This window comes from Taudactylus pleione, unplaced genomic scaffold (genome assembly GCF_031769625.1).
Source record: "Taudactylus pleione unplaced genomic scaffold, aTauple2 ptg000656l, whole genome shotgun sequence".
NCBI classification, from domain to species: Eukaryota; Metazoa; Chordata; class Amphibia; order Anura; family Myobatrachidae; genus Taudactylus; species Taudactylus pleione.
This window is the reverse complement of record NW_028285058.1, coordinates 736,031-957,934: the sequence shown is the minus strand read 5'-3', so window position 1 is coordinate 957,934 and position 221,904 is coordinate 736,031. Positions and strand designations below refer to the sequence as shown.

Genomic DNA, 221,904 nt, shown 5'->3' with positions numbered 1-221,904 from the left:
GGAGTTCATGAAACACATTAATTAGGTCTGTAGTAATATTGACTTGTATCTAGTGTTCAATTAGGTAATGTTTATTTATACAAAGTATAAAAACTGTTGATATTATTGTAATTATGTACTATACTGACCCTTTATTACAAACCATCCAAAGCAACAGTCCTGATTCTAGTAGTTCATTCCAGCTTTCCAGTATTGCTATTAATAAATCTAAAAATTGGCAAACACTAGTTTGTGTCTGGTTGGGGAACCCTTGCCTCTCTTTCAGGGCATGGCCTAACTGGAAGTTTCTGCTGAGGAAGGTAACTCCGGTATGCATCCTCACCATCACACACATCCTCACCTTTTGGCTATTGCACACGCAACACATGCTCTGCCAACAGGCCTACATTCAATTCTGCATCAGCCCAATTCTGGCTTGTCAACTCAACCCCCACCATTGTGCAGCTGTAATTCATGACACACTGTATTACATCAGAATTATACTTCGTTCCTCATCATCCATTAAACTGTACGGCACTTCTTTGATATGAGGTTTATTGAAAAATAAAAGTGACACGCTCTGTAATTACATAGATATTACATGAATGGTCACAACGTGGGCTGCACGTCACTCTACACACACTGTAGCAGGATGGAGTTGGGGGGTCACTCTCCGCCATAAAAGCGCAATAAGTCACAGAGTAGTACTGCGGATAAAACATCAGCACTGTCCTATTCTAAAAGCTACAGTAAGCTCTCCACCTGTATCTATCACTTTAGCAATGACTGGAGTATATTCTGTTTATTTGCTTCTTGCATATATGACCCTTTGTGTCTTTTTATATGCTTATTTATATAACTACAACTATAATTTCTCTGTGTCTCTTTATATGCTTACCTATGTAATTATATCTTTCTCTGTCTCCTTATATGCTCATATATATAATTATATTTTTCCCTGTCCATTTATATGCCTATTTATATAATTATATCTTTCTCCTGAACCTATCATCACTTGACTTACTGTGTGACTGTTGTCTTTTTGCCCAACAGACTCTCCAGTTTTCTGACTTATTTTTCTTTCTCCAGACTCGGACTCTCCAGTTTTCTGACTTATTGATATTCTGTATGGTAGATATTGATATCTTTGTTTATATGATTTCCTCTCCTCCCCTCTGCCCCAGCAATAGACAGACACCACATTTATTGTATACTGAGAGTATATAAGCCACACATCGGACAGCAGGACCACATATGCGGCAACAGCACACAGATGGCAGCTACGCAGTATACACGGTAGCATGTAGGACATGTCTCTCGTGGCAGTGACCCCTGGCTGGGTTACACGCTGACGTGGATACCCTGAATAGTCAACTATAGTGACACATTGAACTCTGTGACCAGAAAGTCCATGTAATCCTTTTCTTTGGTCTTAAAGGCTTCAGCAATGATCCTGGCAGCGTCCCGATGTTCTTTATCTTGTAATGAGACCCCATTCACCTCTAGGATGACCTGGCCCACACGTAACTTGCTGCAGTTGTGAGCAGAGCCGCCTCGCTGTAACAGATGTATAAAAAGTATGTTACAGTGGTGGAGAGAAGGTTAACTGTACCAAATAACCAGATGTAATAGCAATGAGTAGGATGACTTACAGTCAGGTGCATAAATATTGGGACATTGACAGAATTTTCATAATTTGGCCTCTATTCACCACCACAATGGCTTTGAAATGAAACAAACAAGATGTGCTTTAACTGCAGACTTTCAGATTTAATTTGAGGGTAATTACATCCAAATCAGGTGAACGGTGTAGGAATTACAACGGTTTCTATATGTGCCTCCCACTTTTTAAGGGGCCAAAAGTAATGGGACAAACTAAACAATCCTAAATCTAACTTTCACTTTTTAATACTTTGTTGCAATCCTTTGTAGGCAATTACAGCCTGAAGTCTGGAAGGTATAGACATCACCAGACGCTGGGTTTCATCCCTGGTGATGCTCTGCCAGGCCTCTACTGCAAATGTCTTCAGTTCCTACTTGTTCTTGGGGCATTTTCCCTTCAGTTTTGTCTTCATCAAGTGAAATGCATGCTTAATCAGATTCAGGTCAGGGGATTGACTTGGTCATTGCATAACATTCCACTATTTAGCCTTAAAAAACTCTTTGGTTGCTTTTGCAGTATGCTTCGGGTCATTGTCCATCTGCACTGTGAAGCGCCGTCCAATGAGTTCTGAAGCATTTGACTGAATATGAGCATATAATATTGCCCGAAACACTTCAGAATTCATTCTGCTGCTTTTGTCAGCAGTCACATCATCAATAAATACAAGGGAACCAGTTCCATTGGCAGCCATAAATGCCCACGCCATGACACTACCACCACCATGCTTCACTGATGAGGTGGTATGTTTTGGATCATGAGCAGTTCCTTTCCTTCTCCATACTCTTCTCTTCCCATCACTCTGGTACAAGTTGATCTTTGTCTCATCTGTCCATAGGATGTTGTTCCAGAACTGTAATGGCTTTTTTAGATGTTGTTTGGCAAACTCTAATCTGGTCTTCCTGTTTTTGAGGCTCACCAATGGTTTACATCTTGTGGTGAACCTTCGATATTCACTCTTGTGAAGTCTTCTCTTGATTGTTGACTTTGACACATATACACCTACCTCCTGGAGAGTGTTCTTGATTTGGCAACTGTTGTGAAGGGGTTTTTCTACACCAGGGAAATAATTCTTCTGTCATCCACCACAGTTGTTTTCCGTGGTCTTCCGGGTCTTTTGGTGTTGCTGAGCTCTCCGGTGCGTTCTTTCTTTTTACAAATGTTCCAAACAGTTGATTTGGCCACACCTAATGTTTTTGCTATCTCTCTGATGGGTTTGTTTTGATTTTTCAGCCTAATGATGGCTTGCTTCAGTGATAGTGACAGCTCTTTGGATCTCATATTGAGAGTCGACAGCAACTGATTCCAAATGCAAATGTGACACCTAGAATCAACTCCAGACCTTTTACCTGCTTAATTGATAATGAAATAACGAGGGAATAGCCCACACCTGTCCATGAAATAGCTTTTGAGTTGATAGTCCCATTACTTTTGGTCCCTTAAAAAGTGGGAGGTACATATAGAAACCGTTGTAATTCCTACACCGTTCACCTGATTTGGATGTAATTACCCTCAAATTAAATCTGAAAGTCTGCAGGTAAAGCACATCTTGTTTGTTTCATTTCAAAGCCATTGTGGTGGTGAATAGAGGCCAAAATATGAAAATTCTGTCAATGTCCCAATATTCATGCACCTGACTGTATAATGCCTATGTAACACTAAGCATCAACATAGGGGTATATTTACTAAAGTACAGGTTTTCAGAAGTGAAGATGTTGCCCATAGCAACCAATAAGATTCTAGCTATTATCTTCTAGAAGGTGCTAGATAAATGTTAAGTAGAATCTGATTGGTTGCTGTGGGCAACATCTCCACTTCTAAAAACCAGCACTTTAGTAACTATATACCCCATAGAATTGTCCAGGTGACTATGTGTCACTGACAGCTGTTCAGAGGCCATGTTTAGTTGGATTACAGGACAATAGCCAGAGTAGATCCTAGAAGTGGCATAACTTCATCCCAGGTGCCCGGAGGCAAGATAAATGTTGGTGCCCCCCCAAATTAAAATGTACCACCCCCCCCAGCACCTATGCCAGCCCCAGCTGCCGCCCCCCCTATGCAGTTCCCCCAGTAGTGGTCCCCCTATGCAGTACCTCCAGTAGTGGTCCCCCTTTGCAGTGCCCCAGTAGTGAGGGCCCCTGTAGTGTCCCCAGTAGTAAGCCCCCTGTAGTGCTCCCAGTAGTAAGCCCCCAGTAGTAAACTCCCTGTAGTGCCCCCAGTAATGCCCCCTGTAGTAAGCCCCTGTAATGTCCCCTGTAGAAAGCCCCCAGTAATGCCCCCTGTAGTAAGCCCCCATAATGCCCCCTGTAGTAAGCCCCCTGTAGTGCTCCCAGTAATGCCCCCTGTAGTGCTCCCAGTAATGCCCCCTGTAGTAAGCCCCTGTAATGTCCCCTGTAGTAAGCCCCCAGTAATGCCCCCTGTAGAAAGCCCCCAGTAATGCCCCCTGTAGTAAGCCCCCTGTAGTGCTCCCAGTAATGCCCCCTGTAATAAGCCCCCAGTAATGCCCCCCGCGAGCGCACACACATACAAAAAAAAAAAAAAAAAAATATGAGATATGGTAAGAACTTACCCTTGTTATCTCTATTTCTACGAAGTCCATAGGGTTCCACAGGATACCTTGGGGTATAGGTGTGACGTCAGTCGCAGGGCACTTGGTCCCCCTCCTATACCCCGCCCCCGAGCCAAGGCACCTCAGTTAGTTACCAAGCCATAGGCCGGAGGAGGAGAAGGAAGAGAGAGAAAAAAGATCTGGACACATACAAGAATCACATTCTCACCAGAGGGAGACGGAAAACCGGTGACCAGAGCAAAGCCCATCTGCAGCACAGGTGCGACAGGGCGGGAGTCCTGTGGAACCCTATGGACTTCGTAGAAATAGAGATAACAAGGGTAAGTTCTTACCATATCTCATATTTTCTACTTCAGGGTCCATAGGGTATCCACAGGATACCTTGGGGATGTCCCAAAGCAGTATCCTTTAAGGGTGGGGACGCTCCTGTGCAGAAAGGAGAATCCGCCGCCCGAAGGAAGCATCCTGAGAGGCGAAGGTGTCAAACCTGTAATACCTCACGAAGGTATGGACAGAGGACCACGTAGCAGCCTTGCAGATCTGAACTGCCGAGGCACCACGTCGAGCTACCCACGAAGGACCCACAGACCTAGTGGAATGAGCCTTCAGAGAAGGAGGGACCGGTAGCCCTTCATGAAGATAAGCTTCAGAAATAGCCATACGGATCCAGGCTGCCAAAGTTTGCTTTGAAGCAGGCCAACCCTTTTTGCGGAAGCCATAGAGGACAAACAAAGCGTCCGACTTCCTAAACGAAGAAGTGCGGTCAACATAAGTCCTTAAGGCCCGCACAACATCCAAAGAGGCCTCACCCACGGAAAGACCCGGTGAGTTAAAGGCCGGAACAACTATTTCCTCGTTAACATGAAACTGGGAAACAACTTTGGGAAGAAACTCGGGCCGAGTGCGGAGCACTGCCCTGTTCCCATGAAAAACCAAGAAAGGGGGTCTACAAGAAAGAGCCCCTAACTCAGAAACACGTCTGGCTGAAGCAATGGCCAGAAGGAAAACAGTCTTAGCTGTTAGCCCTTTAATATCCACTGAGCCCAGTGGTTCAAACGGCGGTCCTTGGAGAGCCCTCAGGACCACAGCCAAATCCCAAGGCGCCACAGGTGGAACAAAGGGCGGCTGAATGCGGAGAACACCTTGCATAAAGGTGCGCACATCCGGGATTGTAGCAATCCTACGGTGAAACCAGACAGATAGGGCCGAAACCTGTACCTTCAAAGAAGCAAGGCGAAGCCCATGATCTAGTCCCGCTTGCAGGAAGGCGAGAATCCGAGACAGACGAAACTCCCGCGGTGCATAACCTCTCGGTCGACACCACTGGAAGAACGTATGCCACACGCGATGGTATATCCTCGCGGAAGACGGTTTCCGAGCTCGTAACATGGTACGCACCACAGAGCTGGAAAACCCCCGGGACCTCAGCATGGCCGTCTCAACAGCCACGCCGTCAAAGACAGCCGAGTCAGGTCCGGGTGAAGGCAAGGACCCTGAGACAGAAGGTCCGGTCGTAGCGGCAACCGCAGAGGACTGTCCACGGACAGACCCTGAAGGTCTGAGAACCAGTGCCGTCTGGGCCACGCGGGAGCTATCAACAGGAGCGTCCCTCCTTCCTGTTTGAATTTCCGGATTACCCGTGGAAGAAGGGAGACCGGAGGGAACAGGTATGCGAACCGGAACGTCCACCGGACGGACAGAGCATCCACCAGAGACGCCCCTTTGTCTCTTGTGCGAGACCCGTACAGCGGCAACTTGTTGTTGTGCCGGGACGCCATGAGGTCGATTTCTGGAAGACCCCACCTGTCCACCAGTAGTTGAAAAACGTCCGGGTGCAGGGACCATTCCCCTGGATGAACGTCCTGGCGACTTAGAAAGTCCGCCTCCCAATTTAGCACTCCCGGGATGAAGACCGCTGATATGGCCGGAAGATTGCGCTCCGCCCAAACCAGGATCCGAGAGACCTCTACGAGAGCCGCCCAACTGCGAGTTCCTCCTTGCCTGTTTATGTAGGCCACGGTGGTAGCGTTGTCCGACTGGACCTGCACCGGGTGACCCTGGAGAAACCGCTGTGCCTGCTGGAGAGCATTGAAGACCGCACGGAGTTCCAAGATATTTATTGGAAGCTCCGCTTCTGTCGGCGTCCACCTGCCCTGGAACAAGTGTGGACCCGAAACTGCACCCCAGCCCCGAAGACTGGCGTCCGTTGTCAACAGGACCCAATTTGGAACCCAGAACGGACGTCCCTTGTTGAGGTGGGTCGTCTGTAACCACCACGCAAGGGACAGGCGAACCTCCGGGGTGAGCACAATCGTCTGGGACTTCAGAGACTGAGGCAGCCCGTTCCACTTGGACAGGATCAGGTGCTGCAGAGGTCTGGAGTGAAACTGGGCGTATTCCACCATGTCGAACACCGACACCATGGAGCCAAGTAACCTCATCGCCGAGTGTAAGGACACCCGGCGGCTGTGCAGACAACTGCGCACCCTTGACTGTAAAGCAGAGATCTTGTCCTCCATCACGAAGATCCTTTGCTGTCCCGAGTCCAATAAGGCTCCAAGATGCAGAATCCTCCGAGACGGGATTAGAGTGGACTTCTGCCAGTTGATTAGCCAGCCGTGCCGTTGCAGCAGTGCAATGGTCAGGTCCAAGTGGCGTAACAGGAGCTCTGGAGATCCTGCCACTAATAACAGGTCGTCCAAGTACGGCAACATGCGGACTCCCTGCAGCCGCAGAGAAGCCGCCATGACCGCCATCACCTTGGTGAAAACACGTGGTGCTGTCGCCAGGCCAAAAGGTAACGCCCGAAACTGGAAGTGGTCGCTGCGGATTGCAAACCGGAGGAACTGTTGATGGCGCAAAAGAATAGGGACATGCAGGTAAGCGTCCTGTATGTCCAATGACACCATGTAGTCCCCAGGTTCCAGCGCCAGAATGATGGACCGTAGGGTCTCCATCCGAAACTTCGGGACCCGCAAAGACTTGTTGAGTGCTTTGAGGTTGAGAATCGGACGATATGACCCATTGGGTTTCTGTACCAAAAATAGATTTGAATAGAAACCCTGGCCCCTCTGGGAGAATGGAACAGGCACTATAACTCCAGCCTGGAGCATAGTGTGCAATACCTTCCGCAGCTCCGTAGCCTTGTTCCGGTCTGATGGTAGACCCGTGGTGAAGAATCGAGCCGGGGGTCTGTGCCGGAAGGAGAGGGCGTATCCGTGGGAAACCACCTCCAGAACCCAAGTGTCTGTCGTAGTGGTCGACCAACACTGGGCGAACTGTAGCAGGCGGCCTCCCACCCTGGGATCCCCCAAAGGGAGGCCCGGACCGTCAGGCCGCAGGCTTGTCATCTGGCTTGGGGGCCGGACGTCTGGTACTCCATGCCTGCTTCCGGGGCTTGGCCGATTTCTTAGGACCAGCCTGTCGAGGAAACGACTGTGGTTTGGGCCTGCCCTGGGCCCTAGATGACCGAAAGGACGATGGTCCAGAACCAGAAAGAGCAGCGGCCGACGGGAGACAAGCCGATTTGGCTGCCGCCAGCGTGGCCACAATCTTATCCAGATCCGGACCGAAGAGAACTTCTCCGGTAAACGGCAAGGCTTCCAGACCCTTCTTGGAATCTGCGTCCGCCTTCCAGGATCGCAGCCACAAGGTGCGACGAGCAGCTACCGCTGCTGAAGAAATTCTAGACACCAGAGTACTAATGTCTAGAGCCGCCTCGTTGATGTAAGTGGCCGAATCACGGAGATTGCCAATCAACTCCGCCTGTTCGGCCGGACAGTCGGAATCAAAAGAAGCCTCTAATGAATCCGCCCAGCGCTCCATCGCTCTGGCAACCCAGCAAATGGCCATAGCCGGCCGTGCTGCCCCCCCCCGCAAGGGAATAAGCGGACTTCAGGCAGATTTCCACCTTGCGGTCCGTAGCATCCTTAAGGGAGGACATGGATGGCATCGGCAATGTGGCACTACGGACAAGACGGGTCACGTGAGAATCCACCTGTGGAGGGGATTCCCACTTAGCAAAATAATTATCCGCGAACGGATAAGCCACCGCCAGGCGTCTCTGCGGCTGGTATCTTTTGCCAGGCTGTTTCCACGCCTCCTCTAAATGGTCCACCAACTGACCCGAAAGAGGAAAGACTGTGGCATCGCCCTTCACATCTTTGAAAAAGGCATATTTAGACTTAGCCGCTGGGGGAACTTCGTCCTCAATCACCAAGGCTGTGCGGACCGCCCGAATAAGTCCAGGAATATATACTTTGGACTTAGCATCAGCGTCCTTAGTATGGAGAGGTTCCTGATCGTAAGGATCCAGAATCTCCCCATCATCAGACGTCCCTTCGTCATCCTCATAAGGAGTGGACAGAGACGCCACCGGCCGTTTATGAGGCCGCATCACAGACTCCCCTTGCAATACATCCGACAAGTGCTGTACAGAACTCGTCAGTGAGTTAACCCACGCTGGCTCCTGAGAAACCGGGAGCGGGGAAATAGGGAGACTGTGGGGTACCACCAATTGTCGTGGGAAACCCTGCATGGGTGACGACACCACAGACTGCTGGGACAAACCCATCGGAGTAAACGCGGGCTGCGGAGCTAACTGGCCCACTAAAGCTGTTAGCGCCTGAGCGAAACAAGCCCAGGGCGGCTCCTGTACTGGTGCTGTAACCGTAAGAGGCCGCGCCATGGACAAACACTGCCGGCAAAGGCCCTCCGCGCTACCCTCCCCCTCCGCTAACGGTACTTTACACGTGGTACACTGTAGCCGGAGGGGAAAATCACTTTCAGACATGATGGCACCACGTATGTGACCCCTCTCACCAATTATATATTAAATTGGCGAGAGACCACCCTGCAGCACCGCACCGCAAGGGCTTAGCAGAAAGAACAGGGACAGTAATAAAGCTGACAGTTTAAAGAAAAGTTACAGGCAGCGCTAGCACAGTCACATACAATGCAAAGAAAATCAATTCCTGCACTAACAGCGCTGATCACTCAACTACACAGACACAGGGCCTGGTAGGACACAGCGCTGCATACACAGACCTTACCACAGCGGAGGAGAGGTATGCGGGGGGACCCAGACCACGATGCTTCCGTCCAGTGCTTCCAGCAGCGTTCACCATGCGTTGGAGAAGATGGCCGCCGAGAAGCAGAGAGGAGGCTGGCCTGGGGGAGGAGCGCTGACACAGGGCCAGTCAGCACAGTGCAGAGAGGGCTGTGTGCAGCGGGGGAGGCGCCGGCTGTGAGACAGGGAAGGCGCGCTCCCCTGGCATGCATTTAATCCCTGGGACGCCGCAGCGCTACCGCTCTGCTGCGGTCCGCTGTCCCAGGGGGTAGTGGAAGCGCAGGTTGGTCGCCTGGCTCCACGCTGCAGCCAGTCCCCAGGGAGCCCCCTGCCTGGGGACTTAGGACCATGTGATCAGCGGGGACCCACCGCGGGACCCCGCTGCTTACCTCTGTCCCCCTTGAATCCGGCCATGGTCCGGAACATCTGGGGTCACCGCTAGCTGTGACCCCAGATGCCCACCAGCATCCCCGGATCAGTACCGGCGTTCTGGTACCGGCCGGGTGTAGGGAAGACAGCATGGACGTCAGGACTGACTGTGCATGCTGTTCATCCAGATGTGCAGCCACAGCTGCATGAAGAAAAAGCTTCAGGGGCTCTTCTAGCCCCCACTCCAACAGGTGCACCCGACTCCGGCCGGGCACCAAACTAAACTGGGGTGCCTTGGCTCGGGGGCCGGGTATCGGAGGGGGACCCAGTGCATCCTGGGTGGCTGAAAGCTTAACTCTTTGGTGCCCTGCGACTGACGTCACACCTATACCCCAAGGTATCCTGTGGATACCCTATGGACCCTGAAGTAGAAAACAATACTTACCTGAAACCCCGCTCCAGTGCTGCTGCCTTCCGACCCCGGCGCCCGCTCCTCGGAACTATGGGAGTGATGTCATGACTTCACTCCCACAGTGCATTGCGGGGCCACAATGGGGCGGGGCCACAATCGCTGGTGATTACAGCTATGCCCAGAGCATCCTGAGGATGCTCCGGGGAGCTGTAAGGGCAGCGGTGTGACTGTCTGAAGTGCCCTAAGGGTGCTCCAGGCGGCACTGCTGCATAGATTCTGGCTGCAGGTTGCCATTCTAGGCACCCTGCTAGCCAAATGAGGCTAGCAGAAAATAGCTCATAGAGGGCCAGACCAAATGATTCTGAGGGTCTTATAAGGCCCCCGGGCCTTATAAGACCCTTATAAGGTTCCCCATCCCTGATGTTGGGCTTTGACAGTGCAACTCTTATGCCGGGTACATACTAGACGATAAGTCGTTCATATCGGGCACATCGGCCAGTGTGTATCCGCTATGTCACTGACGATGCACGCTCCCGCATTCAGGTCCGACAGGCGGTATCGTCAGCGGGGCTCATGCTGTTGAATTCAGCATGGACCCCACCGTTGCTCCATCCCTGCTGGCATCAGCAAGTGTGTATGCACTTGCCGACGCAGGCCCCCCCCGCTGGGTCTCACCGCACGCGATATCACATTGGTTGGACATCGTTTAGTGTGTACCTAGCTTTAGGGCGGTTTGGGGAAGATTTATCAAATGGTCAAGCACCCCTCTATGCAGGCGATATGATGTGATTTTGCTAAACGCCATATATAAAGAAGGATCCACTGGTCATAACCATGTTGACTCTCTTTAGCATGGGGGAGTCTATTTATCTGGCATTGTGACAATACTTGTATCACCGCTATTCTGTGATTTTCTACAATGAGCAGCAATAAAAACATTACCCTTAGCGCTGTCATATCTGTCATTTGTATTAAAAGCCCCCATAGTGATGTGAGTTAGACGCTCTGAGAATTCTGCACTATACTAAGTGCAGTTACAGTCTTCTTATGATGGAAGCTATGCACATTCTTATAACTAGTTTACAGCGGCCAGAATTGTTCCACAGAACCAAAGGGTGAAGCAAAACTCTTTAAACCTCTGACTTCTGGGTAGAGATCTAGAATTCCCTTATAGAGGTTCAACTCTTCAGTCTCTATGGCTGCAAGACAATACTGTTTCTTATAGACCCACAGCACTGGATAGTGTTTGATGTACGGCTGAATGAAGAGTTATACTGTATGGCGATGGGTACCTGTATGGTGACAATACGTGGCAAAGGCTGGCGTGTCTTGGCTCCTCCTTCAATAGCTATTCCCAGGGTAGGCGCACTTTTCATCACCCGTACTACGGTGGCGGAAGGCTCCAGCAGACCTGGCTACAATAGGACAATCCGTCAGTTCCCTTCATACAAGGATTATTCTCATGAGTGGATAAAGATTAGCACAGAGTAGAATACATAAAGCGACACAAACAGAAGGAAGCGGTAGAGTGTGACATCTGTCATTCTTGTTACAGGATCAAAACCATTCCAGAGAATAGGTAACACAATGGCCTAACATTTACCCTTCTTGGAAGTCATTATACATTGCATGCTGCTAATACAGGGAATCAGGGGACAGTCAAAAGATACAACAAGGCTGTGTTTATATCAGCAAGGTATCATACAAAATTCATTTACCAGAAATTATGCGGCTTTCATTGGATTCATAAAAATATTAACACTTGGAACCTGATTCTGAATCGAACATCACTGAATCTGCTTTAGCATCTTGTGCTAGTATCAACCCTTCCCCTGGTGTACAGTCGTGCGTCTGACTTTGAGCATCTATAGACGCTCTAATATCGTTTGGCTTGTCGCACCATCGAAACTTGCACCAACCCTATGCTAGGTGCAGATTTTCTGGCCTCCAATGTAAGCGATTAACTACCTGTGGGCCTGATTCAGCACAAGCCACACATAAGCAGCTTTGCAATTCCGTCCTTGCTAAAATGCAAATACAGCATCTGCGATCCCAGTGCTGCGACCGATGTCACGATGTTGGACGGCGCCAGCCAGCTGAGTAAGCATCGGCTTACGCAGGCTGGCCGGCATGTGTGGCCAGGAATCTGCGTCCATGGACGCAGATCCTGGCCTTGAACACACGGAGAACGGGGAAGACGCCCCCGTTTCCAGGAACGCAGGCCGTCCCCGGACCCTGAAACCACTCCATAAATGCCTTTGCCTGTCAATGAGACAGAGGCATACAGGGGCCTGCGTGCGATCACACCAGCGCGGTGAGGTAAAAGGCCGGGGGAGGGACTGGCTAGTATCAGAGCCAGATTTGCAGATGCATATCCGAACCCAAGGGTTCATGTGGGCATTATACAAAGGTGCAGTATATAGTGCTGGAAATTTGGTGTGTTTGATCAGGGATGTGCAGAAAAGGTAGACAGGGGAGGCAGTGCCTCACCTGTCATACACTTTTTACTCCAGAGTTTTGACTATAAAAATTATTAGAATAATACAAAGAAGATATTTATTAAATTTTCTTTACATTTTTTTTTTATTAGATTTTTATTGACAGAAGCATATCAGACATAGAGACTTTTTCCTCAGTGTAATACAAAGCACAATGGGTCTTATTCAGACCCGGTCGCAAGCGCTGAGCGCTCGCAACCAGGTCGAGGTTAAGGCCCTGCATACGCGCAGCGGCCGCACTGCACGTACGCAAGCCCTGGAGCGAGAGATAAATTCTCTCGCTCTGGAGCGATAGCTTGCCCCGTTTTGTAGGCGGGGCAGGGGGGTGGCTACACAAATGGAGGCATTCCTGACGGAACGCCTGCCGTTTTGTGGGCGGCCGCACTGACATCAGCAGTGATGTCAGTGGGAAGCTTCCTGCTCGATCAGAGCAGGAAGCTCCCTGGGGCTTGCGCTTGCCGAGACCCAACCTTAGGGTCTGGTCGCAAGCCCTGATGATCAACCTGGTCCGTCGCTAAAGCTGTGGGTGGTAACCCACAGCTTAGCTAGCGACCAGGAGGCCGCACTTCAAAACCCAAGCGGCCGCCCACATTCAGAGCGACCGCTCGCATTTTGCGAGCGCCTCTAAATGAGACCCAATGTGTCTTTACATTCTTCTTAGAATTTTTATAGTCAAAGCTCAGTAGTATACCTAAGTATGACAGGAAAGGCTCTGCCTCACCTGACCGCACATTACGGGATCACGCGGGACCCATTCTGCACATGCACAGAACAGGCACTGCTCTGCGCACATTCACAATAATCAGGAATCTGCGATCAGCAACCACGTTAGCGACACGCCTGCGATACTACCATAACACGCCCATGAGATGGACCACTTTCGTGCATCTGAATTGCCACCTACCAGTCAACGCCCACCACAGTACCAGTAAATGTCTGATACGTGCATCTCAATTGAAACTGCGCCTCTTTGTGTATACAACGTGCAATATGTGCCATAGGAATCTTAGATGATTTTCATGCACGCATTGTAGCTAAAAAGCATTCATCTTGGCGAACATCGTCATTGCGAGCAATTCAGAATCAGGCCCATGGACTCTAAGATAGGACACGGTAAAGGGTTTGTCACACTAACAGAAACAGGACAGCTGTTTATGGGACAGGGTGACTCCAGCAACAAAGACACAGAGCTCAGGTGTAACCACACTTGCCGATTCTCCCTGCATGTACAAAACAGTCTGGCAATTTCTCTGAAGCCTGGCCAGACAGAAAAGTGGTGGCAAAACCCACTGATACAAAGCAATTTGTGTCATATCGCTCCGTCCTACGTGGCACGATGCTGCAATTTGTGTCATCATGCTGCATTGAGCAGGGCACTAAGGTAGCGTTCCCGCTAGGCTGTATCAGCGGGGCGCCGCGCCCTGCCCTAATTCTGAAGGGCAGAAAGCACCCTGCCCTCCAGCGTGGCGCCCCACTGAAACAGCCTGCGGTTCTGTCCTCCACCCGTGGGCCTCAGTGTCCCGCGGGAGGTTAAAACGGCAGAGCAGCGGTCACCGCCGGTGAATGGACGCCGGGCGCATGTGCCCGGCATCCATTCACAGTGACAGCGGCGCTTGGGAGCTGCCCGGAATGTCCGTAAGTGCTGGGCACCCCCCAAGAGTGACGAAAAGGGGACACGTCATAAAGACAGGCACATTTTCATTGGCCACGCCCCCTTTTGTGGTGCGGCGCGTGCAGATGTGCCCTAGCTCTAAGTCAGACGCTCTGCCTGCCGCCGGACCTATAGTGAACACTACTATGGCATAAGTTGCCTAATTACGTACCACTGGCCCCCAACTTCACGGTGGTCTGAATGGTTGGCCACAATAGGTGTGGAAGGTGAAAGGTCCCTACTTCCCCTTACCGGTTTTGCTATACTCTCAGATCCTTTGGATTTCTGAGGCTGGGGACTGTTGTCCTTACTGCCCCCACCAACTTCCCCCGTGTCCACACCGCTGTCCTCGCTGAGAGTTTGTCCGCTGTCAGAAAGTTGGGAGAGAGAGGCTGGGAGAGAGACGGGCAGGACGGCTGAACAGAGGAAAAACATCTCACATGAGTAACAAGTGAAAACACCATACACAGGACACAGTTACGGTTATTGGGCGACTGATTTAGCGATGTTCGCATTGCCGAATTCTACGCCTATGCGCATGCCTATCAGCCGCAGTTGCAGCGATTGTTTTGCCATTACGCCCGCAGAGAGGATCCATTTGCAAAGTGAGTGGCAGGAAGTCATCGTTTGGTGGAGGTAACAGAAGGGGGGCGGCTAGGAAAACGCACTCATATCTGACTCTGTTACAAGGGTGCGCATAAATTAGACATTGCGATCTGCGCAGCATGAGAGCTTTCTGCGTGTCAGGAGAGCTGCAGTGTTTGCGGCTGGTCAGACTTGCCGCATATGCAGTATGGCTGCCTGATGTGCGTCGATGGCACCGATGTTTACGCTGCTGCACGCCGTCGGATGGATATGAGAAAGCAGTAGTGGGTGTCCCTATGCCGCCTGTGCTTTGAAAGGGCATTAGCATATTTTAGCAACTGCGATCCGTGAGAGAATGCAGTTGTGTTTGCATTAGTATACATCTCTTAATCAGGCTCATAGTATACATGGGCCTTATGTAGTAACCCGAGAGATACAGGCATGGGCACAATTTTGGCTAGATAGCCTGTATTTTTAAAGCAGCAATCATTTAAAGGCAAAATCAACTTGGATTTGCCTTTTAAATGTCAATTTAAAAATATGAACTAACTTGCCGGAAACAAGCCTGTGCCTGCTTCCTACGGGCCACTACCTAAGGTCCAATATATTCAAACAATCACAATAACACTCCGGGCTTGTATCTGCTTCCTGCAGGCTATTACCTAAGGCCCAGTATATTCAAACAATCACAATAACACTCCGGGCTTGTATCTGCTTCCTGCAGGCTATTACCTAAGGTCCAATATATTCAAACAATCACAATAACACTCCGGGCTTGTATCTGCTTCCTGCAGGCTATTACCTAAGGTCCAATATATTCAAACAATCACAATAACACTCCGGGCTTGTATCTGCTTCCTGCAGGCTATTACCTAAGGCCCAGTATATTCAAACAATCACAATAACACTCCGGACACCCTTTTACAGCGTCATTCCCCTGCAGCAGCTTGCCATGGTGAGAGGATGAAACCAAAAGTCAGCAAGTACTGTATGCTTTGGGGCAATGCGGAGAGAGGTATGAGAAGAAGAGGTAGGTTTGGCATATGATGACGCCCCATCCACTCAGTCTTCACTGAGGTGGGAGGAGCTTTAATACCCAATTTGCATCACCCTGCTCACCATTCAGACAGGTAACCCCTGTGGGAGAATTGCCTGCACTTTCAGGATTCTAGGAAGTATCAACCTAATTACAGCTTTTCAAGGACAGTAGCTATCAGCTTTTTGTTTATATACACAGAAAACAGAGGGCCTGATTCAGACCCGGTCGCTAGCATCGCAGTGCGCATGTGCGAACTACTCATAGCGATCGGAACCCGCTCGCTCGCCCTGCAAAGACAGCCCCAGTGTAATGAGTGACAGGAGAGGCCGTTTGTGGGTGGTAACGGGCAGTCCAGTGAAAATGTGGACTGAGTGTCTCAATGCCGTCTCAGAGGCCTGCATAATTAACAGGCAGCGTCATACTACACGTCACCAGCCTTTTTTTTTAACTGCAATCCTCGCAGTGCCTGCGGTAGGGTAGAGGCAACCACAAGCGCTGCTTTCGCTTCCGATGGTCCTCGATGTACCAATGTTTAATACACTTCCTGGAGATGACGTGTGCTAGTGGGCGTCTCACCATATGCTAATGGGCGTCTGCATACACAAAGTGATTGCTCGCCAAGACATAGTGGGCGTTCTTATGCCTTGCCGTGCGATCGCCTGTCTTGATGTCACTTAGCTGAATTTGCATACGTGGGCTTAGCCAATGAGCGGCTCCTCCACGTGGGTCCCAGCCAATGAGCGGCCGCTAATGTTAGCCGTCGCTAATTGGGTGACGGCCCGGGACTGAAGTCAAATCGTTCCCACGAGCAGACATTAGCTCAGTGTTACAGCATGCATGCAGAAGCATGTTGTTACACTGTATGCGGCCCAAGTATTGGATTTCAGCGGAGAACATTGAGGGACATAAAGGTGAGTATTGGATCTTTTTTTACAGGTAATTCGATGGGATACTTTACGTTGACAAGGGGACATGAACATCTGGAAACAGGCGAGTATGTGTGTGTTTATGGATGCAATAAAGCTTTATTTTCACGGTGTGTTGTGTGTTTTATTAACCATTTCTTTACAGGTGAACTACAGGTACCAGTGGGCCCTTAATGCCCCGCATGCTGGTACTTGTGGTTCTCCAAGTACCAGCATGGGGGGAGGCTTGCTGGGACCTGTAGTTCCACTGTAAAGACAATGATGAAAAATCTAATTTTTACACTACACCTAACACTATCAATCCGCCACCCACCACCCAGAGGTGACGGGGATAGCCCCGGGCTATCAGCCTAGGCCAAGGGTGCCCTGGAGAGGGTGACCCCTTTATTAGGGGGTCCCCAACTCCCCAGGGATCCCTGGCCTGGGCTGACTAATGGTCAGGGCTGATGCTGCGGCTGGGGGGCCCGGTGAAAGGGCACCCCTGGCTGTGGCATCAGTCCCCCATTAGAAAGGGTTCAGGGCTGGTTTTAAATATACGGGGTACCTCACATAATTTTTTTTCTCCGTATATTTAAAACCAGCTCTGTCCCTGTTGCTGGTTCGTAATTTACAGTGGAACCCTACACATTTTTTTCCCTATAAATTAAGAACCAGGACAGGCTGGCAAGCCCGGGGCTGGTTAGTGTTTTGGGGGTGTCTTAACACACAAGCAGCAAGCACATATCTCACTGATATGTGCTGGCTGCTAGCTCGGGAGAGATTTGCAGAGAGAAAACACTGCAATCTCGGGTGAGTAATCTCCTGCAAAACGAGTTACTCGGAAGAGATATCTCGTTCTGTTTCACCATCGGCAAACTCGTTTAGCCTCAAATCGCCTGTTGGTAAATTTGGTTAAAAAAAATGTATTAAATCACCCGAATTTTGGCGAGTACTAACGAGATAAATCACTTTGAAAATCGGGACCATCTCGAATATTAGTAAATTTACCCCCTATGGTTTTATATAGCTCTGCATGCAACTATACCATAAAACCACAAGAGGGTGCTATTTGCTAGTGATATTTTATGGACTCGGCACACATGTATCAGAAGTCATGTACGCAGTATGAAGGATATGCTTTACTATAAATGTGTGACCGCTAACTCCTTCCTCTGTATGACTGTAAAACAAAAGGGGAACATTGTAGACTGATCTACTACATTATAGATGGAGGCCTTTGTTCTTATTTGCATTGTGATGCAGAGGCTCATTTAGAATCTGGAAAAAATCTGCAGCACATAATTTCTGTGCAACTGTTTTCTACATTTTATTTTGTAAGTACAGTCAGGTGCATAAATATTGGGACATTGACAGAATTTTCATATTTTGGCCTCTGTTCACCACCACAATGGCTTTGATGAAACAAACAAGATGTGCTTTGACTGCAGACTTTCAGATTTAATTTGAGGGTAATTACATCCAAATCAGGTGAACGGTGTAGGAATTACAATGGTTTTTATATGTGCCTCCCACTTTTTAAGGGGCCAAAATTAATGGGACAAACTAAACAATCCTAAATCTAACTTTCACTTTTTAATACTTTGTTGCAAATCCTTTGCAGGCAATTACAGCCTGAAGTCTGGAACGCATTGACATCACAAGACGCTGGGTTTCATCCCTGGTGATGCTCTGCCAGGCCTCTACTGCAAATGTCTTCAGTTCCTGCTTGTTCTTGGGGCATTTTCCCTTCAGTTTTGTCTTCATCAAGTGAAATGCATGCTCAATCGGATTCAGGTCAGGGGACTGACTTGGCCATTGCATAACATTCCACTTTTTAGCCTTAAAAAACTCTTTGGTTGCTTTTGCAGTATGCTTCGGGTCATTGTCCATCTGCACTGTGAAGCGCCGTCCAATGAGTTCTGAAGCATTTGACTGAATATGAGCATATAATATTGCCCGAAACACTTTAGAATTCATTCTGCTGCTTTTGTCAGCAGTCACATCTTCAATAAATACAAGGGAACCAGTTCCATTGGCAGCCATACATGCCCACGCCATGACACTACCACCACCATGCTTCACTGATGAGGTGGTATGTTTTGGATCATGAGCAGTTCCTTTCCTTCTCCATACTCTTCTCTTCCCATCACTCTGGTACAAGTTGTTCTTTGTCTCATCTGTCCATAGGATGTTGTTCCAGAACTGTAATGGCTTTTTTAGATGATGTTTGGCAAACTCTAACCTGGTCTTCCTGTTTTTATGGCTCACCAATGGTTTACATCTTGTGGTGAACCCTCTATATTCACTCTCTGATGGGTTTGTTTTGATTTTTCAGCCTAATGATGGCTTGCTTCACTGATAGTGACAGCTCTTTGGATCTCATATTGAGAGTCGACAGCAACTGATTCCAAACGCAAATGTCACACCTAGAATCAACTCCAGACCTTTTACCTGCTTAATTGATAATGAAATAATGAGGGAATAGCCCACACCTGTCCATGAAATAGCTTTTGAGTTGATAGTCCCATTACTTTTGACCCCTTAAAAAGTGGGAGGCACATATAGAAACCGTTGTAATTCCTACACAGTTCACCTGATTTGGATGTAATTACCCTCAAATTAAATCTGAAAGTCTGCAGTTGAAGTACATCTTGTTTGTTTCATTTCAAAGCCATTGTGGTAGTGAATAGAGGCCAAAATATGAAAATTCTGTCAATGTCCCAATATTTATGCACCTGACTGTATATTGTAATGACATTGGTGTTTTCTTTTGCACCTATAAATGTACTGTCTTTGTGACTGGATAGCGCAAAAGGCATCCAAGCAAAAGTAATTTATACCCTCATAGTTGCTGCAATCTTATACACTAACTTTTTGTAGCACCAATGTATTGTGTCATTGTACACTGGGACACACACACATACACAGTGATGCAATGTCGGCATGGTTGGATTGGGCCATAGTGGTGCAGGGGTAATCCCCAGTGGGCTCACTGAGGGCCCCATCTTATCCTATAAGTGTCAGGTTCCAGACGATGCACTTGAGTTATACATTTCTATGGAAACTACACAAAGATTCGCCCTCTTACCAACCAATCTTTGCAGTCTCGACACAACCCTATCCTCTCTAGTGGTTGGACGAAGCGATGGGGGAGGTTGGATTAAAAAGATCTACTAACCAAGTTATTATGAAATACAAATATATTATTTGGTAAGTATAATCGGACAGCGGCCTCTGGAGCAGAATTGTGGCCAGACAGCATCCTCGGAAGTGCAGGTGTGGCTGTGTAGCGTCCTCAGGGACAGACTTGTGACTGCTCAGCAGCCTCTAGAGCAGTCTTGTGGCCATCCAGCAACCTCTGGAGAGATCTTGTAGCCATCCAGCTACCTCTATAGTTTAATTGTGGCCAGGCAGCATCCTCGGAAGGGAAATTGTAGCCTTTTAGTGTCCTTGGGTGCGGCCTCTCGGGCAGACATATGGCCATTCCAGTGGCTTCTGTCACGGGATTTTGTCCATCCAGCGGATTCTGGGGAAATCTTGTGGCCGTCCAGCAGCCTCTGGGGAAATCTTGTCCATCCAGCAGCTTCTTGGGACATCTCGTGGCCTTTCCAAAAGCTTCTGGTGTGCACTAGTGTCCGTCCAGAGGCCCATGGGGAAGTCTTGTGGCCGTCCAGAGGCCTTTGGAGCTGGTTTGTGGCCTAACAGCGTGCAGTGGAGGTGTGTTTTGGCTGAGAATCAGCCAATGGAGATGTCTTGTGGTTGGGAATTGGCTTCTGGAGTGGTCTTGTGGCTGGGCAGTAACCTCTGTAGTGGAATCGTGGCCAGGCAGTGGTCTCTGGAGCGTACTTGTGCCGGCAGATTTTGACTCTGCACTTATAATGGGATTTAGTTATGGGTCTCAATCCCGACATCGGAATCCCGGCAAGGGATTCAAGAAAGGTGTAGAAATACCGATGCCTATATTAATCCCAATGCCCGAACACTGTGGACGCCAGCCCGAACAAAGGTAAGTCCGGGGCTCCCTTAGCGTTAGCCACAGGGGGTGGAGGGTTAGGATTAGGGAGTCTAGTGGGGTTAGGCTTGGGGGGGAGATTAGGGTTAGGCCCCCCTAGGGGGGAGGGTTAGGGTTAGACACCCCCAGGGAGAGATTAGGGATAGGCACCCCCCAGGAGGGTTAGGTTTATGGAGCGTTAAGAGGGGGTTAGAGATAGGCAGTAATAGACTCTGGATCAGTGATATAACGCTTTACATTTTGAGTTTGTACAGCCAACTTAAATCCAGCCGCCATCTTCCCCTGAAGCCAGCAGTAGTAGATTCCTCTGTCACTGAGCTCTAGAGAAAGTTCAGATACTTTCCGTGGTCAATGAACACTCTCTTAGAGTCACTAGGCCCAACTAGATATTTTGTGCTGTAAAGCCTTTCATTGTCTTTATCCCAAGCCACAGCTTGTCCTGGCATGACTCCTGGACATTCAATGACCAGCTTGCTGCCTACAGGCTTAGCGTACATTTGAGTTGGTACCTTCGGCAGCCAAGGAATGGGATCTTTAAGTTTCATCACCCCACTTAGCAACAAATTGGAGAGCTTTCCTGGGATGCCTGTTGGTGTCTTTCTGCAGGTAGTCATACTGCTCCTGATCAGGATTTCTGGTTTGCGATTAGAGAGAAATTTTTTAAATCTTGCTGGAACAGCTCCGAATCCACAAGGAGCCACACCTTTGTTGGGGACACGATACCTTGGGTAAAGGTAGTCACTCCTTACATAGCAAAAGCCCAGTCTCCTTTGCTCTCCTTTCACATCACAGCAATAGCATACGGTCCAGTCCAAAAAAGTAGTGAAGGATACAAAGTCTTTCATTTCCAGGTCTTCTTGTGGGTGACCATTCTGGCCTTCAAATGCTACATGTGCTTTTTAGGATGAATGTCAATTCTATATCCATAGAAAAAAGGTATCACAGCGCGCCGGACACCAGCACTCACTTACCGGGTCCGTTGGCGCTGGTCAGCGGCAGGACAGTGGGCACTGCCGTGTGAATCCACCTCCTCCTTGCGGCATGGTGCGGTAGGCCGCGGGGGGGGGGTGTGCACCGCCATCCATAAGATTTAAAGGGCCATACCCTCCCCATTGTGACCATACAGAAGGCGCCTAATTGAAGCCCCTGTCTATTTAAAGAACTCCCTGGGAGCACTCCTGTGCCAGAGTATAGGCTCCCATACATTATACCAACGTTCCCAGTGATTACTGCTTCCTCGTTCCTGACCTCGGCTTGTTTCTGACCTGATTCCGTCTTCTCCCTGGTACTGCACTTGTATTTCAGTTTTGACCTTGGCTATCCTGCGTGACCTGTTTTTGCCTGTTCCTTGGTACCGCCTTGTCCGTTTGGTTCTGACCCGGCTTGTCGACCACGTATACGTCTATATTGTATCTGCTCGATCCAAACAACACCAGCACCTGTACAAGGGACCAAGTCTTAGAGCTGCGACCTGTGTGTTGGACACAGCTAAGTCCAAACCTCCTTGTGGGGTTCCCTGGTGAATACTACCGGCAAGTTAGACTACGTGCCTTAGTAGTAGGTCTCGCCAATCCCGAAAAATATTGGTCAGCATCCATTACTTATCCGAGAGTTGTGACATTGACATGCATTATGTCCATAAGCGCCCCAACATTTCAAAGAGGCATCAGGGGCTCACTGAGTGCACTGCACAATTGCTGGGAACTGTGTAAATCCCATGAGAATTTGCACAAAAGGTCAGAGAGGCATGTGCTGAGCTTTGATTAGTGGAGCTCATCACATGCTTCTCTGACCTGTGGAGGAGATCAGCAGAAACCTCATGGGAGGGATTCATGAGAGGAAGGCAGCAAGTGTACTGTTTGCTGAATGCTGAGGAATGAACAGAAGCAGTGAGGTATGTTGGATACACATATACAGCTGTATGTAACATGTCTGACTTGTTAGATAATTACATTAAAGGGAAACTGAGTTTGCATATTTGTTTATTTTTGACAATATTTCCAGCTATTTATATCCTACTGAAATCTGCGGTGGTTTTTTTATTTTATTTTTATAAGAACGTTTTTGTTGTTGGTTTTTGGACATTATAAATTGAAGTCTGAGCACATCTACCTCCTCTGGGTGTAATCAGGTTAGGCACTAGGGGGAGGGTTAGGCACTAAGGGGGGAGGTTTTGGTTTAGGGTGCAGGGAGGGGGGGTTAGCATACCGATTTCCTGTTCCCGAGGCCAAACTTAAGTACCCTTAGGTAGCTGGTCATAGGATGCAGAGATCAGCTGAGTGACTGCAAGACTACCATTGGAGGGGGCTAGATCAGGTGACATAGATCAACATGGCTGCGTCCATGAACGTGGTCGCGACACAGAGACCGCAGTATGGAAGTCCTAGCAGACCCTGGGGAAAATACTCAGTCCACTACTCAGCTGCCCCTGAGAGGGCGACATTCAACGATTTAGGGGCACCAAAATGAAATTATATCTTACCCCGCCAACCTAAAAACGTTCTGGCACCCGTGCCTCACACCTACAAACAGAGCTGCCCCCACTGTTTGTAGGTTTGAGGCACATGTTGCTGCAAGCATCTAACACTAAGTTAAGAAGTATTCTTACCTCGAGTTTGGGGAACAGCTCGAATTTCATTCACATCAGGTTCACTGTTAGGCCGATGGACTTCCACCATCACAAAATGCTGGCTTGTGTGAGGATCTGATGCTTCTGGGTGTGAGGGAGAGGGTGGATGAGGAGGGCTTTCCACCACAGGCTTTAATCTAGTGGGTGACTGAACTCTTGGGAAGGGGGTCATGGGAAGCTGCGTAACCAGAGCCAGCTGGGCTGCAGGACATATAGGAGTCTGATGTTTCGGAACGATGGTGGCATATATCGCTTGGTTTTGGTTCTGAGGAGAGGTTGGGGGTGTACCGAGAGGAGGCAGTGGGGGGCTTGGTGTTGGGGGTGACGTAAGAGGTGGAAGTGGTGGACTTGGATGAGGTGGAGCTGTGAAGAAAAGCCCAGACTGTGATGATCCGGAGGAGGGGCGCTTGGCTCGTTCCCCACCCTGTCGCCGAAATACTGCAGGTGATTCTTCTTTAGGGAGGGGAGGAGGCGGCCTATACGCTGGAGGCTCCTCTAGGAGGGAGTTGACATCATCCTGCAAATATTTAAAAAATAAAGTTTATTCAGTCGATTTCTGCCTTGCCGGAAGCTAAACTGAAACATTCTCTGTAGAGAACAGACTAAAATATAGAACCTCTAGAAAGTGTGTATCTTGGGCCTGATTCATTCCGGATCGATATTGCGATTACGCACGCAGTCCCACTGCAAAATATGCTAATGAATGCTATCGCAATGCCATCGCATCCTAAAATAAGGACGCCCCCCTTACCTTACACACATCCGTAATACTTAGCAAGTCTGCGAAACCATCGGTAACATCGCAGCCTCACGCACACTTGCACAAGCTCTGACCTTACTCAGGAACTGCTAACCTTATTGCACGCTGTGAAAGCCCAAGCTGTGTATGGCATCGCAGTGGCTAATATATGCAGGCCCCTGTAGCGGCGTTCAAACGCACTGGCACGCCTGCGTTTCGCTGATCACCCCCCCATCACCATCCCCAAATGCTCACTTCCTGTCAATCACTCTGCGATGGGTCTGCGTGGACACTGCGATCGCAGTCATGATTGCAGTGGAGCCTTTGCACACGCGCACATACGCAGACGCAACAATCGGCCTGCTGCGTGCATAATCGCAGTTGTCATCGGTAACGAATCAGGCCCATAGTCTGTGCTCTCTGAGTCCAGTGCAACGTGTCTGTGTTTGCGTGAAGCCCGGGAAGCCTGATTTACTACTTTATGCTAATGCCAGTATCCACTCTGCTAATGTGAGAATCTCAGCGCCTTTCAGCAGGAAGATGCGCTGCCCACTGTGCTTTACTCTAAACGCCCAACCATTATCATTACTATCAGCACTTGTACCAACCTCATGCTAGGTGAAATAGAGCCGTCAGAGAGAGGTATCCCCTCCCAGTATGCTTGACTCAAGATAAGAACACACTATACGGTTATATGTCCAATCTGGCTGGTTGGAACGGAAATCTGGTAATGTATTGGAGAACTTTATGTGCTGCAGTTAACGCTTCCCTGCATGTACTAATCAGAATGACAGCTATGGGCCCCTGTCATTATTGGCGCTGCTATCCCTAGATAGGGCAGCGATCTGGTAAGCCTGGTAGTGGCACTGACCATCCCGACAACTGCAGCCAAAGCTGTAACCAATCTGAGACTGCCTTCTGCCACATTACGGCTATGGTCACTTATGCAGGGTCAAAACTAGGATTTTTGTCACCCGGGGCAAGACAGTGATTTGCACCCCCTCCCCCAAAAAAACAAAGAGGGCGATCTTCTGCGAGCACCTTCATTGCATGCTCCCGAAAAGGGTGTGTGGTTTTATGACACAGCAATGCCCTTTACACATTATGCCACACTAAGTAATAGACCTTAGAACAGATTATGCCACACAGTAATGTCCCTTATAACATTACAGTATGCCACAGTAATGCCCCTTACACATTATGCCACACAGTAATGTCCCTTATAAAATATTATGCCACAGTAATACCCCTTACACAGTATGCTGTCCCCCATGTGACTCCCTCCCCCTGTGTCCCTCCAGCAGCAGGGCTCAGAGTCAGTCAGGCAGGCTCAGGCTGCAGCGCACAGGAGTTTTGAGGGCTGCTGCTGCTCCTCCGCCCTTTCTCCCCTGCGGCCGCTCCCGGAATGCCAGTGGCGGGCGTGACATCATCGCGCATGCTATTCTGGGAGACTGGGACTCCCAACAGCCACTGCTGACACACAGTAACTGTAGACGGCACAAGCGATGGGCCTGCGGACGCGCCCCCTCCTGTCCGGCACCCGGGGCACGTGCCATCTGCCCCCCGTAGTTGTGCCCTGACTTATGGTCCACAATTTTAGTCTTACGTGACCATGTTTCTGAACAGTCTCCTCACTGTAATCATCTCAATTGAACATAACCTGTTTCATTGGCCTGATAGATGCAGCCGAGGTGATCTGAGGAACACAATTGCTCTATGTTGTGTGTTTACATTCCCATCTGTTATTATTCCTTGCACAGGCTAGTACCTGTAAGCCTACTGAACCTGCAAATTAAAGACACACAGCAAGCACCATCGGGACTTACACCAGCCCAGGGCCGTAACTAGGGGTGTGCAGGTGTGCCATCGCACAGAACACAGGGCTCTGTGGCTGGCACAGCTGCTGCCCCACGGCCCTTTGGACGCTCCAGGCATGCACCTGCTGTCTGAGCTGCAGTCCTTGTACGGCACTGGATCAGCCCCATGCTAGGTGCAGAATCTCTGCCAGAGTATGGCCTCCAAAGTAAGTGATGAGGCGGAGTTCGCAACCACTACTGTGACGCTCCCATAACACGCCCATCAGACGAAATATCTTCGTCCGTCTGCATAGTCACCTCCCAGTCACCACCCATTACATTCCAGAGTCCGTGCGGCTCTATCCGTCCTGTGACTCTGTGCACAGACACTGTGGGAAGCAGGCGTCGTTCGACTTTTTAGTTATTTAGACTGCGCAGTCGCAAAAACTTTGCTAATTTAGCTGAACGTCGGCAAAACAAAAGCTTAAAAAATACACGTAAAAATAGCATTTTTATGCCACTATCCGGAGTCTGAGGCAGCGCAAGAAAGGGCTCATGCTGAGGTGAGCGCATCTGCAGCCAAGATCGTGGTAAAAAAATGCATTCACAAAAACAGCCACACAATTCCGCGTACCCTGTAGGTACGAGATTAATATTAGCAGATGTGCATAAGCGTACCGGCAGAATCATGAAATTATTGTTCAATTGTAGAATTGTAAAAAAAAAAGTATTAAAGGCAGCAGCACTTATAGCATAGGCTGGGAGAGTCACAATCAGGGTGACAAGAGTAGGGACCGCAAGAAAAAGCCTCTAACAGAACTAGGGGGATACGTTCAGTATCCCGGCACAGGGGATGCCGGTGCTCAGAATACCGGCGACGGAATCCCGACAGCCAGCATCTCGAAGGTAAGTAGCGGGGTTGGGGGGAGGGTTAGGCACTACGGGGAGGGATAGGGTTTGGCACTAGGGGGTGGGGAGGGTTAGGTTTAGGGTGCGGGGAGGGAGAGGTTAAGTTTCGGCAATTTGTGGGGAAGTTAGGTTCAGGCACCGGGGAAGGAGGGTTAGGGTAGGGAGAGGGCGAGGGTTAGGATACCTAATAACAGGTGTTGGTATCTTAACCCTGTTGGGATGCCGGCATCAGAATTTTGACTACCGGGATCCCAAGAGCCGGCATCCCGTACCCATGCCTAAGTAGGTTTGGCTGACACAATGGGCCTGTTTTTGAGTGGGATGTATGTGCGATCGCTCTTCCCTACGCCAACGGCATTTTGATGATGATTATCCGTTTAGTCGACATTGACTTTCGGACACTTTATGGATCAGTGAACGCCACGCTTCTCTTTCTCTGACCGCTTCCTTCAGGTCATTTATGGGCATGTTCGTGTCAGCCTTTATTGTGTCCAGCCAACGAGTTCTTTGGCGTCCTCTTCTTCTGGACCCGCTGACGAATCCAAGCATTAGCGCTGTTTCTAGGGAATTAGCCCTAGTGCAAAGTGCAATTCGTCACTTTATTTCTGTAGATTCAACGGCATTCTACTTACTTACATATCCAAGTGCGAGAATCCGCTGATATGTGCAGAAATCCGTGGAAGCCTGTCCCACCCACTAGGTATCTGTCTTCAGACGCAGCTGTCATCATTGGTATATGTACGTGCACCAGCTGCCACATGTTAAGTGCAAAAGATCTGTCTGAGACAGACGTTCTGGCTCCGTCCGAACATGGAGGACGGGACTAGGATGACTCGATTTCATGCAAATCACGTCATCACACCTTCTGGGCCACCTCAGTTGGGAAGTGGGCAGCACAGGGAGACTGACAACTCTGCAGGAAGGCCAGGAGAGTCCCCCCAAAAAAAATTTGGGACCATCCTTGACCTTCTGGGTGAGCTGGTAAGTATACTTTGTATCCCACTCTTCTATCTGCATGTGAACTGGAAATGGCTGATCATTGGATGTTTTGAAACCAATCAAGTTGCTTTGTCTGTGTGTGGCAATCCTAATTATCATGTAAGTCAGCAATATATCTTCTTTTCTAGATATTGGGCTTTGCATACAAATGACTTGCCTGCTGAAATGGGTCTATTATAGTAGCTGCTTGTGAGAAAGACTATTGACTTGCCCACAAGCAGTACAGATTAATGGAATGATCATATATAATGCATGGACTTTCATTTGTAGACCAGATCAATGGGCCCTTGGGGTAGAACGTTTAATTTTCGGATGTGCCAGGCTGGTGCTATTTTTAGCGCTGTCTGTCCCTTGTGGCTTCAGCTAAAATATAACAAAGCCTTTCTAATGTTATCAGCGGTTATTACCTTATTACCTGTGTCATTACCAGCGTTCTTCCTGCCTTTGATGTGGGTTTGCTATGAAAAAGTACAACACTGAGCCTGTCGGTGACGAGCAGGCGTCCTCATCATTATCAATGACCACATAGACAATTATACTGACCAGAGAGATGTCAGGCAGAGTTGTCCGCGTCAGACTTCCAGAGTCTGTACTACCCTCAGGGTCTGCGCCATTCTGGTAGAGGTACAGGAGAAAAATATCAGTACAAAAATGGATAAAAAAAAAAAATCTGAGTAAACCATAATGATACACATAATAATGTAGTAATATAACTGACACCAAATTACACGTTGATTTAAGTCTTCATCCGCAGCACTACATATGGACGCCCACTTTACCTTTACACACATCCGTAATGTTTAGCAAGACTGAGAAACCATCGGTTTACAATCGAGTACCATCGCAGCCTCACGCACACTTGCACAAGCTCTGACCTTACTCAGAAATTGCTAACTTCCACGCACGCTATGAGTCCTCAGGCTGCGTATGGCATCGTAGTGGATAATTTATGCACGCCCATGCAACGGCGTTCAAACGCCCTGGCACGCCTACGTTCTGCCGACCCCCACCCCGTCACCACCAACAAACGGCACTTCCTGTCAATCAATCTGCGATGGGTATGCGTAGTCACTGCGATCGCAGTGGCCGGTTGGCACACGTGCGCTGCGATGCATACGCATGCGCGGTACGCAACAATCGTCCGATTGCATGCGTATTAGCAACTGCGTTCCTTGCTGAATCAGACCCTCTGTCGGAATTCTGACTGTCGGCATCCTGACCGGTGGGATCCCGTACCCAACCCGCAAATGGAATGCTAATGCAACTATACAGTACATACATCCCAATGTGTCCTCATCACCCCACTCTGTCTATAGGCGAGAGCAGCCGTCTTTATTATCAGCAGCACTTACACCTGCCCTATTGTAGGTGCTATAAATAGTCATCTGCTCGGCAGGGCAAGCGCACAACTTAGGTATAACTCTGGCTACATGCTCGCTGCACTCTCATCAGACGTTCTCTTCCATACATACGCCTAGGTGATGCCCGTTTCATGGACGGAGAGTGGCGCCTGAGGCAGGAAAACCCAGAGATATGCAAACATGTATATGTTCGCTATGGCCGCCATCAAACTTATGAGTGATTCAGAATCAGGCCCTATATATATAAAGACACGCAGGCACGGAAACGCTGGGCGCCCCCACATCCCCGACGCTGGGAAATCAATCTGTGCCAACTGTGGAAGGATTGCAGGTCCAACCAACGGAAAAGGGTGAAAATATTACTTAATAATCCATTTTATTTTGCTTCTTTCATTTATACTTATTCATTTTTATCCTGAAATACTAATTGGTTTAGCCTTGAGTATGTCTTGTATTAGTGATGAGAGTGAGGGGACCTCAGGCTGTTTTTATGACCCGTCTCTTTTATGTATTTCAATGCTTTCCTTATCATGAGTCATAATCCACCTAGAAAGGGGAAATTCATTGCTCTATGGAGCTCTAAACAAAGAACGCTTCTCCACCCCTTGGGCCCAGGCCCTCTCGTCCTCAGGCCACACCAGTACCCTGAGCTGGCATGCCCCCACTAGACCCAACATGACCCTGTCACCCTGAGGACTCTCATTCGACACTGTGTGAGGTCTAAGTACTAAGCAGTGTTAGGAGACAGAGTGAAAAGTGATAAGTCAGTGATAAGGTGCCAGCCAATCAGCTCCCAACTGTCATTTTTCAAACACAGCCTGTAAGATGGCAGTTGGGAGCTGATTGGCTGGTGCCTTATCACTGACTTATCACTTTTCACACTGTCTCTTATCACTGCTTAGTACATAGACCCCTGTATGAGAGTCTCACATACATGCAATACTCTTATACATATACGGAAGTATAAAACATACAAATCATTTTTATAGGGACAGAACCAGATTACAGGCACAGAACCTGCCACCCTCCTCATGGTGCTGCACCACAATGTGCGTTGTTTAAAGACAGCTGTTCTGGGCTCTGACACAGACAGATATAACCAAAGGAAATCAGATCAGTATTCAACATTCTGGCACATGTATAAGCTGGATGGGGCAATGGACGATACTGAGCATAGGTTGGGCAGACACTGGACAATGATGTATTAGTATGCAGCAAGGCAGCCATGCGTTACTTGTTCTGGGGCCCACACACATTTTATTCTGGTTCTATATGGTGGGTCATTCGTGTACACCTAGTGTGGGCTGCAGACAGTTTGAAGGCTGACTGTAGTTATTAATGTCCTAGTATGTGACATCCCTGAGACTTGCATTAGTGGAATGACTCATTTCCAATACAATGAAAGCTGTCATCTCAGGAACACGAGCTCAGAACACACTGTGAGCTGGGTGACTGGTATACTTTAGTGTAAAGCATGTTTCGTACAGTGTGTTATAATGGGCCTGTTCACTAAGGGGCCTATTTACTAAGCCTTGGAGGGAGATAAAGTTAACGGAGATAAAGTCCAACCAACCAGCTCCTAACTGTCAATTTCAAACACAGCCTGTGACATGGCAGTTAGGAGCTGATTGGTTGGGACTGTTCACTTTATCTTTATCCAAGGCTTAGTAAATAGATCCCTTTCCGTCTAAAAGATGTCATAACCTAACAGCAGGGGTGGATGTAGGGCTCATACTCCCTCTAGGCACAACATTATAGCCTTCTCAATTTTATTATTTTCAATATTAATTAAATGTAATTGTTTTTTTCCTGTCTGGAAAGTGAAACACGTTTTTGTGTGGCTGATGAATAAACAGCCAGGGTCTTTGTTAGGGGCCAATGCTGCAGTGACGGGTGCTCCTGGTGTTGGAAGAGTCGGCTGAACACGGGTCTGCTTTGCCTGTAACACAATCAGGTAGTCCTCAGGTGACAGCTGGCACGGGGCGGCTTCCGTGCACTGAACGTGCTTTTGCTTCTGCCTGCTTGTGTGCGTGTCCCTCAACTGACATCTATAAGAGCGCACTACAGCTGAAACTGCCGGATGCGTCATCACAGGGGGAAAAAGAAGGAATTACATGCCTCTGGGTGGTCCCATCAGGCCTGTGGCCTGCCGGTGCTCTAATGCAGTGGGGGGGGGGAGAGGCCTTCTGTGTTGCCCCCAGCAAGTGGCACCCTCCGACGCATGCCCCAGGGAAATCCACTACTGCCTATCGGAAAGCCTTCTCTACCCCTATATATACGTTACGTAGATTAATTATCATCACTGGTGTGCGCAGGAGCCAGCACAGGGGGTTCCGCAACGGGACCTCCCACGTGCCAAGGCAAAATAAATGTACAAATAATCCGTCTTTCACAGATGTAGGTTTAAAAATGTGTCATAACATTTTGGGGATTTAATTCAGCATAAATTTCAAGCTGTTATACAGAAATCTGCAAGCTGGAGACTACATATCATGTGCAATGGGTAGTCCTGGTGGAATTCAGTAATTGGCAGATTATGCCAGACATGCAAAATAATGTGTACCAACAATGAATTCTTATCTGCTGCTAAATTTAGAACAAATCACCTACCAGGATACATAGTTTTAGGAATATAACTCCTACAAGGTTTGCCTGTGCCAAGCATAGGCAGTCAACTATAGTCGCTAGCTCTTGTGGGATATGTTACTACCCGCCCAGCAAAGGGCAGCACATGCAGACAAAGTGCTTACCAAATCATCTCTTTATACCAGGACACTCATGGATTACACAGGTTCTGTGGCTCATTAAAACCAGGTGAAATCCAGGCTGGAAGTCAGCCAGCCACAGAACCTGTGTAATTCATGAGTGTCCCGGTTTATAGAGATAGTATGGTAAGCCTAGGTAAACATAAACTGAATCATACATAGACTAACTTTGGTGCACCAATATCTCACCCCTCGTTACTAATCTCTCCTTTCCTCATCTCATATGCAATCAGCCCATCACATCCCTTTTAAAACTCCATAAACCTCAAATCATAGATTAGTACACAGGTTCTCAAACTCGGTCCTCTGGACCCCAAACAGTGCATGTTTTCCAGGTCTCCTCACAGAATCACAAGTGAAATAATTAGCTCCTCCTGTGGGTTTTTTTTTTCTTTGTTTTAAATGGATCAGTGAGTAATGATTACACCTGTGCTCCTGCTGGGTGACCTGGAAAACGTGACCTGTGTGGGGTCCTGAGGACCGAGTTTGAGAACCACTGCCAGTAGAAGATTGGCCTCACAGCCCTTTATGCCTGTTCCGACGGCTGTCACCTCCACCATCCCTTTGAACAAATCCTTAATTACTGACAAGTGTATCAAAATGTGCTGTCTGCTATTTTTATTTTGTTACTACATTATTATTTTTTTATCTAAAATTTATATCAGAAAGTAAAAATAGTGTCAAACAAATCTTATCTACTTGCATTACACTTTATGCTTTTACTATTATTTTCCAAAGACTTGTAAAGGAGTTTACTAATGGCATCTATTAGTTTTCATCATTCCATGCCCACTCATACTTGTGTCTGAGGAGATACTGTACATCTATATGTAACTAAGGGCGATCAAAAGAGGTAATAGCTTTATTTATCTCTAATTACTCAGTAATGAAAATGATGCAAATTCATCATAATTTATTATATCTGATGGATAATCTCTCTGGATAAAACTTTCTCCATACTCCAAAGTGTCCGTTTAGCTCCTTGACATCCAGCTTGTATATTACTATGTACTGTTTTCAAGGCATTGGTATAATTTACCACTGGACCCATGCCCATCGGTTCAAATCCTGACAGCGGCAGCCCGACAAGGATGAAAATCCCGATCGTCCCCAGGTAAGTATTTACTAACCTATTCTACCCCCTAACCCTAACCCTCCCTTGGGGGTGTCTAACCGTAACCTTCCCCCCCAGTGCCTAACCCTAATCCCCCCTCTAAGTGTCTAAACCTAACCCCCCCCTTCCCCGCCACCTAAACCTAAGTCCCCCGTGGGGGTGCCTAACCCTCCCTCCCCCTAACCTAACCCTAACCTCCCGGGGGGGTGCCTAACCCTAAATCCCCCCCCCCGGGGTGCCTAACCCTCCCTCCCCCTAACCTAACCCTAAGTCCCCCCCGGGAGCCCCTAACCTACGCGGCTGTCCGCGCTCGGCGCCTGGCATCACTTCAATCGGGATGCCGGGCGCCAGGTCTCCCGGCGTCGAAGAATGACAGGCGTCTAGATTTAGACGCCTGTCATTTAACCCTCACCGGGATTAAGCAGTCGGGAAGCCGGCTGTCAGGATTAGCTCCGACGGCTTCCCAACTGCATACTGTTTTCAACTGCGTATAACCAAGACTTGTGTAAAAGGGCTTTTCCTCTTTTTACAATAGTCTTGTAGAAGTGACCCCCTATAACAACTGCAATTAGTGTGTAACCCTGCCCAGACTTCCTTTAGTTGCCCTTTCACCTTGTGGCAGACAAGTCAGCGCTCTCGCCAGGTAACTGAAACCTGCCCAGGCTAAAGATGTGTAATTAATGGGGCACCGGATTGGACAGGAACTGCAGCCAATCTAATCAGGAACTGCTTTCTGTAAAAACACCTTCTTTCTATAATATGCTATGAGTGGCTGTGATGTTACAATACTAGGAGCACTTTGGTTCTTGTCTAGGTGCGTACACACTGGGCGATCAGGAAAGACAGTACGATTACGACATCGTAATCGTACCGTCGTTCCTGATCCCCTGTAGTGTCTGCACTGAATGATAAGTCGTTTAGTGCAGGCACAGTCCGTCATTCCTGAACATGCCGATCTGTCGTTATCGGCAGATTGGCCTGCATGTTCAGTCAGTGGACAATGTCGGAAACAACTAGCGGGAGCGCGCATCGCTGGTCGTTTCCGACATAAAAATGCACGTTTTGTGCACGATAACTGAGCAAAAACACGATTATGTTGTCGTAATCGTGCAATCGCTCAGTAATATCGCCCAGTGTGTACGCACCTTAAGACTGTAGCTGCAACATGTAACATCAGGATCAGATCCTGTCAAAGCACTAGTGGGCTTGGTGGAGGGGTCACATTCGAAAGAGAAGGTTTTGTCCAAATTCCAAAAATATAAAATATAAAGAGATAGAGGATATCTAAATTTTGGCAAATTAAAAAATAACCAATAACTATTATAGTCTTCTTAACTACTATGCAATGATATAAGCTGTAAATTTCCTGATAGTTTAAGACACTGTGGTGGCAAAGCAGTTATTCTGTAACACAGGTGATGTAAAGCGAGCTCAGGGGGTTTGGTGTATTTTGTCATATTCCTCACACTTCTACTACTCCTAACACCCATCATACTCCCCTTATATTCCTCACATCTCTCATACTCCTCACACCCCTTATATTCCTCACACCCCTTATATTCCTCACACCCCTCATACTCCTCACACCCCTTATATTCCTCACACCCCTTATATTCCTCACATCTCTCATACTCCTCACACCCCTTATATTCCTCACACCCCTCATACTCCTAACTCTCTAATACTCCTCACACCCCTCATACTTCTAACATCTCTAATACTCCTCACACCCCTCATACTCCACACACCCCTCATACTCCTAACATCTCTAATACTCCTCACACCCCTCATACTCCTAACATCTCTAATACTCCTCACACCTCTCATACTCCTCACACTTCTACTACTCCTAACACCCATCATATTCCCCTTATATTCCTCACATCTCTCATACTCCTCACACCCCTTAAATTCCTCACACCCCTCATATCTCTTATACTCCTCACACCCATCATACTCCTCACATCTCTCATTCTCCTCACACCCCTTATATTCCTCACATCCCTCATACTCCTTACTCCTCACACTCCTCCTACTCCTCACTTCCCTTATTCACCTCACATCTCTCATACTCCTCACACCCCTTATATTCCTCACATCCCTCATACTCCTCACACCCCTCATACTCCTTACTCCTCACACTCCTCCTACTCCTCACAACCCTCATACTCCACACATCCCTTACATTCCTCACATCTATCATACTCCTCACTCCTCTCACCCCTTATATTCCTCACATCTCTCATACTCCTCACACCCCATACTCCTCACCCCTCATACTCCTCACAACCCTCATACTCCTCACACCTCTAATACTCCTCACCCCTCACACCCCTTATATTTCTCACATCTCTCATACTCCTTAATTCTCACATCTCTCATACTCCTTACTCCTCACACCCCTCATACTCCTCACACCCTTATATTTCTCACATCTCATACTCCTCACACCCCTCATACTCCTCACTCCTCACATCTCTCATACTCCTTACACCCTTATATTCCTCACATCTCTCATACTCCTAACACCCCTTATATTGCTCACATCTCTCATATTCCCTACTCCTCACACCCCTCATACTCCTCACACCCCTTATATTCCTCACATCTCTCATACTCCTAACACCCCTTATATTCCTCACATCTCTCATACACCTTACCCCCCTTATAATCCTCACAGCTCTCTTACTCCTAACACCCCTCATACTTATCACACCCCTTATATTCCTCACATCTCTCATACTCCTAACACCCCTTATATTGCTCACATCTCTCATATTCCCTACTCCTCACACTCCTCATACTCCTCACACCCCCTATATTCCTCACATCTCTCATACTCCTAACACCCCTTATATTCCTCACATCTCTCATACTTCTTACACCCCTTATAATCCCCACATCTCTCATACTCCTCACTCCTAACACCCCTCATGCTTCTCACACCTTTTATATTCCTCACATCTCTCATACTCCTTACTCCTCACACCCCTCATACTCCTCACACCCCTTATATTCCTCACATCTCTCATACTCCTCACACCCCTCATACTCCTTATATTCTTCACATCTCATACTACTCACTCCTCACACCCCTCATACTCCTCACACCCTTTATATTCCTCACATCTATCATACTCCTTACTCCTCACACCCCAAATACTCTTCACACCTATTATATATGCTTCGCACCCCTTATATTCCTCACATCTTTAAAACTCCTCACTCCTAACACACCTCATACTCCTCACACCCTTATATTGTTCACATCTCTCATACGCTTCACTCCTCATACTCCTCACATTTCTCATACTCCTCACACCCCTTATACTCCTCACAACCCTTATATTCCTCATACCTCTCATACTTTTCACTCCTCACTCCCTTCATACTCCTCACTCATCATACTCCTTAAACCCCTCATACACCTTACACCGCTCATACTTCTCACACCCCTAATACACCTCACACCCCTCATATACTTCACTCCTTACAGCCTTCATACTCCTTACATCCCTCACAAATATCTCACCCCTCATACTGTACTACTCACATGCCTCATTCTCCTCACACCCCACATACTCTTAACTCCTCACATGGATTATACACCTCACACCCTTAATACTCCTCACACCCCTTGTACTCTTCATTCCCTTCATACTCCTCACTCCCCTCATACTCCTCACAACTCTCATACACCTCACACCCTTCATACAACTCACACCCATCATACACCTCTCATACTCTTCACTCCTCAGCCCTCATACACCTCACTTCCTTCATATTACTCACACCCCTCATACTCTTCACACCCTTCATACAACTCACACCCTTCATACACCTCTCATACTCTTCACTCCTCAGCCCTCATACACCTCACTTCCTTCATACTACTCACACCCCTTATACACCGCACACCACCCATGCTCCTCACATATCTCATACTCATCCATTCCTCACACTTCCCACACCCCTCATACTCCTCACTTCCCTCATATTACTCACACCCCTCATACTCCTCACACCCTTCATAAAACTCACACCCTTCTTACACCTCTCATACTCTTCACTCCTCAGCCCTCATACACCTCATTTCCTTCATATTACTCACACCCCTCATACTCCACACACCCTTCATACAACTCACACCCTTCATACACCTCTCATACTCTTCACTCCTCAGCCCTCGTACACCTCACTTCCTTCATATTACTCACACCTCTCATACTCCTCACACCCTTCATACAACTCACACCCTTCATACACCTCTCATACTCTTCACTCCTCAGCCCTCATACACCTCACTTCCCTCATATTACTCACACCCCTCATACTCCTCACACCCTTCATACAACTCACACCCCTCATACAACTCTCACACTTCCCACACCCCTCATACTCCTCACTTCCCTCATACTCACTTCCTTCATGCACCTCACTCCCCTCATACTGTACTCACCAGTGGCGTCACTAGTGGGGTGTGAGGAGTGCAGGCCGCACTAAGTGTCACCTGCTAAGGCGGTGACTCCAAAAACCACACACTCATGCCTGCAAAACACCCGCTGACAGTGTAGTGCAGGGCAGCACTATGTTCTTAAGCCCCGCTTCCTTTGCAGTAACCTTTGCAGCAAATTGCAGCGATTTGCAGGACAATATGGTGGAGGCGAAACCAAAATGACACAATTCCATTAGAATCATGTAATTTGGCCCCGCCTCCTCCTGATTGACGAGCAAATCGCTGCATTTTGCCGTGAGGGGGAGGGGCCTATTTAGGAGGGACCTAATTACATGGTGGTGCCGACCTGCCAGGTCCTGTCCCCATCGGATCTGGTGCAAGGTAAGTTTGTTTTTAATATATGTGTGTGTATATATGTTTGGGTGGTGTATGTAAGGTATGTTTGACATGTGTGTGTATATCTATATGCGTGTTTATATATTTATGTATGTGTATATATACAGTCAGATGCATAAATATTGGGACTTGACAGAATATTCATATTTTGGCCTCTATTCACCACCACAATGGCTTTGAAATGAAACAAACAAGATGTGCTTTAACTGCAGACTTTCAGATTTAAATTGAGGGTAATTACATCCAAATCAGGTGAACTGTGTAGGAATTACAATGGTTTCTATATGTGCCTCCCACTTTTTAAGGGGTCAAAAGTAATGAGACTATAAACTCAAAAGCTATTTCATGGACAGGTGTGGGCTATTCCCTCGTTATTTCATTATCAATTAAGCAGGTAAAAGGTCTGGAGTTGATTACGTAGGGGTGCTGAAGATTTGCAAGAAGGCTTGGTGTTTGAGAGACACATTGGAGATGGTGAGACGCAAGGGGGATGACACGAGGGATGATGCTTATGAGATATAGAGAGATGATACTGAAGAGACGCAGGGGGGATGGTGCTGGGATGAAGACACTGTAGAGATGCAGGGGTGGATGACCTGGTGAGACACTGGAAGATGGTGCTGAAGAGACACGGGGGTTATTGGAGTTATGCAGGGGGTGGATGCGGTGAAACATGGGAGGGAGCTGCAGAGATGCAAAGGGGATGGTGCAGGAGAGACGCCGGGGGAAGGGCGCTAGAGAGACGTAGTCGGATGGTGTCTCTCCAGAATTTTTTATCAGAGAGGTTCACATTTTGTCCTTCCCCAAAAACGGATTACTATTATCTGGTTGAACCTCTGTTGTGTGAAAATGACATATTATTCCTATGCAAATAGGTAGCTTCCATACCAAATGATCTCCTATCTGCATACTGAGTACTGGCTCAAGACACTGGAGGCTCAGCTTCTTCAGAAGTCCCTCATTGCAGAGGAACCAGCATATAGGTAAGAAATGACTCAAACACATGGGATACATAGGGGTTGCAACAATAAAAAAGGGACACCCAAGTGACAAAGGTTTGGGGACCCCATAAAAAAACTCAGAGTGACAAAAAAATAAAAGAGTGTGACACTGATGGTATAGAACTCACAATCTCATAGTATAGCGCCGACTAACGTGTGGGGGCGGCAACATCGTTGATTAGTTCCACCACCTCTCCAGGACCACTTTAAGCCATCTATCTATCTATGTATCTATCTATATATATGCGACATGGACGACGGCACTCAGATCAAAAAAATTGCAGTCATAAATAATTGCAACTCAGGAGATCACAGTAATATAGTCAATACACATTAAAATTAATGTATATTGACTATATTACTGATCTCCTGAGTTACAATTATTTATGAAATACAAACTGGCGATCAGCCTCCATGCACTATTTTTGTTTCTGTTTAGCGGTCTCCATGGCTACCGAAGTTGAGTGATGACGCCGCATGTGAGCGCCATCCCTCTGGATGCTGCCGGATGCCTGGAGCCGCGTGGCACATGGTGTGGTGGCGGTGTTATAAAGTATCTTTGTACCCTGAAGATGGGGCAGTAAGTATCGCTACGAAACGTTGGAATAAACTTACCTGCTCGTGACAGCATTTTTCTTTTATGTGAGTGCTGCCGTCCATGTCGCATATTGTTGGGGCTTCTGTGTAGGTCCTAATATGGAGGGCACCAGAGATGTTGTAATTTGATTATCGGGGTGCCACCCTACTTATATATATATATATATATTTTAGAATGTGTGTGGAAACCCCCCCCCCATAAAAATCCTGCATTTGCCCCTGTACTTAATTTTTTAAAATGTATTTATTGTATTTGGTGGTGGTGGGGGGGTGACACCCATGAGTTACAGCACCAGGTGACACCAACCCTTGTTACGCCTCTGGGTCTGCATCAGTTATAACTATAAGAACATGCACCTTTCCTACCCTTCCTCATGCCACTGCTCCAGGGCCTAAGAAATTGTAAGTGTAAAGCAGGGTACACACTAGGATAATATCGGGCCGTTATTTCGTTTCCAGTCAAATCTGAATTACATATTGGCTGGATCATCCAGTGTGTACGGACTATCTGCGCACTCCCATGGTCGCATGCGATATCCGGCCGGCCGTGCTGCACGGCCAACCAGACGATAATGCATGCGGTGCTGTTGCAGATAATGAAGGACGGAACAAGGGATCATTCCGTAGTTCATTACATCGCTCAATGTGTACCCACGGTACAATATGTCTGCCCGCCAGGCCAACATGTCGTCCGGGTACACATTGCTAAGTGAATACCCAGCTTAAGAGGTGCCAAAAGTTGAATACGGACATATATGCACATTTTATGGTAGTCACATGCGGTATGAAAATGTGTATCTGGCTCAAGACAACACTACATGAGCCTCACTGTGTATATGTTTCCACAGATGCATAGTATGGGCCTGAATGTATCACAGACACACACAGTGCACAGATAATACACATCACTGCTATGTGTAATGATTACATTTCTGCTCACCCTAATTATGTGTTTTGATTTACTGACATGTAGTTATCACATTGTACATACTACTAACCCCCAATGCCCTGCCTGAGATACATGGCAGCCCCCTGCCAGGGCACCTAGTGATGTCATAGTGGCAGCTGATGATGTCACTATTGGAGGTATGATGGGTATAATAAGGCAGCTGGATGCTTCCTGTGTCATATCTGATATTGCTGGACTAGTGACAGTACAGATATTTCTCTTCTCATTTCTGAGATGATAAATTGATTTTAAGATGAAGAAGGTGGGAAATAACCATCCTAAGGACCATCAAATGACTGTAAGTATCTCTTATAGAGCCATGGGCTCACTGTATTACTGATGGGTAATGATGATAGGTCACTGCTATATGATTTCATATAATTTCAGGGTAGAGTTAGATACATTAGTTTTAAAATCTCCCTTTTCCTTTGTATTTATATTACTTACTATTAATAACTGTTTTGCTTAGTAGCTTTCCAGATGTCTAATAATTATTTATGTTAACGTTCTGATTTCAAATTATTTAAAATAAGAGCAAAAATATAGTGAAATGCTGTTATACCTGGGGAAGTGCATCTATATCACTGGTTTGCTTTATATATTAGTGATTTTGCCACTATAGGGAGATTACCTTGGCACTAATAATCCTGCATTGTTCTTACGGTATGTCTGTTTCATTATTTCACAGGTCGCTCTGCGCATCCGTCCATTTAATAGGACAGAGGCCAAGAGCAGCGCCCGATGCATTGTACAGCAGCTCGGGCCGCAGGTAAGAAAATGCTAATAACATTATGTTAGTTTAAACAACTGAATTAGTTTAACATTAAGCACAATTAATTATAAAATTGTTTCTTACCAATACATTATATATTTTTTTAATGTATTATTTATTTATACATTATTCTTACATTTATTTGTTGTTTAAAGGACATTATTTTACTTTACAGCACATATACTTTTATTTTTCATAATAAGTATAACTGTGTTTATAAACATGATAAATTGAAAAGTTTTGTGCTGTGTATCAGAGGTGGAACACTATGCACCATATACCCATAAGCAAATCAGAGTAATGACCTGCTGCACAGATAGTGCCAGGTGTTACCTCTCTGTGCACAAGAAATGGGGAAATCATGGACCATTGCTGGACTATGCAAATGCTGGGCCTGCTGCAAATCACCATTGCAGGGCTCCTAAACTGCTCCTCCCTCTTAGCAACCAGCTGAATATGTTTGTCAGACAGGGGTGTGACCCCTCAGACCAGTAGGGAGTGGTGATCTCTCTGCTTGTGGCTTCCTATTGGTCTGTGTGGTCACACCCCCCTAGGCTGCACCAGCTATTGCTATATCCTCTGAAGATAGTGTGAGGAGAAGATGTATCTATGTGTATACTGCAGAGGGGCCGGATAACATCTTCCATCTCACCCTATCTGCCCAATCCAGGGCTCTCGGTTCAGTAGGGAAAAAATATGTCATGCACATATTTTATAGACAGTAACATATGGCAATTCCTTCCAATAAGTAGGTTATGCTGAGAATTGTAGTTCCACAATAGGTAGCAAACCACTTGAGACACAATCCAATAAGTTATTATTATTATTATAAGTCTCACTTACAGTTGGAAGGACCGCCAGGCTTTATGGGTTAGACCATTCAGTCTTAAGGGACTAAGAACCAGTGACCAGAAAAGTTTATATAGCTATCAGCAAAATGTTCCTGGAAACTGTGCTGAAATAGTGATAAATATGACTCTATACTCCCAGATCACGTTCCCATGTGTGACTTTGCTTTTATCCATTAATATAAACTGGACTTAAGATCTTCTGCTCCAGCTGCAGAGGTGCTTGTAGAGCCTGGTGACATATAGTGAACATGTGTCTTCTCTTTCCTTACAGACAGTACTACTGCAGGACCCTGGCGAGGATCCTGATGATGTCCTGCGTTGCTGCAGGACCAGGGAGAGGACATTCACCTTTAATGAGGTGTTTGATCAGGCAGCTACCCAGGTGATTGTAATCCTAAATTATTTACAATGACTAATAAAAGTTAATAGTATATAAATATAACACAGTACTCAGGGACATATTATGAGAGGAGGGTTCCTGTGTGCTGTCTCTGAACGGGTCCCCCTCAAACCATTGTACAATAGGTGTAGTCTCTGGCACTGTGCCAGAGCCTATTGTGGAGACATACTGTATATCTCTGGGAAAATGGTGCCACAAGGTAGATTTCTTTTGAGGCAGCTGCATGGTAAGTACATATAATGGGTGTATGGAGTGCGGTGTGGGCCCCCCTGGATTCAGGTGCCAATGTGCACCACACACCCTACACCCATTATACATAGGGCAGCGCTGCTCATGTTGCATCTTGTAAGGGAATAAAATAGCGCATGAGAACAATTTATCATCATATGTGACTGTAGCATCAGCCAGTAATGCCTGTACAGCTGTCATTTCTCCTTATTCACTATAGGGCATAATGTTACATTATTTTCATGATTGCTTATGTAGCATCAATAAATGTGTCTCATTTCAGGAGCATGTCTATCAGTCCACCATGAAGAACCTACAGGATGATATCATCTCGGGGTACAGTGCTGCTATATTTGCATACGGCCCTACAGGTAATATTAATGTTATTAATACATAAGTCTAATTGTTTATAGTGCATGTGTAAAAGTAGTGATCTGGTGAAATGAGTGGTGGTAAAAATAGGATGTAGTTATGAGACCGGTGGCTGCGATGCCGCCGGTCTCAATACCGTCGGTCTCAATACCGTCAGGGGAATCTAGTCAAGGGACTTAAGATAGCCGTGGAAATAACAACCTATCTGAATCCCGGCTACGGAACGCCAAAGGACACCAGGCCGAAGTAGGTAAGTTCGGGGCGCCCTTAGCGTTAGCCACAGGGGGATAGGTTTAGGTAGCGTAGCGGGGTTAAGGTTAGGATTTGGGGGGTAGGTTGGGTTAGGCATCCCTAGGGGGGATCGTTAGGGATAAGCACAACTTGGGAGTTAGGCACTAAGGAGGGAGACTTAGGTTTAGACCAGGGGTCAGGGAACTTTTTTACCTTGTACCCCAAAATATATTTAGATACACCAACGTTACCCCCTTGATTTGAAAGGAAGAAAATCATATAGTAGTGCCCCCATAGTTATGCCCCTGTAGTAGTGCCCCCATAGTTATGCCCCTGTAGAAGTGCCCCCATATAATGCCCCTGTAGTAGTGCCCCCATATAATGCCCCTGTAGTAGTGCCCCCATATAATGCCCCTGTAGTAGTGCCCCCATAGTTATCCCCCTGTAGTAGTGCCCCTGTAGTAGTGCCCCCATAGTTATGCCCCTGTAGTAGTGCCCCCATAGTTATGCCCCTGTAGTGCCACTTGTACAAATAAAAAACACTTACCTTAATCCCCGCTCCTGCATCCACCGCCGTCCTGTCCATCCGGCTGCTCCTCGGAACTATGGCAGAGATGTCATGACTTCTCTCCCATAGTTCGCATGTTGAGAGCCGGAAGCTGGAGTTCAGAAGAGAACTCCAGCCTCCGGCTAATGCAGCACTGCAGGGAATGAGGCGGGCGCCCGCTGGTAATAACATTTAAGCGGGCGTCCGGCTTAGAGCCTCCCTGCGGCATAGCCGGGCATGCATATGAATCATTCTATATTCTAGAATGATTCATATGCATGCCCGGCTGTCTGTCCATTACCCCAGGAATTACATTTTTGCCCCATGTGGGGTAATTTACCCCTGTTCCCCGACCACTGGTTTAGGCACTAACGGGGAGGGTTAGGGTGGGGTGAGTTAGGCTACAAGAAGGGAGGGTTAGTAGTAGAAAATGGGTTTAAGGTAGTGGGCCTGGTATTTTGTTGGGCTGTATGGATGCGACACGTGTTTTAAACATTGCAGGTGTCTGCAGCAGGTGTATTTTTTAAATGATTTAAAAGTGCCCTTTATAGACACAAAAATATATTTACACCCATTTTAATGCACCCTCAATTTACATCCAGCAGTTATTTTCTAAACAAATATATTGCTTTTTATAATATTTTAACAGCCAACTGAACCAATTTAAGAACCCAAAAAACTTTTATTATCGCCATTAATACACCTCTACATTGATTTCCTATGTCAGTTAGCTTTTTTTGGGGTACAGACTGAGGGCCTGATTCAGAGCCGGACGCTCTGACCAGAGCGCTCGCTCTGAATCAGGGCCCTCCTACCTAAAATTGGAGCGGCCTTCTGGCTTATGCGAGCGGCCAAAAAGATGGTCGCGATGGTCAAGACCATCGCGACCATCGGGCTTGCGGTAGGGTCTCGCTGCCGCAAGCCCAGGATAGAGCCAAAAGCACTCCCACTGACATCACTAGTGATGTCAGTGAGGCCGGACCCAGACGGTAGGCGTTCCCATGGGAACGCCTCCGTCTGGGCAGCAACGCCCCCGGCACGCCCACCAAAGGGGGCGTGCTGTCACTCACCATCGACAGCACGCCCCCTTTGGTGCGAGACCCATAGCGACGGCTGGTCGTCGCTATGCGGGTCACGCGCATGCGCACAACGGAGCTCCCTCCGTCATGCGCATGCACACTAGGGCACCATCGACCCGCTTGCGAACGCTCGCGAGCGGGTCTGAATCAGGCCCTGATTTCCATAAAAGTGGAGAAATCTTCGTCTGTTTTGCCATGAAAAATGATTGCACGTATGCGTTTTCGCCTGTTTTACAATAGGATTTGTCAAAAAATATGAGCGCGCATTGCCAAAATAAGTGATATTATCGCGCAAAAATGCGTGATAAGTGCGATAATATCACCGGCAATAACTTATGGACAGTCTATCTGTTCACTAACAAGCGGTGACATCCCTGAGAGAGTGACCTGATGAGCAGAATCCTGATGAATATTGGCTTAGTCACATGATGTCTGTCACTGTTCATTACTGACATGACACATTGTATAATTACATATCTGCCATTCTTTCTTATAACATCAGTGAGCCTATGCCTAATACGTTTATATTTATCACAGGCACCGGGAAGACCTTTACTATGATGGGCAATGGCCATGAGCCCGGAGTGATATTACGCACTCTAAAAGATCTATATAAGACCATCGAGGTGCAGAGAGGGCAGAATAAATTCTCAGTGTCAGTGTCCTATGCTGAGGTAATATGTGAGGAATATGTGCTTGGTTTATATTCTATGTGTCTTATTTAGAGGTGGATGGAACTCTGGGGGTTTAGGAATGGGGGTAATAAGGGCATGCCTGAATGCAGAGGGGACAGTGCCAGATTAGAGGGAGAGATTGAGGAGTGGGCAAGATGGGAAAAGGTAGAAGGAAAGAGTATTTAAAATAATTACATTTTATCTGCAATCACTGTATCTGTGTATACTATATGGAACATGCCACTTAAGCATTTATTATTTGTGTAAAAATAGGGTAATGCTACTTAATAATATACTAATAACACTATGAATCCACATCTCTACACCATCTCTGTGTTATTGTGCGCTATACACACTTATTACACCTGACATACACCTGCAGCAAATGCTGTATATCAGATGGATGCATTTTGAGATGATTCTGGCCCAACAAATGCATGAAATAAGCTTTTTATGTGTCCTCCTTATGTACATTCTGCGCACATATGCTGCCAACTATAAATGATCCCGCTACATATAATAACATGTAATTGGGCATAACTAGCAATTACCAGGCCCGTAAAAGTTTGAGGGGGCAGCTGAGACCCCCTACTCTGCTTTTTTAATAATTAATGTGACTGGTGCAAAACTGAAAGCTAAGATGAGCCCCTGCCCTATATGTACATACCCCCAAAAAACATTTCTTCATGATATACAGCATCTGGAGAACCACAAGTAACACAAGCCCTTTCCAGAGAGTAAATGTGGATTACACACTTGTGCTTGTATTGCAGACAGTGATTATTCCTTGTAATGCAGAGAGTGATTATTCCGTCATTACATTTTCAGGTCTACAATGAAACCGTTCGGGATCTGCTAAGACCGTCCTCTGGACGTTTGAACCTTAGAGAGGATCCTTACGGCAACACCAGGATAGAAGGGATTGCAGAGTTCTTCCCCAGCAGTCCTGAGGAGGTGACTATCATTAGTCTGTGCTACCCTTATGCAGTGTCCATGCTTCACCACTAGTCATCCCTGTCTATATTATTATTATTATTATTATTATTATTATTATCTTTTATTTATAAGGCACCACAAGGGTTCTGCAGCACTGAACAAGGGGGATACAAATGACAATAGGTTATATAAGTACAGACTAATATAAACAGTGTTGCTGTCTATAAAGAACCTGTTAATGTGTGAATGAATAAGCAGAGCCCATGACTATGTGATCGCTGGTGTAGTGACCCTGCTGTAGCTATAACACATGGACAAGTGTAACTTTATGAGTTGTTTTGTGTAAGCATAAGAGTGTTGGTGCATCTATATTACTTTCTTTTTCAGGCCATCGCATTACTGACTAAAGGGAATAAGCGCCGCTCTAAGGCAGCCACAGCTGCCAATAAGAACTCATCCCGCTCCCATGCTGTTGTACAAGTCACCGTACAGCAGACGAGCAATGATGGAGTGTGCACGGGCCGGCTGTACATGGTAGACCTGGCGGGATCAGAGCGAGCATGCCAGGTATCACTTGTATTTTACATATCATTATCATTTCTTTGTATTTCCCCTGCAATGCCAAAGAGGTAAATATCGTAAGAGTTTGCTATCCTTCTGCAGAGAGAGCCCAGGCAATCACAAAGATGAACATACAATGTATTTTCAGGAATATAGAAGGTTACTAAAGCTGCACGATGCTAAATGCTTTGGTTTTGCCCCCGTGAGCACAGATAGTCCACTCATAGCACGCCTGGGTATGTGCCTACTATCCGCTCTAAGGGAAATCCTCTGCAACCTAGAGAACAATCACCAGATGTGCACTGTGCATGATATTGTTCCAGGTCTGCTCTGTAGGATGAGGAGCAGTAGTGCACCAACACCATACATATTATGCTAGGGTCACCTTCACTCCTCCCAACTCCTCACCTTCACCTTTATATTCTTCCGCTCCTCTGCAAATGCCGCCACCTTGCTTGGTAAGGTTAAACCCTGATGGAAATCTAGGTGCACTCGCACAAGGAGCCGTAAAAGGTCACAATTGCACCCTGAGCCACCCCCGCCCCCTGAGCACAGCATGTCATGATATTACATGTACTGTATGATATCGTTATGTCGTGTAGGGGGGCTGTGGTTGGCAGCTCCAATAAGCGCAGCGCTTGCTGGGTGTCCTTAGGACGCATGATGGGGTGCATATACTGTGCAGGGTGCCCATCTGGAGTGTCCGCAGGATGCTCCATGGGTGCTGCAGCAGCAATCCTGACTGCAGGGTTGCAGGCTCCCTGCTAGCCAGGAGCAAGAGCCGTGGGGTGGCACTGGTGTCCCATAAGTAATTATCACCCTGCTCACACAAATTGAGGCACATGTTGAGACCAAAGCTGCTCTTACATCCATTATGTGTATAATTATCAGAGAGATAAGTAGTCCTAGGGTAGTCCTTGTCCTGTAGTCTGAGGTGACATGTAATGTAAGCTCTTTCCTTTGATTACAGCTCTTATGAACGTTGTCATTTGTTTTTGCATCTTTTTGTAGTGAAGGAGATATAACAGAGCCTTTCATGTGTATAGCTCTTATTTCTTGTGTCTGTATAACTCCCTAAGTGTGGCCTTTCTCCCCTTACAGCGGTGATTCCCAATCTGTTACCGGCCACCTCCCCCTTGGTTACATACATTTATGTCAGTGACCTCCCACCCAATGAGACCTTACTCATAACAATTATATAACATTTTGATTAAAGTCATTCTTTATATAATAACATAAACCAATATCAAATTAATTATACTAATAATGGAATAAAAAAATTTCTTTAGTAGCTTGGGATAAATTACATGCAGTAAGAAAAGCATGTCGGCCAATATCATTAACTGAAACTAAGGTGAATGGGAGTCACTGTCTTAGGACACAATTGAAGTAAATTGTGTAATTAGTTTTATCATACAATAGTTTATGTGTTTGTACCACATCCACACTGTGACTGAAGTCAGATGTTTCTTCATTATCTTTTCTGTTTCTATATCAGACTAAGAACACTGGCCAAACCCTGAGAGAAAGTGGCTATATAAACCGCTCCCTTCTGGCCCTAAGGAACTGCATTACGGCGCTACGCAAGAGACCAGGCGGCCATATCAATTATCGGGACAGCAAATTGACCTGGCTGCTAAAGGTATGTTATTACTATGAGATTTCCTACACACATATGACCATACAGCTGTACCTGATGTCAGGGACAGTGATAAGAGAGAACGGCCCCGTGTACAGTCTCCATGCAGGTCTCCCCCTTCTCTTACAGGCACATGCACTAATTATACTCTGGCACTGCGCTTTCTCTACTGGGCATGTGCAGGACTTCGGAAATATGGCACCCATGTCATTTTCCAGTCATCAGGAATGTCGCTCCTAACACATTGTTCTGTTGTGTTATCTCAGATAATAGCTACAATCAACCATGATATTAGTAATTAGTGCAATCATTTGTTTCTCACAAACATAGTATAAATCAATAGTAGTAGATCTATAAGCTGCTCATTACAATGTGTAAGGATTCCTCAGTGATCTCCCCTATAACCAGAGCTTTATCTATCACAGGGCGCACTGAGTGGCAGGAGCAGAATGGTGATGATCACACACATCAGCCCTGCGGATGCTGCCTATGAAGACTCTCGCAGCACACTCACCTACGGGAGCAAGGCCAAGCACATCAAAACACTGGTGAGCAGCCCCTAAGGGGTAACTGTATATGTATCTATGTTACTGGGTATAACTGTGGTGCAACAAGGGATTTATTATTAAATAAAACATAAACATTCAAATCAGTTTTATTAGAAGATTGGTTGGAATGTGACCTTTTACTTTCTATTGGAAATTCAGCTGCCAATTAAAATATGTAAAAAAATATCTACTACAGGCTCAATCAGTGATAAAAGCTACATCTGTGGTATTACATGTCTGTGTGAGATACGTAGGTTACCCATCCATAATCTCCTGTCTCCCTGTTTTCTCTGAGTGCCAGTGCCCAGTAACTAACCCTCTGCTGATTACCCTTCCTCCTGCAGGCGGAGAGGAACCGGGTGTGTGCCCCCCACAAGATCCCTGAGGTTACAAAGGAAAGCAAAGTGCAGCTGAAAGACCCTCAACCTCCAGGTATTCTTGTATCTTATAATGAAAAGATTAAGAGGTCGGTTTATCATAGTTGTGTATTAACAATCTGCATCACCACTTATCGCAGCAATACAGATTGTAGTTACACCACAAGTTACCATGCTGGGTGGTTGGGAGGTATGTACATATGCCGGTCTTTACAGTTACAGATTAGGCAAAGGAAGTAACTGACCCAGGAACAATAGGAACAAATAGGGGTTTACACTTCCAAACTATAATCCATTGACTAACTGATGCAAAACATATACCAGACATAGTAGTAACTGTACTATTTCTGTATTCTTTTCCATAGAGCCAGCCCATAAGGACCATAAGGACAAAGCCCCCAGGTCCAGTAACACTGGTCCTATGAGACACTCTGAGTAAGTACTTTGTGCAGATATGACATGAACAATAAGTAACAATATGAGTTATGGATAGAAATGTAAAATTAGGAAAATTAGTGTAATTTATAGATAAGAATAGATAGTTATGAAGTATTTTTTTAGCTATTACTATATAAATGTTAATCATAATACACCATATTATGTAACTATGGGTACTTTATTATATTATACTAACCTTAGCTATTGTTACATTCTCATGGAGTCCTTTAGGTGCAAATGTGTCTGTTTTCTCTTTTTAGGGCTTTGCTGCCTAAACTGTCATCCATGGTCCCCATGACAAGAAAAGAACTAGCAGTACCAGAGGCCGTGGTCTCCATTCCAACAAAACAGATGGCAGTACCTGAGGCCATGCTCCCCATGCCAAAAAAACACCTGGCAGTAGCTGAGGCCGTGGTCCCCATGCCAACAAAACACCTGGCAGTACTTGAGGCCGTGGTCCCTATGCCAAAAAAACACCTGGCAGTATCTGAGGCCGTGGCCCTTATACCAAGTAAACACCTGGCAGTACCTGAACCCATGGTCCCTATGCCACGAAAACACCTGGCAATACCTGAGGTAAGTGCTTTCAGTGTCATTGTGGTTACTTACATTTTCTTATGTCCTAATATTTATTTATCTCTTTGTCATACAATGTAATGCTTATTACACTGACATTTACATCTTATATTACTCCACAAGGGTCTCAATTTATACACAGTATAAGAAAGTAAAATTAAGTTTCTTGTAATAAAAATGATCTTGCAAAAACATAGTCCATTATAATTGTAAATTAAATAAAACTAATTAGTATTGGACAAGTCCATGGTCGCGATTCAATTCAAAGCAATGATGAGTAGCCCCAGGAGGGAGCTCCCAGAGCTATTCCATTCAGCCTGATGTGTGGCCCAACTAAAGGATTTCTTCTCCCACCCTCCTGGGAGTGCGAAGAGAAATCCGACAAAAGTGCGCTAACAGCCTTGCGGCCGGCACTTTAGTCGGAGAATGCCGTTTCTCGTGACTAAACACCCATGTTAAGTTGCTAGAACCGCCATTCTCTGACTTAACAGCTAGCTAAATTGAATCGCGGCCAATAAGATAAGCTACATATAGAAATGTGAACAAAGGCAAGAAAAACCTCTAGATAAAACTAGTAAAACAAATGTATTCCAATTATATATAATATATCTAGTCATCCATTGTAGTTTTATAGAATTAAATGCCGAAATTCTATTAGAAATTCAGCTGCCAATTAAAATATGTTAGAAATATATACTACAGGCTCAATCAGTGATAAAAGCTACACCTGTGGAATTACATGTCTGTGTGAGGACACGTAGGTTACCCATCCACAATCTCCTGTCTCTGAGTGTGCCGGTGCCCAGTAACTAACTCTCTGCTGTCACCCTTCCTCCTGCAGGTGAAGGCGCACCATCTGAGTCTGGCCCACAAGATCCCTGAAGGCGCCAGAAAAATCAATGTTCAGCTGAGACTCGTTCAGGTATTCTTGTACCATGTAATTAAAAGTATAAGGGATCTGTTTATCATAGTTGTGGACTAATATTCTGCATCACAGTTTATAGCATAAATACAAATTGTAGTTACCCCGCAAAGTACCATGGTGGGACAGTTGGGACGTATGTACATATGCTGGTCTTTACAGTTGTACATATTTATCTATGTTACTTACTGAGTGTAACTGTGGTGGAACAAGGGATTTAGGGGGATATTTAATAAACTCAATTTTCTCGGTCACACATGTGCAAAGCCGCCGGGGAGGTAGTGAGGAGGCAGCTGAGGGATCTGAGCTCGGGACCCTCTTCGCCTCCCCAGAACCCTTTCCCATAGGAAGGAGCGGGGATCTGAGAACATCTGAAGATGGCGCTTGTTCTCGGAAGCAAACTTTCAGTTTTCAGAGTTTGCTGAATATCAGGTGATCCATTTGGGATCCCTGCTGATGAAAAGCCCGGTAACCTAAATATGCAGAAACTAGCATTTCCGCATGGTTACCGGACCCAGTGTGAGGACACGTAGTGTGAGGACACGTAGGTTACCCATCCATAATCTCCTGTCTCCCTGTTTTCTCTGAGTGTGCCGGTGCCCAGTAACTAACTCTCTGCTGTCCACCCTTCCTCCTGCAGGAGGAGAGGACCTGGGTGTGTGCCCCTCACAAGATCCCTGAGGCTACAAAGGAAAACAAAGTGCAGCTGGAAGACCCTCAACCTCCAGGTATTCTTGTATCGTATAATGAAAAGATTGATGGGTCAGTTTATCATAGTTGTGCACTAACAATCTGCATCATCACTTATCACAGCAATACAGATTGTAGTTACACCACAAGTTACCATGCTGGGTGGTTGGGAGGTATGTACATATGCCGGTCTTTACAGTTACAGATTAGGCAAAAGAAGCAACTGACCCAGGAACAATAGGAACAAATAGGGGTTTACACTTCCAACTATAATCCATTGACTAACTGATGCAAAACATATACCAGACATCGGTGAAAAGCCGTTCTCGGTGAAATTTTTCGCCGATGACGTAATTTCGCCTGTCTGAATCTTTCCGCCGTATTCAGCTGCAAAGACTTTTTGCCGGTGCGAAAAGTCTGCGTCTTGTAACCAGCGGAAAAGATTCGCCTGTGAATGGAGGTGAAAATAAGTGCAGAATTGGGGATTTGGGGTGCAAAGTTGCGGGAACACTCCTGCAGCCTTGGGACAGTCCTCCAAAGGTAAACTGTGTCAAAAAAAAGTTAATAAAATACTTTAGAACACCCCAAAAAAGTACTTTTGTTTTGGGGGCGAAAAAAAACAAAGTTGGGGGACAAACTTAAAAACTATCGAAATCGACTCCAGGAGGTCCCCCAAGTATACCCCACCAGTGTTTTTGTTTGCAGGTGCTTGCTGAAGGTGCGTTTTTTAGGATTTTTAAAACACACTTTAGCGATTTTTAACCATGCTTACACCTATTTTCATGTGCCCCAAATTTGCTGGGACTATTTATTTTCAGCAAAAAAACCTGCTAAATGCTATTCTTCCCTACTTGTGCAAATATGCTAAATAGCACCAACTGATAGCATTAAAGCACCCCAAATACCTTCAGCAGGGCTATTCGGGGGTATCCATAGTGATCCCCCATGTCAGTGCATCATTTGGGGAGGTGTCAGGCAGATTTCCCCAAAACAGACAGTACTTTTTGCCGATCTCAGTTTCGCCGGGATGCGTTTTTCGCGTCCTTTGCAATTGAATAGGGTGAATCGCGGTGATGAGTGCAATACTTTTCCAGAGGCCAAACTGGCGAAGATGGCAAAAAGTTCGGCATGCGAAAAGTCTGGGACTTTTTCGCCGGCAATTGAATATGGCCCATAGTAGTAACTGTACTATTTCTGTATTCTTTTCCATAGAGCCAGCCCATAAGGACCATAAGGACAAAGCCCCAAGTTCCAGTAACACCGGTCCTATGAGACACTCTGAGTAAGTACTTTGTGCAGATATCACATGAACAATATGTAACAATGTGATTTATGGATAGAAATGTAAAGTGATGAAAATTAGTTTCATTTATAGATAAGAATAGATGGGTATGAACTATGAAGTATTTTTTTTAGCTATTACTATATAAATGTTATACACCATAATATGTAGCTATGGTTACATTATTATATTATACTAACCTTTGCTATTATTACATTCTCATGGAGTCCTTTAGGTGCAAATGTGTCTATTTTCTCTTTTTAGGGCTTCTCTTCATAAACTGTCCACTGTGGTCCCTATGCCAAGAAAACACCTGGCAGTACCTGAGGCCGTGGTCCTCATGCCAAGAAAACACTTGGCAGTACCTGAACCCATGGTCCCTATGCCAAGAAAACACCTGGCAGTGCCTGAGGCCATGGACCCCATGCCAAGAAAACACCTGGCAGTACCTGAACCCGTGGTCCCTATGCCAAAAAAACACCTGGCAGTGCCTGAACCCATGGTCCCTATGCCAAGAAAACACCTGGCAGTGCCTGAGGCCATGGTCCTCATGCCAAGAAAACACTTGGCAGTACCTGAACCCATGGTCCCTATGCCAAGAAAACACCTGGCAGTGCCTGAACCCATGGTCCCTATGCCAAGAAAACACCTGGCAGTGCCTGAGGCCATGGACCCCATGCCAAGAAAACACCTGGCAGTACCTGAACCCGTGGTCCCTATGCCAAAAAAACACCTGGCAGTGCCTGAGGCCGTGGTCCCTATGCCAAGAAAAACCCTGGCAGTACCTGAGGTAAGTGCTCTCAGTGTCATTGTGGTTACTTACCTTTCCTTATGTCCTAGTATTTATATATCTCTTTGTCATAAAATGTAATTCTTATTACACTGACATTTACATCTTATATTACTGCTCAAGTGTCACAATTTATACACAATATGAGAAAGGAAAAATCAAGTTTCTTGCAATACAAATGATCTTGCAAAAATCTAGTCCATTATAATTGTAAATAAAATAAAAATAATTGGTAGTGGATGATAAGTAGCCACAGGAGGGAGCTCCCAGAGCTGTTCAATTCAGCCTGTTTGGCCCGACTAAAGGATTTCTTCTCCCACCCTCCTGGGGGTGCGAAGAGAAATCTGACAAAAGTACGGAAACAGCCTTGTAACCAGCACTTTAGTCGGAGAATGCTGGTTTTCGCGACTAAACACCCATGTTAAGTCACGAGAACCGCCATTCTCCGACTTAACAGCTGGCTCAATTGAATCGCAGCCAATAACATAAGCTAAACATAGAAATGTGAACAAAGGCAAGAAAAACCTCTAGATCAAACTAGTAATACAAATGTATTCCAATTATATATATATATATATATATATATATATATATATATATATAGTCATCCATTGTAGTATTATAGAATTAAATACTGAAATTCTATTAGAAATTCAGCTGCCAATTAAAATATGTTAGAAATATATACTACAGGCTCAATCAGTGGTAAAAGCTACATCTGTGGTATTACATGTCTGTGTGAGGACACGTAGGTTACCCATCCATAATCTCCTGTCTCTGAGTGTACCGGTGCCCAGTAACTAACTCTCTGCTGTCACCCTTCCTCCTGCAGGTGAAGGCGCACCATCTGAGTCTGGCCCACAAGATCCCTGAAGGCGTCAGAGCAATCAATGTTCAGCTGAGACTCGTCCTCCAGGTATTCTTGTACCATGTAATTAAAAGTTTAAGGGATCTGTTTATCGTAGCTGTGGACTAACAATCTGCATCACAGTTTATCGCAGCAATACAAATTGTAGTTACCCCGCAAGTTACCATGCTGGGACAGTTGGGACATATGTACATATGCTGGTCTTTATAGCTGTGCAATATTTTAAAAAAAATAAAATAAAAAAAGGCTGCCTTGGGGAATGCTGTAATGGAGAGGTGTACATAGGACTGGAATGCAGATTAGGCAAAGGAAGTGACTGACCTGGGAACAATTGGAACAGTGGCGGAACTAGAGAATGGTGGGCCCAGGTGCAAGAATATGCTTTGGGCTCCCCTATGCAGTGCCCCCAGTAGTGTCCCATATACAGTGCCCCCAGTAGTGGCCCCCACTATACAGTGCCCCTAGTAGTGGCCACTTCCCCCATACAGTGCCCCCAGTAGCGCCCCCCCTATGCAGTGTCAGTTCCCATGCCCCCTTACACACACATACACACACAAAAAAAAACACAACTTACCTGAATCCCTGCTCCTGTCGTGACCACCACTATCCGCTCCTCCAGGTCCGCTCTTCTGCACTATTGGAGAGACGTCATGACGTCTCTCCCATCACCCGCTGCGGGGGGAGCCAGAAGCCGGAGCTCAAGAGTGAGCTCCAGCCGGTTCTCTCCGTGGATACAGCAGCCAATGAGAGTCTCTCATTGGCTGCTATAACAATGTTTGTTACTGTGTAGTGCTGACCGCTCTCACTGCGGTCTGCACTACACTTGTGGGCCCCGGGGGACACTAGCGGTGGGTGCAGTGGCGGCTATGGGCCCCTGCACCACAGCGGGCCCCGATGCAAGCCACCAGCTGCACCGCCGCTAGTTCTGCTAATGAATAGGAACAAATAGAGGTCTTTACTTACAAACTATAATCCATTGAATAACTGATGCAAATCATATACCAGACACAATAGTAACTGTATTATTTCTGTATTCTTTTCCATAGGGCCGGACTGGAAGGACAACAGGCTCAGTTCCAGGGACATTGTTCTTATGAGATGCACGTACGTACTTTGTGCTGTTATCACATGAACAATATGTAACAATGGGATTAATGGATAGAAATTTAATATAATGAAAAATAGTGTAATTTATAGATAAGAATATATTATTCTGAACATACCTTCCAGCATTTAAACACACAAAATGGGGACACACAATATTAACAGCCAAGAACCCCAGGACCAGACTGGTACAGTATAATTTGCCAAAATCAAAATATGACATGGGGGGGGGGGGTACCGATGCTCCTTCTCACACAGGGCACCACAATGTCTAGTTATAGCTCTGCCATAATATCTGGTTATGGATCCCATTCATATACTAATCATTGCATCTCAGTAACTATCATGGAGCATATTACATTTTACTTAAATGTCACTGTAATATTTATTTTTCTGTATAATAATATAGAATAACTGAGTATAAAATGAGGAGGACAATGTCCCAATGACGTGAATCAGCCTCATTATGTTGTATAATGTTCTCATGGAGTCATTTAGGTACTATGGTGTCTGTTTTCTCTTTTAGGGGTTTGCGGCATAAATTGCCCCCGTGATCTCTATGCCAAGGAAACATCTGGCAATACCAAGGAAACATCTGGCAATACCGTAAGTGCTCTCAGTGTTATTGTGTCTACTTTCACTTTCCTTATGACTTAGCATTTATACATCCCGTATACAACCTGGCACTCAAGATCCCAGAGGTTAGAATCCCGACACCGGCATCCAGACAGGGTTAGGATACTGACACCTGTTGGTAATTATCCTAACCCTACCCCTACCCCCCCCTCCCTGCTCCCTAACCCTCCTTCCCTGCACCCTAAACCTAACCTCCCCCTTAGTGCCGAACCCTAACCCTCCCACCCAGTGCCTAAACCTTATCTTCCCTCCTTAGTGCCTAACCCCAACCCTCCCCATAGTGCCTAACCCTAACCCTCCCCCTAGTGCCCAATCGTAACCCTAACCCTCCCCCTAGTGCCTAACCCTCCCCCTAGTGCCCAACCCTATCCCCAAACCCTCACCCTAGTGCCAAACCCTAACCTCCCCCCCAGTGCCTAAACCTAGTCCTCTCCCCTAGTGCCTAAACCTAATCCCCCCCTTAGTGCCTAACCCTCCCACCCAGTGCCTAACCCTCCCCCTAGTATCTAACCCTAACCCTTCCCCTAGTGCCTAACCCTAACCCCTAACCCTCCCCCTAACCTCACTACTTACCATAGGTATGCCAGCATCGGGATTTTGAGCCCTGGCATATTTCGTATTACACTGACATTTGCATCTCATATTACTCCTCGTGTATCATAATTTATACACAATTTGGAGAAAGAAAAAATTAGTTTCTTGTAATGGAAATGACCTGGCAGAAACATAGTCCATTATAGTTGTAAATGAAATAAAGATAATTGTGAGTCTTACATTTATTGTGCCCAGCAGTGGACAGGTCCATTAGATAAGCTACATATATAAAACTAAGAAAAGTGAACATAAGCATGGAAAACCTCCAGATAAAACTGGAAAAACTGATAGATTCCAATAATATATAATATATCTAGTCATTCCTTATAATGTTTTAGAACAAAGCTATGCTTGTTGTAAAATATGCTCATTTATTTCTATTTAATACTGCCCTTGAGGATATGAGAGTAGTTACCCTTCCCACCTCCTCCCCAAATCCTTACCCTCTTCATGTCACCCCCTTGTGCTACTTTAATCTTTTCCCTTTTGAATGTAAGCTCTCTCTAGCAGGGCCCTCCTTCCTTTTGGCTATTATAATAAAAAGAGTCCATTCTGGTCAGTACTATGCAGGACCCCTTCATTTAAACATTGTCAGTCACATATATATTGCGGATCTTATTTTCTCCATAACTAACTATATTAACATGTGTATTACAAGATCTATTAGGGATAGTGTCCCATATACTCAATATTTCTTGCGGATTACACATTGGGAAGTGTACCAATACATTACAAGAAGGAGAAAAAACAATTTGACTAATTAAAAAGATATTTCTGTAGATAGACAGATTAAAAAATGTATTTGCCTTTAAACATTAAGAAAATCCCATTAAATAACAAATTAAAAATATTTTCCTGTGGATTCCATATACTGTATACCACAATCCCATTGGATTACATATTAAAAGTTGGGATAAAAAATTACTTTTTACATGACTGAAACTCTGATACATACTTTTCATTAGAATTCTTTGGGGAATTGTATTCTGGTTACAATTTCCCTGTCATTGCTATCTATTGTTAAAACATAAACATTTGATGATGTGAAACTTTCATTTAATTCCCTTTAGATGAAGACTACAGCTGGTTGTAGCGCGCGTTCTGTCATCCGTCTGGAATGTGCCCATAGAAGGTGATGAAAAGATCTGCTTGGGCCGAGGCCGTCACCTTGTTGCATTGACCAATAACACCATCGGCCACTTATCAAATTAACTTCTTACCAATTAAATAAACATCATTGGTGATATTAGTGGTTTCAATTCATTCATTACATTTCATAACTGAATTTTATTATATCCTTATTTCATGGTATTCCTGTTACATAACATTATTCTTAGATCTCATAAGGTTTATGTTAGGGCAGTAGCAGTAGAGAGATGATAAGACCATTACAACTTGATGCCTTTCCCTTACAGCAAGACATGATTAAGCCCTGGGGATCGTATGGTCTACATTTCCCACCCCACAAACACACTAATATACAGTATAGTAGGTTTTGGACTGTGGGAGGGGAATGTAGTCACCATCCCGGCAGCACACACTCCCGCTGCTCAGAATCCCGGCACTGGAATCTCAACAGGAGTCAGAATCAGGGTTAGGTTTAGGGGTTAGGGTTATATACGAAAGGGGAGGGTAAGGCATAGGCTGCGGGGGAGAGGGTTAGGGTTAGGCTGCGGGGGGCAGAGTTGGGGTTAGGCTGCAATGGGGAGAGGGTTGGGGTTAGGCTTCGGGAGGGGAGAGTTAGGGTTAAGCTACAGGAAAGGTGGGTTAGGGTTAGGATACTTACCTGCATGCGTCAGGATTTCCACTGTCAGGATTACAGCGCCGGGATTCTGAATGTCGGCATTACATGTGCTGGGATCGCGTTACCCAACCTGTGGGAGGAAGCAAGGCACCTGGGGGAAACCACACAAAGATGAGGAGGAATACAGTATGTGGGAGAACGTTGCAGCATTGATTTGGTAAGTGGAAACACAAGACACACACCATGCAGACTGTTCAACAATAACTTTGGCAATATTTTTTTTTACTTATTAAAGTCATCCTGCCATGGCACTGCCCCTGCACTGTTATAGTATGTCAGGTACCCCTTCCGTACTAGCCACAGTGATTGGGTGGGACACAGCAACAGCCGGTAGGAGGAGGTGGGGTGCCACCAGCTGCACACCGCAGTAGCTGCGGCTTGCTTCCAGGAACAGCGGCTCCTGCTTCCATGGATGTTAACGGGTGCCCTGCAGCCGCACTGGATGGGGGTTGAGGCCGGCTTCCCGATCACTGCTGGCCACAGTGATCGGGACAGAGCAGTAGCCGCGGCTACAACTTTTGAATTCATGGCTGCAGCCGCACCAGAAGGGGGGGTGCTGCCGGCTGTCAATCGCTGTTGATTGAGGGGGGTGCTACCGACTGTCAGTCACAGTGCGAATAAATAGTCGCTGCGAGTGACTAAAGTGATGGTCCTAGATGCATGCGCAGTGTGACTCAGAAGCGTGCGCGGTTTACTGATAATCGTTCAACTGCGAAAACATTGGCTTACTGTACATCTCTGAATCAGGCCCTAAATACCCTGTGGGGTCTGACATGTTATGTGACATGATATGCTCTCTCTGGTAGGTGGCGGTCACTGATATATGTATATACTGATTTGTTTTTATGTGAGTGCATCTATTAAAGATATATTTTGCCTTTTAAAAGCCGGTATCATTCTATATACGTGCTTATGTTTATCGCACACATCCCATATGGAATGCTGTTATGTAGAAAAGTGTGAAAGAATTATTTGAGATGCGCTTGAAACCAAGAATCCAATGTAAGGGCATTACCATACGATGCTTTTGCTTTCATATTAAAGTTACATCTATTCTAATGTTTATCCTAAACAGATATGGGAGCTAATGCACCTCTTTCCAGCACTATTACTTACAGAGAGGCCTCTCACTGGGTGTGAGTGTGGAACATAGGGCCTGATTCAGCAAGGATCGCAACTGAGCACACTATGAGGCCTCAGGCTGAGTATGGTATCACAGTGGCTAATTTATGCACGCCCCTGCAACGCTGTCCCAACACACTGGCACGCCTGCGTTCGCCCAACTACCCCCACCTTCACCACCCACATGGCACTACGTGTCAATCACTCTGCCATGGGTCTGCGTAGCCTCTGCGATCACAGTCCCGATCGCAATAGCTAGTTAACGCACTGTGATGCATACGTGGAACGCAACAATCGGCCGATTGCGTGTATATAACGTCCTTCATGCACGTCCTCATTTATTACCTAGACAGATTAAAGAAAATATATTGGTGTATAATACTTGTGAAGCATGGTGGATGAAACGCTCTAATCTAAAACAGTCTAAATACTCCACTTTTTCTTCCTTTATGGGGCAACCTTGCTTTACCCGCATAGAACCTCGACACACTTCTATTTATGGAACAAAGGTGGGTTACGTTATATACACCAATTTCTTGATGTTGACTCTTTACAATTACTCACAAGGGCCCAAATACAGGAAAAATTTCCACGATTATTAATTCCTTTGTTTCATTTTTTACAAGCAATGAGTTATGTTCAGAAGATTTTTGCACACTCTAACAACTGCTGATTTGGAATGTAAATTGGATGATGAGATCCGACGTGGAACTCAGGGAAGCTTCTCAACCTCTTACATTTATTGTCAATCAAGGGCTATACTTAACATTGAGTCAGGCACGGTAGGTCTAATGAAATGGCTTGTAGATTTCCCAGAGTTGTCCATGCAAACCATTCTGGCATCATACCTCAAAATGAATAAATTATTGGTGTCAATTTCATATATGGAAATGCATCATAACATTTTGCATAGGGCTTACTACACACCGAAGCTTAAATATCTCATTGGAGATGTTCCAAATTCTAACTGTTTAAAGTGCCAGGCTCCTAATGCAGACATAATACATTGTCTTTGGGATTGCCCTAAGATACAATTTTTGGGGGCAGATCTTCAAAATGACATTAATCATACCTTACATATTGTTTTAACCATATCTAAAGCAAGGGCTTTCTGGAATATACATCCCGACAACATGCACCTTCAAAAAGGGACGCGTAAATTGCTTGCTAAATTGGAGGCTGCTGCCAAAAAAGATAATCTTATCCCAATGGATAGCCCCAGAGAGGTCCGCAACTAGGGGGGCTACGGGGGCACGTGACCCGGGTGCCGTACTTGAGGGGGTGCCGGGGAGAGGCTGCCAGGAGGCTAGGCTGCTGCTCTCTGGGTTTGGAGCCGCATCCTGTCCTTGAGAGGCACAGATACACCGTCAGTCTAATGTGGTGCCGGTCACAAGCCAATCAGTGCTCGCGGACCGGCAGCCAATCAGCAGAGGCTGTCGGTCCATTAGCTCCAATTGGTTCGTGAGCAGCGCCACATTACAATGTTGGCAGTACTGACAGTTCCCCAGCAAGTGTCAGCCCTGTCCCGCACCACCACGAGCTCACCCACCGCACGGCCCTGGCAGGTAAGAGAAGGGAGATCATTTGCTATTAATTTTTATGAGAAAAAGGGCACACACAACTTTGTACAAGCATGCTGGCAGTGTGTAATCATTCCCCTGTCCATCTAACTAGTCACAGCTGAATCACTAATCTTGCATGTGTACCAGCCTGGACCTATTCACACAATATTATTTAGAGTGGTAGAATGTGTCTTTTCCCCTATGTAGGCACTGCCAGGGTAACAGGGACTTAGTTTACCCTCCATCTGCTATTATACCGTTTTCTGCATGCAGCATAGGAACTTATGTATGACTGTGAGTAGCCACAACCCCTCCAGTAGCCAGGCCCTCTCAGTACCTGATCCCATGTCCAGGGCCACCAAGAGCACTTTCGGGCCCTGGTCCTGGGAGGTGTGGCTAAATCCATGAGGCTTGGCCACGGCCCCTCCCAAAAAAAGCTTAGGAAACTATTTTGGGCAGCTCCAAGGAGGAGGTGGGACATCAGTGTAATCACCCCCACCAACCACTGGCCGCACCTGTACAGTAACGCAGCCGCAGCAGCACATTGGGCAGTGACAAGAGATTGCTATGTCTTCATATAACTCACACCCCTCATACATCTTACACTCTCATACACCTTACACCCCTCATACAACTCACACCCCTCATGCACCTTACACCCCTCATACACATTACACCCCTCATACAACTCACACCTCTCATACACATTAAACTCCTCATACAACTCACAGCCCTCATACACCTTACACCCCTCATACACCTTATACCCTTCATACAACTCACACCCCTCATACAACTCACACCCCTCATACACCTTACACCCCTCATACAACTCACACCCCTCATACACCTTACACCCCTCATACACATTACACCTCTCATACACATTACACTCCTCATACAACTCACACCCCTCATACAACTCACACCCCTCATACATCTCACACCCCTCATACACCTTACATCCCTCATACAACTCACACCCTTCATACACCTTACACCCCTCATACAACTCACACCCCTCATACACATTACACTCCAGCCTCTCAACCTTGCTCATACCCTGTAAAGTTGGATATCATAAATCTCACTTGGCCGCAGATGTGACAGGAATACATTTCCAGTACGCTCTGCCAGTAAAAAAAAATATTTTTGCTATTTTAGATATCTCTCCAGAAAACAGCAAGTTACTTGTCACAGAATATTGTGACTATTTCATGAGCTATAATGTGTTACTCTCTCCCCAGAATACGCTCTGCAAGTGAGCTGTGGTAATAATGCAATATCCAATCACTACAGATTTGTCAGCAATGATATAAATGAATAAGATTCTTCTACAAGGCACAAAAGATGACACATTTATACTGCTTCTTTATTTGCAAAACGGCTCCTAACTGTCTGCAACGTGTTATGTGAATGTCTGCCTGTCATCCATGCTTATGCCAAATTCATCTGTCTGCCAGGCCATTTATTTGAAATAGCATCTATTTATTTTAATTTTGACTATTTGTATTTGTCGTGTATGTCATTTTGTTGTCTTGTATGCCACTGTTGATCACCTACGGTGTGATGTTATAGTAATGCTTTGTACTTATGCTTTGGATATCTGTAATTGTGATATAGGGCTCTATTTATTATCAATATTTTTACTAAAATAAAGTGAGAAAGGGTGTTTTCACAGCCGTTTCACATTATTTTAGTTTCACCTAAAGTTACTACAGGGCAATTGGAGTAGAATTGGTAAAATTCTACTCCAACCCCTAAGTATCACTTATTTTTTAGTAATCAGATCGCATTTCCCATAACTGTAATGGAAAATGCGATCTGTGTGCAAGTTACTAAAAATAAATTGTGAAGAAAATACCTGGGGAGGCCCTGTGATAATAACGCCACCTGGAGGTGGCGTTATCCAGGGTCTCCTGCTCCGCTATAACGGGCAGAGCAGAGCCAGGAGCCGGCCCCAGTGATCAGCTGTGTGGTCTAAACAGACCACACGCTGATAAACTGCAAAAAAAAAAAGCAAAAAAAAATTAACTTACCTGAGTCCAGGGACCGGAGTTCGGGGCTCCAGTGATGTCCTCCCTCCAGTCAGCTGGTCTCCTATACTGTACTGCGGCCCGGTCATCAGGTGAGGACATCACCGGAGCCCGGATCATGCAGGTGAGTGCAATTAAGGGAGGGGGGGTCCGTGATCATGGGGGCGGGGCGTAACGCCGGGGGCGGGGCTTAGCGCCGGGGGGTAGCATCGGCAGCCGGTCGGCGCATGCATGGGCACTTGTCACGGTATTTTTTTGCGAAAATACCGTGATAAGTGTGCGGAGGGGATTCGCAGTGACAGAGCTTTATCGCAAGCTCTGTCCCTGCAAGGGAGTTTTAGTAAATCCCTGTGATATTGCCTGAATTCGCAATGCGAATTCAGTCGGTAATATCACACTACAATCTGCATTCCCAATGCGGATTGTAGTAAATAGAGCCCATAATGTTATGTCCAACCCTTGTACGGTGCTGCTGAAACTTGTGCCACCTTATAAATAAAAGATAACAAACAACAGCATACCCAATTATTTTAAAATAATAGAAAGACCGGGCCTGATTGTGAGTAGCGCGCAAAAGCGAACGCAGTTGCGTCTGTTGGCGATCGCCCGTTTACAAGTTCATCCGTTTGGCCATATGTGCAGAGGCTGAGACGCCCACTTTTATTGCCCGTGCACGCCACCATCGGTCATCCCACCAAAAATTGCACCAGCCTTCTAAACATATTACCGCTTTAAATCCCACAATCAAATCGCCAAAAATCAGCACTTTGACTAAATCACATCCAATTACATTTGTCCCTTTATGTGATTATTATACCCAGAAATTTGTATAGGTGGAAATGAACGAGAATTTCATTTTGATCTTCTTCTAGCACTGACTTGCTGTGCCTAAAAAATTACACGTATATGGAACTTGTATCTCATATACCAGGGGGCTTATGTAATAGGGTGCGAGCTGGCACAGCTACGGGAGTTCATGCGAGCGTTCCCATATTTTTAAATCGGCAATCATTTTAAAGGCAAAACCAAGCTGGTTTTGCCTTTAAAATTATTGCTGCTTTAAAAATACGGGAACCTGAATTTCCACAGCGGCACCATCTTGCGCCCTATTACATAAGACCCCAGGTGTCTATAATGTGTCAGTAGCCCATAACTCATTAAAGACGGAAACCTTGAAGGGACTGAACCTTTCAATTCTCTGAGTCAATTGAAGCGATTTTTTATTTCATATATATTTTGTATGTACACCAGATTGGAGATGGTAACAGTGTAACCCGGAGCTTCATCTGTGGTGTCAGCAGTATATTATTATTACCATTATTATTATTATTATTATTATTATTATTATTATTATTATTATAGATGGTAACTTCAGATTGTAGGATGATAAAGGAGACATATTCGAGTATTTTATAAAGCGTTACTGCAGGATAGAGACCCACTGGAAAGTCAGGGCCAGGTTGAAGAGAACATTATAATATCACGACCTTTAGCTGACTTCTAAAATGTATTATCCACCACAAATCTATTACAAAACAAAAGTCCAACAAACAAATACTATAGCGTAACCTTGCAAGCTTTCTATGTAACTACAAGAACATCGCCCTAGTGAAGGTCCGAGCTGAAGGGTAAAAATAATCGATACACAAAAAAAAAGGTTTTATGATCTAATCTTAGGCCCAGTAAAGATAACAATCTGGAACCAGACTGCAGATCTAAGCAGCTCACCCTCACATCTATCCCTCAGCACTAATAACCTTTTTATTGGACTTGGCCCGGATCTCACTTCATTCTCTTCTCTCCTCTCATTTTTGGAGAAGAACTGTGAAGGTTTCAATGCAGTTGTTCAGTTCCTGTAAGTGACTATCTCTGGCTGCCTGAAAATACAGTACTGGCACCATTAGGGGTTGTGTCAGACTGTAATGACGCTGCAAATGCATCTTTTTGTAGTCACGTCTGCGACTTATCCTAATACTAGTATCAGCCCTTCCCCTGGTATACAAGCTTGCATCGGACTGTGCAAGGGCTGGGATGCCCACTTTGTGCATCTTTAGCTGCCACCATTGGACGCAACGACAATCAGCACCTACCATAGGGCAGATCAGCACCTACCAATGGGCAGATCCGCCCTATGGTAGGTGCTGATTCTCTGTTAGAATATGGGCTTCAATCAGGGGTGCCACAACGATTTTAGGTTGTGGGAGGTGAGATATCATTTAATTATTGCACCCCCTAAATTGCTGAATGTTGCCCCCTCAGTGAACACTGTAGTAACCCGCCACACCACAGAGATCAGTAAGCCTGAGGGGCCTTTGTTTTTGCTGATTCGGCCTCTGTATGTGGACATCACTGCTCTCTACCAGTCTCCTCATTTACAGACACAACGCTGACACAGCGTTACCGTGCAGCTCTGGGAACAAATGCAGCCAAAACGGCGTCCCCATACAAACAATTTATCCAACCAGTACCGGGAGAGGACGGTTACCCGCGTGCTGCTGGGAGTTGTAGTTTGGTGTAGGTTTAGGAGCTTATCGCTACAGTGCACTAAGCCACACTCTAGGACTACAGAGACCATCATGCATCTGGAGTTCGCCATGAGAATGGCTCGCAGGACCCTACTCACACCTAAAAGGATTGAGCCCAGTGTGTGCACCCTGCTATTCCCTGTACTATACACACACCACTACAATTATTATGAAGGTATAAAATAAGAAAAACAAATATACATGTCAAACGTCGCAACTTTGTGCCATGTTGCCGCCCTGTGTACAGACATGACCATACATATATAGGGGGCTATTCAATTCAGCTGGAGTTGAATAGTGGAAAGAGGGAGCTCCCGGAGCTATTCAATTCACCGCCATGTTTACTCCAACAAGAAGCAGTTAAGTTGGAGAATGCCGGTTCTCGTGACTTAACCTGAGTTTTTAGCTGCGTGAACCGGCATTCTAAGACTAAAGTGCGGGCCACGAGGCTGTTAGCGCCACGTGAAGACGGAAAACAACCTCACGGGCTGGCACTTTAGTCGGATTAAACAGCACGCTGAATTGAATAGCTCCGGGAGCTTCCTCCTGGCGCTATTTAATTCCCGCTGTATTGAATCGCACCCATAGTGACTACAATGTCAGACTCCACCCAAATACAGACATAGGGTTATATTTACTAAAGTAAGCGTTCTTAGAAATGGAGATGTTGCCCATAGCAACCAATCAGATTCTACTTAACATTTAACTAGCACCTTCTAGAAGATAAAAGCTAGAATCTGATTGGTTGCGATGGACAACATCTCCACTTCCAAAAACTCTCACTTTAGTAAATATATCCCATAGAGACTGCCAAACCCTCCAATCCAGCAGTCCAGCAATCCATGCAACATTAATAATGAAAAACATTTAGCACAATAGGTACAGTACACATTGCATCCATGCCACACATGGGAATTATTAGCAGACACCATTGCACACCCTATGCTGGGCTGGTTACACCCAGAGGAGGACGACAAGCTCAGACTATGGCCCCCGATGATTAAGTAATGGTCCTGCTGCGAGGGATATCCAACTCGCAGCGGAGGAAAACTTGATACTGGAGCAATTCATCATTGCTCTGATGTGGGGACAGCTGCTCCGAAAAGGAGCTGTCCCCTTGGTTAGTATCGCAGCTACTTGTGTACTTCCCTCTTCCCCGTCGGTCACGCATGCGCAAAGCTGCCGGGGAGGTAGTGAGGAGGCGGCGGAGGGATCAGCTCGGATCCCTCTTGGCACTGGATAATTTATGTACGCCCCTGCAATGGCTTTCAAATGGACACGCCTGCATTTCTCCGACCACTCCCCCGTCACCACCCCCGAACGCTCACTGCCTGTGATGACTCTGCGTGGTCTGTGTGATGGCAATGCGATCACAGTGGTGCCTTTGCGCACTGCGATGCATACGTAAGCACAGTACGCAATGGTCGTCTGTCTGCATAAGCTTTAGCAATAGCGATCTGTAATCAATCAGGCCCTGTGTACAGTTCTGGAGACCAAAAAGGCATTAATAAATATATAAATACAGAGCAGGGCTACTAACATGGTGCAAGGGCTGAAACGCTAAGCAGGCAAGGCTGAGAGAAAATACGGAGGAGTTATAAAATAAATATTCAATTGTATGAAAAGTGAAATATTTATTCAGGAAGGAAGATTTCTAGAAGAAGGCTAAGAGCGAAATCGGAGAGAAGTACTGGCCCTCGCACGGTTAACCATCCAGCTTACAGCGCAAAGTTTCTACAAACAACATCCCTGGGCACAAACAGCAGCAGATTACCACTTCAAATGCAAAGGACGCCTTCGGAGCACAGCATTGGAAATTGCATATACATTTTAAAACGAACTGATTAATGCAAGAAGGCGTTTCGCTAAATTTATGCTGATAAATATAAGCAGCTGTTTGTCTTACATGAAAATGTCATTGTAATGTCAGACGCTCGGAGAAAACAAGCGGGGAGGAGAAAAAGAAGAGGAACAAAGAGAGAAAAAAAAGTGCCTGGTAAAAATTCATTACAGGCAGGAGATGATATCAAGAGAAAAGCGCGCGATGGCGAATAAGTAACAGTAACGGAGTACAGAGCAATGTTTTTTGGAACCTTGGTGATCTATAAATGTAACAGGTAAAAGGATAATCTAATCTAGCGAGCATTGAAACCTAAAGGGCTGCCTAGAGTACCCTTGCACAATGGTTTCAGGACCTGATTCAGCAAGGAACGCAGTTGTTTATACGCACGCAATCATTGTGTACTGCGCATGCATCACAGTGCGCATGCGCGAACTAGCCTCTGCGACCGGGACAGCGATTGCAGAGGATATGCAGACTCATGGCATAGTGATTGACAGGAAGTGGGTGGTAACGGGAGGTGGTCAGGAGAACGCAGGCGTGCCAGTGTGTTTCATCGGTGTTGCAGGGGCGTGCATAAATTATCCACTGCGATACCAGAGGTCTCATAGCGTGCGCTGAAGTAAGCAATTCCTGAGTAAGGTCTGGGCTTCATTAACTGCCGGATGTTACTCGATGTTACAGATTGTTTCGCTATGTTCCCCTAGTATACGGATGTGAGTAAGGGGAAGTGGGCGTCCTTATGTCTGCCAGTGATCGCAATGTGAATGCAAACATTTAAATAGCAGCGCTGATATTAGCAACTGCGGTACGTGCGTATAAGCAGAATTGTGATCCATAGTGAATCAGGTCCTCAGACAGTTCATACAGTAGGTTCTTATTTCAACTATAACTTGCAGACCACTCAACCAAGAGAGCTTTGCATACAAGCCAACAAATGATTCACAGTTTTATATGCTAGAAGCCAGGCTTAGCTCAGGATTGTATACAGATGACACAAATCATTATTGCACACTAACCACAGGAATGGTCATCACTTTTGCGCACTAGACACTGCATTGGATTTAGGGCCTGATTCGGAAATGGATGGAAATGCAGAGATGGACGGCGTTGCAGAGCAGCACACAAGCGTCTGTGCAATTCTGTCCATCTAAAATGCAAACGCAGCAGGAGGCATCTGTAGGAAACAGACACCTCCTTGCTGTATATAATACCCCCCCCCCCCAACATAAAATCGTTCTGATGGCCCCGTTCTGCTGTGTATACTTGCCACCACATTGTGGGCCTGATTTAGACATGGACGCCGTCAGCATCGTTGCTTTGTGTTTGTACGCGGCGGCTGTGCTAAAATATGCAAAAGCCACAGGAGACATCTTACGTCAATAGACGCCCGCTGGCGGCTTCTTTGATCTGCTGCTGCGTGATCTGAGTCAGGTTACTCAGGATGTACGGTGAAACCATGCTGCGGGGCCAGTGAATCATGCTGCGGGGCCAGGGAATCATGCTGTGGGGCCAGTGAATCATGCTGCGGGGCCAGTGAATCATGCTGCGGGGCCAGTGAATCATGCTGCGGGGCCAGGGAATCATGCTGCGGCATTTGGGGCACTGTGGGTGACATTGCTGGACCAGGTCTGCACATGCGAGATCTGCAAATGTCGGAGATGTATGTATATATTGAATTTATGTACATCTCTGAATTAGGCCCTGTGTTTGGTCTTGGCGCGCTCACACACGCACACATACACATGTTTTATTCTGTCCCAGAGATGGGAGCCTGTTTTGCAAACTGTCAACCACATTTTGGTGAGCTTTGTGCACTCGCCACCCAATTAGATACCACTTTGTATTGTAACCACCACATGGACTGAACCTCATATACTAATAACAAGACTGAGCGAGATTTTGGCAGAGGAGAACATGACATGACCAATGAGTAAAGGATAGGTGATCTACAAGAGTCTAAGCGGTATGATGATCACATCGAATGTAGTAGACAATCACAGGTATACACAGTATATGTCTCTAGCAATCACAGCGATTATTTACTATAGTTGGATTTATTTTCACAATCTCATATCCCTAAAATATACAGTAGCTATAGGTAAGACCTTAAAGTAATTGCCCAAAGGATGATGACACAATAGATAACAGGAGAACAATAAATGGAGTTAGGGCTGGTTCAGAGATGTACGCTATGTATACAGAGCTGAGCGATTATCAGAAACCCACGCATGCGTCTAAGTTCGCACAGCAGATGTGCCATGTTACATTACCGTAGCCGCTTGCAGTGACTTTTTACTTACAATACGACTGATAGGGAGCGGCTGGGAGAGGTAGCAGGGATTGGCGGCGAAGAATGCAGCCATGACAGGATCGTTCCAAGGGTGGGTAACAACAGCCTGTGTCTGCGATCCCGTACACAAGGAATATGGCTCTGTGGTCTCAGGGCTTTATTCAGAGGCGGCCGTACGGTCTACGACCGCACGGCCGCCTCGAAATTTGCCTAGTGCGCATGCGCACGAGGGAGGCGGCTCCTTCGTGCGCATGCGTGAGACCCGCTATGACCGACAGCGCCAGTCGTAGCGGGTCTCTTTCCAAAGGGGGCGAGCTGTCGATGTTGATTGACAGCTCGCCCCGTTTGGAAGGCGGGCCGGGGGGTGGCAACCCAAACGGAGGCGTTCCCATGGGAACGCCTGCCGTTTGGGGGAGGCCCCACTGACATCACTAGTGATGTCAGTGGAGAGCTTCCGGGTCTGACAGAGCCAGAAGCTCTCCGGGGCTTACGACAAGTGAGACCCTACCCTAGGGACTCGTCGTAAGCCCCGATGGTTGCGATGGTCAATGACCATCGCGACCATCACCCTAGCGGTCGTTAGAGCTGTGGGTGTTAATCCACAGCCTAACGACCGAAACAGAGGCGGCCGGTCAGGATGCAAGCGGCCGCCCAGTTTCTGAGCGACCGCTTGCATCCTCCGACCGCCTCTGAATGAGGGCCTCAGTTCCCACAGCCATTCTGCGGGGCCATAGACTCACTCACCATAGTTGAATGATCTGTGACCTATGCTGCGTGGTCGTACCCAGATGCTGCAACATTTTACGCAGATGTAGTGTTCATTCTAGGGCAGGCAGGGCGGCTATTATACAAGGGCACTCTTGCACGCCGCGGTCACTAGAAAAGGGGGCGTGTTCTTGAGACGCACCTCCTTTTCATCACTGTAGGGGCCATGCCGATCACTCATGGAGATGCTGGACTGCCCCCCAAGCTCTCCCCGAATTGTGAATAGATGCCGTGCACATGTGCGCGCCACCTATTCACTCACTGGTCATTGTTTCACCAGGACTTTTACCACCCATGGGACACTGCCGCCTGCGGGTGAGGATGGCTGTTTTATTGGGGAGCCACCAGAAGGGCAGGACGCATTTCAGCGACTTCAAATTGGGCAGGGCGCAGTGCCCCGCTGAAACAGCCTAGCGGGAACACTACAGATACCTGGATATGCAAACCCGCGGGTGGGCGTCTCAATACATCTCCTGGCGGCTGCGGCATTTGCATATATTTGCATTGGAGAGGCAGCGGCCGGCATTATTGTACAACTCTGAATCAGGCCCTTAGTTCCTTGTTATATTCTGGGAACGATCTTTCTGCAGTAACTAAGGGCCTGATTCAGAGCCACTCGAAAGCGGCAGCTCGTTCGCTCTGAGCGATGTTTGCCCAACTGCGCATGCGTACGGATCGTTATACGCATGCGCGAACCAGTCAGTACGGCCGAAATTCATGTGCTCGCAAAATAGCGAATGCCTGCTAATTTGAGTGACAGAAAGAGGCGTATGTGGGTGGTAACAGGGGAAGGTGCTTGAAAACGGGGAGTGGAGATCCGATCGCAGGCGTGCTTAAAGGTCAAAACGGGCGTTTTATGGGTGTGCATATTTAAAACAGCAGCGTTTTGTACGCTCGTTCAGACCTAGAGGCGTGAACAGACCGCAAACAGCGAACGGTTCATTTGAATAGCCACCCCTATTTTCTGGACGAGCGAGCGCTAATTGCGTCCGGCTCTGAATCAGGCCCTAAATACGTTATGTACAATACTGTGTTATTTTGCTATGTCACATTATGAGCATTAGGTGCTTTATATGGTTTTTGTTAATTACCAGAAATTTTTACTTATTAAAAGAAAAAAGAACACAGAGGACAGAGAAAGAAATGCCTGGGTATATAGGCAAAACACGTGGCCCCAAGGTGAATGATCCCCAAAATTTACTATAACATTGTCAGAAATTGGAAAAATGGAAGGGATGTCTGGGAAGAGACGATTAGTATGTACTGACCTCCATGACATCCAGTAGCCAGAGGAGACGTTCCTAAAGAAAATGAAAGGGCACTTAGATACAATTCCATAAACACTTTAGAGCCTCTTGTCCTGTAGTGTTAACAAATGGCTGACCCTAGAAGCTCCCCATCCAACAACTAATGATGGCTTATTGTTATAAAGGCAATAACTGTAGAGTGAAACCACCCAGCTTGCACTAAAATGCACAAACTTTCTGTGCACCACCATTCACAGCAGGTCCTATTTAACAATCAGAATAACGCAGGGCTTGAATAAGACAGGAGTGACTTAAACCAGGAGGCTGGGCTTTGGCCTGGGGTTGTGATCATGGGGTTGGGGCCAACCTATTAAATCCTTAGTGGGAGGAGTAGGGACAGAGCTTATTTAAGGCCAGGCTTACAAGCCTGAGGCCTCTTTCCTGTATCGTTTGCCCGCCCTCCCTTGCCCTAGGGTTCATTGTTTGTTAGCTATAGTCTGTGTGGCGAGAAGTACGGCTTATCATCAGCCCGGGTGTAGTGTGTGTGCATTAGGTGTGCTTACCTTCTATTAAGTGTTGAGAAGTACTGTACCACTTCTACGGGGGCAGTACAGCCATCTAAGGATGGTATTGTGTTTGGTAGAAGGTCTATGATTAATACTCATGTGCAGGTTTTGACATCCACAGGGCGGATATACGCCCGCAATGCTGTGTTTTGTTGTTGAGTTAGCATTGTTGGGCTGCTCTGTGTAAGTGCCGTCCTTCCAGCCACCATACAATATTTAAAATATTTAAATAAATAAATTAACTTTCTTAAATAAATAGCTGACCTGTTTTAAATCCATTACTGTCTTCCTGTCTTTATTCTTAGATAAGTTTGAAGTGTTTATATTGTTATGGTTTAATGATCACATACACTGGGCAAAACATCAGCCATTACTAGGTTTAATTACAACCAATCAGCTTCTGATTGTCATTTTATAGATTGTGCTAAATAAATGATAGCTATAAGCTGATTGGACACTATGGGCATCTTCTCCACTTTACCTCTCCCGAAGGTTTGATACATCTCCCCTTAGATACTATACTTGAAATTTAGTAGGTCCTCTGTATAACCGATAAATGTTGTAGGACCAGTGGAGGGATAAAGCTTCTGAGAAAGTAAAGGTGCCCACACACTGGACGATTTTAGGCACGATTTGCACGAAAACGATGCATCGGAACGATACATCATTTAAAAACGTGCACATCGTGCAGCTTCCAGGAATGATAACGATCCGATGCGCGGTCCCGCGGGTCGTTTGTCGTATCTTCAGATCTTATCTACTGCAGCTAAGATCTTGCAATCTCCTTAATGATGCACTGGAAATCATTAAGGACGCACGATAGGTCGTTAGTCACATTGCACAGTTTAGCAAGATGTCGTCAGTCCAGGAGTGCCGGTGAGTCGCCCGGGGAGTTCAAGGGAAATCGTTGACGATATCGCAACTTTTGCGAGTCGTCCAGTGTGTGGGCACCTTAAGTCAGATCAAGTGTTTATCGCACAGAAATCCAAAACAACATTGTAGAAAGTGATTGTCCTGTATATATCCCTGGATATAACAGGATGGGCCTGGTTTGGGCACGGGGAATGACAATGAAATAGTATGTTAGGTGCAGTGCTCTTACCCGGGCAGCGCTGGAAGTGCTGGCGGTCTGGTGGCTGTCTGTGGATGAGGTGCTTGGACTCTGGGAGAGGACAGAGATGGTGTCTCCCGAACGATGACGAGATTTCATTGACTCAATCTCTCTTTTCAGCACCATGTTATCAAACACAGCCAAATCGTGAGGATAGATCTGGGGCCGCAAGTCGGACAAGAGGGCAAACTGAAATGACATAATATAGCTGTAGAACCTCATTCTATCACAGGTGCTCACATACTGTTGCAGAAGCCCTCTCCCAACACCAAATTTCCCTTAGGAGGGAAGGAACTGGAATTGGATGGACCATTAGTTAATTTACAAATATACAGTTTTTACATGTTGCTTCTTTATGCACATTTGTCCAACGAAACATGAGCCCCTATATCTGAAACAAACAATATATGGACAATGCTTTAATGGAACCTTTAAAGACAAACATCGCAAATTTGTAAAGTGATTTAGTTGGGTCAGATCAGTCTGAGTGACTATATTCATTTAAATCTTCTTTCTCATACATCTGCCTGCAGATCATTGGAACCGTATTGCCAGTAATGACCAACTGCCCAGAGCCAGTAATTAGCGCTGTACCAGAAATGATCACTTAGTTGGCTTTAGGAACTAGCACAGTGCCTGTAATCTAGGTACAGGAACTAGCCCTGTGTCTGTAATCACTAGCTACACAGCGACAAGAACTGGCATTGTACCTGTAATTATCAAGTACTTTGAGCCGGGAATGGCACAGTGCCTGTAATCAGCAACTGCCGAGAATAAGGAACCAGTGCTGTACTGGCACCAGACACTAGTGCTGTACCTGTAATTATCAATTGTCTGGCACCAGGAACTAGTACTGTACCTGGCACCAGGAACTAGTGCTGTATCTGTAATTATAAGTTGTCTGGCACCAGGAACTAGTACTGTACCTGTAATTATCAGTTGTCTGGCACTAGTGCCGTACCTGCAGTGGCGTAATTAGGGTATTTGGAGCCCAGGGCAAGATAAAAAACGGAGCCCCCCCCCTATCGAAACGTGGGTGTGGCCATATGCCACAAGGGGCATGGTCACTGAAAATGGGAGCGTGTCAACATGTAGCAGTGCCCCATGTAGTTGTGCCCCTTATAAAGGGCCCCAGTAGTGCCCCTTATAAAGTGCTCCCCCTATGCAGTGCCCCCAGTAGTGGTCCCCCTTATGCAGTGCCTCCAGTAGTGCCCCTGATACAGTGCCTCCAGTAGTGTCCCTTATACAGTGCCCCCCTATGCAGTGCCCCCAGTAGTGGTCCCTCTTATGCAGGCACACAGTAGTGTCCCCCCCTATGCAGTGCCACTTATACATTGCCTCCAGTAGTGTTCTCCCCTATGCAGTGACCCTTATACAGTGCCCCCAGTAGTGGTCCCCCCTATGCAGTGCCCCCAGTAGTGGTCCCTCTTATGCAGGCCCTCATGACGTCTCTCCCATCACCCACTGCGGGAACCGGAACTCACTCACTGCGGTCCTCACCACACTGACTTTACATGACCTGGACCGCAGCCGGCGGCGCCCCCCCCCTTCCCCCCCAACGCGTGACGCCAGTCCGACGGAGACCAGGGCACAAGCCCCGGCCGACCTGCTATGGTTACACCACTGTGTACCTGTACCTATCAGTTGTCTGGCACCAGGAACTAATGTTGTACCTGTAATTATCAATAGTCTGGCACCAGAAACTAGTGCTATATCTGTGATAATCTACTGCATGGAGTGAAGAATTTGTATATTGTCGCTAAACGAAAACTGCCCAGAGCCTGGAACTAGTGGTACACCTATCATTGTTAAATACCTGGAGCCAGTTACTAGAATAGTGACAGTAATCACCAACTGCTCAGAGCCTGGAACTTTCACATTTCTTGCATCCGGGAACACGTATCCAAACCAACAGCACAAATTGTTATTCTGCTCCTTTGTATGTAAGTGCATTAAGCACACCTTAGATTGTAAGCCTGTTTGGCCCTCATTATCTTATGTTTAGTACCATTTGTTTGTACAGTATCATGAGACCTTTAGTACACAGAGCTGCCTGATATGTTGGAACTTTATAATTAAAGATACTAACAATAACCATGATCCACTGCAAATTTATACACCACGCATACTGCTCTAATCCCCAGAGCTAGCACTCTTTACCCGACAGTTCCCCGTACCTTGGCTTGCGTGTTGAGAAGCTCAAACATAGCCATTATAAAGGCAAGGACTGGGATGTGGCTCTCCTTGTACTGATGCAGATAGTAAGACATGGTGCTTCTCTCAGGCTCCGTCAGGAGCAGACGGGCCCTCTCCTCTAGGAGGGCCAGGGTCTGGTTTCCCAGACTACTCAGAGTGACTTGTGATCCTGCTGGTCCTCTGTAGAAGACTGGCTGTGTGAGACAAAGGCACAATAGACAGTGTGACAGGTGAGCAGTATAGCAGCTTCAGTTCAGGCACTATATTATTTTGGACCACTGGGATACTGTATCAGTTATAAAATACAATTAAAAGCACAAAACTGGTGATACATATCTGTAGCTCACTGTGTAACCTACCAGGTAATGTAATATGTACTCTCATCTTTCTTTACATATGTGATCATCAGCAATATCCTATTAGAATTATTATTGTAATAATAATAATAATAATAATAATAATATAATAATAATAATAATAATAATAATAATAATAATAATTATAATAATAATAAAACTGCAGCCACCAAAGGAATCTAAGTAGATTGCCATGGAAGCCAGCCTTACGTTTCGTAACCCTTGTTCGTTAATCTGTTAGTTATGAGCACCTAATAGATTACTACTCATGAAAATGCTAATGAAATACATATTTAATGTAGAAATCAACGTTTCCCTTTATTCCTTCCTTTCCCTTCCCCCATATTTTATTTCTCTTTTTCTTATTATTTATGCTACATTTTTATATCTATATTTGTATCATATCTTATTGTGATATATAAGAATCATATCTTACTGCAATTTAACAAATATTTCCATGTCATTGTAAACCAAAGACTCAGACAATTTTTATACCCTGAGAAGTTTTACATGTACTTTTTTATGATTTTTACATGTTTTTCCAATAAAAACATTTAAAAAAAAAAAGTATCATGTAGTAGCTGATATCTAATCATTTGGTTGACAGTAATGATGTCGACAGTCAAAATGTCAACTGTATTTTGCCGACAGGTGAATGCCGACACTGTGATAATGTTATTCAAAGCATTTTAACCATGTCAACGTTATCACTTTAAACATGATGCTCTAGGATGCTCTATAATACTGACACGGTCAAAATGCTTTACATAACGTTACAACCGTGTCGGCAAAATGCCATTGACATTTTGACTTTCCTCTGCATTACTGCGGAAAGATGTAAGTATTCCACTAATTACAGTCTGGACTACAAAACCTATGGGACCCTATAAACTGACTGATATATGGAGAGTGGTTGGAGTCACTTTCACCTTATACTCCAGGAAGAGTAATTCCATTTACCTGATAAGGATGCTGTAGATTAGAAGTGAGACTTTTTAATAAATAAGCAGAATATCTCTTATCTATTATATAATGTTATTGCTACTCATACCTCATCTACAACAGCGTATCTATAATGGGTGTATGATGCACACGGGCCCCTGGGTCCAGGGGGGCACACAGCACACACCCTGCACCCATATAAATTATACTTACCTCTCTGCAGTCTACAGAGTGCAAAAAATCACAGAGAAAAGGGCAGCGGCCATTTTCCTGGTGACTTGCGCGCAGTAGAGAGGTCCCCGTGAATAAGGCGTGGATTCCATTTTCCCGGAGACCCACGCATGCGCAGTAGATTCTGGCAGCAAGCCAGAATCTACTGTGCTGGCAGACAGGAGGGGGTACACACTGAGTGTACACACGGGCCCTCTCCTCTCTTAAAACACCCCTGCTCATCTAAGGTTCTTTCATTTGTAACCATTTTTATCAATACACAAAACTTTATGCTCCCCGTATAGCAGTTATTGTGCTACCCTAAGGGGCAGATTCAATTAGCAGCTGATTTTTAGTCATTAGCAATTCAATCAGGTGCCGCATCCCTGTGCGTTAAACCCCAGAGGGTGCACTTAACGCAGATTTGTCCTAGAAGCCTGAGGAGCTGCAAGGAAAAAAAATCCATGTTAAATGCACTCTCTGGGACTTAACGCGCAGAACTGCAGCAATTAACGTGGAATCTATGGGTTAACGTGCGTTACCCGTGGGTTTTCCTCTGCAGGTAAATGCAGAATAATTGAATAGCCCTGGGCGTTAAACCCAGAGCTTTACCCGTGCGGTAAACACCATGGGTAATTAAATCTGCCCCCTAAGAGTAACATACATATAATAGTTTAAGTATGACAAAATTGTAACAATAACATCTTTATATTATACTAGTTCATGGAAAAACTAAAGCAAAGCATTATATCATCTACCATTCAGGCTCACCTTGGTGGTGGGTTCTGGTGAGGAGTTCCCGAGGGTCCTATGAGGAAAAACAAAACCTTTTTTATCATTAGAGTCTTACCAAGAAAGACTTTCATACACTGAGGCAGTAGTAGACAAAGAGCTGGTTCAGTGAGTAAGAGATTTGATAGTGAAATAATAACTTGGAAAGGACATTGGTAACTTTGTATGTTGCTAGAGGGCCTGATTTAGCATGGATCGCAATTGTAAACATCAGCGCAGCCGAGCGATGTTTATCATGTGTGCATGCAGTATAGCGCATGTTTGGTTTTGAATCTGGGCTTTTAAAAAAAAACCAAATTGTTAAAAAGTTGTAAAAACAGATAAAATCATGTAATTTTTGCAATCCAAAACTCGAAATTCGGATTTAAAATCAAAATTCCGAACCGTAGGAAGATCAGGACCGTGATTTAGATCTGTCCAGATCTCCTCAGGAGATCAGAAACGTGACTTGGACCTATCCGGATTCATGAAATTCGGGTGGATTCGGATTTCTGGAAAACCGTACATCTCTAATTTACTGTATGGTACAAACATAAACATATTAGTGTATTTATTTAATAAACATCTACAACATGAAAGCGCAGAAGTTTTTGAACGCGTTCCACCAGCGCAATCTTTTTAATGACATCATTCGAAATAATCATAAAACAAATGCAATTAAAACGGATTATCTCTGATATCTGTGTGAGTGCTAGCAGCTACGTTCCGTCCCCTGGGTGTAAGTATCTCACATCGGGTAACAATGTCTCCGTCTGATATTCATTTCTAATAGTTCTCCATGTGACATTACATATTACTTTTTTATTTCCCATTGAAAAGAACATTCCTTCTATTAGGCCGTTTCATTTTATCTCAGGGAAATCATACGTGAATATTCTCCATTCAATATAATTAGATCTTGCAAGGAAAAGAATAAAAAAAAAAATATATGCTTGTATCTAGTCTTGGGCGACCTCTGCTAGTTACACAGTGTTCCCCTTAGAGTCATTCAGCGACAGACTTAGGACCTCATTCAGACCCGCTCGCAAGCGCTATGTGCTCGCAAGTGGGTCGATGGTGAGGGCCTGCGCACGCGCAGTGCTCGCACTGCGCATTCGCAAGCCCCGGAGCGAGTGACAAATGCACTCGCTCCGGGGCTCGCTACAAAAGGGGCAGCTGTCGATGTTGATCAACAGCTCACCCCGTTTTGTAAGCGGGGTGGAGGGATGGCCAGACAGATGGAGGCGTTCCTGAAGGAACGCCTGCCGTTTGTAGGCGGCCCTACTGACATCACCAGTGATGTCAGTAGGGAGCTTCCTGCTCTGTAGCTATGGAGCGCGTGATTCTTGGCGCTCCATAGCTGAGCGCAAGATCAGAGCCTTATGCATCTCAGTCGCAACTCCACTTCGACATAAAGGGGGTAACTAGGCAAGTGAGTGTAATTGCGGCAGACCTGTGGATTTAGGCCCTTGTGTGCGTTCCTAGACTGACAAATGGCAACATATGAAGTCCCTTAGAAATATCATGTTGTCCACCCAGGTCGGCTATGTATTGTGTGGCCAACATTAATTACGGTACATAGTGCTCACCCTGTAGATATGTGGGGGTCTCCTGTTCCTGTGTAGGTGCTACTGAGCCACTGAGTCTCATCCACTATGGTGCGAGCATGTGGGATACGGCCCACATCCCTCACAGTCATCATGAGATGTCGCGTAGAGCCGAGAATTCTAACAGCCTCATCGTGTGGGATGGAGAGGAAGCTGAGGCCGTTCACGTCCAGGATCTGATCTCCCACCTGCAGGAGAGTGAAAAGAGAGGGACAATCACTGTGCAATATACACGAAATCAAATCAAATGGAATATGGTTCCCTTGGTAATGCCGCTAATTCTTATATGAGGGAACCGTATTATGATTTATTTGACTGTTTACCAGTGTTAGGTGGCACCAGGTATATAGGCAGCTTTAGGTGTCATAGGTATAATTTTCTTTTTGATGCAAAGAATCAGAACCACATTCTAGAGCAGTGTTACTTACAAAATCTCCCACGTTCTACCCAATAATATTCTCTTGTTATTTTATCTCCAGGGGCACTAAGGGGTTACAGAGTACAGGGGCCTATTTGTAGCCATGATCCCAAACCAGTGTGACCTTGCCATGCCTCCAACAGGTAGCAGTGCAGCAGGTAAAAGGGCTCCGCTATTCCCAACAGGAATGGTCTTGACCCAACACACTTTCCTACAAACCTGGGGCCCGATAGCTCTCACTGCAACCCTGCTTCTCTCACCCTGTTCTCATTCTTGTTAATAACAGTATTTGTTGTATTCTGCTGCCTTACATTCTAAATAAAGTATAAGGGATCCTCTTCTCTAAAATGTTATACATAATAGAAGTCACCTCCTATTTCTGTAACTTGCATCTGCAGGGTCTTGCTGACATATAGGTAGATAGAGATATACAGCCTCTTGCTGACATATAGGTAGATAGATAATTATACAGCCTCTTGCTGATATATAGGTAGATTGAGATACAACCTCTTGCTGATATATAGGTAGATAGAGATACAATTTCTTGCTGATATATAGGTAAATATACAACCTCTTGCTGATATATAGGTAGATAGAGAGATACAATTTCTTGCTGATATATAGGTAAATATACAACCTCTTGCTGATATATAGGTAGATAGATATATAGCCTCTTGCTGATATATAGGTAGATATACAACCTCTTGCTGATATATAGGTAGATAGATATATAGCCTCTTGCTGACATATAGGTAGATAGATATGTAGTGTCTTGCTGGTATATAGTTAGATAGAGATACAGCCTCTTGCTGATATATAGGTATATAGAGATACAGCCTCTTGCTCATATATAGGTAGATAGATATACAGCCTCTTGCTGATACACGGTATAGGTATATAGATATACAGCCTGGTGCTGGTATATAGGTATATAGATATACAGCCTCTTGCTGACATATAGGTAGATAGAGATACAGCCTCTATCTATATACAGGTAGATAGATATACAGCCTCTTGCTGACATATAGGTAGATAGAGATACAGCCTCTATCTATATACAGGTAGATAGATATACAGCCTCTTGCTGACATATAGGTAGATAGAGATACAACCTCTTGCTGATATATAGGTATATAGAAATACAGCCTCTTGCTGATATATAGGCAGATATATATACAGCCTCTTTCTGATATATAGGTATATAGATATACAGCTTCTTGCTGATATATAGGTATATAGATATACAGCCTCTTGCTGATATATAGTTATATATAGATACAGCCTCTTGCTGACATATAGGTAGGTAGATATATAGCCTCTTGCTGATATATAGGTAGATATACAGCCTCTTACTGATATATAGGTGTATAGAGATACAGCCGCTTGCTGATATATATGATAGATATACAGCATTTTGCTGATATATAGGTAGATAGATATATAGCCTCTTGCTGACATATAGGTAGGTAGATATACAACCTCTTGCTGATATATAGGTAGATAGATATATAGCCTCTTGCTGACATATAGGTAGATAGATATACAGCCTCTTGCTGATATATAGGTAGATAGATATACAGCCTCTTGCTGACATATAGGTAGATAGATATACAGCCTCTTGCTGATATATAGTTGGATAGAGATACAGCATCTTGCTGATATATATACGTATATAGATATACAGCCTCTTGCTGATATATAGGTATATAGATATACAGCTTCTTGCTGACATATAGGTAGATAGATATACAGGCTCTTGCTGACATATAGGTAGATAGATATACAGCCTCTTGCTGACATACTGTATAGGTAGGTAGATCTACAACCTCTTGCTGATAAATAGGTAGATAGATATACAGCCTCTTCTGGTATACAGGTAGATAGATATACAGCCTCTTGTTGATATATAGGTAGATATATAGCCTCTTGCTGATATATAGGTAGATATATATATAGCCTCTTGCTGATATATAGGTACATATATAGCCTCTTGCAGATATATAGGTAGATAGATATACAGCCTCTTGCTGGTATATAGATATACAGCCTCTTGCTAATATATATGGGTACATAGATATCATTTACAGCCTTTTGCTGATATATAGGTATATAGATATACAGCCTCTTGCTGGTATATAGGTAGATAGATATACATCCTCTTGCTGGTATATAGGTATACAGATATACAGCCTCTTGCTGATATATAGGTAGATAGATATGCAGCCTCTTGCTAATATATATGGGTATATAAGTATATAGCCTCTTGCTGATATATAGGTAGATAGATATACAGCCTCTTGCTGATATATAGGTATATATATATATGCAGCCTCTTGCTGGTATATAGGTAGATAGATATACAGCCTCTTGTTCATATATAGGTAGATAGATATACAGTATATGCAGCCTTTCTCTTAAAAAAAAGTTATACAACTCTATGGAGACCCTGTCATTATCCAGTAGGGAGTACCGATATCCCGATCATTTCTAGTAGGGATTGTATAATCCTACATAGAAGGTCAATAAAAATATAAATAAATAAATTATCATCAAAAATTGTGGAATAAGAGCAAAATAATAGTTTGGTGGTAAGCCCGAATGTTATGTGTAAGAGAATAGGAGGAACTGAGACGACCACAAGACGAGTGTTACCTTAAGTCCAGCACTCTCAGCCTCCGAGCCCTGATCCACACCAGTGATGTAAATCCCCAGGGAATACTCAGCACCTCCACGGATGAGCAACCCGAGGGAACTCCCCTCTCCCAGCACCAGATTCACCTACGGGTGAGAGCAACAGATGAGACCCAACATGGAAGAAAGTATGAATGTGCTCTTATAGGGACGCCATATTTTCAGTTTACTACAGTATTTAGATTGTGACGTGTTATATAAAAAAACTAAAGACAAAAAAAAAAATTTCTATATAGTTATGTGAAATACACCAGAGGATATCTGTATCGTATGGGTGACGTCCATTTTGAATGTGGACAGAGATATAAATTAAACTAGTAATGTTATATGTTAAATCAACAAACGGGAAATTCTTTGTTTCACTGTGTGTAATATAAGGTACAATTATATATAATTATATAATATAATTCTAGACGCAAATGTTATATTATGTCTCGGACTACAGGTACTATTACGGTCTCTATCACATCTCAGTGAGTTGTACATGTACTATATAATATGCACTGTACTGGGGGCACTACTGTGTTACTATAAAATGAACTGGGGGGACCTTTTTGTGACACAACATGGTCATAGGTCATTGAGGTGAGGGAGTTGGGGGGATTGATGAGGGATTATTTATTTTAATATTATTTATTACCAGTTATTTATATAGCACACTCAGATTCCGCAGCGCTTTACAGAGAGTATTTGGCCATTCACATCAGTCCCTGCCCCAGTAGAGCTCATGATCTATATTCCCTACCACATGCTCACACACACACATACACACTAGGGTTAATTTTGTTTGGAGCCAATTAACCTACCAGTATATTTTTGGAGTGTGGGAGGAAACCGGAGTACACGGAGGAAACCCACGCAAGCACAGGGAGAATATACAAACTCCACACAGTTAGGGCCATGGTGGTAATCAAACCCACGACCTTTGTGCTGTGAGGCAGTAATGCTAGCCATTACACCATCTGTGCTGCCCAATGGATGGATATGATGATATGAGGGGAGATGAGTGGGACATGATGATGATGATGATAGGGGGGATTGACGACATAAAAATAGTGCTAGACACGCCTCTCTAGATCTCTCTCTGGGTGCGCACCATAAAGTAATTTGCAGTGCACCCATAACACCTATGGTAGGCACAGGTTTTTCTCTATGCAAAAAAAGTTACTTGGTTTCTATGCCTGATCGGGGGTTCTCAGCGTTCGCATTTTGTACCTTTCAGTTACACTTTTGCGGCAACACGATTTTCTAGATGTACTCTGTGCAATATAATACATTTCAAGCACACAAACGTGACACATAAAATCATAATAAATGATATACATATATACTAGAATGTTTGAACCTTCATACTGTAGGTCGATAGCTATTCTGGGTGTCATATATTCTCATCCCCTTCTGTGTCTCTCCAACCCCATCACTCAATGTTCTCTACAACCTCAAGCCCACCGTCTCTCCCTATTCATGGCCCCATGTGTCTCTTCACAGCCTTATGCCCATTGTGTTTCTCCACAGCCTCATGCCACCCATATGTCTCTCTAGCCTCATGTCCCCCCTGTATCTATCGTGTCGCCCCTGTGTATCTCCACAGTCTCATGTCACCCCTGTGTCTCTCCAGCCTCTTCACCCCTGTCTCTCCCTCCTTAGGTCACCCATGTCTCTAAAGCCTCATGTCCTCCCTGTGTCTCTCCAGCCTCAGGATATTGTTTTGATGGCACCCTTTCCACCTTGCAGGGTGTTTATGATGAACCCATCTTCTTCTAAAGTTCCTGACTTCCTGGTCCTCCAGCCCCAGATCTGTGATGTCATGTGCACAGTGGGTAGGGACTACCTGCCCAGTGAGCTTTTGCACTCTGCTATGGCACTGGCTAAGGCCTCTGGATGCACCACTTTGTCTCCTGTCCTTTATCCATATCTTTATCTGTTCTACTGTCTAATAAAACACTGCATAGGATTTTCATGTTCGTGGCAAATTATTTTCTAAAATTTCAATGGATTCTCTATATTTATATGACATGATATACCAACAGCAATTCCATGTTGTCTTATCTCTTGTAATCTGTTTGCCTCTAAATAGCACACAATCATTCTTTTTTACGTTTTGTGATTCTTAGGGATAAATTTACAGCTCCCAACTGTCATCTCACAGGCTGTGTTTGAAAAATGACAGTTGGGAGCTGATTGGCTGGCACCTTATCACTTTTCACTCTGTCTCCTAACACTGCTTAGTAAATAGACCCCTAAGTCTCAGCTCGGTAACACATCCCACTAAAAGCAGCTAGGGTGTGCAGTCCAGCCCCCTCCTCCTTACTTTGTCTCTATTCCTGAGAACTAAATCTAGTCAACATCGTCAACAGTATTCCCCCTTCTAAGAAACATGGCTGTTACATACCTCCCAACTGTCCCGCATCCAGCGGGACAGTCACGTTTTTCTGGGACTGTGCCGCTGTCCCATCCGCGGGCTGCAGTGTCCCGCGGTGGGGGTGAAGTTGGGGAGAGCACAAACCGCTGCACTGCATAGCAGAGCAGCGGGTGTGCAGGAGGAGAACAGATGCCGTGCGCATGCGCGAGGTATCTGTTCTTTTGTGTACGGAACGCCAGGAGGCTGCCCAGTATCTCGGAGAGTGCTGGGCACGCCCCCAAAGTGACAAAAACGGGGGAAGCAGTGAGGCTCCGCCCAGTTTTCAATAGGCCCCGTCCCTTTTTCGGAAGCCACACCCCCTTTTGGCCGCAAGCGCCTTCGGCGCGCGACCTGCCCCTCCTTCAAGTTGTCAAATGTTGGGAGGTATGCTGTTATGTCAACAGGTAACTTTGAAATTGACGATAACACTGAGGGGTATATTTCATACAGTGCGGGTTTATAGAAGTGGAGATGTTGCCCAGTAGGTGATAGATAAATGATAAGTAGAATCTGATTGGTTGCTATGAGCAACATCTCCACTTCTATAAACCTGCACTTTGATAAATATATCTCTGAGGCGGAGATTTATCAAATCTTGGAGAGGGATAAAGTGGTAGATATGAGTTGACGTCAGCACAGCTGAAAGCATTGATTGAAGTATAATGTAGCACTACATTATATAAAGGCCGGCAGCTACTATAGCTGGAGTCTGATTTCCTCTCACAGCTGTGTATATAGTGAGTGTGTAAAACTATTCTAGTGAGTGCAGAGAATACAGTGTTACCCCCACACCTTCTTCTCATCCCCCTCCTGAAGTAGTTGGAAGTGACTCCTCTTCTCCTTCTCTGGGTCCCCCATAGATGGGCTTTGATGGTAGGGTGGTCCTCCAGGAGGGGAGACACTGCGTCCGTGTGGATCTATCCAGGTGTAGATATGACTGGAGACATGTCCGCCAGGGACCCGGCCTGATGACAGCACAGAGAGAGCCAGCTTCTGAGAGCCACGCAGAGCCTGGGAGAATGAGCACAAGAGAGACGGCATGTATACTGAGCAACGTACAAATGCGAGAAAGCTTTACTCAGACGTAATATGTAATAGAGAAGGTGGGATCCAGATTATGGCTGATTCTCTCTCATAGGAGGAGATGTATCAAGCCTTGGAGAGAGATAAAACGGACAAGTTGCCCAATGCAACCACTCAGCTGACATTTCAAAGACTGTGCTGCATATATGACAGTTAGAGGCCGATTGGTGGCAATTTCTCTATTTTATCACCCTCCAAGGCTTGGTACATCTCCCCTGAAGTACCGTGGAGGAAATGGTCATTCCTATCAGATAATTATTCTCTGTCATGCCTAACAGTACAGTGTGCTGCTGCCTCATTAATACAGCGTGCATTGCTGGACTAGGCATGTAAAAGGGTCTATAATTGATTTTATACGCCTAATAATTGTAGCAGAGTTACTGACAGCTCTCAGCCCTGTGACCCGTGTGACGCTTGGTTGCCTTCTGAATGGAACAAGTAAAGAGCGTGAAGAGGTGAAACTTAATAGAAGTCATTGATCAATTCAAGGCTGTTTAAACTGGTACGTGAGCTCTTGGAGAGCAAATTCTGCACATAGAGCACACCACATTCAACTCACTCGTGTGCCGAGTCCCAAGGGCTATATTCACTTACCTATAGCCTACGTACCCATAGCCTAATCAGATTCTACTTAACATTTATCTAGCACCTTCTAGAATCTGATTGGTTGCTATGGGCAACATTTCCACTTTAAAAAACTCACCTTAGTAAACTCACACCTTACAGTACAAAACATTGCTGAACATGGGATACAAGCAGTGGCAGATTTTATGTAGGGGTTGCAGCTCCCCAAGTAAAATCTGGCACCTCAGTGAGCCAGTTGCAGTCTGTGACTGGCCGTGGCTTCCCATTGGAAGCACAACCTGTCAGTCACACACAAGACAGGCAGTTCAAGGGGGACGTGTTCTCTCCCCTGGCACTGCCAGTCTGGGCTGCGATTAGTAAGCTTGCTTCCAGTGGGAATCCGCTCCTCTGCCTCACGGCCACGGGCAGCCCTACCCGGTTTCTAGAGGCTGCAGCAGATGCATTCCCTAGAAGCCAGTGTTATGAAGATGTGCAGCACCACATACGCTTGTACGCATATGCCAGTTATGCCGCCGGTCAGACCTATTGCGCGGAAGTGGAAACGTCGCTCATCCAAGAAGATAGGAGCCGCTGCTGGATCCTAGCAATATAACCATTGCTGCATATACAGTAATAATATCCACAAAAGCAGCACCAGCTGAACCCAAGGTTTTGTTGCCCTGGTTGGCAATGGGGAGATGATGGTATGTCAAGGAGATAAAAGCACATGAGGGTAGAGGAGGGTAGACCTCGCTCATGAAAGCTTACAATCTAAAGGGGAGGGCAGACATACAACGGTCACACAGAGGGGATAATTTATCGCCGATAACGTCATTTTTGCTATTTTCACTTATCCCCATATTCATTACAAAGACTTTTTGCAGTTGCGAAAAGTGTTTGCCAAAAAATGGGGATAACTTTTCACCTATGAATAGGTGGCGAAAAAAAGTGCAGAATTGGGGTTTTGGGGTGCAGACTTAAAAAAAGGACCCTGCAGCCCTTGGAATGTCTCTAAAAGTTATCTGTGTCAAAAAAAGTAAAAAAAAAATTAGCATGGGACACCCCCCAAAAAAGTGGTTTCGTTTTGGGGGTGAAAAAAAAAGGGGGACAAACATACAAACTAGCGAAAATTGACTCAGGTGGGGTCCCCAAGTCCTGTATGCCCCAGGTGTTTAGAATGCTGGTGGTTGAGGCAGGTGGATTTTTAAATAATTTTTACAGTTCACTTTAGGGATTTCAAATATGCTTGCAACTATTTTCGGGAGGCAATCGGGAAGCCGACTGCCTAAATACCGGCAGCCGGCTTCCCGACTGTCTTATCCCGGCAAGGGTGAAATGCCGGGCGTCTAGATGTAGACGCCCGCATTTCCCCGACGCCGGGAGACCGGAGCCCGGCATCACGATCGTAGTGATGCCGGGCGCCGCGAGCGGACAGCCGCGGGGGGGAGGGTTAGGTTTAGGGTTCCTGGGGGGGACTTAGGGTTAGGCTAGGGGAAGGGAGGGTTAGGGTTAGGCTAGGGGAAGGGAGGGTTAGGGTTAGGCACCCCTGGGGGGGACTTAGGGTTAGGCACCCCCCCGGGGGACTTAGGTTTAGGCAGCGGGGAAGGGGGTGGTTAGGGTTAGGCACTTAGAGGGGGGATTAGGGTTAGGCACTTGGGGGGGAAGTTAGGGTTAGGCACCCCTAAGGAGGGTTAGGGTTAGGGGGGTTAGGTTAGTGGATACTTACCTATCCACGATCGGGATTTCCAGCGCTGTCGGGCTTCCGCTGCGTCGCACTCTGCTCCTGTCGGCCTGCCGGTGACGGGAATCGAACCGCCGGCCATGCGGCTGCCGGTATTTGATACCAATTCCACTATTTTCATGTACCCCAATTTTCATGGGAGTAGTTGTTTAAAAACACGCGCCCGATACTTTATCCCTAGGAAAAACTACGATGATAGCGAAAAGTCCAACCTTGGACTTTTCGCCTCTAATTGAATATGTCTATGTCTGCCCTATGTCTGCACAGAGGATAGACTTGCAAAGTGAGTCAAAGGAAGTCAGCGTTTGGGAGAGGTAATGGGGGGGGGGGGGTTAGGCCAACCAACGCAGCGCAACAATGTGTACAACTCTGTACAAATACATACATATAGTTCTGCACACTCTGTACAAGTACATACATATAGTTCTGCACACTCTGTACAAATACATACATATAGTTCTGCGCACTCTGTACAAATACATACATATAGTTCTGCGCACTCTGGACAAATACATACATATAGTTCTGCACACTCTGTACAAATACATACATGTAGTTCTGCACACTCTGTACAAATACATACATATAGTTCTGCACACTCTGTACAAATACATACATATAGTTCTGCACACTCTGTACAAATACATACATATAGTTCTGCGCACTCTGTACAAATACATACATATAGTTCTGCGCACTCTGTACAAATACATACATATAGTTCTGCGCACTCTGTACAAATACATACATATAGTTCTGCACACTCTGTACAAATACATACATATAGTTCTGCACACTCTGTACAAATACATACATATAGTTCTGCACACTCTGTACAAATACATACATATAGTTCTGCACACTCTGTACAAGTACATGCATATAGTTCTGCACACTCTGTACAAGTACATACATATAGTTCTGCACACTCTGTACAAATACATACATATAGTTCTGCGCACTCTGTACAAATACATACATATAGTTCTGCGCACTCTGTACAAATACATACATATAGTTCTGTGCACTCTGTACAAATACATACATATAGTTCTGTGCACTATGGACAAATACATACATATAGTTCTGTGCACTCTGTACAAATACATACATATAGTTCTGCACAGTCTGTACAAATACATGCATATAGTTCTGCACACTCTGTACAAATACATGCATATAGTTCTGCACACTCTGTACAAATACATGCATATAGTTCTGCACACTGTACAAATACATACATATAGTTCTGCACACTCTGTACAAATACATACATATAGTTCTGCACACTCTGTACAAATACATACATATAGTTCTGCACACTCTGTACAAATACATACATATAGTTCTGCACACTCTGTACAAATACATACATATAGTTCTGCACACTCTGTACAAATACATGCATATAGTTCTGCACACTCTGTACAAATACATACATATAGTTCTGCACACTCTGTACAAATACATGCATATAGTTCTGCACACTCTGTACAAATACATGCATATAGTTCTGCGCACTCTGTACAAATACATACATATAGTTCTGTGCACTCTGGACAAATACATACATATAGTTCTGCACACTCTGTACAAGTACATGAATATAGTTCTGCACACTCTGTACAAATACATACATATAGTTCTGTGCACTCTGTACAAATACATGCATATAGTTCTGCACACTCTGGACAAATACATACATATAGTTCTGCACACTCTGTACAAATACATACATATAGTTCTGCACACTCTGTACAAATACATGCATATAGTTCTGCACACTCTGTACAAATACATACATATAGTTCTGCACACTCTGTACAAATACATACATATAGTTCTGCACACTCTGGACAAATACATACATATAGTTCTGCACACTATGGACAAATACATGCATATAGTTCTGCGCACTCTGGACAAATACATACATATAGTTCTGCGCACTCTGTACAAATACATGCATATAGTTCTGCACACTGTACAAATACATATATATAGTTCTGCACACTCTGTACAAATACATACATATAGTTCTGCACACTCTGGACAAATACATGCATATAGTTCTGCACACTCTGTACAAATACATGCATATAGTTCTGCACACTCTGTACAAATACATACATATAGTTCTGCACACTCTGTACAAATACATACATATAGTTCTGCACACTCTGTACAAATACATACATATAGTTCTGCACACTCTGGACAAATACATACATATAGTTCTGCACACTCTGTACAAATACATACATATAGTTCTGCACACTCTGTACAAATACATACATATAGTTCTGCACACTCTGGACAAATACATACATATAGTTCTGCACACTCTGTACAAATACATACATATAGTTCTGCACACTCTGTACAAATACATGCATATAGTTCTGCACAGTCTGTACAAATACATACATATAGTTCTGCACACTCTGTACAAATACATACATATAGTTCTGCACACTCTGTACAAATACATACATATAGTTCTGCACAGTCTGTACAAATACATACATATAGTTCTGCACACTCTGTACAAATACATACATATAGTTCTGCACACTCTGTACAAATACATACATATAGTTCTGCACAGTCTGTACAAATACATACATATAGTTCTGCACACTCTGTACAAATACATACATATAGTTCTGCACACTCTGTACAAATACATACATATAGTTCTGCACAGTCTGTACAAATACATACATATAGTTCTGCACACTCTGGACAAATACATACATATAGTTCTGCACACTCTGGACAAATATATACATATAGTTCTGCACACTCTGTACAAGTACATACATATAGTTCTGCACACTCTGTACAAATACATACATATAGTTTTGCTGCACACTCTGTACAAATACATGCATATAGTTCTGCACAGTCTGTACAAATACATACATATAGTTCTGCACACTCTGGACAAATACATACATATAGTTCTGCACACTCTGTACAAATACATACATATAGTTCTGCACACTCTGGACAAATACATACATATAGTTCTGCACACTCTGTACAAATACATACATATAGTTCTGCACACTCTGGACAAATACATACATATAATTCTGCACACTCTGTACAAATACATACATATAGTTCTGCACACTCTGGACAAATACATACATATAATTCTGCACACTCTGTACAAATACATACATATAGTTCTGCACACTCTGGACAAATACATACATATAATTCTGCACACTCTGTACAAATACATGCATATAGTTCTGCGCACTCTGGACAAAAACATGCATATAGTTCTGCGCACTCTGTACAAATACATGCATATAGTTCTGCGCACTCTGTACAAATACATACATATAGTTCTGCACACTCTGGACAAATACATGCATATAGTTCTGCACACTCTATGCAAATACATACATATAGTTCTGCACACTCTGTACAAGTACATGCATATAGTTCTGTGCACTCTGGACAAATACATGCATATAGTTCTGTGCACTGTACAAATATATGCATATAGTTCTGCACACTCTGTACAAATACATGCATATAGTACTGCACACTCTGGACAAATACATGCATATTCCCCCCGGCCCTGCAATGAGCAGCTCTGAACGCTGCCCGATCGGAGGCAGTAGTAACTCAGCCCGGGAGGGGGGGAGCAGACGGCCCGGCCCAGCGGGAAATGTCCCGACTTCCTAGCGGCCCAATCCACTCCTGTATACAGTGCATCCAGAAATATTCACAACGCTTCACTTTTTCCACATTTTGTTATGGGGAAGAGTGCAGAAAAATATCTGCTGTTTTGAAGGTCCCAATGAGCACAGTGGCCTCCATCATCCGTAAATGGAAGAAGTTCGGAACCACCAGGACTCTTCCTAGAGTTGACCGGCTATCTAAACTGAGCGACCGGGGGAGAAGGGCCCTAGTCAGGGAGGTGACCAAGAACCCGATGGTCACTCTGTCAGAGCTACAGCATTCCTCTGTGGAGAGAGAACCTTCCAGAAGGACAACCATCTCTGCAGCAATCGACCAATCAGGCCTGAATGGTAGATTGGCCAAACAGAAGCCACTCCTTAGTAAAAAGCACATGGCAGCCCGTCTGGAGTTTGCCAAAATGCATCTGAAGGACTCTCAGACCAAGAGAGACAAAGATTGAACTCTTTGGCGTGAATGCCAGGCGTTATGTTTGGAGGAAACCAGGCACCGCTCATCACCAGGCCAATACCATCCCTACAGTGAAGCATGGTGGTGGCAGCATCATGCTGTGGGGATGTTTTTCAGCAGCAGGAACTGGGTGACTAGTCAGGATAGAGGGAAAGATGGATGCAGCAATGTACAGAGACATCCTGGATGAAAACCTGCTCCAGAGCGCTCTTGACCTCAGACTGGGGCGACGGTTCATCTTTCAGCAGGACAACGACCCTAAGCACACAGCCAAGATATCAAACGAGTGGCTTCAGGACAACTCTGTGAATGTCCTTGAGTGGCTCAGCCAGAGCCCAGACTTGAAACCAATTGAACACTGTGCACCGACGCTACCCATCCAACCTGATGGAGCTTGAGAGGTGCTGCAAAGAGCAATGGGCGAAACTACCCAAAGATAGGTGTGCCAAGCTTGTGGCATCATATTCACAAAGACTTGAGGCTGGAATTGCTGCCAAAGGTGCACCAACAAAGTATTGAGCAAAAGCTGTGAATACTTATGTACATGTGATTTCTTAGTTTTTTGGTTTTTTTTTTATTAAATTTGCACAAATCTCAAAAAAACATTTTACACGTTGTCATTATGGGGTATTGTGTGTAGAATTTTGAGGACAAAAATAAATTTATTCCATTTTGGAATAAGGCTGTAACATAACAAAATGTGGAAAAAGTGAAGCATTGTGAATACTTTCGGATGCACTGTAGATCTGCACACTTTGGACAAATACGAGGGTTGTCCAAACAGTAATGCCTAAATGCTCATAACTCTAAAATAATATCCAACATTTATTTGAAACTTTGTCAGTTTGTAGTTTAATATGTCTGCTAGCTACAGTATATATGTATTTTTGTTTAGGTTGTCGAAGCCGGATAATTGGCTGAGACAGGATAGGTGTAAAAATAGATCTGGGCGACGCCATTTTGCGAATGGCAATGAGACGCCATTTTGCGACTGGCCGCCCGGCACCATTTTAGTGAAACTCGCCATTATAAGTACAAACGGCGGTGCTGTTATGTAGCATCGTGCGATTCCCACGCAATAGAAAGAAGTTAAAGGTCCTCACCATACAAATACATACAGTCATTAAAACATATGAAATGATTATCCCTGCAAAACACGTACCATGGTGTACTCCACAATACACAGTCGCACAACGCTAACTAGCGTCTTTTCCCAATTCCCCAATGTAATATCCAAGGTTTATGCAGTAATTATTAATGTTGTGTAATAAAGGTTATTTGATATCTAAGGTTTAGTACATGGTAAGCAGACCGTGTTTGGTGTTGTACTGATCCACTGTGTCTCCACAGATTTCCGGTATCATCGGTGAGAAGATCGCAACATGCGTCTGCAAACTATGGACTATAGAGAGTTAAAACAATAAATGTACTCTGTAATGTTAGCAGCTTAGATTAGCATGCAGTGAGAAAAAGGACACAGAGGGTTGTTAGAGGTTGTTTGTGTCCATTCGATTTGACCTATGAACTATCCTGTAACAGAAGCACCTTTAAGAAGAACCAATGGAATCATGTCAAACTTATCTATTGTATTGCCTATCCCTGTAAGAGTATATATGTGCGCTCTCTGACCCCAGTTTGGAGTCTTCTTGCTGTGCTGTTGACGGAGGTTTCTAATGCTGATGCTGGTATCTGGGCCCAGAACGCGTGCATATATAACAACTGTACCTTGGGTCTGTATGATTTATTTGCGCTAATTGTCTTTAGATCACAGCGTGTAACCATCTGTTTTTATATTGAATAATAACTTTTTTGTGCTTTAGAACCACATTCAAAGTTTGAAAGCATTTATTTACTGTGCGACTCATTACGCTAAAGAGCGACAATTTTAGAAGTATAGGCAGGATTTTAGAAGGTATAGACAGGATTGCATAGAGGTTTTAATTATGTATCCATAGTTGGGTGCTCGCAGTGTTAATCACACTACTGGTCACTTGGTAACACTCGGTAGCGATCTCTCAGCAAAAGGGTGGAGGCGCCATAGCAGGAGAACGCATTGTGCCTTCGAAATATGCTACCACTTTTGTTGCTGAGAGTCCACTACCTGTTATTGTGGCTTTAGGAGTGCTGATTGAGAATCCAGGGACGAGGGAGGAAAAAGTTTGTTTTCCTTCATCGATAGGTTTTTTTGTGTTAAAAAGGGAAAGTCGCATTATTGTGTATGCGATCAGTCGCACTATAGCGTAAAAATCATAATACATGTTGTGTAGTAGTCGCATTATTGTGTATGTGACTAGTAGTATACGTATTTCCTGTATTGCTGCCACATGTTTTAAACAAAGCCGTTGAGAGTGCACGGTGATATTGATAGATAGCATTGTTGTAAATACATTGATCAGTGTTGCCATAGTCTGGGAAAACGTGTATTTTTCTGCGCAGGAAAAGGGTGTGTAAAAGTGAGTATTTGTTGGTAGGGACAAGAGTTCCCTAGTTAAGGGTATCGTAGGAACCTTAAGGACTAGGCGCAAGGGTCGACCTAGTAGCTCGGTAGTAGATACCGTTCTAACACATAAGCAGGTGTAGTTGTTGTCTTTGTTGTAGGTTCGGCTCTCAGTGTGATTACAGTATTCAGTGACCAGTTAGGGTTATTTGAGCATTGTAATTGAACAGTACAGTTTTGGCTAAATTGTGATTGTGAACTGGGTAGAGGGTGGACGAAATCACTGAAAAGGGTAGGTGTTATTGGAATGCCTACATGCTAGCAGTTGAAAGGTAGTCAAAAAGGGATTAGGTACATGTAAGCAGCCTGATTATTCTTCCATAGGTTTGTGGGCGCGTCCTGTTAAGACGTCCACAGGTAAGTGAAAGTATCTTGATTATCTTTCACCAGTTTAAATCTCCATTGAAAAGCTTAGGGTTCTCCCAGAATGGGGCCAAGCAAACGGTAGAGATGTTAGATGATGTGCTGCTGTTGGAAGCGCCGCTTGGGTAGGCACGCCTATTATGCATACTAAGTACGGTGCTTATGCAATTAGGTACTGTGATGTATGGTTCAAAATGACGATGAAGAGTGTTAGACCGTTTCCCAGAATTGGTAGCTTTGATAAGGAGGTATTGAACAATGTCCGAGATAACATCTGTATGGTGCGCTCTCGATTGAAAAAGGTAAAATATAATGAGTGTTTAAAATTATGGCAGTGTGAGGGGGAGGCGTGGCTTAAAGGTGTGCACGCGATGCAAACTAGCGTCGCGAGCACGTTACCGGAGAGTACACACACAGCGCTAAACTGCAGTGCGTGCGTGCCGCGAGATAGAGCGCACATGCAGCAAGGTAGCATTGTGGAAGGTATTGCCAGTGGTTCACGCGCACCACCGCCGCCCTATGCGGATGGGGGTGCAGGCACAGTTGTTGAAAAAACCCATAAAAATTTAACAAGTAACTTGTACCCTCTCTTAAGTAATCATAAGGAAATGCTTATGATGCGGATGATGAGCCTATTGTTATGTCTGCCATTTCCCATGCTGTACACATGTTAGATGCTCCACCACAACAAGCACAAGTGGTGCCGCCATCTTCATCAGTGATAGTACAGGAAGTGTTAACATCCACTGCACCCGTAGAGGAAGTTGTTAACCCTATACGTAGCAGTAATAGACTAAATCCCCAGCCAGGTAACAAGGTCAAAAGTAGCAGTGCGGCCGGTCTGCATCCCATCCGGACAATAAGGATTCCGAATGGGCATGCGGATGCGAACTGTGTAGTGCCCACAAGGGAGGTAGCAATGCATTGTCCTTGGACAAGAGCGGAGCTAAATTCCATAATAAATGATTTCCCTGATCCTAAAAAAGGAATGCCAAGATTTTTGAAAAATTTGGGTAGTGCTCACGAGCCAACCAATAAAAATTGGCGAGTGGTGTTAAGGGATTGTCTTCCACGCAATACCGATGTGACAAAGTTTACCACGGATTGTGTATGGAAACCGATGGTTGTGCAGCAGGTGTCCTCACACAAAAACATGGTGATGCCAGTAGGCCCGTAGCACACTATAGTACACAATTGGACACTGTGGCAAGATCACTCCCAACATGTTTAAGGGGGTATAGCAGCAACTGCTCTATTGGTCAGTAAGAGTGAGGATGTGGTACTAGGCCATGATATGATTGTCTATACTCCCCATGCTGTATCTGCTTTGCTAAACTCTGCCCAAACCAGACATGTCTCCTCAGCTAGGTTCACAAAATGGGAACTAGCCTTAATAGCACCTGCAAACATTACCATCAAAAGGGGCAGTACATTAAATCCAGCTACGTATTTACCATATGTGCAACATGATGCACAAAGGGTGGAGAGAGGTGAGCCGATGGCAACAGGTGAGCTCTGCAGGTATATTGATGCACATGATTGTATGGAATATCTGAATCAAACCTTTACTGCAAGTCCTGACATACGGGATACACCTTTAGAAAATGTAGATGTGACATTTTACACGGATGGGAGTTGTCATAGACAAACTGACACTGGAGAGTTATGTACAGGTTATGCTGTGGTAAATGACGAGGATGTTATAGAAGCCGAACCTTTAGGCCCACCACACTCGGCCCAAGTGGCGGAACTGATGGCACTAAAGAGAGCATGTGAATTAGCAGAAGGTAAATCTGCTAATATCTACACTGACTCTAGGTATGCCTTCAGGGTAGTATACGATTTTGGTGCCTTATGGTGTCTGAGAAAATTTATGACAACAGCAGGCACACCAATTGCATATTCCAAACATATAAAAGGACTACTAACAGCAATCCAATTGCCAAAGGAAGTGGAGGTAATTAAGTGTAAAGCCCATACATTTGAGGATGATCCGGTGTCACTGGGCAACAACAGGGCAGACGAAGCTGCAAAATGGGCAGCAGGGTTAAAAATGAATGTACCAACTGAACAAATCATTACTTTTCAAACAACTGATATGCTGAAATTAATTGAGATGCAAAATGTGTGTTCTATCCAGGAAAAGCCAATCTGGAGGTCCAAGGGATGTGGGCAAGAGTCCTCTGGACTCTGGAGAGTCGGACAAGGTAAGCCAGTGGCTCCCAAGGCATATTACCCACGCCTGGCTGAGGCAGGTCTGACTCATTTGGGAAAGCAAGGTATGTGTAAATTGGTGAGAGCATCCTGGTGCACACCAGGTTTTTCTTCTCAAGCGGAAAAGAGAGCAATGTCCTGTCTGACCTGCTTGAGGAAAAACATTGGGAAAACGATCCCAACCGAACCATCCCACATTCCTCCGACTGACGGACCTTTCCAGGTAATACAAATTGATTTCATCCAATTACCACCCTGCAGGAATCTCAAGTATGTATTAGTGTGCACTGATGTGTTTTCCAATTGGGTTGAGGCATACCCAGCTGCCACTAATACTGCTGTGTTTACTGCCAAGAAAATTGTTCAGGAGTTTGTATGCAGATACGGTATCCCTAAAATTATTGAGAGTGACAGGGGTACTCATTTCACAGGTGATGTTTTTCAAAATATGTGTAAACTGATGGGTATTAATAGTCGACTTCATACCCCCTACCGACCGCAAGCCAGTGCCAAGGTGGAGAGGATGAACGGTACTATTAAAAATAAATTAAGTAAGATCATGGCAGAAACTGGACTAGGATGGCCAGAAGCATTACCGTTGGTCCTACATAGCATAAGAACCACTCCTAGACCCCCTCTAAATCTGCCCCCCTTTGAAATACTGTTTGGTAGACAACCTCATTTGATTATAAGTCCGCAGGAAGATTTGAAAGGTAACAACGAGGTAAGGTGAGGTAAGGTATCTTATAACAATGCGTAAACAGTTAAAACAGCAACAGCAGAAACTGAAATTGTTGTCGCATGATATGCCTGAAACAAACTGTCATGATGTTGAACCTGGAGAATATGTTATGATCAGAAATTTCTTGCGTTCACGTTGTGTGACTGATCGTTGGGAAGGTCCGTATCAGGTGTTGCTGACGAGTACCACATCTTTGAAGGTGGCCGAGAGAGATACCTGGGTCCATTCCACACACTGCAAAAAGGTCAACCAACCGGTGGAGAAACAAGGCGGAGACGAGGCTGATAACATGGACCTGTCGATCGCAAGCTTGTTCTGGGAGGGTTAAAAGGTTGCAGTAAGATATCTGAACTAAAGAAATTTGCAGGTCCTGGCTACGGAAATGGACTGGTCTGCTGTGTTCATTTTTGTATTCTCTTCCAGAGTTTCCATCATCCTGGTTTGTTCGGGGATCTCTGGTTTCTGTGACGGGGACTGATAGAGGAGATGGGAGCTAATGGCAGTATTGATGGAGTGGAATCAAGAGGAGGAGTGCTATGCCAATCAGGGGAGTGTCTGACCAATCTTAGTACTGTAATTGTTAAGAGATCTGCTATTTTGGATACTCGGAGACAGTGTGAAGGTCTATCGTCTGAGGATTATTGTATGTGTGAGTTCTGTGGGTCCATAGTCAACGAGAGATGCATCCAACAGTGTCAACCTAAGTATAACCAGTATTGGGGTGGGTATCCTTTAGAGGATTATCACACCATGGTGGGCAAAATTTTGAACCAAACCAACTGTTGGGTGTGCTCTCATGTGCCCCAAGGACAACATAATGTAGGATTAGTGCCATTCCCATTAAATATCTCTGAAATTTTAGAATTGCAAAAAGGGAAGACACTGGATGGGAAATATCTTAATACCAACCACCTAATTTTAAACTCCACCAGTACCAGGCAGATAAAACAGTTATATGTTTAAACATCACCAACTCCAATGAACCAGGAAGTTGGGAAGTGACTGGGAATAACCAGACGATGACCTTCTCACAAAGCGCTGAAAGTGAGCCTATGAATTATGAACTGTTACGCAAAATTAGGTCAGGTGGAAGACACTTCCGGTATAAATATACACTGAGTAACACCAAAGAAATGATTGGTGGAATATCAGAAGGGTACTGTGCTAAGGTTATACAACCAGAAACATGTATTTGCCAGATGGGAGAACCTGAGATAGGATCATTTGTGAGGGAAATGTGTTTGATGATCATGATGCATACTATTCCTTATGTTCTCCCCGATGATGTATATTTTATATGTGGAAGGAAAGCGTATAAGTGGCTCTCTCCGAGTTTTGAAGGTTTGTGTTACCTGGGAAGAGTAGTCCCAGAGATTATGATGACCCTCACACATGGTGAAATGCTTGGTATTCATAAAAACACACCATCACCATATCTTCACACACAGTATGAACACAGAGACAAAATAAATATGATACCTGGTGATGTGCATAAAGCCACACAGTTAGTTAGTGAGACAACTGACTTTCAAGTTTTGGTAGCACTGGATCCCACCAGGATCGCTCGGGGTACACTAAATTTCAGATATATCCAAGACCTTGCTAAATTGATAGATAATATCACCGAGATGTATGATGACACATTCAGGTATACAGGTAGGGAATTGCAATCATACAAGAACTGGTGCAACATAGACTAGTGTTAAATTATTCAGCATCTGTCACCACTGTATTGCGTAACTTTGGCCATCCAATTTGGAGTAAAGTGTTGCACTTACATTACAAATCATACCAGTGATCCCAAGGAGGTAATAGACCGGAAGATGGATGAAATTCTGTAGCTAAAATGGGAATTTCGAAAGAACCATAATGCTTCAGTGGCTGAAGTAGAGGAGAAGGTAGAGGAATGGGTTTCATGGTTGAACACAGTGAAATGGTTCTCAAGTCTAGGAGAGTGGGTCCAGGAAATGATTGCGAGCATAGGTAAACTCCTGATCCTCATCCTGGTTGTCATCATAGTAATTGGCTTATGTGTCAGGTGTGATCCTACTGTGTTGAAATGTGGAAAATGTAAAGATAAGGTAAACCAGAAGAATGAAATTATGATGGTGGTCAGTAGTAACAATATGAATACTGAGGTAAATGTAGAACTGCATTACAACCCTGAACTAGACGGTACCATCGTATAATGTATAAGATGTAGACATGCATAAAATGTATTATTAAAATGTTATTTTAAAACATCTTAAATAATGTAAGTCCCTATTCCCCCTCAAGACTTCCTTTATAGGATTGGTGCATCCCCACATCTTTTCCATGATCTTCCAAGATCCGCGGTGTGCATATTGGGGTAGTTTTTTATCCCCTCCTAGAGACACATTATTGATGGATTAAGAACCACCTTGTGCCATCCCATAATATAATATTAAATAATATGTCATAATGTAAGCCTAAATTAATTTTAAAATCAGAGTATGATAGCATGTTGTTTGCTATCAAAGGGTGGACTGTCGAAGCCGGATAATTGGCTGAGGGATCGGTGTAAAAATAGATTGGGGCGACGCCATTTTGCAAATGGCAATGAGACGCCATTTTGCAACTGGCCGCCCAGCACCATTTTAGTGAAACTCGCCATTATAAGTACATACGGCGATGCTATTATTTAGCGTTGCGCGATTCCCACTCAATAGAAAGAGGTTAAAGGTCCTCACCATACAAATACAGACAGTCATTAAAACATATAAAATGATTATCCCTGCAAAACACGTACCATGGTGTACTCTACAAAACACATAGTCGCACAACGCTAACTAGCGTCTTTTCCCAATTCCCCAATACTTACACACTGTACACTTACATAAAAAGTTCCCTAGCATTAAAGTGTAATATCCAAGGTTTATGCAGTAATTATTAATGTTGTGTAATAAAGGTTATTTGATATCTAAGGTTTAGTACATGGTAAGCAGACCATGTTTGGTGTTGTACTGATCCACTGTCTCTCCACAGATTTCCGGTATCATCGGTGAGAAGATCGCAACATACGTCTGCAAACTATGGACTATAGAGAGTTAAAACATTAAAATGTACTCTGTAATGTTAGCAGCTTAGATTAGCATGCAGAGGAAAAAAGGACACAAAGGGTTGTTAGAGGCTGTTTGTGTCCATTCGAATTGACCTATGAACTATCCTGTAACAGAAGCACCTTTAAGAAGAACCAATGGAATCATGCCAAACTTGTCTATTGTATTGCCTATCCCTGTAAGAGTATATATGTGCGATCTCTGACCACAGTCTGGAGTCTTCTTGCTGTGCTGTTGACAGAGGTTTCTAATGCTGATGCCGGTATCTGGGCCCAGAGCGCGTGCGTATATAACAACTGTACCTTTGGTCTGTATGATTTATTTGCGCTAATTGTCTTTAGATCACAGCGTGTAACCATCTGTTTTTATATTGAATAATAACTTTTTGGGTTTGGGACCACATTCAAAGTCTGAAAGCATTTATTTACTGTGTGACTCATTACGCTAAATAGCGACAATTTTAGAAGGTATAGGCAGGATTTTAGAAGGTATAGACAGGATTGCATAGAGGTTTTAATTAGGTATCCATAAGGTAGTCCAAGAAATACCATGGAATCCAAGATGAAACAAAGAGCCATCTTTGAATTTCTGGAAAAAAAGGCTGCAGTGCTACAGAAATCCACAGAAGACTGAAAAAAGTGTATGGTGAGCATAAAATTGACTATAGCAATGTCAGAAGGTGAATGAGGTTTTTTCAATCGGGAGAATCGTCCATATGCGACAAACCTCGTGGTGGCAGACCATCAACTGCAGTGGCAGCAGAGAACCAACACAAAGTCGATGCCATGATTCAGAAAGACCGTCGTGTGACCATCAGCGATATCAGTCATGAACTTGAATGTAGCCATGGCACTGTAGAAACACTAATCATTGATTTGGGATATTGTAAAGTGTGTGCTAAATGGGTTCCAAAGCAATTAACCAGGGATCATAAGGCCCAGAGGGTGGAAGTGTGCAATGACCTTTTGATCAACTTTGACGCCAACCCTGAGACGTTTTTGGAAAATGTCATTACAGGAGATTAGACCTGGGTATTCCTTTATGACCCAGAAACAAAGGCCCAATCAAAACAATGGAAACACCCAAGTTCACCTAGGCCAAAAAAGTTTAAATCACAGTGATCCGTAAACAAAGTTATGGCCACAATTTTCTGGGATTGCCGAGGTGTTATTCTCATCGATTACTTGGAACCAAACCAATCAATCAACAGTGATCGATACATTATTACACTTAAGAAGCTGAAAGAAGCCATCCGCAAAAAAGGTCAACAATTCCACTGTAAAATGTCATCTTACACCATGACAATGCCAGACCTCACACTTCGATGGCAACATCTGCGGCCATTGCCAAAATGGGGTGGGCAATAATGCCACATCCACTATAGAGTCCTGATTTGGCCCCTTCTGACTTTCATCTGTATGGCCCTCTTAAATACTGTCTCCGGGGTCAACATTTTGAAGACATAGAGGTTGTTAAAATCGTCATACGTTCCTGGGTCAAACACCAACCACTGGAATTTTTCCAAAGTGGATTCACAGCTTGGGTTGAGAGGTGGAGAAAATGTTTGAGGGCAGATCGTGAATATTTTGAGTAGAGTCATTCTGTTACTAAGACTTCAAAGTATTTTACTGCAAATGTTCAAATCTGTATCTATAATGAAATTTTAGTTGTGAGCATTTAGGCATTACTTTTTGAACAACCCGCGTACATGCATATAGTTCTACGCACTCTGACCAAATATATGCATATAGTTATTGGGACCTGTCATCTGACATAGAAATAGCAGTGCTATTTGAATTTACTGATTTCATAAGTATTTTGTTATTAATTATTATCTGCAAAAACCAGAGCGACTTTAGGTCTGGCAATATAACTATTTATTAACTCCTAGATACATGGGATGCTGTGTAGAGTCTGTCTGTTTGTTTGTATTAGAATTTTAGGACTTTTATCTGGTGTGGGTGAGGTTATTGGGGGGTGGAGTGTATGCTTCACTATATACCCAGTAAGTTACAGGCTGCAGGCCTGTTACAAGGCTGCATAGGTTTTTTATTTCAAAGTGTTTTTTTTCTAAGTGGTATTATATGCGCAGCATAATTTAAAGAGTTAGACAGGAGTTAAACAGAAGGTAGACATGAGGACATTTAAAAAAAACTCTTCATAACTTGAAAACAATTGAAAATGAATTTCTGAGCTTCTGGATAACCTTCAACTCAGCCACCAGCTTTCATTAACCTGAACACACCTTATGCCAACAGTCGACTTCAACATTGCAAGCAACTACCAGTTGGATTGCTGCATTTTGATTTTTAAATGTATGTTTTTTGACACTACACTGTTTATATTATTCATTTACCACTGTCAATTTATCTCTACACCACTGTAGTATCTACCATTGTTTAGCACCTGTTCATCTTTAAGAATGCTTTATCCTTAATTTAAAGTCCTGCAACTTTAACAGCTCTAGTCTAAACTCATTTTGTTTATTATATACTCTTCTAGTTGTGCCTTTACATCTACCAGCACTGTTCTTCCTTTTATCTGATTTTTGACATTTTAACTGTACTGTTCCTGTATCTCACTCTCATCACTACTACTGCCTTTTCCTTCCCCCCCTAACCCTCATCTACGCAATGTCTCTTTTCTTCTGCTCCCCCCCCTCACTCAGAAGCTACATAATACTTTCCTCTACCACCAGTTCCCATCTCTTTACTCCCTGCTCCACCTTCTCCTCTCCCTCCTTCCTCTCCTCTATCTCCCTTCATCCTGTCACACACCACAGAGACCCCAGAATCAGACCCCATTGTTTACCTTTGCGGGCACTCTCCCGCGACATTCACAGGAGGCTGGGGCATCATCTACGGCTGGCCCCGTCTGTGACCTCCTCCTTGGGATGTGGGTACAGGTGACGTGGTCTGGCTTCCCCGCGATGCTGCAGTGGCGTCCTCCTCTCCTCTGGTCTCCGTCGGTCTCTGCTGTCCCTCTGCTGCAGTGGGTCCGGCACCCCTCATGGATCAGCTGCCGTTCACCAGAGTAGATGGGCGCAGCCATCTTGGACCAGGGCATGTGATGCTGTCTCCACCAATGGAGCAGCTTCCCCTCAGAATTCGGCCAGACAGCTTCCAGCAGTCTGTATAAAAGGACCTCCTGTCCCACTAGCAAGTTGCCAGTGCAAGAGGACTTTCAGTCTATTACTGAGCTCCCTTACTGTGCTCCCAGTGTATCTGCTGAATCCTCAGTACTTCTACTTGTGTGACTATCCAGCCGTCCTCCATTCACCTGGACCCCAGTTACCTCCTGATCCTAACCGGTGACAATCCAGCCATCCTCCATTCACCTGGAGTCCAGTTACCTCCCGGTCCTAACCGGTGACAATCCGGCCATACTCCATTCACCTGGAATCCAGTTACCTCCCGTTCCTAACCAGTGACAATCCAGCCATCCTCCATTCAGCTGGAGTCCAGTTACCTCCCGGTCCTAACCGGTGACTATCCAGCCGTCCTCCATTCATCTGGAGTCCAGTTAACTTCTGGTCCTCCCTGAGTTCAGCTGTGCCTCAGTAACTACTCAGGCTCCTTCTGTCAATAAAATCCTTCATGCGCAGGAACTTCATTAAACCTAGTCTCCTCCAGAGAGCATCCGAGTCAAACAAGACAGGTCCAAGACCCAACCCAGGAACACAGCCTCAAATCCCTTTGACTGTGACACATCCCATCTAGTACTCTCCACCGCATCTCCCATAACTGCTAAGCTCTGCACCCTCCCTTTTCTCCAAGTTACACCTCTTCTTCTCAAACCACACCACACTAAGGCCAAATGCAATAGGGTGTCAGTTTTAGTAACAGTACAAACTCGCACCTTCTCGCATTTTTTAAAGGTGTGAGTAATCATGGGCACCAAGAGGGGGGGGAGCGGGGTACAGTTTACCCGGGCTCCGGCGTTCACAGCTTGTGCTGGGCTGCAGTGCTGCAGCAGCCGGAGCAGTCTCCTATGGCTGTGTGGGGGGGGGAGCGATCACACTGATCGCGCCTCCCCTCGCTTAGCGCCGGGCTGTGGGGGGTTACAGCGACATTGTATCAATGATGTAACCACAAGATTAAACTCAATTAACCTTGTGGCCACGATGTAGCGGTACCCAGCATAGACTTCAATGTTGAATTCTCACCATTGAAGTCTATGGGGAACACAGGCTGACGGCATTCAGCCACTCAGCGAGCTGCTCCAACGGAGCAATTTAGTTGTGGAACTACAAGTGCCAGCGGGCCCGTAAAGCCCCGCATGCTGGTATTGGTGGTTCTCCAAATACCAGCATGTGGGGAAGGCTTGCTGGTACGTGTGGTTCTACAACTAAAGACAGTATTTAACCCTTTAATTTACACAAAACACTAACACTATCAACCCGGCACCCACCACCCTAAGGTGCTGGGGATAGCCCCAGGCTATCAGTCTAGGCCTGGGGTGCCCTGGAGAGGGGGACCCCTTTATTGGGGGGTCCCCATCTCCCCAGGGATCCCCGGCCTGGGCTGACTAGCAGTCAGGGGTAATGCGTTGGTCAGGGAAACCGGTGAAAGGTTTTCCGTGGCTGTGGCATTATCCCCCCCACTAGAGTTTGGTGCTGGTTTTGGAATTTTCAGGGGACCCCTACTCGTTTTGTCCCTTGATTTTCCAGAACCAGGACCAGCTCAACAAAGCCCTGTGCTGGTTCTTAATATACAGGGAGCCCCTACACATTTTGGCCCCTATATTTTAAGAACCAGGACAGGCTTTATAAATCCTGGGGCTGGTTATGCTTTTGGGGAGGGGGTGCACGTAATTTTTTTTTAATTTAAAACCTTTTACATAAGTACACACAGAAACATGAACATATCTCATGGATATGTGCATGTTTCTGTGTTAATCTGACCTGCTCAGAATCAGAATATACTCGCTAGCCTGAAGCAGGTCTATTATTTGGGGACATTTGGTTATCTTTGTTTTTGTGAGTCTAAAATAGACACCCTATTACATTGGGCGAGTTGATTGGTTTCAATGTGAAAACATCTGGATGCAAGTTTGAGAATGGAGATTTTTAGTAACACTTAAAAAATGCGAGTTCTATTGAACTGATACCTTATTACATTGGAGAGTTGTGAAAAATTGCGAGTTTAGCACAAAACTCGCAATTTACCAAAACTGACACCCTATTACATTTGGCCCTAAACCTCCACCTTGCCCGCCATCTGCTGTCACCCTTCCTCACTCAGAAGCCCACCACATACCCACACTCTCCTTATTCCCCTGCTCTAAATCAATCTCAACTCCACACTACAGCAACCCTAACAATCTCCTTCTCTCTCCAACCAACTCTGTCCCTCTCTCCTGTCTCCTCTGGAAAGCCAGTCCTGTCTATAATCAACTGGTCCCTGTCCACGACGGCTTCATATTCAACTCCCTCAATCTTCTAGCCATCACCAAATCCTGGACTTACCCATCTGACACCACTTCTCCTGCAGCTATCTCCTTTGGGGGCCTCACATTCTTGGCCTGGAGGTTGCCACAGTGTTGGGGTACTTCTATCATCTGGTCACTCCCACCAACTCTTACCTTCTAAACTCTCCACTTCATTATTTGCATCAATGCTCATATCGGTTGCCTTTTCCAACTTCCTCCAGTAGCTGACTTTCTTCGTCCCCCTGGCCTTAACTCAAAATTCCATGTTAACTTTGCTTCTTGGCTCCTAATCTTCAAATGGGCTCTCAAGACCCCTTTCTTCCTCAAAGCATTCCAGCTCTCATCCTAACCCACTACTCCATGTTCCTTCCTCACAATCCTGCCCCATCTGTGTCACCCCTGTTTGTCTGCCCTCTCGCTTTTGAATGTAAGCTCTCACGAGCAGGGCCCTCTTCCCTCACGTGCTTCTCCTTCACATACTCCCACTTTAATTTACAACAGCACCTAACCCTTGGAACCCTTGTGGCGCCATATAAATAAAGGATAATAATAATAATAGTTCTGCACACTGGACAAATTTATGCGTATAGTTCTGCGCCCTCTGGACGCATATAGATCTGTGCCCTCTGGACAAATACATGCATATAGTTCTGCACACTGGACAAATATATGTATACAGTTCTGCACACTCTGGACAAAGACATGCATATCGTTCTGCACACTCTGTACAAATATATGCATATAGTTCTGCGTGTGGTATAATTCTTATAAAGGGCATTACTGCGTGTGGTATAATGTGTTATAAAGGGCGTTACTGCGTGTGGCATAGTGTGTTATAAAGGGCATTACTGCATGTGGCATAATGTGTTATAAAGGCCATTACTGCGTGTGGCATAATGTTATGTTATCTAAAAAAAGTTTTGTTTTTTGGGGGGGATGGGTGGGGGGCAACTGGGAACTTTCGCCCTGAGCTCCACAATGTCTAGAACCAACCCTGGGCCCCAGACCATCACATTACCTCCACCATGCTTGACAGATGGCGTCAGGCGCTTTTTCAGCATCTTTTCACTTGTTCTGCGTCTCACAAATGTTTTTCTGTGTGACCTAAACACCTCAAACTTCGATTTGTCTGTCCATAACACTTTTTTCCAATCTTCCTCTGTCCAATGTCTGTGTTCTTTTGCCCATATTAATCTTTTCCTTTTATTGGCCAGTCTCAGATATGCCTTTTTACTTTGCCAATCTGCCTAGAAGGCCAGCATCCCGGAGTCGTCTCATCACTGTAGACGTTGACACTGGCGTTTTGCGGGTACCATTAATTAAGCTGCCAGTTGAGGACTTGTGAGGTGTCTATTTCTCAAACTAGAGACTCTAATGTACTTGTCTTCTTGCACAGTTGTGCACCGGGGCCTCCCACTTCTCTTTCTACTCTGGTTAGAGCCTGTTTGTGCTGTTCTCTGAAGGGAGTAGTACACAGCGTTGTAGGAAATGTTCAGTTTCTTGGCAATTTCTCGCATGGAATAGCCTTCATTTCTAAGAACAAGAATAGACTGTTGAGTTTCACAAGAAAGTTCTCTTTTTCTGGCCATTTGGAGAGTAGAATCGAACCCACAAATGTGATGTTCCAGATAATCAACTAACTCAAAGGAAGGCCAGTTTTATAGCTTCTCTAATGAGCAAACCCATTTTCAGCTGTGCTAACATAATTGCGCAAGGGTTTTCTAATCATCCATTAGTCTTCTAACGCGCTTATGTCACGGCCAGGGTATTTCAGCATGGCGCTAGGTGGGTGTTACCTGTGAGGTCGTTATGGCATGGGCTGTCTGGTGGCGGAGCTGGTGTCTGGCGGGGGGCTTTGGCTGCGTGCGTCGTTGTGCGGGCCTGTTGTCACTCTGCGCTGGTAAGCCTGGAGGCGTCTCCGTTACGTTTGGCAAATGGCCATGTGATGCGGCTGGCCAATCCTGGTGAGTCACATGTGAGTCACATGTGCCAGTAACAGCACGGCATGGGGTATTTAGGAAGGTTCAGTGCCTTCCTTCTTGGCCAGTGCAACGTGTATCTCAGCCTAGCTGAGAGGGAGTTCTCTGTGCTTATCCTGTTCCTGTGAAATCCACTGTCTGCCAGTCTGCCTGTCAGCTCCTAGCTTCCGCTGGACTACCCCGCTTCCTCCACCACCCTTGCCCATGCCTGAGTGCCTGAGCCTGCTGACATCCTGCTCATTTGCATTAGTTCACTACCTGCATACCTGGCTTGTTATTTTCCTGCATCACTACCTGCATACATGGACAGTTCTAATTGTTTCTACTTGGACATTAACCCATTACTTCCATCACAGAACTCTAGTTATTATTATTATTATTATTATTATTATTATCATTTATTTATATGGCGCCACAAGTGTTCCGCAGCGCCTTACAAAGTACAAAAACAAATTGTATACAAGTGACTTACAGAACAATACAATACAGGACATGGATAATATATATTGCTACATTAGCGACCATATCACCCAGGTAAGCAACAAAGCATAAGCAATCAAGTGTTAGGTGCCCTAGTGGTGAGTAAGAAGTAAATGACCCTATAGTAAGGAGAAGCACAAGAAGGTAGATGGCCCTGCTCGTGAGAGCTTACTAGTGCACGTTTATATATACCTGGACTTTTATTTTGCTGCCATATTTTATGTCTACTCAAGCACGTATTAAAAAACCTAATTTTATATTCAAACCCGCTTCTGTGATCACTCCTGCTACCACCCTGGGTCCACAAACAACCCAGAACATAACAGCTTAGCAAACACAATGTACCATTAGAATACTGGAGTGATGGTTACTGGAAATGGGCCTCTATACACCTATGTAGATATTTCTTTAAAAACCAGACATTTCTAGCTAGTATAGTCATTTACCACATTAACAATGTATAGAGTGTATTTCTGATTAATTTAATGTTATCTTCATTGAAAAAACAGTGCTTTTATTTAAAAAATAAAGATATTTCTAAGGGACCCCAAACTTTTGAACGTTAGTGTACATAATACATGCCGGCATTTCACTCCCTCCTTCCGGGAGGGAGCTGTCGGGCTTTCTTGGCGGGGGGTGGGTCGCAGAGAAAAGGGGGCGTGGCCCGACGATGATGAACATTTTGGGGAGGAGCATGGGGGTGTGGCATCGCGATCGCGTCATCGCGGCTCCGCCCCCTCTTCACAATGCCTTTGTAAAGGCATTGTGAGGCAGGGGGAGGGGCCGTGATGACGCGATTCAGCGCGAATCGCGTCACTGGCCCCTCCGCTGCTGGGATTTTTATGGTGAGTGCAGGGGGGGGGCGGACGGGTCGCTGGTGCCCGGGAGGCTTGCCTGCATTTCCGGGAGGTCGGGAGTGGCACCCGATTTTCGGGAGGCTCCCAACCAAATCGGGAGGGTAGGCAAGTATGGTGTACATGCATACAGTTCTGCACACTCTGTACAAGGTATGCAATCGGGAAGCCGACTGCCTAAATGCCGGCACCCGGCATCCCGATCGTAGTTCTGTGCACTCTGTACAAATACATACATATAGTTCTGCACACTCTGGGCAAATACATACATATAGTTCTGCACACTGGACAAATATATGCATATAGTTCTGCACACTCTGTACAAATACATACATATAGTTCTGCACACTGGACAAATACATGCATATAGTTCTGCACACTCTGTACAAATACATACATATAGTTCTGCACACTCTGTACAAATACATACATATAGTTCTGCACACTGGACAAATATATGCATATAGTTCTGCGCACTATGGACAAATACATACATATAGTTCTGCACACTCTGGGCTTGATTCAGACCAGCTTGCGTGCGCTGAGCGCTCGCAAGCGGGTCGATGTTGGCCCAGTGCGCATGCGCACGACGGAGCCTGCTCAGTTGTGCATATGCGCGAGACCCGGATAGCGATGGGCAAACCGTCGCTCCGGGTCTCGTACCAAAGGGGGCGTGCTGTCGATGTTGAGTGACAGCACACCCCCTTTGGTGAGCGTGCCGGGGGTGTGGCTGTCCAGACGGAGGCGTTCCAATGGGAACGCCTACCGTCTGGGGCCGGCCCCACTGAAATCACAAATGATGTCAGTGGGGAGTGCTTTCAGCTCTGTTTGAGCCGAAAGCACTCTAGGGCTTGCGGCAAAGAGACCCTACCACAAGGGTCTCGTCGCAAGCCCGATGGTCGCGATGGTCTTGACCATCGCGACCATCTTCCTGGCCGCTCGCTATAGCTGTGGGTGGTCACCCACAGCTATACGAGCAGCCAGGAGGCCGCTCTAAAAATCAAGAAGGACAGCCGTGATTCAGAGCGAGCGCTCTGTCAGAGCGTCCGGCTCTGAATCAGGGCCTCTGGGCGGGTCGATGGTGCCCAAGTGCGCATGCGCACGACGGAGGCGGCTCCGTCGTTCGCATGCGGCGAGACCCGAATAACGACGGCCAGGCCGTCGTTAAGGGTCTCGCACCAAAGGGGGCGTGCTGCCAAAAGCACACCTGGGCTTGCGGCAGCGAGACCCTACCGCAGGGTCTCGTCGCAAGCCTGATGGTCGCGATGGTCTTGACCATCGCGACCATCATTTTGGCCGCTCGCTATAGCTGTGGGTTGTCACCCACAGCTATGCGAGCGGCCAGGAGGCCTTCCAAAAAGGAGCAGGGACGGCCTTGATTCAGAGCGAGCGCTCTGTCAGAGCATCCGGCTCTGAATCAGGGCCTCTGTACAAATACATACATATAGTTCTACACACTCTGGACAAATTTAGATCTCCACACAGTCATTAATATTACTAATGTAACATTGCATGTTTTAAGACTAGATATCGTGATTTAACAAAATAATAATGTAAATGGCAAAACCTGTACACCCACACTTTCTGGCAAACATGTGCTTCGCTTGTCATCAATTTAAATATTGCCCGCAGCGGTCGGGGAGCTTAATGCATGGTACAATACAACACAGAGTTCTACCGTGCGCTTATTAGGTACGAAGTGCACTATGCTGCAGGGAGGCTTGGGGAGATGTGAACTCTCAGAGGACAAACTACAGTACATGATGTGTCTACAGTTTTAACAAGTGTTGTTTTTCAACGTCCTTATGTAGAGCCCTTACACTGATACTGTTTGCAGGAAAATACCCCTGCTGAGCCGAAGCTGCAGTTTGCTGCTAACAAGACACAAAACAAAGCATTTCTAAAGAGCTGAGAGATGGAATCCTCTCTGTTCCTGGACCACAGCAGAAGCATTCTCTATCCTTCTGTATATCAGACTTATAACTGCACTTGTTCAGATCAGCCGACATGGGAGGAGACTGCAAAGTATTTGCACACAAAAGGGATCATGTAGTGTTAGATGCACTTCTCGTAAAATACCCCGATGTAACGTGCAGACACATAAAATATGCGATTAGTAATGTATCCTGAGCCAGATGGCTCGCAGCGTACAGTATGTGCCATTTTTACACCAAGAGAAAGCAATAGCACACTCGTCTGGGTAACGCCAAAGTCACAAACGTGCAATAATGTGGTTTGACAGAATTAGTGGTAATGCTGGATACATATTACCCAAATTATATGCCAAACAATACTGAAATGATGCGTCACATTATATATATATTGTGATAGCAGCACTGGAGAAGTTAAGGATGGCATATATGTGTGTCCCAGATTCCTGTCATAGGTATTTTAAACCCCCAGGAAATGTCTTTTTTACCAAGCAGATTTGAGTGTCGGCTTTTGGTAAAAGCCGGATAATGGGTCCTGGGGGTGTGAGAGAGAAGGGAGGGCTCCATCCACAGGGCCGCTTCAGGTGTTGGGCTTTTCAGCCTGAGACCAGGCGATTACACCTGGAAGTGGCTCATAAGAGCTGTGTAGAGTTTTGATGCAGTGTCTGACACACAGCCTGGGGAGAACAGACACAGAGGTTTGTTCAGAGACACTGTGACCTTTTGAAAGTGCAGTGTTTGTGGTGAGGCAGTAGGCCTTGCCACTTGGAGAGATGAAATTACCTGTCTAGTCAGTGCCCAGCCGGGCTAGGAGTTATTTTATGTTTGGTTTATTTGACTATTGGTGTTGCACAATAAAAACTGGTGCCGACCAGCTTGCACGAAAACCCACGACTGGAGTGCTGTTTCCTGGCTGCTGTATGTAAGGAGGTGTCCACCTACCCCAGGAGAGGGACCCCTACCCAGATCATATAACTATATATATATTGTAGATGTAAGGCGCACAGGTAGTGATATAACATAAAAATATATAATGAAGGGAAAGAGTGAAAATATAAAAAAAAAAAAGAGGGATATTATATAGTTTGATGGAGATTGATATGTGACTCTCCTCAAGGAATAAATGTGGCAGCTTAAAATCAGGGTTGTTTAAGGCACAAAATTATTAAAAATATTGTATAAAATTACCTTTCGGCTGTGTGTATAAGGTGTATATAAAACATAAATGCATTCTGTGTTTAGACTTGTGTCCCGTCCTCTAGATATTTCATTACGGTATGAAAATATTCCAAAATATGGAAAATCCGATATCCTTGGGAGGCTCAACCTGTATATGTGTATATATATATATATATATATATATATATATATATATATAATATTATTGAAGAAAAAAGCACCTCATAGTGTCAAAAGTGTAGCACCCAGTAAGGTAAAATTATATAAAAACTGATGATAACAGATGTCGCCACTTATCTGGCAGGGATCGGTATGAACGGTCCGGCGGTTCGAATCCCGACGCTGGAAGACCGGCAGTGAAGATCCCGACAGGTAAGTATTTTCTATATTTACTAACCTAACCCCCCTCCTAACCCTAACCTCCCCAAGTGCCTACCCCTAACCCCCCTGTAAGTGCCTAAACTTAACCCCCCTTTTCCTGCAGCCTAAACCTAAGTCTCCCGAGGGGGTGCCTAACCCTAACCTCCCCTCGGGGGTACCTAACCCTAACCCCCCCTTCCCCTAGCCTAACCCTAACCCTCCCAGGGGGCTGCCTAACCCTAAGTCCCCCAGGGAACCCCAAACCTAACACTCCCCCCCCAACAGCGGTCCGCGTCCGCCGCCAGGTTTACCTTCAATCGGTATGCCGGACGTCGGGCTCCCGGTGTAGGTAAAATGACAGGCGTCGGGATTTCGACACCTGTCATTAGACCCCTGCTGGGATTAGACAGTCTGTATTTCGACCGTCGGCTTCCTGACTCATCCCATCTGGCAATAGATCATGAAATGAAATAAAAAGGATAATGCTACATAGTGTGTACCATTTAAACACCACAAGCTTATTATAAAGCCATTCAACATATAACCTTCTAAGGAACGTATTTGTCCCACCATTTAAATCCACAGCCGGGGATCATGAAAGGTTAAAAAACAAGGTTAATAATGCAGTGACAAAACAAATGGTAAAACACACGTACAAAATTAAAAAATATATGAGTTTATGTTAGGATCCAACAATCTCACTATACTCTTTCTTTATTCGCTTTCTTTAGTAACTGACGATATAATCCTTACATTGACCCGCCCAATTACGTCCCTCCCCAACTTATTTCATGAACTTTCTCTTTATGGTAATCTATCGGGTTATAAAATTAACCACGCTAAGTCTGAAGCTCTCCCTCTCATTTAATAGAAGGCACGAGATCACTGTTGCAAGCAAATTTTAATTTCACATGGAGGAGAGACTCCCTGAAATATCTTGGGGTTCTCATAACGAAGCGATACGATTCCCTCTACAAGTCCAATTATCTTCCCCTTATTAGATTAATTCACAGAGACCTACAACAATGGAATACATACTTCCTCTCTTAGATAGGCAGAATAAACGCGGTAAAAATGAATATTCTTCCCAAATTATTATATTTATTTCAGACCCTTCCAGTATCTATCCCATACATGCCTACCCTCCCGGTTTTGGCAGGAGGCTCCCGATTTTTCGGGTAACCCCCCGCACCCCCGGAAGGGTAGGCATTTCTCCCGCATTCTGCCCACTTCCTAGTGAAGTGGGCAGAATGAGGAGAATACCCGCGGCGATCGCGGGTCACCGTGAAGGGGGCGGGGCTTAAGATGTGATTCTGCATGAATCAGAGCATTTGGCCCCGCCCCCTATGGAAATTTTACCCAATCGTGGCAGTTTTGCCATGAGGGGGCGGGGCTTAATGGCGCAATTCGTTAGGCCCCGCTACCATCGGCCCCCTGCTGCTTCTCTTACCCGGGCTTCTCCCGGGAAGAGATTCTAAAAGGTAGGTAAGTATGATCTATCCCTATCTCTACTCGTAACTTCCTCCAGTCCACACTTAGTAAATTCTTTTGGAACAACAAAAGACCCAGAATTCGCCAAGAAATACTTGCTAAACACTCATCGATGGGAGGTTTGGGGTTGCCCATTCTACACCAATATTACAATGCCACTCGACTTAGCCAGATGATTGCTTGGCACTCCTCTGGTCACGCAAAATGGTGGGTGGACTTAGAAAATGAGCTGATAGGCTCGCATTCGGTTTCTGATTTTCCATGGTTTCCCTGCAAACACAGACCCGGCTCAGTGCTTCTGGTTACACCTGTCTTGCTAACTCTCAACAATTGGGATTCTCTCAACAAAAAATTCACTCTCTCCTCTCAACCTTCACCTCTGAGTCCTATATGGAACATCCCCGCATTCCCCCAGTCCTTTTCCAAGCGATGGGCCGCCCCTGGCAAACTGCTGACATTACCAGACTCCATCATATAGTAGGGTAATTTTCTCCTACATCATTTATAGAAATACATGAAAAACACGGAGTTCCTAACTCCCTCCATTATCAGTATTTACAAATTCAACATTTCACCACATCATCCTTTAACACCCTCACTTCACCTAGCTGTACATCTTTGGAGAGATTCTGTATCTACAGACCCAACAATATAAGGATTATTTCACAAATCTATCACTCAATTTTAGCACAGCAGTCCCCCCCACTTGAGGAGCATGAGCGGGCTTGGGAATCTGATTTAGACTTGACCCTTGATGAAGATACCTGGGGTTTGTATACGCTTGGCCGTTTCTAAGTGTTCCATTAGCGTAGCCATAAAAGAGAACTCTTACAAAGTATACACCAGATGGTATATGGTTCCGGAACGCCTTAATCGAATTTATCCTTCCGCCTCCAATCTGTGCTGAAGAGGATGTGGCCATCAAGGATCATTTATACACATATGGTGGTCCTGCCCCTTAATTATCCCTTTTTGGGACATGGTACGCTCCTTAATGTCCCGAAATGTTAACCTCCCGACTTCTCTCTCTCCTATCAATTTATTACTTTGTGCTCCAATTGATGACGTCCCTAATCCTTCTAACAAACTGGGTCTTCATATCTCCTGTGCAGCCAAATACCAAGTAGCTCACAACTGGAAGTCACCAGATATCCCCACTCATCAGGAACTTCTAAACAGAATTTGGTATATAGCAAAACTTGAATATATTACTAGTTTACAGAACAACACGGTTAAAAAAATCCACTCTATTTGGAATCATTGGTACTCCTATAACAACACCCCCCTCCCAGGTCTAGGGTGATGCCTTCTCTGTTTCCCCATATTACATTATTCTCTTATTTATTTTTATTTTCTCTTTCTCTTTACCCCGACTCGCACTCCCCCCCCCCCTTTTCCACCGCTCCCTTCTCATCCCAGCCCTTACCCAACCCAATCTGATGTTGTGATCTATTCTGTACACAGTTTGTGTATTAGTATAACCGTTTTTACGAAGTTTCTACAAGGGTTATTATTGCATCATTACTATATGTGAATTTTTATTTTATTTTATCTTTTTTGATGTAATGTACAATGCTTTGACGCCCGTTTTCTACCTGTACTGTCTTGGTATTCCCCAATATTGCAATTTTGTGAATTTACTGTTTATTCAATTCTTATCTAATAATTGAATAAAAAAAAATATGAGTTTATCTGTCCATTTAAGGGAATGTGCATTCTCCCAAGTTCCCCCACATGCATGCCTAAGCAGCAAAATAAGGGTGATAAATAAACTTTGTAGCGCACCCAATAATATATTACATTTATTAAAATTACAGCAGAATTCAAATGTAAAATGATTAAAAAGACAAGTGCTTATCTGATAACTTTCTTATGAACATCGCGGACAATGTACACCAACACAAGTAACGCCATAAATCCTGGACCATGTACTGACCAACGCGTTTCATTCTGTCCACCACTTGTGGACAGTATGACTTCCTCAGGGAAAATATATATGTAATAGACATACCACTCTTGGGTGTGCGGCTGCGATATACACATGCCTTGGTGTGCGTTGTGATGTACAAGGCCAAAAGTCAAGAGCATTCAACCACCCAAGGCATGCGTATATAACGGTGCGATCACATGCCCAAGAATGGTATAGCTATCTTATAAAATGGTTCAAGTTCTTTGTACCAGGTCCTTTGAGGTATGTCGTAATTCTGCCATTTTTTTTAAATTGTCCTGTCAGATATTTGTATTTCTGTCACAGTGGGGCAGTGATGTGCTGCTTATCTTTAAGTATGAGTGATGGTATTGTTTACGCTTTTGGATTGATACTGCCGTGGCCTTGTGATCAGGTTTTAGTCACAGTGGGAAGTAGTTCAGGGATGCAGTCACACTGTAAGCATCAGGGTCTAACCAGAATGCAATGGGAACAAATGCTTAGGGGCTGATTTATCATATGCCACATTTTAAACGCGAATGGAATATGATAATAGCAGCTAAATTTGCATCAGAAAAATGAATATTTCATGCAAATTGAGTAACAATCTCTTGCTCCAGGAAGAGAACATCCCGGTGAAGAGATGGATGCTGAGTGATAGCCTACTCCAGAGATTCCCAAACACGGCCATCAAGGCTAACGGTCAAGGTTTTAAGAATACCTTTTCTAGACAAACTGGAACTGAAGGAATATCTTATAAAGAATAATAATAATTTTAGTTATATAGAGCTTTTCCCCATCAGGACTCATAGTCGCTTTTACAACATCAAAAAATAACCCCAACTCATACAGAAACAAAAAATTAATTACAAAGCAAACTAATCCATAAAGAAATAAAACACATTTTCAATCGGCAGTGCCTGCAACTCCGTCTGCAAGTCATAGCAAACATTTTGCGTTACAACCCAGTTGCAAGTGGCGATGGAACTGAGAAACACACTATTCTGATAGGGTACGCATCGCCCCATTTCCATTTTTGTGACCGCCATGTACTGCAGAACACTTTTGTGATTGCCATATAATATAGAGAGCATGTGAATGACCGCCATATAATACAGACAGCACTGACCGCATTATAATATAAAGTGCATGTGAAGTACTGCCATATAATACAGAGAGCATGTGAATGACCCCTATATATAATACAGAGAGCAATGACGTGACCGCCATATAATATTGAGAGCATGTGAATGGTCATCGTATAATACAGAGAGCATGTGAATGGTCTTCATATAATACAGAGAGCATGTGAATGATTCCTATATATAATACAGAGAGCATGTGAATGACCACCATATAATACAGAGAGCATGTGAATGACCACCATATAATTCAGGGAGCATGGGAATGACAACACAGTATTTTTGAGACTGCCAAACAATATTACCCCCAACAGATTTATTCTAACCCTTACCCTAACTCACCCCTCACGCCGCCTAACCCTTGCTCGCCCCTCCCGCAGCCTAACCCTAACCCACAGCCTAACCTTAACCCACCCCTTCCGCAGCCTAACCCGTCCCTCCCACTGCCTAACCCTCCCCTTAGTGAAGTGATTTTCAACCTTTTTTTTAACTCGCGGCACACCGTACAAGAGTTTAAAATTGCTAAGGCACACCATCAGTCCCTCACAGGAAAAAAAGCACACACATTGGCCCCCATGGGAAAAAAACACTCACAAATAAGCCCCCCACAGGAAAAAGAACAGACATTGGCCCCCATAGAAAAACAAACACACACATTGCCCCCCATAGAAAAAAATAAAACACAATGGCTCCTACAAAACAAAAGCTAACACATTGGGCCCCACAGAAAAAAAAAACACAACGGCCCCACTGACAAAGATATAAGACAAAATGGTCCCAACAGAAATAAAACAAATACACACACTGACCCCCACAGAAAGAAAAACAATCACATTGGCTGGCCCCCACAAACAAACAAAAAAATAATTACATTTCTCCCCACAGAAAAAAACAAATCACATTGGCCCCCAAAGAAAAAATAAAATAACCAGCTGAGAAGACTCACTGTCGTCCCTGTCCTATCCCTCATCGGCTGGGGTAGCTCAGTCACACTCAGTGACTGAGCACAGTGCACAGCTGGGAGCAGTGGGCCTGATTCAGACCCGGACGGTATCTGCAGTCTGTTCGCAATTGCCGATGATTGCTAATCTGCGCATGCATCGCAGTGCGCATGCGCGAACTACACTGTGTGATCACAGATCCCTCACTCGCCCAGCAAAACCAGCCCAGCAGAGTGAGTGACAGGAGAGATCGTTTGTGGGTGGTGACAGGGGCAGTCCAGTAAAAACGGGAGGTTGGAGATGTGAACGCAGGCGTGCCTGAGTGTTTCAACGCCGCTTTAGAGGCGTGCATAGTACACGTCACCAGCCATTTTTTTTCCTCTGTTTTCCTCGCAATGCTTGCGGTTAAAAAAAAGCTACCACAAGCACTGCGTTCCCATCCGATAGTGGTCGATGTACCAATGTTTTCATAAACTTCCAGAAGATGACGCGGGGCAGTGGGCGTCTCTGCATACGCTAAGGGGAGTCTACATACACAAAGTGAACGCTCGTACAGGTACGATGGGCGTGCTTATGCCTTGGCGAGCGATAGCTCCCCGCCGCGTCACTTTCAAATATTTGCATACATATCATGCGAGCGTACGCTCATAGCGACCGGGTCTGAATCAAGCCCAGTGTGCAGACGGGAGTGCAACATGGCATCTGTCGTGTCTCCAAAGGTCACCGCCTGGGCACGCCTAAGCATCCCTGAAGGACCTAACACTGCCTGGGCCAGCAGTACAAGTAAAGCTCTGACTGCACTGACCTCGCGGGACAATTGACAACTGCTCGCGGCACACTAGTGTACCACAGCACAGTGGTTGAAAAACGCTGCCTTAGTGCCTAACCCTCCCCCTAACCCTAAGCCTCCCACTAACCCTAATACTTACAGCCGGAATGTGTCGGGATTCTGACCGTCTGGACGCTGCTGTTGGTATTGTGACAATCGGCATCCAGACCACATCCCATTATACCCTCATACTAAAAAAAATCCCCCCTAAAAAAAAAATCATGAACTACTTCAGGATGATTATAACAGTACCATTCACGATAACTTACCACTCCCTATATAAGCATTCACTTTTCCACATTCCATTCACAGTCATTAATGTACATCCCTCTACTTAATTAAAAAAAACCCTTTATGTTAATTAACCCCCAAAAAAGCATTAACCCACACACAACTTACTCCCTTATACTATAAACTTTCCCCAACTATCCCAAATACTGCTCCCCACACACTTTCCTTCCCATCCACTCCTCCCAAATCCACTTACTTGCTGCTGTTCAACTTCTGTTCTCACTGTGCCTCTCTCATGAGGCTGCTGCTGATTTCTCCATGGGTCAGAGGAGCATGTCATGGGCTCCTCCAATCAGAGCGCAGCACAAGCTCCTGTCACCCCTCTGCAGAGTCTCATGGGGTTTACCCAGTGCTTCATCCTTTGCATGTAATAGCCGGGTCCCAATAGTCCTTGGCTCCAGCAACCTTGGCAGTTGGCAGGCGGGTTCCCTGGGATCGGTATGAAATACCGCCGGACGCAGTTCTAAACCTGACAGCGGAAGACCGGCAGTGAAGATCCTGACAGGTAAGTATTTTTTCTATTTGATAACATATCCCCCCTAACCCTAACCCTCCTTTAGGGCTGCCTAACCCTAAACTCCCCCCCAAGTGCCTAAACCTCCATCCGAGGGTGCCTAACCCTAACCCCCCTTCCCTTAGCCTAACCCTAACCTTCCCAGGGGGGTGCCTAACCCCCGGGAACCCGTAACTTAACCCTCCCCGTGTCCGCGCCCGGCTTACCATTGATCGGGATGCCGGGCGTCTGGCTCCCGACGTAGGTAAAATGACAGGCGTCAGGATTTCGGCGCCTGTCATTAGACCCCTGCCGGGATTAGGCAGTTGGGATGCCGACGGTCGGCATTTAGACCATCGGCATCCCAACTGCATACCGGTTCCCTAGCCAAATGGTATGTGGCAGCTGTCAGGTTCCAGCTCCCAGTCTGTGTGCTACAGTCAGTGGCAGGCGGGCGCCAGACCATCGAGCCATAGGCACCCTCCTGTATCCGTCTCTGGTGGCAGTGGATTAGGTGAGTGGTGCAGGGGGAGTAGCTATACAGTGCCGAGATCACATGCATTGTAAAGCAGAGGGTGGTACTAGGATGAGGTGATTCAGCCGAGAATCGCGACATTGCCCCCTCCAGTCCCCGGACCACCCACTTGTGCTTGCTGCAGGCCCGATTTTCGGAAGCCTCCTGCCTGTTTCGGGAGAGTAGGCAGGTATGTTCTAAATGTCATCATTTATTTTTTTACTTTAGAACTGTGAAAACAATATTTAGAGCGTCGAACAGGTTTGAACCCATTGGAGTCAACTCAACCTTGTTAAAGACTGTCCAAGAGCGTTCACCGTGAACCTACTGTATATATGAAGAGAATCAAACAAGTCCAAGTTCATTTGGAATAACTATTTGTTACAGATTCACAAATGCAAATGGCAAACCTCTCACAATAGTATTCTCACTTCAATTTGAAAACATTTTTTTTTAGAAGCTTATTTAATTAAAAATATTACTTTGCCTTTAAAAATTAATAAACAAAAACACAAATTTTAGTGTAAATGAAACCTTGAAAATTATCGAAAGAACTTTGAACCTATACTGCGATGGGCAAACGCGATCTGCGAACATGAGCTGCAAGTTTATGGCGTATTGGGCTGCAAAGATGTTTTGTTGCTTTTGAGTCAGTGACCTTCTCTGTCTCTCAATACTTCGGCCTCTGGCAACAGAATATCGGACATGTCAGTCAAGTCGGACATGCCAGCCATGTCCGTGGGTGCGTCTTTTCTTATTCCGCAGTAGCGCCTCCAACCTTATGCTAGTGCCCTACAAAATCCTTCCCTGCTCTACATACATGCGTCCCAATGTGCAAGGACTGAGGCGCCTACATTGATCGGCTTTAGATACAGAAATTGTGCTTTGCGTGCCCTGCGTGAACGACCCTGCCCTATATCATCGACAGGCCCGCAACAGTCTGCTCGATACTCCCGTAAGAAGCAACATCTAAGTGCATCTGATTAGCCCCCTCCTCTCCCCCTTTAAGCCCCCCCAGTCACCACCCAGGAATGCCAGATATATTTCCAATCTCCTTCTGCTACAGTGCATCTAAATCTGTACTGTGACCCTGAATGAACAAAATTGAGACAGATGTGCATGCACAGACAAGCAACATTGCTGCACTAAGAATCAAGCACTATATAACACTAAATCCAGCTCAGCCTCCACCTCCTTTAAATTTCAAACTCATACGGGACACTATAGAAAACCAGTAGACTTCAAACATCTTGACTGTCTCCAATCACTTTCCAGGTCTTTAAACTGTGCTCATTAAAGAATATACTGTACACTAGCACCTCAGGATAGCATAAATGCAGAGAAAGAGCAGAGGGTGCAGAGAGAGTGTTAGTACTAAATGCAACTATCGCATTACTCTATATTATCTACACAATATAATCAGATCCGCTGACGCTGAGATATACGACGAGCCCTGGTACTAGAGAGTGGGTGTGGCCAATGTGGAGGTGTGGCTATGCTCCACTTTGCATACAACCCACCTCTCAAGCTGACCCGGGCACCCCAGACTGGCTTAGGCCAGGGTAATCTGTACCTGCCCCATCTTCCTTCTCAGCACCCAGGGCCCTGAATATAATACTATAATGAAGTGTCATGGAGTAACAGGGAACAGTGCGTATAAAATGTTATTAATTAAAGCAGAAGCCGTTCTTATCATGTAATATATATAATTAAATACAGACACAAAGTACAAATTCAATTCCATTAAATACAGACATCTGTTGTTTTCATCTTTAAGAATCGAATGGGAATTCTTTGCTGCACCAGCCCAAATTGAAATTTCAACTAAGCAATGCAAATACACTCGACTTTCTATAAATAGCAGTCACACTTAAGGGGTCAAGATGCAGCCAGCCAATGGGAAGCTACCATTCATTAAAATGATCTGTATCATCTATGCATATTGCTGCTCCAGCACCAACAGAGACACCTCTCCAGCCTGGTGTATTATGCGTCCATGTCCGTTTTGTTCTGTTATTTTATTCGGCCTATGCTTTCCCATTCCAACCCACCCTGCATGCATACGGTGTTGTAAATGTAAGATGTGGCCCAATCGCCAAATTTCCTGACAAAAACACCCACCAGAAGTGTAGCCACGACTACCGGGGTTTGTGACCAGAGATGGGTACGGGATGCTGGCGTTCAGGGTGTTGGCGTTACGAATTCTGGCGGTCAGAATACCGCCACTAGCATCTCGACCAGGTTACCATCCCGACGGCACGAGGTTAATATACCTTACCTAACCCCTAACCCTACCCCTCCCTGGTCCCTAAACCTAACCTCCCCCCCCAGTGCCTAAACCTAACCCTCCCTCCCCGCTTCTTAAACGTAACCCTCCCCCCTTAGTGCCTAACCATCCCCCCAACCCCACTACTTACCTTCGGGATGCCGGCACCGGTATACTGATAAGCGTCAGGATTCCGGTGTCGGCATTCTGACCGCCGGGATCTCCGCTGTCGGGATATTCAATGTATCCCGTGTGGCCAAGCTCCCAACGTGCCGAATGTTGAGAGTTAAGCTGAAAGTCTTATTTTGTACAAGAATTAAAGAGACATATGTCCCTCTACCTAACATCCCAGCATGACGTCTTAGGGAGCGATTCAGCAGAGGAATCAGATGCTATCGCAGCTGCTAACATATTTTCAGGTGTGATACCTTAATATAGTAATGCAGCAGGAGGTGTCACACCTGCTACATGTATTACTAATCCGAGCTACGTCCAAAGGTGCAGCATTTGATCATCAGCGTGCACATCGGCCGGCTGAATGACCATAGGGTCACGCAAGCCAGTCGTCACAGATGAGTAAAAGAGGCCAGGAAATCTCCGCATGCTGACGAAGTTGCTGGCCTCTCCACCCCCCCCACACCTCAACGGCAGCGGCACGCCTCCGTTTTGGGAAATGGAGGCCATCACCACCCCCACCCCACCCAGAAACGGCAGCAGACTGTCAATCACTGACAGTCTGCTGTCGAAACTGCATGTGTCCTGTGCATGTGCATCTCCATGGGACTGTTTATCTGCGTCTTCTGCTGGATCACCCTGTAAGTCTGAAACAACTGCAATCTTTAGGCAGTAACATAAACATGTTTTGTACAATCAGAAAGGGGGGGGGTCTTTACTTCACACACATTTCCCCCAAAGCAGACACTTAATTTGTTAAGAAACGTTCCAGGATAGTGCAAACAACATTAAAAGACGTCAATGTATAAATGTTGCCAGAGAAGCTAGTAACCGCCGATGCTGTTGGTAAAATAATGATCAGCAGCCTTATTTAAATGCTGAGCGTGTTGGCTTTATTAAATTGATGCGTCAACTTGAGCCAAAATGCAATAGTTCATCTCGCTGTTTCTCCCTTGACAAATTAATACCTGACATATAGGAAAAGGTGATGACAAAACAAAGGTCTTGGCTTTCACCTATGACACCTGAGTCTATTATCCAGCGTATATAAGCTAAGTAACATCTTAGATTGATTAAGAATCCAATTGCACTGATGCATTGAAGTGAAAAGCTTCTAACAGCGACCACGTAGGAAGACAAACAGGACACAATGAATGGTGGGGACACCCCAACAACTGACGCCATACATGTGCCAGTGACCTTGCATCATGGTTACAGCTACAACTCAAATTCAATTTCCATTGAGTATTTCATTGGGTATTTCACTCACATAGCAGCTCTGCATGAATGGGTATAGGCTCTTGCAGGGGTTGATTAAGAGTTACAAGCTTTTGTAGTGCATTAGCAGCTTTTGCCGCAGAGTACATTGTACAAGCGCATATCTGACTGTGCAAGGACTGGGATGCCCACCATGAGCATCTTTAGATGAACAGTCCTGCTTGATATAGACTTGTCTATAGACGCCCCCATCGTTTGTACCATTGATGCTTGCACCAGCCCCATGCCAGGTGCAGATTCTCCGTCAGAGTATGGCTTCCAATGTAAGAGATTAAGCGCCTGAAAGTCTAATTCAAAGATGGACGCAATGCCGGTATTTACGCAGTTGAGCGACTATCGGTGGTCTACGCATGCCTCTGAGTCGCATTGCGCATGCGTCAAAACCAATGTCGCTCGCAGTCAGGATTTATTTGAAAATTGATTGGCGGGCAGTGACCATTTGTTGGCGGCAATGGGGGAAGGGGATGGCGACTCAAACACAGGCGTGACAAGACAAGTTTTCATAGGGGCGATACGTGACCATACGGTTACTCAGAATGCTGATAATCAACTGGTCTGCGACCGAGTTTCATCTTTGTACGCAGTCGCTTGGATTTGTGAGAACACAAGTGGGAATCTCAATACAACTCCCGGTGGCTGCGACATCTGCATATTGTCGCACTGCCGTTGCGTACAAATTCGCAGCTGCGGCGTCATTAGCCTCCATCTCTGAATCTGGCCCTGATTGCCTGATTCAGCAGTGGACAGAATTGCAAAACTGCGCGCAAGTAGCTTTGTAATCCCGTCCTTGCAGTTATGTTAATGCAGCAGGAAGCGTCACGCCTCCTGCAAGCATTAATTATCCCAGCTGCGTCCATGGATGCAGCATCGGATCCCAGCCAGCTGAGTGACCAAGGGGTCACGCAGAGCGGCCATCGCAGAAATCTCCACCAACCGATGGAGACCCTGGCCTCTTCCCTCTCCCCCAACAGCAATGGCACACCTCTGTTTTGCGAAACGGAGGCCGTCGCCATTCCCTCTAATGGCAGCAGACTGTCGATTACTGACAGTCTGCTGCCACTCTGCGTACAATCACGCAGGACCCGCTAGCGCGGATTATTGATTATCGAGAATCTGCGTTTAGCAGTGCACCTGCGTGCACTGCAGAATGAGGCCCTGAGTACGCAACCAGTTATGCAACAAGCCCATGAGACAGGTGATCTCACTGCATCTGAATAGCTGCCTCCCAGTCACCAACCAGGAACGCCCCATACATTTCCAATACATTTCTGACACTGTGCATCTCAATGGCTTTTGCGACTCTGTGCGTACACACCGTAGGACGCATGCACTGTGCTATGTTTTAGTTACTTAGATGCATGCGCAGTTGAAAAGCATCAACCCGTTGCACAAATACCGGCATTGCAACCGTCTCAGTATCAGGCCTGCAGTCCCTTGTTATATATATGATGGCTGTGGACCCACATTCAGCAGAGGACGCAGCTGCGAAAATATCCAAATAGTTTAAAAGCTTACCAAGGCATAGGAACGCCCACTGCTACGTTCTAATCTGCATCCGTCGTTGCGTATCTGCGCAAAGATGAGTTACATAGACACAGATTGAAGTCTGACCTGTCTCAAAAACTGCAGCTCTCATGGCACACAGAGAGGTCTCATGCTGAGAAAGCAATCACAATGACTAATTTATGTACGCCAGACATGGCTGCGTTCACCTAACCACCCCTCCCGTTACCTCCCCCAAATGTTGACCACATGACTTTCATTCTGCAAATGATTCCTATGTGCGTACGTAATCGCAAAGTGATCGCAACGCGTGCGCAGTGTGACTTACACGCATGCGACATGGAAAAGTATCGGCCAATCTGTGTAAATCGCCGAATTGCGTCCGCCCCTGAATCAGGCCCTGTGTCCACAAAAACATCAGTTCATGTTAATCACCCATGCGGGTCTATTCAATTATATACGAAGGGGACAAGTTGCTGTTTCAATGGCGTAGAAACGCTGCCAAACTCATCCCCCCCTCATGGCCCGATCTCGCCCTGAGTCCGACGGTACCATAAGTGGCCATTGCAAATGCGTTTTATCACCCAGATTTGGCCAAATATATTTCTGAGGGTACAGAGGGCCTGATTCAGAGCCGAACGCTCTGAATCAGGGCCCTCCTCCCTCAACTTGGAGCGGCCTCATGGACGCTCACATAGCTGTGGGTTACCACCCACAGCTATAGCGAGCGTCCATGATGATGGTCGCGATGGTCAAGACCATCGCGACCATCGGGCTTGCGACGAGACCCTGCGGTTGGGTTTCGGTGACCGCAAGCCCTGGAGTGATTTTGGCTCTATCAGAGCCAAAATCACTCCCACTGACATCACTACTGATGTCAGTGGGGCCGGACTCAGACGGTAGGCGTTCCCATGGGAACGCCTCCGTCTGGCAGCCACGCCCCCGGCACACTCACCAAAGGGGGCGTGCTGTCGATGGCTTGGCCGTCGTTATTCGGGTCTCACACATGCGCACGACGGAGCTCCCTCCGTCATGCGCATGCGCAATTCGGCACCATCGACCCGCTTGCGAGCGACCTGCGCTCGCAAGCGGGTCTGAATCAGCCCCAGAGTTCAGACTAAGGGCCTGATTCATTAAGGATCACTATTGCTAAAGCGTACGCAGACAGACGATTATTGTGTACTGTGAATGCATCGCAGTGCGCAAAGGCACCACTGTGATCGCATTGCGGAGAGTCATCACAGGCAGTAAGCGTTCGGTGGTGGTGATTGGGGGGGGGGGTCGGAGAAACGCAGACGTGCCCTGCCATTTGAACGCCGTTGCATGGATGTGTATAACTTAGCCAGCGCGATTGCATACGCAGTTTGAGTACTTACTTCATGCAAAGAGGTTAGCAATTTCTAAGTAGGGTCAGGGCTGCTGTAATTCTATGTGAGGGGCCGATGGTACTCGATGTTACCGATGTTTATGGAGGTGTGCAAGGTATTACAGATGTGAGATAGCGGTAGTGGGAGTAGTGGGAGTCTCTATGCTGGCAGTGTGACGTCATTGCGATAGCATTCATTAGCATATTTTTGCAGCAGACCTGCGTGCGATTACGGAGCTGCAATCGCAATAGCGATCCTTAATGAATCAGGTACTAAATCCACATTTTCATTGTTAAGTGCGAGTGTCTGTGACTGTGTACGTTACTGTTAGAGAACAAAGTGCCTCTCGTCTTTAGAAACGTGGTATAACAATATGTCTTTTGTTTGTTACGAGCCTCCTAGAGTATAGAAATGAAATCAGTTTTATCTACAACGAGAGGATATCTAGATGTAATATCAAACACATATCAATGAAATGGTGCGGAGGAGAATTATGCTGCTCAATTATTGCTCCATATAATAAGATGAGTGACAGAACACTTTAGAGGAGAAGAACACAGATTACCGTAGCAGCAGGATCAGGAGACAGGTACACTTTATTTATACTAGGATGAGATTTATAATAGACCCTGGGCCAAATGATGCTTCCAGAGATACATTGAAGAATGAGACTTGCGGGTGCCGGATCAATGTAAGACTGCAGGGGAGATTAAATTAGCCTTCATCTTTTATTAAAAGGCATAATCCTTTTCACCTTCTCTGCTGCTGGCCTGCCTGCGGGTATTAGAACAATAAACAATCAGTTTTTACACTGAAGTGATGAGTTTTAAATTCCCAGACGGATGCTCAGATCTCAGGAAAACATCCTAATGCAGCCATTCTAGGCATTATTAATTGTATACTATCTGTCCCACCACCTACGTACAGAGACAAGACACATATACAAACATATACATATGAGTACATATATATAAAAAAAATTAAGCAAGGATAGAACTCAGATGACATCTGCTTAGATACCACAGACAATACTACAATGACGCTGCAAACACTCAATGTGCTATCTATCTATCTATCTATCTATCTATCTATCTCTCTATATTCTATCTATCTATCTATCTATCTATCTCTCTATATTCTATCTATCTATCTATCTATCTATCTATCTATCTATCTATCTATCTATCTATCTATCTATCTATCTCTCTCTGTAGTATATCTATCTCTCTATATTCTATCTATCTATCTATCTATCTATCTATCTATCTATCTACTGTATATCCTATCTATCTATCTCCTATCTATCTATCTATCTATCTCCTAATCTATCTATCTATCTATCTATCTATCTATCTATATCCTATCTATCTATCTATCTATCTATCTATCTATCTATCTATCTATATTCTATCTATCTCTCTATATTCTATCTATCTATCTATCTATCTATCTATCTATCTATCTATCTATCTCTCTCTGTAGTATATCTATCTCTCTATATCCTATCTATCTATCTATCTATCTATCTATCTATCTACTGTATATCCTATCTATCTATCTCCTATCTATCTATCTATCTATCTATCTATCTCCTAATCTATCTATCTATCTATCTATCTATATCCTATCTATCTATCTATCTATCTATCTATCTATCTATCTATCTACTATCTATCTATCTACAGTCAGGTGCATAAATATTGGGACATTGACAGAATTTTCATATTTTGGCCTCTATTCACCTCCACAATGGCTTTGAAATGAAACAAACAAGATGTGCTTTAACTGCAGACTTTCAGATTTAATTTGTGAGTAATTACATCCAAATCAGGTGAACGGTGTAGGAATTACAACGGTTTCAATATGTGCCTCCCACTTTTTAAGGGGCCAAAAGTAATGGGACTATCAACTCAAAAGCTATTTCATGGACAGGTGTGGGCTATTTCCTCGTTATTTCATAATCAATTAAGCAGGTAAAAGGTCTGGAGTTGATTCTAGGTGTGACATTTGCATTTGAAATCAGTTGCTGTCGACTCTCAATATGAGATCCAAAGAGCATGAAGCAAGCCATCATTAAGCTGAAAAATCAAAACAAATCCATCAGAGAGATTGCAAAAACATTAGGTGTGGCCAAATCAACTGTTTGGAACATTCTTAAAAAGAAAGAACGCACCGGAGAGATCAGCAACACCAACAGACCCGGAAGACCACGGAAAACAACTGTGGTGGATGACAGTATAATTATTTCCCTGGAGAAGAAAAACCCCTTCACAACAGTTGGCCAAATCAAGAACACTCTCCAGGAGGTAGGTGTATATGTGTCAAAGTCAGCAATCAAGAGAAGACTTCACAAGAGTGAGTATAGAGGGTTCACCACAAGATGTAAACCATTGGTGAGCCACAAAAACAGGAAGACCCGATTAGAGTTTGCCAAACAACATCTAAAAAAGCCATTACAGCTCTGGAACAACATCCTATGGACAGAGGAGACAAAGATCAACTTGTACCAGAGTGATGGGAAGAGAAGAGTATGGAGAAGGAAAGGAACTGCTCATGATCCAAAACATACCACCTCATCAGTGAAGCATGGTGGTGGTAGTGTCATGGCGTGGGCATGTATGGCTGCCAATGGAACTGGTTCCCTTGTATTTATTGATGATGTGACTGCTGACAAAAGCAGCAGAATGAATTCTGAAGTGTTTCGGGCAATATTATATGCTCATATTCAGTCAAATGCTTCAGAACTCATTGGACGGCGCTTCACAGTGCAGATGGACAATGACCCGAAGCATACTGCAAAAGCAACCAAAGAGTTTTTTAAGGCTAAAAAGTGGAATGTTATGCAATGGCCAAGTCAATCCCCTGACCTGAATCCGATTGAGCATGCATTTCACTTGATGAAGACAAAACTGAAGGGAAAATGCCCCAAGAACAAGCAGGAACTGAAGACATTTGCAGTAGAGGCCTGGCAGAGCATCACCAGGGATGAAACCCAGCATCTGGTGATGTCTAGGCGTTCCAGACTTCAGGCTGTTATTGCCTGCAAAGGATTTGCAACAAAGTATTAAAAAGTGAAAGTTAGATTTAGGATTGTTTAGTTTGTCCCATTACTTTTGGCCCCTTAAAAAGTGGGAGGCACATATAGAAACCGTTGTAATTCCTACACCGTTCACCTGATTTGGATGTAATTACCCTCAAATTAAATCTGAAAGTCTGCAGTTAAAGCACATCTTGTTTGTTTCATTGCAAAGCCATTGTGGTGGTGAATAGAGGCCAAAATATGAAAATTCTGTCAATGTCCCAATATTTATGCACCTGACTGTATCTATCTATCTATCTATCTATCTATCTATCTATCTATCAATCTCATATCTATCTATCTATCTATCTATCTATCTATCTATCTATCTCATAACTATCTATCTATCTAGATAGGGTGTGCGGTGCACACGGACCCCTGGGTCCATAGGTCACACCCTGCACCCATATTTTTTAATACTCACCCTCCGAAGTCCCACGTCGGTTGTAGCGCTGCACAAAACACCTGGAAAATGGCCACTGCGGTCATTTTCCCAGTGTTTTGCGCATGAGCAGTAGGGTATCTGCGCATGATCGGTAGACTCTGGGCACAGACTAGTGCCTAGAGTTTACTGCTGCGGTGACACGGCCGGCCGCCGGGGAGAGAAGAGGGGGTTCCGGATGAGGAATGCACATGGGCCCCCTCCTCTCTTAATACGCCTCTGCTACAGTATCTATCTATCTATCTTACACACACCCACCGTTCAAGTTTGCTGCCTAGATGCTATCCTTTGCTCTTTGCTCCCCACTTTCAGTCTGTATCCGAATCCTGTTATATAAATCTAAGAGACATCTCTAGAATACATATCTTACACAGGGCACTGCACAAACTTTAATTCATGCACTCATTATCTCCCGTATTGACTATTGCAACAACCTCCCCTATACCAGAGGTAGACAATCTTTTTCTCTTTAGGTGCCAGACATTCAGTATTACAAGCCGATAAAGTTTCCACAGTGCCATCACCATTACAACATACAAACATTTACAATATTAATAGCTGCATACTAAATAATTTTAGTAGCTTCCCTGTACTTCCTTTGTGGAAGTTAGTTTGCTCAGGTTAGGTTGACAATTTGTAGTCTAGAGACAAATGGCTGTATTTCTCACAATCCGCATCAAAAGTGCAGATGTGCGCCAGCGGATGGATCAAACGATGAACAGCCCAGTTACTTAACCAGTGGTGTTGGTTTATTGATAGATAACAGGCACAGCTGTACTCACTGTTACATGCACAATGGTGCTGGAGGGGAGCTTGAGCAGAGCAGAGTTCTATACAGCTCACCAGCCAGTGAGTGTATGCTGCAAACAGGTAATGGTGCAAGATTCTGTAACAGTGTTAATAGCAGGTAATATCCGTCTCTCTCATATAGAAGCCAAGTAGGAGACTACTGTCTCCCACCATGTCACTCTTCACAGTATACAAATACAAGATGGCCTCTGCACATGCTCAGTAGAGAGCAGGGCGACAATCGTGGAACAGGACATGAAGCCTCCCTGTAGTAACAGGAAGATTGGAGTCTACACAGTAGCGCACTCCTCTTTCAACAAAAATAACTTGATGCTCCCAATGAGTTTTTGAGGTAGCAATTTGCACTGATTGCTGCAATTGTACTGCAACAAGGGCTACTGAATGCTGCAATTGTACTGCAACAAGGGCTACTGAAGCATACAGGTTGCTGAAGACGAATGTTGGTGAAGCATTACCAGTGTGTTAGCCTGCGCTGTCTAGAGCTCTTACATAGGCCCAGGGTACACTAATATGGTCTTTGCCCAAGGGCTACTAGTGCATGCATCCAACATTAATAGATTCAGGAGAATGTCAGAGACACGATGGGGGCAATGTCCGTTTCATAGTTGGCGCACAATACTTTGCTGAAATTTCACTCATCTGTCGTGTAGGCTAAATATAAAGTGAAACAAACTCAGAATCATATGAGATCCAACTATGAATAGAGAGAGAGAGAGACAGAGAAATCAGCTAACAAGCACTTAGTGATGCAATTATCTTAAATAGTTGATTTCTTCACAGGGATGTCCCTGTAATGAGACAACTGCGGAAACAAAGTAAAGGGAATCATCGCCATTGCCTCCGTCTCTGAATCAGGCCCTAAATTTGTATTATTTACCTCGTTGGTAGATATACTAAGGCTTAAGTATTATAGTATTTGTACAAGTTTAATCTTTTCGTTGCTGAGGCTCTGTCTGATGTCTAAACTGAACCTAAATTGGGGCCTTTTTGACTGGTCACATTTGAGCATCTATGTTATACTGTTGCGAATCCACACAACTCATACCTTGGGGAATATTTACTAAGCGGCGTGTTTGAAATCCCAGTGGGATTGAGGCATTTTCCCGATGTACCAGGCAGTGCTCTCCCATTTATTCCATGGACTGTGAATGACCTGCAATTCGCAAAGGGACTTCATTAGAGGTAGTAGCATTGTCTCATTGTTTTTTTTTGCCAAGTTTGTTGGATGCCTACTTGTAACATAAGAGAATCTCTCCCTATGGCTCTAAGTGAATAATAATGATGGGAACGAAGGGCGTGTGGGGGAGTGGTTAATTAATACAATACTTTTACTACAACGTCCGTGTACAGGGCCTGCTGGCACTTGTGGTTATGTAAATACCAGCATGCCCAGACAGCCATATAAATTGGGCATGACAAGGCTAGCTGGGACCTATAGTGCACCAGTAAATTAGAATAATATTTATTTGTATTAGCACACGGCTGATTGTTCCTGAGGTAGAGGGTGCGCATTACTTTTCCAGGCCTCACTTCCCTGGTGACTCCAGCCCTGTGCTTACCAGCCTACTGCTTGTTGGCACTATGGTGGGGGGTCCCCACACCACGTGTCCCCCCTGCTATAGTGCACCCAGTCCTGGTTGATAAAGCCTAGTGCTGATCAATGTGCCTTGTCCTTACAATCTTTCCATTACTAGCCTAGGGCCTGATTCAGAGTTATACGCAATACCAATGGTAGAGTTGAGCGATTGTCAGTAAACCGCGCATACGTCTGACTCACACGGCGCACACGTCAATGTACGTTACAGTAGTCATTTGCAGCGACATTTTACTTGTAGTGTGAATGACAATACAGGCAGCATTTGGGGGCGGTAATGAGGAGCGGCGTCAAAGAACGCTGGCGTGTAGCGACCATTCCTGTGGTGTGTCTCGCCCTGTGTTTGCGATCCTATATGCAAGAATTATGGATCTGGATTCTCAGTTCCCTCGCCCATTCTGCAGAACCATAGTCTTACTCAGGACTGCGGTAAGTAGATCTTTAACCGATTCTGCGTCTTTGTACGCAGATGCTTGGCTTTGCAAAGTTACCATTGGGTGTTTCAATACATCTCCCGGCCTCTGCGTCATTTGCATATTTTCGCACAGTAGCTGCGTACAAATTCGCAGCAGCAGCGGCATTAGCCATAAGTCCTCTAGACTTAGGGCCTGATTAAGAGCCGGACGCAATTAGCGCTCGCTCGTCCAGAAAATAGGGGTGGCTATTCAAATGAACCGTTCGCTGTTTGCAGTCTGCTCACGCCTCTAGGTCTGAACGAGCGAATAAAACTTGCGGTCGTTTTTTGGGAAACTACGCCCCCTGGCGGCTCGCATCCTACGTCATGTCCGCTATTTATTAGATTAATCGAGTACATCGAACAGGGTATGAGCTGCTCGCTATTCTTGTGGTTGGTTTTTGCTACCACAATTTTGCGAGCAGTTCTGGCTAAAAAATAACCCAGTGACGTGGTCAATGACGCTGCTGTTTTAAATATGCACACCCATAAAACGCCCGTTTTGACCTTTAAGCACGCCTGCGATCGGATCTCCACTCCTCGTTTTCAAGCACCTTCCCCTGTTACCACCCACATACGCCTCATCCTGTCACTGAAATTAGCAGGCATTCGCTATTTTGCGAGCACATGAATTTCGGCCGCACTGACTGGTTCGCGCATGCGTATAACGATCCGTACGCATGAGCAGTTGGGCAAACATCGCTCGGAGCGAACGAGCTGCCGCTTACGAGTGGCTCTGAATCAGGCCCTTAAAGGCTTAGGGCAAGTTACCGGGGTTCCGGACTGTAGATAGACAGTAATTAGATAGACAATGTCTAGGTAGACAACAGATGTTAGACAGACAAAAGTTTGACAGGGACAAAAGTTCGACACAGATACAAGGTCGACACACAAAGGGTCGACATGTAAAAGGTCTGCAGGTACAAATAGTCAATAGGGCTAAAAGGTTGACAAAAAATGGTCGATGCAACTTTTTTTTTTTTAGGGTCTGGTTTGGGGTTAGTGCACTTACCAGAGGGTTAGGGTTAGGCACTAGAAGGATTCGGTTAGGATCAGGCACCTACCCCGACGTTTAGGGTTAGGTACCAGAAGGGGGGGTAGGCACCAATGGGAGGGCTATAAAATATGAGATATGGTAAGAACTTACCCTTGTTATCTCTATTTCTACGAAGTCCATAGGGTTCCACAGGATACCTTGGGGTATAGGTGTGACGTCAGTCATCGGGCACCAAAGAGTTAAGCTTTCAGCCTCCCAGGATGCACTAGGTCCCCCTCCTATACCCCGCCCCCGAGCCAAGGCACCTCAGTTAGTTACCAAGCCATAGGCCGGAGGAGGAGAAGGAAGAGAGAGAAAAAAGATCTGGACACACACAAGAATCACATTCTCACCAGAGGGAGACGGAAAAACCGGTGACCAGAGCAAAGCCCATCTGCAGCACAGGTGCGACAGGGCGGGAGTCCTGTGGAACCCTATGGACTTCGTAGAAATAGAGATAACAAGGGTAAGTTCTTACCATATCTCATATTTTCTACTTCAGGGTCCATAGGGTATCCACAGGATACCTTGGGGATGTCCCAAAGCAGAATCCTTTAAGGGTGGGGACGCTCCTGTGCAGAAAGGAGAATCCGCCGCCCGAAGGAAGCATACTGAGAGGCGAAGGTGTCAAACCTGTAATACCTCACGAAGGTATGGACAGAGGACCACGTAGCAGCCTTGCAGATCTGGACTGCAGAGGCACCACGTCGAGCTGCCCACGTAGGACCCACAGACCTAGTGGAATGAGCCTTCACAGAAGGAGGAACCGGCAGGCCTTCATGAAGATAAGCTTCAGAAATAGCCATACGGATCCAGGCTGCCAAAGTTTGCTTTGAAGCAGGCCAACCCTTTTTACGGAAGCCATTGAGGACAAACAAGGCGTCTGACTTCCTGAACGAAGAAGTGCGGTCAACATAAGTCCTTAAGGCCCGCACGACATCCAAAGAGGCCTGACCCACTGACGGACCAGGTGAGTTAAAGGCCGGAACAACGATTTCCTCGTTACCATGAAACTGGGAAACAACTTTGGGAAGAAACTCGGGCCGAGTGCGGAGCACTGCCCTGTTCCCATGAAAAACCAAGAAAGGGGGTCTACAAGAAAGAGCCCCTAAATCAGAAACACGTCTGGCCGAAGCAATAGCCAGAAGGAAAACAGTCTTAGCTGTCAGCCATTTAAGATCCACTGAGCCCAGTGGTTCAAACGGCGGTCCCTGGAGAGCCCTCAGGACCACAGCCAAATCCCAAGGCGCCACAGGTGGAACAAAGGGCGGCTGAATGCGGAGAACACCTTGCATAAAGGTGCGCACATCCGGGATTGTAGCAATCCTACGGTGAAACCAGACAGACAGGGCCGAAACCTGTACCTTCAAAGAAGCAAGGCGAAGCCCATGATCTAGTTCCGCTTGTAGGAAGGCGAGAATCCGAGACAGACGAAACTCCCGCGGTGCATAACCTCTCGGTCGACACCACTGGAAGAACGTATGCCACACGCGATGGTATATCCTCGCGGAAGACGGTTTCCGAGCTCGCAACATGGTATGCACTACAGAGCTGGAAAACCCCCGGGACCTCAGCATGGCCGTCTCAACAGCCACGCCGTCAAAGACAGCCGAGTCAGGTCCGGGTGAAGGCAAGGACCCTGCGACAGAAGGTCCGGTCGTAGCGGCAACCGCAGAGGACTGTCCACGGACAGACCCTGAAGGTCTGAAAACCAGTGCCGTCTGGGCCACGCGGGAGCTATCCCTCCTTCCTGTTTGAATTTCCGGATTACCCGTGGAAGAAGGGAGACCGGAGGGAACAGGTATGCGAACCGGAACGTCCACCGGACGGACAGAGCATCCACCAGAGACGCCCCTTCGTCTCTTGTGCGAGACCCGTACACCGGCAACTTGTTGTTGTGCCGGGACGCCATGAGGTCGGTCTCTGGAAGACCCCATCTGTCCACCAGCAGTTGAAAAACGTCCGGGTGCAGGGACCATTCCCCCGGATGAACGTCCTGGCGACTTAGAAAGTCCGCCTCCCAATTTAGCACTCCCGGGATGAAGACCGCTGATATGGCCGGAAGATTGCGCTCCGCCCTAACCAGGATCCGAGAGACCTGCACGAGAGCCGCCCGACTTCGGGTTCCTCCTTGTCTGTTTATGTAGGCCACGGTGGTAGCGTTGTCCGACTGGACCTGTACCGGACGACCCTGGAGAACCCGATGTGCCTGCTGGAGAGCATAGAAGACCGCACGGAGTTCCAAGATATTGATTGGAAGCTCCGCTTCTGTCGGCGTCCACCTGCCCAGGAACAAGTGTGGACCCGAAACTGCTCCCCAGCCCCGAAGACTGGCGTCTGTTGTCAACAGGACCCAATTTGGAACCCAGAACGGACGTCCCCCGCTGAGATGGGTCGTCTGTAACCACCAGGCAAGGGACAGGCGAACCTCCGGGGTGAGCACAATTGTCTGGGACTTCAGAGACTGCGGCAGCCCGTTCCACTTGGACAGAATCAGGTGCTGCAGAGGTCTGGAGTGACACTGGGCATATTCCACCATGTCGAACACCGACACCATGGAGCCCAGTAACCTCATCGCCGAGTGTAGAGACACCCGGCGACTGAGCAGACAACTGCGCACCCTCGACTGTAAAGCAGAGATTTTTTCCTCCGTCACGAAGATCCTCTGCTGTTCCGAGTCCAATAAGGCTCCGAGGTGCAGAATCCTCCGAGACGGGATTAGAGAGGACTTCTGCCAGTTGATTATCCAGCCGTGCCGTTGCAGTAGCGCAATGGTCAGGCCCAAGTGGCGTAGAAGGAGCTCTGGAGATCCTGCCACCAATAAAAGGTCGTCCAAGTACGGCAACATGCGGACTCCCTGCAGCCGCAGAGAAGCCGCCATGACCGCGGTGAACACACGTGGTGCTGTCGCCAGGTCAAAAGGTAACGCCCGAAACTGGAAGTGGTCGCTGCGGATTGCAAACCTGAGGAACTGTTGATGGCGCAAAAGAATAGGGACATGCAGGTAAGCGTCCTGTATGTCCAATGACACCATGTAGTCCCCAGGTTCCAGCGCCAGAATGATGGACCGTAGGGTCTCCATCCGAAACTTCGGTGTCCGCAAAGACTTGTTGAGAGCCTAGAGGTTGAGAATCGGACGATACGACCCATTGGGTTTCTGTACCAAAAAAAGATTTGAATAGAAACCCTGGCCCCTCTGGGAGAATGGAACAGGCACTATAACTCCAGCCTGGAGCATAGTGTGCAATACCTTCCGCAGCTCCGTAGCCTTGTTCCGGTCTGATGGTAGACCCATGGTGAAGAATCTGTGCCGGAAGGAGAGGGCGTACCCGTGGGAGACCACCTCCAGAACCCAAGTGTCTGTCGTAGTGACCGACCAACACTGGGCGAACTGCAGCAGGCGGCCTCCCACTTTGGGATCCCCCAAAGGGAGGCCCAGACCATCAGGCCGCAGGCTTGTCATCTGGCTTGGGGGCCGGACGTCTGGTACTCCATGCCTGCTTCCGGGGCTTGGCCGATTTCTTAGGGCCAGCCTGTCGAGGAAAAGACTGTGGTTTGGGCCTGCCCTGGGCCCTAGATGACCGAAAGGACGATGGTCCAGAACCAGAAGGAGCAGCGGATGACGGGAGACAAGCCGATTTGGGTGCCGCCAGCGTGGCCACAATCATATCCAGATCCGGACCGAAGAGAACTTCTCCGGTAAATGGCAACGCCTCCAGACCCCTTTTGGAATCTGCGTCTGCCTTCCAGGATCGCAGCCACAAGGTGCGACGAGCAGCCACCGCTGCTGAAGAAATTCTAGACACCAGAGTACTAATGTCTAAGGCCGCCTCGTTGATATAAGTGGCCGAATCACGGAGATTATCAATCAACTCCGCCTGTTCGGCCGGACAGTCGGAATCAAAAGATGCCTCTAATGAATCCGCCCAGCGCTCCATCGCTCTGGCAACCCAGCAAATGGCCATAGCCGGTCGTGCTGCCCCCCCCCGCAAGGGAATAAGCGGACTTCAGGCAGATCTCCACCTTGCGGTCCGTAGCATCCTTAAGGGAGGACATGGATGGCATCGGCAATGTGGCACTACGGACAAGACGGGTCACGTGAGAATCCACCTGTGGAGGGGATTCCCACTTTGCAAAATAATTATCCGCGAACGGATAAGCCACCGCCAGGCGCCTCTGCGGTTGGTATCTTTTGCCAGGCTGTTTCCACGCCTCCTCTAAATGGTCCACTAACTGACCTGAAAGAGGAAAGACTGTGGCATCGCCCTTCACATCTTTAAAAAAGGCGTACTTAGATTTAGCCGCTGGGGGAACTTCGTCCTCAATCACCAAGGCTGTGCGGACTGCACGAATAAGTCCAGGAATATATACCTTGGACTTAGCGTCAGCGTCCTTAGTATGGAGAGGTTCCTGATCGTAAGGATCCAGAATCTCCCCATCATCAGACGTCCCCTCGTCATCCTCATAAGGAGCCGACAGAGACGCCACCGGCCGTTTATGTGGCCGGATCACAGACTCCCCTTGCAACACATCCGACAAGTGCTGTACAGAACTCGTCAGGGAGTTAACCCACGCCGGCTCCTGAGAAACCGGGAGCGGGGAAATAGGGAGACTGTGGGGTACCACCAATTGTCGTGGGAAACCCTGCATGGGTGATGACACCACTGACTGCTGGGACAAACCCATCAGTGTAAACGCGGGTTGCGGAGCTAACTGGCCCACCAAGGTTGTAAGCGCCTGAGCGAAACAAGCCCAGGCCGGCTCCTGTACCGGTGCTGTAACCGTAAGAGGCCGCGCCATGGACAAACACTGCCGGCAGAGGCCCTCCGCGCTACCCTCCCCCTCCGCTAACGGTACTTTACACGTAGTACACTGTAGCCGGAGAGTAAAATCACTTTCAGACATGATGGCACCAAGTATGTGACCCCTCTCACCAATTATATATCAAATAGGCGAGAGACCACCCTGCAGCACCGCACCGCAAGGGCTTAGCAGAAAGAACAGGGATAGTAATAAAGCTGACAGTTTAGAAGAAAAGTTACAGGCAGCAGCGCTAGCACAGTCACATACAATGCAAAGAAATATCAATTCCTGCACTAACAGCTCTGATCAATCAACTACGCAGACACAGGGTCTGGTAGGACACAGCGCAGCATACACAGACCTGACCCAAATCGGAGGAGAGGTATGCGGGGGGACCCAGACCACGATGCTTCCGTCCAGGCTTCCAGCAGCGTTCACCATGCGTTCAGAGGAAGATGGCCACCGAGGAGCAGAGAGGAGGCTGGCCTGGGGGAGGAGCGCTGCTACAGGACCAGTCGGCAGTGTGCAGAGAGGGCTGTGTGCAGTGGGGGAGGCGCCGGCTGTGAGACAGGGAAGGCGCGCTCCCCTGGCATGCATTTAACCCCTGGGACGCCGCAGCGCTACCGCTCTGCTGCGGTCCGCTGTCCCAGGGGGTAGTGGAAGCGCAGGTTGGTCGCCTGGCTCCACGCTGCAGCCAGTCCCCAGGGAGCCCCCTGCCTGGGGACTCAGGACCATGTGATCAGCGAGGACCAACCGCGGGACCCCGCTGCTTACCTTTGTCCCCCTTGAATCCGGCCATGGTCCGGAACATCTGGGGTCACCGCTAGCTGTGACCCCAGATGCTCACCAGCATCCCCGGATCGGTACCGGCGTTCTGGTACCGGCGGGGGTGTAGGGAAGACAGCATGGACGTCAGGACTGACTGTCCATGCTGTACATCCAGATGTGCAGCCACAGCTGCATAGAAGAAAGCTTCAGGGGCTCTTCTAGCCCCCACTTCGACAGGTGCACCCGACTCCGGCCGGGCACCAAACTAAACTGAGGTGCCTTGGCTCGGGGGCGGGGTATAGGAGGGGGACCTAGTGCATCCTGGGAGGCTGAAAGCTTAACTCTTTGGTGCCCGATGACTGACATCACACCTATACCCCAAGGTATCCTGTGGATACCCTATGGACCCTGAAGTAGAAAATAAAAAAATAAAAACATGTGTCGAACATTTTTGTGTCGACCTTTTTGACCATGTCAACCTTCCTACATGTTGACCTTTTGTCCCTGTCGAACTACTGTCTGTCTAATATCTGGGGGTAAATTTACTAAAGTGAGAGTTTTTAGAAGTGAGGGCCTGATTCAGAGCCGCTCGTAAGCGGCCGCTCGTTTGCTCCGAGCGATGTTCGCACATCTGCGCATGCGTATGGGTCGTAATGCGCATGCGCCAACCAGTCAGTGCGGTCGGAAATCGTGTGTTCACAAAATTGCGAGTGCCTGCTAATTTGAGTGACAGGAGGAGGCGTTTGTGGGTGGTAACAGGGGAAGGTGCTTGAAAACGGGGAGTGGAGATCCGAACGCAGGCGTGCCAAACGGTCAAAACAGGCGATTTAAGGGGGCGTCTTTACAAAATAGCGAGCGCATATATCGTTCGCTCGCTCAGACATAGAGGCGTCAACAGACCGCAAAGAGCGAGCGCTCTATTAAAATATTCGGCCCCTTTTTCTGAACAAGCGAGCGCAAATAGTGTCCGGCTCTGAATCAGGCCCTGAGTTTTAAAAGTGATGTTGCCCATAGCAACCAATCAGATTCTAGCTATTATCTTCTAGATGGTGCTAGCTAAATGTTAAGTAGAATCTGATTGGTTGCTATGGGCAACATCACTTTTAAAACTCACTTCTAAAAACTCTCATTTTAGACAATGTACCCCCTGGTGTCTCCCTAGACATTGTCGATCTAATTACTGTCTGTCTCTTAAACCACACCCAAGTTAAACATTTACACCTCCTGCATAATCTTTATGTGCAGATCAATGAGTTTCAATGAAAAAAAGTGACATAAGCGGGTGACACCACACAGTGTAAAGCATGGTCAGTTTTGCAAAGGATGATACAATTTCATTATTTTGGGATTTTCTTTATAATACTTTATCCATTCCCCATAATCTGCACAACAATTTATACTGGTATCAAGATGAAAGTTGTCTCAAGAGGCCACCGTAGGCTGATTGTCCTGAGCAAATGCCCTCCGTGCACACATTAAAACATCCCTGACTCTCAATAGTAATCAAACTAAAAGATGCTCAGATTAAGCACTGTAAAAGTGTCAGGCTGCAGTTTGAATGGGGTTTAAATCAATATTAATAAAGCCTAGAAAGATGTATAGTTACTGTCAGGTGGTTTTCTGGAGCTATAAAACTGGCTGCTATCTCTCTTTGCAGAGGGTATACTGCTGTGTCTGCAATGTTGCCTCTGTAGAAAGCAGTCAGTTCCCCATACTATTACACTATGGGGCTGGGGGCCTGATTTGGAAATGGACGCAAATGCCGTCTCTGCCGCGATCCCGCAGCGGCTGTGTGAGAATATGCAAATGTCACCGTGGCTGGACGTTGTATTGCTAGGCCAACGTCGCACATCCGCAGCAGTACAGCTCCGATGCATGTGTAGTAGAATAATCATCGCCCATTTGTGATCACATGGGCATTGCGACCATCTCGGAACCAGGCCGTGAATCTGAGCTGGGACCAAAGCAAAAAGAACAAGTAACTTTGCACCTTGGCAAAACCATGCTGCACTGCAGGTGGTCAGATGTGCAGAAAGATTTCGATTTGAGTGGGGCGCGTCTATACTCAAATCCAAATTGCCGCATACTTAACTACTCTCCCCGGACTGCAGGGAGCTTTCCGAAAATCGGGTGCTGCAAGAGTAGGCAGGTCCCCTGTAATGGCGGGCGGCACCCCGTGGCCCACCACGCGATCACAGCAAAAGTAGGTGGTCCGATGACGCGATTCGCGCTGAATCGCATCATCGTAGCCCTGCCCCCTGCTCTATAAGATGAGAATGGAGAGGAAATGAGGCTGGAGAGATGTGGGGGGGAGGGGGGAGTCTGGAAAAAAGGAGGGTAAATGAGGCTGGAGAGTCAGATTGGATGAGGTTATAGACAATTCACAACTGGCAGGATTACAAGGTAAAGGCCGAGACAGAGTAATCTTCTTGAAGACACCAATCCTAAAGAGACCATATTACTGATACAAATGCTATACCAAATTAGCAAATACAGTTTAATAATGCAAAATTGTTTACATCTTATATTGCTATGCAAACCTGTGGCTTCAGTACCATGCAATCTCCAGGAGACTGCCGAACAGGGGCGTGGCTAGTCCTACTATGGGGCCCCCATAGGTCTAGCCATGCCCCTCTCTCCATTCACCTTCTGAGCCCACCTCCTTTTCTCCTCACTGATGCTGGGAGGATATGTGGCCGTGATCCGGGGATATCCTAGCAGGCTCAGCACAGCCACGCCTCATCCCAGCATTAGTGGAGAGTCATATCAGAGGATGGGGCAGAGCCGTAACTAGACTTTTTGGTGCCCTGTGCCAGAGAAAGCATTGGCGCCCCCCCCAATTTTAAAATAGGGACATAAGATGGTGCACCTGAAAAAAGGCCATGGAGTCATGGGGAAGGGCCAGGGAAGAGATAGGGAGGCCAGGAGATGCTGGGGATAAATGAAGAGGAAGCTACAAGTGAGAATGATAATAAACAAGAAAACTGACAGGACCAAACAGTGTCCCCTGCCCTGCGGTGCCCTGTGCCATGGCACTAGTTGTACTACCCTAGTTATGGCCCTGGGATGGGGGACGGGGGATTTCCGGAGTCTGACAGGGGGTCCACAATGCTGATGATCCCTGCAGCAAACTGCTTCCTAGTAACAGGCTGAAGTGAACCTGTCACTAATGGTGCATACACACGGTCAGATATTCTGGTCGATAGAAACGATAACGATATATCGTTCGATCGTTTGTATCAACCGGAATATTAGCCCCTTTCAATAACCAAACGATGGTCGATGTGCAGGCACGGATCGACCATCGCCCGTGCATGCAGGCCAACCTGGTCGATATCAACCAGGTTAGCCTGGTTACTACATCGTTTGGAATATTAGCCCCTTTCAACGACCAAACGATGGTCGATGCGCAGGCACAGATGGTCGACATCGACCATCACCCGTGCATGCACGCTAACCTGGTCGATATCGACCAGGTTAGCCTGGTTACTATAGGGACCCTCGATCAACGATCGAGGATCGTTATAGTAGTTGGGGGAATGGTGCATGTGCTGGATGTTCGATAAAAATCATCCAGCACATGCTGGTCGATCAGACGATATCAGATCGTTGTCTGATCGACCCGTGTGGCCATTAGAAGCAGCTCGCAGGAGGGATCAGCGGCCACTTCTCTCAATGTCTAATGCCGCTGAGCGGGGTGCAGGGGGAGGTGGGCCCTAGAGTTTGCTGGGGGCCCCATAGCAACCGCACCCCATGCACCCATGGTAGCTACGGCCCTGCTGTCGCAGTATACTGCTACTTGGAGCTGGTGTTTGTTTCTTCTACTACTGTGCTGAGTGACTCCTTCTCTCGGAAGTTCCTGTGCACGCTGGTTAGGGCATCATCATGTAATATACACCCCCTGGGAATAACGTCTCTATTGTAGGATCGTTACTGTTTGTTTATCCTAACCTTACACTACCTTACCCCCTGTGCGTGTGTTCAGTCTGCATTTGGCTATAATCGGTAGTGTTACCGTCTCCTCACATCTGTTTCTTTCCCGGACTAGAGTTAGACAGCTGGCCTCACGTAACCAGTATTTACCAGTAACATCGCTCATCCCCCAGACTAATTCTGTGACCCTGCAGCCTCTGCAACTCAGATACCTTAGAAGTGCCCCTGGTAAGCACCAGCTATCTCACTTTTAAAAGCAAATAACCCAGTGCTGTCACATTTTATTAGGGCCTTTGGATGATCAGGTTAGTAATTTAGAAGAACAGAAAACCATACCTGGAACATTGGACTTATTATAGAGACATGTTGCTAAGAACAATTTCACAGTGTGTCTGAGCGAACTAAGCTTCAGCTTCTATATTTCACACGTGCTCAGGGGCCTGATTCAGAGAGGGATGCAGTAGCAGATACAGTGCTAAAATAGAGTAATGCTGCAGGAGGCATCTTGTGTAAAAAGACGCCTTCTGCTGGCTTCGGTGATCCAGTGCTGCGTCCAAAGATCACTTGTATGAACATCGGCCATCTAAGAAACCCACAGGAAACTCAGGCTGGCCAAGCTGTTCACGCTTCTGGGGCCAGCGAAGCTGCGTTGGAAGACACTGACCTCGACACTTCCAGAAAACGGGGCTGACACGGGAATGCAGCTCAGCGCCGGCTAGACCCCGCCCCCAAACGGTTGCAGCATGTCAATCATGCTGAAGCTTAGGGGCACTGCGCAGAAAGAGACCAGCCCATACGTAGCACAGACCCTGGGCATGCACAGGTCTCCGACCATCGGAGGTGTACAAAAACCATCGTGTTTACTTGCATTTCTGAATTAGGCCCTCAATTTTAAAAAGTTGTCATAGGAACAGGGGTGTAGTAACGCTCGAGGGGGCCTGTGTGCAGCGAGCTCCCGCCTCTGAGCAGTGAGCCTACATCTTACGAGCACAAGAGAGCAAAGGCTCTGCCACAGTGCCAGTCTTTGCGTTCACTGCGCGGCGCCATCTTCCCGAAGATGTCACTGTGAGATGGCACCGTGGAGGAGGAGGGACCCACTTGCCAGAGCGAAGTAAGTATTCTTTGGGTGCGGGGTGTCTAGTGCGGGGACCCCCCGGACCCAGGGGCTCGTGTGCACACACTGCACCCATTATAAATACGCCTATGCATAGGAAGTTAGGAACCATCATATACCTCCACCTTGATTTAATACATCTGCATGTAACTATACTGTATGCCCACCTTGTCCCAGGTCTGCCTTCATTGTTACATAACCTTACTTACAGTAAGATACTATCGCATTAGAAGAGGCTTGTTATATGCATTGAAAGTTATCCTGTTATTTAGCAGCAAGCCCCCACATTTGTTAATGCGCCTCTGGATGAATACATTGCATTGTCAAATTACAGCTATTAAAAACAACATAATCCTCATGCAAGACTGATACCTATTATCTTGGGCCCGCACTGTTGATAATTATATTAAATTATTCTCAGTATCCATGCGGTTGACAGTTCTGGAATAATTTATATCTCCAGTCTGTACCTGCATGAAATGAATAACTCCTTACTCCACTAACAGACACAGGGCCCGTCACGAGGAAGGTTTGGAAGCAGAGTGACAGCACACGCTATCATACGCAGTTACTATGCTCCCGGGCTCAAATCCAGCGTACGTACTACGCATCTGCGGCCGTCGGCCTGCACATGTGTCAGTGAGGATTGGCGAAGAGGGATCTGGAGGCTCCCTCTCCTTTAAAATGTGCGATATAATAGTTACTACTGTGGACTTATGCCATCTTCATATAACATTAGTGTCAGAGGCCAAGATCCAGAACGGTTCGCTTTCCAGAGCTTGGCAAATCTGACTTTTTAACAGCCTTCATAGAAACCTATGGGGGCTGCTTTTGCGGGTTGGAAACAGATGGATCACGGCAGATATTGGAGATATCTGTCCCTCCTTGATACATCCTAGAAGCTGTTATTTGTTTTCCCCTGTAATACAACTGTAATAAATACATAACTCCTTACTCCACTAACAGACACAGGGCCCGTCACGACAAAGGTTTGGAAGCAGAGTGATAGCACACGCATACGCTATCATACGCAGTTACTATGCTTCCGGGCTCAAATCCAGCGTACGTACTAACCTTACTGTAGGGTTGGGCTGCAGGGGGGGAGGTTTTTTAAGGTTGGGCACTAGAGGGAGGGTTAGGGATTAGGGTTACGCATAGGAAAAGAATACTTACCGGATCTCTGCAGGATCTCAGCTTCTGCTTACTCAGGATGGCAGCTTGTGAGGGCAGAACCTGGCTTCGGCACTCCCGGAAAATGGGGGCGACGCACCCCTGTTTCCAGGAAAGCAGCCCAGATACGCCCCCTTTCCACCACCCCAAACGGCACAGCAAGATTGCAGGACCTGTTCTGTACATGCGCAGACCACAAACATTTGGATTAGTACGTAAACCCAACTAATCTGAATCAGGCCCTATGTGCGTGCTTTTATGACCACAGTCTACCTATCCTCTCATGGCTACTTCCAGCTGGGTAATGCCCCATGCCACAAAGCACATATAGGACCTCAGAGTCGGTCGGTGCGGCCGCACGGTCGTACGCCACCGATGTTCGCTAAACTGCGCATGCGTAAAGTTCGCAATGCACGTGCGCAAACTAGCTGCTACGATCAGAAATTTCTCTCTCCTTGAACACAGCCAGGTCGGTAGTTTGAGTGACAGAATGAGGCGTTTGTGGGTGGTAACAGGGGAAGGTGCTTGAAAACGGGGGAGTGGAGATCCGAGCGCAGGCGAGCCTGATTATGCAAACAACGTTTTATGGGAGTGCATAATTAACTAAGTAGTGTCATGGCACACGTGACATGGGTGGTTTGTACACTGACCTGATCGTAGTGCTTAAGAGAGGGTATGGTCCACCTTAAGCTCTACGACCAGTTCCGATGGTTCCCGATGGTCTCAATTAATCCTTATATGCCCGGAGATGACGTGTAATGTGTACGAGAAGGGGGCGTATTTTTTGTCTTACGGCCGCATCCTCCCTTTGGTCGGCCAGCTAACAATCCGATCTTAAGGACGCAACTTGCGAGTGCATCATTTGCATATCCGGCCCCTTTTCCCTTGCGACCGTGCGGCCGCAACGACCGACTCTGAATGAGGTCCATTATCTCAAGCTGGTTCCACAATTATAATAATGAGCTACTCCTATGGCAGTCACCAAATTTCAGTCTAATAGAGCTCCATTGGGATGTGGTGAAACAGGAGATCTGCAGAGCGCTGCTGTCTAATAGAGCACCATTGGGATGTGGTGGAACAGGAGATCTGCAGAGCGCTGCTGTGTAATAGAGCACCATTGGGATGTGGTGGAACAAGAGATTTGCAGAGCGCTGCTGTCTAATAGAGCACCATTGGGATGTGGTGGAACAAGAGATTTGCAGAGCGCTGCTGTCTAATAGAGCACCATTGGGATGTGGTGGAACAGGAGATTTGCAGAGCGCTGCTGTCTAATAGAGCACCATTGGGATGTGGTAGAACAGGAGATTTGCAGAGCGCTGCTGTCTAATAGAGCACCATTGGGATGTGGTGGAACAGGAGATCTGCAGAGCGCTGCTGCCTAATAGAGCACCATTGGGATGTGGTGAAACAGGAGATCTGCAGAGCACTGCTGTCTAATAGAGCACCATTGGGATGTGGTGGAACAAGAGATTTGCAGAGCGCTGCTGTCTAATAGAGCACCATTGGGATGTGGTAGAACAGGAGATTTGCAGAGCGCTGCTGTCTAATAGAGCACCATTGGGATGTGGTGGAACAGAAGATTTGCAAAGCGCTGCTGTCTAATAGAGCACCATTGGGATGTGGTGGAACAGGAGATCTGCAGAGCGCTGCTGTCTAATAGAGCACCATTGGGATGTGGTGGAACAGAAGATTTGCAGAGCGCTGCTGTCTAATAGAGCACCATTGGGATGTGGTGGAACAGAAGATTTGCACCCATAATGAGGACCATCTCCGTGCGTCTGAACATAAACCTCTCAGTCATCACCCAGGAAGGCTCAGCACTTTGGTTACCAAGTGTCTCAATCGCAACTGCGCCTCTGTGCGTACACGTGGGACACATGCGCTGTGCGACATTTTAGTGACTTAGAGGCATGTGCAGTTGAAAAACCATTTGAGCAAATATCAGCATTGTGTGTGACTCATTATGTGCACCTGACAAATCTGCAACTGTGTGATGCTCTCATGTCACCATGGGCCAGAATCTCTATGGAATCTCACCACGATGAATTCATTCCACGAAGAACTCAGGCTGTCCAGTGGGCGAACGGCAGACCCACCCAGCACTAAAAAGGTGTACCTAATGAAGTGGCCATTTAATGTATATTGCTGGGGAATAATATGTGGGCCATTGATTAATATACCATGCTTGCCATTTTGGGCACTGAGTGCCTGATTCAGCATGGATCGCTATTGCGATAGTGTACGCAGTTGGCTGATTATTGCGTACTGCACATGCGTATGTACCGCAGTGCGAGTGCGCGTGTCAGCATTGCGATCGCACTGCGATCACTCACGCAGATACAAACCGTTCGCAGATGGAGCGACGGGATGTCAGCCTTTATTGGTGGTGACGGGGGAGTGGTCGGAAAAACCGCAGAAGTGCCTGTCCGTTTGAACGCCGTTGGGCGTGCATAAATTAGCCACTATGATGTCACTCGAAGTTCCTGATGGATAGGAAGGAATGCAAGGTATTACGGATGTGCAACAGCGGTAGTGGCCATCTCTCTGCTGGCTCTGGGCGTCTGTGTAATGGCTTTGCGATTGCAGTCATTACCATATTTTTGCAGCAGACCTGAGTGCATAATCGCAGCTGCGATCTCAATAGCGATCCGTAGTGAATCAGGCCCAAAGTTCTGTGAGTGCATTTATATGTTGTGCATGCATGGTTTTGTATAAAACTACAGAGTTAGCCCCAGGGTTGGACTGGCCCACAGGGGAACAGGGGAAATCCCAGTGGGCCCCACTGCCTGAGGGCTCACCTCCCTCCTTTAAGTGTCAGGTTCCAGATATCCGATCATACATTACTCTAATATATGGTCAGTTACCTGGTGGAGTAGTACCACTGTTCAACATGGGTGCTTGGTTCCTTTCTATAGGAACTACACCAAGGGCCTGATTCAGAGACGGACGCTCTGACCAGAGCGCTCGCTCTGAATCAGGGCCCTCCTCCATTAAAATGGAGCGTCTTCCTGGACGCTCGTATAGCTGTGGGTCACCACCCACAGCATATACGAGCGTCCAAAAAGATGGTCGCGATGGTCTTGACCATCGCGACCATCGGACTTGCGAGGGAAACCCTGCGGTAGGGTTTCCCAGCCACAAGCCCTGGAGTGATTTTGGCTCTATCAGAGCCAAAATCACTCCCGCTGACATCACTTGTGATGTCAGTGGGGCCGGCTTCAGACGGTAGGCGTTCCCATGGGAACGCCTCCGTCTGGCAGGCACGCCCCCGGCACGCCCACCAAAGGGGGCGTGCTGTCAATCAACATTGACACCACGCCCCCTTTGGTGCGAGACCCGGAGCGACAGGTTGGCTGTCGCAGTCCGGGTCTCGCGCATGCCCACGACGGAGCTCCCTCCGTCGTGTGCATGCGCAGTGGGGAACATCGACCCACTTGCGAGCGTACTGCCGCTTGCGAGTGGGTCTGAATGACCCCCCAAGATTTGCCTATTGGTTAGCTAAGCATCTGTGTTGGCTGGCCCCTACCACTACATTTCCTTGGTCGTACCTTCATGCCCCAGTCCGACACTGGTTAACACCCAATCCAGCAACATTCACTTATTGGTATAACTGCACACTCCAAAAGATGTGTGCAGTTCCCTCTAGTGTGAGTGACCCTGCTTACATTAATCTGGGAAGTCCAGCCTTGGCCATGTCAGATGTGCTGGAAGTAATGATAATGTTCTGGACATGAATGAAATACACCGTTACACCTCATATATTGTTAGCTCTCCATACATAGTGTAGTTATCTTTGGCCCTCATTCAGAGCCGTTCGCTATTTGCGGTCGTTCGTTTAAAAACAAGGGGTGGCTATTCAAATGATCCGTACGCACATTGCAGTCTGTTCACACCTCTAAGTCTGAACGAACGAGCAAAACATACGCTCGTTTATTTGTTAAAAACGCCCCCTGGCCGCTCGCACCATACGTCATGTCCGCTATTTATTAGATTAATCGAGTACATCGACCAGCGTATGAACTGCTCGCTATTCTTGTGGTTGGTGTTTGCTACCACAAATTTGCGAGCAGTTCTGGCTCTAAAATAACCCAGTGACGTGGTCATTGACGCTGCTGTTTTAAATATACACACCCATAAAACGCCCGTTTTGACCTTTAAGCACGCCTGCGTTCGGATCTCCACTCCCCATTTTCAAGCACCTTCCCCTGTTACCACCCACATACGCCTCATTCTGTCACTCAAAATAGCAGGCACTCGCTATATAGCGTACAAACGATTTTCGGCCGCACTGACTGGTTCGCGCATGCGTACTAAAAAGCGTACGCATGCGCAGATGTGCAAACATCGCTCGGAACGAGCGTACTGTCGCTAACGAGCGGCTCTGAATGAGGGCCTTTGTTCTGTTCTCTTTATACAGTACCTTGCACAATTAACTGCACTCCTTTGAACTGACTCATTGCTGACATGTATTTCTCATTCCTACCTGACATGATGTCCCCCTAGGCCCATATTTCACAGGGATTAATGACCCACCCCCATGCACACTGACACACAGTCTGCTCCCTGCTCTGGATTAATCAGATGAGCAATCGTGACCAATTAATGTGACAGAGTCTCTTTTCTGTATCCTAAACATCACTGATCCAATTAAAGCCACAATATACGCTCAAGGCAACAAGAAAAGTGTCACGGCAGATAAATGCAGAGTTTAAATTATGGAATGTATAATAAATAGTGTAACTACCCATCTCCTCATGTATGGCATTTCAAAGCTACGACATGTCAGATAAAACAACCCGGCAAATAATGCCATGAACTCATGCCTGTCATCATTAGATAATGCCTGTTTACAGTTACAGTAAGACATATTGCAGAGGAATGACGGTCTTCGCTCTACAACTCTCTGATTAAGTCAGTTTTTTTACAATTCTTCAAAGAAAATCGAAGCAGAAAGGATTTATATATTATTTCAGTTTCCCTTTATGAGGCCTATTTACTAAAGATGAGCGGTTTGGTTTCGTCTCGGATCTTTCCGCCAAGTTCGGATCTCAGAAAGAGGTGTCCGTGAAAGATGATGTTTTGCCTCGTTCTGAGATACGAACTTGGCGGGAAAATCCGAGCCAAAACCGTTAGCGCTGCTCTGGCGATATTTAGCTGCCCGGCGATAGCTATAAGGGTTCACTTACTCCTTTGCCGAAGGGGTCTCTGTAGAAATGCGCTTGCATGAGGCGGCTACAGTAGCTGGTTGTCGCATTCGCAATGGAAATGAGAACCTAAGTTTGGGATTTCAGTTCCACTAATGTAGAAGAAAAAAAAAAAACATTTGAGGATTTAAGCTGGGTACACACTGGGCCTGAGTCAGAGCCGCTCGCAAAAAGCGAGCGCTCGCTCTGAATCAGGGAGGCCGCTTTTTTTTTAATAAACCAGCCTCCTGGCCGCTTGCTAAACTGTGGGTGACCACCCACAGCTTTTGCGAGCGGCCAGGTGATGGCCGCGACCATCGGCTTGCGACGAGACCCTTGTGGTAGGGTCTCATCTTCCGCAAGCGCCAGTGAGCTTCCGGCTCTAATAGAGCCGGAAGTTCACTACTGACATCACTCGTTCCTTTGGGAACGCCTCCATTTGGCCAGACACCCCCCACCCCGCCTACAAAATGGGGCGAGCGGTCGATCAACATCGACAGCCGCCCCATTTGTAGCGAGCCCCGGAGCAAGTGAAATTCTCACTCGCTCTGGGGCTTGCGCACGCCGCGTGTGCGCAATGCCCCACAATCGACCCGCTGGCGAGCGGGTCTGAATCAGGCCCACTATACGATATGTGTAGCCAGCGATACAACAGATGACCCCCCCGCTGACGGGCTGACATATCGGGCACCCGGTACATACTAGACGATCCAGTGCCCGACTGCCCGATATGTCGGGCCCTGCCGCATACGCTGCACGGGGCCAATCAGTCGCATCGTCAGGTTGAGCTGCATGTAGGGACGACCTGACGATGCGGATGACGACCAAACGGAAGCGCGCAACAACTGGCATAGTGGGTACACACTAGACGACTTTGACAATATGTTGTTCCGATCCGTCGGAATCGGGCATATCGTCCGAGAAATCGTATAGTGTGTACCAGGCTTAAATATAATTGACTGTTTATGAAAATAATAATAGTAAGGGGCGTACAATACGTTATCTATGGGGTTACACACATGAAGGCGGAGGTGCAGCGCATACAGTATGTAGCAGTAGGGATGAGGAAATAGCATAGGAATTACAGATATATATCTGAGTATGTATTTTATTAAAGGTCAAAATAATTGGACTCTCTCGTAAAATAGAGTGTAGCTCTGCCCCTTGACCTCGGAGATAGCAGAGAATTCCTTTTGCAAGGAGGAAAAGGTGATGATTGCTCCCATAAAGAAGGGAACCAGATATTATGTGCCCCCTCCACCCACTTTTCTCAATTAATCTGGCCCCAATACCTAATTTTTGTACTTCAACATAATGGCTGATCTGCATTTAGCAAGGAACACCCTTGATCCACCCAACTTCTCCCATCAGAGGGTAAAACATGTTGGTGCCCCTACAGACACGGGTATATGAGCCCGCAATCCATGTGCTTCCTCCGTAAAACTCAGCACATTTGTAAAAAATAAACATTTCCGCTGTGATTTTGCAATTTTGTGGATCACAAATGCCCATTAATGTCATTATTTTGTTGTTTATGGGAGTTTAAGGCGGCTTTTATACTCGACACATGACCGTAACTTCATCCAACATTTTAGAAGCTATGACCTCATCCAATAGCGGGAATGTAAGACTGCTAATTCATTTCCTAGATAAAAAGCAATAGACAATCTGTAAGCTTAATAAAGAAAAGATATAAAATAGTGTATTAATATATGTTTTTATTTCCACCAGATATATCCATTTTTGGACAAGCTTAAGCTGCATCTGTTTATCACAGAACAATAAAATTTTATGACCTAGTGGAAGTAATGGCCCCTAATAGTTTTATTTTGTCACGACAAAGCAATATTTAAAGTGCATAGTTCACATATTCTAATGCAACACTCTGAGCTGTGTCTTTTGTTGCAGTCACGTCTTTATACTAATGCTGCTACCAATTTTTAACCAATTGAGATGCTCACTTGCAGCATCTTAATTCGGTGCATTTCCGTCACTGTGCGTATTTAGATGCAAAATTGGCGCACCATCAAAATCTCCACCAGCCCTATCGCAGGTGCAGCTTATCCCTCTGACTATGGCTTCCTGTAAGCAGGGGTGCTATGAAAGGGGGGGAGCGGGTACTAATTACCCCGGCCCAGGCTTGTTAGAGTGGGCCCACTAGGGACCCAGATCTGATGCTACCCCCCCTCCCTCTTACCTGTCAGCAGCCCAGCACACACTGCAACGCTGCAAATAGGAGTTTTTTTCTCAAAGGGGGCTTGGCCACTCCTCCTGTGATTAGGCCACGCCCCTATATTAATGGTTCCCAGACCAGCTCGTAGCCGCGCTCACTGGCATACCCAGGACACTCCCATAACACGCCCATGAGATGGCCTTCTTTTAGCGTTCACTTTGGGCCACCTCCCAGTCACCGCCCAGGAACACCCATCGTATTGCCAAGCTGTTTCCAATGCCTGTTGCTCTGTACACAACAGCGTATGGAGACGTACTTTCAGGGCGACGCGTGCGCTCTAGGTTTTTCAGGACTTTCAGGACTACCACATGCGCAGTAGCAAATCAACTGCGCAAATATCGGTGCTGCGTCCACCCCTGAACCAGGCCCAAAATGTGGCGAGATGTAGATGTGAGAGGGGCGGGTCCAATCTCCAATCTAAATTGCAGTGTAATAAGAAAGCTGTCAAGTATTTGTGGGCAGGGTCGGACTGACCAACAGGGGTACAGGGAAAATCCCTGGTGGGCCTCAATGCCTGTGGGTCCTGCATAAACCTCTAGGGGGCAGGTTCCAGACCATGCACTTAAGTTATACAATGTTACTATACTATTAGAAGGACAGTAAATTGGTGAAGCAGTATCATGGAGGAGGAGCTTGAATGCTTGGTTTGTTTTTGTGGAAACTACACTGACTCACCCTTCCTGCCAATCAAAATGAGTGGTCCTGAAATAGTCCATGAAAGGGCCTTATTCTTTGCATGTCCCCTCTAATGGTTGGCCAAGTCAGTTTATGGTGTCTGGCTGCACCCTCTCTGGTGGCTGACCACACCCCTTCAATTTGGGCCCTGTCCACTGCATTCCCTGGTGGGCCCTTTACGCCCCAGTCCGACACTGTTTGTGGGCTAAATGCAGAAGCAGCCAGTAATTTACCCTGCATGCAAAACAATAATTAGATATATTTTCACCCCTTGCATTGCAGCATGGTTTTATCCAGGTTCAATGTTACTTTCTGTTCTTCCAACTCAGAATCAGCTCCATAGTCCAATGAAGTCACTGGTACAGAAAGACACATCATAAAATGCTATCATTATTATTATCTATTCAAACGGCACCACCATATTACACAGCGCTTTCCAGAGGGCGTTCTCAGGAGACCAGAGCGCAGTAAGGATGACAGCAGGGATATTGTCACCAGCAATAGATACTGGAGTGAATGACATGAGTATCTTTATTCCAGTATAATTCTAAACCTAATCATTTATTGGCTGAGGACAAGTGTGGCTCAGCTGCTTCATCTACTGCAGATTATCACAGGAGGCTACGTTCGCCATTTACAGACCTCTTCACGGTAATCTGATCATTTCAGTGAAGAAAAGGATTGCTACAGGCTGTGCCAAAAACACATAAGCCCATAATATGAGGTTATTTTGCTTTGCACTGATATTGATAATATGAACATTGAATACAGCTCTTAGCACCTGTGCTCCAGCTCCCTTGTCGGCTATAGATAGCAATGAGGACACAACCGAAAAAATTATTTAGGTTTTTAAATAGGTTTTACTCGAGTGTTATTTTGTTTGATTGAAGACCTCAATAGGAGGTAGCTTGTTCCTTGTCAGTCTGTATGAACCTTTGTGAGCACGGCCACCGTCAGATATCACGAACCCTCCTTATGTAGCAGTCTGGCATACGTACGTACATACAGCGGTTCCTCACCGTTACGTCCTCCTGTATCCATCTCCGAATAGGGTCCCAGATCACAGATCAACATGTCGACATTCAGTATGCCAACACCAGAAGGTCGACATTCATGATATCGACATGGTTAAAAAGTCGACATTAATGTCGACGCCTTGAAAATGACAACACTGAGAAAATGTCATAATTTCCATTAGCCTTAAGGTTAGAGTTAGAGTTATCGATATGGTTAAGGATAGAATTACACTAAAATATTAAACATTGTTGACATTTCCACAATTACGTCACTGTTGACATGGCCAAGGTCAACATCATGAACATGTCGACATGTGGACATTGCCATGTCAATCTAATGAATGTCCACATCTTGAACGTCTGAAACATTAAACCACACAAGCCTTACTGGAGGCGTCTTTTAAACCTTGCATAGCGCAGGTGCTAGCGATCAATAATGATGATGATTTGTAGGGCGCCAGACGCACATATGCCACAATCAATATGGCTAATTTATGCAGGCACTTGAAACGGTGTTGAAGCGGACAGACACGCCTGCGTTTACTTAACCCAGGGGTCAGGGAACTTTTTTACCCTTTACCCCAAAATATAGTTAGATACGCCTACTTTACCACCTTGATTTGAAAGGAAGGAAATCATATAGTAGTGCCCCTGTAGTAGTGCCCTCATATAATGCCCCTGTAGTAGTGCCCCCAAAAATTGCCCCTGTAGTAGAGCCCCCATATAATGCCCCTGTAGTAGTGCCCCCATATAGTGCCCCTGTAGTAGAGCCCCCATATAATGCCCCTGTAGCAGTGCCCCCATATAATGCCCCCTCTAGCAGTGCCCCATATAATGCCCCTTTAGTAGTGCCCATATAATGCCCCTTTAGTAGTGCCCCCATATAGTGCCCCTGTATAAGTGCCCCCATATAATGCCCCTGTAGCAGTGCCCCATATAGTGCCCCTGTAGTAGAGCCCCCATATAATGCCCCTGTAGCAGTGCCCCCATTTAATGTCCCTGTAGCAGTGCCGCTTGTACAAAGAAAAAAAAAACACTTACCTTAATCCCCGCTCCTGCATCCGCCGCCGTCCTGTCAGCCCGCCTGCTCCTCGGAACTATGGGAGAGACGTCATGACGTCTCTCCCATAGTGCGCATGGGGAGAGCCGGAAGCTGGAGTTCAGAAAAGAACTCCAGCCTCCGGCTAACGTGGCGCTGCAGGGAAGGAGCCGGGCGCCCGCTGGTAATAACATATCAGCGGGCGTCCGGCTTAGAGCCTCCCTGCGGCGCCGGGATGGAGGTCACTGGTGCTGCACATGGCGCCAGTGACCTCCATTCCTGGGGGTAATGGACGGACAACCGGGTATGCAATGATTAATATACATGCCCGGCTGTCCGTCAATTACCCCCAGGAATTTCATTTTTACCCCATTTGGGGTAATTTACCCCTGTTCCCCGAACAGTGACTTAACCACTCCCACATTACCTCCCCCAAACGCTGACCACATGATACTCACTTTGCGAATGGATCCTCTGTGAGTACGTAATAGCAATGCAATCGCAACACGTGCGCAGTGCAACCAACACGCATGCACAATGCTAAATAATCGCTCGAACTGCATAAACATTGTCATTGCATCTGCTGCTGAATCAGGCCCTTAATGCAAATGCAGAAGGAGGTATCGGGCACCTCTGTGCTGCATTTGCGAGCACCATCGCGACGGGTGCTCCTTTAGTCAGGCTGCGGGACACGCCCCTTTTCTGGGAACGGTGACCAACCACGGCCCCTGCCCCCAGACGCTGCAGCATGTGAATCATGCTGCGGCTTTGGGGGATCTGCGAGCATAATCACGGGACCCGTTCTGCACATGCATCAGGGGCGTATCTATAATGGGTGCAGGGTGTGCGGTCGGGTGTCTCAGCCATTTTTCTGGCGTTTTGAGCATGCGCAGTGAAGTAATCGCTGGGAAAACGGCGGCAGCACCAATTCCTATGCGACCTGCGCATGCACAGTACACTCTGGGCACAGGCTAATGCCCAGAGTCTACTGATGCTGCGGTCGGCGGTCAGACGCGTCAGTCTGCTGCCAGCCGCCGGGGAGAGAGGAGGGGGCCACTGACGGGGAATGCACACGGGCCCCCTCCTCTCTAAATACGCCCCAGACATACACACAACGGGTCCTGCACAGGCGCAGACCCCTAACCATTGGAAACGTACGTTCATCATCAGATGTCCCCAGCGGCGGTATGCTCTACTTATTGCAACATGTAGAGAACCAACAATGATCTTAGTACTGTACTTTGCACTTTATAATAAGAGCTTGAATTGAATGCTCAGTAAGTTTTAAAATAGAACTAAGCCTAAAATACATCCTCCATTTGTGGAGGAGCGGTTATTAATACGTTTCGGCATGGTGCCCAGATGGAGCAAGCTGTGGGACCAATAAATCATTAGAATAATCTCTTCCCTTCTTATTTTACTGTAGCCACATGTCTTAGTTCTGGTGAAATATGACTGCTTGGAAATTTGGTACTTTTAGAAAATCATTTAAAAATGTGCGGAATAGTTTTGTTAGCTGGTTATTTACAATAATAAATAGGATCTTGGCATGTGCTGCAATAACATTTATGTCCATCTGTAATAGAGGGTGCATTAAAATAGGTAAAAACACCTGTACCTGTAAAATATATTTGGTCGTATTTTAAACGTGCTCCGTGATGGAAGGTAAACGACTAGTGAAGGCAAGTCGCATGCAGGCATGAGGATCATATAAGATAAGAATATACCATATAAGAAATAATGGGCCTGATTCAGACCCACTCGCGAGCGGCTGTCCGCTCGCAAGTGGGTCGATGTTATGGACTGAGCATGCGCACGACGGAGGGAGCTCCGTCGTGCGCATGCGCCAGACGCGACGAGCGAAGGAAAGTCCTTCGCTCGTTGTGTCCGATCAAAGGGGGCGTGCTGTCAATGTTGATTGACAGCACGCCCCCTTTGGTGGGCGTGCCGGGGGCATGCCTCCCTGACGGGGGCGTTCCCACGGGAACGCCTCCCGTCAGAAGCCGGCCCACTGACATCACTAGTGATGTCAGTGGGAGTGATTTTGGCTCTGATAGAGCCAAAATCACTCCGGAGCTTGCGGTTGAAAACCTCAACCGCAGGCTCCGGATCACAATGCACGCTCGTATAGCCTGTGGGTGGTGACCCACAGCTATACGAGCGTCCAGGAGGACGCTCCATGAAAATGGAGGCCGGCCCTCATTCAGAGCGTGCGCTCTGCTCAGAGCGTACGGCTCTGAATGAGGGCCAATGTCCCCTATATCAATGCCAACAATACAAATTTGGGTGCTGCACAGCAGAATTTTGAAAGGTCCCCCATGATTCCACCCAGCACCCCTAGTAACCTTGCTGGGCCAATGACCGTCCCGCATTGCTCTGAGCTGCTGTTTATAGAGGAAGAGAACATGAGAGAACCGCTCTCCGCTCTGTGCAAAGTGTAACTTTGGAATTCTAGAATGCCAACCCTTGCAGGAAGTTACTCTGCCCTGATCGCACCATTCAGAGAATATAGCAGAGTGGTAGGGCCAGGAGCAGCACAGGTGACAGCTAAAATGGGCATGGTAGCTGCTACACCACTAGTTACACCTATGCCTGGATATTGAGGAGTTCCATCACTTGTATAAGGGGGTGTAGTAGGCCGGTGGTTCAAATCCCGAGAGCGGAAGTCGGCAGGGGTGAAGATTCCGATCGGTAATTAAGGTAAGTACCGCTAACCTAATTCCCTACCCTAACCCTCCTTTAGGGGTGCCTAACCCTAACCCCCCCCAAGTGCCTAAGCCTAACCCCACTCTAAGTGCCTAAACCTAACCCCCCCTTCCCCGCAGCCTAAACCTAAGTCTCCCGGGGAGGTGCCTAACCCTAACCCCCCCTTCCCCTAGGCTGACCCTAACCCTCCCGGGGGGAGTGCCTAACCCTAAGTCCCCCCGGGAGCCCTGTCCGCACCCGGCTTACCTTCGGGCGCGGACAGCGCCCGAAGGTAAGCTGTCGTGCTCCCGGCGTAGGTCTAATGACAGGCGTCGGGATCTTGATGCCTGTCATTAGTACCTTGTCGGGATCAGACAGTCGGGAAGCCGGCGGTCGGCATTTAGACCGTTGGCTTCCTGACTACATCCCGTATAAGGTATGCCTGTGGCCTAGTACTTTATAAGATCATGATTATTCTTATTTATGATTATTCATTCTAATTTTATTTTATTTTTTACTATTGTGTGGGTGCTTCATTCCTTATATAGAGGTAAAAATAAAAAATGATTGAGAAATCCTACATCACTGACTTTCATCAGTTAACATACTAACAGATCATACTTCCCAACTTTGGGTCGAGGGGGCAGGGTGCGTGGCCATTTCATGATGGAGGCGTGACCACACCCCGGGGGTATACCTAGTGATTTTGCAGCACGGCTTCCCCTATCTGCCTTACCAGCTGAAAATGCCTTTATTCCCGTGCGCACCAGTGGCAGCTGCTATACAGTGCTGTAGTAAAGGTGGTAGAAAGCCGGGATTGTCCCATCTTCTACATTGGGAACCCTATTCATCAACACTACATGGCCTGGTAACGCCAGTTTCCGCATATTTTAGTTACCGGGCCATTCATCATCAAACTTTGCTTGCGAGTACAAGCGTCATCTTCACGCGGCGCTTGTTCTCAGGTCCCCGGCCCCTTCCTATGGGAAGGAGTTACGTGGATGCGAAGAGAGTTCCGAGTGGATCCCTCCACTGCCTCCTCACTACCTCCCCGGCGGCTTTGTGCATGCGTGTCCCGGGTCACGCATGCGTAGCCAGGACGACGGGGAGGAGGTAAGTAACTAAGGGGCAGATGTATGAAGCTTTGGAAATTGATAAAGTGGAGAGTGATAAACGACCAACCACTCAGCTCCTAAATGTCAAGTTACAGGCTGTGTTTGAATAATGACAGTTGGAAGCTGATCAGTTGGTCGTTTATCAATTTCTAAAGCTTCATACATCTGCCCCTAAGTAATAACGCTTTTACACCAAAATTCTGTGTCTGACCCGGAGTTGAAACAGAGTTCCAACCCGGATCAGACCCGGAATTTCGCCGGTGCCGACCCAGGATATTCCCGAGTTTGTGCCGCTCACACCGGAGTCGGGTCTGCATAAACACGGCTTTTCCGGCGTTGAAGTGGACGCTTGGAGATGACGTCATCTCCAAGCATCACTGAAGCCGTGCCAATCGGCTGGCATGCGGCACGCTCCAGGTCATCGTGACCCGGAGCGCGCCATTTGCACTGCAGGGTTTCCACGGGTTACTCCCGTGTTAAACCCTGCAAGTTACCTGGGTTGGATTGTAGGGTCGCCCGACCCAGCGATCCAACCCTCTCCCCTTTTACACCAACGAGCTACCCGTGTTAACCCTGCAATAACCCGGGTTTTAGCTCTGGTGTAAAAGGGGTATAACTAACCGAGGGGACAACTGCGTTTCGGAGCAGCAGTGCCCACACCAGAGCAATGATGAATTGCTCCAGTGTCAAGTTTCTCCCGCTGCGAGTTGGATACTTAAGTATCCCTCGCAGCGAGATCATACGGCCTCCGATGATGAATAGGCCCCTAAGTGAGGTATGTTATCCTACCGTCTTAGTGGATGTAGATCTTATTATTTAATGGGATCAATATGGATTTGATTTGAATATTCATATAATTAATTAAACTAAAGACAAAAAAAGATTACATAATTATTCACTCATTGGGGTATATTTACTAAAGTGCGAGTTTTTAGAAGTGGAGTAGTTGCTTATAGCAACCAATCAGATATTAGCTATTATCTTCTAGAAGGTGCTACACAAATGATAAGTAGAATCTGATTGGTTGCTATGGGCAACAACTCCACTACTAAAAACCTGCACTTTAGTAAATATACCCTATTTATTTAGAACTAAATAAACCTGGTGCAATCAGTGATCTTCAGTCAGAGTTCGTATAAATCATTGATTGGAGTTCATCTGTCTACAATTAAAGTGTTTTAGTCAATTTCAATAAATACTGTCTGTGAGAGCACCTGCATTGGTGAGTGCTTTTCCAAGTAAGCTGCATCCTGAAGATTGAAAACATTTAAATCATATAAAAAGAAAAGGTAAATAAAATTCAAAGATCAAACGTAGGCTATAAGAAGATTTTTTAAAACATCTAATGTCTTCCAAAGTACCATGAATTCCATTGTGAAGAAACTTATACCCCCTTTACACTAGAGCAAAAACCTGGGTTTTTGCGGGGTCTACCTGGGTCGCAGCTCAGTGTAAAAGGGTCCCTGATAAATAACCCGGGTCAAGTGACCTGGCAATCCAACGCAGGTAGCTACCAGGGTCGGACCCAGGATGGACCTGGGTAATGGTGCAGTGTAAACGGTGCAACCCGGGTTAACCGACCTGGGTCATGCCTAAAATTAGCTGATTGGTGGTTGTGGAGCATTCACCTCCCACTTTTTATGACCTCACAAGTTTAGCAGGGCAGACACAGGTTCAGTGTGAACGGGGTTGATCTGAGAATAACCCAGATCGATGGTGCTGTGTAAACGGGGTCTGACCTGGGTCTGACCTGGGTTGGAACCATCTCTGAAAACCCAGGTCGGACCTGGGTTTTTGGTGTAAAAGAGGCATAAAAGAATATATTTTCCCAGGACAAGATGTCCTCCAGAATATGTTCAGTATGTATGTATGTATGTTTGACAAGGGTACACGGCAGTGAAAACACTAATACCTCTTTTCCACCAAAAACCCAGGTCCGACCTGGGTTTTTGGACATGGTTCCAACCCTGGTCAGACCCAGGTCAGACCCATTTACACTGCACCTTTGATCTGGGTTACTCCCAGGTCAGCCCTGTTCACACTGAACTCAGGTCTGTCCTACTAAACCTGTGAGATCATAAAAAGTGGGAGGTGACTGCTCCACAACCACCAATCCGCTCATTTTAGGCATGATCCAGGTCAGATAACCCGTGTTGCGCCGTTTACACTGCACCATTACCTGGGTCCATCCTGGGTCCAACCCTGGTAGCTACCTGGGTTGGATTGCAGGGTCACTTGACCCAGGTTATTTTTCAGGGACCCTTTTACACTGAGCTGCGACCCGGGTAGAACCAGCAATAACCCAGGTTTTTGCTCTGGTGTAAAAGGGGTATAAGATACCTTTGCCAATTATAACAAAGTTTCATGGGATTACAATAGTCTGTATGTTATGAAGAAAAGTGAAAACACACACAAAAATCTCGCCATGGATTTACCTCATACCAAGCAAAGGAAGAGTCTATGGGGGAGATGTATTATAGCTGCACTTAGTGCTACTATAACGCTTCCTGTTTCACCTCTTTACCGAGGCAAAGCTGGAAGCACTAACAATGAGAAGCAGGAAGAGTTATAGCAGCACGATAAGTGCCGCTATAATACACCTGGCCCGTCCCTGTTGTGGGAACAGCACATCGCCAAGCCGTTGCTGTTGATATCGATAGCTGCAGCTGGCGGAATGGTCAGGAGAACATTGCCCTGCCTATCGGTGCTGCTATCTACAAGCACACCTGTCATTTACCGCCCAGCCCCCAATCATACATGGGGGAGAACTGGAAGCAGTATCAGCGCACATAATGTGCGCTGATGCTGCTTCGTCAGTTAATACATCTGCTCCTATGAGCTCAAAAGTCCAAAGCCAGTATATATTTTCAGGGTCAAAAAATGGGGAATTTTCACTGATAATCTCCACTTTTTGCAGAATTCAATTTTATTGCCCTATCCTATTTGGGCGAACAAATACGATAATTCGGACGAAAACACATAGGATCCGTAATAAGTTCACAAACCTATGTGTTTTCGCCATTATGCCGGCGAAAACACAGCACTTTTCGGGAATTATTTTTCAGGACACATCAGGTCCCGAAAAAAAATACCTGATAAGAGGCGGCGTAGGGCCGGACTTCGAGGCTAATTGGATAGCCCCCGGGGAATCCATTAACAGCGGTAATTTAATGCAGCTAATTGGATACCGGTCCAAGAATACCATTTTTGGCCTCCACACCAGATCTTCCCTTCACATCGTCCCAAGGAAACTATCCCTACTATCCCTTACCCAAAGCATACAACAAGCCATATTGTAATGTGTCGATCAGTGGTACGTCCTGTATTTCCCAAATAGAGCCGTTTTGAATCCATGAGATTAAGAAAATAAAATGCGAAACGTTACAATAGGTGGTGAATTATTTTTTTATAGTCACTGTCTAGATGAGAGACTCTCAAAGTAGTCAAGCACTGCATCGGGTTTAAAGGACGTCTTTAAGTCAAGCACCCCAACGGGTTTGAAGGACGTCTTTAATAATGCACTGAATAATTATTGGATAAGTGAAGTAATATCATTGACTTTTGTGCTATAGATATCATCATACAATCTTCAAAACAGGACCTGATGGGTTTATTTGAGATGGGGATTGGAGCACGATAATATTTCAGGGCTAAAAAACTGACAAGGTTGAGGACGTGAGGCCATTTTATATGCCTGAGTAACTGATGTGCCAATCGGTGAAGTATTAGGTTACACCAGGTTTGCATTAAAGTGTACAAATTTGCCCTCATACATCTAATGTCAATACACCATTTGGCGCTAGACACACGGCACGACTACGCAGCTCCGAGAGGTGCAGCGTCTTTTTCTTTAAATTTTGCATCTTATTCACATCGCAGACTTAGCAAAATACCACTGATTCAGACCCGGTCGCAAGCGCTGAGCGCTCGCAACCGGGTCGATGTTTGCCCACTGGGCGTGTGCACGACGGAGTAGGCTCCGTCGTGCGCATGCGCGAGACCCGGCTAGCGACGGGTGCTCTGTCGCTCCGGGTCTCGCACCAAAGGGGGCGAGCTGTCGATGGTGAGTGACAGCTCGCCCCGTTTGGTGGGCGGGCCGGGGGGGTGGCCGGCCAAACGGAGGCGTTCCCAACGGAACACTTGCCGTTTGGGGGCGGCCCCACTGACATCACCAGTGATGTCAGTGGGAGAGCTTCCGGCTCTGTTAGAGCTGAAAGCTCTCTGGGGCTTGCAGCCACAAGACCCTACCACAAGGGTCTCGTCGCAAGCCCAATGGTCGCGATGGTCTTGACCTTCGCGACCATCAACCTGGCAGCTCGCTATAGCTGTTGGTGGATACCCACAGCTATGCGTGCGGCCAGGAGGCCGCTCCAAAAAAACCAAAAAAAAACGCCCCGATTCAGAGCGTCCGTCTCTGAATCAGGCCCACAGTGTACTAGAGGGAATGGCATTCCGATGGTCGGGTAAGTATACTAACCCTCGCCCCTTTCCCCCTAATACTCCCTTCTTGTAGCCTATCCCTAACCATCCCCACTTCGCACCCTAACCTTCCCCGTTAGTGCCTAAATCTAACCCTCCCCACTTAGTGACTAGCCCTAAACCCCCCAGTGGTGCCTAACCCTAACCTCCCATCCCCAAAAACCTAACCTGCTATGCTGCCTAAACTTAACACTCCCCCTGCGCGGCTAACAGCTAAGACGCCTCGGCTTACCTCGTTCAGGATGGCGTCTGTCTAGAATCCAGCGTCGGGATTAAGATAGACGTTGGTATTGCAACGCCTATCAAAAATCCTGTGTCAGACTTGCACCGTCGGGATTTAGACCGAAGGCATGCTGTCCGCCGGTCTGCTTACTACATCACTACTAGAGATGCTGGGCTGCGACTTTAACCGCAGAGGAATTAGTTTTAAATATGTACAAATTCGCAGATGAAACACAACGGAACTTGGCGTAAGAAAGAGTCGCGGCCGCTGCATCGTAGCACTTCATATGCAGCTTCAGACTCAGCGCACAGCTGTACAAGTGTCGCACATTAAATTGATTGGTGTAATCTAGCAAAATATAGTTTTGTTGCTTAAAGTTGTTTTAATTATGCAAATAAGACGCACATTTTGAGCGCAGCCGAGTTGCCCAGAACATGGTGCGCCAAGAGGGGCACAACAGAAAACACAATGTATGAGGATACATCTGTACCACCTACTCACATGTTGTGGGATGATCCATAATTTAGCTCTGAAATCACTTAGAACTAGTGAAATCTCTGAGGCACAGGGCATAAAGTGCGCTCATTATTTCCTTGTGAATCGATAGCCTGAATTCTCAAGAATATTGGTTCAGCCCAAAACAATTGGCCTCCGCTGTGTCTACTGATGATGTCAGTAACGATGAAACACATCGGTGATTGAGGAGCGTCTTGGATTGTGTTCCAGGTGGAACAAGCGGCTGGGTAGGCTATGTGACACACGTTTTAACTCCTACATTAAAGTGAATATATTGGACATATGTCAGTATTCTGCAAACCCTATTCTTTCTTTCTATGACATTAACACTTTACAAATGTTTTTACTTTCAACTTTTTAATGTTATTATACAGTAGATATATTATTTCTCTAAATACACCTGTGAATTATTGAGAATTAAACAGAAGGTATATCCAGCAGCCCCGCCATACTGTGTGCAAAGAAGACACATCCTCAATGTATTATAATTTACATATATACATTGCATTTGCTATATGGAAACTGCCCACAGAGACCAACAATTGCAGCCTTACCACCATGCTAGAAAATAAGGAGCGCAATAAAGAACTGTGTCTCCCCTAACACATGCTCAGGTTAGACAATTCATGGAATATTTACATATAGTAATGTAAATGTTTCATCGTAGAACAGATGGTATATCACATATCATTTAAATGTGTTAACTGGAGAAAATGAAAATTTCACATGTAAGGTGTTTCCTCGCTAAATGTTGAACTCTGTATAATTATATTAATATGAATGTAGATCATCTCTGCTAATGTAATTATTATATGATATTGCAGTAGCCTTCTGCAATAATCTGGCACTTTCTAGCACCACGTGCTGTCTGCACCTTTGATAGAATTTTCTGGTTTGTCATCATGATAAACAGATAACTAGCTTGGCATAGGAGCCTCTGAAGTTGGGGTTCATGCATGAACAATAAATTTATAAAAAATAACTTACTTTAACTGCCTCGCTGTGGCTGACCCGGTCCAAAGAACGTCCATTTGCTTTTAGAATCTGGTCCCCAACTCTCAGTCCTTCCTCTTCTGCCAAAGAACCAGGTTCAACCAATGATACGTAGATGCCAATTCCATGTTCCACGCCACCCCGAATACTGAAGCCAAGGCCATCTTGGTTTTTGTTTCTTTTGAGGATAACCTGGCGCACGTCAGATTTGGTGGCACCACCTGGTGAGTTGCTGTACCCTGAAGGTGGCCCAGACAGTGATGCTCCAGGTCCTAAACTGGGACCAATTATTTGAGTGCTAAAGGCAGAAACTGTCCCTGGGACTGGAGAACTGAGGGCAGGAGCTGTCCCTTGCCTGGAAGTGCTGAAGTCAGAAGCATTCCCTGTCACTGGGATGCTACAGGTGGGGCTTGTGCCGGATTTTGGCGTGGTAAAGGCAGTAGCTGTCCCAGATATTGGGGTGTTAAATGCCGAAACCCCATCATATAAAACTCCACTGTATCCAGAAGAGCCTGTGGACAAATCCTTTATATACAACCCCTCTGAAGTATACTGGTCAAATAATAGTTGGTCCGAACGTGGGATAACAAGACGTAGCATGGGGAAAAGCTGCCTCTGGTCCTGGGGGCGCAATATAAGGCGCAGTGTCCTCACCAGGTCAAACACATTTCTACGAGAATGGTAGAGCCGCAAACAGTGCAAAAGCTGCTCCCGTTCCCGGTCACTTAGCAGTCGATTTAGAGCGCCGTGCAATCGGCGGACATTGGAGGAAAGAACACGTCCTATGTCCCCTGAACAAATCGAACCAGATGATGAAGAATGTATGGACCCTGCTATTGACTGATGAATGGAGCCCCCTGGAGAGGGGTAAAGAGTCCCTGGATCTGAATTCATTGCCCAAGGGCTGCAGAAAGTGTCATAGTATCTCATATGAGGGCAACTTGGATGGCTCAGGTGGTCCCATGAGGCACATCCTCATGCCAGACGATGCTCTTTACAGGACCTCCTGAAGAGAAAAAAATATATATGTCCTGATCTCCTCGCAGCCTCTCACGCATTTGCCATATTCAAGCTGTAGGTAGTCTCCAAGGCTTTCCAAGATTCAACATTCGGTCCTCTACCATACTACTATCCACAGCATCTGCCATGATCAGGTCTGTGACATCTAACACTCTGCTTGTAATATTTTCCTTCTTCCACCATCCAGCTTCCCTATCACACTCTCTCGGTCACAGTGTTTTAAGTCTCTGCTGCTGCTTCTGTGTTCTCCCTCCCTCCCCCCCTCCTCCCAATTTTCTCTCTGTTTCTCAAGGTGATTCTCTCTGGGTCTAATTTGCTCTGCTCTGTCTCTCGTTCCCTTCCAGGCACTAGCAGCTGACCACCCTCCTGGTAACAAATACTGGATCTGCCTTCCACTGCCTCCGTCATCTCTTATTAGTTCCACAAAGTCTTATCTTTCATCTCTCCCTTTTCCATCTTCCCGCAGGTAAAACCGTTTACAGCCTCACTTCGTCTGCACTCACCTGGTCTCTCTCACACTGAAACGCATCTTTCAGCCTCTCCCTCTCCAGTGGTCTAACAGGTGTTATTCCATACCTCTCTCGCACTGATGATCGCTTTCAGACAAAGCAGATGTCTCTCCCCATCTGTCAAATTACGCTGCAAGGTCTCCTTTTCTCAGACGTCCCTCACCCTCTCCTTCTTAAAGACAGAGGTCAGTCAGTCATTTCAAAACTGTTTTACTTTTGGCCACAAGCGTCCCTGATCGTGACGTATTTTGTATGTCTTTCTACTTCGAACAAAAGCCTATATAACTCTCTAGTTTTCTATTTTTTATTCGCCTTTCGGACTAAGGATCATGAATATATTTTCACTATATATGTCAGTTAGGACTGTGTGTATATATTCTTTAACTTGCTCTCATTCACTCACCAACTCAGGTAAATATGTCTTATCCCTGCAGGTGATTAGCAAACCCCTCATGAATCCCCTGCCTAGTGTCCTGAGGAGTGCCTGTTAGATGGCGGACCCTCTTCTCAGATGAGTGCGCCCCTATCGCCTACCCTCTCTGCACTATTTCCCAGCCTCTCTCAGGTAGCTGTCTCACTGGTTCCCCTGGTCCCTGTCTGTCACAGGTGTCTCTCGGTACGTTTCTTGGTCTCTCCCGGATCTGACGTTCCTCAGTAATGTCACCGTTGCCAGGAGACTGAGAAGACAACACTAATATGCACGGGGCTTAACCCTGCACTGCCAGACGGCTGTGCATCCATTGTGTTCCCCTAATACTCCCAGTGTAACCCTTTCCAGCCTTACAGGCAGCTGCTGCGTTTGTCACATGACCTCTAATCTACTCAGTACTGATGCACAAAGACGCGTACACTACTGTGGCACTTACGCGGAGTTGTTGATAGACAGAAAAAATACAATTTATATGTTTTCGTTAGAATGTTATGTTCATTAAAAAGATACATGTCTTACTTGAATTCTGGATATAAATTATTGTACAACACTGCAAAAATGCACGGCTTCACATATCATGAATCAATAAAACATGTGACAAAAAAAATCTAAATCATGCACAGGGTTAATTTTTCCTTTTTTTTTGTTTTGTTACGTTTTTTGGGCCACGGAGATATTTTTGGGAGACAACTAGAGATTCTCCTAAAGACAAAAGAGGATCCAAAAAAAGAGGGACAGTTGCTAGGGGTATGAGCTGGGGTTGCATTAAGAATAAATGTATGAAAATGTTCTTTAGGGGAGTATTTATTAAACTTATATTGGGGGGAAAAAAGGCGCTTAGAAAAATGGTCTATTTAATACAACAATTAGACACAACATAATATATACCGGTTGGTATAGCTACAAAACAAGTACATAAAAAAATATGAGATATGGTAAGACCTTACCTTTGTTATCTCTATTTCTACGAAGTCCATAGGGTTCCACAGGATACCTTGGGGTATAGGTGATGACGTCAGGCATCGGGCACCATAGAGTGAAAGCTTTCAGCCTCCCAGGATACACTAGGGTCCCCCCGAGCCAAGGCATCTCAGTTACGTACCAAGCCATAGGCCGGAGGAGGAGAAGGAAGAGAGAGAAAAAAGATCTGGACACACATAAGAATCACATTCTCACCAGAGGGAGACGGAAAAACCGGTGACCAGAGCAAAGCCCATCTGCAGTACAGGTGCGACAGGGCGGGAGTCCTGTGGAACCCTATGGACTTCGTAGAAATAGAGATAACAAAGGTAAGGTCTTACCATATCTCATATTTTCTACTTCAGGGTCCATAGGGTATCCACAGGATACCTTGGGGATGTCCCAAAGCAGTATCCTTTAAGGGTGGGGACGCTCCTGTGCTAAAAGTAGAATCCGCCGCCCGAAGGAAGCATCCTGAGAGGCAAAGTTGTCAAACGCGTAATACCTCACAAAGGTATGGACCGAGGACCATGTGGCAGCCTTGCAGATCTGGACTGCAGAGGCACCACGTCGAGCAGCCCACGAAGGACCCACAGACCTAGTGGAATGAGCCCTCACAGAGGAAGGAACCGGAAGGCCTTCATGAAGATAAGCTTCTGAAATGGCCATACGAATCTAGCCTGCCAAAGTCTGCTTTGAAGCAGGCCAACCCTTTTTACGGAAGCCATAGAGGACAAACAAGGCGTCCGACTTCCTAAACAAAGAAGTGCGGTCAACATAAATCCTCAAGGCCCGCACAACGTCCAAAGTGGCCTCACCCACTGAAAGATCAGGTGAGTTAAAAGCCGGCACAACGATTTCCTCGTTGATGTGAAAACTTGAGACAACTTTAGGAAGGAAACCAGGACGAGTGCGTAGCACCGCCCTGTTCCTATGAAAAATCAGAAAAGGGGGTCTACAGGAGAGAGCCCCTAAGTCAGCAACACGTCTGGCCGAAGCAATGGCCAGAAGGAAAATTGTTTTAGCTGTCAGCCATTTGAGGTCCACTGAGCCCAGTGGTTCAAACGGCGGTCCCTGGAGAGCCCTCAGGACCACAGCTAAATCCCAAGGCGCCACCGGTGGAACAAAAGGTGGCTGAATTCTGAGAACACCTTGCATAAAGGTGCGCACATCAGGGATTGCAGCAATCCTACGATGGAATCAGACGGACAGGGCAGACACCTGCACCTTCAGAGACGCAAGGCGAAGCCCATGGTCCAGTCCCGCCTGCAGGAAGGCTAACACTCTAGACCAGGGGTCTTCAAACTTGGCCCTCCAGATGCTGTGGAACTACACATCCCAGCATGCACTGCACATAGTTTTAGCATGCTGTTATATCAAAAAGGTGGCAGTGCATGCTGGGATGTATAGTTCCACAGCAGCTGGAGGGGCAAGTTTGAAGACCCCTGCTCTAGACAGACTGAATTCCCGATGGGCATAACCTCTCGGTCGACACCACTGGAAGAACGTATGCCACACTCGATGGTATATCCTTGCAGGGGATGGTTTCCGAGCCCGTAGCATTGTTTGCACTACAGAGCTGGAAAACCCCCTGGTCCTAAACATGGCCGTCTCAACAGCCACGCCGTCAAAGAGAGCCGAGTCAGGTCCGGGTGAAGACAAGGACCCTGTGACAGGAGGTCCGGTCGTAACGGCAACCGCAGAGGAATGTCCACGGACAGTCCCTGGAGGTCTGAGAACCAGTGCCTCCGGGGCTACGCGGGAGCTATCAACAGGAGCGTCCCTCCTTCCTGTTTGAATTTCCGGATTACCCGTGGAAGAAGGAAAACCGGAGGAAACAGATAAGCAAACCAGAACGTCCACTGGACGGACAGAGCATCCACCAGAGACGCCTTTTCGTCTCTTGTGCGAGATCCGTACACCGGCAACTTGTTGTTGTGCCGTGACGCCATGAGGTCGATCTCTGGAAGACCCCACCTGTCCACCAGAAGTTGAAAGACGTCCTGGTGCAGAGACCATTCCCCTGGATGAACGTCCTGGCGACTGAGAAAGTACGCCTCCCAGTTTAGGACTCCCGGGATGAAGACTGCTGATATGGCCGGAAGATTGCGCTCCGCCCAAACCAGGATCCGGGACACCTCCACGAGAGCCGCCCGACTTCGGGTTCCTCCTTGCCGATTTATGTAGGCCACGGTGGTAACGTTGTCCGACTGGACCTGCACTGGGTGACCTTGGAGGACCCGATGTGCCTGCTGGAGAGCATTGAAAACCGCTCAGAGTTCCAAGATGTTTATTGGAAGCTCTGTTTCCGCCCGAGTCCACCTGCCCTGGAACAAGTGTGGACCCGTGACTGCTCCCCAGCCCCGAAGACTGGCGTCCATTGTCAACAGGATCCAATTCGCCACCCAGAACGGACGACCCTTGTTGAGATGGGTCGTCTGCAACCACCAGGTTAGAGACAGGCGAACCTCCGGAGTGAGCACCATTGTCTGTGATTTTAGAGTCTGAGGCAGTCCATTCCATTTGGACAGGATCAACTGCTGCAGAGGTCTGGAGTGAAACTGGGCATATTCCACCATGTCGAATACTGAGACCATGGAGCCCAGTAACCTCATCGCCGAGTGTAGAGACACACGGCGACTCTGCAGACAACTGCGCACCCTCGACTGCAAGACCGAGATCTTTTCACCCGTCACAAAGATCCTTTGCTGTCCGGAGTCCAATAAGGCTCCGTGGTGCAGAATCCTCTGGGATGGGATCAGGGTGGACTTCTGCCAGTTTATCAACCAGCCGTGCCGTTGCAGTACCGCAATGGTCAGGTCCAAATGACGTAGAAGGAGCTCTGGAGATCCTGCCACCAACAGAAGGTCGTCCAAGTACGGTAATATGCAGACTCCCTGCAGCCGCAGAGAAGCCGCCATAACCGCCATCACCTTGGTGAATACACGTGGTGTTGTCGCCAGCCCAAAAGGTAACGCCCGGAACCGAAAGTGGTCATTGCGGATTGCAAACCTGAGAAACTGTTGATGGCGTAAAAGAATAGGGACATGCAGGTAAGCGTCCTGTATGTCCAACGACACCATGTAATCCCCAGGTTCCAGTGCCAGAATGATGGACCGTAGGGTCTCCATCCGAAACCTCGGCACCCGCAAAGACTTGTTGAGTGCTTTGAGGTTGAGGATCGGACGATACGACCCATTGGGTTTCTGCACCAAAAATAGATTGGAATAGAAACCCTGGCCCCTCTGGGAGAATGGAACAGGCACTATAACTCCAGCCTGGAGCATAGTGAGCAAGACTTTCCAGTTCCACTGCTTTGTTCCGGTCTGATGGAAGACCCGTGGTGAAGAATCGGGACGGGGGCCTGTGCCGAAAGGAGAGGGCATACCCGCGAGAAACCACCTCGTAAACCCAAGTGTCTGTCGTGGTAACCGACCAACACTGGGCGAACTGCAGCAGGCGGCCTCCCACTTTGGGATCCCCCAAAGGGAGGCCCGGACCGTCAGGTTGCAGGCTTGTCATTCGGCTTAGGGGCCGGACGTCTGGTACTCCAGGCCTGTTTCCGGGGCTTGGCCGATTTTTTTGGGCCAGCCTGTCTGGGAAAGGACTGAGTCTTAGGCCTACCCTGGGCCCTGTAAGGCCGAAAGGACGACCTACCAGAACTGGAAGGGACGGCAGCAGACGGAAGACATGCCGACTTGGCTGCCGCCAGTGTGGCTACGATTTTGTCCAGATCCGGACCAAATAGGACTTCTCCATTAAACGGCAAAGCTTCCAAGCCCTTCTTGGAATCAGCGTCCCCCTTCCAAGATCGCAACCATAAGGTGCGTCGAGCAGCTACCGCAGCCGAAGAAATCCGAGACGCCAGGGTACTGACATCCAAGGCCGCTTCATTGATATAAGTGGCCGAATCCCGGATATTGCCTATCAACTCGGTCTGTTCAGCCAAACAGTCGGAATCGAGAGAGGCCTCCAAAGTATCAGCCCAGCGCTCCATAGCTCTGGCTACCTAACAAATGGCCATAGCCGGCCTAGCTGCCCCCCCCCACAAGTGAATAAACGGACTTTAGGCAGATCTCTACCTTACGGTCCGTAGCATCCTTCAAAGAAGACATGGAGGGCATGGGCAACGTAGCACTACGGACCAGGCGTGTCACATGAGAATCCACCTGTGGAGGTGACTCCCACTTAGAAAAATAATTATCCGCAAACAGATAAGCCACCGCCAAGTGCCTCTGAGGCTGATACTGTTTGCCAGGCTGTTTCCACGCCTCCTCTAAATGGTCCACTAACTGACCCGAAAGAGGAAACACTGTGGCGTCACCCTTAATATCCTTAAAAAAGGCATATTTAGACTTGGACACCGGAGGATCTTCAGCCTCAATCACTAAAACTGTGCGGACTGCCCGAATAAGTCCAGGAATACATACCTTGGACCTAGCGTCCGCCTCTTTAGTATGGAGAGGTTCCTGGTCAGAAAGATCCAGAATCTCCCCATCATCAGACGTCACGTCGTCATCCTCATAAGGAGCAGACAGAGACGCCATCGGCCCCTTATGTGGCCGCAACACAGACTCCCCTTGTAACACGTCCGACAAGTGCTGTACAGAACTTGTCAGCGAATTAACCCACGCAGGCTCCTGAGAGACTTGGGGAGGGGTATTAGGGAGACTGTGGGGTACCATCAATTGTCTCGGGAAAACCTGCATGGGTGACGACACCACTGACTGCTGTGACAATCCCATCTGTGAGAGCGCAGGCTGCGGAGCTAACTGGCCCACCAGGGTTGTAAGTGCTTTGGCGAAACAAGCCCAGGGCGGCTCCTGTACCGGGGCTGTGACAGTAATTGGCCGCGCCAATAAATAACACTGCCGACATAGCCCCTCTGCGATACCCTCCCCCTCCGCTATTGGTACCTTACATGTAGTACACCGAAGCTGGAGAGGAAAGTCACTTTCAGACATGATGGTAAGTATGTGACTCCTCACACTAATACTTTTAGTATAGCGTGAGACCACCCTGCAATCACCGCACCACAAGGGCTTTAGCAGAAAAAGATCAGGGACAGTGAAAAGGCTGACAGTAGAAATGAAAGTACAGGCAGCAGCGCTAGCAGAAGTCACATACAATGCAAAGAAAATGAATTCCTGCACTATCAGCGCTGTTACTCAACTACGCAGACAAGGAGCCTGGTAGGACACAGCGCTGCATACACTGACCTGAACCTTAACGGAGAAGAGGTATGCCGGAGGACCCAGACCACGATGCCACCTTTCCAGGCTTCCAGCAGCGCTCACCATGCGTTCAGAGAAGATGGCCGCCGAGGAGCATAGGGGAGGCTGGCCTGGGGGAGGAGCGCTGCCACAGGGCCAGTCGGCGTGTGCAGAGAGGGCTGTGTGCAGCGGGGGAGGCGCCGGCTGTGAGACAGGGAAGGCGCGCTCCCCTGGCATGCATTTAACCCCTGGGATGCCGCAGCGCTACCGCTCAGCCGCGGTCCAGCTGTCCCAGGGGGGTAGTGGAAGCGCAGGTTAGTACCAGGCTCCACGCTGCAGCCAGTCCCCAGGGAGCCCCCTGCCTGGGGACTGTGGACCATGTTCAGCAGGGTCCCACCGCGGGGCCCCGCTGCTTACCTTGCTGTCCCCCTTAGATCCGGCCATGGTCCCAAAACATCTGGGGTCACCGCTAGCTGTGACCCCAGACGCTTACCAGCATCCCCGGATCGGTACCGGCGTTCTGGTACCGGCGGGGGTGTAGGGAAGACAGCATGGACGTCAGCACTGTCCATGCTGTACTTCCAGATGTGCAGCCACAGCTGCATTGTAGAAAGCTTCAGGGGCTCCTCTAAGCCCCCCTCTAACAGGTGCATCCGACTCCGGCCGGGCACCAAACTAAACTGGGATGCCTTGGCTCGGGGGCGGGGTATAGGAGGGGGACCCTAGTGCATCCTGGGAGGCTGAAAGCTTTAACTCTATAGTGCCCGATGCCTGACGTCATCACCTATACCCCAAGGTATCCTGTGGATACCCTGTAGACCCTGAAGTAGAAATTATAGTAGCACTAGTACCAAAATTACTCCCATTATACAAGTACATGTAGAATCAAATAATTCAGCTTAATCTTTTTAGAAGGCAAGAATATTTAGCAATATCGCAACTGCTTCAGAATCACAGTCTATGTACTTAACGCTGTGCATCGGTGCAATCCAAGCAGGGGATAAATATCAGCCGTATGTGTTAATAGCAAACATTAATGTGTCAGTCAGTTGTATTCATTAACCTGGAAGCTCCCAAACCTTCATAAATGCAATTTGGGGCATAATAATCATGTCTCAAGCATATTAATAATGCGGCTGGTTGTAAATACTCCCCTGAGTGTCTATTAGTGCACTTAAAGACACTTTGGGGTAAATTTACTAAGATGGGAGCAGGGGCATTTCTAGTGAGGAGGGGGCCCATGTGCAGTCTCCATCACAGGCCCCCTCCTCTCCGTTCGTCAGCCGTCAACGCACTGAGTTGTGCGCGGCCAGCGCCGGAGTTATAGACTATAGCGGATGTGCAGGTCACCGGGAAAATGGCCACGGTGGTCATTCTCCCTGTACTGCGCATGCGCAAACAACGGGAAAATGGCTGCCGCGGCCATTATCCGGACGTTTTTACAGCGCCAGACCCCCGTACCAACGTGGGACTCTGGAGAGGTAAGTATATTATGGGTGCAGGGTGTGCGGTGCGGGGCCCCCCTGGACCCAGGGGCCCGTGTGCCCTGCACACATTATAGATACGCCGCTGGATGGGAGTTCTATTAAGAAGTGATGTTGCCCATAGCAACCAATCAGATCCAGGTATTCTCTTCTAGAAGGTGCTAGATAAATGAGAAGTAGAATCGGATTGGTTGCTATGGGCAACATCACTTCTTAAATAGAACTCCCATCTTAGTAAATGTGTTCATAGATATTTTTAGATCCCATTAGAGAATCTCAGGAGCTACTACCTGCTTAGTTTGTTGGTACTCCCTATGTTCAAGTAAGTTCCCTCAGGGTATTTATCACAGTCCAATGAGATACATAATGTAGCCATGGGCGCTAAGAGATTGTCTGAGCCCTGGTAAATAGGGGCAGGTGGGTGCATCCATGCATGGGCATGTCCCGAGAGAGAGTGCCTCTGCAGAAGCTGCACTCAGCGGGGACATGACTGCACCATCTTGTGGCCAAGGTTATTCTTCCTTTACACTCCTTGAATTCCAGAGAAGCTGGGGTTGGTTACTTTGCATCGGCTCCCCTGCCCCGCTCAACCCCCCTTGCAGGTAGGAAACCTGAATTCTGACTAAGGGGCAGAGGTACTAAGCCTTGAAAAGCGATAAAGTGGAAAGTGATAAAGTACCAACCAATCAGCTCCTGTCATTTTTCAAACACAGCCTGTAAAGTGACAGTTAGGAGCTGATTGGTTGGTAGTTTATCACTCCCCACTTATCACTTTTCAAGCCTTAGTACATCTCCCACTAAGTAGGAGGAATATAGATTGTAAAGCTGGGTACACACTGGCCGATATATTGGCCGATCAATTGATCGGCCAATATATCTGCTGCCCGTCGGCCAGTGTGTACAGACAATATGTCTGTGAACGACGTTGTTCACAGACATATTGCATTGATCGTGCAGCACAGCCGATGGACAGATATGTCTGCAGACCTATCTATTCATCGGTAAGTGTGTACGTGCGAGCAGCCGATCGCCCGTACAAACACATCGGCAGCCGCAGGGAGCGGTGCCGCCCCGCCTCCTGGCCAGCAGGACCCGCGGCTCCACTGCGTACACAGATGCAGCAACAGCGGCATTAGCCTCATCTCTGAATCAGGCCCTCAGTCGCTTCTCACCGATGGCTGAATGGGCATTAATAGGTGGCAAAGAGGTGGCGCTGGTATTCAGACCGTCAGCATCCTAATTTGTTTCTATGGGTACGGGGCAGTTACCCGAAAAATCGGAAGCCTCCCGCGACATCCGGGAGAGTAGGCATTGTATAGTATAGATGCGTCCGACTGGGAATAAAGGCGGATATTCGCATAAGATTCTGATCACTGGAAGCAGCTAGAGTTGCGACCGCCTTACAGAATCAGGCCCTGCGACTTCTCCATAAATATATGAAATATAAACATAAACCCATTACACAGGAAAGATGACATTTCATTGCCATTAACTGCTCTCGTGCCACATCTGACATTATAATTGCTTAGAACACTAACACAAGTCATGGCTGCGGGTGCAGCAAGCAATGCCTTGCATTCAGGAACACACAGGCATAGTAATATCATCAATCCTCTGACAAGCACATATTCATTATACCCTATTAGCTGGTCACATGGAAACAGGTGGGCGGAAGGTGAATAGCAGTGCAAGATGGCTGTATTCATATCTGAGCAAACTGTTAGTACACTTAAACAGCATGCGGCACAGGCTCCGATAGCTTTTCACTGCTTTCAAAAACCATATTAATTCTGATAACACCCAATGTGCAGCAGTTATTAAATACCTTTCTACTACTGTATCAGGATGGCGGGACAGTCCCATAATATATGCATTTTTTATCAGGATGTATTTAGATCCTAAAATGTAACACAATAATTAAAGTGCTACAACTTTATTTTGTACATCTCTCATGTAAATAACACATAATCAAAATCTATTTTTTTTACATAGAGATATTTGAATGAAGGATTTAATTTTGACATAACATCAGGTCATCTTATACACACACATTCCACAGCACATATCCTAACCCACTGCTCCATGCTCCTTCCTCACTATCTACCCCATCTGTGTTGCCTCTTTCTGTCTGCCCCTCCCCTTTAGAATGTAAGCTCTCACGTGCAGGGCCCTCGTCCCTCATGTGCTTCTCCTCCCCCTACGTATAGTATAATTTACTCCTAACTCCCAACAACGGCACCTAACACTTGGTTGCTTATATCCTGCTGCTTGTGTTATGCAGCTATGTCTAGAAACCATGTCCTTGTCCTGCATTGTATTGTACGGCTAATAACTGCTTTTCTTGTGTGCTCATTTATGTACTGTGTAAGGCGCTGCGGAACCTTTGTGGCGCCATATAAATAAAGGATAATAAAAAAAATAATATATGACGTGTAAAAATAGCAGATTATTTCTCCTGGATAAAAACTTAAACTGTTTAAACCAAATGGTCATATTCAATAATACCATTCAATTATTAATAATATCCCTTGACAGAAACGTCCCTACCGCCCTCAATAGTGTAATACACATTTTGATGTCCTTACTATGAAAGACCCATTGACTTGCGTGTTTAGCGTACGGTATGACATGCCCATGTCTCCTGGCCGGCCTGCCTACCTGTATACACTCAATTTGCAGCTACATAGCTCCCCATAACCTCCTGCATATAATTTAAGATACTCACCATTACCTTTAATGCTTCCACCGACATCTCCATCTCATACATCTGTGACGCCATCTCGTAGAGACTCTCCCTCACAACTCTGACATCCATCTGTGAAATTCAAAATGGGCCAATGTTCATGTTTGCTTCTTTTTGTAGGTCACCCGCAGCCCAAAAATATGGCGCCTGTGATAACAAAGGCTATGTCACTGTGACAGAGTTTTTGATATCTTATGCATAGGATGGGTATAGGATGCCTTCACCGGACAGGGTTAGGATACAGACACCTGTCCTTAGGTATCCTAACCCTCCCTCCCTGGTGCCAGAACCTAACCTCCCCACCTAGTGCCAGAACCTAACCTTCCCCTCCCCTTCCCACACCCTAAACCTAACTCTCCTCCATTAGTGCCTAACCCTAACAATCCCCCTAGTGCCTCACCTATTAATGTTTATTTTGCTCCATTATATCAAAGATGTCGATACTCTGACCTCCGGGAGGGGGCAGCCAAATCGGCAAACTCTGGGAAGTGGCCGAAGTTTGTGGGTGGAGTGGGGGCGTGGCTACGTGATTACATCATTTTGGCCCCACCCCCATGGTTTTTGCGCAGCAGGGGGCAGGTCTAAAATGAGGCGATTCGGCGTGAATGAGGGGTCGGCGACTGGGAGGCTTTCCTGCCTTTCCGGGGGGCCGGGAGTGGCACCTGATTTTCAGGAGGCTTCCGGCCAAATCGGGAGGGTAGGCAAGTATGCCTTATATTTGGTACTACATTTTGTGTAACTTGGATTATGGCTTCTTGTATCTTCCCTTTATGTTCCCCTTCCCAAAATTCATTTACCCCTTCCTTGAAAAATGTTAAATAAATACTATTGATGGTAACAAAAAAAAACACTTTCTTTTTTTAGATGAATTGTTTACTGTTATATAATTAACTGATATATTTCAAGTGTACAATGTACAGTAAATCTAGAAATGCATTTCTTTAACATCTGTGTATTACATTTATACACATTTCTCCAACTTGAGCCAGAAAAGAATAAGGTCAGATAGCACTAGAAGTACTAAACATTACAGGTTGCATTTAATGAAACCTTGTGCAAAATAAAATGATGGTGTTGTACATAGCAACCAAACAGGTGTTTGTGATTTTTGTATTGTAGTTTAGAAAATAAAAGCAGAATGTTATTGGTTGCAATAGGCAATAACATATTTTCCTGTTGCATTGATTTTCATAAATGCTCCCCGTCCTCCTTTGTTTAAAGAATATCGATCGTCTTAACACTGGACGACTTTAATGAACGACATAACGATCACCGTTACGTCAAGCATTAACAATGAATGCACTGGCCGCTAGCGATATTGCTAGGTTTGATGTGCAGCACATCAGACCTGGCGACCGTCGCTAGCGACCGCGGAAACATGCGTATACACTGAGTGATGTAGGCAATATGGTTATATGCCCTGAATCTGGATAGAGAGTGGGCAGAGAGTAAAGATAAGTAAACGGATGTGCACATTTATATTTACTTTTGGTATATGTAAATTTTGCATATTATTTGTGTCTAAATAATTTTGGAAACTACTACACCAGAGGGCGCTGTAGTCACACTAACTTCTCAAGGAATCACCTCTACCTGCAGGATGAATAAGGGTACACAGGAGACTAGTTTCCGCCCCAATGAGAATAGCTTAGCATTATACATCATGGACTTGGGCAGGTATTAGGCTTTATAAAGAACCATGTACAGAAAAGGACGGGGAGTTCACTGTTTAGGGCGCATACATAAGCTGCCACTGATAAAGTCTAAATCCCTACAAAAATCTCACCCTGATTTAAAACAACACCAAAAAAATACAGATTGGAAAATAGACAAAAACTGCGGCGCTAAAAGGATGTGTGGCAATAATACATCCCTTAATGGTGGATGATGTTCTCTTTATGATAAATAGGGTGTATAATCCTTTGCAAAGATCTCTAAATCCTCAATGGAGAGAAGAAGTTATGTTAACCAGGGGTCCTCCAAGGAGGGATAGCGTACCAAACTCACTTCTCCCACTTATAGATGCATACACATCAAAGTATCTTTATTCCTTCCTTCTGGTCAAATACTGCAATAAGATGTATGCAGAATGGACCCACAAGGAAAAACAATAAATCAGAGGACGTTTCTCTTTGAATAAAAAGATAATTAAAAAAATCCAAGGAATTTTTTTTTTTAAAACCAATACTCTGAGAATAGAACGTTCTGAGTGAAAAAAGGTCCAAATATCAAGTTACTCACACCTGCAGCTGTCAGGTGTGAGTAACTTCATATTTGGACCTTTTTTCTTTGGATTTTTTTATTATCTTTTTATATTGCTGTTTTTATGTACTGTTTCAATGTGTTTTTTGATGTTTCCATTTTGACCCTGGGTTGGAACTTTCTTTTTTATCAATAAAATACTTGTTTTGGATGCCATACTCACGTTTATGCATCAATATATTATGGAACTACATTGCTGAGGATTTTCATCATATCAGCAGTTATTGTTGGATAAAGAAACCTTTATAGGAGCATCACCGCATCACTATACGTGAGTTTGGGTACGAATCCAACCTCTATATGTAAAGAAACCTTGATATGTATTAACATCAATTATCAAGTGTGAGTTGGGGTACGCTATTCAAAGAGAAACGTCCTCCTCTGATTTATTGTTTTTCCTTGTGGGTCCATTCTGCATACATCTTATTGCAGTATTTGACCAGAAGGAAGGAATAAAGATACTTTGATGTGTATGCATCTATAAGTGGGAGAAGTGAGTTTGGTACGCTATCCCTCCTTGGAGGACCCCTGGTTAACATAACTTCTTATCTCCATTGAGGATTTAGAGATATATGCAAAGGATTATACACCCTATTTATCATAAAGAGAACATCATCCACCAGTAAGGGATCTTTATTGTCACACATCCTTTTAGCACCGCAGTTTTTGTCTATTTTCCATTCTGTATTTTTTATAAAGAACCAATTGGGTTCAAAAAAAAAAAGGAGGAAAAAAAAAAGAAAAATAAAGAAATAATAATAAAAATTTTTATATATATATATATATATATGTATATATATATATATATATATCAGGTTAATATAATTATTAAGGCTTTTAAATATTAAAGAAAAAAAAGATTTGAAACCGTGATTCTTGGGCACCACAAGATAATGTATTGTATATTCAAATAAGTATAATCTATTTTGTAGAAATTGTGCACTTTATCTACTTTGAACGTACTTCACCACTGAAAGTAACTCAACCTTAACATTATGTGTGCGATCCCGGCGCGCATAATGCCAGCGGTCAGAATCCCGGTGCAGGATCTGACTCCTGTAGGGATTCCGGCACTGGGATTCTGACCGCCAGCTTTGTGTGTGCGCCGGGATGCCGACTACATCCGTTTCAAATATAGAATGTATAGTATTTTATTATTATTGATATAATTTATTTATAATGCGCCACAAGGTTTCTGTAGCGCAGTACAAAGGGTTAAAATGAACATAAAGCTATATACAGCATATGTACAAACAAATACAGGCAGTGTATAAATTCAGATAGCTACATAATTATAGAGCATTTAGCATAATTATGTAGAGAAGTAGAAGGGGAGAGGCCCTGCTTATACCAGCTTACATTCTATAGAGGACATGGATGGGCACAATGCAGAGACCAGGGCAGAGACTGTACAGTTTGGAGGAGGGCTGGAAGCTGCAATGAAAAATTAGTTTTAAGAGTAGGTTTAAAGGCTGGGAGGCTGTATGAAAGTCTAATAGAGTGAGGGAGGGAATTCCAGAGGTCAGGAGCGGCTTGGGAGAAATACTGAGAGTGTGAGAGTGGTGTCACGGCCAGGGTATTTCAGCATGGCACTAGGCGGGTGTTACCTGTGACGTCGTTGTGGCGCGGGCTGTCTGGTGGCGGAGCTGGTGTCTGGCGGGGGGCTTTGGCTGCGCGCGTTGTTGTGCGGCCCTGTTGTCACTCTGTGCTGGTGAGGCCTGGCGGCGTCTCCGTTCCGTTTGGCATGGGCGCCGCCATCTTGCCTTCTGGCCATGTGATGTGGCTGGCCAATCCTGGTGAGTCACATGTTCCCTCCGGCCAGTAACAGCATGGCATGAGGTATTTAGGAAGGGTCAGTGCCTTCCTTCTTTGCCAGTGCAACGTGTATCTCAGCCTAGCTGAGAGGGAGTTCTCTGTGCTTTCCTGTTCCTGTGAATTCGCTGTCTGCCAGTCTGCCTGTCAGCTCCTAGCTCCCACTGGACTACCCTGCTTCCTCCATCACCCTTGCCCATACCTGAGTGAATGAGCCTGCTGACATCCTGCGCTTCAGTTCACTACCTGTATACCTGGCTTGTTTATTTTCAGTTTCACTACCTGCACACCTGGACAGCTCTAATTGTTTCTACTTGGACAATAACCCTTTTACTCCCACCACAGAACTCTTGTGCACATTTATATATTCCTGGACTTTTATTTACTGCCATTATATGTTTACTCAAGCACTTATTAAAAATCCTAGTTTTATTTTCAAATCTGCTTCTGTGATCGCTCCTGCTACAAACAACCCAGAACATCACAGTTTGCACTGGCCCCATGGAGCCGGCCACGGATCAGGAGTCAGGAGTGGATTTGTTCCGGTGCATTTCTGGTCGTTTAGAAAATCTGGAAAACATGCAGCATCAAATGGCTCAATTTCTGCAAGAGATGTCCAAGCGACAGGATAGTTTGCAAACTTCCTTTTCTACCCCTGAAGTACCAGCAGCTACATCTGCATCAGCGTCTGGGAATACAGGAGGCAGATCATCTCCCCGCTTACATCTTCCTTTACCAAATAAATTTGACGGCAATCCTAAACTCTGCCGAGGATTCCTAAATCAGTGTGACATACATTTTACCCTGCAGCCTGACAACTTTCTAACTGCAAGAACTAAAGTGGCTTATATAGTCTCTCTGTTATCCGGCCAGGCCTTGGAATGGGCTTCCCCACTCTGGGAGCGCTCAGATCCGCTGCTGGATAATTATGCAGGCTTTGTGTCATCCTTCAGGAGGATTTTCGATGAACCTGGGCGTACTGTATCAGCATCATCAAACATCATGACACTGAGACAAGGGGTCCGTCCTGTCAGTCAATATGCCGTGTAATTTAAAATTTTAGCATCAGAGCTCAAATGGAATGAGGAAGCCCTCACCTTGACCTTCTGGCATGGGTTGTCAGACCGACTAAAGGATGATCTAGTCACTCGAGAGCTTCCTACTAATCTGAACGACATGATTTCGTTGTGTATCAAAGTTGACCTACGCTTCAGGGAACGTCAGGCTGAAAAAAGCAGAACTGACCGGCAAAGGTCATTTACCCCCTCCATTTCTACCTGTCCCATTCCTTCTCCTACTGAAGAGGAGCCTATGCAGGTGAATCATACACACCTCTCCAAAGAAGAACGTCAGAGAAGAATGCAAAAGAACCTCTGTTTGTACTGTGGAGAGTCCAGTCACCTGCTGATCTCCTGCCCCCGTAAACCGGGAAATGCCAAATCCTAACTGACCCTGGAGACATCAAGTTAGGAGTTGTGAACCCGTCTCCAAAAATTAAAGATTTCACGATTACCCTAGCCTTGGATCTTAAACCCAAACCTCTTTGTTACTGCTCTACTCGACTTGGGAGCAGCCGGATATTTCATAACGTCTAGTTTCATAGATAGATTGCAGATTCCTTGTTTGTCTCTCAACCATGCCATCTCTCTGACCTCTATAGACGGACGCCCTCTAACGGGATAGTCACCAAAGAGACTCAACCAGTATTGGTCCGAATTGGGGCACTTCATTCTGAGTCCTTAAAATTCCTGGTGATATCAGAGGTCTCTCAAGAAATTGTTCTTGGTCTACCCTGGTTACGTCAACATAATCCCAGAATTGATTGGAGTTCTATGCAGATTCTGTCATGGGGTATGGACTGTCAGAAATCCTGTCTTCTAAAAATTCGACCTGTGAGAAAGACAGTTCCATTAGTTTCTTCTACCATTCCCAAGGAATATCAGATGTTCGCCAATGTTTTCTCTAAACAACAAGCAAATATCTTACCCCCTCATAGGGAATGGGACTGTCCAATTGAATTGATACCTGATAAGATACCACCTCGTGGTTGTACCTATCCGCTGTCCTTGCCTGAGACTCAAGCCATGACCGAGTACATCCGGGACAACCTGGCAAAGGGGTTCATTCGCCCCTCTACTTCACCTGCTGGAGCTGGGTTTTTCTTCGTTGGCAAGAAGGACGGTGGTCTAAGACCATGTATCGATTATCGAGGCCTTAATGACATTACTGTAAAGAATCGATACCCTCTTCCCCTGATTACTGAGTTGTTTGATAGGGTCAAGGGCTCTGTCATTTTTTCTAAATTAGATCTAAGAGGGGCTTACAACCTCATTCGTATCCGAGCTGGCGATGAATGGAAGACCGCTTTTAATACCAGAGATGGACATTTCGAGTATTTAGTAATGCCTTTTGGATTGTGTAACGCCCCTGCTGTCTTTCAAAGTTTCGTTAATGAGATTTTCCGGGATCTGTTATATGTTTCGGTTGTTGTCTATCTGGATGACATACTGATTTTTTCACCCTCTGTGGCTAAACATCAAGAACATGTTAAAGAAGTTCTGACCCGTTTGAGAGAAAACCACCTTTACTGCAAACTGGAGAAATGCGTCTTTGGAGTGCCCAGTGTACCTTTTCTCGGCTATGTAATATCTGGCTCCAGTTTAGAAATGGACCCCAAGAAGGTACAAGCAATTCTGGATTGGACCCGACCTCAGACACTGAAGGCCATCCAGAGATTGTTGGGATTTGCCAATTATTATAGACGCTTAATTAAGGGATTTTCTACACTGCTGGCTCCCATTACAGCCTTGACCCGCAAAGGTGCTAATCCTGCCCAATGATCACCTGAGGCAGAGTCTGCCTTTCATCTTCTAAAACAGGCCTTTATCTCAGCACCAGTTCTTCGACAACCAGATCTGGACAGGCCTTTTTTGTTGGAAGTAGACGCATCATCTGAAGCTGTGGGAGCAATCTTGTCTCAACGTTATGAGGACAACCGAGTCCATCCGTGTGGGTTCTTTTCTAAAAAATTCTCTCCTGCCGAAAGGAACTACGCCATAGGTGAGCAAGAACTACTAGCTGTAAAGTTGGCATTGAAGGAATGGAGATATTTGCTAGAAGGCGCCAAGTTTCCATTTACTGTATTTACGGACCATAGAAATCTCCTATTTCTCAAAAACCTCCGATGTATGAGTCCTCGTTTGGCCCGCTGGGCAATATTCTTTGCCAGGTTTCAGTTCACCCTGACCTTCCGGTTTGGAGCACTTAATCAGAAGGCTGATGCCCTTTCGAGATCTCTCCTCTGTGATGATCAATCTGAAAATCAAAGCAATACCCCTGTCTTGGAATCAAGAGTTTTCGCCGCATTACAACTTCAGCCTCCTACGGGAAAATCATTTGTGGCCCCGGAATTAAGGAAGCAGCTTCTCACTTGGGCACATTCCTCTCACTTCGCAGGGCACTCAGGCACTCGGAAGACCTTGGAGTTCCTGAAAAGACACTATTGGTGGCCTTCTATGAAGGTAGATATAATGGAGTTTATCTCTTCCTGCTCCTCCTGTGCCCAGCATAAATCATCACGACAAGCTCCAGCTGGGGAATTGCTTCCATTACCTACTCCATCACGTCCATGGACGCATCTCTCCATGGATTTCGTCACAGACCTGCCAGTCTCTCAAGGTTTCAACACTATCTGGGTTGTAATAGACCGATTTTCTAAGATGGTCCACTATATACCGTTGAAGAAGTTACCTTCTGCCCCTGACCTGGCACAGTTGTTTGTCCAACACATATTTCGTCTACATGGCCTTCCTGCTGAAATTGTCTCTGACCGTGGTGTGCAGTTTACTGCAAAATTCTGGAGGGCTTTGTGTTCTGTTCTTCAAGTGAAGTTAAACTTTTCCACGGCCTACCATCCGCAAAGCAACGGCTCCACCGAGAGAGTTAATCAAGATCTAGAGACTTTCTTAAGAATTTTTATGTCATCTTCCCAGGACAATTGGGCTGCCTTGCTGCCGTGGGCTGAGTTTGCACATAATGCTTCCTACCACTCGTCAACTAACCAAACGCCATTTCAGGTTGTATATGGCCTTCATCCTCGTGTTCCCGAATTCCGAAGCCTGCCTGTTTTTGATGTTCCGGCCGTGGAGGACACTGTGCGGAATTTTGCTGCCATCTGGACTCAAGTACGGTCTAATTTGTTGAAGGCATCCTCTCGCTATAAGACCCAGGCCGATAAGAAGTGTAGAATAGTTCCACGCATGCAAGTAGGAAACCAGGTCTGGTTGTCTACTCGGAACCTTCGTCTAAGAGTTCCGTCTATGAAATTCACACCCCGCTTCATCGGTCCCTTCACCATAACAGAAGTCATTAATCCAGTGGCCTACCGTTTACAGTTACCCCCATACCTAAAAATTCCCAATTCCTTCCATGTTTCCTTATTAAAGCCCCTAGTCCTGAATAAGTTCCATAATGCTCTACCTGCTTCTCCTCGAGTCCAGACGGACAGAGGAGTTGAGTTTGAAGTCGCCCAGATCTTGGACTCTCGTCTGCACAGAGGTTATCTTCAGTATTTGTTGGACTGGAAAGGTTACGGTCCAGAGGAACGTTGCTGGACCGATGCTCGTGATGTCCACGCTCCCACGCTCATCAGGAGATTCCATTCTGCCCATCCGGAGAAGCCTGGTGAGTGTCCTGAGGCCACCCCAAAAGGGGGGGGTACTGTCACGGGCAGGGTATTTCAGCATGGCGCTAGGCGGGTGTTACCTGTGAGGTCGTTGTGGCGCGGGCTGTCTGGTGGCGGAGCTGGTGTCTGGCGGGGGGCTTTGGCTGCGCGCGTTGTTGTGTGGCACTGTTGTCACTCTGCGCTGGTGAGGCCTGGCGGCGTCTCCGTTCCGTTTGGCATGGGCACCGCCATCTTGCCTTCTGACCATGTGATGCGGCTGGCCAATCCTGGTGAGTCACATGTTCCCTCCGGCCAGTAACAGCACGGCATGGGGTATTTAGGAAGGGTCAGTGCCTTCCTTCTTTGCCAGTGCAACGTGTATCTCAGCCTAGCTGAGAGGGAGTTCTCAGTGCTTTCCTGTTCCTTGTAATTCGCTGTCTGCCAGTCTGCCTGTCAGCTCCTAGCTCCCACTGGACTACCCTGCTTCCTCCATCACCCTTGCCCATACCTGAGTGCCTGAGCCTGCTGACATCCTGCGCTTCAGTTCACTACCTGTATACCTGGCTTGTTTACTCTCAGTTTCACTACCTGCACAGCTCTAATTGTTTCTACTTGGACATTAACCCTTTTACTCCCACCACAGAACTCTTGTGCACATTTATATATTCCTGGACTTTTATTTACTGCCATTATATGTTTACTCAAGCACTTATTAAAAATCCTAGTTTTATTTTCAAATCTGCTTCTGTGATCGCTCCTGCTACCACCCCGTGTCCACAAACAACCCAGAACATCACAAGTGGGAAGTGGTGATCAGGGAGGAGGTGTCATTTTGAGGGGCGCAGAGAGGGGGGGGGAGCGGGTACAGATTACCCTGGGCCTGGGCTTTCTGAGGGGCCCGGCGGGGGCCCGGGTCCGGCGCTGCCCCCCCCTCACAGCAGCCCAGCACACAGCGTGTGCTGAGTTGCAGTTGGAGACTGCTCGTGGCTGCTGAGGAGCAGCCACAGCAGTCTCCTATGCCTGTGCGGGGGAGCGATCACACTGATTGCGCCCCCCCCCTGGCTTTGCGCCGGGCTGAGGGGGCTCAGTGCGCCCCCCCTCCCCAGCGCCGCAAATCATTTTTTTTTCTATCAGCAAGGGGGCGTGGCTACGCCTCCTGCTATTAGGCCATGCCCCCTATTACCGGGGCCCGCCGCAGCTCTTGGCAGGCCTGGTCATTTTCATACTACTAGCACCGGGCGTCTTTTTCATGCCTGTTTTTGCAGAAAATGCGTCTAAGTGGTAATGCGATGCGACTAGGATGCAGCAGGAGACTGTGCTGATTAATTTGGTATGCAACACTTCTGTGTATATCTGTGTGTGACTGAGAGCCATATTCAATTTGGAGCGAAAGGTCAGTTGCCAGACTTTTCGCAGTCATCGAAGGTTATGCCGTTGAAAACTTATCGCGAGTCCCCACATATCCCCATATTCAATTCCAAATTGGCGAAAACGGGACCCGTCGAAAACAATATCGCTGAAAACTCCTGTCGTTTTTGGGGAAAGATGCTCTGACATGGGGGTTCACTATACCCCCGAATAGCCCTGCTAAAGATATTTCGTGTTTTTAAATGGTCTCAATAGGTGCTATTTGGTGTCTTTGAGCAAGTGGTGAAGAATAGCATTTTGCTATTTTTTTTGAGAAAAATAAGTAGCCCCATCAAATTTGGGGTACATGAAAATGGGTACTAGTATAGTTCCAAATCACTGAAGTCAAGCTTTAAAGTGCACCAAAAAAACGCACCTTCAGCAAGCACCTACAATAATAAAAAAAACTCCCCCATACTTTCAGACCCCCCCAAAGGCTATTACGCTAGTTTTTGAAGTTGTACCCCCACTTTCAAATTTTTCCCTCACATTTTCAAAGTGCCATTTTGGGGTGTCCTTTGTGGTTTTTTTTTTAGCGTTTTTTGATGTAGTTAGCATCAAGGGGGGGTACAAAGGGTGCAGAGTGGTTTCCCCAACTCTGCACCCCAAAACCCCAAATCTGCACATTATTCATAGGTGAAACTTTATCGCCTATTACACTGCATTGCATTTTCGCACTGGTGAAAAGACGCTAAAATTGAATACGGGGATAAGTGAAATCGGCGAAAAAGTTTAGCAGAAAACGGCTTTTCGCTCCAAATTGAATACGGCCCCGAGTCTCTGAATCTGCATGCGTAGTGCTACTCTCTGATAAGCAGCCGTGGCTTATTCCATGCCCAGTTCGGTTTACAGACTCGGCCGGAAAACAGATATACAAGTGTCACATATCAAATTAATCAGCCTCACATATCAAATTAATCACCACAGTTTCCTCTGCTGATTAATTTGATTAAGACGCATTGCGACTTAGACGCTTTTTCGGCAAAAATAAAAGATCCCAGATCTTAACAGAGTAGCACGGGACCTGTCAGCAGGGTCGTAGAGAGCCTGGCCGGGCTCGGGTAAAGGAGGGGACGTGGCTTAATAGCGGGCGGTGTGGCCATGCCCCCTTAAAAACCCAAGAAAAATATAACTTTTGCAGTGCCGCGTAGCGGCGCTGTGCACCGGGGAGAGGGGCGCTGTAAGCCCCCCCAGCCCGGCGCTAAGCAGCGGGGAGAGGGGCGCTGTAAGCCCCCCACAGCCATAGGAGACTGCCGCAAGCAGTCTCAAGCTGTGTGCTGAGCTAATGTGAGGGGGGGGGCGACGCCGGGCCCCTCTAGCAAGCCCGGGCCCGGATAAACTGTACCCGCTTTTACGGCGTTCTGTGCATGCTCAGTAGACTCCGGGCACACTCCAGTGCCCGGAGTCTACTAATGCTCCGGTGGCTGGCTAGCCGCATCAGTCGGCTGCTGGCCACCAGGGAGGAGAGAGGAGGGGGCCCCGCACGGGAAGTGCACACGGGCCCCCTCCTCTCTTAAGATGCCCCTGGTCCCGCCTCACAAGACCCTAAACATATCTGCTCCAACATCTACAAATTCTTAACTGAGGATATATGTACAATTTGCCCGGGGCTGTGCAAATATTTGGGACCAAGATCTGAGGAGTCCAGACAATGACCAGCTCTGGCCAAAGACATTCCAATATGCTATGATCAGTTCCACCAGACTCTCTGTTAAGGGAGAGCAATTGAAGGTGGTACATGTGCATTTCTAGGTGGTACACGTGCCCCTCCCAGCTGTTCAAGACGCACCCAGGGGTCTCGGTAATATACTAGGTGGGTTTTCCCAAGACTTAAGGCGGGTATCCACTTGCTGATTTCAAATGAGCGATTGAACAATAACGATATCATTATCGTTCAAGTGCTCATTAATCGTGCACAAATCGGGCATGAAAATGTCGGAAACGACCAGCGATGCGCGGTCCCACTGGTCGTTTCCGACATTAATCATCGCCTGAACATGCAGATCAGTCTGCCAATAACAACAGATTGGCCATGCTCGGGCATGAGGGAGGGTGCCTACACTGAACGACATATAGTTCAGTGTAGGCACTGCAGCGGAAGAGGTACAACTGTACGATTATAATGTTGTAATCGTACTGTAGTTCCACTATCTGCTAGTGGATACACACCTTTACAGATTTGTGATTATAAAATTTTGAGTTGCCCAGTTCCAAAGGGTTAAGATTTCTGTCTGTGTAACGTCCAGAATATTCTAAATCCCAATACAAGAGATCGTTACAAAGACAGCTCAACAATTCTGACACAGCTTTGGTCCCGGTTCCCTGGAGTTTATTACATTTGGCCAGAGAGCTCACCTTACTGTCCTCACCTGCACTTTAATTCACAAGCTAGTTCTTACTTTTTAGGGGAGAGATAAGTAGAGCAGTCAGGTTGGGTATGAGATCCCGGCGGTCGGGATGCCGCTGTTCAGAATACAGACATCGGCAACCCGACTGCCAGAATCCCGACACCCATAAGGACAGAAGGAAAGTCTAACCCTCACCCCTAGCCCTCCATCCCCGATGCCTAACCCTAACCCCCCCCAGTGCATAAACCTAACCTCCCCCTCCCCGCATCCTAAACTTAACACCCTCCCGGGTGCCTAAACCTAACCTCCCCCCTAGTGCCTACACCTATCCTTCCCCTTAATGCCTAACCCTAACCCCGCACCCTAACCCTCCCCCTAACACCTGATACTTACCTTCGGGATGCCGGTGGTCGGGTTTCTGGTGCCGGGATCCCGCTCGTCGGCATCCGGCACGCCGGAATGCTGACTACATCCCGAGTAGTCGACTAATATTTACAAATACAAAGTTTGGTCATATTAATCTATAGATATATTCAACACCGAAGTACCACCCGCAAGGAATTGTGTGAATGGAGCTAGCCAAATGGGTTTAATGTTCCCAAGTTGCATACAGAGAGAAATAATGTCCCTTGCGCCTAGTGGGATTCACATTTGGCCCCCTGTTAATGAAACTGTGACAAGCGGCCAACCTGCGAACACTCGCTGAGCTCCTCCCCATCAGTTGTCTATAATCCCTAGTTTGATCCGGATTGGATCCTGTGACTATTTCCTGTGGGTGCGAAGGCTGCTCCGATGCCGGTGATAGCGTTGTTTCGTGTTTCCAGTTCTGGCATAGTCTCCTGTTAGTTCAGTCGAGTACCCAGCCCTTCTGTCATCTTTGACTATCCTGTTGTTTGTGTCATCCAGGCGGAACGGTCCGCATACATACTACCTGCCGTTTGTGTCATCCAGGCGGCCCGGATCGCACTCCTTAGTGCAGAGTGCACTATCTAGCGTCTAGTTGCTTGTGTCAACCCGGCGGCACAGGCCGCACTCCAGCTTCAAAAGTACGCAATCTTGTGTACCACCGCTTGTGTCAACCCGGCGGCACAGGCCGAACTTCAGCGTCCAGAGTACGCAATCTTGTGTACCACCGCTTGTGTCAAACCGGCGGCACAGGCCGCACTCCAATGTCCAGAGTACGCAATCTTGTGTACCATCGCTTGTGTCAGCCCGGCGGCACAGGCCGCACTCCAGTATCCAAAGTACGCAATATTGGGTACCACCGCTTGTTCTACGGCCCACAGGCCGCTTCTAGCCAAGAATTACCAGCCCTCAAGGCTGCTTCATGGCCCAAAGGTCGCATCTTGTTCTACGGCCCACAGGCCGCTTCTAGCAAAGACCTACCAGCCCTCAAGGCTGCTTCCCGGCCCAAAGGCCGCATCATTATCTACGACCCACAGGTCACAACCAGCCAAGAATAATCAGCCCTCAAGGCTGCTACACGGCCGCAGCAAGCCAAGTTATCCAGCCCTCAAAGCTGTTGCTTGAGTTACTAAGCCACATTGCAGGCCTGTCATTTCCCTATGTAGCTGAAACTTAACCTCAGACACTTTCATCCCAGCCACCTAATGGCCCTACTAAGGGCCCCATTTATCAACGAGACATTATCCCTTTAGCACTTGCTAAAGGAGTTATGTCCTCCTTTCAATATTTAACAAACAGTGGTAATCTAAGATCACCGCTGTTTGTCACTCTGGGGGTTATTTAGTAGTGGACAGAATTGCATAGCTGCACGCAAGCAGCTTTGCAATTCCGTCCTTGCAAATATGCAAATGCAGCAAGAGGTGTACGATACTCACTGCTGCACTTGCGATCCCAGCACTGTGACCGAGGTCATAGGCTGGGATAACCATCGCGACCATTAAACCTGGTCTTGCCACTCCCGGAAAACAGAGCGATGCACCCCCGTTTCCGGGAATACCGGCCGTCCAAGGCCCCGCAAATCCCTCTGCCTGTCAATCAGGAGGCCTGTCAATAAGGCAGAGGCGTAGCTGGTTCTACGTGCGATCACGCAGGACTCATTCCTGATAATCGGAAATCTGCATTCAACATTGCACTAGTGTGCAATGCTGAATCAGCCACTCTGTCGCTTTTGACATTTTAGATGGCGAGAGCAATACGTACCCCATTGCCATCATGACAGCGAAACTCATCGCTGACAGCAATAGGCTGCCAGCAAAGGAGGAAGATTATTTCTGGACCTTGCTGGAGAGGTAATGATGAATACCATGGGCATATTCGTTAGTATCACTGCGATACCCATACAAAATATGCTGCTGGTATTTAGGTATTTGACTATTTACTAGTCTGGGTAAATCGTCAAATGTATTTATTAAATACATGCCTTTTGTTTCTCTTCTTGTCTTGAGTCTGATGTCTCATTCTTGGTTTCTAATTTTTTTTTTATATTCTATCACTGCAACTAAATATCATCTCAGAACTTAATTGATTTGCGATCCTTGAACTTGCTACAATTGTACGTGGCAGCCATCACTCTCATTACAGTGCATTGGCCATCAGGAGCAACGTATTGCCCACAACTGGAAAATATAACATCGCACTTCCTCCAAACAGGGATATAATCCGTATAAAAAAGCGGATGCCTCCAGCTTTGCCAAATCAACTTCAATTTGACCTAGATCAATAAGTGTCTTGCTCACTTGATCTCCTGGCCTGTAACGTGCCTCTTTCCAACACCCCCACTGCTCCTGTCACCAGGCTCCTGGCAGTAATTGTTTGCAGAAGGAGAGCAAGCTGACACAAGTCTCCTGCAAATACTGTAGTGCAGTGACTGCCAGCAGGAGAGGAGTATGGTAGAGGAAACATTCTATTCTATGCAGGATATCAGCCAGCGACCAGAGCAAAAGGGGGGCAGTAGAAGTGACGGAGGAAGGATCGACTAAACTTCCCATTGTGCCAGTGGTCAGAAAATGCCCCTACTTAGTAATACCCCTTTTACACCAAAATCCCTGTTCACATTGACATTGGTCAAACCCGGGTTGAGACGTTTACATTGCACACGGGTGCAGTGTTAAGTTTTCTACCAGCGCTTGGAGATGACATCATCTGCAAGCGCCAGTGAGCCGGCTGTTCCTATGCTGTAAACGGGACCTGGGTCAGATGACCTTTGTCATCCGTTTACACTGCCCCATAACCCGGGTCCTTCCCTGCTCCCTACCCGGATTGGATTGCCAGGTCAGTGGACCTGGGTTATTTTTCAGGGACCCTTTTACACTGAGCTATGACCCAGGCTGACACGGCAATAAACTGGGTTATTTGGCCAGTGTAAAGGGGTATTACTGACCACTAGAACTCTAGGCCTGATTCAGTGACGGTCGCAATGGCGTAGCTTTCGCAAATGGACGTTTTTTTTTCTACTGCTCATGTGTATAAGTCACACAGCGCATGTGCCGCGATGGTCCTGCGACGGAGGGAGGATTTATTCGCAAAGTGATTGACAGGAAGGGACCGTTTGTGGACGCCAACGGGGGAGGTGACTCAAATGCAGAAGTGCCGCATGTCTCAGCCTGCGACTGCGATCTTGTACTCAGTTCTGACTTCCATTGTAAGTAACCGTAGGGTTACTCAGAAGTTCGACGATCGACCGATGTGCGATGGATGGTTGCGTCTCTGTACGCAAGAGGCGGATGTGAGATGCCGCAGGTGGGCGTCTCAATACAAGTCCCGGCGGCTGCGACACTCGCATATTTTGCACATCCGCTGCATACGGGACAGCAGCTGCGACTGCATTTGCTCTCGTCTCTGAATCAGGCCCTCTGTGCAGGCCTGTAAGGACGCTTTGTTTTCCCGTACAGGTACCTTCTTTGTTTAAGGCAGTGCAAAATTACGTTTTTGGATCCTGCGTGGCATAGATGATCCCCCATTGCGTTTCTGTATTACGAAGTACAGAGATACTGTCATAAAATAGTCTCCGGGCGTTTTTTTGATGAAACAGCAATAGCTGCTAAATAGGAGACAAAATCTCTGCAGCTGGCCAAATCCCTCCTCTGGAGTTAATAGAGAGATTTGTACCTGATTAAAAGAGCACCTGCCGTGGTGCCATTCAATGAAGCAATATTCTGCTGAGCAAGCTGTTAAGCCAATGTATCCCTCTTTCATCTGCGAAAAAAAGAACTTGTATATTCTCAAAGGCTATAAATCAAATCTTATGAGGATATGCTTAAAGATAATTCATGCAACTGCTTAGTTATCATCCCTTGAGCAGACATTTAACAGCAGTTAGCCCTGAAGCTGCTCAGGTCTAAAGCCTTCCCAATCGCTTTTGTGTGGTGTTCTACCTCTCCCTCACCACGGTCCTCTGAGACTTCTTGGCAGAAGGCAGCAGAGCAGGAATTCTATTTAATTAAGAAGACGGGGGCTATTTGCTGGGAGAGTCGTTTAGTAAGGATAGGAGATGGGAATCAGCACTGCAGAACGGAGCTAATTACACCCCAGAAATTCATTCCTTCTTCATTGTTCTATTAACAACAGAGATTGCAGTGTCTGTCTTTCCCAGAACAGCTCCACCTGTCACTTTAGCCTCAATGGAGACATTATTGTGCTGCTAGACGTCAAAAGCTTCAAATGGCATTAGCGCAGAATTTTGCAGTCAATATGCAGATTTACTGCTGACCTTCAGGTAGACTGACCGCTATAGGGATTCTCGCAGCTGCCCATAAATATTTTCATTCAGCCTTTGGCACTTTTCAAATAGGTCAGGCCTAATGTCAACTTTACCCTACTCGTTTTCATCAATGTACGTTCCAAGACTCAGAAAATGCCAACTGCTCCATAAGTAGAGAACTCAATTAGATGCGAGCTTGCAAAAGTGAATTGGCAGCATATAACTCGCATATGACACAGTAACACCCGTACCCGAGAAATGCGAGGTTCGATTAGAAATGGCAATTCGCGGGGCTTGTGACAAGGTCACGTAACTTTTCGGCAAAAAGCAATTTGTGACAAGTGTTGAATATGTGTGTACTATTGCCAATGGCATTAGAGTAATAGTATACACCAGCAGATCCCTCAAGTCACGGAACAGTCCAGTACTTAACCAGTGGAGTGGTTTATTGGGAAGTAAAGTGATTCTACAGCCGCACTCATAGTTACAGACTCTTGCATGGAGCGGGGCTCGTGCAGAGCATACAGATCACCAGCCGGTGACTGTATGTGGGTAGCCGTGCTTGTATTAGCAGTGATAGCGGGCATATAATGCAGAATATCGCAGGGTCTCTCAGAGCTATGCGGGACTTGTCTGTGTTCCACTGTGGCACACATTCAAAGTGAAAAGATGGCGTCGAGCATGCACAGAAAATCTAACAGCGGCCATTTTAGTTAGGTATTGATGCCTCTATAAAGGAGTATCATGGAGGCTGTGCAATGGCGTACTCCATATCTCAACACCACACTCGCTACAAGTTTCTCCATATTCAGCAAACAATTTTTACTTTCAGCTTTACTGTAGCAACCTGTAAAAAAATGAGGGTTAGAAAAGCAGGATTATATCAACATTTCTTGAACGCAGGACTGTTTTCACTCACAATGTTATTGATGTCTTCCATACTTATGATGCTTAACTCACGTAAAGGGGCTTATGTAATAGCGTGCGATCTGGTGTGGCTGCGGGAACTCCAGCGAGTGTTCCCGTATTTTTAAAGCATCAATCATTTTAAAGGCAAAACCAGCTCGGTTTCACCTTTAAAATAATTGCCGCTTTAAAAATACGCAAAAATTAGCAGGAATTTCCGCAGCGGCACCAGATTGCACCCTATTACATAAGCCCCAAAGTCTCCTTGGGTATTTGGGATTTCCACTCAAACCAGTCATTTCTTGACTTTGCCTCTTGAATATCTTGAGGCTCAGTGAAAGCAATATTTACAAATTCCACAGAGTATCTCCTTGGTTGCTTTCCAATGTTTGATCTCACTGAAGTTCTTTTCTGTGGTTGAGTGCCCACACTGGTAGCCTTTGGTTCAATTATATCTCCAGCTACCGGCATATCCAATGACACATACTTGTTCTGCTTTTCCAGCTCCAACTTTTCTTTAAGTGGTGTTGTTTCTTGAAATATAACATCTCTTGACATGACACGCTTTCTAGTATTTGGATTCCAGAGTCTGTACCCTTTACTCTCATGGCAATAACCGAGCATGATACACTTCATGGACTTTGAATCCTGCTTACGTCTTCTTTCTTTGGGAATGTGTACATAGGTGGTACTCCCAAAACTATGAGATGTCTAACACTTGGCTTTCTTCCAGACCATGCTTCAATTGGTGTTTTGGACTTTAAAGCAACTGTGGGAACACGATTCATCAGATAAACTGCTGTGACCACCGCATCTGCCCAAAATTGTTTGTTTAGGCCTGCATGCTTCAGCATACATCTGGCTTTCTCCACCAAAGTGAATATTTGCATGCTCGTTTACGCCATTCTGTTCTGGCATGTACGCGATGGTCAATTGATGCTCAGGTCCATGTTTCTTTAGGAAGAATTCCACATCTTTGTTTAGAAAATATCCTCCATTACCTGATCTAAAAATCTTCAGTCTGTGGCCAGTTTAGTTTTTTACCAATCTCTTGTAGTCTGCAATTTTCTTCATCAATTTAGACTTTTCGTTGATGTAGTAAACTGTGTCATTCTTGTGTAATCATCTATGAAAATAGATCATTTCACAACAACATGAAAATATCTCTAAAGCTAAAATGATTTGTAGAAATATACAGTACATTTATATTAAGATCCACACAGAGATTTTTCAGGCAAAAATGCAAATTGGCCTTTAGATGCAAGTAGAAATATAGGCCCCTTAATGGCTGGGACATAAATCCCTGCATTGGCTTCTATAGAACGAGCGATATATCACCAAATGTGTCACCACCGCGTTGGGTATGGGATACCGGCAGTCGGGATACTGGCTGTCAAAAGACCGACAGCGGCATCTTGATGCTCGGTATCCAGAGAGGGGTTAGGTAAGTATCCTAACCCTCTTCCCTTATCCCCTATACCCCTAAACCATCCTTATCTGCATCCTAACCCTAACCCTCCCTACCACAAACCATAACCCTCCCGGTTAGTGCCTAAACCTAACCCTGCCTGCTTAGTGCCTAACCCTAACCCCCCCTACCCAGTGGTGGCTATCCCTAACCCCCCCAGTCCGCAGCCTAACCCTAACCTCCCACTACCTAACCCCCCCCCCGGGGTGCCTAAACCTAACCCTCCCCCGCGCCTGCGCGGCTAATAGCTAACGGTGCCCGCTATGCTTTCATTTGGGATGCCAACTGTTGGGATTCCGGCGCCGGACTTCTGACCACAGTTCAGGATTTTGGTGCCGGGATTTCGTCAGCCGGCATCCCGATGATAGGGATAATAGCTACATTCCGTGCCCACCATTACTTCCAGCTCTGTATTGAATGTGGGGTCTGACAATTTAATGTTGGGGCTCTTAATGAGAAATGTGCCTATTTATTAAATGTAAATGCTACTAATTTAGGGGCATATTTACATACATCTACTTAATGCAGTGGTAACTGACGTTTTGTACCATAGCGGCAAAACTAGTTTTCAGTGCTATTCACAGAGGAATACTGCATTATCCCGGTGTACTGTCCTCCTAAGGAATGCCCCCGCCGGTAGTGCAATTCTCCGATGATAGACTTTGTGATAGTTTTCTGGATTTTCTCTAAAGAAGATTTTTTTTCATAATTTAAAAAGCTGTAGTAAAAACTGTAGCGCTTCTTTTTTAGTCTAATTGAGCCTAATGGACCTATTATTCTGTAATCAGAGCAGTTCCCATGCTGGATCTCCAGGGGTTAATTAGATGAGTGAGGTAGAATGTCGGCTGGAAGCTGTATAACACCCCCGGCTCTGCTCGTGCCGGATCGGATCACAGGGAGCAGGAAGAGATGACTTATCCATCCCGCATCTCATCTTCGACGCCTACATTGTATGCATAACACCAGCTTCTGCTGAAGTTTTCTTTCCAGTAACAAGTCTTATCACAGTTTATTAAATTGCTAACATAACCGAGATCCCCGTAGTCTCTGATGGAGATGCGGCAAATTACGCTACTGACGGGACCGCATGAAAAATCAATGATTTCTTTGTGGGAACCTGTTTTGTAAATTGACTATACAAGTGACAGCGCTTTTTTCAGCAGAAAAATGGAGTTAGCACTACATTGTAAATAAATATACCCCTTAATGTTGTGTCTAGATGAGAGGAGAGGCCTGGGAGTGTATTTACTAAAGTGCAGGTTTTTAGAAATGGAGATGTTGCCCATAGCAACCAATCAGATTCTACTTATCATTTATCTAGCACCCTCTAGAAGATAATAGCTAGAATCTGATTGGTTGCTATGAGTAACATCTCCACTTCTAAGAACCTGAACTCTAGTAAATATAGGAGTATTCACTTATTACTCAGCTTTCCATATATCATTTAAATCAGAGATGTGCGCCGACCCCCGTATTTTGGTTTTGGATCTGAATCTGGTTTTGGATTTTTTTCCTTGGTGTTTTGTTTTTAGGTTTTGGATCTTTATTTTTTCCAAAAAAATGATATAAACAGCTAAAAACCAAACTGCTGGTAGCTGATACTGGACTGCTTGTTACTAATTTACAAATTATAATTTTGTTAAACAAATTGCATGAACTCGCTGCAAATGACGTAACAGGGAGGAGGTGCATAGATGGTTAATGTCCCTTCCTCTGCTAACTTTGGCTTTACAAATTGAACAGATGCCTTCACAACTGTTGTTAGAATTTAAATTAAAATAATTCCACACCCAAGACGTTGCTTTTCTGGCTTTTTTTTTATCATTAGCAAGAACTGCTGCCACTGCTGGCTGATTTATACAAACCACATCCTTATCATCATTAGCCACATTAGCATCAGATAGTACACAAATTTCCCCCTCATCCTCCTTTTGCACTTCCTCCACATTATCATCCTCAATTTTTATTATTTCACCATCTAATACTAGCACAGCCGTCATGGCGTCAGTGATCCGCTGTGAAACTGGGTGATAGCTGTTATACTTACTTCCTCTATCAAAGGACTGTTTAATAGTCAATTGTTTTTTTAAATTACTTCCGATCACGAATGAGGATGTTGATGATGATACAGGTGTTGGTGTTGGAGATCGAAGGCGCTTGGATCCCACAGAGAGGGAGCAGGTAGGTGACACTGGACTTGTTACGTTTTGAGTTTTGGAACTTGGCGACATACACTTTGATATTTGATGAATGCACTCCAAGTGATGTAATAAGGAGGAGGTTTCTAGGTGGTTTAGGTCCCTCACTCTACTCACTCTTGCTTTGCAATGGTTACATATGGCTTTACAACTGTTGTCCAGATTGGGGTGGAAATAATTCCACACGTGAGAAGTGCATTTTTTTGTCTTTTGCCCCGACATGACAACAATGGGCTTTGGCTTTTTCAATCCATGGGCAATAGCTGTTGCCTTACTTACACAAAGGACATCCTCGGCATCAACATCCTCATCACCAACATCCTCATAATCCTTAGCATCAACTACCAAAATATCCTCCTCCTCTATGTGCAATTCCACAGAAGCATCCTCACTGACTACGTCTGCAAGATGTTGACTGTCTTTCCCCACATTTACAAAGGACACATAAATGTTGGAACTTGGAGGATCCTCCAGTACACTAGTATTTAATTCTGGGTCACACATGGCAACCGCGGACACACTTGCACTCTCCTCGGGGATTTGTGATTTTGATTTCTCAGGGCACACAGTTGTTTTTTCCGAAGGGCTATCAGAATCAGAACCAGCAGTCTTCATAAAGAAAGGCCAAGGCCTTATCCTTTCCTTGCCTCTTCGTGTAGTGAAGGGCATATTGCCAATTTCTTGTTTATCTAAATTCAAATTTCTTTTCAATTCAATTTTTTTTTCTTAACTTCAGTACAAGTAGCTTTACCATATCGATGGCATGACTTAAGCCCTGGGGCATGGGCCTTCATAGAGGACGAGGAAGTTGATGGCCTTGCACTGCTGGCGGCAGCTACAACATGTGGTTCTTGGCCTTGCTCTCCTGTCATGTGACAGCCCTCCATATTTTCTGCGGTCTTGAAGCAGTGTCACAAGCACCAATAGTGTAGTCAAGGTGCGGTTACAAACTTCACACACGTGCAGTCGAGCACACACACAAAAATATTACACAAAAAAATTTCAATTCATATTTATTTTTTTTCAGCACAGCACTGATTGATCACGACTGGAGTTGGGCAGCACTAGGTTGCAACTCGCGTTGCTGGCTGGATACACGCACACACACAGACAGTAGAAGATTAAAAAAAAAGACAATTGATTTAAATTTTTTTATGCTCAAGTACTTGGGCCCAGAGCAGTGATTGATCACGACTGGAGTAGGGCAGCGCTAGGTTGCAACTTTTCGTTGCTGGCTGGATACACACACACACACAGACAGTAAAAGATCAAAAAAATAGACAATTGATTTTTATTTTTTTTTATGCTCCAGAATTTGGGCCCAGAGCAGCAATTGATCACGAATGGAGTCGGGCAGCACTAGGTTGCAACTTGCATTGCTGGCTGGATCTTGTGCGGTTAAGCCTAACACGCACAAACACACAGAAAAATATTACACTAAAAGACACTTTTATATTATTTTTTACAATATATATTTTTTTATTTTTTGGGGGGGGGAGTCCAGAACTTGGGCCCAGATGGACGCAGCACCAGCCCAGATGTATTCTGCACCAGCCCAGATGGACACAGCAGCCCAGAATGGATCAGCACTCAGCAGCACCAGCCCAGAATGGTTCAGCAGTGCACCAGCCCAGGACACAGGACACAGCACAGCACCACTCTCCCAGCCCTACACTAAACAGGGAGGGCGGGTCTCCCTGTTTAGTCTCCACAGCCAGAGTGAAATGGCGTCCGCTGCGTGGTCCCTATATACTACATTGATCATAGAGACGTAAGCTCGCGAACCGCAAGATTTCCGACTCATGATTTTGCCTCGGTTTCGAGATCCGAGTCAAGCGGGAAACTCCGAGCCTGCTTGGATCCGACTCAGATCTGCAAAATTCGGGTGGGCTCAGTTCTCTGAGAACCGAACCCGCTCATCCCTAATTTAAATATACATTTTCCGAACGGTACCCAATATTCTAGGATCTTGACAAGACACGAGCAGCAGGTTGCAAAAGTTAGGAGAAAACAAAACAGTCCACCATCAGCCCCTTCGTTTATACTTTCTAATTTAATTTTTGAATGTCTTTTGCTCACTCCTTTTTTCTTCTGCTCCCTTGTTATCTTCTATCTCTCATCTTCCTCACTGCCCTGCCCATCCCCCTGCTGTTTCTACCTTCTAATGGACCTCCGCCCCACGATCTCCTTCAAATCTCCTCTCCAATCTTACCCTCACTCCACAGTGAATGCAAAGAGCATGAGAACCTACTGAGGACCAGGAGAGATGAGTTTCCTTCCAGTTAAGCACTTCCCATTCATAGTGGAGTGAAGAAGGGTATTGATATGTCTCTCCTCTGATCCATTAGGGCAGGGATGGGGAACCTCAGGCCCGGGGCAGTATAAGGCCCCAGAATCATATGGTCTGGCCCTCTGAGCTTTGTTCTGCTAGCCTCAACTAGATAGCAGGGTACCTATAATGACACCCTGCAGCCAGAATGTATGCAGCAGGGCCACCTGGAGCATCCTTAGGACGCTTCAGACAGTCACACCGCTGCCCTTACATCTCCCCGAAGCATCCTCAGGATGCTCCAGGCATTGCTGTAATCACTGGCAATTGTTGACCTGCCCCAATGTGACGTCACGCAGAGGGGGCATGGCCTGCACTGGGCCCGTGAATAATGTTATATATATCAAAATGGCCCTCGGCAGAAAAAAGGCTCCCCACCCCTGCATTAGGGTGTAGTGCTGCAGATTCTCCTGCTGCTGTGACTGTACCATCCTACAACAGATGATATCATTGGGGCAAAAATAAGATTCGTAGACATTGGCCACTGTCCTGTTTTCAGCATGGGCTGACAAATATTGCTCTCCATCTCCCATCATGTCACACAATGTAGGAGCGGACGGGCACAACTCAAGAGAGGAGAGAAATGATCAATCTGCCTCCCTACCCACGTGTCACATGTTTTACATGCCGGGTCACAGCTGCAAGAACAGATAAGAGAGAACTGCACATTCTGTCACTCTTACTGGTATTTGAGCATGACAGAGGGCCAATCTAGGGCTGAAGTATGATAAATGCTGAGATAGTGGAAGAGGGAGATGTTATGAAAGAGTCTTTGCAGTTTAAGTGGTTTGTGCAGTCCAGGGAAAGGTGGATGAGTTCTCCGTGGCCTGGATATCGGAGGCGGTACAGCCGGAGCTGGTTTTTGCAGTGCTGTTTCTTTGTCACCTTGTTGCTAAATTTTCTGACCTCTTTCCACCAAATATTTCTGTCTTTATTTAGGTTGGTCTAATTTGGTTAGAAATGGGAGGGGACAGTAGCAACCGTTAGATGGTTTATTGATACAGTATTTCTGAATTTTATTGTACTTTGTATTATAGAATACCGAATTGTACATTCCTATTTGGGTCTATTGTTTTATACTACATGTACTCTTTTTTATTCTTTTATACTGCTATGGAGAACTTAAACCCAATGGGAGATTACCAGTAAATGAGATTCCAGTAACAATTATCTATTTTTATGGTGGCCAGGCCCAATGTAACAGCAAGGACCAGGGACGCAGAGAGGGGAGGCGGTGGGTACTAAGTACCTGGGCCCAGACCACTAGGGGCCGGGGAATGCAAGGGAGGCATAACCACAACCCCCACTACCCTGCTAGGCACGCACCATAACAAGATAGTCCATGACGGGGTGGAGCCAGGCCCTCCCCGGTGTCCCCACTCCAACTTCCTGTGCCGGGGCCCACTCAATGTCTTGGCTGCCCTGGCAAGGACTTCCCAGCCTCAAATACTATAATTTCAGTGCTGGGAGTTAACTCCCTGCTGCTGGATTAAGCTGCACCACTCACATATCCAACATGTGCACTCCTAGCACTGGTATGCTGACTGTGATTTCTTGTGTTTGCTCCATCAACAGTGCAATACTTTACCTACTTGTGTGTTAGATCAGCCAACTGGGATTGGCAGTATGAAAATTGAGAATTTAAAAAATATATTTTTCATAGATTTTATTCTTTATTTATTTTTATTTTTTTTAAATAGTATTTATTAGAAGAATCACATAAAAAATAACAGAGACCATAGTAATCAGTAATCTCAAAATCATCACTTGAAGAAAGATCTGTGGGCCTGATTCAGAGCCAGACGCAATTAGCGCTCGCTCATCCAGAAAATAGGGGTGGCTATTCAAATGAACCTTTCGCTCTTTGCGGTCTGTTCACGCCTCTAGGTCTGAACGAGCGAACAAAACTTGCGGTCGTTTTTTTTTGGAAACTACGCCCCCTGGCCGCTCGCATCCCACGTCATGTCCGCTATTTATTAGATTAATCGAGTACATCAACCAGGGTATGAACTGCTCGCTATTCTTGTGGTTGGTTTTTGCTACCACAATTTTGCGAGCAGTTCTGGCTATTAAAAAACCCAGTGACGTGGTCAATGACGCTGCTGTTTTAATTATGCACGCCCGTTTTGACCTTTAAGCACGCTGCTTTCGGATCTCCACTCCCCGTTTTCAAGCACCTTCCCCTGTTACCACCCACATACGCCTCTTTCTGTCACTCAAATTATCAGGCATTCGCTATTTTGCGAGCACATGAATTTCGACCGCACTGACTGGTTCGCGCATGCGTATAACGATCCGTAAGCATGCGCAGTTGGGCAAACATCGCTCGGAGCGAACGAGCGGCCGCTTACGAGCGGCTCTGAATCAGGCCCTGTGTCTCATAAAATATTTATTCTTTATTTTTAATATCTGTGGTATTTGTAGTAATATTGTGCTTTCAGTTTGATTTTTTATATTTTACTCAGTCTGATATTGTTAAGTGTATGTTATTTATTATGAATTACTAAAACTATTACAATTGTTCTAAAACAAAATATTCTATGTCATATTCCAACTATTAATAAACGTGAGCTCGGACCTGAGATCTGTATGGATAATTGTGATAGTATAAATCTCTTTATATGTGGTCATAACTCTCTTAGTTAAAAATTTAAGTTTTGTGTTAAAACGGAGATGCCAACTTCTGCCGACTAGGTTGCATGCTGCATTCACCACACCTACCACCAATGTATAGAAAATAGGGATAACAGCAAGTTCACCCTGCCTGCTCATTTTTGCTTTTCACAGTTGAGTTGCTTCTGTCCAGGTGAGGCCACTTTCAGAATTGTTGTCAGGGCCACTTTAACTTTCTAACCCACCCCATTTTCCACTTGTGAGTATGGAGTGGGATACAGGGCTCGATTCGGCTAAGTGACGGCAAGGCAGGTGATCGCACGGCAAGGCATAAGCACGCCCACTATGTCTTCGCGTGCGATCGCCCTGTGTATGCAGACGCCCACCAGCCTGTATTAAGACGCCCACTTGCGCACGTCATCTCCAGGAAGTGTATGCAACCATACATCGAGGACCATCGGATGCATTCGCAGTGCTTGAGGTTGACTTTACCCTACCGCAACCACTTCAGTGTTAAAACCAGCCAGGTGACATGTACTATGACGCTGCCTGCTAATTATGCACGCCTTTGAAACAGCGTTAAGACGCTCAGGCACACCTGCGTTCGTACCTCCACTCCCCCGTTTTTGATGGCCAGCCCTTTACCACCCACAAACGGCTTCTCCTGTCACTCATTCAGCTGGGCTGTCTATGATCGGCGAGCGCACGCCTCCCGATAGCTCTATCTTGTTCACGCACCGCAATGCATACGCACAATGCGCACCATCGGCAGCTACGAGCTGAATCGAGCCCACAGTGCATAATGGTGAAAGGGGAGGAGATATTCTGTACTGACGTGAGATCATGGTTTGGAGAGAGATCCTGAAAATGTTGAGCCTGGAAACAATAAGGCGGAGTGAATATCCCAGTCAATGAGAGTGTTAGCTCTGGGGACAATTATATGATGTGATATAACTGTACTTATGCCACCAAGACAAGTGCAGGACAGGGTTGCCGACATTTAGCTCCCTCCTTCCGGGAGGGAGCTGTCGAGCAACCACATGGGGGAGTCTCGCGGCAAAAAGGGGGCGTAGCTCGGAGAATGACACGTCATTGGGGGCGGGGCATAGGACATGACAGCGTGATCGCGTCACCAGCCCCCTGCTGCCGGGGTTTATACAGGTGGGTCGTTGGGCCCGGGAGACTTGCCTGCCTTTTCGGGGGGCCGAGAGCGGCACACGATTTTTGGGAGGTTCCCGGCCGAATAGGGAGGCTAGGTAAGTATGGTGCAAGAGGAAAAAGACATAATGATGTAAAGTCTTTACTTTAGCAGAGAAATAGTTTGTTGCCCATTAATTTGTCAGTTGTAATATTACTGTGCTACCAATGCATGAGCCAGCTCTACTTTCACATTCCCCTTTGCATGTGCAATGACACCTGATGAGTTACTACCCAGTGCATCCTGGTAGAAGTTACTGTGTTAGACCCTGGTAGCAAGTGTAAGAGGTAGGTACCCAACTGTATCGACTTACACTACCCAACAAACAGACAGGGCATTACAAAAAGGCTGCCAACGATGGTCTCTGCTTCATAGAGCTGCAAGAACTTTTGCACAGTGTTATATATGTACATATTGGTCTCCATATGCACTGGATAGTGTATTATTATACAGTATTAATAATTAATCCTATTGATGGTTTATAGCAGTGCACCTAGAATAGTGCATGTTTTCCAGATCTCCTAGTTGGTGAATAGGTGTATTTATTACTGGCTGACTCATGTTAAAAGATCCACAGGTGGTGCTAATTCTTTCATTTGTGATACTGAGAAGAACATGCAGCACTAGTAAAATTCTATTATATTATTACTTCAATTGTGGTCATGGTGTGGTCTGAGGAGGGGGGTTTCCAGGCAACTGGAAACCCCCCTCCCCTGCATTTGCCTATGGTTTTAGATACACTTATAAGAATCGTAGGATATTCAGTTCAGCTATAAACACGTAAATGTTGGAAGCACGCACACGCACACCTTTGAGATGCATCTTATTTTGGGATATAGATATATTTAACCTATATTCCTTTACCAAGTAGAAAATATATGCATAAACAAGAAGTGTACAGAATTAATTATGCTGATTGCAGCATATTTAACCAGATGGATCTGTATGCCAGATTTGAGGCTGCATAAAATATAAGGTGCATGTAAGTAGCGTACAGGCAGCATACATGCATATGAGCTATTTATACGTTCATCTCTAAATCACCTCCTTTGTGTATTTGCACCGTGCTATGCACTGTTGCAAATGTTGATATTGGTTTGTGTAAGTGATGAGTGAAGCGCCAATTCACTTGGCAGCTCCGGCAGCACAATGGCTTGGCACACCCCTGAAGGGCGATATGTAGAAAATGCTATTTTGGAAGCTCCAATTCAGCAGTTGCTGCAGTGCGGGAAGTTATTCTGCTGTATTAGATGTTTTTCTTTCATTTATTTTTTTTTATTTGCAGTTTTTTTCCCAGAAGACATTCCTGCTTTACACATAAAGGATAACAGTAATAGGGGATAGATGCTAAATAATTATTTTTTTGTGACCATTTCAAGATTGTAACCCCTGCCTTGCCGGGGTGTGGTAAAGGTTGCAGGTGTCAGTTAATCCATACAAGTACTGTACCTGGGGAATGCCCGCCTGCCCTACATACGTAAAATGCCCATGCAATGCAGGTGGATGGGGAAAGGGTGGAATAGGGCACAGGGGTGTATCTAGGGGTCCGAGCGTCCCTGGCAAAGTAATGGACTAGCACCACCCTCCCCCCCATATTTTCTGACTAATTACTATTTTCTTATAACGTCTCTATAGCCAGCCCTCCTTCTGTATCCCCAGCCAACCCCCATGTTTTATAAGCCAGCACCCCCTTCTGTTTTGTCTAACCAGCATCCCCATCTCCAACCTGTCTCCCCAGCCACCCCTCTCCTGTCTCCCCAGCCACCCCTCTCCTGTCTCCCCAGCCATCACCCTCCTGTCTCCCCAGCCATCACCCTCCTGTCTCCCCAGCCACCCCTCTCCTGTCTCCCCAGCCATCACCCTCCTGTCTCCCCAGCCATCACCCTCCTGTCTCCCCAGCCACCCCTCTCCTGTCTCCCCAGCCATCACCCTCCTGTCTCCCCAGCCATCACCCTCCTGTCTCCCCAGCCACCCCTCTCCTGTCTCCCCAGCCATCACCCTCCTGTCTCCCCAGTCATCACCCTCCTGTCTCCCCAGCCTCCCCTCTCCTGTCTCCCCAGCCATCACCCTCCTGTTTCCCCAGCCACCCCTCTCCTGTCTCCCCAGCCATCACCCTCCAGTCTCCCCAGTCATCAGCCTCCTATCTCCCCAGTCATCACCCTCCTGTCTCCCCAGCCTCCCCTCTCCTGTCTCCCCAGCCATCACCCTCCTGTCTCCCCAGCCACCCCTCTCCTGTCTCCCCAGCCACCCCTCTCCTGTCTCCCCAGCCATCACCCTCCTGTCTCCCCAGTCATCAGCCTCCTATCTCCCCAGTCATCACCCCCCTGTCTCCCCAGCCACCCCTCTCCTGTCTCCCCAGCCATCACCCTCCTGTCTCCCCAGTCATCAGCCTCCTATCTCCCCAGTCATCACCCTCCTGTCTCCCCAGCCTCCCCTCTCCTGTCTCCCCAGCCATCACCCTCCTGTTTCCCCAGTCACCCCTCTCCTGTCTCCCCAGCCATCACCCTCCTGTCTCCCCAGTCATCAGCCTCCTATCTCCCCAGTCATCACCCTCCTGTCTCCCCAGCCTCCCCTCTCCTGTCTCCCCAGCCACCCCTCTCCTGTCTCCCCAGCCAACACCCTCCTGTCTCCCCAGCCATCACCCTCCTGTCTCCCCAGCCACCCCTCTCCTGTCTCCCCAGCCATCACCCTCCTGTCTCCCCAGTCATCACCCTCCTGTCTCCCCAGTCATCACCCTCCTGTCTCCCCAGCCACCCCTCTCCTGTCTCCCCAGCCATCACCCTCCTGCCTCCACAGTCATCACCCTCCTGCCTCCACAGTCATCAACCTCCTGTCTTCCCAGTCATCACCCTCCTGTCTCCCCAGCCATCACCCTCCTGTCTCCATAGTCATCACCCTCCTGTCTCCCCAGTCATCAGCCTCCTATCTCCCCAGTCATCACCCCCGTCTCCCCAGCCACCCCTCTCCTGTCTCCCCAGCCATCACCCTCCTGTCTCCCCAGCCACCCCTCTCCTGTCTCCCCAGCCATCACCCTCCTGTCTCCCCAGCCATCACCCTCCTGTCTCCCCAGTCATCACCCTCCTGTCTCCATAGTCATCACCCTCCTGTCTCCCCAGTCATCAGCCTCCTATCTCCCCAGTCATCACCCCCGTCTCCCCAGCCACCCCTCTCCTGTCTCTCCAGCCATCACCCTCCTGTCTCCCCAGCCACCCCTCTCCTGTCTCCCCAGCCATCACCCTCCTGTCTCCCCAGCCATCACCCTCCTGTCTCCACAGTCATCACCCTCCTGTCTTCCCAGTCATCACCCTCCTGTCTCCCCAGCCATCACCCTCCTGTCTCCATAGTCATCACCCTCCTGTCTCCCCAGTCATCAGCCTCCTATCTCCCCAGCCACCCCTCTCCTGTCTCCCCAGCCACCCCTCTCCTGTCTCCCCAGTTATCACACTCCTGTCTCCCAAGCCACCCCTCTCCTCTCCCCAGCCATCACCCTCATGTCTCCCCAGGCACCCCTCTCCTGTCTCCACAGCCACCCCTCTCCTGTCTCCATAGTCATCACCCTCCTGTCTCCCCAGTCATCACCCTCCTGTCTCCCCAGTCATCACCCTCCTGTCTCCCCAGTCACACCACTTCTCTCTCCCCAGCCATTAGCCTGCCTGTAATGCGGGGCTCCAGTCCCTGGCCCCCTGCTCCAGTCCCTGGACCACCGGATCCAGCCCCCGGCTCCAGTCACTGGCCCCCACATCCAGCCACTGGCCCCCTGCAGCCCACAAATACTTACAAACTTCAGCCTGTGGCTCGGCGACTCCTCAGTGCAGCAGCAGCGATGAGACGCACATAACGACATGACGTCATGCGCACCTTGTTAAAAAAAAAAACGCTTTATTTATTCTATGCTCCTTAGTGCAGCAGCGATGAGACAGACAATAAGTCATGCGCGCCTTGCTCAAAAAAAAAAAAAAAGCTTTATTTATTCTATTGTACCAGGCAGCCGCGGCAAGCGATGGCGGCTGCCCGGACATTGACATCTAGGAACTTTGCCGGCGGCGGCCTGGTGCAATAGAATAAATAAAGCTTTTTTTTTTTGGAGCAAGGCGCGCATGACGTATTGTCTGTCTCATCGCTGCTGCACTAAGGAGCCACCGAGCCACAGGGGCTTACCCGGGACTGCAGTCCTGGCGGCCCTGTCTTCATTCTACCTCCTGGCCACGGGTGGTACCCCCGGATGGCGCCCCCCCTTGGCTGGCGCCCCTGGCGAGTGCCTTCCTGGCCAATGGGTAGATACGCCCCTGATAGAGCATAATAGTATTGAATATACAGTGAAATGACACCACTGAAATAGCCCTTGAGTCGCGATGGGCCTTGTTTCCTTTGAAAGGGGTGGTGGAGGCATGAATTCAGTTTGATTAGTCTCACCTCTTACTGAAATAGTAATTAGCCTAAGCTAATATACAGCAAGGGATTCCTTCGTGGGGCACTCTCTTAATGTAGATGTAAGATAAATTAATATTTAATTAAAATATAACTTTTAAATGATTCTTCCCTAAAATAATGGGGTATCTAGACTGTGAATGAAGAGATATGACAGAGTCACCCCTGGACAAACATTATAAAACAAACAAACAATAAACAAACAAACAAATAAATAAATAGCTTGACTGAAAATTGTCTGGTCGTCATAATTGTTAGAGGATCATCTTTTTCTTAATGAATATAATGGCAGGGTAGGCGTATAGTATAGTAATAGTATATTATTCAAATGATGATTAGGTCTCTACCCTCTATATAACAATATTACAAATCATATGTTATAGTCAAAAATAAATTATGCAAATACCATCATACAGTTCCTATCATATAGGCGGCCACGTTGGGTAAATATCAGCAGTCCATTAAGGTGTCTACACACTAGACGATATTTTATACGATTCGTCCAATTCGACACATCGGAATGACAAATCGTGTAAAATATGTCCAAATCGTGAGTGTCCACTCACGATCACGATGCCGATGCGCGTACCCGTGGGTCGTACATCGCATCTTCAGATCTTGCCTGCTGCTGGTAAGATTAGCCAATCCCATACACGATTTGGGCCCTCATTCAGAGCCACTCGCTATCGGCAGTACGCTCGTTCCGAGCGATGTTCGCACATCTGCGCATGCGTACGGTTTTTAGTACGCATGCGCGAACCAGTCAGTGCGGCCGAAAATCATTTGTACGCAATATAGCGAGTGCCTGCTATTTTGAGTGATAGAATGAGGCGTATGTGGGTGGTAACAGGGGAAGGTGCTTGAAAACGGGGAGTGGAGATCCGATCGCAGGCGTGCTTAAAGGTCAAAACGGGCGTTTTATGGGTGTGCATAATTAATATAGCAGCGTCAATGACCACGTCACTTGGCTTTTTTTAACTCAGAACTGCTCGCAAAATAGCGGTTGAAAAAACCAACCACAAGAATAGCGAGCAGTTCATATCCTGTTCGATGTACTCGATTAATCTAATAAATAGCGGACATGACGTATGGTGCGAGCGGCCAGGGGGCGTTTTTAAGAAATAAAAGAGCGTATGTTTTGCTCGCTCGTTCAGACTTAGAGGTGTGAACAGACTGCAATGTGCGAACGGATCATTTGCATAGCCACCCCTTGTTTTAGAACGAACGAATGCAAATAGCGAACGGCTCTGAATGAGGGCCTTGGTGCAATAGATTTTGTGCAAGATAGAACTTTGGTCAGATTGGACACTTTTTACCACCATATCGTGTCCTGGAGAGCCTGGGAGCTGCCGGTGAGAGTTCAAGGGAAGTTGCTCACGATATTGCATCGTCTAGTAGTGTGTAGGCACCTTTAGTGTGTCAGTGTAGTCGCCACATTATAGATCTTGATAGATTTTGGTCCCTTGATCCTGTGCGGGATATTACACTCTTTGTTTAGTCTCACCTCTTCTCACTTGCAGTGCCGCCACTCCAGTTGTGTTCTCTCATCGGGGCTGCAGGTCTTGGCAATGTCTACCAGGGGATGACTCAGGAATTGTTACCCGACTCACAATTAGTGACTGGTGCTGATACACCAGGTAAACAGGTAACACATGGACAGTAACCTAGTAGTTAAAAAGAAAGAGGATCTTGTCTACAACAGAGATAAAGTGGCTTAAATGACTGTATCTATGAAATACAGATTGCATGTAATAAGACAGTAATATAATTGCTGTGCAGAATATCAGCATAACAATGAAAAAAACATGCATAGCATTATAAAAAATGTCCTAATAGAGCAGTGTTTCCCAACCTCGGTCCTCAAGGCATACTAAGGGGTAAATTTACTAAAGTGAGAGTTTTTAGAAGTGGTGATGTTGCCCATAGCAACCCATCAGATTCTAGCGATTATCTTCTTGAAGGTGCTAGATAAATGTTAAGTAGAATCTGATTGGTTACTGTGGGCAACATCTCCACTTCTAAAACCTCTCACTTTAGTAAATTTACCCCTAAGAGTCCAGGTTTTCGTGATATCCATCCTGAGGTACTAATTAAGAAACCTGTGCTCAAGTATGGCTATCCTTAAAACCTGGACTGTTAGTGTGCCTTGAGGACTGTGGTTGGGAACCCTTGCAATAGAGGAACCAGCAATTACATAGGTGACAATGTACTGGCGCTCTGCCCTATTATGTCGCGCACTAGGTAGCTGCAATTCACATTTGTCGTGCACACTGCCTTGTTCTAGGGACCTGGAGGCCTTTTGAAATCCAGATCAAAGGGCCTGGCTGGGCCCCTAATTGCTCGTTTTATTCACAGACGCAGATGGTGAGTTATTGCACCGCATGCGCAGATATTGCACATTTTCTGGCATATGTCCGTCTTATTCTGAGACGTACGGAGCTTGGCTGGTTCTGTCTTTCCATGAAATTGGGAGTTTTGGGGGCGAGCGCACAGAACCACCCTCTCTTGTGGGAGTGTCATGGTCGTGTATGTAAAGCTATGTGTGATTCTGAGATATGCATACAGGCAGGGCCGGACTGGCCATCGGGCTCTTCTGGCATATGCCAGAAGAGGCGATGGCCTTAGGACCGACTCGAGGAGGGGGGAAGGAAGAGTCCCCGCCCTCGGAATCATTATGATCTCATGGAGACGGAACGCGTGGAGGCATGTGTGGGCCGGCAACGGCTCTGGTGGGCGGGGAAGAGGCGGGGGCGTTCTGCGAAGCCAAACCCCGTGACTCGCGGCACGCCCCCTTGAATTAACCACGCCCCCCTTCACAAGCAAGTGCAAGGCTGACTGCCCCAGTCCGTCCCTGCATACAGCCCCAGTCCGTCCCTGCATACAGGGAAGGGAAGCCCGTTTCTGAAGGATCTCTTGCACCTACCATGGGGCTGGTGCAAGTGCAGGAAATAAAGATGAGGGTTGCGGCAGCCGGTGTAAAACCAATGGACGGCATGGCTTTCCAATATCCTGCATTAGCCCTACAGATTCTCCCATTAGAATATAAAAGTAAATCAGGCTTCTGCGGCTGCCGGCAGCTACAGCCACTATAATGCGACTCCTAAACAGCTCCAGAAGGAGGAATGTCTGAAAAGAGGGTTTCAAAAGTAGTGAGAGGACTGGAACTAAGGGCCTGATTCAGAGTCAAATGCTATCACAGAGCCCCAGCGCCTTTGTACGCAGCGGCTGTGTGATAAAATTCTAATGCCGCAGAGGGCGTCTAGTGTAAATACGCACCTCCCGCTGACTTATGTGATCCACTGCTGCGTCCGTGGACACAGCCATCGGATCACTTACAGGAACATCGGCCATCTGAGGTTACATGTATTAAACGCTGCTGGGGCCAGTGAAGCTGCATCTGAAGACGCAGACACTGAAAACAGGGCAGACAAGCCTCCTTTCCTGGGACACTGGCCGCGTCCCCAAACGGCCTCAGTATGTCACTCATGCCGCGGCTTAGGGGGAACTACGAGCGATCTCGCGGTACGAGATCTGCACATGTGCAGTACACCTCCTGCACATGCGCAGGTCAAAATCCATCGGAGATGTACGCAAACCATCGGGTGTATGCACAACTCTGAATCAAGCCCTAAGTCTGGACTTCATAGAGGAATAAAAGTTTTGTATCTGTAGGTTTTGAATAAAGAACATGTTGGTATGTGACCCTTGTCTTTGATATCAGAAAAAGAGGGAAAGGTACAATCTCAGCAATCCCCATAGACAACCATGGCTCAAAGTCTACAATATTAAAGGAAAGTCTAAATAGAGGGATCATAGGTCTGGACGGGGGAGCCAATTTGAATTTAGCATTAGCTCTGTCCCAAACTCTAAAGCTGGCTACACACTAGACAATATGTTGTCCGATCTTGCGGATCAGAGCGACATATTGGGTACATCGTCTAGAGTGTACCCATGATATCCGCGCTTCCGTGGATCGTTAGTGACATCCCCCGTCGGCCCTACTGCAGGGCCGACGGGGGATGTCGCCAACAATGCCGCGCGTCCCTCCCCAGTCATCGGCAAGTGTGTATGTACTTGCCGCATGCCGGGTCCCATCGCCCGCCACGTCGGGCTGGGTACACATCGTCTGATGGGTACCCAGCTTGAGTGAGTGGCAGTCAGTAGAGTGAGTACCTGCATCTGCCCTATGCTATGTGCAAAAGATATACCCCAAAGGGGCGTCATTTCAATTACATCCAGGTGTGCAATGCCAGCGTTTGCACAAAGGCATCCCTATGTGAGAACACTGGCACCTCCCAGTTCTGCCTCTTTGGTTGTAGGTGCAGACGCAATTGCAATACGTCTGACTCTACATCGCTCGTACCTGCACGCAGCCATTTTTAGTGAATGCACAGTGTGGACAATGGGCCTGATTCAAACTCGCTCGCAAGCGGGTCGATGGTGGGGTATTGCACACGTGCGGTGTGCTCAATGCGCGTGCGCAAGCCCCGGAGTGAGTGAGAAATTCACTCGCTCTGGGGCTCGCTACAAACGGGGCGACTGTCGATGTCAATCGACTGCTCACCCCGTTTTGTAGGCGGGGGGGTGGCTGGACAAACGGGAGGCGTTCATGAAGGAACGACTGCTGTTTGTGGGCGGCCCTACTGACATCACCAGTGATGTCAGTAGTGAGCTTCCTGCTCTATTAGAGCCGGAAGCTCAATGGGGCTTGCGGAAGACGAGACCCTACCACAAGGGTCTCATCGCAAGCCCGATGGTCGCAACCATCACCTGGCCGCTCACAAAAGCTATGGGTGGTCACCCACAGCTTAGCGAGTGGCCAGGAGGCCGTTTAAAAAAAAAAAAAAAAAAAGCGGCCGTCCTGATTCAGAGCGAGCGCTCGCTTTTTGCGAGCGGCTCTGAATCAGGGCCTCAGTACATTTATCTCTGCCTCACACCCATGATATACTAATATAAAGGAGATAGTTAAGCAGAGATTCCAGTGAACTAAATATGATGGACACCTCCAATTCCGCTGGCTTCTGGGAGACTATAAAAATCAATCATTGAGACAAATTGTTATTAGATGACTTGAAGTATCCTATGAGATTTCATGCAGCGATGCCAAATCTGCATAAAAGGAAAGTGACTCATATAGTATATATAACGTATTCAGGTCTAGGAAAATATGTGATCTGTTAACGCATAAGCACATATATTCCATCCATGTGATATAGCTTCAAGGGTATTCAAAAGTGTATTTATAGAGAAGGGAAAAACAAAATACACCATTAAGTTATACTACTGTTATTTATCTTTACACATGCATACACATGTATGTAGGCTGCTCTTGTACATGCATACTTGTCCAAGTATGTTTGCAATCAGCTAGTTCCCAGCAGTAAGGTGACTGAGGGCCTGATTCACACCCGGGCGCAAGCGCTGAGCGCTCGCAACCGGGTCGATGGTGGCCCACAGCGCATGCGCACGACGGAGCTGTGCTATGCGAGCGGCCAAGAGGACGCTCCAAAAAAAAAAAAAGCTGGCCCTGATTCAGAGCGAGCGGCTCACAGTGTGTACACAGGGCGCTAGCAGAGGTATTATCACTAAATATCTGGAGGATCTGCTGGGTGTTTTTCAGACTAGAGATATCTATCATTGCCATTTGTTTGGCATTTAAGAGCAAATATCAGGAGCTTGTATTCTCTCTTCCAGCGGCCTGTTCTTGTGAGGATGACTGTCCTATTTTCCAGGCAAAAGTAATTAAAAGGTTTGATATAATACAGATATGGAAATAACTGCATGATATATCGGCTCTGATTCCAAGTCGCACGCAGCAGCGAAGTTTATGCAAAAGGTCTACAAACGCCTTCCCTGTGTACATCCATGCGGCCAAAAGTGCAAGGGCTAAAACGCCCGTGCACGCTGTAATACCGATTGGTGCGTCCTTAAATGCCACCATTGCAAATTGCGCCAGCCCTATGGGAACACAGCTGCTTGCATTGACATGGCAGCGACACTGCCATAATACTCCCACTGAACGGACCGTTTTTTGCATGCACTAGTAGCCACCGCCCAGTCACCAGCCAGGAGCGCCCATCACCTATAAGCCACCTTTCTGAAACCGTCTGTTCGATCGCAACAGCTCCTTTGTGCGTACATTCTCCAGAACGCGTGCATCTTAGGGGTTTTACGAAATTGTTGTGCATGAGCAGTTGCAAATAATCACTCAATTATGCTACAGTCGGTATTGCATTTTCATTTTGAACCAGGCCCATCATTTGTTATACAATTTCACCCCTTATGTTCTATTAGTTTTATCCTATTGTTGGTAGGTAGACAGTATAAATGAATACAATCATGGGTATTTTTTTAAATACACCACTCATAGTATCCGGATGGAAGATCAAGAGAGTCTAGGTAGTCAATAGGTTGACACTAGATGGTCGACAGGCAGAAGGTTGACAGGGTCAAAAGGTTGACAGTTAACAGGTCTATATGTACTTAGGTTGACAAGGTCAAACGGTCGACACAGAAAATGTTAACACTTTTTAAAATATTTTAACCCTAATCCTTCCCTTAACCTTCCCCCTGTAGACTAACCCTAAATCGTGCCCTAAATCTAAACCTAACCCTCATCTTAACCTTAAAAATCATGAAAAACCATGTGTCAACCTTTTCTGTTTAGACCTTTTAACCCTGTTGACCTAAGTCAATGTAGACCATTTAACGGTCAACCATTAGACACTGTCGACCATCTGGTGCCAACCTTTTGACTGCCTATTTAGATACTGTTGATATTTTATACCACACCCACCAATCCAAGACAAAACAAACACTGCCTCAGTGAAAAGGGTGTCCTTTATATCGGGTGCAGTTGGGATGTAATAAGGAAGTGGCAGGATGTAGGCAGACTGCCAAGGATGCATAGGGGGAGGGACCCTAGATTGCACACCCTAAGCACAATGGGGGTCATTCAGAGTCGGTCGCAAGCGCTGAGCGCTCGCAACCGACTCGATGTTGCCCCACAGCATATGCGCACGACGGAGCCTGCTCCGTTGTGCGCATGCGCGAGACCCAGCTAGCGACGGACGCTCCGTCGCTAGGGGTCTCGCAGCAGACGGGGCGAGCTGTCGAAGGTGAGTGACAGCTCGACCCGTTTGGGAGGCGGGCAGGGGGCGTGCCTGCCCAAACGGAGGCGTTCCCGCCGGAACGCTTGCCGTTTAGAGGCGGCCCCACTGACATCATTGCTGATGTCAGTGGGGAGCTTCCGGCTCGATCAGAGCAGGAAGCTCCCTGGGGCTTACGAGTGCCCAGACCCAACCTTAGGGTCTGGTCGTAAGCCCCGATGGTCGCGATGGTCTTGACCATCGCGACCATCACCCATGTCGGTCACTAGAGCTGTGGGTGTTAACCCACAGCTTAGCGATCGACAAGGAGGCGGTCGTTCAGGATGCAAGCGGCCACCCTGATTCAGTGCGACCGCTTGCAACTAACGACCGCCTCTGAATGAGGTCCCATGTGAGGTGCTACATACTGAGACTAGTGGTGCTGCAAGCAGAAAAAGAGAGAAAATGCAAGTGCACACTCTAACCATGCTAAACCTAATAATAATACTGCTATATTGTATCAAAGGGCTTCTTAGCCAAGGATCCGTTGAGAGGATCACCCTTGTTACAACTGAGGGACGAATGTACAGTTGGACAGAATTTGCATCCAAATCGCATGTGGCAAATTGCACCCTGAAAAAAGCTGGTAGACCCGGCCGCATACTATGCATGATGTGACCAGCTTGGCAAGGGCAGCATATGAATTAAAATATGTAATTTACATTCAGCAGTTTGTCTTATTCATTCATTTCAAGATTTTTTGTAGTGACGTCAGATGCAAAACATATAATACATCAGTGGCGGGCTGGGCCGGGGGGCAGGGTGCCATGTGCCCCCCAGGCCGCAGCGCCATGCGTGCCGCGGGCCGCCTGTGTCACTGTGACACAGGCTGCACCTCGCGTGTAGTGCTGACCGGACAGAGTTCGGTCAGTGCTACACAGTGACAAACACACAGCCGCTGACTGCGGCAGCTGTGTGTTTGTTTCTGTAGCTGATGAGAGTCTGTCAGACTCTCATCGGCTGCTGCTGCTCCCACTGCGGGAGCCATCTTCCGGCTCCCGCAGTGGGTAATGGAAGAGACGACAAGATTTCATGACGTCTCTCCCATAATGCAAAGCAGCCCGGGAGGACGGACGGAAGAGCTGATAGCAGCGGCGGGACCAGGAGCGGGGTTTCAGGTAAGTGTTTTTTTTTTTCCTTATTACGTGTCTCTCTACAGCGGGGGGGCTACTACTGGGGGCACTACAAGGGGGATTACTACTGGGGGCACTACAAGGGGGATTACTACTGGGGGCACGACAAGGGGGGCTACTACTGGGGGCACTGCACAGGGGGGGTTTACTACAGGGGGCACTACAAGGGGGGGGGACTACTACTGGGGGCATTACAATGGGGACTACTACTGGGGGCACTACAAGGGGGGGCTACTACTGGGGGCATTACAAGGGGGGGACTACTACTGGGAGCACTACAAGGGGGGGACTGCTACTGGGGGCACTACAAGCTAAAAGGGGGGGACTACTACTGGGGGCACTGCACAGGGGGAACCACTACTGGGGGCACTGTATAAGGGGCACTGCATAGGAAGATCACTACTAGGGGCACTACTGGTGGCCTGAATAAGGGAGTCCTCTCCTGGGGCACAGGGAGCACTGCATATGGGCACCACTACAGGGGGCTACCCCATATCTTTATTTTTACTTTACATTAATTCCAAATGGAGCCGCCTCCTCCCTGGAACACTTGAAGGGGGGGCGCCTAAGCACGCACGTTCTCCGGGCACCCTGGCTACACGCTACTGCTCTGCCAGGGCCACCTGCATGCATTTGCCCCCCAGGCTAAAAGTTGCCAGCCAGCCCCTGGAATACATATAGTTGTAG

The 221,904-nt window shown here is 46.5% G+C and overlaps 1 protein-coding gene and 1 pseudogene across 2 annotated transcripts; both read right to left on the bottom strand.

Annotated features, from left to right (window-relative positions):
* Window positions 1-525: 525 nt before the first annotated feature.
* Window positions 526-169,537, bottom strand: WHRN (whirlin). Of its 2 annotated transcripts, XM_088455488.1 has the most exons (13): window positions 168,274-169,537; window positions 86,829-87,047; window positions 83,597-83,722; window positions 80,509-80,714; window positions 78,920-78,956; window positions 76,622-76,834; window positions 74,436-74,633; window positions 72,789-72,821; window positions 28,363-28,434; window positions 23,356-23,893; window positions 14,459-14,622; window positions 11,350-11,472; window positions 526-1,536 (listed from the first exon to the last, which is right to left on the bottom strand). In XM_088455488.1, exons 1-13 carry the CDS (start codon window positions 169,207-169,209, stop codon window positions 1,354-1,356), a joined length of 3,048 nt encoding a protein of 1,015 aa, XP_088311614.1. In that variant the 5' UTR covers window positions 169,210-169,537; the 3' UTR covers window positions 526-1,353. The 2 variants fall into 2 exon arrangements, with proteins under 2 accessions (XP_088311614.1, XP_088311615.1); XM_088455489.1 differs by lacking the exons at window positions 83,597-83,722; window positions 86,829-87,047.
* LOC148478395 (Ig-like V-type domain-containing protein FAM187A) lies at window positions 20,937-23,190 on the bottom strand (annotated as a pseudogene).
* Window positions 169,538-221,904: the final 52,367 nt, after the last annotated feature.

Excerpts from the sequence above, each read along its gene's own strand:
- WHRN (XM_088455488.1), bottom strand. The coding sequence starts at position 169,209 with ATGAGATACTATGACACTTTCTGCAGCCCTTGGGCAATGAATTCAGAT. Across the intron at positions 74,634-76,621 it reads TTCTCAACACGCAAGCCAAG|TTTGCCCTCTTGTCCGACTT; the intron begins GTACGGGGAACT and ends ATGTCATTTCAG. Across the intron at positions 28,435-72,788 it reads GGCTACTGGATGTCATGGAG|AATGGCGCAGACCCTGAGGG; the intron begins GTCAGTACATAC and ends TACCTCTACCAG.